This window comes from Chiloscyllium plagiosum, unplaced genomic scaffold (genome assembly GCF_037043375.1).
Source record: "Chiloscyllium plagiosum isolate Xiang-an unplaced genomic scaffold, Cpla_swu_hap1 HiC_scaffold_19, whole genome shotgun sequence".
Lineage (NCBI taxonomy): Eukaryota > Metazoa > Chordata > Chondrichthyes > Orectolobiformes > Hemiscylliidae > Chiloscyllium > Chiloscyllium plagiosum.
The window spans coordinates 74,091,895-74,348,933 of record NW_028270157.1 but is presented as its reverse complement, the minus strand read 5'-3'; the positions used below and the strand labels follow the sequence as shown (position 1 = coordinate 74,348,933).

Here is a 257,039-nt window from a genome sequence, read left to right as displayed (position 1 = left end):
AAGGGCGCGAAGAGGAGCAGGAGGAGGAGGAGGAGGAAGGGAGTGAAGAGGAGGAGGAGGAGGAGGGGAAGGGAGCGAAGAGGAGGAGAAGAGGAAGGCACGAAGAGGAGGAGGAGGAGGAGGACGAAAGGCGCGAAGAGGAGGAGGAGGACGAAAGGCGCGAAGAGGAGGAGGAGGAAGAAAGGCGCGAAGAGGAGGAGGAAGAGGAAGGGCGCGAAGAGGAGGAGGAAGGGAGTGAAGAGGAGGAGGAGGCAGGGAGTGAAGAGGAGGAAGAGGCAGGGAGTGAAGAGGAGGAGGAGGAGGAAGGGAGCGAAGTGGAGGAGGAGGAGGAATGGCGCGAGGAGGAGGAAGGGTGCGAAGAGGAGGAGGAGGATGAGGAAGGGCGCGAAGAGGAGGAGGAGGAAGGGCGCGAAGAGGAGGAGGAGGAAGGGCGCGAAGAGGAGGAGGAGGAAGGGCGCGAAGAGGAGGAGGAAGGGCGCGAAGAGGAGGAGGAGGAGGAGGAGGAAAGGCGCGAAGAGGAGGAAAGGCGCGAAGAGGAGGAGGAAGAGGAAGGGCGCGAAGAGGAGGAGAAGGAGGAAGGGAGCGAAGAGGAGGAGGAGGAGGAGGAAAGGCGTGAAGAGGAGGAGGAGGAGGAGAGGAGGAGGAGGAGGAAAGGCGCGAAGAGGAGGAGGAAGAGGAAGGGCGCGAAGAGGAGGAGGAAGGGAGCGAAGAGGAGGAGGAGGAAGGGGGCGAAGAGGAGGAGGAGGAGGAAGGGAGCGAAGAGGAGGAGGAGGAAGGGCGCGAAGAGGAGGAGGAGGAGGATGGGCGCGAAGAGGAGGAGGAGGAGTAAGGGAGCGAAGAGGAGGAGGAGGAGTAAGGGAGCGAAGAGGAGGAGGAGGAGTAAGGGAGCGAAGAGGAGGAGGAGGAGGAAGGGAGTGAAGAGGAGGAGGAGGAGGAGGAAGGGAGTGAAGAGGAGGAGGAGGAGGAGGAAGGGAGTGAAGAGGAGGAGGAGGAGGAGGAGGAAGGGAGTGAAGAGGAGGAGGAGGATGGGAAGGGAGCGAAGAGGAGGAGGAGGATGGGAAGGGAGCAAAGAGGAGGAGGAGGATGGGAAGGGAGCAAAGAGGAGGAGGAAGAGGAGGAGGAAAGGCGCGAAGAGGAGGAGGAAGGGCGCGAAGAGGAGGAGAAGGAGGAAGCGAGCGAAGAGGAGGAGGAGGAGGAGGAGGGGAGGAGGAAGAGGAAGGGCGCGAAGAGGAGGAGGAGGAGGAAGGGAGCGAAGAGGAGGAGGAGGAAGGGAGCGAAGAGGAGGAGGAGGAAGGGAGCGAAGAGGAGGAGGAGGAAGGGGGCGAAGAGGAGGAGGAGGAAGGGGGCGAAGAGGAGAAGGAGGAGGAGGATGGGCGCGAAGAGGAGGAGGAGGAGGGGAAGGGAGCGAAGAGGAGAAGGAGTAAGGGAGCGAAGAGGAGGACGAGGAGGAAGGGCGCGAAGAGGAGGAGGAGGAAGGGCGCGAAGAGGAGGAGGAGGAGTAAGGGCGCGAAGAGGAGGAGGAGGAGGAGGATGGGCGCGAGGAGGAGGAGGAGGGGAAGGGAAGCGAAGAGGAGGAGGAGGAAGAGGAGGAGGAGGAGGAGGAGGAAGAGGAGGAAGAGGAGGAGGAAGAGGAGGAATAGGAGGAGGAGGAGGAGGAAGAGGAGGAAGAGGAGGAGGAAGAGGAGGAGGAAGAGGAAGAGGAGGAGGAAGAGGAGGAGGAAGGGCACGAGGAGGCGGAGGAGGAGGATGGGCGTGAAGAGGAGGAGGAGGAAGGGCACGAGGATGAGGAGGAGGAAGGGCGCGAAGAGGAGGAGGAGGAGGGGAAGGGCGCGAAGAGGAGGAGGAGGAGGGAAGGGAGCGAAGAGGAGGAGGAGGAGGAAGGGCACGAAGAGGAGGAGGAGGAGGATGGGCGCGAGGAGGAGGAAGAAAGACGCGAAGAGGAGAGGAGGAGGAGGAAGGGCGCGAAGAGGCGGAGGACGAAGGGAGCGAAGAGGAGGAGGAGGAGAAAGGGAGGGAAGAGGAGGAGGAGGAGGAGGAAGGGAGTGAAGAGGAGGAGGAGGCAGGGAGTGAAGAGGAGGAAGAGGCAGGGAGTGAAGAGGAGGAGGAGGAGGAGGGAGCGAAGTGGAGGAGGAGGAAGGGTGTGAAGTGGAGGAGAAGGAAGGGAGTGAAGAGGAGGAGGAGGAGGAAGGGAGTGAAGAGGAGGAGGAGGAGGAAGGGAGTGAAGTGGAGGAGGAGGAAGGGAGCGAAGTGGAGGAGGAGGAGGAATGGCGCGAGGAGGAGGAAGGGCGCGAAGAGGAGGAGGAGGAGGAGGAAGGGCGCGAAGAGAGAGGAGGAGGATGAGGAAGGGCGCGAAGAGGAGGAGGAGAAAGGGCGCAAAGAGGAGGAGGAGGAAGGGCGCGAAGAGGAGGAGGAGGAGGAAGGGCGCGAAGAGGAGGAGGAGGAGGAGGAAGGGCGCGAAGAGGAGGAGGAGGAGGAGGAGGAGGAGGAGGAAGGGCGCGAAGAGGAGGAGGAGGAGGAGGAAGGGCGCGAAGAGGAGGAGGAGGAGGAGGAAGGGCGCGAAGAGGAGGAGGAGGAGGAGGAAGGCGCGAAGAGGAGGAGGAGGAGGAGGAAGGCGCGAAGAGGAGGAGGAGGAGGAGGAAGGCGCGAAGAGGAGGAGGAGGAGGAAGGGCGCGAAGAGGAGGAGGAGGAGGAAGGGCGCGAAGAGGAGGAGGAGGAGGAAGAGCGCGAAGAGGCGGAGGAGGAGGAAGGGCGCGAAGACGAGGAGGAGGAGGAAGGGCACGAAGAGGAGGAGGAAGAGGAGGAAGGGCGCGAAGAGGAGGAGGAGGAGGAGGAAGGGCGCGAAGAGGAGCAGGAGGAGGAGGAAGGGAGCGAAGAGGAGCAGGAGGAGGAGGAGGAGGAAGGGAGTGAAGAGGAGGAGGAGGAGGAGGGGGAAGGGAGCGAAGAGGAGGAGGAAGAGGAAGGGCACGAAGAGGAGGAGGAGGAGGAGGAAAGGCGCGAAGAGGAGGAGGAAGAGGAAGGGAGCGAAGAGGAGGAGGAGGAGGAGGACGAAAGGCGCGAAGAGGAGGAGGAGGAAGAAAGGCGCGAAGAGGAGGAGGAAGAGGAAGGGCGCGAAGAGGAGGAGGAAGGGAGTGAAGAGGAGGAGGAGGCAGGGAGTGAAGAGGAGGAAGAGGCAGGGAGTGAAGAGGAGGGAGGAGGAGGAAGGGAGCGAAGTGGAGGAGGAGGAGGAATGGCGCGAGGAGGAGGAAGGGTGCGAAGAGGAGGAGGAGGATGAGGAAGGGCGCGAAGAGGAGGAGGAAGGGCGCGAAGAGGAGGAGGAGGAGGAAGGGCGCGAAGAGGAGGAGGAGGAGGAAGGGCGCGAAGAGGAGGAGGAGGAGGAAGGGCGCGAAGAGGAGGAGGAGGAGGAAGGGCGCGAAGAGGAGGAGGAGGAGGAGGAGGAAGGGCGCGAAGAGGAGGAGGAGGAGGAAGGGCGCGAAGAGGAGGAGGAGGAGGAGGAGGAAGGGCGCGAAGAGGAGGAGGAGGAGGAGGAGGAAGGGCGCGAAGAGGAGGAGGAGGAGGAGGAGGAGGAAGGGCGCGAAGAGGAGGAGGAGGAAGAGGAGGAGGAAGGGCGCGAAGAGGAGGAGGAGGAGGAGTAAGGCGCGAGGAGGAGGAGGAAGGGCGCGAAGAGGAGGAGGAGGAGGAAGGGCGCGAAGAGGCGGAGGAGGAGGGAGGGCTCGAAGAGGAGGAGGAGGAGGAAGGGCGCGAAGAGGAGGAGGAGGAGGAAGGGCACGAAGAGGAGGAGGAGGAGGAGGAGGAAGGGCGCGAAGAGGAGGAGGAGGAGGAGGAGGAGGAAGGGCGCGAAGAGGAGGAGGAGGAGGAGGAGGAGGAGGAGGAGGACGAGGAGGAGGACGGGCGCGAAGAGGAGCAGGAGGAGGAGGAAGGGCGCGAAGAGGAGCAGGTGGAGGAGGAAGGGCGTGAAGAGGAGCAGGAGGAGGAGGAGGAGGAAGGGAGCGAAGAGGAGGAGGAGGAGGAGGAAGGGCGCGAAGAGGAGGAGGAGGAGGAGGAGGAAGGGCGCGAAGAAGAGGAGGAGGAGGAGGAAGGGCGCGAAGAAGAGGAGGAGGAGGAGGAAGGCGCGAAGAGGAGGAGGAGGAGGAAGGGCGCGAAGAGGAGGAGGAGGAAGAGGAAGGGCACGAAGAGGCGGAGGAGGAGGAAGGGCGCGAAGAGGAGGAGGAGGAGGAAGGGCGCGAAGAGGAGGAGGAGGAGGAAGGGCACGAAGAGGAGGAGGAGGAGGAGGAGGAAAGGCGCGAAGAAGAGGAGGAAGAGGAGGAGGAGGAGGAGGAAGAGGAGGAGGAAGGGCACGAGGAGGCGGAGGAGGAGGATGGGCGTGAAGAGGAGGAGGAGTAGGATGGGCACGAAGAGGAGGAGGAGGAGGGGAAGGGAGCGAAGAGGAGGAGGAGGAGGATGGGCGCGAAGAGGAGGAGGAGGAGGGGAAGGGAGCGAAGAGGAGGAGGAGGAGGAAGGGCACGAAGAGGAGGAGGAGGAGGATGGGCGCGAGGAGGAGGAGGAAGAAAGACGCGAAGAGGAGGAGGAGGAGGAAGGGCGCGAAGAGGCGGAGGACGAAGGGAGCGAAGAGGAGGAGGAGGAGAAAGGGAGGGAAGAGGAGGAGGAGGAGGAGGAAGGGAGTGAAGAGGAGGAGGAGGCAGGGAGTGAAGAGGAGGAAGAGGCAGGGAGCGAAGAGGAGGAGGAGGAGGAAGGGAGCGAAGTGGAGGAGGAGGAAGGGTGTGAAGTGGAGGAGAAGGAAGGGAGCGAAGTGGAGGAGAAGGAAGGGAGCGAAGTGGAGGAGGAGGAGGAATGGCGCGAGGAGGAGGAAGGGTGCGAAGAGGAGGAGGAGGAGGATGAGGAAGGGCGCGAAGAGGAGGAGGAGGAAGGGTGCGAAGAGGAGGAGGAGGAAGGGCGCGAAGAGGAGGAGGAAGGGCGCGAAGAGGAGGAGGAGGAGGAAGGGCGCGAAGAGGAGGAGGAGGAGGAAGGGCGCGAAGAGGAGGAGGAGGAGGAAGGGCGCGAAGAGGAGGAGGAGGAGGAGGAGGAAGGGCGCAAAGAGGAGGAGGAGGAGGAGGAGGAAGGGCGCGAAGAGGAGGAGGAGGAGGAGGAGGAGGAAGGGCGCGAAGAGGAGGAGGAGGAAGAGGAGGAGGAAGGGCGCGAAGAGGAGGAGGAGGAGGAAGGGCGCGAAGAGGAGGAGGAGGAGGAAGGGCGCGAAGAGGCGGAGGAGGAGGGAGGGCTCGAAGAGGAGGAGGAGGAGGAAGGGCGCGAAGAGGAGGAGGAGGAGGAAGGGCACGAAGAGGAGGAGGAGGAGGAGGAGGAAGGGCGCGAAGAGGAGGAGGAGGAGGAGGAGGAGGAAGGGCGCGAAGAGGAGGAGGAGGAGGAGGAGGAGGAGGAGGAGGAGGAGGAGGAGGAGGAGGAGGACGAGGAGGAGGACGGGCGCGAAGAGGAGCAGGAGGAGGAGGAAGGGCGCGAAGAGGAGCAGGTGGAGGAGGAAGGGCGTGAAGAGGAGCAGGAGGAGGAGGAGGAGGAAGGGAGCGAAGAGGAGGAGGAGGAGGAGGAAGGGCGCGAAGAGGAGGAGGAGGAGGAGGAGGAAGGGCGCGAAGAAGAGGAGGAGGAGGAGGAAGGGCGCGAAGAAGAGGAGGAGGAGGAGGAAGGCGCGAAGAGGAGGAGGAGGAGGAAGGGCGCGAAGAGGAGGAGGAGGAAGAGGAAGGGCACGAAGAGGCGGAGGAGGAGGAAGGGCGCGAAGAGGAGGAGGAGGAGGAAGGGCGCGAAGAGGAGGAGGAGGAGGAAGGGCACGAAGAGGAGGAGGAGGAGGAGGAGGAAAGGCGCGAAGAAGAGGAGGAAGAGGAGGAGGAGGAGGAGGAAGAGGAGGAGGAAGGGCACGAGGAGGCGGAGGAGGAGGATGGGCGTGAAGAGGAGGAGGAGTAGGATGGGCACGAAGAGGAGGAGGAGGAGGGGAAGGGAGCGAAGAGGAGGAGGAGGAGGATGGGCGCGAAGAGGAGGAGGAGGAGGGGAAGGGAGCGAAGAGGAGGAGGAGGAGGAAGGGCACGAAGAGGAGGAGGAGGAGGATGGGCGCGAGGAGGAGGAGGAAGAAAGACGCGAAGAGGAGGAGGAGGAGGAAGGGCGCGAAGAGGCGGAGGACGAAGGGAGCGAAGAGGAGGAGGAGGAGAAAGGGAGGGAAGAGGAGGAGGAGGAGGAGGAAGGGAGTGAAGAGGAGGAGGAGGCAGGGAGTGAAGAGGAGGAAGAGGCAGGGAGCGAAGAGGAGGAGGAGGAGGAAGGGAGCGAAGTGGAGGAGGAGGAAGGGTGTGAAGTGGAGGAGAAGGAAGGGAGCGAAGTGGAGGAGAAGGAAGGGAGCGAAGTGGAGGAGGAGGAGGAATGGCGCGAGGAGGAGGAAGGGTGCGAAGAGGAGGAGGAGGAGGATGAGGAAGGGCGCGAAGAGGAGGAGGAGGAAGGGTGCGAAGAGGAGGAGGAGGAAGGGCGCGAAGAGGAGGAGGAAGGGCGCGAAGAGGAGGAGGAGGAGGAAGGGCGCGAAGAGGAGGAGGAGGAGGAAGGGCGCGAAGAGGAGGAGGAGGAGGAAGGGCGCGAAGAGGAGGAGGAGGAGGAGGAGGAAGGGCGCAAAGAGGAGGAGGAGGAGGAGGAGGAGGAGGAAGGGCGCGAAGAGGAGGAGGAGGAGGAGGAGGAGGAAGGGCGCGAAGAGGAGGAGGAGGAGGAGGAGGAGGAAGGGCGCGAAGAGGAGGAGGAGGAGGAGGAGGAGGAAGGGCGCGAAGAGGAGGAGGAAGAGGAGGAGGAAGGGCGCGAAGAGGAGGAGGAGGAGGAGGAGGAGGAGGAAGGGCGCGAAGAGGAGGAGGAGGAGGAAAGGCGCGAAGAGGAGGAGGAAGAGGAAGGGCGCGAAGAGGAGGAGGAAGGGAGCGAAGAGGAGGAGGAGGAAGGGGGCGAAGAGGAGGAGGAGGAGGAAGGGAGCGAAGAGGAGGAGGAGGAAGGGCGCGAAGAGGAGAAGGAGGAGGAGGAAGGGCGCGAAGAGGAGAAGGAGGAGGAGGATGGGCGCGAAGAGGAGAAGGAGGAGGAGGATGGGCGCGAAGAGGAGGAGGAGGAGTAAGGGAGCGAAGAGGAGGAGGAGGAAGGGAGCGAAGAGGAGGAGGAGGAAGGGAGCGAAGAGGAGGAGGAGGAAGGGCGCGAAGAGGAGAAGGAGGAGGAGGATGGGCGCGAAGAGGAGGAGGAGGAGGAGGAGTAAGGGAGCCAAGAGGAGGAGGAGTAAGGGAGTGAAGAGGAGGAGGAGGAGGAAGGGAGTGAAGAGGAGGAGGAGGAGGAAGGGAGCGAAGAGGAGGAGGAGGAAGGGCGCGAAGAGGAGAAGGAGGAGGAGGATGGGCGCGAAGAGGAGGAGGAGGAGGAGGAGTAAGGGAGCGAAGAGGAGGAGGAGGAGTAAGAGAGTGAAGAGGAGGAGGAGGAGGAGGAAGGGAGTGAACAGGAGGAGGAGGAGGAAGGGAGTGAAGAGGAGGAGGAGGAAGGGAGTGAAGAGGAGGAGGAGGAGGAGGAAGGGAGTGAAGAGGAGGAGGAGCATGGGAAGGGAGCAAAGAGGAGGAGGAGGATGGGAAGGGAGCAAAGAGGAGGAGGAGGATGGGAAGGGAGCAAAGAGGAGGAGGAGGAAGAGGAAGGGCACGAAGAGGAGGAGGAGGCGTAAGGGAGTGAAGAGGAGGAGGAGGAAGGGCGCGAAGGGGAGGAGGAAGGGTGCGAAGGGGAGGAGGAGGAGGAGGATGATGGGCGCGAGGAGGAGGAGGAGGGGAAGGGAGCGAAGAGGAAGAGGAGGAGGAGGAAGAGGAGGAAGAGGAGGAAGAGGAGGAGGAGGAGGAGGAGGAAGAGGAGGAAGAGGAGGAGGAAGAGGAGGAGGAAGGGCACGAGGAGGCGGAGGAGGAGGATGGGCGTGAAGAGGAGGAGGAGGAGGATGGGCACGAAGAGGAGGAGGAGGAGGGGAAGGGAGCGAAGAGGAGGAGGAGGAGGATGGGCGCGAAGAGGAGGAGGAGGAGGGGAAGGGAGCGAAGAGGAGGAGGAGGAGGAAGGGCACGAAGAGGAGGAGGAGGAGGATGGGCGCGAGGAGGAGGAGGAAGAAAGACGCGAAGAGGAGGAGGAGGAGGAAGGGCGCGAAGAGGCGGAGGACGAAGGGAGCGAAGAGGAGGAGGAGGAGAAAGGGAGGGAAGAGGAGGAGGAGGAGGAGGAGGAAGGGAGTGAAGAGGAGGAGGAGGCAGGGAGTGAAGAGGAGGAAGAGGCAGGGAGCGAAGAGGAGGAGGAGGAGGAAGGGAGCGAAGTGGAGGAGGAGGAAGGGAGCGAAGTGGAGGAGAAGGAAGGGAGCGAAGTGGAGGAGGAGGAGGAAGGGAGTGAAGTGGAGGAGGAGGAGGAATGGCGCGAGGAGGAGGAAGGGTGCGAAGAGGAGGAGGAGGATGAGGAAGGGCGCGAAGAGGAGGATGAGGAAGGGCGCGAAGAGGAGGAGGAGGAAGGGCGCGAAGAGGAGGAGGAGGAAGGGCGCGAAGAGGAGGAGGAAGGGCGCGAAGAGGAGGAGGAGGAGGAAGGGCGCGAAGAGGAGGAGGAGGAGGAAGGGCGCGAAGAGGAGGAGGAGGAGGAGGAGGAAGGGCGCGAAGAGGAGGAGGAGGAGGAAGGGCGCGAAGAGGAGGAGGAGGAGGAGGAGGAGGAAGGGCGCGAAGAGGAGGAGGAGGAGGAGGAGGAAGGGCGCGAAGAGGAGGAGGAGGAGGAGGAGGAGGAGGAGGAAGGGCGCGAAGAGGAGGAGGAAGAGGAGGAGGAAGGGCGCGAAGAGGAGGAGGAGGAGGAGTAAGGCGCGAGGAGGAGGAGGAAGGGCGCGAAGAGGAGGAGGAGGAGGAAGGGCGCGAAGAGGCGGAGGAGGAGGAAGGGCTCGAAGAGGAGGAGGAGGAGGAAGGGCGCGAAGAGGAGGAGGAGGAGGAAGGGCACGAAGAGGAGGAGGAGGAGGAGGAGGAAGGGCGCGAAGAGGAGGAGGAGGAGGAGGAGGAGGAAGGGCGCGAAGAGGAGGAGGAGGAGGAGGAGGAGGAGGAGGAAGGGCGCGAAGAGGAGGAGGAGGAGGAGGAGGAGGAGGAGGAGGAAGGCGCGAAGAGGAGCAGGAGGAGGAGGAAGGGCGTGAAGAGGAGCAGGAGGAGGAAGGGCGCGAAGAGGAGGAGGAGGAGGAAGGGCGCGAAGAGGCGGAGGAGGAGGAAGGGCGCGAAGAGGCGGAGGAGGAGGAAGGGCGCGAAGAGGAGGAGGAGGAGGAAGGGCGCGAAGAGGAGGAGGAGGAGGAAGGGCACGAAGAGGAGGAGGAGGAGGAGGAAGGGCGCGAAGAGGAGGAGGAAGAGGAAGGGAGCGAAGAGGAGGAGGAGGAGGAGGAGGAAAGGTGCGAAGAGGAGGAGGAGGAGGAAAGGCGCGAAGAGGAGGAGGAAGAGGAAGGGCGCGAAGAGGAGGAGGAAGGGCGCGAAGAGGAGGAGGAAGGGAGCGAAGAGGAGGAGGAGGAAGGGGGCGAAGAGGAGGAGGAGGAGGAAGGGAGCGAAGAGGAGGAGGAGGAAGGGCGCGAAGAGGAGAAGGAGGAGGAGGAAGGGCGCGAAGAGGAGAAGGAGGAGGAGGATGGGCGCGAAGAGGAGGAGGAGGAGTAAGGGAGCGAAAGGAGGAGGAGGAAGGGAGCGAAGAGGAGGAGGAGGAAGGGAGCGAAGAGGAGGAGGAGGAAGGGCGCGAAGAGGAGAAGGAGGAGGAGGATGGGCGCGAAGAGGAGGAGGAGGAGGAGGAGTAAGGGAGTGAAGAGGAGGAGGAGTAAGGGAGTGAAGAGGAGGAGGAGGAGGAAGGGAGTGAAGAGGAGGAGGAGGAGGAAGGGAGCGAAGAGGAGGAGGAGGAGGAGGATGGGCGCGAAGAGGAGGAGGAGGAGGAGTAAGGGAGCGAAGAGGAGGAGGAGGAGTAAGAGAGTGAAGAGGAGGAGGAGGAGGAGGAGAAAGGGAGTGAAGAGGAGGAGGAGGAGGAGGAAGGGAGTGAAGAGGAGGAGGAGGAGGAGGAAGGGAGTGAAGAGGAGGAGGAGGATGGGAAGGGAGCAAAGAGGAGGAGGAGGATGGGAAGGGAGCAAAGAGGAGGAGGAGGATGGGAAGGGAGCAAAGAGGAGGAGGAGGATGGGAAGGGAGCAAAGAGGAGGAGGAGGAAGAGGAAGGGCACGAAGAGGAGGAGGAGGCGTAAGGGAGTGAAGAGGAGGAGGAGGAAGGGCGCGAAGAGGAGGAGGAAGGGTGCGAAGGGGAGGAGGAGGAGGAGGATGGGCGCGAGGAGGAGGAGGAGGAGGATGGGCGCGAGGAGGAGGAGGAGGGGAATGGAGCGAAGAGGAAGAGGAGGAGGAGGAAGAGGAGGAAGAGGAGGAGGAGGAGGAGGAGGAGGAGGAGGAAGAGGAGGAAGAGGAGGAGGAAGGGCACGAGGAGGCGGAGGAGGAGGATGGGCGTGAAGAGGAGGAGGAGGAGGATGGGCACGAAGAGGAGGAGGAGGAGGGGAAGGAAGCGAAGAGGAGGAGGAGGAAGATGGGCGCGAAGAGGAGGAGGAGGAGGGGAAGGGAGCAAAGAGGAGGAGGAGGAGGAAGGGCACGAAGAGGAGGAGGAGGAGGATGGGCGCGAGGAGGAGGAGGAAGAAAGACGCGAAGAGGAGGAGGAGGAGGAAGGGCGCGAAGAGGCGGAGGACGAAGGGAGCGAAGAGGAGGAGGAGGAGAAAGGGAGGGAAGAGGAGGAGGAGGAGGAGGAAGGGAGTGAAGAGGAGGAGGAGGCAGGGAGTGAAGAGGAGGAAGAGGCAGGGAGCGAAGAGGAGGAGGAGGAGGAAGGGAGCGAAGTGGAGGAGGAGGAAGGGTGTGAAGTGGAGGAGAAGGAAGGGAGCGAAGTGGAGGAGGAGGAGGAAGGGAGTGAAGTGGAGGAGGAGGAAGGGAGCGAAGTGGAGGAGGAGGAGGAAGGGCGCGAAGAGGAGGAGGAAGGGCGCGAAGAGGAGGAGGAGGATGAGGAAGGGCGCGAAGAGGAGGAGGATGAGGAAGGGCGCGAAGAGGAGGAGGAGGAGGAGGAAGGGCGCGAAGAGGAGGAGGAGGAGGAGGAGGAGGAAGGGCGCGAAGAGGAGGAGGAGGAGGAGGAGGAAGGGCGCGAAGAGGAGGAGGAGGAAGGGCGCGAAGAGGAGGAGGAGGAAGGGCGCGAAGAGGAGGAGGAGGAGGAGGAGGAAGGGCGCGAAGAGGAGGAGGAGGAGGAGGAGGAGGAAGGGCGCGAAGAGGAGGAGGAGGAGGAGGAGGAGGAGGAAGGGCGCGAAGAGGAGGAGGAGGAGGAGCGCGAAGAGGAGGAGGAGGAGCGCGAAGAGGAGGAGGAGGAGGAGGAGGAGGAGGAAGGGCGCGAAGAGGAGGAGGAGGAGGAGGAAGGGAGTGAAGAGGAGGAGGAGGAGGAGGAAGGGCGCGAAGAGGAGGAGGAGGAGGAGGAGGAGGGGCGCGAAGAAGAGGAGGAGGAGGAGGAAGGCGCGAAGAGGAGGAGGAGGAGGAGGAAGGCGCGAAGAGGAGGAGGAGGAGGAAGGGCGCGAAGAGGAGGAGGAGGAGGAAGGGCGCGAAGAGGCGGAGGAGGAGGAGGAAGGGCGCGAAGAGGCGGAGGAGGAGGAGGAAGGGCGCGAAGAGGAGGAGGAGGAGGAAGGGCGCGAAGAGGAGGAGGAGGAGGAAGGGCGCGAAGAGGAGGAGGAGGAGGAGGAGGAAGGGCGCGAAGAGGAGGAGGAGGAAGGGCGCGAAGAGGAGGAGGAGGAGGAGGAGGAAGGGCGCGAAGAGGAGCAGGAGGAGGAGGAAGGGCGCGAAGAGGAGCAGGAGGAGGAGGAGGAGGAGGAAGGGAGTGAAGAGGAGGAGGAGGAGGAGGAGGAAGGGAGTGAAAAGTATGAGGAGGAGGGGAAGGGAGCGACGAGGAGGAGGAGGAAGAGGAAGGGCACGAAGAGGAGGAGGAGGAGGAGGAGGAGGAGGAAAGGCACGAAGAGGAGGAGGAGGAAGAGGAAGGGCGCGAAGAGGAGGAGAAGGAGGAAGGGAGCGAAGAGGAGGAGAAGGAGGAAGGGAGCGAAGAGGAGGAGGAGGAGGAGGAAAGGCGCGAAGAGGAGGAGGAAGAGGAAGGGCGAGAAGAGGAGGAGGAAGGGCGCGAAGAGGAGGAGGAAGGGAGCGAAGAGGAGGAGGAGGAAGGGGGCGAAGAGGAGGAGGAGGAGGAAGGGAGCGAAGAGGAGAAGGAGGAGGAGGATGGGTGCGAAGAGGAGGAGGAGGAGGATGGGCGCGAAGAGGAGGAGGAGGAGGAGGAGTAAAGGGAGTGAAGAGGAGGAGGAGGAGGAAGGGAGTGAAGAGGAGGAGGAGGATGGGAAGGGAGCAAAGAGAAGGAGGAGGAAGAGGAAGGGCACGAAGAGGAGGAGGAAGAGGAGGAGGAAAGGCGCGAAGAGGAGGAGGAAGAGGAAGGGCGCGAAGAGGAGGAGGAGAAGGAGGAAGCGAGCGAAGAGGAGGAGGAGGAGGAGGAGGAGGAAAGGCGCGAAGAGGAGGAGGAAGAGGAAGGAGGGTGCGAAGAGGAGGAGGAAGAGGAAGGGTGCGAAGAGGAGGAGGAGGAGGAGGAGCGAGAGAAGGAGGAGGAAGGGCGCGAAGAGGAGGAGGAGGAGGAGGAGGAGGAGGAAGGGCGCGAAGAGGAGGAGGAGGAGGAGGAGGAGGAGGAAGGGCGCGAAGAGGAGGAGGAGGAGGAGGAGGAGAGGGAAGGGCGCGAAGAGGAGGAGGAGGAGGAGGAAGGGCGCGAGGAGGAGGAGGAGGAGGAGGATGAAGGGCGCGAAGAGGAGGAGGAGGAGGATGAAGGGCGCGAAGAGGAGGAGGAGGAGGAGGAAGGGCGCGAAGAGGAGGAGGAGGAGGAGGAGGAAGGGCGCGAAGAGGAGGAGGAGGAGGAGGAGGAAGGGGCGAAGAGGAGGAGGAAGGGCGCAAAGAGGAGGAGGAGGAGGAGGAAGGGCGCGAAGAGGAGCAGGAGGAGGAAGGGCGCGAAGAGGAGGAGGAGGAGGAAGGGCGCGAAGAGGAGGAGGAGGAGGAAGGGCACGAAGAGGAGAGGAGGAGGAGGAGGAAGGGCGCGAAGAGGAGGAGGAGGAGGAGGAGGAAGGAAGGCGCGAGAGGAGCAGGAGGAGGAGGAAGGGCGCGAGGAGGAGGAAGGGCGCGAGAGGAGGAGGAGGAGGAGGAAGGGCGCGAAGAGGAGCAGGAGGAGGAGAAGAGGAGGAGGAGGAGGAGGAGGAAGGGAGTGAAGAGGAGGAGGAGGAAGGGAGTGAAGAGGAGGAGGAGGAAGGGAGTGAAGAGTATGAGGAGGAGGGGAAGGGAGCGAAGAGGAGGAGGAGGAAGAGGAAGGGCACGAAGAGGAGGAGGAGGAGGAGGAGGAAAGGCACGAAGAGGAGGAGGAGGAAGAGGAAGGGCGCGAAGAGGAGGAGAAGGAGGAAGGGAGCGAAGAGGAGGAGAAGGAGGAAGGGAGCGAAGAGGAGGAGGAGGAGGAGGAAAGGCGCGAAGAGGAGCAGGAGGAGGAAAGGCGCGAAGAGGAGCAGGAGGAGGAAAGGCGCGAAGAGGAGGAGGAAGAGGAAGGGCGCGAAGAGGAGGAGGAAGGGAGCGAAGAGGAGGAGGAAGGGAGCGAAGAGGAGGAGGAGGAAGGGGGCGAAGAGGAGGAGGAGGAGGAGGAGGAGGAAGGGAGCGAAGAGGAGAAGGAGGAGGGAGGATGGGCGCGAAGAGGAGGAGGAGGAGGATGGGCGCGAAGAGGAGGAGGAGGAGGATGGGCGCGAAGAGGAGGAGGAGGAGGAGTAAGGGAGTGAAGAGGAGGAGGAGGAGGAGGAGGAAGGGAGTGAAGAGGAGGAGGAGGAGGAAGGGAGTGAAGAGGAGGAGGAGGAGGAAGGGAGTGAAGAGGAGGAGGAGGATGGGAAGGGAGCAAAGAGAAGGAGGAGGAAGAGGAAGGGCACGAAGAGGAGGAGGAAGAGGAGGAGGAAATGCGCGAAGAGGAGGAGGAGGAGGGGAAGGGAGCGAAGAGGAGGAGGAGTAAGGGAGCGAAGAGGAGGACGAGGAGGAAGGGCGCGAAGAGGAGGAGGAGGAAGGGCGCGGAGAGGAGGAGGAGGAGTAAGGGAGCGAAGAGGAGGAGGAGGAGGAAGGGAGCGAGGAGGATGAGCGCGAAGAGGAGGAGGAGGAGGAGGAAGGGAGCGAAGTGGAGGAGGAGGAAGGGAGTGAAGGGGAGGAGGAGGAAGGGTGCGAAGTGGAGGAGGAGGAGGAAGGGAGTGAAGCGGAGGAGGAGGAGGAGGAAGGGAGCGAAGAGGAGGAGGAGGAGGAGGAGGAAGGGAGCGAGGAGGAGGAGGAGGAAGGGAGCGAAGAGGAGGAGGAGGAGGAGGAGGAAGGGAGCGAAGAGGAGGAGGAGGAGGAGGAGGAAGGGAGCGAAGAGGAGGAGGAGGAGGAGGAAGGGAGCGAAGAGGAGGAGGAGGAGGAGGAAGGGAGCGAAGAGGAGGAGGAAGGGAGCGAAGAGGAGGAGGAGGAGGAGGAGGAAGGGAGCGAAGAGGAGGAGGAGGAAGGGCATGAAGAGGAGGAGGAAGGGAGCGAAGAGGTGGAGGAGGAAGGGCATGAAGAGGAGGAGGAGGAGGAGGAAGGGAGCGAAGTGGAGGAGGAGGAGGAAGGGAGTGAAGGGGAGGAGGAGGAAGGGAGTGAAGTGGAGGAGGAGGATTGGAGTGAAGAGGAGGAGGAGGAGGAAGGGAGCGAAGTGGAGGAGGAGGAGGAAGGGAGCGAAGTGGAGGAGGAGGAGGAAGGGAGCGAAGTGGAGGAGGAGGAGGAAGGGAGCGAAGTGGAGGAGGAGGAGGAAGGGAGCGAAGTGGAGGAGGAGGAAGGGACTGAAGAGGAGGAGGAGGAAGGGAGTGAAGAGGAGGAGGGGGAAGGGAACGAAGTGGAGGAGGAGGAAGGGCGTGAAGTGGAGGAGGAGGAGGAAGGGAGTGAAGGGGAGGAGGAGGAGGAAGGGAGTGAAGAGGAGGAGGAGGAGGAAGGGAGCGAAGTGGAGGAGGAGGAGGAAGGGAGCGAAGTGGAGGAGGAGGAAGGGAGTGAAGGGGAGGAGGAGGAAGGGAGCGAAGTGGAGGAGGAGGAAGGGAGTGAAGGGGAGGAGGAGGAGGAAGGGCACGAAGAGGAGGAGGAGGAAGAGGAGGGGGAGGAGGAGGAGGAGGAGGAGGATGGGCGCGAGGAGGAGGAGGAAGAAAGACGCGAAGTGGAGGAGGAGGAGGAGCGCAAAGAGGCGGAGGACGAAGGGAGCGAAGAGGAGGAGGAGGAGAAAGGGAGGGAAAAGGAGGAGGAGGAGGAAGGGAGTGAAGAGGAGGAGGAGGCAGGGAGTGAAGAGGAGGAAGAGGCAGGGAGTGAAGAGGAGGAGGAGGAAGGGAGCGAAGTGGAGGAGGAGGAAGGGTGTGAAGTGGAGGAGGAGGAGGAAGGGAGTGAAATGGAGGAGGAGGAAGGGAGTGAAGTGGAGGAGGAGGAGGAAGGGAGTGAAGTGGAGGAGGAGGAAGGGAGCGAAGAGGAGGAGGAGAAGGAAGGGAGCGAAGAGGAGGAGGAGGAGGAGGAAGGGAGCGAAGTGGAGGAGGAGAAGGAAGAGAGCGAAGTGGAGGAGGAGGAGGAAGGGAGCGAAGCGGAGGAGGAGGAAGGGAGCGAAGAGGAGGAGGAAGGGAGCGAAGTGGAGGAGGAGGAGGAAGGGAGCAAAGTGGAGGAGGAGGAAGGGTGTGAAGTGGAGGAGGAGGAGGAAGGGAGCGAAGAGGAGGAGGAGGAGAAAGGGAGCAAAGTGGAGGAGGAGGAAGGGAGCGAAGAGGAGGAGGAGGAGGAAGGGAGTGAAGCGAGGAGGAGGAAGGGAGTGAAGAGGAGGAGGAGGAGGAAGGGAGCGAAGCGGAGGAGGAGGAAGGGAGTGAAGAGGAGGAGGAGGAGGAAGGGAGTGAAGCGAGGAGGAGGAAGGGAGTGTAGAGGAGGAGGAGGAGGAAGGGAGCGAAGCGGAGGAGGAGGAAGGGAGTGAAGAGGAGGAGGAGGAGGAAGGGAGTGAAGCGAGGAGGAGGAAGGGAGCGAAGTGGAGGAGGAGGAGGAAGGGAGCGAAGTGGAGGAGGAGGAGGAAGGGAGCGAAGCGGAGGAGGAAGAAGGGAGTGAAGAGGAGGAGGAGGAGGAAGGAAGCGAAGTGGAGGAGGAGGAGGAAGGGAGCGAAGCGGAGGAGGAGGAGGAAGGGAGCGAAGCGGAGGAGGAGGAGGAAGGGAGCGAAGCGGAGGAGGAGGAGGAAGGGAGCGAAGCGGAGGAGGAGGAGGAAGGGAGCGAAGCGGAGGAGGAAGAAGGGAGTGAAGAGGAAGCGGAGGAGGAAGGGAGTGAAGAGGAGGAGGAGGAGGAAGGGAGCGAAGCGAGGAGGAGGAAGGGAGCGAAGCGAGGAGGAGGAAGGGAGCGAAGTGGAGGAGGAGGAGGAAGGGAGCGAAGTGGAGGAGGAGGAGGAAGGGAGCGAAGTGGAGGAGGAGGAGGAAGGGAGCGAAGAGGAGGAGGAGGAAGGGAGTGAAGAGGAGGAGGAGGAAGGGAGCGAAGAGGAGGAGGAGGAAGGGAGCGAAGAGGAGGAGGAGGAAGGGAGCGAAGAGGAGGAGGAGGAAGGGAGCGAAGAGGAGGAGGAGGAGGAAGGGAGCGATGTGGAGGAGGAGGAGGAACGGAGCGAAGTGGAGGAGGAGGAGGAAGGGAGCGAAGTGGAGGAGGAGGAGGAAGGGAGCGAAGTGGAGGAGGAGGAGGAAGGGAGTGAAGGGGAGGAGGAGGAAGGGAGTGAAGTGGAGGAGGAGGAGGAAGGGAGTGAAGAGGAGGAGGAGGAGGAAGGGAGTGAAGAGGAGGAGGAGGAAGGGTGCGAAGTGGAGGAGGAGGAGGAAGGGAGTGAAGAGGAGGAGGAGGAGGAAGGGAGCGAAGTGGAGGAGGAGGAAGGGTGAGAAGTGGAGGAGGAGGAGGAAGGGAGCGAAGTGGAGGAGGAGGAGGAAGGGAGTGAAGGGGAGGAGGAGGAGGAAGGGAGTGAAGGGGAGGAGGAGGAAGGGAGTGAAGTGGAGGAGGAGGAGGAAGGGAGTGAAGAGGAGGAGGAGGAGGAAGGGAGTGAAGAGGAGGAGGAGGAAGGGTGCGAAGTGGAGGAGGAGGAGGAAGGGAGTGAAGAGGAGGAGGAGGAGGAAGGGAGCGAAGTGGAGGAGGAGGAAGGGTGAGAAGTGGAGGAGGAGGAGGAAGGGAGCGAAGTGGAGGAGGAGGAGGAAGGGAGTGAAGGGGAGGAGGAGGAAGGGTGCGAAGTGGAGGAGGAGGAGGAAGGGAGCGAAGTGGAGGAGGAGGAGGAAGGGAGCGAATTGGAGGAGGAGGAGGAAGGGAGCGAATTGGAGGAGGAGAAGGAAGAGAGCGAAGTGGAGGAGGAGGAGGAAGGGAGCGAAGAGGAGGAGGAGGAGGAAGGGTGTGAAGTGGAGGAGGAGGAAGGGAGTGAAGAGGAGGAGGAGGAGGAAGGGAGCGAAGTGGAGGAGAAGAAAGGGTGTGAAGTGGAGGAGGAGGAGGAAGGGAGCGAAGTGGAGGAGGAGGAGGAAGGGAGCTAAGTGGAGGAGGAGGAAGGGAGTGAAGAGGAGGAGGAGAAGGAAGAGAGCGAAGTGGAGGAGGAGGAAGGGAGTGAAGAGGAGGAGGAGAAGGAAGGGAGTGAAGTGGAGGAGGAGGAGGAAGGGAGTGAAGCGGAGGAGGAGGAAGGGAGTGAAGAGGAGGAGGAGGAGGAAGGGAGCGAAGTGGAGGAGGAGGAAAGGAGTGAAGAGGAGGAGGAGGAGGAAGGGAGTGAAGTGGAGGAGGAGGAGGAAGGGAGTGAAGCGGAGGAGGAGGAAGGGAGTGAAGAGGAGGAGGAGGAGGAAGGGAGCGAAGTGGAGGAGGAGGAAAGGAGTGAAGAGGAGGAGGAGGAGGAGGAGGAGGAAGGGAGTGAAGTGGAGGAGGAGGAGGAAGGGAGCGAAGCGGAGGAGGAGGAAGGGAGTGAAGAGGCGAAGGAGGAGGAAGGGTGTGAAGTGGAGGAGGAGGAAGGGAGTGAAGAGGAGGAGGAGGCAGGGAGTGAAGAGGAGGAGGAGGCAGGGAGTGAAGAGGAGGAGGAGGCAGGGTGTGAAGTGGAGGAGGAGGAGGAAGGGAGCGAAGAGGAGGAGGAGGAGGAGGAGGAGGAAGGGAGTGAAGCGAGGAGGAGGAAGGGAGTGAAGAGGAGGAGGAGGAGGAAGGGAGTGAAGTGGAGGAGGAGGAGGAAGGGAGTGAAGGCGAGGAGGAGGAAGGGTGCGAAGTGGAGGAGGAGAAGGAAGGGAGTGAAGAGGAGGAGGAGGAGGAAGGGAGCGAAGTGGAGGAGGAGGAGGAAGGGAGCGAAGTGGAGGAGGAGGAAGGGAGTGAAGTGGAGGAGGAGGAGCAAGGGAGCGAAGTGGAGGAGGAGGAAGGGAGTGAAGGGGAGGAGGAGGAAGGGTGCGAAGTGGAGGAGGAGGAGGAGGAAGGGAGTGAAGTGGAGGAGGAGGAGGAAGGGAGCGAAGCGGAGGAGGAGGAAGGGAGTGAAGAGGAGGAGGAGGAGGAGGAAGGGAGTGAAGCGAGGAGGAGGAGGAAGGGTGTGAAGTGGAGGAGGAGGAAGGGAGCTAAGTGGAGGAGGAGGAGGCAGGGAGTGAAGAGGAGGAGGAGGCAGGGAGTGAGGAGGAGGAGGAGGCAGGGAGTGAAGAGGAGGAGGAGGAGGAAGGGAGCGAAGTGGTGGAGAAGAAAGGGTGTGAAGTGGAGGAGGAGGAGGAAGGGAGTGAAGAGGAGGAGGAGGAAGGGAGTGAAGAGGAGGAGGAGGCAGGGAGTGAAGAGGAGGAGGAGGAAGGGAGCGAAGTGGAGGAGGAGGAGGAAGGGAGTGAAGAGGAGGAGGAGGAAGGGAGTGAAGAGGAGGAGGAGGAGGAGGAAGGGAGCGAAGTGGAGGAGGAGGAGGAAGGGAGCTAAGTGGAGGAGGGGAAAGGGATTGAAGAGGAGGAGGAGGAAGGGATTGAAGAGGAGGAGGAGGAAGGGATTCAAGAGGAGGAGGTGGAGGAAGGGAGCGTAGAGGAGGAGGAGGAAGGGAGCGAAGCGAGGAGGAGGAAGGGCGCAAAGAGGAGGAGGACGAGGAAGGGAGCGAAGATGAGGAGGAGGAGGAGGAAGGGAGCGAAGAGGAGGAGGAGGAGGAAGGGAGCGAGGAGCATGAGCGCGAAGAGGAGGAGGTGGAGGAAGGGAGCGAAGAGGAGGAGGAGGAAGGGAGTGAAGGGGAGGAGGAGGAAGGGTGCGAAGTGGAGGAGGAGGAGGAAGGGAGTGAAGCGGAGGAGGAGGAGGAGGAAGGGAGCGAAGAGGAGGAGGAGGAGGAGGAGGAAGGGAGCGAAGAGGAGGTGGAGGAGGAGGAAGGGAGCGAAGAGGAGGAGGAGGAGGAGGAGGAAGGGAGCGAAGAGGAGGAGGAGGAGGAGGAGGAGGAAGGGAGCGAAGAGGAGGAGGAGGAGGAGGAAGGGAGCGAGGAGGAGGAGGAAGGGAGCGAAGAGGAGGAGGAAGGGAGCGAAGAGGAGGAGGAGGAGGAGGAGGAGGAGGAGGAAGGGAGCGAAGAGGAGGAGGAGGAGGAAGGGAGCGAAGAGGAGGAGGAGGAGGAAGGGAGCGAAGAGGAGGAGGAGGAAGGGCATGAAGAGGAGGAGGAAGGGAGCGAAGAGGTGGAGGAGGAAGGGCATGAAGAGGAGGAGGAGGAGGAGGAAGGGAGCGAAGTGGAGGAGGAGGAGGAAGGGAGCGAAGTGGAGGAGGAGGAGGAAGGGAGTGAAGGGGAGGAGGAGGAAGGGAGTGAAGTGGAGGAGGAGGATTGGAGTGAAGAGGAGGAGGAGGAGGAAGGGAGCGAAGTGGAGGAGGAGGAGGAAGGTAGCGAAGTGGAGGAGGAGGAGGAAGGGAGCGAAGTGGAGGAGGAGGAGGAAGGGAGCGAAGTGGAGGAGGAGGTGGAAGGGAGCGAAGTGGAGGAGGAGGAAGGGACTGAAGAGGAGGAGGAGGAAGGGAGTGAGGAGGAGGAGGGGGAAGGGAACGAAGTGGAGGAGGAGGAAGGGCGTGAAGTGGAGGAGGAGGAGGAAGGGAGCGAAGTGGAGGAGGAGAAGGAAGGGAGTGAAGGGGAGGAGGAGGAGGAAGGGAGTGAAGGGGAGGAGGAGGAGGAAGGGAGTGAAGAGGAGGAGGAGGAGGAAGGGAGCGAAGTGGAGGAGGAGGAGGAAGGGAGCGAAGTGGAGGAGGAGGAGGAAGGGAGTGAAGAGGAGGAGGAGGAGGAAGGGAGTGAAGGGGAGGAGGAGGAGGAAGGGAGCGAAGTGGAGGAGGAGGAGGAAGGGAGCGAAGTGGAGGAGGAGGAGGAAGGGAGTGAAGAGGAGGAGGAGGAGGAAGGGAGTGAAGAGGAGGAGGAGGAGGAAGGGAGTGAAGGGGAGGAGGAGGAGGAAGGGAGCGAAGTGGAGGAGGAGGAGGAAGGGAGTGAAGGGGAGGAGGAGGAGGAAGGGAGTGAAGAGGAGGAGGAGGAGGAAGGGAGCGAAGTGGAGGAGGAGGAGGAAGGGAGCGAAGAGGAGGAGGAGGAGGAAGGGAGTGAAGAGGAGGAGGAGGAGGAAGGGAGTGAAGGGGAGGAGGAGGAAGGGAGCGAAGTGGAGGAGGAGGAAGGGTGCGAAGTGGAGGAGGAGGAGGAAGGGAGCGAAGTGGAGGAGGAGGAGGAAGGGAGCTAAGTGGAGGAGGGGAAAGGGATTGAAGAGGAGGAGGAGGAAGGGATTGAAGAGGAGGAGGAGGAAGGGATTGAAGAGGAGGAGGTGGAGGAAGGGAGCGTAGAGGAGGAGGAGGAAGGGAGCGAAGCGAGGAGGAGGAAGGGCGCAAAGAGGAGGAGGAGGAGGAAGGGAGCGAAGATGAGGAGGAGGAGGAGGAAGGGAGCGAAGAGGAGGAGGAGGAGGAAGGGAGCGAGGAGGATGAGCGCGAAGAGGAGGAGGAGGAGGAGGAGGAAGGGAGCGAAGTGGAGGAGGAGGAGGAAGGGAGCGAAGATGAGGAGGAGGAGGAAGGGAGCGAGGAGGATGAGCGCGAAGAGGAGGAGGAGGAGGAAGGGAGCGAAGATGAGGAGGAGGAGGAGGAAGGGAGCGAAGCGAGGAGGAGGAAGGGCGCAAAGAGGAGGAGGAGGAGGAAGGGAGCGAAGATGAGGAGGAGGAGGAGGAAGGGAGCGAAGAGGAGGAGGAGGAGGAAGGGAGCGAGGAGGATGAGCGCGAAGAGGAGGAGGAGGAGGAGGAGGAAGGGAGCGAAGTGGAGGAGGAGGAAGGGAGCGAAGTGGAGGAGGAGGAAGGGAGTGAAGGGGAGGAGGAGGAAGGGTGCGAAGTGGAGGAGGAGGAGGAAGGGAATGAAGTGGAGGAGGAGGAGGAAGGGAGCGAAGTGGAGGAGGAGGAGGAAGGGAGCGAAGTGGAGGAGGAGGAGGAAGGGAGCGAAGTGGAGGAGGAGGAGGAAGGGAGCGAAGAGGAGGAGGAGGAGGAAGGGAGCGAAGTGGAGGAGGAGGAGGAAGGGAGCAAAGAGGAGGAGGAGGAGGAAGGGAGCGAAGAGGAGGAGGAGGAAGGGCATGAAGAGGAGGAGGAAGGGAGCGAAGGAGGAGGAGGAGGAAGGGCATGAAGAGGAGGAGGAGGAGGAAGGGAGCGAAGTGGAGGAGGAGGAGGAGGGAGCGAAGTGGAGGAGGAGGAAGGGCATGAAGAGGAGGAGGAAGGGAGCGAAGGAGGAGGAGGAGGAAGGGCATGAAGAGGAGGAGGAGGAGGAAGGGAGCGAAGTGGAGGAGGAGGAGGAAGGGAGCGAAGTGGAGGAGGAGGAGGAAGGGAGCGAAGTGGAGGAGGAGTAAGGGAGCGAAGAGGAGGAGGAGGAGGAAGGGAGCAAAGTGGAGGAGGAGGAGGAAGGGAGCGAAGTGGAGGAGGAGGAGGAAGGGAGCGAAGTGGAGGAGGAGGAAGGGACTGAAGAGGAGGAGGAGGAAGGGAGTGAAGAGGAGGAGGGGGAAGGGAGCGAAGTGGAGGAGGAGGAAGGGCGTGAAGTGGAGGAGGAGGAGGAAGGGAGCGAAGTGGAGGAGGAGAAGGAAGGGAGTGAAGGGGAGGAGGAGGAAGGGTGCGAAGTGGAGGAGGAGGAGGAAGGGAGCGAAGTGGAGGAGGAGATGGAAGGGAGCGAAGTGGAGGAGGAGGTGGAAGGGAGCGAAGTGGAGGAGGAGGAAGGGAGTGAAGGGGAGGAGGAAGAAGGGTGCGAAGTGGAGGAGGAAGAAGGGTGCGAAGTGGAGGAGGAGGAGGAAGGGTGTGAAGTGGAGGAGGAGGAGGAAGGGAGCGAAGTGGAGGAGGAGGAGGAAGGGAGCGAAAAGGAGGAGGAGGAGGAAGGGAGCGAAGTGGAGGAGGAGGAGGAAGGGAGCGAAGAGGAGGAGGAGGAGGAAGGGAGCGAAGAGGAGGAGGAGGAAGGGCATGAAGAGGAGGAGGAAGGGAGCGAAGAGGAGGAGGAGGAAGGGCATGAAGAGGAGGAGGAGGAGGAAGGGAGCGAAGTGGAGGAGGAGGAGGAAGGGAGTGAAGGGGAGGAGGAGGAGGAAGGGAGTGAAGAGGAGGAGGAGGAGGAAGGGAGTGAAGAGGAGGAGGAGGAGGAAGGGAGCGAAGTGGAGGAGGAGGAGGAAGGGAGCGAAGTGGAGGAGGAGGAAGGGAGCGAAGGGGTGGAGGAGGAAAGGTGCGAAGTGGAGGAGGAGGAGGAAGGGAGCGAAGTGGAGGAGGAGGAGGAAGGGAGCGAAGTGGAGGAGGAGGAGGAAGGGTGTGAAGTGGAGGAGGAGGAAGGGAGTGAAGAGGAGGAGGAGGAGGAAGGAAGCGAAGAGGAGGAGGAGGAGGAAGGGAGCTAAGTGGAGGAGGAGGAAGGGAGTGAAGAGGAGGAGGAGGAAGGGAGCGAAGTGGAGGAGGAGGAAGGGTGTGAAGTGGAGGAGGAGGAGGCAGGGAGTGAAGAGGAGGAGGAGGAGGAAGGGAGCGAAGTGGAGGAGGAGGAGGAAGGGAGCGAAGAGGAGGAGGAGGAGGAAGGGAGTGAAGAGGAGGAGGAGGAAGGGAGTAAAGAGGAGGAGGAGGAAGGGAGTGAAGAGGAGGAGGAGGAGGAAGGGAGTGAAGAGGAGGAGGAGGAGGAAGTGAGCGAAGTGGAGGAGGAGGAGGAAGGGAGTGAAGAGGAGGAGGAGGAGGAAGGGAGTGAAGAGGAGGAGGAGGAAGGGAGTGAAGAGGAGGAGGAGGAGGAGGAAGGGAGCGAAGTGGAGGAGGAGGAGGAAGGGAGCTAAGTGGAGGAGGGGAAAGGGATTGAAGAGGAGGAGGAGGAAGGGATTGAAGAGGAGGAGGAAGAAGGGATTGAAGAGGAGGTGGTGGAGGAAGGGAGCGTAGAGGTGGAGGAGGAAGGGAGCGAAGATGAGGAGGAGGAGGAGGAAGGGAGCGAAGACGAGGAGGAGGAGGAAGGGAGCGAGGAGGATGAGCGCGAAGAGGAGGAGGAGGAGGAAGAGGGCGCAAAGAGGAGGAGGAGGAAGGGAGCGAAAAGGTGGAGGAGGAGGAAAGGAGCGAAGTGGAGGAGGAGGAGGAAGGGCGCGAAGTGGAGGAGGAGGAAGGGAGTGAAGCGGAGGAGGAGGAGGAAGGGAGCGAAGTGGAGGAGGAGGAAGGGAGTGAAGCGGAGGAGGAGGAGGAAGGGAGCGAAGTGGAGGAGGAGGAAGGGAGCGAAGAGGAGGAGGAGGAGGAAGGGAGCAAAGTGGAGGAGGAGGAGGAAGGGAGCGAAGTGGAGGAGGAGGAGGAAGGGAGCGAAGTGGAGGAGGAGGAGGAAGGGAGCGAAGTGGAGGAGGAGGAAGGGACTGAAGAGGAGGAGGAGGAAGGGAGTGAAGAGGAGGAGGGGGAAGGGAGCGAAGTGGAGGAGGAGGAAGGGCGTGAAGTGGAGGAGGAGGAGGAAGGGAGCGAAGTGGAGGAGGAGAAGGAAGGGAGTGAAGGGGAGGAGGAGGAAGGGTGCGAAGTGGAGGAGGAGGAGGAAGGGAGTGAAGTGGAGGAGGAGGAGGAAGGGAGTGAAGAGGAGGAGGAGGAGGAAGGGAGCGAAGTGGAGGAGGAGATGGAAGGGAGCGAAGTGGAGGAGGAGGAAGGGAGTGAAGGGCAGGAGGAAGAAGGGTGCGAAGTGGAGGAGGAAGAAGGGTGCGAAGTGGAGGAGGAGGAGGAAGGGTGTGAAGTGGAGGAGGAGGAGGAAGGGAGCGAAGTGGAGGAGGAGGAGGAAGGGAGCGAAGAGGAGGAGGAGGAGGAAGGGAGCGAAGTGGAGGAGGAGGAGGAAGGGAGCGAAGAGGAGGAGGAGGAGGAAGGGAGCGAAGAGGAGGAGGAGGAAGGGCATGAAGAGGAGGAGGAAGGGAGCGAAGAGGAGGAGGAGGAAGGGCATGAAGAGGAGGAGGAGGAGGAAGGGAGCGAAGTGGAGGAGGAGGAGGAAGGGAGTGAAGGGGAGGAGGAGGAGGAAGGGAGCGAAGAGGAGGAGGAGGAAGGGCATGAAGAGGAGGAGGAGGAGGAAGGGAGCGAAGTGGAGGAGGAGGAGGAAGGGTGTGAAGTGGAGGAGGAGGAAGGGAGTGAAGTGGAGGAGGAGGAAGGGAGTGAAGAGGAGGAGGAGGAGGAAGGGAGCGAAGTGGAGGAGGAGGAGGAAGGGAGCAAAGTGGAGGAGGAGGAGGAAGGGAGCGAAGTGGAGGAGGAGGAAGGGAGTGAAGAGGAGGAGGAGGAAGGGAGTGAAGAGGAGGAGGGGGAAGGGAGCGAAGTGGAGGAGGAGGAAGGGCGTGAAGTGGAGGAGGAGGAGGAAGGGAGCGAAGTGGAGGAGGAGAAGGAAGGGAGTGAAGGGGAGGAGGAGGAAGGGTGCGAAGTGGAGGAGGAGGAGGAAGGGAGTGAAGAGGAGGAGGAGGAGGAAGGGAGCGAAGTGGAGGAGGAGGAGGAAGGGAGCGAAGTGGAGGAGGAGGAAGGGAGCGAAGGGGTGGAGGAGGAAAGGTGCGAAGTGGAGGAGGAGGAGGAAGGGAGCGAAGTGGAGGAGGAGGAGGAAGGGAGCGAAGTGGAGGAGGAGGAGGAAGGGTGTGAAGTGGAGGAGGAGGAAGGGAGTGAAGAGGAGGAGGAGGAGGAAGGAAGCGAAGAGAGGAGGAGGAGGAAGGGAGCTAAGTGGAGGAGGAGGAAGGGAGTGAAGAGGAGGAGGAGGAAGGGAGCGAAGTGGAGGAGGAGGAAGGGTGTGAAGTGGAGGAGGAGGAGGCAGGGAGTGAAGAGGAGGAGGAGGAGGAAGGGAGCGAAGTGGAGGAGGAGGAGGAAGGGAGCGAAGAGGAGGAGGAGGAGGAAGGGAGTGAAGAGGAGGAGGAGGAAGGGAGTAAAGAGGAGGAGGAGGAAGGGAGTGAAGAGGAGGAGGAGGAGGAAGGGAGTGAAGAGGAGGAGGAGGAGGAAGTGAGCGAAGTGGAGGAGGAGGAGGAAGGGAGTGAAGAGGAGGAGGAGGAGGAAGGGAGTGAAGAGGAGGAGGAGGAAGGGAGTGAAGAGGAGGAGGAGGAGGAGGAAGGGAGCGAAGTGGAGGAGGAGGAGGAAGGGAGCTAAGTGGAGGAGGGGAAAGGGATTGAAGAGGAGGAGGAGGAAGGGATTGAAGAGGAGGAGGAAGAAGGGATTGAAGAGGAGGTGGTGGAGGAAGGGAGCGTAGAGGTGGAGGAGGAAGGGAGCGAAGATGAGGAGGAGGAGGAGGAAGGGAGCGAAGACGAGGAGGAGGAGGAAGGGAGCGAGGAGGATGAGCGCGAAGAGGAGGAGGAGGAGGAAGAGGGCGCAAAGAGGAGGAGGAGGAAGGGAGCGAAAAGGAGGAGGAGGAGGAAAGGAGCGAAGTGGAGGAGGAGGAGGAAGGGCGCGAAGTGGAGGAGGAGGAAGGGAGTGAAGCGGAGGAGGAGGAGGAAGGGAGCGAAGTGGAGGAGGAGGAAGGGAGCGAAGTGGAGGAGGAGGAAGGGAGCGAAGAGGAGGAGGAGGAGGAAGGGAGCAAAGTGGAGGAGGAGGAGGAAGGGAGCGAAGTGGAGGAGGAGGAGGAAGGGAGCGAAGTGGAGGAGGAGGAGGAAGGGAGCGAAGTGGAGGAGGAGGAAGGGACTGAAGAGGAGGAGGAGGAAGGGAGTGAAGAGGAGGAGGGGGAAGGGAGCGAAGTGGAGGAGGAGGAAGGGCGTGAAGTGGAGGAGGAGGAGGAAGGGAGCGAAGTGGAGGAGGAGAAGGAAGGGAGTGAAGGGGAGGAGGAGGAAGGGTGCGAAGTGGAGGAGGAGGAGGAAGGGAGTGAAGTGGAGGAGGAGGAGGAAGGGAGTGAAGAGGAGGAGGAGGAGGAGGAGGAAGGGAGCGAAGTGGAGGAGGAGATGGAAGGGAGCGAAGTGGAGGAGGAGGAAGGGAGTGAAGGGGAGGAGGAAGAAGGGTGCGAAGTGGAGGAGGAAGAAGGGTGCGAAGTGGAGGAGGAGGAAGAAGGGTGCGAAGTGGAGGAGGAGGAGGAAGGGTGTGAAGTGGAGGAGGAGGAGGAAGGGAGCGAAGTGGAGGAGGAGGAGGAAGGGAGCGAAGAGGAGGAGGAGGAGGAAGGGAGCGAAGTGGAGGAGGAGGAGGAAGGGAGCGAAGAGGAGGAGGAGGAGGAAGGGAGCGAAGAGGAGGAGGAGGAGGAAGGGAGCGAAGAGGAGGAGGAGGAAGGGCATGAAGAGGAGGAGGAAGGGAGCGAAGAGGAGGAGGAGGAAGGGCATGAAGAGGAGGAGGAGGAGGAAGGGAGCGAAGTGGAGGAGGAGGAGGAAGGGAGTGAAGGGGAGGAGGAGGAGGAAGGGAGCGAAGAGGAGGAGGAGGAAGGGCATGAAGAGGAGGAGGAGGAGGAAGGGAGCGAAGTGGAGGAGGAGGAGGAAGGGTGTGAAGTGGAGGAGGAGGAAGGGAGTGAAGAGGAGGAGGAGGAGGAAGGGAGCGAAGTGGAGGAGGAGGAGGAAGGGAGCAAAGTGGAGGAGGAGGAGGAAGGGAGCGAAGTGGAGGAGGAGGAAGGGACTGAAGAGGAGGAGGAGGAAGGGAGTGAAGAGGAGGAGGGGGAAGGGAGCGAAGTGGAGGAGGAGGAAGGGCGTGAAGTGGAGGAGGAGGAGGAAGGGAGCGAAGTGGAGGAGGAGAAGGAAGGGAGTGAAGGGGAGGAGGAGGAAGGGTGCGAAGTGGAGGAGGAGGAGGAAGGGAGTGAAGAGGAGGAGGAGGAGGAAGGGAGCGAAGTGGAGGAGGAGGAGGAAGGGAGCGAAGTGGAGGAGGAGGAAGGGAGCGAAGGGGTGGAGGAGGAAAGGTGCGAAGTGGAGGAGGAGGAGGAAGGGAGCGAAGTGGAGGAGGAGGAGGAAGGGAGCGAAGTGGAGGAGGAGGAGGAAGGGTGTGAAGTGGAGGAGGAGGAAGGGAGTGAAGAGGAGGAGGAGGAGGAAGGAAGCGAAGAGGAGGAGGAGGAGGAAGGGAGCTAAGTGGAGGAGGAGGAAGGGAGTGAAGAGGAGGAGGAGGAAGGGAGCGAAGTGGAGGAGGAGGAAGGGTGTGAAGTGGAGGAGGAGGAGGCAGGGAGTGAAGAGGAGGAGGAGGAGGAAGGGAGCGAAGTGGAGGAGGAGGAGGAAGGGAGCGAAGAGGAGGAGGAGGAGGAAGGGAGTGAAGAGGAGGAGGAGGAAGGGAGTAAAGAGGAGGAGGAGGAAGGGAGTGAAGAGGAGGAGGAGGAGGAAGGGAGTGAAGAGGAGGAGGAGGAGGAAGTGAGCGAAGTGGAGGAGGAGGAGGAAGGGAGTGAAGAGGAGGAGGAGGAGGAAGGGAGTGAAGAGGAGGAGGAGGAAGGGAGTGAAGAGGAGGAGGAGGAGGAGGAAGGGAGCGAAGTGGAGGAGGAGGAGGAAGGGAGCTAAGTGGAGGAGGGGAAAGGGATTGAAGAGGAGGAGGAGGAAGGGATTGAAGAGGAGGAGGAAGAAGGGATTGAAGAGGAGGTGGTGGAGGAAGGGAGCGTAGAGGTGGAGGAGGAAGGGAGCGAAGATGAGGAGGAGGAGGAGGAAGGGAGCGAAGACGAGGAGGAGGAGGAAGGGAGCGAGGAGGATGAGCGCGAAGAGGAGGAGGAGGAGGAAGAGGGCGCAAAGAGGAGGAGGAGGAAGGGAGCGAAAAGGAGGAGGAGGAGGAAAGGAGCGAAGTGGAGGAGGAGGAGGAAGGGCGCGAAGTGGAGGAGGAGGAAGGGAGTGAAGCGGAGGAGGAGGAGGAAGGGAGCGAAGAGGAGGAGGAGGAGGAGGAGGAGGAAGGGAGCGAAGAGGAGGAGGAGGAGGAAGGGAGCGAAGAGGAGGAGGAGGAGGAGGAAGGGAGCGAGGAGGAGGAGGAAGGGAGCGAAGAGGAGGAGGAGGAGGAGGAAGGGAGCGAAGAGGAGGAGGAGGAGGAAGGGAGCGAAGAGGAGGAGGAGGAGGAAGGGAGCGAAGAGGAGGAGGAGGAGGAAGGGAGCGAAGAGGAGGAGGAGGAGGAAGGGAGCGAAGAGGAGGAGGAGGAAGGGCATGAAGAGGAGGAGGAAGGGAGCGAAGAGGAGGAGGAGGAAGGGCATGAAGAGGAGGAGGAGGAGGAAGGGAGCGAAGTGGAGGAGGTGGAGGAAGGGAGTGAAGGGGAGGAGGAGGAAGGGTGTGAAGTGGAGGAGGAGGAAGGGAGTGAAGAGGAGGAGGAGGAGGAAGGGAGCGAAGTGGAGGAGGAGGAAGGGAGCGAAGTGGAGGAGGAGGAGGAAGGGAGCGAAGTGGAGGAGGAGGAAGGGACTGAAGAGGAGGAGGAGGAAGGGAGCGAAGAGGAGGAGGGGGAAGGGAGCGAAGTGGAGGAGGAGGAAGGGCGTGAAGTGGAGGAGGAGGAGGAAGGGAGTGAAGGGGAGGAGGAGGAAGGGTGCGAAGTGGAGGAGGAGGAGGAAGGGAGTGAAGAGAAGGAGGAGGAGGAAGGGAGCGAAGTGGAGGAGGAGGAGGAAGGGAGCGAAGTGGAGGAGGAGGAAGGGAGTGAAGGGGTGGAGGAGGAGGAAGGGTGTGAAGTGGAGGAGGAGGAAGGGAGTGAAGAGGAGGAGGAGGAGGAAGGGAGCGAAGTAGAGGAGGAGGAGGAAGGGAGCTAAGTGGAGGAGGAGGAAGGGAGTGAAGAGGAGGAGGAGGAGGAAGGGAGCGAAGTGGAGGAGGAGGAGGAAGGGAGTGAAGTGGAGGAGGAGGAGGCAGGGAGCGAAGAGGAGGAGGAGGAGGAGGAAGGGAGCGAAGTGGAGGAGGAGGAGGAAGGGAGCTAAGTGGAGGAGGGGAAAGGGATTGAAGAGGAGGAGGAGGAAGGGATTGAAGAGGAGGAGGAGGAAGGGATTGAAGAGGAGGAGGTGGAGGAAGGTAGCGTAGAGGAGGAGGAGGAAGGGAGCGAAGCGAGGAGGAGGAAGGGCGCAAAGAGGAGGAGGAGGAGGAAGGGAGCGAAGATGAGGAGGAGGAGGAGGAAGGGAGCGAAGAGGAGGAGGAGGAGGAGGAAGGGAGAGAGGAGGATGAGCGCGAAGAGGAGGAGGAGGAGGAAGAGGGCGCAAAGAGGAGGAGGAGGAAGGGAGCGAAAAGGAGGAGGAGGAGGAAAGGAGCGAAGTGGAGGAGGAGGAGGAAGGGAGCTAAGTGGAGGAGGAGGAAGGGAGTGAAGTGGAGGAGGAGGAAGGGAGCGAAGTGGAGGAGGAGGAAGGGTGTGAAGTGGAGGAGGAGGAGGCAGGGAGTGAAGAGGAGGAGGAGGAGGAGGAAGGGAGCGAAGTGGAGGAGGAGGAGGAAGGGAGCTAAGTGGAGGAGGGGAAAGGGATTGAAGAGGAGGAGGGGAAAGGGATTGAAGAGGAGGAGGAGGAAGGGATTGAAGAGGAGGAGGAGGAAGGGATTGAAGAGGAGGAGGTGGCGGAAGGTAGCGTAGAGGAGGAGGAGGAAGGGAGCGAAGCGAGGAGGAGGAAGGGCGCAAAGAGGAGGAGGAGGAGGAAGGGAGCGAAGATGAGGAGGAGGAGGAGGAAGGGAGCGAAGAGGAGGAGGAGGAGGAAGGGAGAGAGGAGGATGAGCGCGAAGAGGAGGAGGAGAAGGAAGAGGGCGCAAAGAGGAGGAGGAGGAAGGGAGCGAAGTGGAGGAGGAGGAGGAAGGGCGCGAAGTGGAGGAGGAGGAAGGGAGTGAAGCGGAGGAGGAGGAGGAAGGGAGCGAAGATGAGGAGGAGGAGGAGGAAGGGAGCGAGGAGGATGAGCGCGAAGAGGAGGAGGAGGAGGAAGAGGGCGCAAAGAGGAGGAGGAGGAAGGGAGCGAAAAGGAGGAGGAGGAGGAAAGGAGCGAAGTGGAGGAGGAGGAGGAAAGGAGCGAAGTGGAGGAGGAGGAGGAAAGGAGCGAAGTGGAGGAGGAGGAGGAAGGGCGCGAAGTGGAGGAGGAGGAAGGGAGTGAAGCGGAGGAGGAGGAGGAGGAAGGGAGCGAAGAGGAGGAGGAGGAGGAGGAAGGGAGCGAAGAGGAGGAGGAGGAGGAGGAGGAAGGGAGCGAAGAGGAGGAGGAGGAGGAAGGGAGCGAAGAGGAGGAGGAGGAGGAGGAAGGGAGCGAAGAGGAGGAGGAGGAAGGGAGCGAAGAGGAGGAGGAGGAGGAGGAAGGGAGCGAAGAGGAGGAGGAGGAGGAAGGGAGCGAAGAGGAGGAGGAGGAAGGGCATGAAGAGGAGGAGGAGGAGGAAGGGAGCGAAAAGGAGGAGGAGGGGGAAGGGAGTGAAGTGGAGGAGGAGGAGGAAGGGCGCGAAGTGGAGGAGGAGGAAGGGAGTGAAGCGGAGGAGGAGGAGGAGGAGGAGGAAGGGAGCGAAGAGGAGGAGGAGGAGGAGGAAGGGAGCGAAGAGGAGGAGGAGGAGGAGGAGGAAGAAGGGAGCGGAGAGGAGGAGGAGGAGGAGGAGGAAGGGAGCGAAGAGGAGGAGAAGGAGGAAGGGAGCGAAGAGGAGGAGGAGGAGGAGGAAGGGAGCGAGGAGGAGGAAGGGAGCGAAGAGGAGGAGGAGGAGGAGGAGGAAGGGAGCGAAGAGGAGGAGGAGGAGGAAGGGAGCGAAGAGGAGGAGGAGGAGGAGGAAGGGAGCGAAGAGGAGGAGGAGGAAGGGCATGAAGAGGAGGAGGAAGGGAGCGAAGTGGAGGAGGAGGGGGAAGGGAGTGAAGGGGAGGAGGAGGAACGGTGTGAAGTGGAGGAGGAGGAAGGGAGTGAAGTGGAGGAGGAGGAAGGGAGTGAAGAGGAGGAGGAGGAGGAAGGGAGCGAAGTGGAGGAGGAGGAGGAAGGGAGCGAAGTGGACGAGGAGGAGGAAGGGAGCGAAGTGGAGGAGGAGGAGGAAGGGAGCGAAGTGGAGGAGGAGGAGGAAGGGAGCGAAGTGGAGGAGGAGGAGGAAGGGAGCGAAGTGGAGGAGGAGGAAGGGACTGAAGAGGAGGAGGAGGAAGGGAGTGAAGGGGAGGAGGAGGAAGGGAGCGAAGTGGAGGAGGAGGAAGGGCGTGAAGTGGAGGAGGAGGAGGAAGGGAGCGAAGTGGAGGAGGAGGAGGAAGGGAGTGAAGGGGAGGAGGAGGAAGGGCATGAAGAGGAGGAGGAAGGGACTGAAGAGGAGGAGGAGGAAGGGAGTGAAGAGGAGGGGGGGAAGGGAGCGAAGTGGAGGAGGAGGAAGGGCGTGAAGTGGAGGAGGAGGAGGAAGGGAGCGAAGTGGAGGAGGAGGAAGGGCATGAAGAGGAGGAGGAGGAGGTTAGGGAGCGAAGTGGAGGAGGAGGAGGAAGGGAGCGAAGTGGTGGAGAAGAAAGGGTGTGAAGTGGAGGAGGAGGAGGAAGGGAGTGAAGAGGAGGAGGAGGAAGGGAGTAAAGAGGAGGAGGAGGAAGGGAGTAAAGAGGAGGAGGAGGAAGGGAGTGAAGAGGAGGAGGAGGAGGAAGGGAGTGAAGAGGAGGAGGAGGAGGAAGTGAGCGAAGTGGAGGAGGAGGAGGAAGGGAGTGAAGAGGAGGAGGAGGAGGAAGGGAGTGAAGAGGAGGAGGAGGAAGGGAGTGAAGAGGAGGAGGAGGAGGAGGAGGAAGGGAGCGAAGTGGTGGAGAAGAAAGGGTGTGAAGTGGAGGAGGAGGAGGAAGGGAGTGAAGAGGAGGAGGAGGAAGGGAGTAAAGAGGAGGAGGAGGAAGTGAGCGAAGTGGAGGAGGAGGAGGAAGGGAGTGAAGAGGAAGAGGAGGAAGGGAGTGAAGAGGAGGAGGAGGAAGGGTGCGAAGTGGAGGAGGAGGAGGAAGGGAGCTAAGTGGAGGAGGGGAAAGGGATTGAAGAGGAGGAGGAGGAAGGGATTGAAGAGGAGGAGGAGGAAGGGATTGAAGAGGAGGAGGTGGAGGAAGGGAGCGTAGAGGAGGAGGAGGAAGGGAGCGAAGCGAGGAGGAGGAAGGGCGCAAAGAGGAGGAGGAGGAGGAGGAAGGGAGCGAAGATGAGGAGGAGGAGGAGGAAGGGAGCGAAGAGGAGGAGGAGGAGGAAGGGAGCGAGGAGGATGAGCGCGAAGAGGAGGAGGAGGAGGAAGAGGGCGCAAAGAGGAGGAGGAGGAAGGGAGCGAAAAGGAGGAGGAGGAGGAAAGGAGCGAAGTGGAGGAGGAGGAGGAAGGGCGCGAAGTGGAGGAGGAGGAAGGGAGTGAAGCGGAGGAGGAGGAGGAGGAAGGGAGCGAAGAGGAGGAGGAGGAGGAGGAGGAGGAAGGGAGCGAAGAGGAGGAGGAGGAGGAAGGGAGCAAAGAGGAGGAGGAGGAGGAAGGGAGCGAGGAGGAGGAGGAAGGGAGCGAAGAGGAGGAGGAGGAGGAAGGGAGCGAAGAGGAGGAGGAGGAGGAAGGGATCGAAGAGGAGGAGGAGGAGGAGGAGGAAGGGAGCGAAGAGGAGGAGGAGGAGGAAGGGAGCGAAGAGGAGGAGGAGGAGGAAGGGAGCGAAGAGGAGGAGGAGGAGGAAGAGAGCGAAGAGGAGGAGGAGGAAGGGCATGAAGAGGAGGAGGAGGAGGAAGGGAGCGAAGTGGAGGAGGAGGAGGAAGGGAGTGAAGGGGAGGAGGAGGAAGGGAGTGAAGTGGAGGAGGAGGAAGGGAGTGAAGAGGAGGAGGAGGAGGAAGGGAGCGAAGTGGAGGAGGAGGAGGAAGGGAGCGAAGTGGAGGAGGAGGAAGGGAGTGAAGAGGAGGAGGAGGAAGGGAGTGAAGAGGAGGAGGAGGAAGGGAGTGAAGAGGAGGAGGAGGAAGGGAGTGAAGAGGAGGAGGGGGAAGGGAGCGAAGTGGAGGAGGAGGAAGGGCGTGAAGTGGAGGAGGAGGAGGAAGGGAGCGAAGTGGAGGAGGAGGAGGAAGGGAGCGAAGTGGAGGAGGAGGAGGAAGGGAGCGAAGTGGAGGAGGAGGAGGAAGGGAGCGAAGTGGAGGAGGAGGAGGAAGGGAGTGAAGGGGAGGAGGAGGAGGAGGAAGGGCATGAAGAGGAGGAGGAAGGGCATGAAGAGGAGGAGGAAGGGAGCGAAGAGGAGGAGGAGGAAGGGAGCGAAGTGGAGGAGGAGGAGGAAGGGAGCGAAGTGGAGGAGGAGGAGGAAGGGAGCGAAGTGGAGGAGGAGGAGGAAGGGAGTGAAGGGGAGGAGGAGGAAGGGTGTGAAGTGGAGGAGGAGGAAGGGAGTGAAGTGGAGGAGGAGGAAGGGAGTGAAGAGGAGGAGGAGGAGGAAGGGAGTGAAGTGGAGGAGGAGGAGGAAGGGAGCGAAGTGGAGGAGGAGGAAGGGACTGAAGAGGAGGAGGAGCAAGCGAGTGAAGAGGAGGAGGAGGAAGGGAGCGAAGTGGAGGAGTACAAGGAAGGGAGTGAAGGGGAGGAGGAGGAAGGGAGTGAAGTGGAGGAGGAGGAAGGGAGTGAAGAGGAGGAGGAGGAGGAAGGGAGCGAAGAGGAGGAGGAGGAGGAAGGGAGCGAAGTGGAGGAGGCAGAGGAAGGGAGCGAAGTGGAGGAGGAGGAGGAAGGGCGCGAAGAGGAGGAGGAGGAAGGGAGCAAAGAGGAGGAGGAGGAAGGGAGCAAAGAGGAGGAGGAGGAAGGGAGCAAAGAGGAGGAGGAGGAGGAGGAAGGGAGCAAGGAGGAGGAGGAAGGGAGCGAAGAGTAGGAGGAGGAGGAAGGGAGCGAAGAGGAGGAGGAGGAAGGGCATGAAGAGGAGGAAGAAGGGCGCAAAGACGAGGAGGAAGAGGAGGAGGAAGAGGAGGAGGAGGAGGAGGAGGAGGAAGGGCGCGAAGAGGAGGAGGAAGGGCGCGAAGAGGAGGAGGAAGGGCGCGAAGAGGAGAAGGAGGAGGAGGAAGGGCGCGAAGAGGAAGAGGAGGAGGAGGAAGAAGGGCGTGATGTGGAGGAGGAGGAAGGGCGTGAAGTGGAGGAGGAGGAAGGGCGTGAAGTGGAGGAGGAGGAAGGGCGTGAAGAGGAGGAGGAGGAAGGGAGTGAAGAGGAGGAGGAGGAAGTGTGTGAAGAGGAGGAGGAGGAGGAGGAAGGGAGCGAAGTGGAGGAGGAGGAGGAAGGGAGCGAAGTGGAGGAGGAGGAGGAAGGGAGCGAAGTGGAGGAGGAGGAGGAAGGGAGCGAAGTGGAGGAGGAGGAGGAAGGGAGCGAAGTGGAGGAGGAGGAGGAAGGGAGCGAAGTGGAGGAGGAGGAGGAAGGGAGCGAAGTGGAGGAGGAGGAAGGGACTGAAGAGGAGGAGGAGGAAGGGAGTGAAGAGGAGGAGGTGGAAGGGAGCGAAGTGGAGGAGGAGGAAGGGCGTGAAGTGGAGGAGGAGGAAGGGCGTGAAGTGGAGGAGGAGGAGGAAGGGAGCGAAGTGGAGGAGGAGAAGGAAGGGAGCGAAGTGGAGGAGGAGGAGGAAGGGAGCGAAGTGGAGGAGGACGAGGAAGGGAGCGAAGAGGAGGAGGAGGAGGAAGGGAGCGAAGTGGAGGAGGAGGAGGAAGGGAGCAAAGAGGAGGAGGAGGAAGGGCATGAAGAGGAGGAGGAAGGGAGCGAAGAGGAGGAGGAGGAAGGGCATGAAGAGGAGGAGGAGGAGGAAGGGAGCGAAGTGGAGGAGGAGGAGGAAGGGAGTGAAGGGGAGGAGGAGGAAGGGTGTGAAGTGGAGGAGGAGGAAGGGAGTGAAGTGGAGGAGGAGGAAGGGAGTGAAGAGGAGGAGGAAGAGGAAGGGAGCGAAGTGGAGGAGGAGGAGGAAGGGAGCGAAGTGGAGGAGGAGGAAGGGACTGAAGAGGAGGAGGAGGAGGAAGGGAGCGAAGTGGAGGAGGAGGAGGAAGGGAGCGAAGTGGAGGAGGAGGAGGAAGGGAGCAAAGTGGAAGAGGAGGAAGGGTGTGAAGTGGAGGAGGAGGAAGGGAGTGAAGAGGAGGAGGAGGAGGAAGGGAGCAAAGTGGAGGAGGAGGAAGGGTGTGAAGTGGAGGAGGAGGAGGAAGGGAGCGAAGAGGAGGAGGAGGAAGGGAGTGAAGCGAGGAGGAGGAAGGGAGTGAAGAGGAGGAGGAGGAGGAAGGGAGTGAAGTGGAGGAGGAGGAGGAGGAAGGGAGTGAAGGTGAGGAGGAGGAGGAGGAAGGGAGTGAAGGGGAGGAGGAGGAAGGGAGTGAAGGTGAGGAGGAGGAAGGGTGCGAAGTGGAGGAGGAGGAGGAAGGGAGTGAAGAGGAGGAGGAGGAGGAAGGGAGCGAAGTGGAGGAGGAGGAGGAAGGGAGCGAAGTGGAGGAGGAGGAGGAAGGGAGTGAAGAGGAGGAGGAGGAAGGGAGTGAAGAGGAGGAGGAGCAAGCGAGTGAAGAGGAGGAGGAGGAAGGGAGCGAAGTGGAGGAGTACAAGGAAGGGAGTGAAGGGGAGGAGGAGGAAGGGAGTGAAGTGGAGGAGGAGGAAGGGAGTGAAGAGGAGGAGGAGGAGGAAGGGAGCGAAGAGGAGGAGGAGGAGGAAGGGAGCGAAGTGGAGGAGGAGGAAGGGACTGAAGAGGAGGAGGAGCAAGCGAGTGAAGAGGAGGAGGAGGAAGGGAGCGAAGTGGAGGAGTACAAGGAAGGGAGTGAAGGGGAGGAGGAGGAAGGGAGTGAAGTGGAGGAGGAGGAAGGGAGTGAAGAGGAGGAGGAGGAGGAAGGGAGTGAAGAGGAGGAGGAGGAGGAAGGGAGCGAAGAGGAGGAGGAGGAGGAAGGGAGCGAAGTGGAGGAGGCAGAGGAAGGGAGCGAAGTGGAGGAGGAGGAGGAAGGGCGCGAGGAGGAGGAGGAAGGGCGCGAAGAGGAGGAGGAGGAAGGGAGCAAAGAGGAGGAGGAGGAAGGGAGCAAAGAGGAGGAGGAGGAAGGGAGCAAAGAGGAGGAGGAGGAAGGGAGCAAAGAGGAGGAGGAGGAAGGGAGCAAGGAGGAGGAGGAAGGGAGCGAAGAGTAGGAGGAGGAGGAAGGGAGCGAAGAGGAGGAGGAGGAAGGGCATGAAGAGGAGGAAGAAGGGTGCAAAGAAGAGGAGGAAGAGGAGGAGGAAGAGGAGGAGGAGGAGGAGGAGGAAGGGCGCGAAGAGGAGGAGGAAGGGCGCGAAGAGGAGGAGGAAGGGCGCGAAGAGGAGAAGGAGGAGGAGGAAGGGCGCGAAGAGGAAGAGGAGGAGGAGGAAGAAGGGCGTGATGTGGAGGAGGAGGAAGGGCGTGAAGTGGAGGAGGAGGAAGGGCGTGAAGTGGAGGAGGAGGAAGGGAGTGAAGAGGAGGAGGAGGAAGGGAGTGAAGAGGAGGAGGAGGAAGGGTGTGAAGAGGAGGAGGAGGAGGAGGAAGGGAGCGAAGTGGAGGAGGAGGAGGAAGGGAGCGAAGTGGAGGAGGAGGAGGAAGGGAGCGAAGTGGAGGAGGAGGAGGAAGGGAGCGAAGTGGAGGAGGAGGAGGAAGGGAGCGAAGTGGAGGAGGAGGAGGAAGGGAGCGAAGTGGAGGAGGAGGAGGAAGGGAGCGAAGTGGAGGAAGAGGAGGAAGGGAGCGAAGTGGAGGAAGAGGAGGAAGGGAGCGAAGTGGAGGAGGAGGAAGGGACTGAAGAGGAGGAGGAGGAAGGGAGTGAAGAGGAGGAGGTGGAAGGGAGCGAAGTGGAGGAGGAGGAAGGGCGTGAAGTGGAGGAGGAGGAAGGGCGTGAAGTGGAGGAGGAGGAGGAAGGGAGCGAAGTGGAGGAGGAGAAGGAAGGGAGTGAAGTGGAGGAGGAGAAGGAAGGGAGTGAAGTGGAGGAGGAGGAGGAAGGGAGCGAAGTGGAGGAGGACGAGGAAGGGAGCGAAGAGGAGGAGGAGGAGGAAGGGAGCGAAGTGGAGGAGGAGGAGGAAGGGAGCAAAGAGGAGGAGGAGGAAGGGCATGAAGAGGAGGAGGAAGGGAGCGAAGAGGAGGAGGAGGAAGGGCATGAAGAGGAGGAGGAGGAGGAAGGGAGCGAAGTGGAGGAGGAGGAGGAAGGGAGTGAAGGGGAGGAGGAGGAAGGGTGTGAAGTGGAGGAGGAGGAAGGGAGTGAAGTGGAGGAGGAGGAAGGGAGTGAAGAGGAGGAGGAAGAGGAAGGGAGCGAAGTGGAGGAGGAGGAGGAAGGGAGCGAAGTGGAGGAGGAGGAAGGGACTGAAGAGGAGGAGGAGGAGGAAGGGAGCGAAGTGGAGGAGGAGGAGGAAGGGAGCGAAGTGGAGGAGGAGGAGGAAGGGAGCAAAGTGGAAGAGGAGGAAGGGTGTGAAGTGGAGGAGGAGGAAGGGAGTGAAGTGGAGGAGGAGGAGGAAGGGAGCGAAATGGAGGAGGAGGAGGAAGGGAGCAAAGTGGAAGAGGAGGAAGGGAGCAAAGTGGAAGAGGAGGAAGGGTGTGAAGTGGAGGAGGAGGAAGGGAGTGAAGAGGAGGAGGAGGAGGAAGGGAGCAAAGTGGAGGAGGAGGAAGGGTGTGAAGTGGAGGAGGAGGAGGAAGGGAGCGAAGAGGAGGAGGAGGAAGGGAGTGAAGCGAGGAGGAGGAAGGGAGTGAAGAGGAGGAGGAGGAGGAAGGGAGTGAAGTGGAGGAGGAGGAGGAGGAAGGGAGTGAAGTGGAGGAGGAGGAGGAGGAAGGGAGTGAAGGGGAGGAGGAGGAAGGGAGTGAAGGTGAGGAGGAGGAAGGGTGCGAAGTGGAGGAGGAGGAGGAAGGGAGTGAAGAGGAGGAGGAGGAGGAAGGGAGCGAAGTGGAGGAGGAGGAAGGGAGCGAAGTGGAGGAGGAGGAGGAAGGGAGCGAAGTGGTGGAGAAGAAAGGGTGTGAAGTGGAGGAGGAGGAGGAAGGGAGTGAAGAGGAGGAGGAGGAAGGGTGTAAAGAGGAGGAGGAGGAAGGGAGTGAAGAGGAGGAGGAGGAAGGGAGTGAAGAGGAGGAGGAGGAGGAAGGGAGTGAAGAGGAGGAGGAGGAGGAAGTGAGCGAAGTGGAGGAGGAGGAGGAAGGGAGTGAAGAGGAGGAGGAGGAGGAAGGGAGTGAAGAGGAGGAGGAGGAAGGGAGTGAAGAGGAGGAGGAGGAGGAGGAGGAAGGGAGCGAAGTGGTGGAGAAGAAAGGGTGTGAAGTGGAGGAGGAGGAGGAAGGGAGTGAAGAGGAGGAGGAGGAAGGGAGTAAAGAGGAGGAGGAGGAAGTGAGCGAAGTGGAGGAGGAGGAGGAAGGGAGTGAAGAGGAAGAGGAGGAAGGGAGTGAAGAGGAGGAGGAGGAGGAGGAGGAAGGGAGCGAAGTGGTGGAGAAGAAAGGGTGTGAAGTGGAGGAGGAGGAGGAAGGGAGTGAAGAGGAGGAGGAGGAAGGGAGTAAAGAGGAGGAGGAGGAAGTGAGCGAAGTGGAGGAGGAGGAGGAAGGGAGTGAAGAGGAGGAGGAGGAAGGGAGTGAAGAGGAGGAGGAGGAAGGGTGCGAAGTGGAGGAGGAGGAGGAAGGGAGTGAAGAGGAGGAGGAGGAGGAAGGGAGCGAAGTGGAGGAGGAGGAGGAAGGGAGCGAAGTGGAGGAGGAGGAGGAAGGGAGCGAAGTGGAGGAGGAGGAAGGGAGCGAAGTGGAGGAGGAGGAGGAAGGGAGCGAAGTGGTGGAGAAGAAAGGGTGTGAAGTGGAGGAGGAGGAGGAAGGGAGTGAAGAGGAGGAGGAGGAGGAAGGGAGTGAAGAGGAGGAGGAGGAGGAAGGGAGTGAAGAGGAGGAGGAGGAGGAAGTGAGCGAAGTGGAGGAGGAGGAGGAAGGGAGTGAAGAGGAGGAGGAGGAGGAAGGGAGTGAAGAGGAGGAGGAGGAAGGGAGTGAAGAGGAGGAGGAGGAGGAGGAGGAGGAAGGGAGCGAAGTGGTGGAGAAGAAAGGGTGTGAAGTAGAGGAGGAGGAGGAAGGGAGTGAAGAGGAGGAGGAGGAAGGGAGTGAAGGGGAGGAGGAGGAAGGGAGTGAAGTGGAGGAGGAGGAAGGGAGTGAAGAGGAGGAGGAGGAGGAAGGGAGCGAAGTGGAGGAGTACAAGGAAGGGAGTGAAGGGGAGGAGGAGGAAGGGAGTGAAGTGGAGGAGGAGGAAGGGAGTGAAGAGGAGGAGGAGGAAGGGAGCGAAGTGGAGGAGGAAGAGGAAGGGAGCGAAGTGGAGGAGGAGGAGGAAGGGCGCGAAGAGGAGGAGGAGGAAGGGCGCGAAGAGGAGGAGGAGGAAGGGAGCAAAGAGGAGGAGGAGGAAGGGAGCAAAGAGGAGGAGGAGGAAGGGAGCAAAGAGGAGGAGGAGGAGGAAGGGAGCGAGGAGGAGGAGGAAGGGAGCAAAGAGGAGGAGGAGGAAGGGAGCAAAGAGGAGGAGGAGGAGGAGGAAGGGAGCGAGGAGGAGGAGGAAGGGAGCGAAGAGGAGGAGGAGGAGGAAGGGAGCGAAGAGGAGGAGGAGGAAGGGCATGAGGAGGAGGAAGGGCATGAAGAGGAGGAAGAAGGGCGCAAAGACGAGGAGGAAGAGGAGGAGGAAGGGCGCGAAGAGGAGGAGGAAGGGCGCGAAGAGGAGGAGGAAGGGCGCGAAGAGGAGGAGGAAGGGCGCGAAGAGGAGGAGGAAGGGCGCGAAGAGGAGAAGGAGGAGGAGGAAGGGCGCGAAGAGGAAGAGGAGGAGGAGGAAGAAGGGCGTGATGTGGAGGAGGAGGAAGGGCGTGAAGTGGAGGCGGAGGAAGGGCGTGAAGTGGAGGAGGAGGAAGGGAGTGAAGAGGAGGAGGAGGAAGGGTGTGAAGAGGAGGAGGAGGAGGAAGGGAGCGAAGTGGAGGAGGAGGAGGAAGGGAGCGAAGTGGAGGAGGAGGAGGAAGGGAGCGAAGTGGAGGAGGAGGAGGAAGGGAGCGAAGTGGAGGAGGAGGAGGAAGGGAGCGAAGAGGAGGAGGAGGAGGAAGGGAGTGAAGAGGAGGAGGAGGAGGAAGGGAGCAAAGAGGAGGAGGAGGAGGAAGGGAGCAAAGAGGAGGAGGAGGAGGAAGGGCATGAAGAGGAGGAGGAAGGAAGGGCATGAAGAGGAGGAGGAAGGGAGCGAAGAGGAGGAGGAGGAAGGGCATGAAGAGGAGGAGGAGGAGGAAGGGAGCGAAGTGGAGGAGGAGGAGGAAGGGAGTGAAGGGGACGAGGAGGAAGGGTGTGAAGTGGAGGAGGAGGAAGGGAGTGAAGTGGAGGAGGAGGAGCAAGGGAGCGAAGTGGAGGAGGAGGAGGAAGGGAGCGAAGTGGAGGAGGAGGAGGAAGGGAGCGAAGTGGAGGAGGAGGAGGAAGGGAGCGAAGAGGAGGAGGAGGAGGAAGGGAGCAAAGAGGAGGAGGAGGAGGAGGAAGGGCATGAAGAGGAGGAGGAAGGAAGGGCATGAAGAGGAGGAGGAAGGGAGCGAAGAGGAGGAGGAGGAAGGGCATGAAGAGGAGGAGGAGGAGGAAGGGAGCGAAGTGGAGGAGGAGGAGGAAGGGAGTGAAGGGGACGAGGAGGAAGGGTGTGAAGTGGAGGAGGAGGAAGGGTGTGAAGAGGAGGAGGAGGAGAAAGGGAGTGAAGTGGAGGAGGAGGAGGAAGGGAGCGAAGTGGAGGAGGAGGAGGAAGGGAGCGAAGTGGAGGAGGAGGAGGAAGGGCGCGAAGAGGAGGAGGAAGGGCGCGAAGAGGAGGAGGAAGGGCGCGAAGAGGAGAAGGAGGAGGATGAAGGGCGCGAAGAGGAAGAGGAGGAGGAGGAAGAAGGGCGTGATGTGGAGGAGGAGGAAGGGCGTGAAGTGGAGGAGGAGGAAGGGCGTGAAGTGGAGGAGGAGGAAGGGAGTGAAGAGGAGGAGGAGGAAGGGAGTGAAGAGGAGGAGGAGGAAGGGTGTGAAGAGGAGGAGGAGGAGGAAGGGAGCGAAGTGGAGGAGGAGGAGGAAGGGAGCGAAGTGGAGGAGGAGGAGGAAGGGAGCGAAGTGGAGGAGGAGGAGGAAGGGAGCGAAGTGGAGGAGGAGGAGGAAGGGAGCGAAGTGGAGGAGGAGGAGGAAGGGAGCGAAGTGGAGGAGGAGGAGGAAGGGAGCGAAGAGGAGGAGGAGGAGGAAGGGAGCAAAGAGGAGGAGGAGGAGGAAGGGCATGAAGAGGAGGAGGAAGGACGGGCATGAAGAGGAGGAGGAGGAGGAAGGGAGCGAAGTGGAGGAGGAGGAGGAAGGGAGTGAAGGGGACGAGGAGGAAGGGAGCGAAGTGGAGGAGGAGGAGGAAGGGAGCAAAGAGGAGGAGGAGGAAGGGAGCAAAGAGGAGGAGGAGGAAGGGAGCGAGGAGGAGGAGGAAGGGAGCAAAGAGGAGGAGGAGGAAGGGAGCAAAGAGGAGGAGGAGGAGGAGGAAGGGAGCGAGGAGGAGGAGGAAGGGAGCGAAGAGGAGGAGGAGGAGGAAGGGAGCGAAGAGGAGGAGGAGGAAGGGCATGAGGAGGAGGAAGGGCATGAAGAGGAGGAAGAAGGGCGCAAAGACGAGGAGGAAGAGGAGGAGGAAAGGCGCGAAGAGGAGGAGGAAGGGCGCGAAGAGGAGGAGGAAGGGCGCGAAGAGGAGGAGGAAGGGCGCGAAGAGGAGAAGGAGGAGGAGGAAGGGCGCGAAGAGGAAGAGGAGGAGGAGGAAGAAGGGCGTGATGTGGAGGAGGAGGAAGGGCGTGAAGTGGAGGCGGAGGAAGGGCGTGAAGTGGAGGAGGAGGAAGGGAGTGAAGAGGAGGAGGAGGAAGGGAGTGAAGAGGAGGAGGAGGAGGAAGGGAGTGAAGTGGAGGAGGAGGAGGAAGGGAGCGAAGTGGAGGAGGAGGAGGAAGGGAGCGAAGTGGAGGAGGAGGAGGAAGGGAGCGAAGTGGAGGAGGAGGAGGAAGGGAGCGAAGAGGAGGAGGAGGAGGAAGGGAGTGAAGAGGAGGAGGAGGAGGAAGGGAGCAAAGAGGAGGAGGAGGAGGAAGGGCATGAAGAGGAGGAGGAAGGAAGGGCATGAAGAGGAGGAGGAAGGGAGCGAAGAGGAGGAGGAGGAAGGGCATGAAGAGGAGGAGGAGGAGGAAGGGAGCGAAGTGGAGGAGGAGGAGGAAGGGAGCGAAGTGGAGGAGGAGGAGGAAGGGAGCGAAGTGGAGGAGGAGGAGGAAGGGAGCGAAGAGGAGGAGGAGGAGGAAGGGAGTGAAGAGGAGGAGGAGGAGGAAGGGAGCAAAGAGGAGGAGGAGGAGGAAGGGCATGAAGAGGAGGAGGAAGGAAGGGCATGAAGAGGAGGAGGAAGGGAGCGAAGTGGAGGAGGAGGAGGAAGGGAGTGAAGGGGACGAGGAGGAAGGGTGTGAAGTGGAGGAGGAGGAAGGGAGTGAAGTGGAGGAGGAGGAGCAAGGGAGCGAAGTGGAGGAGGAGGAGGAAGGGAGCGAAGTGGAGGAGGAGGAGGAAGGGAGCGAAGTGGAGGAGGAGGAGGAAGGGAGCGAAGAGGAGGAGGAGGAGGAAGGGAGCAAAGAGGAGGAGGAGGAGGAGGAAGGGCATGAAGAGGAGGAGGAAGGAAGGGCATGAAGAGGAGGAGGAAGGGAGCGAAGAGGAGGAGGAGGAAGGGCATGAAGAGGAGGAGGAGGAGGAAGGGAGCGAAGTGGAGGAGGAGGAGGAAGGGAGTGAAGGGGACGAGGAGGAAGGGTGTGAAGTGGAGGAGGAGGAAGGGTGTGAAGAGGAGGAGGAGGAGAAAGGGAGTGAAGTGGAGGAGGAGGAGGAAGGGAGCGAAGTGGAGGAGGAGGAGGAAGGGAGCGAAGTGGAGGAGGAGGAGGAAGGGCGCGAAGAGGAGGAGGAAGGGCGCGAAGAGGAGGAGGAAGGGCGCGAAGAGGAGAAGGAGGAGGATGAAGGGCGCGAAGAGGAGGAGGAGGAAGAAGGGCGTGATGTGGAGGAGGAGGAAGGGCGTGAAGTGGAGGAGGAGGAAGGGCGTGAAGTGGAGGAGGAGGAAGGGAGTGAAGAGGAGGAGGAGGAAGGGAGTGAAGAGGAGGAGGAGGAAGGGTGTGAAGAGGAGGAGGAGGAGGAAGGGAGTGAAGTGGAGGAGGAGGAGGAAGGGAGCGAAGTGGAGGAGGAGGAGGAAGGGAGCGAAGTGGAGGAGGAGGAGGAAGGGAGCGAAGTGGAGGAGGAGGAGGAAGGGAGCGAAGTGGAGGAGGAGGAGGAAGGGAGCGAAGTGGAGGAGGAGGAGGAAGGGAGCGAAGTGGAGGAGGAGGAGGAAGGGAGCGAAGAGGAGGAGGAGGAGGAAGGGAGCAAAGAGGAGGAGGAGGAGGAAGGGCATGAAGAGGAGGAGGAAGGACGGGCATGAAGAGGAGGAGGAGGAGGAAGGGAGCGAAGTGGAGGAGGAGGAGGAAGGGAGTGAAGGGGACGAGGAGGAAGGGTGTGAAGTGGAGGAGGAGGAAGGGAGTGAAGTGGAGGAGGAGGAAGGGAGCGAAGTGGAGGAGGAGGAGGAAGGGAGCGAAGTGGAGGAGGAGGAGGAAGGGAGCGAAGTGGAGGAAGAGGAGGAAGGGAGCGAAGTGGAAGAGGAGGAAGGGACTGAAGAGGAGGAGGAGGAAGGGAGTGAAGAGGAGGAGGGGGAAGGGAGCGAAGTGGAGGAGGAGGAAGGGCGTGAAGTGGAGGAGGAGGAAGGGCGTGAAGTGGAGGAGGAGGAGGAAGGGAGCGAAGTGGAGGAGGAGAAGGAAGGGAGTGAAGGGGAGGAGGAGGAAGGGTGCGAAGTGGAGGAGGAGGAGGAAGGGAGTGAAGAGGAGGAGGAGGAGGAAGGGAGCGAAGTGGAGGAGGAGGAGGAAGGGAGCGAAGTGGAGGAGGAGGAGGAAGGGAGTGAAGGGGAGGAGGAGGAAGGGTGCGAAGTGGAGGAGGAGGAGGAAGGGAGTGAAGTGGAGGAGGAGGAGGAAGGGAGCGAAGTGGAGGAGGAGGAGGAAGGAAGCGAAGAGGAGGAGGAGGAGGAAGGGAGCGAAGTGGAGGAGGAGGAGGAAGGGAGCGAAGAGGAGGAGGAGGAGGAAGGGAGCAAAGAGGAGGAGGAGGAAGGGCATGAAGAGGAGGAGGAAGGGAGCGAAGAGGAGGAGGAGGAAGGGCATGAAGAGGAGGAGGAGGAGGAAGGGAGCGAAGTGGAGGAGGAGGAGGAAGGGAGTGAAGGGGAGGAGGAGGAATGGTGTGAAGTGGAGGAGGAGGAAGGGAGTGAAGTGGAGGAGGAGGAAGGGAGTGAAGAGGAGGAGGAAGAGGAAGGGAGCGAAGTGGAGGAGGAGGAGGAAGGGAGCGAAGTGGAGGAGGAGGAAGGGACTGACGAGGAGGAGGAGGAGGAAGGGAGCGAAGTGGAGGAGGAGGAGGAAGGGAGCGAAGTGGAGAAGGAGGAGGAAGGGAGCAAAGTGGAGGAGGAGGAAGGGTGTGAAGTGGAGGAGGAGGAAGGGTGTGAAGTGGAGGAGGAGGAGGAAGGGAGCAAAGTGGAGGAGGAGGAAGGGTGTGAAGTGGAGGAGGAGGAGGAAGGGAGCGAAGAGGAGGAGGAGGAGGAAGGGAGTGAAGCGAGGAGGAGGAAGGGAGTGAAGAGGAGGAGGAGGAGGAAGGGAGTGAAGTGGAGGAGGAGGAGGAGGAAGGGAGTGAAGTGGAGGAGGAGGAGGAGGAAGGGAGTGAAGGGGAGGAGGAGGAAGGGAGTGAAGGTGAGGAGGAGGAAGGGTGCGAAGTGGAGGAGGAGGAGGAAGGGAGCGAAGAGGAGGAGGAGGAGGAAGGGAGTGAAGCGAGGAGGAGGAAGGGAGTGAAGAGGAGGAGGAGGAGGAAGGGAGTGAAGTGGAGGAGGAGGAGGAGGAAGGGAGTGAAGTGGAGGAGCAGGAGGAGGAAGGGAGTGAAGGGGAGGAGGAGGAAGGGAGTGAAGGTGAGGAGGAGGAAGGGTGCGAAGTGGAGGAGGAGGAGGAAGGGAGTGAAGAGGAGGAGGAGGAGGAAGGGAGCGAAGTGGAGGAGGAGGAGGAAGGGAGCGAAGTGGAGGAGGAGGAAGGGAGTGAAGGGGAGGAGGAGGAAGGGAGTAAAGTGGAGGAGGAGGAGGAAGGGAGTGAAGTGGAGGAGGAGGAGGAAGGGAGCGAAGCGGAGGAGGAGGAAGGGAGTGAAGAGGAGGAGGAGGAGGAGGAAGGGAGCGAAGTGGAGGAGGAGGAAGGGAGCGAAGTGGAGGAGGAGGAGGAAGGGAGCGAAGTGGAGGAGGAGGAGGAAGGGAGCGAAGTGGAGGAGGAGGAAGAAGGGTGTGAAGTGGAGGAGGAGGAAGGGAGTGAAGAGGAGGAGGAGGCAGGGAGTGAAGAGGAGGAGGAGGCAGGGAGTGAAGAGGAGGAGGAGGAGGAAGGGAGCGAAGTGGAGGAGAAGAAAGGGTGTGAAGTGGAGGAGGAGGAGGAAGTGAGTGAAGAGGAGGAGGAGGAGGAAGGGAGCGAAGTGGTGGAGAAGAAAGGGTGTGAAGTGGAGGAGGAAGAGGAAGGGAGTGAAGAGGAGGAGGAGGCAGGGAGTGAAGAGGAGGAGGAGCAGGAAGGGAGCGAAGTGGAGGAGGAGGAGGAAGGGAGTGAAGAGGAGGAGGAGGAAGGGAGTGAAGAGGAGGAGGAGGAAGGGAGTGAAGAGGAGGAGGAGGAGGAGGAAGGGAGCGAAGTGGAGGAGGAAGGGAGCTAAGTGGAGGAGGGGAAAGGGATTGAAGAGGAGGAGGAGGAAGGGAGCGTAGAGGAGGAGGAGGAAGGGCGCGAGGAGGATGAGCGCGAAGAGGAGGAGGAGCAGGAAGGGTGCAAAGAGGAGGAGGAGGAAGGGAGCGAAAAGGAGGAGGAGGAGGAAAGGAGCGAAGTGGAGGAGGAGGAGGAAGGGAGCGAAGCGGAGGAGGAAGGGAGTGAAGAGGAGGAGGCGTAAGGGAGCGAAGTGGAGGAGGAGGAAGGGAGTGAAGGGGAGGTGGAGGAAGGGTGTGAAGTGGAGGAGGAGGCAGGGAGTGAAGAGGAGGAGGCAGGGAGAGAAGAGGAGTAGGAGGCAGGAAGTGAAGAGGAGGAGGAGGCAGGAAGTGAAGAGGAGGAGGAGGCAGGAAGTGAAGAGGAGGAGGAGGAGGAAGGGAGCGAAGAGGAGGAGGAGGAGGAAGGGAGCGAAGTGGAGGAGGAGGAGGAAGGGAGCGAAGAGGAGGAGGAGGAGGAGGAGGAAGGGAGCGAAGAGGAGGAGGAGGAAGGGCATGAAGAGGAGGAGGAAGGGAGCGAAGAGGAGGAGGAGGAAGGGCATGAAGAGGAGGAGGAGGAGGAAGGGAGCGAAGTGGAGGAGGAGGAGGAAGGGAGCGAAGGGGAGGAGGAGGAGGAAGGGAGCGAAGTGGAGGAGGAGGAGGAAGGGAGCGAAGTGGAGAAGGAGGAGGAAGGGAGCGAAGTGGAGGAGGAGGAGGAAGGGAGCGAAGTGGAGGAGGAGGAGGAAGGGAGCGAGGAGGATGAGGAAGGGAGCGAGGACGAGGAGGAGGAAGGGAGCGAAGAGGAGGAGGAGGAAGGGAGCGAAGAGGAGGAGGAGGAAGGGAGCGAAGAGGAGGAGGGGGAGGAAGGGAGCGAAGAGGAGGAGGAGAAGGAAGGTAGCGAAGAGGAGGAGGAGGAGGAAGGGAGTGAAGAGGAGGAGGAGGAAGGGAGTGAAGAGGAGGAGGAGGAAGGGCGCGAAGAGGAGGAGGAGGAGGAGGAAAGGAGCGAAGAGGAGGAAGGGAGCGAAGAGGAGGAGGAGGAAGGGAGCGAAGTGGAGGATGAGGAGGAAGGGCTTGAAGGGGAGGAGGAGGAAGGGCTTGAAGGGGAGGAGGAGGAAGGGCGTGAAGTGGAGGAGGAGGGAGTGAAGAGGAGGAGGAGGAAGAAGGGAGCGAAGAGGAGGAGGAGGCAGGGAGCGAAGAGGAGAACGAGGCAGGGAGCGAAGAGGAGGACGAGGCAGGGAGCGAAGAGGAGGAGGAGGAAGGGAGCGAAGTGGAGGATGAGGAAGGGTGTGAAGTGGAGGAGGAGGAAGGGAGTGAAGTGGAGGAGGAGGAGGAAGGGAGCGAAGTGGAGGAGGAGGAGGAAGAGAGTGAAGAGGAGGAGGAGGAGGAAGGGAGCGAAGTGGAGGAGGAGGAGGAAGGGACCAAAGCGGAGGAGGAGGAGGAAGGGAGTGAAGGGGAGGAGGAGGAAGGGAGTGAAGAGGAGGAGGAGGAGGAAGGGAGCGAAGTGGAGGAGGAGGAGGAAGGGAGTGAAGGGGAGGAGGAGGAAGGGAGCGAAGTGGAGGAGTACAAGGAAGGGAGTGAAGGGGAGGAGGAGGCAGGGAGCGAAGTGGAGGTGGAGGAGGAAGGGACCAAAGCGGAGGAGGAGGAGGAAGGGAGTGAAGTGGAGGAGGAGGAAGGGAGTGAAGAGGAGGAGGAGGAGGAAGGGAGCGAAGTGGAGGAGGAGGAGGAAGGGAGCGAAGTGGAGGAGGAGGAGGAAGGGAGTGAAGGGGAGGAGGAGGAAGGGAGCGAAGTGGAGGAGTACAAGGAAGGGAGTGAAGGGGAGGAGGAGGCAGGGAGCGAAGTGGAGGAGGAGGAGGAAGGGAGCGAAGGGGAGGAGGAGGAGGAAGGGAGCGAAGTGGAGGCGGAGGAGGAAGGGACCGAAGCGGAGGAGGAGGAGGAAGGGAGTGAAGGGGAGGAGGAAGGGAGTGAAGGGGAGGAGGAGGAAGGGTGTGAAGTGGAGGAGGAGGCAGGGAGTGAAGAGGAGGCGGAGGAGGAAGGGAGCGAAGTGGAGGAGGAGGAGGAAGGGAGTGAAGGGGAGGAGGAGGAAGGGAGTAAAGAGGAGGTGGAGGAGGAAGGGCGCGAAGGGGAGGAGGAGGAGGAGGAAGGGCACGAAGGGGAGGAGGAGGAGGAGGAAGGGCACGAAGGGGAGGAGGAGGAGGAGGAAGGGCGCGAAGAGGAGGAGGAAGGGCGCGAAGAGGAGGAGGAAGGGCGCGAAGCGGAGGAGGAGGAAGTGAGCGAAGAGGAGGAGGAGGCGGAAGGGCGCGAAGTGGAGGAGCAGGAAGGGAGCGAAGAAAAGGAGGAGGCGGAAGGACGCGAAGAGGAGGAGCAGGAAGGGAGCGAAGAGGAGGAGGAGGCAGGGAGCGAAGAGGAGGAGGAGGAAGGGAGCGAAGAGGAGGAGGAGGAAGGTTGTGAAGTGGAGGAAGGGAGTGAAGAGGAGGAGGAGGAAGGGAGCGAAGTGGAGGAGGAGGAGGAAGGGAGTGAAGTGGAGGAGGAGGAGGAAGGGAGCGAAGAGGAGGAGGAGGAAGGGCATGAAGAGGAGGAGGAAGGGAGCGAAGAGGAGGAGGAGGAAGGGCATGAAGAGGAGGAGGAGGAGGAAGGGAGCGAAGTGGAGGAGGAGGAGGAAGGGAGCGAAGTGGAGGAGGAGGAAGGGAGCGAAGAGGAGGAGGAGGAGGAGGAAGGGAGCGAAGAGGAGGAGGAGGAAGGGCATGAAGAGGAGGAGGAAGGGAGCGAAGAGGAGGAGGAGGAAGGGCATGAAGAGGTGGAGGAGGAGGAAGGGAGCGAAGTGGAGGAGGAGGAGGAAGGGAGCGAAGGGGAGGAGGAGGAGGAAGGGAGCGAAGTGGAGGAGGAGGAGGAAGGGAGCGAAGTGGAGAAGGAGGAGGAAGGGAGCGAAGTGGAGGAGGAGGAGGAAGGGAGCGAAGTGGAGGAGGAGGAGGAAGGGAGCGAGGAGGAAGAGGAAGGGAGCGAAGAGGAGGAGGAGGAAGGGAGCGAAGAGGAGGAGGAGGAAGGGAGCGAAGAGGAGGAGGGGGAGGAAGGGAGCGAAGAGGAGGAGGAGGAGGAAGGTAGCGAAGAGGAGGAGGAGGAGGAAGGGAGTGAAGAGGAGGAGGAGGAGGAAGGGAGTGAAGAGGAGGAGGAGGAAGGGCGCGAAGAGGAGGAGGAGGAGGAGGAAAGGAGCGAAGAGGAGGAAGGGAGCGAAGAGGAGGAGGAGGAAGGGAGCGAAGTGGAGGATGAGGAGGAAGGGCTTGAAGGGAAGGAGGAGGAAGGGCGTGAAGTGGAGGAGGAGGGAGTGAAGAGGAGGAGGAGGAAGAAGGGAGCGAAGAGGAGGAGGAGGAAGAAGGGAGCGAAGAGGAGGAGGAGGCAGGGAGCGAAGAGGAGAACGAGGCAGGGAGCGAAGAGGAGGACGAGGCAGGGAGCGAAGAGGAGGAGGAGGAAGGGAGCGAAGTGGAGGATGAGGAAGGGTGTGAAGTGGAGGAGGAGGAAGGGAGTGAAGAGGAGGAGGAGGAGGAAGGGAGCGAAGTGGAGGAGGAGGAGGAAGAGAGTGAAGAGGAGGAGGAGGAGGAAGGGAGCGAAGTGGAGGAGGAGGAGGAAGGGACCAAAGCGGAGGAGGAGGAGGAAGGGAGTGAAGGGGAGGAGGAGGAAGGGAGCGAAGTGGAGGAGTACAAGGAAGGGAGTGAAGGGGAGGAGGAGGCAGGGAGTGAAGAGGAGGAGGAGGAGGAAGGGAGCGAAGTGGAGGAGGAGGAAGGTTGTGAAGTGGAGGAAGGGAGTGAAGAGGAGGAGGAGGAAGGGAGCGAAGTGGAGGAGGAGGAGGAAGGGAGTGAAGTGGAGGAGGAGGAGGAAGGGAGCGAAGCGGAGGAGGAGGAGGAAGGGAGCGAAGCGGAGGAGGAGGAGGAAGGGAGTGAAGTGGAGGAGGAGGAAGGGTGTGAATAGGAGGAAGGGAGTGAAGAGGAGGAGGAGGAGGAAGGGAGCGAAGTGGAGGAGGAGGAGGAAGGGAGTGAAGTGGAGGAGGAGGAGGAAGGGAGCGAAGCGGAGGAGGAGGAGGAAGGGAGCGAAGTGGAGGAGGAGGAGGAAGGGAGCGAAGTGGAGGAGGAGGAAGGGACCGAAGCGGAGGAGGAGGAAGAAGGGACCGAAGCGGAGGAGGAGGAAGGGAGTGAAGGGGAGGAGGAGGAAGGGTGTGAAGTGGAGGAGGAGGAAGGGAGTGAAGAGGAGGAGGAGGCAGGGAGTGAAGAGGAGGAGGAGGCAGGGAGTGAAGAGGAGGAGGAGGCAGGGAGCGAAGAGGAGGAGGAGGAGGAAGGGAGCAAAGTGGAGGATGAGGAAGGGAGTGAAGAGGAGGAGGAGGAGGAAGGGAGCAAAGTGGAGGAGGAGGAAGGGAGTGAAGGGGAGGAGGAGGAGGAAGGGAGTGAAGCGAGGAGGAGGAAGGGAGTGAAGAGGAGGAGGAGGAGGAAGGGAGTGAAGTGGAGGAGGAGGAGGAGGAAGGGAGTGAAGTGGAGGAGGAGGAGGAGGAAGGGAGTGAAGGTGAGGAGGAGGAAGGGTGCGAAGTGGAGGAGGAGGAGGAAGGGAGTGAAGCGAGGAGGAGGAAGGGAGTGAAGAGGAGGAGGAGGAGGAAGGGAGTGAAGCGGAGGAGGAGGAGGAGGAAGGGAGCGAAGTGGAGGAGGAGGAAGGGAGCGAAGTGGAGGAATACAAGGAAGGGAGTGAAGGGGAGGAGGAGGAAGGGAGTGAAGTGGAGGAGGAGGAAGGGAGTGAAGTGGAGGAGGAGGAAGGGAGTGAAGAGGAGGAGGAGGAAGGGAGCGAAGTGGAGGAGTACAAGGAAGGGAGTGAAGGGGAGGAGGAGGAAGGGAGTGAAGTGGAGGAGGAGGAAGGGAGTGAAGAGGAGGAGGAGGAAGGGAGCGAAGTGGAGGAGGAAGAGGAAGGGAGCGAAGTGGAGGAGGAGGAGGAAGGGCGCGAAGAGGAGGAGGAGGAAGGGAGCAAAGAGGAGGAGGAGGAAGGGAGCAAAGAGGAGGAGGAGGAAGGGAGCAAAGTGGAGGAGGAGGAAGGGAGCAAAGAGGAGGAGGAGGAAGGGAGCAAAGAGGAGGAGGAGGAGGAGGAGGAAGGGAGCGAGGAGGAGGAGGAAGGGAGCGAGGAGGAGGAGGAAGGGAGCGAAGTGGAGGAGGAGGAGGAAGGGAGCGAAGTGGAGGAGGAGGAGGAAGGGAGCGAAGTGGAGGAGGAGGAGGAAGGGTGTGAAGTGGAGGAGGAGGAAGGGAGTGAAGAGGAGGAGGAGGCAGGGAGTGAAGAGGAGGAGGAGGCAGGGAGTGAAGAGGAGGAGGAGGAGGAAGGGAGCGAAGTGGAGGAGAAGAAAGGGTGTGAAGTGGAGGAGGAGGAGGAAGTGAGTGAAGAGGAGGAGGAGGAGGAAGGGAGCGAAGTGGTGGAGAAGAAAGGGTGTGAAGTGGAGGAGGAAGAGGAAGGGAGTGAAGAGGAGGAGGAGGCAGGGAGTGAAGAGGAGGAGGAGCAGGAAGGGAGCGAAGTGGAGGAGGAGGAGGAAGGGAGTGAAGAGGAGGAGGAGGAAGGGAGTGAAGAGGAGGAGGAGGAGGAGGAAGGGAGCGAAGTGGAGGAGGAGGAGGAAGGGAGCTAAGTGGAGGAAGAGGAGGAAGGGAGCTAAGTGGAGGAGGGGAAAGGGATTGAAGAGGAGGAGGAGGAAGGGAGCGTAGAGGAGGAGGAGGAAGGGCGCGAAGAGGAGGAGGAGGAAGGGTGCGAAGATGAGGAGGAGGAGGAGGAACGGAGCGAAGAGGAGGAGGAGGAGGAGGAAGGGAGCGAGGAGGATGAGCGCGAAGAGGAGGAGGAGCAGGAAGGGTGCAAAGAGGAGGAGGAGGAAGGGAGCGAAAAGGAGGAGGAGGAGGAAAGGAGCGAAGTGGAGGAGGAGGAGGAAGGGAGCGAAGTGGTGGAGGAGGAAGGGAGTGAAGGGGAGGTGGAGGAAGGGTGTGAAGTGGAGGAGGAGGCAGGGAGTGAAGAGGAGGAGGCAGGGAGTGAAGAGGAGTAGGAGGCAGGAAGTGAAGAGGAGGAGGAGGCAGGAAGTGAAGAGGAGGAGGAGGAGGAAGGGAGCGAAGAGGAGGAGGAGGAGGAAGGGAGCGAAGTGGAGGAGGAGGAGGAAGGGAGCGAAGTGGAGGAGGAGGAGGAAGGGAGCGAAGTGGAGGAGGAGGAGGAAGGGAGCGAAGAGGAGGAGGAGGAGGAAGGGAGCGAAGAGGAGGAGGAGGAGGAAGGGAGCGAAGAGGAGGAGGAGGAAGGGCATGAAGAGGAGGAGGAAGGGAGCGAAGAGGAGGAGGAGGAAGAAGGGAGCGAAGAGGAGGAGGAGGAAGAAGGGAGCGAAGAGGAGGAGGAGGCAGGGAGCGAAGAGGAGAACGAGGCAGGGAGCGAAGAGGAGGACGAGGCAGGGAGCGAAGAGGAGGAGGAGGAAGGGAGCGAAGTGGAGGATGAGGAAGGGTGTGAAGTGGAGGAGGAGGAAGGGAGTGAAGAGGAGGAGGAGGAGGAAGGGAGCGAAGTGGAGGAGGAGGAGGAAGAGAGTGAAGAGGAGGAGGAGGAGGAAGAGAGTGAAGAGGAGGAGGAGGAGGAAGGGAGCGAAGTGGAGGAGGAGGAGGAAGGGACCAAAGCGGAGGAGGAGGAGGAAGGGAGTGAAGGGGAGGAGGAGGAAGGGTGTGAAGTGGAGGAGGAGGCAGGGAGTGAAGAGGAGGAGGAGGAGGAAGGGAGCAAAGTGGAGGAGGAGGAGGAAGGGAGCGAAGGGGAGGAGGAGGAGGAAGGGAGCGAAGTGGAGGAGGAGGAGGAAGGGACCGAAGCGGAGGAGGAAGGGAGTGAAGGGGAGGAGGAAGGGAGTGAAGGGGAGGAGGAGGAAGGGTGTGAAGTGGAGGAGGAGGCAGGGAGTGAAGAGGAGGCGGAGGAGGAAGGGAGCGAAGTGGAGGAGGAGGAGGAAGGGAGCGAAGTGGAGGAGGAGGAGGAAGGGAGTGAAGGGGAGGAGGAGGAAGGGAGTAAAGAGGAGGTGGAGGAGGAAGGGCGCGAAGGGGAGGAGGAGGAGGAGGAGGAGGAAGGGCACGAAGGGGAGGAGGAGGAGGAGGAAGGGCACGAAGGGGAGGAGGAGGAGGAGGAAGGGCGCGAAGCGGAGGAGGAGGAAGTGAGCGAAGAGGAGGAGGAGGCAGGGAGCGAAGAGGAGGAGGATGAAGGGAGCGAAGAGGAGGAGGAGGAAGGTTGTGAAGTGGAGGAAGGGAGTGAAGAGGAGGAGGAGGAAGGGAGCGAAGTGGAGGAGGAGGAGGAAGGGAGCGAAGCGGAGGAGGAGGAGGAAGGGAGCGAAGCGGAGGAGGAGGAGGAAGGGAGTGAAGTGGAGGAGGAGGAGGAGGAAGGGAGTGGAAGTGGAGGAGGAGGAGGAGGAAGGGAGTGAAGGGGAGGAGGAGGAGGAGGAAGGGAGTGAAGGGGAGGAGGAGGAAGGGAGTGAAGGTGAGGAGGAGGAAGGGTGCGAAGTGGAGGAGGAGGAGGAAGGGAGTGAAGCGAGGAGGAGGAAGGGAGTGAAGAGGAGGAGGAGGAGGAAGGGAGTGAAGTGGAGGAGGAGGAAGGGAGTGAAGGTGAGGAGGAGGAAGGGTGCGAAGTGGAGGAGGAGGAGGAAGGAGTGAAGCGAGGAGGAGGAAGGGAGTGAAGAGGAGGAGGAGGAGGAAGGGAGTGAAGTGGAGGAGGAGGAGGAGGAAGGGAGTGAAGGGGAGGAGGAGGAGGAGGAAGGGAGTGAAGGGGAGGAGGAGGAAGGGAGTGAAGGTGAGGAGGAGGAAGAGTGCGAAGTGGAGGAGGAGGAAGGGCGTGAAGTGGAGGAGGAGGAGGAAGGGAGCGAAGTGGAGGAGGAGGAGGAAGGGAGCGAAGTGGAGGAGGAGAAGGAAGGGAGTGAAGTGGAGGAGGAGGAGGAAGGGAGCGAAGTGGAGGAGGAGGAAGGGAGTGAAGAGGAGGAGGAGGAGGAAGGGAGTGAAGGGGAGGAGGAGGAGGAGGAAGGGAGTGAAGGGGAGGAGGAGGAGGAGGAAGGGAGTGAAGTGGAGGAGGAGGAGGAGGAAGGGAGTGAAGGGGAGGAGGAGGAAGGGAGTGAAGGTGAGGAGGAGGAAGAGTGCGAAGTGGAGGAGGAGGAGGAAGGGAGTGAAGAGGAGGAGGAGGAGGAAGGGAGCGAAGTGGAGGAGGAGGAAGGGAGCGAAGTGGAGGAGTACAAGGAAGGGAGTGAAGGGGAGGAGGAGGGAAGGGAGTGAAGAGGAGGAGGAGGAAGGGAGCGAAGTGGAGGAGTACAAGGAAGGGAGTGAAGGGGAGGAGGAGGAAGGGAGTGAAGTGGAGGAGGAGGAAGGGAGTGAAGAGGAGGAGGAGGAAGGGAGCGAAGAGGAGGAGGAGGAAGGGAGCGAAGTGGAGGAGGAAGAGGAAGGGAGCGAAGTGGTGGAGGAGGAGGAAGGGCGCGAAGAGGAGGAGGAGGAAGGGAGCAAAGAGGAGGAGGAGGAAGGGAGCAAAGAGGAGGAGGAGGAAGGGAGCAAGAGGAGGAGGAGGAAGGGAGCAAAGAGGAGGAGGAGGAAGGGAGCAAGAGGAGGAGGAGGAGGAGGAAGGGAGCGAGGAGGAGGAGGAAGGGAGCGAGGAGGAGGAGGAAGGGAGCGAAGAGGAGGAGGAGGAGGAAGGGAGCGAAGAGGAGGAGGAGGAAGGGCATGAAGAGGAGGAAGAAGGGCGCAAAGACGAGGAGGAAGAGGAGGAGGAAGAGGAGGAGGAGGAGGAGGAGGAAAGGGCGCGAAGAGGAGGAGGAAGGGCGCGAAGAGGAGAAGGAGGAGGAGGAAGGGCGCGAAGAGGAAGAGGAGGAGGAGGAAGAAGGGCGTGATGTGGAGGAGGAGGAAGGGCGTGAAGTGGAGGAGGAGGAAGGGCGTTGAAGTGGAGGAGGAGGAAGGGAGTGAAGAGGAGGAGGAGGAAGGGAGTGAAGAGGAGGAGGAGGAAGGGTGTGAAGAGGAGGAGGAGGAGGAAGGGAGTGAAGTGGAGGAGGAGGAGGAAGGGAGCGAAGTGGAGGAGGAGGAGGAAGGGAGCGAAGTGGAGGAGGAGGAGGAAGGGAGCGAAGTGGAGGAGGAGGAGGAAGGGAGCGAAGAGGAGGAGGAGGAGGAAGGGAGCAAAGAGGAGGAGGAGGAGGAAGGGCATGAAGAGGAGGAGGAAGGAAGGCATGAGAGAGGAGGAGGAAGGGGAGCGAAGAGGAGGAGGAGGAAGGGCATGAAGAGGAGGAGGAGGAGGAAGGGAGCGAAGTGGAGGAGGAGGAGGAAGGGAGCGAAGAGGAGGAGGAGGAGGAAGGGAGCGAAGAGGAGGAGGAGGAGGAAGGGAGCAAGAGAGGAGGAGGAGGAAGGGCATGAAGAGGAGGAGGAAGGGAGCGAAGAGGAGGAGGAAGGGCATGAAGAGGAGGAGGAGGAGGAAGGGAGCGAAGTGGAGGAGGAGGAGGAAGGGAGTGAAGGGGAGGAGGAGGAAGGGTGTGAAGTGGAGGAGGAGGAAGGGAGTGAAGTGGAGGAGGAGGAAGGGAGTGAAGAGGAGGAGGAGGAAGGGAGTGAAGAGGAGGAGGAGGAAGGGAGTGAAGAGGAGGAGGAAGAGGAAGGGAGCGAAGTGGAGGAGGAGGAGGAAGGGAGCGAAGTGGAGGAGGAGGAAGGGAGCGAAGCGGAGGAGGAGGAAGGGAGTGAAGAGGAGGAGGAAGAGGAGGAAGGGAGCGAAGTGGAGGAGGAGGAAGGGAGCGAAGTGGAGGAGGAGGAGGAAGGGAGCGAAGTGGAGGAGGAGGAGGAAGGGAGCGAAGTGGAGGAGGAGGAGGAAGGGTGTGAAGTGGAGGAGGAGGAAGGGAGTGAAGAGGAGGAGGAGGCAGGGAGTGAAGAGGAGGAGGCAGGGAGTGAAGAGGAGGAGGAGGAGGAAGGGAGCGAAGTGGAGGAGAAGAAAGGGTGTGAAGTGGAGGAGGAGGAGGAAGGGAGTGAAGAGGAGGAGGAGGAGGAAGGGAGCGAAGTGGTGGAGAAGAAAGGGTGTGAAGTGGAGGAGGAAGAGGAAGGGAGTGAAGAGGAGGAGGAGGCAGGGAGTGAAGAGGAGGAGGAGCAGGAAGGGAGCGAAGTGGAGGAGGAGGAGGAAGGGAGTGAAGAGGAGGAGGAGGAGGAGGAAGGGAGCGAAGTGGAGGAGGAGGAGGAAGGGAGCTAAGTGGAGGAGGGGAAAGGGATTGAAGAGGAGGAGGAGGAAGGGAGCGTAGAGGAGGAGGAGGAAGGGAGCGTAGAGGAGGAGGAGGAAGGGCGCGAAGAGGAGGAGGAGGAAGGGTGCGAAGATGAGGAGGAGGAGGAGGAACGGAGCGAAGAGGAGGAGGAGGAGGAGGAAGGGAGCGAGGAGGATGAGCGCGAAGAGGAGGAGGAGCAGGAAGGGTGCAAAGAGGAGGAGGAGGAAGGGAGCGAAAAGGAGGAGGAGGAGGAAAGGAGCGAAGTGGAGGAGGAGGAGGAAGGGAGCGAAGCGGAGGAGGAAGGGAGTGAAGAGGAGGAGGAGTAAGGGAGCGAAGTGGAGGAGGAGGAAGGGAGTGAAGGGGAGGTGGAGAAAGGGTGTGAAGTGGAGGAGGAGGCAGGGAGTGAAGAGGAGGAGGCAGGGAGTGAAGAGGAGTAGGAGGCAGGAAGTGAAGAGGAGGAGGAGGCAGGAAGTGAAGAGGAGGAGGAGGAGGAAGGGAGCGAAGAGGAGGAGGAGGAGGAAGGGAGCGAAGTGGAGGAGGAGGAGGAAGGGAGCGAAGAGGAGGAGGAGGAGGAAGGGAGCGAAGAGGAGGAGGAGGAAGGGCATGAAGAGGAGGAGGAAGGGAGCGAAGAGGAGGAGGAGGAAGGGCATGAAGAGGAGGAGGAGGAGGAAGGGAGCGAAGTGGAGGAGGAGGAGGAAGGGAGCGAAGGGGAGGAGGAGGAGGAAGGGAGCGAAGTGGAGGAGGAGGAGGAAGGGAGCGAAGTGGAGAAGGAGGAGGAAGGGAGCGAAGTGGAGGAGGAGGAGGAAGGGAGCGAAGTGGAGGAGGAGGAGGAAGGGAGCGAGGAGGATGAGGAAGGGAGCGAGGAGGAGGAGGAGGAAGGGAGCGAAGAGGAGGAGGAGGAAGGGAGCGAAGAGGAGGAGGAGGAGGAAGGGAGCGAAGAGGAGGAGGAGGAGGAAGGGAGCGAAGAGGAGGAGGAGGAGGAAGGGAGTGAAGAGGAGGAGGAGGAAGGGCGCGAAGAGGAGGAGGAGGAGGAGGAAAGGAGCGAAGAGGAGGAAGGGAGCAAAGAGGAGGAGGAGGAAGGGAGCGAAGTTTAGGATGAGGAGGAAGGGCTTGAAGGGGAGGAGGAGGAAGGGCGTGAAGTGGAGGAGGAGGGAGTGAAGAGGAGGAGGAGGAAGAAGGGAGCGAAGAGGAGGAGGAGGAAGAAGGGAGCGAAGAGGAGGAGGAGGCAGGGAGCGAAGAGGAGAACGAGGCAGGGAGCGAAGAGGAGGACGAGGCAGGGAGCGAAGAGGAGGAGGAGGAAGGGAGCGAAGTGGAGGATGAGGAAGGGTGTGAAGTGGAGGAGGAGGAAGGGAGTGAAGTGGAGGAGGAGGAGGAAGGGAGCGAAGTGGAGGAGGAGGAGGAAGAGAGTGAAGAGGAGGAGGAGGAGGAAGGGAGCGAAGTGGAGGAGGAGGAGGAAGGGACCAAAGCGGAGGAGGAGGAGGAAGGGAGTGAAGGGGAGGAGGAGGAAGGGTGTGAAGTGGAGGAGGAGGCAGGGAGTGAAGAGGAGGAGGAGGAGGAAGGGAGCGAAGTGGAGGAGGAGGAGGAAGGGAGCGAAGGGGAGGAGGAGGAGGAAGGGAGCGAAGTGGAGGAGGAGGAGGAAGGGACCGAAGCGGAGGAGGAGGAGGAAGGGAGTGAAGGGGAGGAGGAAGGGAGTGAAGGGGAGGAGGAGGAAGGGTGTGAAGTGGAGGAGGAGGCAGGGAGTGAAGAGGAGGCGGAGGAGGAAGGGAGCGAAGTGGAGGAGGAGGAGGAAGGGAGTGAAGGGGAGGAGGAGGAAGGGAGTAAAGAGGAGGTGGAGGAGGAAGGGCGCGAAGGGGAGGAGGAGGAGGAGGAAGGGCACGAAGGGGAGGAGGAGGAGGAGGAAGGGCGCGAAGAGGAGGAGGAGGAGGAGGAAGGGCGCGAAGAGGAGGAGGAAGGGCGCGAAGCGGAGGAGGAGGAAGTGAGCGAAGAGGAGGAGGAGGCGGAAGGGCGCGAAGTGGAGGAACAGGAAGGGAGCGAAGAGGAGGAGGAGGCAGGGAGCGAAGAGGAGGAGGAGGAAGGGAGCGAAGAGGAGGAGGAGGAAGGTTGTGAAGTGGAGGAAGGGAGTGAAGAGGAGGAGGAGGAAGGGAGCGAAGTGGAGGAGGAGGAGGAAGGGAGTGAAGTGGAGGAGGAGGAGTAAGGGAGCGAAGCGGAGGAGGAGGAGGAAGGGAGCGAAGCGGAGGAGGAGGAGGAAGGGAGTGAAGTGGAGGAGGAGGAAGGGTGTGAAGTGGAGGAAGGGAGTGAAGAGGAGGAGGAGGAGGAAGGGAGCGAAGTGGAGGAGGAGGAGGAAGGGAGTGAAGTGGAGGAGGAGGAGGAAGGGAGCGAAGCGGAGGAGGAGGAGGAAGGGAGCGAAGTGGAGGAGGAGGAGGAAGGGAGTGAAGTGGAGGAGGAGGAGGAAGGGAGCGAAGCGGAGGAGGAGGAGGAAGGGAGCGAAGCGGAGGAGGAGGAGGAAGGGAGCGAAGTGGAGGAGGAGGAGGAAGGGAGCGAAGTGGAGGAGGAGGAGGAAGGGACCGAAGCGGAGGAGGAGGAAGAAGGGACCGAAGCGGAGGAGGAGGAAGGGTGTGAAGTGGAGGAGGAGGAAGGGAGTGAAGAGGAGGAGGAGGCAGGGAGTGAAGAGGAGGAGGAGGCAGGGAGTGAAGAGGAGGAGGAGGAGGAAGGGAGCGAAGAGGAGGAGGAGGAGGATGGGAGCGAAGTGGAGGAGGAGGAGGAATGGAGCGAAGAGGAGGAGGAAGAAGGAAGTGAAGAGGAGGAGGAGGAAGGGAGTGAAGAGGAGGAGGAGGAAGGGAGTGAAGCGGAGGAGGAGGAAGGGAGCGAAGAGGAGGAGGAAGGGAGCGAAGTGGAGGAGGAGTAAGGGAGCGAAGAGGAGGAGGAGTAAGGGAGCGAAGAGGAGGAGGAGGAAGGGCGCGATGAGGAGGAGGAGGAAGGGCGCGATGAGGAGGAGGAGGAAGGGAGCGAAGAGGAGGAGGAAGGGAGCGAAGTGGAGGAGGAGTAAGGGAGCAAAGAGGAGGAGGAGGAAGGGCGCGATGAGGAGGAGGAGGAAGGGCGCGATGAGGAGGAGGAGGAAGGGCGCGATGAGGAGGTGGATGAAGGGCGCAAAGGGGAGGAGGAGGAGGAGGAGGAGGAAGGGCACGAAGCGGAGGAGGAGGAAGGGAGTGAAGAGGAGGAGGAGGAGGAGGAAGGGAGCGAAGTGGAGGAGGAGGAGGAGGAGGAGGAGGAAGGGAGCGAAGTGGAGGAGGAGGAGGAAGGGTGTGAAGGGGAGGAGGAGGAAGGGTGTGAAGTGGAGGAGGAGGATTGGAGTGAAGAGGAGGAGGAGGCAGGGAGTGAAGAGGAGGAGGAGGCAGGGAGTGAAGAGGAGGAGGAGGCAGGGAGTGAAGAGGAGGAGGAGGAGGAAGGGAGCGAAGTGGAGGAGGAGGAAGGGTGTGAAGAGGAGGAGGAGGAAGGGAGCGAAGTGGAGGAGGAGGAGGAAGGGAGCGAAGTGGAGGAGGAGGAAGGGCGCAAAGAGGAGGAGGAGGAAGGGCGCAAAGAGAAGGAGGAGGAAGGGCGCAAAGAGGAGGAGGAGGAAGGGCGCGAAGAGGAGGAGGAGGAAGGGAGTGAAGAGGAGGAGGAGGAAGGGTGTGAAGAGGAGGAGGAGGAGGAAGGGAGTGAAGAGGAGGAGGAGGAAGGGAGTGAAGAGGAGGAGGAGGAGGAAGGGAGCGAAAAGGAGGAGGAGGAGGAAGGGAGCGAAGTGGAGGAGGAGGAGGAGGAAGGGAGCGAAGAGGAGGAGGAGTAAGGGAGCGAAGAGGAGGAGGAGGAAGGGGGCGATGAGGAGGAGGACGAGGAAGGGCGCGAAGAGGATGAGGAGGAAGGGCGCGAAGAGGAGGAGGTGGAGGAGGAGGAGGAGGAAGGGCGCGAAGAGGAGGAGGAGGAGGAGGAGGAGGAAGGGCACGAAGCAGAGGAGGAGGAAGGGAGTGAAGAGGAGGAGGAGGAAGGGAGCGAAGTGGAGGAGGAGGAGGAAGGGCGTGAAGAGGAGGAAGAGGAGGAAGGGCACGAAGGGGAGGAGGAAGAAGGGCGCGAAGAGGAGGAGGAAGAAGGGCGCGAAGAGGAGGAGGAGGAAGGGCGCGAAGAGGAGGAGGAGGTGGAAGGGCGCGAAGAGGAGGAGGAGGAAGGGCACGAAGAGGAGGAGGAGGAAGGGCGCGAAGAGGAGGAGGAGGAGGAAGGGCGCGAAGAGGAGGAGGAGGAGGAAGGGCGCGAAGAGGAGGAGGAGGAGGAAGGGCGCGAAGAGGAGGACGAGGAAGGGCGCGAAGAGGATGAGGAGGAAGGGCGCGAAGAGGAGGAGGAGGAGGAGGAAGGGCGCGAAGAGGAGGAGGAGGAAGGGCGCGAAGAGGAGGAGGAGGAGGAGGAGGAGGAAGGGCACGAAGCGGAGGAGGAGGAAGGGAGTGAAGAGGAGGAGGAGGAGGAGGAGGAAGGGAGCGAAGTGGAGGATGAGGAGGAAGGGAGTGAAGGGGAGGCGGAGGAAGGGTGTGAAGTGGAGGAGGAGGATTGGAGTGAAGAGGAGGAGGAGGCAGGGAGTGAAGAGGAGGAGGAGGCAGGGAGTGAAGAGGAGGAGGAGGAGGAAGGGAGCAAAGTGGAGTAGGAGGAAGGGAGCGAAGTGGAGGAGGAGGAGGAAGGGAGCGAAGTGGAGGAGGAGGAGGAAGGGAGCGAAGTGGAGGAGGAGGAGGAAGGGCGCAAAGAGGAGGAGGAGGAAGGGCGCAAAGAGAAGGAGGAAGAAGGGCGCAAAGAGAAGGAGGAGGAAGGGCGCAAAGAGGAGGAGGAGGAAGGGCGCAAAGAGGAGGAGGAGGAAGGGCGCGAAGAGGAGGAGGAGGAAGGAAGCGAAGAGGAGGAGGAAGAAGGAAGTGAAGAGGAGGAGGAGGAAGGGAGTGAAGAGGAGGAAGGGAGTGAAGAGAAGGAGGAGGAAGGGAGTGAAGCGGAGGAGGAAGGGAGCGAAGAGGAGGAGGAGGAGGAAGGGAGCGAAGTGGAGGAGGAGGAGGAAGGGAGCGAAGAGGAGGAGGAGTAAGGGAGCGAAGAGGAGGAGGAGGAAGGGGGCGATGAGGAGGAGGAGGAAGGGAGTGAAGACGAGGAGGAGGAAGGGCGCAAAGAGGAGTAGGAGGAAGGGCGCAAAGAGGAGGAGGAGGAAGGGCGCAAAGTGGAGGAGGAGGAAGGGCGCAAAGTGGAGGAGGAGGAAGGGCGCAAAGAGGAGGAGGAGGAAGGGCGCAAAGAGGAGGAGGAGGAAGGGCATGAAGAGGAGGAGGACGAGGAGGAGGAGGAAGGGCACGAAGCGGAGGAGGAGGAAGGGAGTGAAGAGGAGGAGGAGGAGGAAGGGAGCGAAGTGGAGGAGGAGGAGGAAGGGAGTGAAGGGGAGGAGGAGGAAGGGTGTGAAGTGGAGGAGGAGGATTGGAGTGAAGAGGAGGAGGAGGCAGGGAGTGAAGAGGAGGAGGAGGCAGGGAGTGAAGAGGAGGAGGGGGAGGAAGGGAGCGAAGTGGAGGAGGAGGAAGGGTGTGAAGAGGAGGAGGAGGAGGAAGGGTGTGAAGAGGAGGAGGAGGAGGAAAGGAGCGAAGCGGAGGAGGAGGAAGGGCGCAAAGAGGAGGAGGAGGAAGGGCGCAAAAAGAAGGAGGAGGAAGGGCGCAAAGAGAAGGAGGAGGAAGGGCGCGAAGAGGAGGAGGAGGAAGGGCGCGAAGAGGAGGAGGAGGAAGGAAGCGAAGAGGAGGAGGAAGAAGGAAGTGAAGAGGAGGAGGAGGAAGGGAGTGAAGAGGAGGAGGAAGGGAGCGAAGAGGAGGAGGAGGAGGAAGGGATCGAAGTGGAGGAGGAGGAGGAAAGGAGCGAAGAGGAGGAGGAGTAAGGGAGCGAAGAGGAGGAGGAGGAAGGGGGCGATGAGGAGGAGGAGGAGGAAAGGAGTGAAGACGAGGAGGAGGAAGGGCGCAAAGAGGAGTAGGAGGAAGAGCGCAAAGAGGAGTAGGAGGAAGGGCGCAAAAAGGAGGAGGAGGAAGGGCGCAAAGTGGAGGAGGAGGAAGGGCGCAAAGAGGAGGAGGAGGAAGGGGGCGATGAGGAGGAGGAGGAAGGGAGTGAAGACGAGGAGGAGGAAGGGCGCAAAGAGGAGTAGGAGGAAGGGCGCAAAGAGGAGGAGGAGGAAGGGCGCAAAGTGGAGGAGGAGGAAGGGCGCAAAGTGGAGGAGGAGGAAGGGCGCAAAGAGGAGGAGGAGGAAGGGCGCAAAGAGGAGGAGGAGGAAGGGCATGAAGAGGAGGAAGGGAGTGAAGAGGAGGTGGAGGAGGAAGGGCGTGAAGAGGAGGAGGAGGAGGAAAGGAGTGAAGAGGAGGAGGAGGAGGAGGAAGGGCATGAAGAGGAGGAGGAGGAGGAGGAAGGGCGTGAAGAGGAGGTGGAGGAGGAAGGGCGTGAAGAGGAGGTGGAGGAGGAAGGGCGTGAAGAGGAGGTGGAGGAGGAAGGGCGTGAAGAGGAGGAAGGGCACGAAGGGTAGGAGGAGGAGGAAGGGAGCAAAGACGAGGAAGAAGGGAGCGAAGAGGAGGAGGAGGAAGGGCACGAAGGGGAGGAGGAAGAAGGGCGCGAAGAGGAGGAGGAGGAAGGGCGCGAAGAGGAGGAGGAGGAAGGGCGCGAAGAGGAGGCGGAGGAAGGGCACGAAGAGGAGGAGGATGAGGAAGGGCGCGAAGAGGAGGAGGAGGAGGAGGAGGAAGGGCACGAAGCGGAGGAGGAGGAAGGGAGTGAAGAGGAGGAGGAGGAGGAGGAGGAAGGGAGCGAAGTGGAGGAGGAGGAGGAGGAGGAGGAGGAAGGGAGCGAAGTGGAGGAGGAGGAGGAAGGGTGTGAAGGGGAGGAGGAGGAAGGGTGTGAAGTGGAGGAGGAGGATTGGAGTGAAGAGGAGGAGGAGGCAGGGAGTGAAGAGGAGGAGGAGGCAGGGAGTGAAGAGGAGGAGGAGGCAGGGAGTGAAGAGGAGGAGGAGGAGGAAGGGAGCGAAGTGGAGGAGGAGGAAGGGTGTGAAGAGGAGGAGGAGGAAGGGAGCGAAGTGGAGGAGGAGGAGGAAGGGAGCGAAGTGGAGGAGGAGGAAGGGCGCAAAGAGGAGGAGGAGGAAGGGCGCAAAGAGAAGGAGGAGGAAGGGCGCAAAGAGGAGGAGGAGGAAGGGCGCGAAGAGGAGGAGGAGGAAGGGAGTGAAGAGGAGGAGGAGGAAGGGAGTGAAGAGGAGGAGGAGGAAGGGAGTGAAGCGGAGGAGGAAGGGAGCGAAAAGGAGGAGGAGGAGGAAGGGAGCGAAGTGGAGGAGGAGGAGGAGGAAGGGAGCGAAGAGGAGGAGGAGTAAGGGAGCGAAGAGGAGGAGGAGGAAGGGGGCGATGAGGAGGAGGACGAGGAAGGGCGCGAAGAGGATGAGGAGGAAGGGCGCGAAGAGGAGGAGGTGGAGGAGGAGGAGGAGGAAGGGCGCGAAGAGGAGGAGGAGGAGGAGGAGGAGGAAGGGCACGAAGCAGAGGAGGAGGAAGGGAGTGAAGAGGAGGAGGAGGAAGGGAGCGAAGTGGAGGAGGAGGAGGAAGGGCGTGAAGAGGAGGAAGAGGAGGAAGGGCACGAAGGGGAGGAGGAAGAAGGGCGCGAAGAGGAGGAGGAGGAAGGGCGCGAAGAGGAGGAGGAGGTGGAAGGGCGCGAAGAGGAGGAGGAGGAAGGGCACGAAGAGGAGGAGGAGGAAGGGCGCGAAGAGGAGGAGGAGGAGGAAGGGCGCGAAGAGGAGGCGGAGGAAGGGCACGAGGAGGAGGACGAGGAAGGGCGCGAAGAGGATGAGGAGGAAGGGCGCGAAGAGGAGGAGGAGGAGGAGGAAGGGCGCGAAGAGGAGGAGGAGGAAGGGCGCGAAGAGGAGGAGGAGGAGGAGGAGGAGGAAGGGCACGAAGCGGAGGAGGAGGAAGGGAGTGAAGAGGAGGAGGAGGAGGAGGAGGAAGGGAGCGAAGTGGAGGATGAGGAGGAAGGGAGTGAAGGGGAGGCGGAGGAAGGGTGTGAAGTGGAGGAGGAGGATTGGAGTGAAGAGGAGGAGGAGGCAGGGAGTGAAGAGGAGGAGGAGGCAGGGAGTGAAGAGGAGGAGGAGGAGGAAGGGAGCAAAGTGGAGTAGGAGGAAGGGAGCGAAGTGGAGGAGGAGGAGGAAGGGAGCGAAGTGGAGGAGGAGGAGGAAGGGAGCGAAGTGGAGGAGGAGGAGGAAGGGCGCAAAGAGGAGGAGGAGGAAGGGCGCAAAGAGGAGGAGGAGGAAGGGCGCAAAGAGAAGGAGGAGGAAGGGCGCAAAGAGGAGGAGGAGGAAGGGCGCAAAGAGGAGGAGGAGGAAGGGCGCGAAGAGGAGGAGGAGGAAGGAAGCGAAGAGGAGGAGGAAGAAGGAAGTGAAGAGGAGGAGGAGGAAGGGAGTGAAGAGGAGGAAGGGAGTGAAGAGAAGGAGGAGGAAGGGAGTGAAGCGGAGGAGGAAGGGAGCGAAGAGGAGGAGGAGGAGGAAGGGAGCGAAGTGGAGGAGGAGGAGGAAGGGAGCGAAGAGGAGGAGGAGTAAGGGAGCGAAGAGGAGGAGGAGGAAGGGGGCGATGAGGAGGAGGAGGAAGGGAGTGAAGACGAGGAGGAGGAAGGGCGCAAAGAGGAGTAGGAGGAAGGGCGCAAAGAGGAGGAGGAGGAAGGGCGCAAAGTGGAGGAGGAGGAAGGGCGCAAAGTGGAGGAGGAGGAAGGGCGCAAAGTGGAGGAGGAGGAAGGGCGCAAAGAGGAGGAGGAGGAAGGGCATGAAGAGGAGGAGGACGAGGAGGAGGAGGAAGGGCACGAAGCGGAGGAGGAGGAAGGGAGTGAAGAGGAGGAGGAGGAGGAAGGGAGCGAAGTGGAGGAGGAGGAGGAAGGGAGTGAAGGGGAGGAGGAGGAAGGGTGTGAAGTGGAGGAGGAGGATTGGAGTGAAGAGGAGGAGGAGGCAGGGAGTGAAGAGGAGGAGGAGGCAGGGAGTGAAGAGGAGGAGGAGGCAGGGAGTGAAGAGGAGGAGGGGGAGGAAGGGAGCGAAGTGGAGGAGGAGGAAGGGTGTGAAGAGGAGGAGGAGGAGGAAGGGTGTGAAGAGGAGGAGGAGGAGGAAAGGAGCGAAGCGGAGGAGGAGGAAGGGCGCAAAAAGAAGGAGGAGGAAGGGCGCAAAGAGAAGGAGGAGGAAGGGCGCGAAGAGGAGGAGGAGGAAGGGCGCGAAGAGGAGGAGGAGGAAGGAAGCGAAGAGGAGGAGGAAGAAGGAAGTGAAGAGGAGGAGGAGGAAGGGAGTGAAGAGGAGGAGGAAGGGAGCGAAGAGGAGGAGGAGGAGGAAGGGATCGAAGTGGAGGAGGAGGAGGAAAGGAGCGAAGAGGAGGAGGAGTAAGGGAGCGAAGAGGAGGAGGAGGAAGGGGGCGATGAGGAGGAGGAGGAGGAAAGGAGTGAAGACGAGGAGGAGGAAGGGCGCAAAGAGGAGTAGGAGGAAGAGCGCAAAGAGGAGTAGGAGGAAGGGCGCAAAAAGGAGGAGGAGGAAGGGCGCAAAGTGGAGGAGGAGGAAGGGCGCAAAGAGGAGGAGGAGGAAGGGGGCGATGAGGAGGAGGAGGAAGGGAGTGAAGACGAGGAGGAGGAAGGGCGCAAAGAGGAGTAGGAGGAAGGGCGCAAAGAGGAGGAGGAGGAAGGGCGCAAAGTGGAGGAGGAGGAAGGGCGCAAAGTGGAGGAGGAGGAAGGGCGCAAAGAGGAGGAGGAGGAAGGGCGCAAAGAGGAGGAGGAGGAAGGGCATGAAGAGGAGGAAGGGAGTGAAGAGGAGGTGGAGGAGGAAGGGCGTGAAGAGGAGGAGGAGGAGGAAAGGAGTGAAGAGGAGGAGGAGGAGGAGGAAGGGCATGAAGAGGAGGAGGAGGAGGAGGAAGGGCGTGAAGAGGAGGTGGAGGAGGAAGGGCGTGAAGAGGAGGTGGAGGAGGAAGGGCGTGAAGAGGAGGTGGAGGAGGAAGGGCGTGAAGAGGAGGAAGGGCACGAAGGGTAGGAGGAGGAGGAAGGGAGCAAAGACGAGGAAGAAGGGAGCGAAGAGGAGGAGGAGGAAGGGCACGAAGGGGAGGAGGAAGAAGGGCGCGAAGAGGAGGAGGAGGAAGGGCGCGAAGAGGAGGAGGAGGAAGGGCGCGAAGAGGAGGCGGAGGAAGGGCACGAAGAGGAGGAGGATGAGGAAGGGCGCGAAGAGGAGGAGGAGGAGGAGGAGGAAGGGCGCGAAGAGGAGGAGGAGGAGGAGGAGGAGGAAGGGCACGAAGCGGAGGAGGAGGAAGGGAGTGAAGAGGAGGAGGAGGAGGAGGAAGGGAGCGAAGTGGAGGAGGAGGAGGAAGGGTGTGAAGTGGAGGAGGAGGCAGGGAGTGAAGAGGAGGAGGAGGAGGAAGGGAGCAAAGTGGAGGAGGAGGAGGAAGGGATCGAAGCGGAGGAGGAGGAAGGGCGCAAAGAGGAGGAGGAGGAAGGGCGCAAAGAGAAGGAGGAGGAAGGGCGCAAAGAGGAGGAGGAAGGGCGCAAAGAGGAGGAGGAGGAAGGGCGCGAAGAGGAGGAGGAGGAAGGAAGCGAAGAGGAGGAGGAAGAAGGAAGTGAAGAGGAGGAGGAAGGGAGTGAAGAGGAGGAGGAGGAAGGGAGTGAAGCGGAGGAGGAAGGGAGCGAAGAGGAGGAGGAGGAGGAAGGGAGCGAAGTGGAGGAGGAGGAGGAGGAAGGGAGCGAAGAGGAGGAGGAGTAAGGGAGCGAAGAGGAGGAGGAGGAAGGGGGCGATGAGGAGGAGGAGGAAGGGAGTGAAGACAAGGAGGAGGAAGGGCGCAAAGAGGAGTAGGAGGAAGGGCACAAAGAGGAGGAGGAGGAAGGGCGCAAAGTGGAGGAGGAGGAAGGGCGCAAAGAGGAGGAGGAGGAAGGGCGCAAAGAGGAGGAGGAGGAAGGGCGCAAAGAGGAGGAGGAGGAAGGGCGCAAAGAGGAGGAGGAGGAAGGGCGCGAAGAGGAGGAGGAAGGGCGCGAAGAGGAGGAGGAAGGAAGCGAAGAGGAGGAGGAAGAAGGAAGCGAAGAGGAGGAGGAAGAAGGGAGTGAAGAGGAGGAGGAGGAAGGGAGTGAAGAGGAGGAGGAGGAAGGGCATGAAGAGGAGGAGGAGGAGGAAAGGAGTGAAGAGGAGGAGGAGGAGGAGGAAGGGCATGAAGAGGAGGAGGAGGAGGAAGGGAGTGAAGAGGAGGAGGAGGAGGAGGAAGGGCATGAAGAGGAGGAGGAGGAGGTAGGGAGTGAAGAGGTGGAGGAGGAAGGGCGTGAAGAGGAGGTGGAGGAGGAAAGGAGTGAAGAGGAGGAGGAGGAGGAAGGGCATGAAGAGGAGGAGGAGGAGGAAGGGAGTGAAGAGGAGGTGGAGGAGGAAGGGCGTGAGGAGGAGCTGGAGGAGGAGGAAGGGCGTGAAGAGGAGGTGGAGGAGGAAAGGAGTGAAGAGGAGGAGGAGGAGGAAGGGCATGAAGAGGAGGAGGAGGAGGAAGGGCGTGAAGAGGAGGTGGAGGAGGAAGGGCGTGAAGAGGAGGTGGAGGAGGAAAGGAGTGAAGAGGAGGAGGAGGAGGAAGGGCATGAAGAGGAGGAGGAGGAGGAAGGGCGTGAAGAGGAGGTGGAGGAGGAAGGGCGTGAAGAGGAGGAAGAGGAGGAAGGGCACGAAGGGTAGGAGGAGGAGGAAGGGAGCAAAGACGAGGAGGAAGGGAGCGAAGAGGAGGCGGAGGAAGGGCACCAAGGGGAGGAGGAAGAAGGGCGCGAAGAGGAGGAGGAGGAAGGGCGCGAAGAGGAGGAGGAGGTGGAAGGGCGCGAAGAGGAGGAGGAGGAAGGGCGCGAAGAGGAGGAGGAGGAAGGGCGCGAAGAGGAGGAGGAGGAGGAGGAAGGGCGCGAAGAGGAGGCGGAGGAAGGGCACGAAGAGGAGGAGGACGAGGAAGGGCGCGAAGAGGATGAGGAGGAAGGGCGTGAAGAGGAGGAGGAGGAGGAGGAGGAAGGGCGCGAAGGAGGAGGAGGAGGAAGGGAGCGAAGAGGAGGAGGAGGAGGAAGGGCGCGAAGAGGAGGAGGAGGAAGGGAGCGAAGAGGAGGAGGAGGAAGGGAGCGAAGAGGAGGAGGAGGAAGGGCGCGAAGAGGAGGAGGAGGAAGGGCGCGAAGAGGAGGAGGAGGAGGAAGGACCCGAAGAGGAGGAGGAGGAGGAGGAAGGGAGCGAAGAGGAGGAGGAGGAGGAAGGGCGCGAAGAGGATGAGGAGGAGGAAGGGTGCGAAGAGGATGAGGAGGTGGAAGGGCGCGAAGAGGAGGAGGAGGAGGAAGGGCGTGAAGTGGAGGAGGAGGATTGGAGTGAAGAGGAGGAGGAGGCAGGGAGTGAAGAGGAGGAGGAGGCAGGGAGTGAAGAGGAGGAGGAGGCAGGGAGTGAAGAGGAGGAGGAGGAGGAAGGGAGCGAAGTGGAGGAGGAGGAAGGGTGTGAAGAGGAGGAGGAGGAAGGGAGCGAAGTGGAGGAGGAGGAGGAAGGGAGCGAAGTGGAGGAGGAGGAAGGGCGCAAAGAGGAGGAGGAGGAAGGGCGCAAAGAGAAGGAGGAGGAAGGGCGCAAAGAGGAGGAGGAGGAAGGGCGCGAAGAGGAGGAGGAGGAAGGGAGTGAAGAGGAGGAGGAGGAAGGGAGTGAAGAGGAGGAGGAGGAAGGGAGTGAAGCGGAGGAGGAAGGGAGCGAAAAGGAGGAGGAGGAGGAAGGGAGCGAAGTGGAGGAGGAGGAGGAGGAAGGGAGCGAAGAGGAGGAGGAGTAAGGGAGCGAAGAGGAGGAGGAGGAAGGGGGCGATGAGGAGGAGGACGAGGAAGGGCGCGAAGAGGATGAGGAGGAAGGGCGCGAAGAGGAGGAGGTGGAGGAGGAGGAGGAGGAAGGGCGCGAAGAGGAGGAGGAGGAGGAGGAGGAGGAAGGGCACGAAGCAGAGGAGGAGGAAGGGAGTGAAGAGGAGGAGGAGGAAGGGAGCGAAGTGGAGGAGGAGGAGGAAGGGCGTGAAGAGGAGGAAGAGGAGGAAGGGCACGAAGGGGAGGAGGAAGAAGGGCGCGAAGAGGAGGAGGAGGAAGGGCGCGAAGAGGAGGAGGAGGTGGAAGGGCGCGAAGAGGAGGAGGAGGAAGGGCACGAAGAGGAGGAGGAGGAAGGGCGCGAAGAGGAGGAGGAGGAGGAAGGGCGCGAAGAGGAGGCGGAGGAAGGGCACGAGGAGGAGGACGAGGAAGGGCGCGAAGAGGATGAGGAGGAAGGGCGCGAAGAGGAGGAGGAGGAGGAGGAAGGGCGCGAAGAGGAGGAGGAGGAAGGGCGCGAAGAGGAGGAGGAGGAGGAGGAGGAAGGGCACGAAGCGGAGGAGGAGGAAGGGAGTGAAGAGGAGGAGGAGGAGGAGGAGGAAGGGAGCGAAGTGGAGGATGAGGAGGAAGGGAGTGAAGGGGAGGCGGAGGAAGGGTGTGAAGTGGAGGAGGAGGATTGGAGTGAAGAGGAGGAGGAGGCAGGGAGTGAAGAGGAGGAGGAGGAGGAAGGGAGCAAAGTGGAGTAGGAGGAAGGGAGCGAAGTGGAGGAGGAGGAGGAAGGGAGCGAAGTGGAGGAGGAGGAGGAAGGGAGCGAAGTGGAGGAGGAGGAGGAAGGGCGCAAAGAGGAGGAGGAGGAAGGGCGCAAAGAGGAGGAGGAGGAAGGGCGCAAAGAGAAGGAGGAGGAAGGGCGCAAAGAGAAGGAGGAGGAAGGGCGCAAAGAGGAGGAGGAGGAAGGGCGCAAAGAGGAGGAGGAGGAAGGGCGCGAAGAGGAGGAGGAGGAAGGAAGCGAAGAGGAGGAGGAAGAAGGAAGTGAAGAGGAGGAGGAGGAAGGGAGTGAAGAGGAGGAAGGGAGTGAAGAGAAGGAGGAGGAAGGGAGTGAAGCGGAGGAGGAAGGGAGCGAAGAGGAGGAGGAGGAGGAAGGGAGCGAAGTGGAGGAGGAGGAGGAAGGGAGCGAAGAGGAGGAGGAGTAAGGGAGCGAAGAGGAGGAGGAGGAAGGGGGCGATGAGGAGGAGGAGGAAGGGAGTGAAGACGAGGAGGAGGAAGGGCGCAAAGAGGAGTAGGAGGAAGGGCGCAAAGAGGAGGAGGAGGAAGGGCGCAAAGTGGAGGAGGAGGAAGGGCGCAAAGTGGAGGAGGAGGAAGGGCGCAAAGAGGAGGAGGAGGAAGGGCGCAAAGAGGAGGAGGAGGAAGGGCATGAAGAGGAGGAGGACGAGGAGGAGGAGGAAGGGCACGAAGCGGAGGAGGAGGAAGGGAGTGAAGAGGAGGAGGAGGAGGAAGGGAGCGAAGTGGAGGAGGAGGAGGAAGGGAGTGAAGGGGAGGAGGAGGAAGGGTGTGAAGTGGAGGAGGAGGATTGGAGTGAAGAGGAGGAGGAGGCAGGGAGTGAAGAGGAGGAGGAGGCAGGGAGTGAAGAGGAGGAGGGGGAGGAAGGGAGCGAAGTGGAGGAGGAGGAAGGGTGTGAAGAGGAGGAGGAGGAGGAAGGGTGTGAAGAGGAGGAGGAGGAGGAAAGGAGCGAAGCGGAGGAGGAGGAAGGGCGCAAAGAGGAGGAGGAGGAAGGGCGCAAAAAGAAGGAGGAGGAAGGGCGCAAAGAGAAGGAGGAGGAAGGGCGCGAAGAGGAGGAGGAGGAAGGGCGCGAAGAGGAGGAGGAGGAAGGAAGCGAAGAGGAGGAGGAAGAAGGAAGTGAAGAGGAGGAGGAGGAAGGGAGTGAAGAGGAGGAGGAAGGGAGCGAAGAGGAGGAGGAGGAGGAAGGGATCGAAGTGGAGGAGGAGGAAGGGGGCGATGAGGAGGAGGAGGAGGAAAGGAGTGAAGACGAGGAGGAGGAAGGGCGCAAAGAGGAGTAGGAGGAAGAGCGCAAAGAGGAGTAGGAGGAAGGGCGCAAAAAGGAGGAGGAGGAAGGGCGCAAAGTGGAGGAGGAGGAAGGGCGCAAAGAGGAGGAGGAGGAAGGGGGCGATGAGGAGGAGGAGGAAGGGAGTGAAGACGAGGAGGAGGAAGGGCGCAAAGAGGAGTAGGAGGAAGGGCGCAAAGAGGAGGAGGAGGAAGGGCGCAAAGTGGAGGAGGAGGAAGGGCGCAAAGTGGAGGAGGAGGAAGGGCGCAAAGAGGAGGAGGAGGAAGGGCGCAAAGAGGAGGAGGAGGAAGGGCATGAAGAGGAGGAAGGGAGTGAAGAGGAGGTGGAGGAGGAAGGGCGTGAAGAGGAGGAGGAGGAGGAAAGGAGTGAAGAGGAGGAGGAGGAGGAGGAAGGGCATGAAGAGGAGGAGGAGGAGGAGGAAGGGTGTGAAGAGGAGGTGGAGGAGGAAGGGCGTGAAGAGGAGGTGGAGGAGGAAGGGCGTGAAGAGGAGGTGGAGGAGGAAGGGCGTGAAGAGGAGGAAGGGCACGAAGGGTAGGAGGAGGAGGAAGGGAGCAAAGACGAGGAAGAAGGGAGCGAAGAGGAGGAGGAGGAAGGGCACGAAGGGGAGGAGGAAGAAGGGCGCGAAGAGGAGGAGGAGGAAGGGCGCGAAGAGGAGGAGGAGGAAGGGCGCGAAGAGGAGGCGGAGGAAGGGCACGAAGAGGAGGAGGATGAGGAAGGGCGCGAAGAGGAGGAGGAGGAGGAAGGGCGCGAAGAGGAGGAGGAGGAGGAGGAGGAGGAAGGGCACGAAGCGGAGGAGGAGGAAGGGAGTGAAGAGGAGGAGGAGGAGGAGGAAGGGAGCGAAGTGGAGGAGGAGGAGGAAGGGTGTGAAGTGGAGGAGGAGGCAGGGAGTGAAGAGGAGGAGGAGGAGGAAGGGAGCAAAGTGGAGGAGGAGGAGGAAGGGATCGAAGCGGAGGAGGAGGAAGGGCGCAAAGAGGAGGAGGAGGAAGGGCGCAAAGAGAAGGAGGAGGAAGGGCGCAAAGAGGAGGAGGAAGGGCGCAAAGAGGAGGAGGAGGAAGGGCGCGAAGAGGAGGAGGAGGAAGGAAGCGAAGAGGAGGAGGAAGAAGGAAGTGAAGAGGAGGAGGAAGGGAGTGAAGAGGAGGAGGAGGAAGGGAGTGAAGCGGAGGAGGAAGGGAGCGAAGAGGAGGAGGAGGAGGAAGGGAGCGAAGTGGAGGAGGAGGAGGAGGAAGGGAGCGAAGAGGAGGAGGAGTAAGGGAGCGAAGAGGAGGAGGAGGAAGGGGGCGATGAGGAGGAGGAGGAAGGGAGTGAAGACAAGGAGGAGGAAGGGCGCAAAGAGGAGTAGGAGGAAGGGCACAAAGAGGAGGAGGAGGAAGGGCGCAAAGTGGAGGAGGAGGAAGGGCGCAAAGAGGAGGAGGAGGAAGGGCGCAAAGAGGAGGAGGAGGAAGGGCGCAAAGAGGAGGAGGAGGAAGGGCGCAAAGAGGAGGAGGAGGAAGGGCGCGAAGAGGAGGAGGAAGGGCGCGAAGAGGAGGAGGAAGGAAGCGAAGAGGAGGAGGAAGAAGGAAGCGAAGAGGAGGAGGAAGAAGGGAGTGAAGAGGAGGAGGAGGAAGGGAGTGAAGAGGAGGAGGAGGAAGGGCATGAAGAGGAGGAGGAGGAGGAAAGGAGTGAAGAGGAGGAGGAGGAGGAGGAAGGGCATGAAGAGGAGGAGGAGGAGGAAGGGAGTGAAGAGGAGGAGGAGGAGGAGGAAGGGCATGAAGAGGAGGAGGAGGAGGTAGGGAGTGAAGAGGTGGAGGAGGAAGGGCGTGAAGAGGAGGTGGAGGAGGAAAGGAGTGAAGAGGAGGAGGAGGAGGAAGGGCATGAAGAGGAGGAGGAGGAGGAAGGGAGTGAAGAGGAGGTGGAGGAGGAAGGGCGTGAGGAGGAGCTGGAGGAGGAGGAAGGGCGTGAAGAGGAGGTGGAGGAGGAAAGGAGTGAAGAGGAGGAGGAGGAGGAAGGGCATGAAGAGGAGGAGGAGGAGGAAGGGCGTGAAGAGGAGGTGGAGGAGGAAGGGCGTGAAGAGGAGGTGGAGGAGGAAAGGAGTGAAGAGGAGGAGGAGGAGGAAGGGCATGAAGAGGAGGAGGAGGAGGAAGGGCGTGAAGAGGAGGTGGAGGAGGAAGGGCGTGAAGAGGAGGAAGAGGAGGAAGGGCACGAAGGGTAGGAGGAGGAGGAAGGGAGCAAAGACGAGGAGGAAGGGAGCGAAGAGGAGGCGGAGGAAGGGCACCAAGGGGAGGAGGAAGAAGGGCGCGAAGAGGAGGAGGAGGAAGGGCGCGAAGAGGAGGAGGAGGTGGAAGGGCGCGAAGAGGAGGAGGAGGAAGGGCGCGAAGAGGAGGAGGAGGAAGGGCGCGAAGAGGAGGAGGAGGAGGAGGAAGGGCGCGAAGAGGAGGCGGAGGAAGGGCACGAAGAGGAGGAGGACGAGGAAGGGCGCGAAGAGGATGAGGAGGAAGGGCGTGAAGAGGAGGAGGAGGAGGAGGAGGAGGAAGGGCGCGAAGGAGGAGGAGGAGGAAGGGAGCGAAGAGGAGGAGGAGGAGGAAGGGCGCGAAGAGGAGGAGGAGGAAGGGAGCGAAGAGGAGGAGGAGGAAGGGAGCGAAGAGGAGGAGGAGGAAGGGCGCGAAGAGGAGGAGGAGGAAGGGCGCGAAGAGGAGGAGGAGGAGGAAGGACCCGAAGAGGAGGAGGAGGAGGAGGAAGGGAGCGAAGAGGAGGAGGAGGAGGAAGGGCGCGAAGAGGATGAGGAGGAGGAAGGGTGCGAAGAGGATGAGGAGGTGGAAGGGCGCGAAGAGGAGGAGGAGGAGGAAGGGCGTGAAGAGGAGGAGGAGGAGGAAGGGTGCGAAGAGGATGAGGAGGTGGAAGGGCGCGAAGAGGAGGAGGAGGTGGAAGGGCACGAAGAGGAGGAGGAGGAAGGGAGCGAAGAGGAGGAGGATGAGGAAGGGAGCGAAGTGGAGGATGAGGAGGAAGGGCGTGAAGTGGAGGAGGAGGAAGGGCGTGAAGTGGAGGGGGTGGAAGGGAGCGAAGAGGAGGTGGTGGAAGGGCGCGAAGAGGAGGAGGAGGAAGGGAGCGAAGAGGAGGAGGAGGAGGAAGGGAGCGAAGAGGAGGAGGAGGAAGGGCGCGAAGAGGAGGAGGAGGAGGAGGAAGGGCGCGAAGAGGAGGAGGAGGAGGAAGGGCGCGAAGAGGAGGAGGAGGAGGAAGGGAGCGAAGAGGAGGAGGAGGAGGAAGGGCGCGAAGAGGATGAGGAGGAGGAAGGGTGCGAAGAGGATGAGGAGGTGGAAGGGCGCGAAGAGGAGGAGGAGGAGGAAGGGCGCGAAGAGGATGAGGAGGAAGGGAGCGAAGAGGAGGATGAGGAGGAAGGGAGCGAAGTGGAGGATGAGGAGGAAGGGCTTGAAGTGGAGGAGGAGGAAGGGCGTGAAGTGGAGGGGGTGGAAGGGAGCGAAGAGGAGGAGGAGGAGGAAGGGAGCAAAGTGGAGGATGAGGGGGAAGGGCGTGAAGTGGATGAGGAGGAGGAAGGGCGTGAAGTGGAGGAGGAGGAACGGAGCGAAGTGGAGGAGGAGGAAGGGAGCGAAGAGGAGGAGGAGGAGGAAGGGAGCGAAGTGGAGGAGGAGGAAGGGTGTGAAGTGGAGGCAGAGGAAGGGAGTGAAGAGGAGGAGGAGGAGGAAGGGAGGGATGTGGAGGAGGAGGAAGGGAGTGAAGTGGAGGAGGAGGAAGGGAGGGATGTGGAGGAGGAGGAAGGGTGCGAAGTGGAGGAGGAGGAAGGGAGCGAAGAGGAGGAGGAGGAGAAAGGGTGTGAAGTGGAGGAGGAGGAAGGGAGCGAAGAGGAGGAGGAGGAAGGGAGCGAAGAGGAGGAGGAGGAAGGGAGCGAAGACGAGGAGGAGGAGGAAGGGCGTGAAGAGTAGGAGGAGGAAGGGAGCGAAGGAGGAGGAGGAGGAGGTAGGGCGCAAAGAGGAGGAGGAGGAGGAAGGGAGCGAAGTGGAGGAGGAGGAGGAAGGCGCGACGAGGAGGAGGAGGAATGGCGCGAAGAGGAGGAGGAGAAAGGGAGCGAAGAGGAGGAGGAGGAGGAGGAAGGGTGCGAAGAGGAGGAGGAGGAAGGGCGCGAAGAGGAGGAGGAGGAAGGGTGCGAAGTGGAGGAGGAGGAAGCGCACGAAGAGGAGGAGGAGGAAGGGAGCGAAGAGTAGGAGGAGGAGGAAGGGCGCGAAGAGGAGGAGGAGGAAGGGAGCGAAGCGGAGGAGGAAGGGCGCGAAGCGGAGGAGGAGGAAGGGAGTGAAGAGGAGGAGGAGGAGGAAGGGAGCGAAGAGGAGGAGGAGGAGGAGGAAGGGCGCGAAGAGGAGGAGGAGGAGGAGGAAGGGAGCGAAGAGGAGGAGGAGGAAGGGCGCGAAGAGGAGGAGGAGGAGGAAGGACGCGAAGAGGAGGAGGAGGAAGGGAGCGAAGAGGAGGAGGAGGAAGGGAGCAAAGAGGAGGAGGCGGAAGGGAGCCAAGAGGAGGAGGAGGAGGAAGGGCACGAAGAGGAGGAGGAGGAAGGGAGCGAAGAGGAGGAGGAGGAAGAGCGCGAAGAGGAGGAGGAGGAGGAGGAAGGGAGCGAAGAGGAGGAGGAGGAGGAAGGGCGCGAAGAGGAGAAGGAGGAGGAAGGGCGCGAAGAGGAGGAGGAGGAAGGGAGCGAAGAGGAGGAGGAGGAGGAAGGGAGTGAAGAGAAGGAGGAGGAAGGGAGCGAAGAGGTGGAGGAGGAGGAAGGGTGCGAAGTGGAGGAGGAGAAAGGGAACGAAATGGAGGAGGAGGGAGTGAAGAGGGGGAGGAGGAGGAGGAAGGTAGCGAAGAGGAGGAGGAGGTTGGGCGCGAAGTGGAGGAGGAGGACGAAGGGCGCAAAGTGGAGGAGGAGGAAGGGCGCGAAGAGGACGAGGAGGAAGGGAGCGAAGAGGAGGAGGAAGTAGGGCGCGAAGAGGAGGTAGGGCGCGAAGAGGAGGAAGGGTGCGAAGTGGAGGAGGAAGAAGGGCGCGAAGAGGAGGAGGAGGTAGGGCGCGAAGAGGAGGAAGAGGAGGAGGAAGGGAGCGAAGTGGAGGAGGAGGAAGGGCGCGAAGTGGAGGAGGAGGGAGGAGGAGGAAGGAGGCGAAGTGGAGGAGGAGGAAGGGAGCGAAGAGGAAAAGGAGGAAGGGCACGAAGTGGAGGACGAGGAAGGGCGCGAAGTGGAGGACGAGGAAGGGCGCGAAGAGGAGGAGGAGGAAGGGCGCGAAGAGGAGGAGGAGGAAGGGCGCGAAGAGGAGGAGGAGGAAGGGCGCGAAGAGGAGGAGGAGGAAGGGCGCGAAGAGGAGGAAGGGAGCGAAGAGGAGGAGGAGGAAGGGAACGACGAGGAGGAGGACGAAGGGAGCGATGAGGAGGAGGAGGAAGGGAGCGAGGAGGAGGAGGAGGAAGGGTGTGAAGAAGAAAAAGAATGATAGTTAAGTAGATGAAGAGCTGTATGATAACATACCAGGGAGCAGGAAATACTGATAATGGGGACCATGCGTCGATGAAAATGGGTTGACTGGCTGAAAGCAGCCTGTGTCAGGGCAGGGCTGGCATGTGGAGTAGGCAAAAGACTATGGAACAATGGTTCAGGTCCTGAGATTATTGAAATTAATATTGATTCCTGAAGGCTGCAGCATCTCCAAGCAGAAATGAGATGCAATTTTAGCTTGCACTGAGACTTACTGGAGCAAAGCAGCAGGCCTGAGGCAGAAATGTGGGTGAGGGAATATAGTGAAGGGTTGAAATGGCCAGCATCAGGATGCTTGGGGTCAATTTTGCAGAACATAGGCGTTTTGGCACCAGCAATGTCGAAAGGCCCACATTGTGAGCAGCAAATATAGTAGACTCTGTTGACTGAAGTGCAGATAACTCTCAGCTTCACCTGGAAGGTGTATTTGGAGCCTTATACAGTGAGGAAAATGGTGGTAACCTGGTAAGTGTTGCACAATCTGATTACATAGGAATGTGCCATGAGGTGAAGGGATGTGTTTGGAGTAGAGGAGAAATGGAGCAGGATCTCCTGGAAGGTGAACAGTCCTTACAAAATGTTGACAAGGGAGAGGAAAGGCATATTTCTGTGGAGGTGGCATCCCACTGAATGTGATGAAAATAGTGACTTATGATCGTTTGAATGTGGGAAGTGAGGACAGTAGACCCTATTGGTGTTATGGGAATGAAGTGAAAGGGCAAGGGCTGAAGTGTGGCATATAGATCAGACCAATTTAGGGCCCTGTCAGCTAAGGTGGACATTTCTGAAGTCCCTCTGTGGGAGATGGCATCATCTGAACTGATGCAGTTCGGATGGCGAAACTGGGAGAACAGAAAAGACTGTTTACAGAAAATAGAGGGAAAGAATATAGTTAAGATAACGGTGGGAGTTGGTGGGTTTGTAATGGATATTGGTGACCAGCCTGTTCCCAGAAATAGGAACAGATTTGTCGAGAAAGGGATGGAAGGAGTGAGAGATGGACAAGGTGAAGAGGAGGAGGGACATTGGAAGCAACATTCATAATTTCTTCCATTTTCCAAATGAGAAAAGTAGCACCAATGATGTCATATATAGATTAGATTCCCTATAGTATGGAAACAGGTCCTTCAGCCCAACAGGTCCACACTGACCTTCCGAAGAGTAACCCACCCAGACCCATTCCCCTATCCTATATTTACACCTAACACTAAGGACAATTTAACCTGCACATCTTTGGATTGTGGGAGGAAACCGGAGCAGCCGAAGGAAACCCAAGACGACATAGGGAGAATCTGTAAACTCCATACAGATAATCGCCCGAGGCAGGATTCAAACCTGGGTACCTGGTGCTGTGAGACAGCAGTGCTAACCACTGAGTGACCCTGCCACCTGGGATGTACCAGAGAAAAAGTTGTGGAGAGGCACTTGAATAAGATCAAAACAAGGAATGTTCCATGTACCTCACAAACAAACAGAGGTTCAACTTATTCATGAGGGATTGTTTCCGAGGGGATGCTTGACACACGTCAAAAAATGGACAAACAGGATATTAGGAAAAAGTGAGGACTGCAGATGCTGGAGACCAGAGTTGAAAAATGTGGTGCTGGAAAAACACAGCAGGCCAGGCAGCATCCGAGGAGCAGGAGAATCGATGTTTTGGGAAAACAAGATATTAGCAAAGTTAAACAAAATAAAGTACAAAGTACTAAAACAATTATAATACTTCCAATACTATATAGGTAACATCTACTGTGGTTGAGTATAGGACTCAAGGTGAATAAAAGAGTTTGCATTCATGTCTTGATTATCATTTGTATTTCATCTTCGAGTAGTAATAAGATCTTAAGTTCAAAGTCTGTGAGAAGATTTGTAGCTCGGGTGCTCTTTGTTGTGGTTCTGTTCGCCGAGCTGGGAATTTGTGTTGCCGACGTTTTGTCCCCTGTCTAGGTGACATCCTCGGTGCTTGGGAGCCCCCTGTGAAGCGCTTCTGTGATCTTTCCTCCGGCATTTGTAGTGGTTTGTATCTGCCGCTTCCGGTTGTCAAGTCCTAAACTATGAAAGCACACACAAAACACACCCAACACACAAAAGAAGTTGCATCAAGACACTGTTCAAAAGGGCCACAACACACTGCAGTACACCAGAACTGCAAAAAGAGGAAGAACACCTATACAATGTATTCGCCAAAAACGGATACCCCCGCAATTTCATCAACAGATGCCTAAGGGAAAGACAACAGAACGAGGACATACCACAACCAAAAGGACTAGCCGCACTACCATACATCAGGAGCATCTCGGAACTGACAGCCAGACTACTGCGACCACTAGGACTCATAACAGCACACAAACCAACAGCCACTCTCAGACAACAACTCACCAGAACGAAGGACCCGATACCCAGCATGAGCAAAACCAATGTAGTGTACAAAATCCCATGCAAGGACTATACAAAACACTATATAAGGACAAACAGGAAGACAGCTAACGATCCGTATCCATGAACACCAACTAGCCACGAAACGACACGACCAGCTATCCTTAGTAGCCACACACGCAGATGAGAAGCAACATGAATTCGACTGGGACAACAGTACTATTATAGGACAAGCCAAACAGAACAGCCAGGGAATTCCTAGTGGCAAATCACTCATCCACAGATTCAATCAATAAGCACATCGACCTGGACCCAATATACTGACCACTGCAGCGGACAGCTGGAACTGACAACCGGAAGCGGCAGATACAAACCACTACAAATGCCGGAGGAAAGATCACAGAAGCGCTTCACAGGAGGCTCCCAAGCACCGAGGATGTCACCTAGAGAGAGGACAAAACGTCTGCAACACAAATTCCCAGCTCGGCGAACAGAACCACAATAAGATCTTAAGTACTAGTGAGAGAAAGACAATCACAAATAACTCAATATCTATGTGGTCATTTAAAAAGGGAAACTCATCTTCAAGGCAGCCCCCAGTCCCTGAACGCTCTCTGTATTACATTGACGCCAGTAGGCTGTGGCTAACTGAAAACATGGAAACTAACTCGCAGATTACAGTAACTCTGAAAACCTTGCGTCGAGCGTGATGGCCAGTAGACAAAAGACCTAGAACGGAGCGGTACGACCAGCAGACTGGAAAGCCGGTGTGGAGCGCAATAGGCAAGCACACTGACTTATAAATGTGGATCAGTAACTGTAAAGAACTAGGGTCGATTTATACGCGAGATATATGGAAAATACAAAGTGATTTGGCCAAAGTAAGGGTCAACCCATACATGAGTATATACAGTATATGAATACAGCACAGCAAAGATAGAAATTTGTTCAAGTTTTTGTTGGTAGAAATTGAAACTCTGCACCACTACATCCTCTTACATTTGAGTAAACAGTGTTTCTTCTATTTGTGCACATTTGATAAAACTACATTACCAGTTAAGAGTATTTACAAAGTCCTCCAAGCAGGTTGTTACACTTTAATTCTCAACTAAGACAAAGTGAGGCATATATCACAAAGTCATGCAAATAAAAATGTGAATACTTCTGGATCAGGTTTATTTTGTTCACGTTTCCTTCTTATGTATGATCCTGCAAGCCCATGAGGTTACCATGAAGCTATTGAGAGCATCTGCAGCATACCTAACCATGAAACCTTATAGTTTGCCCAGATCTTGTGCACAAACAAAAAATGCAAAAACAGTCCACTAGATGGTAATCGATATCACAGAAGTAAGATGTTAGACAACATTGAACCTTCTACCAAAGGCACTAAATTGAGGTGTTGTATCAAACAACTGTTCCATCTTAGATTAGCAAAGCTAACAAAGATCTTGCCCATGAATCTATGGTTGAATTGGGTCCTAAAATGGCCAGCACATGGTAGAACCACAAAACATTACATACAACTCATGTCACAATAGTGTGACAAGAGTTTAAAAGGCAGCACATTTGCTCATCCTGAGGACATGTTCCATTATTGTGACAGAAGAGGTGACAGCTACTATTAAAGGGGTGCCCAGGCCACAATATATTTAAATAATCAAGCTGAGACAGTACAGTAACTCTGGCCCTGTCATCCACAATATGCTGTTCTTGAAGTGAAATTTTAAAAATGAGACTATAACAGAAATGGCTTTCATATAAAAAGTAGTTAGCCAGACAATAGAGAGGTACGTAACTGGAGGGAATGCAGCAAAATATTGGAATCATTTGGTTAGTGAAATTTTCACATATTTACACAGATTGAATTGGAAGCACAGTATTGCAATGCCCTGCATCTTGCTAATGAGGCAATGTCAATCAGTCAGCCAAAGTGTAGCTTCAGTCTTAACGGTTTTCCATTCATGCTTTTTGGGCTAGTAGAGTTGTCAGCTTAACCCTCCCATCCATGGATGCTGTAAGGCATGTCCCACAATCCATTGCAGTGCACCAATCGACAGTGACCACTGGTGCTCGATGACCTCCAAGTGACAGGCAAGGCTCCAAAATTTGCTCTGAATTTGTCAGCTAGAAGACAAAACGCATACTGCAGTCAACAGAACAACTGAATCTAGAGTCTTGTTTATTCCTGTATCAACTTTTGCCTATCCCCATGAAGTGTTAGCCCCAGTACAGATTAACCAAAACAACAGGAATTTGTTTCTGCAAGCATATGTTGAAAGAAAATAGGATTTTCATCTCAAAAATTTAGCAAAAGATAGAATCTCACATACAAAAATCACATATAGTATTCATTTACAAATGGCCAAATCTAAAAGATCACTTGAAAACATAACCACACCGTTAGGACAGGACATAGAAATAGGAAAGGCCAAAGGAAAAAAAATCTGAAACATTTTTTCTTTTTTTATTTACAAAGGAATCATGTATTTGTAAATCTTTATCAAATGCGATGAGGCTATTTCAAATATGCCATTTTCCCTTCGTTTACCTTCTATAACAATCAAGTATGTACACCAATGCATTACTATCAAATTACCAAAGTGAACTCAGCATTACTGCAATCAGTGCAGCTAGAGACTGAAGGTGAAGCTTCATAAAAATCATATTTTATTTCAGCACCATTTTCTCAAGGGTAATTAAGGTTGGGCAAGAAAATCTGGTCTTGTCAGTAATGTCCATGTCCCATGAATAAATATGTGAAAACTTTTGAAAATTAACAACTCTGGAAAAACCAGAACAGCAATAAAGTAGCAGAGGAATATTTTGTATATTAAAGTATTATAGATCAAGAAAATAGGACATAATAAACATGAAAAAAATTCAGTACTCTGCAAATCATGTTATTTAACATACTCAGGTAGGATTCAGCTAAACTCTTAATTTTCCATGGTAACAGAAGACTCAGTTAAGCCCTATTCCCCCTTAATTCCACATACCTATTAAAACCAGTTTCTTTCTCTCGGCCACACACATACCCACCTTTTCAACCCATTTCTGCAACATCCACTCACTTATACTGTTCATCTGTACTCATCCTCGCATTGACTCGCTCATGCCTCCCCTTCCACTCAGCTACTTCTAACTCACCCATTCCTCCTCTCCGCACTTCCCACCATCTGGATTTGTCCAATGTGCCCAAATATGGAGATGTTGGAGTAGAAAAGTAGCAAGAATTATGAAAAATGTGAAATGGTTTATACGAATAGAAAGAGGAGGAATAGACTATTGAGTCTGCTCTGCCATTCATTGATTATGGCTGATCATCCAACTCAGTAGCCTGTTCCCGCTTTCTCCCCATACAGCAAAACCTAACTCATTCTTGAAATCATACAATGGTCTGGCATTCAGTAGTAATGAATTCCACAGGCTCACCACACTCTGGGTGAAGAATCAGGAATATCATTTCTGCATCTAACCTGTCTCGACCAGTTAGAATCGATAGATCACCCTGGCGTCACAAGGGAATTAGTGAAAAAGTGAATTATAAATTAGACTTAAACCTTTCAAGTTTGTAAAACATTGACTGATGAAAGAGAAGTAACTATCAGGAACCAAATACCAAGATAAATGTAAAGGTATTCAAACCCTTGTAATCCAGACTTGCCTTTTTCAAAAGGTCTGTTAGCTACAGATCAATTACATCAATTAGCAAAAGCTAGGCACATTATTACTGCTGCATGTAACTACACTTGCCAAATATTTTTGGATGTGATAGAAATTGATGAATGGCTGAAATGGCTTACTCCTGGGCTTATTTGTACTGTGGACAGTCAATGAGACAAACTGCTTAGTGAATCTCATACAGGGGTTCTGTGTTATACATCATCACGATATATATAGTTTTGTACTCCTATTGCTGGCTTTTTGAGGAAACAAATGTAAATACCCCATTCTCAGGTTGTTGTGCCATGCACAGTATGGCCATGGACACAACACTATCACCATTTGCGGTGTGGGCACAGTGTCACAGAACATAGAACATTACAGCACAGTACAGGCCCATCGGCTCCCGATGTTCCACCATCCTGTTGAACCAATCTGAAGCCCATCTATCCTACACTATTCCATTTTCATCCATATGTTAATCCAATGACCATTTAAATGCACTTAAACTTGGCGAGTCTACTACAGTTGCAGGCAGTGCATTTCACGTCCCTACTACTCTGAGTAAAGAAACTACCTCTGATATCTATCACCCCTCAATTTAAAGCTGTGTCCCCTCATGCTGGCCATCACTATCCGAGGAAAAAGGCTCTCACTGTCCACCCTATCTAACCCTCTGATTATCATATATGTCTCAATTAAGTCAATGGAATCAATTTAGGTAAAGGGGCAGGACAGAGAGATCTGGGTGTTCTTGTACACCAGTCAATGAAGGTAAGCATGCAGGTACAGCAGATAGTGAAGAAGGCTAATAGCATGCTGGCCTTCATAACAAGAGGGATTGAGTATATAAGCAAAGAGGTGCTTCTGCAGCTGTACAGGGCCCTGGTGAGACCGCACCTGGAGTACTGTGTGCAGTTCTGGTCTCCAAATTTGAGGAAAGACATTCTGGCTATTGAGGGAGTGCAGCGTAGGTTCACGAGGTCAATTCCTGGAATAGCGGGATTACCTTACACTGAAAGACTGAAGCGACTGGGCTTGTATACCCTTGAGTTTCGAAGATTGAGAGGGGATCTGATTGTGACATATAAGATTATGAAAGGATTGGACACTCTGGCAGCAGGAAACATGTTTCCACTGATGGGTGAGTGCCAAACCAGAGGACACAGCTTAAAAATAAGGGATAGACCATTTAGGACAGAGATGAGGAGAAACTTCTTCACCCAGAGAGTGGTGGCTGTGTGGAATGCTCTGCGCCAGAGGGCAGTGGAGGCCCAGTCTCTGGATTCATTTAAGAAAGAGTTGGATAGAGCTCTCAAAGATAGTGGAATCAAGGGTTATGGAGATAAGGCAGGAAGAGGATACCGATTAGGAATGATCAGCCATGATCATATTGAATGGCAGTGCAGGCTCGAATGGCTGAATGGCCTACTCCTGCACCTATTGTCTATTGTCTAAGTCACCTCTCAACTTTCTGCTCTCTAATGAAAACAGCCTCAAGTCCCTCAGCCTTTCCTCATAAGACTCTCCCTCCATACCAGGCAACATCCTAGTAAATTTCCTCTGAACCGTTTCCAAGGGTTCCACATCCTTCCGATAATGCAGTGACCAGAACTGTACGCAATACTCCAAGTGCGGCCGCACCAGAGTTTTGTATAGCTGCAACATGACCTTGTGGCTCCGAAACTCAACCTCTCTACCAATAAAAACTAACACACCGTATGCCTTCTGAACAATCCTATCAACTTGGTTGGCAACTTTCAAGGAACTACGTTCATGGACACCAAGATCTCTTTGCTCATCTACACTATCAGGAATCTCACTAATAGCACGGTACTCTTACCGACTACATACTGACACAGTATGTAGGCAGGCCAACAAGGGGCGGTGCAATATTGGATTTGGAACTGGAGAATGAACCTGGCCAGATTTGGAGGTAGGGGATCACTTTGGCAATAGTAACCATAACTCGGTTATGTTTACAATAGCAATGGGCAGGGAAAGGTATATACTGCAGGGAAAGCAATTATGATGCGATTAGGCAAGATTTAGGATGCATAGGATGGGGAAGGAAACTGCAGGGGATGGACACAATTGAAATGTGGAGCTTATTCAAGGAACAGCTACTACGGGTCCTTGATAAGTATATACCAATCAGGCAGGGAGGTAGTTGTCGAGAGAGGGAGCCATGGTTTACTAAAGAAGTTGAAGCTCTAGGAAGAGGAAGGCTTATGTGAGGATGAGGCGTGAAGGCTCAGTTAGGGGTCTTCAGAGCTATAAGTTAGCCAGAAAAGATCGAAAGAGAGGGCTAAGAAGAGCCAGGAGGGGATATGAGAAGTTGGCAGATAGGATCAAGGACAACCTTAAGACTTTCTATAGGTACATCAGGAATAAAAGAATGACTAGAGTAAGATTAGGGCTGATCAAAGATAGTAGTGAAAAGTTGTGTGGGGAAGCTGAGGACATAGGGAAAGCACTTAAATGGATACTTTTCATCAGCATTCACATTGTAAAAGGGCAGTGTTACTGAGAATATGGAGATACAGACTATAAGATTAGATGGGATTGAGGTTGACAAAGAGGAGGTTTTAGCAATTTTGGAAGATCTGAAGAGATAAGACTCCGGGACCAGATGGGATTTATCCTCGGATTCTCTGGGAAGCTAGGGAGGAGATTGCAGAGTCTTTGGCTTTGATCTTTATGATTAGATTACATTACAGTGTGGAAACAGGCTCTTCAGCCCAACAAGTCCACACTGACCCGCTGAAGCACAACCCACCCATACCCCTATATTTACCCCTTACCTAACACTACGGGCAATCTAGCATGGCCAATTCACCTAACCTGCACACCTTTACTGTGGGAGGAAACTGGAGCACCTGGAGGAAACCCACACAGACACGGGGAGAATGTGCAAACTCCACACAGACAGTTGCCTGAGGCAGGAATTGAACCCGGGACTCTGGCGCTGTGAGGCAGCAATGCTAACCACTAACCAATTTATGTCATCATTGTCGACAGGAATAATGCCAGAAGACTGGAGGATCGCAAACGTTGTTTGTTTAAGAAGAGTCGGGACAAGCCTGGTAATTATAGGCCAGTGAACCTTACTTCGGTTGTGGGTAAGATGTTGGCAAAGGTTGTAAGAGATAGGATTTATAATCATCTGGAAAGATATAATTTGATTGGGGAATAGTTAACACTTCTGTAAAGGGGAGGTCATGCCTCACTAACCTTATTGAGTTCTTTGAGAAGGTGACCAAACAGGTGAATGAAGGTAAGGCGGTTGAAGGAAGGCATTTGATAAGGTTCCCCATGCACAAAATAAGGAGTTTCGGGATTGAAGGTGATTTAACATTTGGATCAGAAATTGGCTAGATGAAAGAAGACAGAGGGTGGTGGTTGATGGGAAATATTCATCCTGGAGCTCAATTGCCAGTGGTGTGCCACAAGGATCCAATTTGGGGCCACTGCTGTTTGTCAGTTTTATAAATGATCTGGAATCTGATGTAGAAAATTTGCGGATCACACTAGGGTAGGCAGAGTCATGGATCACACTAAAGGATGTTGTGGGTTAGAGAGAGGCATAGATAAAATGGAGAGCTGGGTTGAGAAGTGGCAAATGGAGTTTAATACGAAAAAATGTGAGGTCATTCACTTCAGAAGTAGTAACAGGAATGCAGAGTACTGGGCTAACAGTAAAATTCTTGGCAGTGTAGATGAACAGAGATCTCGGTGTCCAGGTGCATAAATCCCTGAAAGTTGCCACCCAGGAGTTGTTAAGAAGGCATATGGTGGGTTGGCATTTATTAATAGAGTGATTGAGTTTCGGAGCCATGAGGTCATGCTTCAGCTGTACAAGACACTGGTAAGACCGTATCTGGAGTATTGCAAAGCAATTCTGGTCACCGCATTATAGGCAGAATGTGGAAGCTTTGCAAAGGGTTCAGAGGAGATTTACTAGAATGTTGCCTGGTATGGAAGGAAGGTCTCACGAGGAAAGGCTGAGGGAACCGAGAATAAGGAGAGAAGAAGATTGAGAGGTGACTTAATTGAGACGTATAAGATAATCAGAGGGTTAGATAGGGTGGGCAGGGAGAGCCTTTTTCCTCAGATAAAGGCAGCTAACACGAGGGGACATAGCTTTAAATTGAGGGGTGATAGACTGAGGACAGATATTAGTAGTAGTTTCTTTACTCAGAGAGTAGTAGGGAGGTGGAACGGCCTGTCTGTAACTTGCCGACGTGAAGGGCAATTAAAGGGACATTGGACATACATATGGATAATGCAACAGTATAGGTTAGATGGGCATCAGATTAATTTTGCAGGTTGGTGCAACATTAAGGGCCGAAAGGCCTGTACTTTATTCCTATTAGTCCTTCCAAAGTGAATTACATCACACTTTTCTGCATTAAACTCCATTTGCCACTTCTCAACCCAGCTCTGCAGCTTATCTATGTTCCTCTGTAACCTGCAACATCCTTCAGCACTATCCACAACTCCACCGACCTTAGTGTCATCTACAAATTTACTAATATATCCTTCTATGCCCTCATCTCGGTCATTTATAAAAATTACAAACAGCAGTGGCCCCAAAACAGATCCTTGAGGTTCACCGCTAGTAACTGAACTCCAGGTTGAAAATTTCCCACCAATCACCAGCTTCTATCTTCTTTCAGCTAGATAATTTCTGATCCAAACTGCTAAACCACCTACCCTGGGGAACCTTTTCAAATGCCTTACAGAAATCCATATACACCACATCAACCACTTTACTTTCATCCACCTATTTGGTCACCATCTCAAAGAACTTAAGGTTTGTGAGACACGACCCTTCACAAAACCGTGTTGACTGGCCCTAATCAACTTATTCCTCTCCAGATGATTATAAATCCTATCTGTTATAACCCTTTCCAACACTTTACCCACAACCAAAGTAAGGCTCATAGGTCTATAATTTCCAGGGTTGTCTCTACTCCCCTTCTTGAACAAGGGGACAACATTTGCTCTGTTCCTGTCTTCTGGCAATATTCCTGTAGGGAATGACGACATAAAGATCAAAACCAAAGGCTCGGCAATCTCCTCCTGGCTTCCCAGAGAATCCTGGGATAAATCCCATCTGGCCCAGGGGACTTACCTATTTTCCACCCTCCAGAATTGCTAACACCTCCTCCTTGTGAACCTCAATACTGCCTAGTCTAGTAGCCTGTATCTCAGAATTCTCCTCAACCACATTGTCTTTTCCCAGTGTGAATACGGAGGAAAAATATTCATTTAGCACGTCCACATCTCCTCAGACTCCATGCACAACTTCCCATTACTATGCTTGATTGGCCCTAATCTTACTCTTGTCATTCTTTTATTCCCGGTATTTCTTTTGAAAACCTTAAGGTTTTCTTTGATCCTTTCTGCCAATAACTTCTCATGTCCTCTCCTGAATCTTCTTAGCTCTCTCTTTAGGTCTTTTCTGGCTAACTTATAACTCTCAAGTGCCCTAACTGAGCCTTCACATCCCATCGTAACATAAGCTTTCTTCTTGACAAGAGATTCAACTTCTTTAGTAAACCATGGCTCCCTCGCTTGACAACATCCTCCTGGCCTGACCGGTACACACTTATCAAGGACACGCAGTAGCTGCTCATTTAAGAGGCTCCACATTTCAATTGTGCCCATTCCGTGCAGTTTCCTTCCCCATCCTGTGCATCCTAAATCTTGCCAAATTGTATCATAATTGCCTTTCCCCCAGTAATAACTCTTTCCCTGTGTTAAATACCTATCCTTTTCCATTGTTAAAGTAAACATGACCGAATTGTGGTCACTATCACCAAAGTGCTCACCTACCTCCAAATCTAACACCCGGCCAGGTTCATTACCCAGTACCAAATCCAATACAGCTTTGCCCCTTTGTTGGCTTGTCTACATACTATGCCAGGAAACCATCCTGCACACATTGGTCAAAACCTGACCCATCTAACATACTTGAACTTTAGTATTTCCAATCAATATTTGGAAAGTTAAAGACCCCATAACAAGTACTCTGTTACTGTTACTCATGACTACCCTGCTACTATCAGTGGACACCACCACTCTGTAACCATATGCCATGTGGCACACAATATGATGGTCATGTGCAGTGCCGCATAGTTGATTTGGCTGATCACATGGTCACCAATATGTTGCATAGCACTGTGCACTTGCACGCCATCACACTGTCACCATATGCCATGTGGCAGAGAGTCATGATGCAGTTCTAAATCCAAAGAATGTAAGACCGTAGGACATAGGAGTGGAAGGAAGGCCATTTGGCTCATCGAGTCTACTCCGCCATTTAATCATGGCTGATGGGCATTTCAACTCCACTTACCTGCACTCTCCAGGTAGCCCTTAATTCCTTGCAAGATCAAGAATTTATCAATCTCCGCCTTGAAAACATTTAATGTTCTAGCCTCCACTGCGCTCCTTGGCAATGAATTCCACAGGCCCACCACTCTCTGGCTGAAGAACTGTCCTCATTTCCGTTCTAAATTGATCCCCTCTAATTGTGAGGCTGTGCCCATGAGTCCCAGTCTCCCCTCCTCAAGGAGAATACTTCCCAGCGCTTACTTTTTCTATCCATCTTATAAGTTTCTATTAGATCTCCTCATAACCACCAAAATCTAATGAATACAATCCCAGGATCCTCAGCCTACCGTAACAGGGATCATCATTGTGAATCTCTGCTGGACACGCATCGTTCCGGAGGTCTGAGGCCCAAAATTGGACACAGTATTCTAAAGGGGCCTAACTAGAGCTTTTTAAAATCTCAGAAGCATATCACTGCTTATATATTCCAACATTCTTGACAGAAATTACAACAAAACATTTGCTTTCTTAATCTCAGACTCAATCTGCAATTTAACCTTTAGAGAATCCTGGACTAGCATTCCCAGATCCCTTTGTACTTTGGTTTTATGAATTTTCTCATAGTCCATGCCTGTATTCTTTTTCCCAAAGTATAAGATCTCGCATTTGTTGATTTAATCAGCCATTTCTTGGACCATTCTCCTAAACCGTCTAAATCTTTCTGCAGCCTTCTCACCACCTCAGTACTACCTGCCTATCTGCCTAATTTTGTATCCTTGCCGAACTTTGCCAGAATGCCTCCAGGCCCTTCATCCAGCTCACGGGGCGGCATGGTGGCTCAGTGGTTAGCGCTGCTTGCCTCACAGCACCAGGGTCCCAGGTTCGATTCCAGCCTCGGGTGACTGTCTGTGTGGAGTTTGCACATTCTCCCTGTGTCTGTGTGGTTTCCCCTGGGTGCTCCAGTTTCCTCCCACAGTCCAAAGATGTGCAGGTTAGGTGGATTGGCCATGCTAAATTGCCCATAGTGTTCAGTGCATTAGTCAGAGGGAAATGGGTCTGGGTGGGTTACTCTTCGGAGGGTCAGTGTGAACTTGTTGGGCCGAAGGGCCTGTTTCCACACTGTAGGGAATCTAATCTAATCGCATTAAGTGAACAGCTGTGGCCCCAACACTAAACCCTACGGGACACTACTTGTCACTGGCTGCCATTCCGAAAAAGAACTTTTTATCCCAACTCTCTGCCTTCTGTCAGACAGCCATTCCATATCAGTAGCTCACCTCGAACACCATGAGCCCTCACTTTACTCAGCAGCCTCCTGTGGGGCACCTTATCAGAAGCCTTTTGGAAGTCTAGATAGATAACATCCACTGGGTTTCCCTGGTCTAACCTACTTGTTACCTCTTCAAAGAATTCGAACAAGTTTGTCAGGCATGAACTCCCCTTACTAAATCCATGCTGACTTTTTCTAATCCGATCCTGCACTTCCAAGAATTTAGAAATCTCATCCTTAACGATGGATTCAAGAATTTTACCAACAACCGAGGTTTGGCTAATCTGCCTATAATTTTCCATCTTTTTTCTTGATCCTTTCTTGAACAAGGGGGTTACAACAGTGATTTTCCAATCATCTGGGACTTTCCCTAACTCCAGTGACTTTTCAAAGATCACAACCAATGCCTCCGCTATTTCCTCAGCCACCTCCCTCAGAACTCTAGGATGTAGCCCATTGGGGCTAGGAGATCTATCAATTTTTAGACCTTTTAGCTTTTCTATAGCACTTCCTCTTTTGTAATGGCTGTCATACTCAATTCTCCCCCTGACTTTCCTTAATTGTTGGGATGTTACTCATGTCTTCCACTGTGAAGACTGATGCAAAGTACTTATTAAGTTCTTCAGCTATTTCCTGATCTCCCATCACTAGGCTTCCAGCAGCAATTTGGAATGCCCCACTGTCTATGTTTGCCTCTTGTTTGTTTCTTCTGTATTGAAAGAAACTTTTACTATCATCTCTAACATTACTGGCTAGCCTATCTTCATATTTGATCCTCTCCTTCCTTATTTCTCCCTTTGTCATCCTCTGTTTGTTTTTGTAGCCTTCCCAATCTTCTGATTTCCCAGTGCTCTTGGCTACTTTATAGGCTCTGTCTTTTTCTTTGATACATCTCCAAACTTACTTTGTCAGCCATGGCTGTCTAATCCTCCCCCCGGATAATCTTTCTTTTCTTTGGGATGAACCTCTGTACTGTATCCTCAACTACACCCAGAAACTCCTGCCATTGTTGCTCTATTGTCTTCCCCGCTAGGCTCTGCTTCAGGTCAATTTTTGTCAGTTCCTCTCTCATGCCCCCGTAATTACCTTTATTTAACTGTAACACCATTACATCCAATTTTGCCTTCTCTCTTTCAAACTGCAGACTGAACTCTACCACATTATGATTGCTGCCTCCTAAGTGCTCCCTTACTTCAAGATCTTTTATAATGTGGTATTTTAAAACACATTAGATGGTGGAACCTGCAAATGAGCTGTACATACGTGAGGTGTGTTCTGGGGCAAGGAACAGCCTGATTAAGCAATAAATTTTACTCCCCAATGAAATATTTATACATGTATTACAGCATGCGCAAACTTTAACCTAATGGCACCCAAGAATCTTATAATTTTAGAGCATGTGTATAAAATAATGCTTTCACTGCTCTTTGCTGAGCATTTACTACCTGTTCACCTGCTCTCTACATCCATAGTTTCAGGTGGTGCATTGTATCCACTTGGGCTTAACATGTTCATTTGCTGTCATCCTTTCCCTTCCATACCCTGACCAAACCTGCTCCACTGCTCAATCATGGGAATGGCATCGCCATAATCTATCTACACAGTCCAATTGGTCAGAATTCAATTCCATCTTTGAGGTAGTATAACTCAGCCCAGTAAGAGTTACAGCAACTGCATCATACAATTGGAGTAGAGAAATATGAGTAAGTCACTCAGCCCCTTGAGCCTGTTCTCTATTCAATTAGATGAGAATTAAGATATAAATCAGCTCTGATAGATCAGTCATGCTCAATTTGCCATTGTTTCCTAGTTCATAATGTCCTCACCTGACAAATATGCACCAATATGAATTGCACATCTCTGAAATAACGGTCAGCGTGCAGTGTCATTGGAGGAAACGAGTGAGCTCTTGTTCTGGGTTCTCCAGCAGAGAAAATAATTCCTAATCAACTTATTTTGTCTTTCTAAATACCCAGACCACCCCAACTGAAGGGAAAGTACTTTGCAAAATCTGTCCTCATAATGTAAGCTTTTTAGCCCTGGTATTATTGCACTGAATCGGTGCTGCACCAAGACCAATACATCCTTCCTGATATGTCGCACCCAGAACTGCATACAGTATTCCAGGTAGACTTTATTCAGCATTCTGTATGGTTCACTGAACAAGAGTAATTTCACCACAAGAGTGAATCATAATACTAAGGTAATTGTAAAGTAACATCGAGATTAGATGCCACTGATGGCAGGACATGAATTCTAGGGTTGCAGTTAGGATCAGTGCTTATGGTATGGGAGGGCAAAGAAACATACAACCAGAAATCCAAGTCCTGATAGTTACATTATTACTTTTGTTGAAAGCACACATTTTAATTGAGGCAACAATGCTCAGCTATAATGTTTCATATTGGGCAGTCTGTCATGTGCACTGTTATTTGTAAACCTGAACAAATGGCTACTGGATGAAGTAGTAAGGAAGTCATATCACAGTATCAACTGATTCTTCAGAAGAATCTGAAAGTAAACTAAATTTCCATTACATATACAGATGTTTGAGCCTTACCTTGTGAATAATTCCACCGGAGGAGGAACAAGTGAGTACATAGTGCCCTTCTGAATCAAATGCAAATAGTCTTCCACGGGGCACCTGAACTTGCTTGTACCCACTGTACCCAGACAGGACAAACGGGCCGATAGCATCTGACTGCATCTCGCATTCAGAAACCTTGACTCCGCTCTTATGGATGTTCCATTGAATAAACTGGATCAATAAGAGAATCAAAAATGAAAGGCCAAACTCATCAGATTAATTAAAACTTATATATCTCTTAATTGGATACACAAACCAACTTGCTGCAACAAACTTTAAACTTAATCAATGAAACAATCCTCCAAATGTTCAAGCACACCCACTCACCAACAGACACAAGAGTCAAAGATGTCAAGCACAAAATAGACCCTTTGGTCCAAATTGTCCATGCTGACCAGCTATCCTAGATAAATCTAGTCCCATCTGCCAGCATTTGGCCCCTATCCCTCGAAACCCTTCATATTCATGTTGTAGTTGCACCATTCGTAACCACTTCCTTTGGCAACTCATTCCACACACACACCACCCTCTGCGTGAAAACATTGACCCTTCAGTCCCTTTTAAATCTTTCCCCTCTCACCTTAAACCTATGTGCTCTAGGTTTGGTCTCTCCCACTCCAGAGAAGACTACCTTGTCTATTTACCCTACCCATGCCCCTCATGATTTTATAAACCTCTATAAGGTCACCCCTCAGCATCCGACACTCCAGAGAAAATAGCCCCAGCCTATTCAGCCTCTCCCTATAAGTGAAACCCTCCAACCCTGGTAACATCCTTGGACATCTTTTCTGAACCCTTTCAAGCTTCACAACACTTTTTGTATATCAGAGAGACCAGAACTGCACAGTATTCCAAAAATGGCCTAGCCAATATCCTAACCAAGTGGCCACAACATGACCTCCCAACTCCTATACTCAATGCACTGACCAATAAAGACAAGCATACCAAGTGCCTTCTTCACTGTCCTATCTACCTGCAACTCTACTTTCAAGGAACTATGACCTACATTCCAAGGTCTCGCTGTTCAACAACACTTACCAGGAGCCTACATTCCAAGTCCTGCCCTGACTTGGCACCTCATCTACCACAGACTCTCAACCATATCCTTCCAAATAAGTCTAACTGGAAGCTTCTTGCATGCACCCCACTGTGAAAAACTGAATGTGGAGAGTATTTCTGATTAAACGGAAGGTAAGACTCTGGAGGAAGCAGGATTATCCTACAGTGAAGTACAGGTAGAGTTCCAAGTGTTACCGCCCCTCTGACTGAATTGTTCACTCACACCATTCAAGTTCCCTGTCTGATAGCTATGCAATTACCTTTCCATCTTCACCGATGCTGTAAACTGAGTTTTCATCATAGCTGAATTCAACTGAATAAACTTCCCCAGAATGTGCATTCCAGCTTATGGCGCAGTCATACCGCTGCATGTCTGAAACACATTAAATAAAGCACACTGATTCGGCAGACCTTCAGAATGGAAGGAATGAAGGAAGACAGCGAGAAGTTAGTCTCTGGTTTTTGAGAATGGAGAGTTAGTGGTTGGGTGACTCATTACAAATCTTTCTCAAAAGATTGCTTTAATTAGAAAGACACGCAACACTGGGATTGACAGGTGTACAAACCAGAAGAAAGTGAGCATTGCAGATGCTGGAGATCAGAGTCAAGAGATGTGGCGCTGGAAAAGCACAGCAGGTCAGGCAGCATACGAGGAGCAGGAAAATAGACGTTTCGGGCAAAGGCACTTTATCAGGAATGTTTGGGGGGGGGGAGGAAAGGGGTGAGAGATAAATGGGGGGAGTGGAGCAGCTGGCAAGGTGATAGGTAGATGCAGGTGGGGGGTGACAGTGATAGGTTGGAGGGGAGGGTGGAGTGAATAAGTGGGAAGGAAGATGGACACGTGGCACTGCCCTCTTGAACTGTGCTAAGTTGGAGGGTTGGGTCTGGGCATGAGTTGGGGGGAGAGGAGATTTAGGAAACTAGTAAAGTTGATGTTGATGCCGTGTGGTTGAAGGGTCCCAAGGCAGAAGATGAGGCATTCTTCCTCCAGTCGTTAGGTGGCTTGGATTTGGTAGAGGAGGCAGCCTAGGACTTGCATGTCCTTGATGGAGTGGGAGGGAGAGTTGAAGTGGTTGGCCACGGTGGTGGGGTTGTTTGGTGCGTGTGTCCCAGGCTTGTTCCCTGAAACTTTCCATGAGTTGGCGCCCTGTCTCCCTGAGACCACAGAGAGCAAAGGACACAGTAGATGAGGTGTTTGGACGTGCGAGAAATTCTCTGCCAGATGTGAAAAAATCCTTTGGGCCTTGGTGGGGTGGGAGTGTGGGCACAGGTTTCACATCTCTTGCAGTGACAAGGTGCCAGGAGTGGAGGAATGGGTTGGTGAAGGGCATGGACCTAACAAGGGAGTCATGAAGGGAATGGTTTCTGCAGAACGCAGATAGAGCTGGGGAGGGAAGCAGATCTCTGGTGGTGAGGTCTGATTGGAGGTGACGGAAATGGTGGTGGATAATGCGTTGTATCTGAGATTAGTGGGTTGGAAGGTGAGGACTTGGTTGGGGGAGTGGGGGAGGTGTTCTAGCATTGTTGTGTATTGCAGTCCTTGAAATAGGATGCCATCTGGGATGTCCTGGAGGGGAATTGCTCCACCTGAGAGCAGATATGCCAGAAGCTATTTTAAGAAAACGCCAAACCACTCAAACTCACATCATTTCCACCCCATTGGCCAATCGAGTCACAGTGTTGGAATTGTACCTACCTCCACCATCTCCACTAGCAGCTCATTCTAAGGTTGAGTGCTTTTGTGAGGAAGAGCCACACCAAATTCTGCAGTAGTATTTTCTAATCAACCTGCTCAGGGATGTTATTATACACCCCTGCGACAGGTGGTACTTGAATGTGATCCTCCTGGCTCAGAGATGGACACTATCAGCTCACCATGAGAACCCCATAATTCTCCTGAGTGCTAAATTCACCAACTACAGTCAGCTGAAATGTTCCAGCCAGTCTCACTGCTTTGGATTATGTAATAGCTTAAAGAGGACGACAGGTTTAATGCAGAGAAGCACTATGAAGTGGCCCTTTCTGGAGGGTGGCTAGGTAGCTATTCAGCAAGGTACAATGGCCAACACTTGTCTGAATAAATGGACACCAGCAGGAGGTTACACTCCCTTCAATGTTAAGTTCAGTTCAAGCAGGCCTGTATATTAAAACTTAAGGCAACCTTTTGACTACTAATACAAAGAAAGGTTTATCTTACCAAAGAGTCGGATGATGCCATCAGCAGCTCCAGTCACCAGCAGATTTCCATTATGGTTGAAAGCTGTACAGTTAATGGCAATGGGCTCAGGGTCCAGACAGAACTGATGCTACAGAAAAACAAGTCAGCTCACTGGAAACTTTAAGTACTCAGCAGCAATAAACCACAAACACTGCAATTTCCACCCACTTCAGTTTGCAATCAACAGCAAGCACGCTTTGCCTCCCCAGCACAGAATCTCAGAACTACTATGCACATACTGAAGCCATTCAGCAAATTTTCTCCCCACCAACAATGAATGAGAAAATCACATAGTGCCACTCTGCTGCATGAATATTGCTATTCAAAAAGAAACATTCAATTCCCTTTTGAAAGCCTCTATTGAATTTGCCGAGTCCACATTCTCAGGAGCACATTCCAGACCTTAAGCACTTATTGCACAAAACAGATTTTCTCAGACTATGTTTGCTTCTTTTGCTTATTTTGAATCTGAACTCAATCACTCTCAATCCTTTCACAAGTGGGAACAGTTTCTTCAAATCCACTCTGTCCATAATCACCATTTAGAATGTCTCCATCAGATTCCTTGTCCTCTCAGCTTTCTTTTCTCAAGGAGAATTGCCCCAACTTTTCTAATCTGCCTACGTCACTGAAAATCCCCATCTCTGGAATCATTCTCCTAAATCTTTATTGCATTTTCTGCAAAACCCTAACATTCTACTTGAAGAGCATGCATAGAAACAGATGCATTCTTTCAGCTGAGGCCAAACTATTGGCTCATGCAAGCCCATCATAACCTCTTGCTCTTCTTTTCTTAGCCCTTATTAATAACACTTTGATACAGTATGCACTGTCAACTACTATTTCAATTGGCCCTGCTACCTTCAATGACTTATGCATCAGCACATCAAAGACCCCTTGCTCCCACACCGCACCACCACTGTACCCCAACCCAGAGTTGTATACTTCACTTTATTTCTTCTCTCCACATTCTTTTGACCGTGATTGAACACTTAACATTTCTTTTCCTCCCCAATGAATTTCATTGTCACCTCTCCAACAATTTCATCAACATGCCTATGTACTTGTGGACACTAACTATCTACATTTGCCATACATTTGCTCTCTCTGTCAGGATGTACAGAATGTCTCACTCTGTCAGGATGTACAGATTCTCTCGCCCTCTCTCTCTGCCAGGATATACAGATCTCTCTCTCTCTCTCTCTCTCTCTCTCTCTCACTGTCAGGATATACAGATCCCTCTCTCCCTCACACTGTCAGGATATACAGATTCCACTCTCTCTCACTGTCAGTAAACTCTCTCCCTCTCTCACACACAGACTCAGGATATAGAGATCTGTCTCTCTCACACACAGTCAGGATATGGAGATCTGTCTCTCACTGTCAGGATATACAGATTCTCTCTCTCTGTCAGGATACATAGATATCTCTCTCTCTCTCTCTGTCAGGATGTACAGATTCTCTCTCTCTGTCAGGATATACAGATTCTCTCTCTCTCTGTCAGGATATATAGATATATCTCTCTCTCTCTCTGTCAGGATATACAGATTCTCTCCCTCTCTGTCAGGATATACAGATCTCTCTCTCTGTCAGGATATACAGATTCTCTCTCTCTGTCAGGATACATAGATATCTCTCTCTCTCTCTCTGTCAGGATGTACAGATTCTCTCTCTCTGTCAGGATATATAGATATATCTCTCTCTCTCTCTGTCAGGATATACAGATTCTCTCCCTCTCTGTCAGGATATACAGATCTCTCTCTCTGTCAGGATATACAGATTCTCTCTCTCTGTCAGGATACATAGATATCTCTCTCTCTCTCTCTGTCAGGATGTACAGATTCTCTCTCTCTGTCAGGATATACAGATTCTCTCTCTCTCTGTCAGGATATATAGATATATCTCTCTCTCTCTCTGTCAGGATATACAGATTCTCTCCCTCTCTGTCAGGATATACAGATCTCTCTCTCTGTCAGGATATACAGATTCTCTCTCTCTCTGTCAGGATATATAGATATATCTCTCTCTCTCTCTGTCAGGATATACAGATTCTCTCCCTCTCTGTCAGGATATACAGATTCTCTCTCTCTGTGTCAGGATGTACAGATTTTCTCTCTCTCTCTCTCTGTCAGGATATACAGACCTCTCTCCCACACACTGCCAGGATATACAGATCTCTCTCGCACACAAACTGTCAGGATATGCAGATGTGTCTCTCTCTCACTGTCAAGATATAATCTCGCTCTCTCTCTCACTGTCAGGATATAAGATCTCGCTCTCTCACTCTCTGTCAGGATATGCAGATTTTCTCTCTCTCTCTCTCACTCACACACACACAGAGACAGGGTATACAGATCTTTCTCTATCACACTGTCAGAATATACAGATCACTCCCTCTCTGTCAGGATATACAGATCTCTCTCACACACAATGCCAGGATATACAGATCTCCCTCACACACTGTCAGGATATAAGATCTCCATCTCACACTGTCAGGATATACAGATCTCGCTCTCTCACTCTCTCTGTCAGGATATGCAGATTCTCTCTCTCTCTCTCTCACACACACACGCACAGAGTCAGAATATACAGATCTTTCTCTCTCTCACTGTCAGAATATACAGATCTCCCTCTCTCTCGCTCTCACCCATTGTCAGGACATACAGGTCTCTTTCTCTCACAGTGTCAGGATATGCAGATCGCTTTCTCTCTCTCTCTCTCTCACTGTCAGAATATACAGATCTCTCTCTCTCTGTCAGGATATACCGATCTCTCTCTTTCTCTCTCTCTCTGTCAGGATATACAGATCTTTCTCTCTCTCACTGTCAGGATATACACATCTCTCTCTCTCTCACTATAGGACATACAGATCTCTTGCTCTCTCTCACCGTTAGGACATACAGATCTCTCTCACTCACTGTCAGGATATGCAGATCTGTCTCTCTCACCATCAGGATATACAGATCTCTCTCTCTCTCTCACCCTGTCAGGACATACAGATTGCTCTCTTACTCTGTCAGGATATACCGATCTCTCTCTCACTCTCACTGCCAGGATATGCAGATCTGTCTGTCTCTCACTGTCAGAATATGCAGGTCTGTCTCTCTCTCACTATCAGGATATACAGATTCTCTCTCGCGCGCTCTCTCTGTGGGATATGCAGATTATCTCTCTCTCTCAGTCAGGACATACCAATCTTTCTCTCTCACACTGTCAGAATATACAGATCTCCCTCTCTCTCCCTCTCACCCATTGTCAGGACATACAGGTCTCTTTCTCTCACAGTGTCAGTATATGCAGATCTCTTTCTCTCTCTCACTGTCAGAATATACAGATCTCTCTCTCTCACAGTCAGGATATACCGATCTCTCTCTCACTGTCGGAATATGCAGATCTGTCTCTCTCTCACTGTCAGGATATACACATCTCTCTCTCTCACTGTAGGACATACAGATCTCTCTCTCACTGTCAGGATATACCAATCTCTCTCTCTCTCTCTCTCTCACTGTAAGGATATGCAGATCTGTCTCTCTCTCACTGTCAGGACGTACAGATTCTCTCTGTAAGGATATACAGATTCTCTCTCTCTCTCTGTCAGGATATACAGATTCTCTCTGTAAGGATATACAGATTCTCTCTCTCTCTGTCAGGATATACAGATTCTCTCTTGCTCTCTCTCTGTCTGGATATGCAGATCTGTCTCTCTCTCACACTGTCAGGATATACACATCTCTCTCTCTCTCTCTCACTGTAGGATATACAGATCTCTCTCTCTCACTGTCAGGATATACAGATCACTCTCTCTTGGTCAGGACATACAGATCTCTCTCTCATTCACTGTCAGGATATGCAGATCTGTCTCTCTCTCACTGTCAGGATATATAGATCTCTCTCTCTCTTTCTGTCAGGATATACCGACCTCTCTCTCTCTCACTGTCAGGATATGCAGATCTGTCTCTCTCTCTCTCTCTGTCAGGATATACAGATTCTCTCTCTCTCACTGTCAGGATATACAGATCACTCTCTCTTGGTCAGGACATACAGATCTCTCTCTCATTCACTGTCAGGATATGCAGATCTGTCTCTCTCTCACTGTCAGGATATATAGATCTCTCTCTCTCTTTCTGTCAGGATATACCGACCTCTCTCTCTCACTGTCAGGATATGCAGATCTGTCTCTCTCTCTCTCTCTCTCTCTCTCTCTCTGTCAGGATATACAGATTCTCTCTCTCTCACAGTCAGGATATACAGATCTCTCTCACTATCAGATATACAGATTCCCTTCTCTCTCACTGTCAGGATATCAAGATCTCCATCTCTCTCTCACACACCGTAAGGATATACAGATCTCTCTCCCTCTGTCAGGTTATTCAGACCTCTCTCTATCTGTCAGGATAAACAGATTCTCTCTCTCTCCCTCTCTGTCAGGATGTACACATTCTCTCCCTGTCGGGTTATACAGATTTTCTCTCTCTCTCTCTGTGTCAGGATAAACAGATTCTCTCTCTCTCTCTCTCTGTCAGGATATTCAGATTCTCTCTCGCACTATCCGGATATACATATCTCTCTCTCTCACACTATCAGGATATACTGATCTCACTCTCTCTCACATTCTCTGGATATGCAGATCTCTCTCTCTCGCTCTCTCAGGATACACAGATTTTTCTCTTTTTCTCACACACACATTGTCTGGATATACAAATCTCTCTCCTCCTCTCTCAGACTGCCAGGATATGCAGATCTGTCTCTCTCTCTCTCACTGTCAGGATATGCAGGTCTGTCTCTCTCTCTCACTGTCAGGATATACAGATTCTCTCTTGCTCTCTCTCTGTCGGGATAGGCAGATCTGTCTCGCTCTCACTGTCAGGATATACACATCTCTCTCTCTCACACTGACAGGATATACCGATCTCTCTCTCTCTCACTCTCAGGATATTCAGATCTGTCTCTCTCTCTCTCTGCCAGGATATACAGATTCTCTCTCTCTGTCAGGATATACAGATTCTCGCTCTCTCTCTGTCTGCATATACAGATCTCTCTCTCTCACTGTCAGGATATACAGATTCTATCTCTCTCGGTCAGGATATACAGTTTCCCTTTCTCTGTCAGGATATACAGATCTCTCTCACTGTCAGGATATATAGATTGCTCTCTCTCACACTGTCAGGATGTAAGATCTTTATCTCACACTGTCAGGATATATAGATCTCCCTCTCTCCCACACTGTCAGTATATACAGATTTCTCTCTCACACACAGTCAGGTTATGGAGATCTGTCTTCCTCTCACACAGTCAGGATATACAGACCTCCCTCCCTCCCTCCCTCCCTCTCTGTCACGATATACAGATCTCGCTCGCTCTCTGTCAGGATATACAAATTCTCTCTCTCTCACACACACAGAGTCTGGATATACAGATCTTTCTCTCTCACACTGTACGAATATACAGATCTCCCTCTCTCTCTCTCCCTCATACCCACTGTCAGGATATACAGACCTCTCTCTCTCACTGTCAGGATATACAGATCTCTCTCTCCCACACGATCAGGATATACAGATCTCTCTCTCTCTCTCCCAGTGTCAGGATATGCAGATCTCTCTCTCTCTCTCACTGTCAGGATATACGGATTCTCTCTCTCTCTGTCAGAATGTACAGATCTCTCTCACACACACACTGCCAGGATATACAGATCTCTCTCACTATCAGGATATACAGATCGCTCTCTCTCACACACAGTCAGGATATATAGATCTCTCACACACAGTCAGGATATGGAGATCTGTCTTTCTCTCACACAGTCAGGATATACAGATTTCTCTCTCTCTCACACACACACACACTCTCACAGAGTCAGAATATACAGATCTCCCTCTCGCTCTCACCCATTGTCAGGATATACAGACCTCTCTCTCTCAGGGTCAGGATATGCAGATCTCTCTCGCTCTCACTGTCAGGCTATACAGATCTCTCTCTCTTTAAATATCAGGATATACAGATTCTCTCTCTCCCACATGATTAGGATATACAGATCTCTCTCTCTCTCTCACACACACACACACACACATACACACACACACACACACACACACACACAGAGTGTCAGGATATACAGATTTTTGTCTTTCTCTCACTCACATGGTCAGGATATACAGATCTCTCTCACACACACTGTAAAGATATGAAGATCTCTCTCTCTCTATCACTCTCACTGTCAGGATATACACATCTCTCTCTCTCACTGTCAGGATATACAGATCTCTCGCTCTCTCACACTGTCAGGATATACAGATCTCTCTCTCTCCCAATGTCAGGATATACAGATCTCTCTCTCTCCCAATGTCAGGATATGCAGATTTCTCTCTCTCACACACTGTCATGATATACAGATCGCGCGCTCACTCTCTCACATGGTCAGGATATGCAGATCTCTCTCTCTCTCACACACACTGTCCGGATATACAGATCTCTCCATCTCTCTCACACTGTCAGGACATACAGATCTCTCACTCTCACAATGTCAGGATATAAGATTTCTCTCTCTCACAATGTCAGGATATAAGATCTCTCTCTCTCTCGCTCTCTCTTACAATCAGGATATACAGATTCCTCTCTCTCTCACTGTCAGGATATCAAGATCTTTCCCCCCTCTCTCTCTCTTTCTCTCCCTGTCAGGTTATACAGATTCTCTCTCTCACAATGTCAGGATATGAGACCTCTCTCTCTCTCACTGTCAGGATATACAGATCTCTCTCTCTCTCTCACATTGCCAGGATATACAGATCTCTCTCTCTCAATATCAGGATATAAGATCTCTCTCTCTGTCAATATATGCAGATCTCTCTCTCTCACAATCAGGATATAAAGATTCCTCTCTCTCTCTCTCACTGTCAGGATATCCAGATCTCCCTCTCTCTCACACACACAGTAAGGATATACAGATCTCTCTCTCTCTGTCAGGATGCACACATTTTCTTCCTGTCAGGTTATACAGATTCTCTCTCTCTCTCTGTCGGGATATACAGACTCTCTCCCTCTCTGTCAGGACATACAGATTCTCTCTCTCTCTGTCAGGATATACAGATTCTCGCCCTCTCTTTCTGTCAGGATATACAGATTTTTCTCTTTCTCTCACACACATTGTCAGGATATGCAGATCTCTCACTGTCAGGATATACATATCTCTCTCACTCTCACACTGTCAGGATATACAGATCTCTCTCTCTCTCTCACTGTCAGGACATATAGATCTCTGACTCTCTCACACTGTCAGGATATGCAGATCTCTCTCTCTCTCTCACTGTCATGATATACAGATGTCTCTCTCTCTCACACAATGTCAGGATATAAGATCTCTCTCTCTTTCTGTCAGTGTGTACGGATCATTCTCTCTCTCGCTCACTCTCTCACACTGTCAGGATATGCAGATCTCTCTCACACACACACTGTGATGATATACAGATATCTCTCTCTCTCTCTCTATCAATCTCACTGTCAGGATATACAGATCTCTGTCTCTCTCTCACTGTCAGAATATAAGATTGCTCTCTCTCTCACAATGTCAGGATATAAGACCTCTCTCTCTCTCACACTGTCAGGATATACAGATCTCTCTCTCTTGCTCACTCTCTGTCTCTGTCAGGATATACAGATCTCTCTTGCTGTCACACTATCCAGATATACATATATATCTCTCTTCTACGTCTCCAGATATACGTCTCTCTCTCTGTCAGGGTATACAGATCTCTCTCTCGTTCTCACACACTGTCAGGAGATACAGGTCGGTCACTCTCTCTCTCACAATCAGGATATACAGATTCCTCTCTCTCTCACTGTCAGGATATCCACATCTCCCTCTCTCGCTTTCTCTCTCACACACACAGTAAGGATACACAGATCTCTCTCTCTCTCTGTCATGATATACAGATCTCTCTCTCTCTCTCACACGATCAGGATATACAGATTCCTCTCTCTCTCTCACTGTCAGGATATCCAGATCTCCCCCTCTCTCTTGCTCACACACACAGTAAGGATATACAGATCTCTCTCTCTCTTTCTGTCAGGATATACAAATCTCTCTCTCTCTCTCTGTCAGGATGTACACATTCTCTCCCTGGTCAGGTTACACAGATTCTCTCTCTCGCTGTCAGGTTATACAGATTTTCTCTCTCTCTCTCACACTGTAATGATATGCAGATCTCTCCCTCTCTCTCTGTCAGGATATACAGACCTCTCTCTCGCTCACTCTCTAACACTGTCAGGATATGCAGATCTCTCTCTCACTGTCAGGATATACAGATCTTTCTCTCTCTCTCTCTCACACTGTCAGGATATACAGATCTCTCTCTCGATCTCTCTGTCAGGATATACAGATCTCTCTCTCGCTCACCCTCTCACACTGTCAGGATATGCAGATCTCTCTCTCACTCACATTGTCAGGACATACAGATTCTGTCTCTCTCACACTGTCAAGATATGCAGATCTCTCTCACTCGCACTGTCAGGATATGCAGATCTCTCTCTCCCTCTCACAATGTCAGGATATACAGATCTCTCTCTCTCTCTCTTTCGGTCAGGATATACAGATCTCTCTCTCTCGGTCAGGATATACAGATTTTTCTCTTTCTCTCACACACACATTGTCAGGATATACAGATCTCCCTCCTTCTCACACTGTCAGGATATGCAGATCTCTCTCACACACATTGTGATGATGTGCAGATCTCTTTCTCCCTCTCTCACTGTCAGGATATACAGATCTCTCTTTCTCTCTCCCTGTCAGGTTATACAGATTCTCTCTCTCTCAGTGAGAGAGATAGATCTGTATATCCTGAGAGAGATATACAGATATCTCTCTCTCTCACACACTACTCAGATACACATATCTCTCTCTCTCTCTCTCCTACATTATCCGATGTACGTATCTCTCTCTCTCACACTATCCGGTTATACATATTTCTCTCTTTCTCACATTGTCAGGATATACAGATCTCTCTCTCACTATCAGGATATACTGATTCCACTCTCTCTCACTGTCAGGATACCAAATCTCCCTCTCTCTCTCACACACACAAAGTAAGGATATACAGATCTCTCTTCCTGTCAGGTTATACAGATTCTCTCTCTCTCTCTGTCAGGATAAACAGATTCTCTCTCACATTATCCGGATATGCATATCTCTCTCTCACTGTCAGGATATACAGATTTTTCTCTTTTTCTCACACACTCATTGTCTGGATATACAGATCTCTCTCATTCACACAGTCAGGATATACATCTCTCTCTCTCTCACACACAATGTCAAGATATGAAACCTCTCTCTCTCACTGTCAGGATATACAGATATCTCTCATGACAGAGAGATACAGATACACAGATCTGTATCTCTCTGTCAGGATATACAAATCTCTCCCTCTCTCTCACACTGTCAGGATATGCAGATTTCTCTCTCTCTCACACTGTCCGGATATACAGATCTCTCTCTCTCACTGCCATGATATACAGATCGCGTGCTCACTCTCACACACTGCCCGGATATACAGATCTCTCCATCTCTCTCACTGTCAGGTCATACAGATCTCTCTCTCTCACAATGTCAGGAGATAAGATTCCTCTCTCCCTCACAATGTTAGGATATAAGATCTCTCTCTTACGATCAGGATATACAGATTCCTCTCTCTCTCCCTGTCAGGTTATACAGATTCTCTCCCTCTCTTTCTGTCAGGATATACAGATCTCTCTCTCTCTGTCAGGATATACAGACTTTTCTCTCTCACACACATTGTCAGGATATACAGATCTCTCTCTATCTATCTATCTCTCTCTTACTCTCTCACTCACTCACTGTAAGGATATGCAGATCTCTCTCTCTCTCACACTGTCAGGACATACAGATCTCTCTCACTCACATTATCAGGATATACAGATCTCTCTCTCACTGTCAGGACATACAGATCTCTGTCACTCACACTGTCAGGATATACAGATCTCTCTCACTCACATTGTCAGGATATACAGATCTCTCTCTCACACACACACACAATGTCAGGATATAAGATCTCTCTCTCATTCTGTCAAGATATACAGATCTCTCTCTCTCTCAGGATATATAGATTTTTCTCTTTCTCTCTCACACACATTGTCAGGATATACAGATCTCTCACTCTCACACTGTCAGGATATGCAGATCTCTCTCACGCTGTGATTATATGCAGATCTCTCTCTCAGGATATACATATCTCTCTCTCTCACACACACACTGTCAGGATATACAGATTTCTCTCTTGCTCACTCTCTCACACTGTCAGGATATGCAGATCTCTCTCTCTCACACACACTGTCAGGGTATGCAGATCTCTCTCACTCTATCAGGATATACACATCTCTCTCCCTCTCACACTGTCAGGATATACAGATTTTTCTCTTTCTCTCACACACACATTGTCAGAATATACAGATCGCTCTCCCTCCCAATGTCAGGATATACATATCTCCCTCTCTCACACTGTCAGGACATACAGATCTCTCTCTCGCTCACTCTCTCACACTGTCAGGATATGCAGATCTCTCTCACACACACTGTGATGATATGCAGATCTCTCTCTCTCTCTCTCTCACTGTCAGGATATACAGATCTCTCTCTCTCTCTCACACACACAATGTCAGGATATAAGATCTCTCTCTCTTTCTGTCAGGATATACAGATCTCTTGCTCTCTTTCTGTCAAAATATACAGATCTCTCTCTCTCTCACAGGATATACAGATTTTTCTCTTTCTCTCACACACAGATTGTCAGGACATACAGTTCTCTCACTCTCACACTGTCAGGATATGCAGATCTCTCTCACACGCTGTGATGATATGCAGATAGAACATAGAACATAGAACAATACAGCACAGAACAGGCCCTTCGGCCCACGATGTTGTGCCGAACATTTGTCCTAGCTTAAGCACCCATCCATGTACCTATCCAATTGCCGCTTAAAGGTCACCAAAGATTCTGACTCTACCACTCCCACAGGCAGCGCATTCCATGCCCCCACCACTCTCTGGGTAAAGAATCTACCCCTGACATCCCCCTATACCTTCCACCCTTCACCTTAAATTTATGTCCTCTTGTAACACTCTGTTGTACCCGGGGAAAAAGTTTCTGTCTGTCTACTCTATCTATTCCTCTGATCATGTTATAAACCTCTATCAAGTCACCCCTCATCCTTCGCCGTTCCAACGAGAAAAGGCCTAGCACTCTCAAACTATCCTCGTACGACCTATTCTCCATTCCAGGCAACATCCTGGTAAATCTTCTCTGCACCCTCTCCAAAGCTTCCACATCTTTCCTAAAGTGAGGTGACCAGAACTGCACATAGTACTCCAAATGTGGCCTAACCAAAGTCCTGTACAGCTGCAACATCACTTCACGACTCTTGAATTCAATCCCTCTGCTAATGAACGCTAATACACCATAGGCCTTCTTACAAGCTCTATCCACCTGAGTGGCAACTTTCAAAGACCTATGAACATAGACCCCAAGATCCCTCTGCTCCTCCACCTCACTAAGAACCCTACCGTTAACCCTGTATTCCGCATTCTTATTTGTCTTTCCAAAATGGACAACTTCACACTTGGTAGTGTTGAACTCCATCTGCCACTCCTCAGCCCAGCTCTGCATCATATCCAAGTCCCTTTGCAGCCGACAACAGCCTCCTCACTATCCACAACTCCACCAATCTTCGTATCATCTGCAAATTTACTGACCCACCCTTCGACTCCCTCTTCTAAGTCATTAATAAAAATTACGAACAGCAGAGGACCCAGAACTGATCCCTGCGGAACTCCACTTGTAACTGGGCTCCAGGCTGAATATTTACCATCTACCACCACTCTCTGACTTCAACCGGTTAGCCAGTTTTCTATCCAATTGGCCAAATTTCCCTCTATCCCATGCCTCCTGACTTTCCGCATAAGCCTACCATGGGGAACCTTATCAAATGCCTTACTAAAATCCATGTATACTACATCCACTGCTCTACCCTCATCCACATGCTTGGTCACCTCCTCAAAGAATTCAATCAGACTTGTAAGGCAAGACCTACCCTTCACAAATCCGTGCTGGCTGTCCCTAATCAAGCAGTGCCTTTCCAGATACTCATAAATCCTATCCCTCAGTACCCTTTCCATTACTTTACCTACCACCGAAGTAAGACTAACTGGCCTGTAATTCCCGGGGTTATCCCTATTCCCTTTTTTGAACAGGGGCACAACATTCGCCACTCTCCAGTCCCCTGGTACCACCCCCGTTGACAGTGAAGATGAAAAGATCATTGCCAACGGTACTGCAATTTCCTCTCTTGCTTCCCACTTAATCCTAGGATATATCCCATCAGGCCCGGGGGACTTGTCTATCCTCAAGTTGTTCAAAATATCCAACACATCTTCCTTCCTAACAAGTATCTCCTCTAGCTTACCAGTCCGTTTCACACTCTCCTCTTCAACAATACGGTCCCCCTCGTTCGTAAATACTGAAGAAAAGTACTCATTCAAGACTTCTCCTATCTCTTCCGACTCAATACACAGTCTCCCATTACTGTCCTTGATCGGACCTACCCTCGTTCTCGTCATTCTCATGTTTCTCACATATGCATAAAATGCCTTTGGGTTATCCTTGATTCTATCCGCCAAAGATTTTTCATGCCCTCTCTTAGCTCTCCTAATCCCTTTCTTCAGGTCCCTTCTGGCTATCCTGTATCCCTCCACTGCTCTGTCTGAACCCTCAACCTTATGTAAGCCTCCTTCTTCTTCTTTACAAGACATTCAACCTCCCTCGTCAACTAAGGTTCCCTCACACGACCATTTCTTTCCTGCCTGACAGGTACATACATATCAAGGACACGTCGTATCTGTTCCTTGAAAAAGTTCCACATTTCCATGACATCCTTCCCTGACAGCCTATGCTCCCAACTTATGCTCCTCAGATCCTGTCTTACAGCATCGTAATTACCTTTCCCCCAATTGTAAAACCTACCCTGTTGCACGCACCTATCTTTCTCCATAACCAAGGTGAAAGTCACAGAATTGTGGTCACCATCACCAAAATGTTCACCCACTAACAAGCCCATCACTTGTCCCCGGTTCATTACCGAGTACCAAATCCAATATGGCCTCCCCTCTGGTCGGACAATCTACATACTGTGTTAGAAAAGCTTCCTGGACACACTGCACAAACACCTCCCCACCCAATCTACTTGATCTAAAGAGCTTCCAATCAATATTTGGGAAGCTGAAATCGCCCATGACTACTACACTGTGGCTTCTGCACCTTTCCAAAATCTGTTTCCCAATCTGTTTCTCCACATCTCTGCTGCAATTGGGGGGCCTATAGCAAACACCCAACAAGGTGACTGCTCCTTTCCTATTTCTGACTTCAGCCCATACTACCTCCAAAGGCAGATCCCCCTCGAACTGCCTTTCTGCAGCCGTTATACCATTTCTAATTAGCAATGCCACCCCCCTCCTTTTTTACCACCCTCCCTAATCTTACTGAAACAGCTGTAACCAGGAACCTCCAACAACCATTCCTGTCCCTCTTCTATCCACATTTCCGTGATGGCCACAACATCGTAGTCCCAGGTACCTATCCACGCCTTAAGTTCACCCACCTTATTTCTGATACTCCTTGCGTTGAAGTATACACACTTGAACCCATCTCTGTGTCCGCAAGTATTCCCTGTCAGTGCTACCTTCTTCACAGCCTCCCCACACACTTGGACATCCTGACAAACAGCTAGCCTACTTGCTGGACTACAAGTCCGGATCCCATCCCCCTGCCAAATTAGTTTAAACCCCCCCGAAGATAGCTAGCAAACCTACCCCCCAGGATATTGGTGCCCTTCTGGTTCAGGTGCAACCCATCCTGCTTGTACAGGTCCCACCTTCCCCAGAATGCAGTCCAATTGTCCAAATACCTGAAGCCCTCCCTCCTACACCATCCTTGCAGCCACGTGTTCAACTGCACTCTCTCCCTATTCCTTGCCTCACTGTCACGTGGCACCGGCAACAACCCAGAGATGACGACTCTGTCTGTCCTAGCTTTTAGCTTCCAGCCTAACTCCCTGAGCTCTTGAATGACCTCCCCACCCCTCTTCCTACCTATGTCGTTGGTGCCAACGTGCACCACGACTTCTGGCTGCACACTCTCCCCCTTAAGGATTCTGAAGACACGGTCCGAGACGTCTCGGACCCTGGCACCCGGAGGCAACAAACCATCCGAGAGTCTCGCCCATGCCCACAGAATCGCCTGTCCGTCCCTCTAACTAGAGAGTCTCCTATAACTAGCGCTCTCCTCCTCTCCCCCTTTCCCTTCTGAGTCTCAGAGCCAGACCTCACGCCACAGACCCGGTCACTGCAGCTTACCCCTGCTAGGCTGTCCCCCCCACCAGTATCCAAAGCGGTATACTTATTGTTTAGGGGAATGACTACAGGGGATCCCTGCACTGCCTGCTTCCTCCTCTTCCCACCTCTAACTGTTACCCAGCTACCTCGGTTCTCCGGCGTAACTATGTCCCTGTAGCTTCTATCTATCACCTTCTCAGCCTTTCGAATAATCCTCAGTTCATCCAACTCCAGTTCCAGTTCCCTAACTCGTTCTGTGAGGAGCAGGATCTGACTGCATTTCCTGCAGATGAAGTCGGCAGGAGTATCGGTGGTCACCCCTACCTCAAACATCCTGCAGGAGGAACATTCCACTGCCTGCGCTGCCATTACTCTACACTTCGTCTCTCTCTCTCTCTCAGGATATACATATCTCTCTCTCTCACACACACACACACACAGTCAGGATATACAGATTTCGCTCTTGCTCACTCTCTCACACTGTCAGGGTATGCAGATCTCTCTCTCTCTCACACTATCAGGATATACAGATCTCTCTCCCTCTCACACTGTCAGGATATACATATCTCCCTCTCTCACACTGTCAGGACATACAGATCTCTCTCTTGCTCACTCTCTCACACTGTCAGGATATGCAGATCTCTCTCACACACATTGTGATGATATGCAGATCTCTCTCTCTCACTGTCAGGATATACAGACGTCTTTCGCTCACAATGTCAGGATATAAGATCTCTTTCTCTCTCTGTCAGGATATACAGATTAGATTAGATTAGATTAGATTACTTACAGTGTGGAAACAGGCCCTTCGGCCCAACAAGTCCACACTGACCCACCGATGCGCAACCCACCCAGATCCATTCCCCTACATTTATCCCTTCACCTAACACTACGGGCAATTTAGCATGGCCAATTCACCTAACCTGCACATTTTTGGACTGTGGGAGGAAAACGATCTCTCTCTCTCTTTCACATTGGCGGGATATACAGATCTCTCTCTCTCTCTCACCGTCAGGATATACAAATCTCTCTCTCTCTCACTATCAGGATATACAGATTCCCTTCTCTCTCACTGTCAGGATATCAAGATCTCCATCTCTCTCTCACACACCGTAAGGATATACAGATCTCTCTCCCTCTGTCAGGTTATTCACACCTCTCTCTCTCTGTCAGGATAAACAGATTCTCGCTCTCTCTCTCTCTCCCTCTTTTGTCAGGAAGTACAGATTCTCTTTCTCTCTCTCACAATGTCAGGATATAAGATCTCTCTCTCTCACAATGTCAGGATATAAGATCTCTCTCTCTCACTGTCAGGATATGCAGATCTCTCTCTCTCACACTGTCAGGATATACAGATCTCCCTCTATTTGTCAGGATACACAGATCTGTATCTGTCTGTCCAGATATACAGATCGCTCCATCTCTCTCACACTGTCAGGACATACAGATCTCTCTCTCTCAAATATAGGATATAAAATTTCTCTCTCTCACAATGTCAGGATATACAGATCTCTCTTTCTTTCGCTCTCTTACGATCAGGATATACAGATTCCCCTCTCTCTCACTGACAGGATACCCAGATCTCCCTCTCTCTCTCTTTCTCTCCCTGTCAGGTTATACAGATTCGGTCCCTCTCTTTCTGTCAGGATATACAGACTTTTCTCTCTCACACACACTGTCAGGATATCCAGATCTCTCTTCCTCTCATACTGTCAGGATATGCAGATCTCTCTCACACACACTGAGATGATATGCAGATCTCACTCTCTCTCTCTCTCACTGTCAAGATATACATATCTCTCTCTCTCTCTCTCACACTGTCAGGATATACAGACCTCTCTCGCTCGCTCACTCTCTCACACTGTCAGGATATGCAGATCTCTCTCTCACTCACACTGTCAGGACATACAGATCTCTGTCTCTCTCTCACTGTCAGGATATACAGATCTCTTTCTCTCTCACACTGTCAGGACATACAGATCGTGCTCTCTCACACACGGTCAGGATATACTGATCTCTTTCTCACACACGGTCAGGATATACTGATCTCTCTCTCACACGGTCAGGATATACTGATCTCTCTCTCACAAGGTCAGGATATACAGATCTCTCACTCACACTATCAGGACATACAGATCTTACTCTCGCTCACTCTCTCACACTGTAAGGATATGCAGATCTCTCTCTCACACTGTCAGGACATACAGATCTCTCTCACTCTCACTATCAGGATATACAGATTTTTCTCTTTCTCTCACACACACATTGTCAGGATATAAGATCTCTCTCTCTTTCTGTCAGGATATACAGATCTCTCTCTCTCTCTCTCTCTGGATATACAGATTTTTCTCTTTCTCTCTCACACACATTGTCAGGATATACAGTTAGAACATAGAGCATAGAAGAATACAGCGCAGTACAGGCCCTTCCGACCTCGATGTTGCGCTGATCCAAGCCCACCTAACCTACACTAGCCCACTATCCTCCATATGCCTATTCAATGCCAGTTTAAATGCCCATAATGAGGGAGAGTCCACCACTGCTACTGGCAGGGCATTCCATGAACTCACGACTCGCTGAGTAAAGAACCTACCCCTAACATCTGTCCTATACCTACCCCCCCTTAATTTAAAGCTATGCCCCTTGTAATAGCTGACCCCATACGTGGAAAAAGATTCTCACTGTCGACCCTATCTAAACCCCTAATCATCTTGTACACCTCTATCAAGTCACCCCTAAACCTTCTTTTCTCCAATGAAAACAACCCCAAGTGCCTCAGCCTTTCCTCATACGATCTTTCTACCATACCAGGCAACATCCTGGTAAACCTCCTCTGCACCCGTTCCAGTGCCTCCATATCCTTCCTATAGTATGGCGACCAAAACTGCACACAATACTCCAGATGCGGCCGCACCAGAGTCTTATACAACTGCAACATGACCTCAGCACTCCGGAACTCAATTCCTCTACCAATAAAAGCCAGTACGCCATATGCTTCTTCACCGAAGTGAGTTCTCTCTCACTCTCACACTGTCAGGATATAAGATCTCTCTCACACACACTGTGATGATATGCAGATCTCTCTCTCTCAGGATATACAGATCTCTCTCTCGTTCACTCTCTCACACTGTCAGGATATGCAGATCTCTCTCTCTCTCTCACTGTCAGGATACACACATCTCTCTCACTCTCACAGTGTCAGGATATAAGATCTCTCTCTGTCTCACAATGTCAAGATAGAAGATCTCTCTCTTATTCTGTCAGGATATACAGATCTCTCTCTCTCGGTCAGGATATACACAGATCTCTCTCTCTCTCTCTCTCTCACTCTCTCACACTGTCAGGACATACAGATCTCTGTCTCTCTCACACTGTCAGGACATACAGATCTCTGTCTCTCTCACACTGTCAAGACATACAGATCGCTCTCTCTCACACACGGTCAGGATACACTGATCTCTCTCTCACACACGGTCAAGATATACTGATCTCTCTCTCACACTATCAGGATATACAGATCTCTCTCACTCACACTATCAGGACATACAGATCTCACTCTTGCTCACTCTCTCACACTGTAAGGATATGCAGATCTCTCTCTCTCACACTGTCAGGACATACAGATCTCTCTCACTCTCACTATCAGGATATACAGATTTTTCTCTTTCTCTCGCACACACATTGTCAGGATATAAGATCTCTCTCTCTCTTTCTGTCAGGATATACAGATCTCTCTCTCAGGATATACAGATTTTTCTCTTTCTCTCACACACACATTGTCAGGATATACAGTTCTCTCTCACTCTCACACTGTCAGGATATGCAGATCTCTCTCACACACACTGATGATATGCAGATCTCTCTCTCAGGATATACATATCTCTCGCTCTCACACACACGCACTGTCAGGATATACAGATCTCTCTCTCGTTCACTCTCTCATACTGTCAGGATATGCAAATCTCTCTCTGTCTCACAATGTCAAGATATAAGATCTCTCTCTTTTTCTGTCAGGATATACAGATCTCTCTCTCGCTCAATCTCTCACACTGTCAGGATATGCAGATCTCTCTCACACACACTGTGATGATATGCAGATCTCTCTCTCTCACTGTCAGGATATGTTGATGTCTCTCTCTCACTGTCATGGTATACAGATCTCCCTCGCTCACAATGTCAGGATATACAAATCTCTCTCTCTTTCACACTGGCAGGATATACAGATTCCTCTCTCTCTGTCAGGATATACAGATCTCTCTCCCTCTGTCAGGTTATTCAGACCGCTCTCTGTGTCAGGACAAACAGATTCTCTCTCTCGCTCCCTCTTTTGTCAGGATGTACAGATTCTCTCTCTCTCTTTGTCAGGATATACAGATTCTCTCGCGCACTATCCAGATATACATATCTCTCTCTCTCACACTATCAGGATACACAGATCTCACTCTCTCTCACATTCACCGGATATGCAAACCTCTCTCTCACACTGTCAGGATATAAAATCTCTCTCTCTCACAATGTCAAGATATGAGACCTCTCCCTCACAAAGTCTGGATATACAGATCTCTCTTTCTTTGTCAGGATACACAGATCTGTATCTCTGTCAAGATATACAGATCTCTCCCTCTCTCTCACATTGTCAGGACATACAGATGTCTCTCTCTCACAATGTCAGGATATAAGATTTCTCTCTCTCTCTCTCTCTCAGGATATCAAGATCTCTGTCTCTCTCATACACAGAGTCAGGATATACAGATCTCTCTCTCTTCAGGATATACAGATTTTTCTCTCTCTCTCACACACACTGTGATGATATGCAGATCTCTCTCTCTCTATCAGTCTCACTGTCAGGATATACAGATCTCTCTCTCTCACACTGTCAGGATATGCAGATCCCTCTCTCCCACATTGTCAGGACATACAGATCTCTCTCTCTCTCACACACACACACACACACACACACACACACACACACACACACACACACACACACACAGTCAGGATATGCAGATCTCCCTCTCTCTCACACACACAGTAAGGATATACAGATCTCTCCCTCTCTCTCAATGTGTCAGGATATGAGATCTCTCTCTCTCACAATGTCAGGATATGAAATCTCTCTCTCTCCCCCACTATCTGGATATATATATCTCTCTCCCTCTCTCACAATATCCTGATATACATAACTCTCTCTCTCACACTGTCAGGATACACAGATCCCTCTCTCTCTCGGACACTGACAGGATGTGCAGATCTCTCTCTGTCAGGATATACAGATTCTCTCTCTCTCTCCGTCAGGTCATATCGATTCTCTCTCTCTCTCTGTCAGGATATACAGATCTCTCTCTCTCTCACAATGTCAGGATATCAGATCTCTCTCTCGCACAATGTCAGTATGTAAGATTTCTCTCTCTCACAATGTCAGGATATACAGATCCCTCTTTCTCTCACACTGTCAGGATACACAGATCTCCCTCTCTCACACAGTCAGGATATAAGATCTCTCTATCTCACACTGTCAGGATATACAGAATTACACACACATATATACACATACACACACACACACACAGATATACAGACTTCTCCATCTCTCTCACTGTCAGGATATACAGATCTCTCTCTCTCACACAGTCAGGACATACAGATCTCTCTCTCTCACACTGTCAGGATATACAGATCTCTCTCTCTCACACACTGTCCAGACATACAGATCTCTCTCTCAGGATATACAGATCGCGCGCTCACTCTCTCACACGGTCAGGATATACAGATCTCCCTCTATTTGTCAGGATACACAGATCTGTATCTCTCTGTCCAGATATACAGATCTCTCCCTCTCTCTTACACTGTCAAGACATATAGATCTCTCTCTCTCTCTCACAATGTCAGGATATAAGATTTCTCTCTCTCACAATGTCAGGATATAATATCTCTCTCTCTTTCTCTTTCACATGATCAGGATATACAGATTCCTCTCTCTCTCTCTGTCTCTGTCAGGATATCCAGATCTCCCTCTCTCTCTCTCACACAGTAAGGATATACAGATCTCTTATGCCCGAAACGTCGATTCTCCTGCTCTTTGGATGCTGCCTGCCCTGCTGCATTTTTCCAGCAAGACATTTTTCAGCTCTCTCTCTCTCTATCACGATACACAGATCTCTCCCTCTCTCTCAATGTGTATCACCCTCTCTCACAATAACCGGATATACATACCTCTCTCTCTCTCACTATCAGGATATGTAGATCTCACTCTCTCTCACACTGTTAAGATACAGATCCCTCTCTCTCTCTGACACTGCCAGGATATGCAGATCTCTCTCTCTCTGTCAGGATATACAGATTCTCTCTCTCTTTCTGTCAGGATAGACAGATCTCTCTCTCACAATATCAGGATATACAGATCTCTCTCTCTCACTGTCAGGATATACAGATCTCTCTGTCTCTATCTGTGAGGATATGCAGATCTCTCTATGTCAGGATATACTGTCATGATACTCTCACTGCCATGATATACAGATCGCGTACGCACTCTCTCACACGGTCAGGATATGCAGATCTCTCTCTCTCTCTCTCTCATACTGTCAGGATATGCAGATCTCTCTCTCTCTCATACTGTCAGGATATACAGATCTTTATCTCTCTGTCCGGATATACAGATCTCTCCATCTCTCTCACTGTCAGGACATACAGATCTCGTTCTCTCTGTCAGGATATACAGGTCTCTCTCTCTCTGTCAGGATATACAGGTCTCTCTCTCTCTCTGGAGAAAGTGAGGGCTGCAGATGCTGAAGATCCTGAAGAAAGGCTTATGCCCGAAACGTCGATTCTCCTGTTCCTTGAATGCCGCCTGACTTGCTGCGCTTTTCCAGCAACACATTTTCAGCTCTCTCTCTCTCTGTCAGGATATACAGATTCTCAATGTCAGGATATACAGATTCTCTCGCTCTCTCTCTTTGTCTGGATATGTAGATTCTCTCCCATTCCTGTCAGGATGTACAGATTGATCTCTCACACTGTCAGGATATACAGATCTCTTTCTTTATTCCTTTTTATTCCTGATGAAGGGCTTTTGCCCAAAACGTCGATTTCGCTGCTCGTTGGATGCTGCCTGAACTGTTATGCTCTTCCAGCACGACTGATCCAGATCTGTCTCTCTGTCAGGACAGACAGATCGCGCTCTCTGTCAGGATAGACAGATCGCGCTCTCTATCAGGATAGACAGATCGCGCTCTCTATCAGGAAAAACAGATCGCTCTCCCTGTCAGGATATACAGATCGCTCTCCCTGTCAGGATATACAGATCGCTCTCCCTGTGTCAGGTTATTCAGATCTCTCTCTCTCTCTCCCTGTCAGGTTACACAGATTCTCTCTCTCTCAGTGAGAGAGATAGATCTGTATATCCTGAGAGAGATATACAGATATTTCTCTCTCTCTCACACTACTCAGATACACATATCTCTCTCTCTCTCTCCTACATTATCCGGATGTACGTATCTCTCTCTCTCACACTATCCGGTTATACATATTTCTCTCTTTCTCACACTGTCAGGATATACAGATCTCTCTCTCACTGTCAGGATATACAGATCTCTCTCTCACTGTCAGGATATACAGATCTCTCTCTCACTATCAGGATATACTGATTCCACTCTCTCTCACTGTCAGGATATCCAAATCTCCCTCTCTCTCTCTCACACACACACAGTAAGGATATACAGCTCCCTCTCCCTGTCAGGTTATACAGATTCTCTCTCTCTCACAATGTCAAGATATGAAACCTCTCTCTCTCTCACTGTCAGGATATACAGATATCTCACGTCAGGATACACAGATCTGTATCTCTCTGTCAGGATATACAAATCTCTCCCTCTCTCTCACACTGTCAGGATATGCAGATTTCTCTCTAACACACACTGTCCGGATATACAGATCTCTCTCTCTCACTGCCATGATATACAGATCGCGGATATATCAGGAGAGAGAGAGAGAATCTGTATATCCTGACAGAGAGAATCTGTATATCCTGACAGAGAGAATCTGTATATCCTAACAGAGAGAATCTGTATATCCTGACAGAGAGAATCTGTGTATCCTGACAGAGAGAATCTATATATCCTGACAGAGAGAGAGAGAGAGGGATCTGTATATCCTGACAGAGAGAGAGAGAGAGAGAGACAGAGATCCATATATCCTGACAGAGAGAGAGGGGGATCTGTATATCCTGACAGAGAGAGAGAGAGGGGGATCTGTATATCCTGACAGAGAGAGCGAGAGAGAGAGATCTGTATGTCCTGACAGTGTGAGAGAGAGAGAGAGAGAGAGATCTGCTTATCCTTACAGTGTGAGAGAGAGAGAGAGAGAGAGAGCTGTGTGTCCTGACAGTGTGAGCGAGAGAGAGATCTGCATATCCTGACACGGTCAGGATATGCAGATCTCTCTCTCTCTCACACTGTCCGGATAGACAGATCTATCCATTTCTCTCACACTGTCAGGACATACAGGTCTCTCTCTCTCACAATGTCAGGATATAAGATCTCTCTCTTTCTCTCTTAAGATCAGGATATACAGATTCCTCTCTCTCACTATCAGGATATCCAGTTTCCCTCTCTCTCTCTCCCTGTCAGGTTATACAGATTCTCTCCCTCTCTTTCTGTCAGGATATACAGATCTCTCTCTCTCTGTCAGGATATACAGACTTTTCACTCTCACACACATTGTCAGGATATACAGATCTCTCTCCCTCTCACACTGTCAGGATATGCAGATCTCTCTCTCGCTCACACTGTCAGGATATGCAGATCTCTCTCTTGCTCACACTGTCAGGACATACAGCTCTCTCTCTCTCTCTCTCTCTCACACACTGTAAGGATAAGCAGATCTCTCTCTCTCTCTCTCTCACACTGTCAGGACATACAGATCTCTCTCTGTCAGGATATACAGATCCCCCTCTCTCTCTCCCTGTCAGGTTATACAGATTCTCTCCCTCTCTTTCTGTCAGGATATACAGATCTCTCTCTCTCTGTCAGGATATACAGACTTTTCACTCTCACACACATTGTCAGGATATACAGATCTCTCTCCCTCTCACACTGTCAGGATATGCAGATCTCTCTCTCGCTCACACTGTCAGGATATGCAGATCTCTCTCTCGCTCACACTGTCAGGATATACAGCTCTCTCTCTCTCTCACACTGTAAGGATAAGCAGATCTCTCTCTCTCTCTCTCACACTGTCAGGACATACAGATCTCTCTCTCTCTCTCTCTCTGTCAGGATATACAGATCCCCCTCTCTCTCTGTCAGGATATATAGATCTCTGTCTCTCTCTCTCTCTCTGTCAGGATATACAGATCCCTCTCTCTCTCTCTGTCAGGATATATAGATTCTCTCTGTCAGGATATACAGATTCTCTCTGTCAGGATATACAGATTCTCTCTGTCAGGATATACAGATTCTCTCTCTCTCTCAAGATATACAGATTCTCTCCCACTCCTTCTGTCAGGATATACAGATTGATCCCGTTCTCTGACAGGATATACAGATCTCTCTCTCTCTCTCGCTCTCTGACCGGATATACAGATCTCTCTCGCTGTCAGGATATACAAATCTCTCTCGCTGTCAGGATATACAAATCTCTCTCTCTCTGTCAGGATATTCAGATCACCCTCTCTCTCACACAGTCAGGATATACAGAATCTCTCTCTCTCTGTCAGGATACACAGATCTCTCTCTCTCTGTCAGAATATACAGATCTCTGTCAGGATACACAGATCTCTCTCTCTCTGTCAGGATATACAGATCTCTCTCTCACTGTCAGGATATATAGATTCTCACTATCAGGATACACAGATTCTCTCTGTCAGGATATACAGATCTCTCTCTCTCGGTCAGGACATACACTTCCCTCTTTCTCGGTCAGGACATACACGTCTCTCTCTCTCTGTCAGGACATACACGTCTCTCTCTCTCTGTCAGGACATACACGTCTCTCTCTCTCTGTCAGGACATACACGTCTCTCTCTCTCTGTCAGGACATACACGTCTCTCTCTCTCTGTCAGGACATACACGTCTCTCTCTCTCTCTCTCTCTCTGTCAGGACATACACGTCTCTCTCTCTCTCTCTCTGTCAGGACATACACGTCTCTCTCTCTCTCTCTCTGTCAGGACATACACGTCTCTCTCTCTCTCTCTGTCAAGACATACAGGTCTCTCTCTTTGTCAAGACATACAGGTCTCTCTCTCTGTCAAGACATACAGGTCTCTCTCTCTGTCAAGACATACAGGTCTCTCTCTCTGTCAAGACATACAGATCTCTCTCTCTGTCAAGACATACAGGTCTCTCTCTCTGTCAAGACATACAGGTCTCTCTCTCTGTCAAGACATACAGGTCTCTCTCTCTGTCAAGACATACAGGTCTCTCTCTCTGTCAAGACATACACGTCTCTCTCTCTGTCAAGACATACACGTCTCTCTCTCTGTCAAGACATACACGTCTCTCTCTCTGTCAAGACATACACGTCTCTCTCTCTGTCAAGACATACACGTCTCTCTCTCTGTCAAGACATACACGTCTCTCTCTCTGTCAAGACATACACGTCTCTCTCTCTGTCAAGACATACACGTCTCTCTCTCTGTCAAGACATACACGTCTCTCTCTCTGTCAAGACATACACGTCTCTCTCTCTGTCAAGACATACACGTCTCTCTCTCTGTCAAGACATACACGTCTCTCTCTCTGTCAAGACATACAGGTCTCTCTCTCTGTCAAGACATACACGTCTCTCTCTCTGTCAAGACATACACGTCTCTCTCTCTGTCAAGACATACACGTCTCTCTCTCTGTCAAGACATACACGTCTCTCTCTCTGTCAAGACATACACGTCTCTCTCTCTGTCAAGACATACACGTCTCTCTCTCTGTCAAGACATACACGTCTCTCTCTCTGTCAAGACATACACGTCTCTCTCTCTGTCAAGACATACACGTCTCTCTCTCTGTCAAGACATACACGTCTCTCTCTCTGTCAAGACATACACGTCTCGCTCTGTCAGGACATACACGTCTCGCTCTGTCAGGACATACACGTCTCGCTCTGTCAAGACATACACGTCTCGCTCTGTCAGGACATACACGTCTCGCTCTGTCAGGACTTACACGTCTCGCTCTGTCAGGACATACACGTCTCGCTCTGTCAGGACATATACGTCTCGCTCTGTCAGGACATACACGTCTCGCTCTGTCAGGACATACACGTCTCGCTCTGTCAGGACATACACGTCTCGCTCTGTCAGGACATACACGTCTCGCTCTGTCAGGACATACACGTCTCGCTCTGTCAGGACATACACGTCTCGCTCTGTCAGGACATACACGTCTCTCTCTCTGTCAGGACATACACGTCTCGCTCTGTCAGGACATACACGTCTCGCTCTGTCAGGACATACACGTCTCGCTCTATCAGGACATACACGTCTCGCTCTGTCAGGATATACACGTCTCGCTCTGTCAGGACATACATATCTCTCACTCTGTCAGGACATACAGATTCTCTCTTTCTCTCTCTCTCAGGATATACAAATTCTCTCTCTCTCTCTCAGGATATACATATTCTCTCTCTCTCTCTCTCTCTGTCAGGATTTACAGATTCTCTCCCACTCCTTCAGTCAGGATATACAGATTGATCTCTCTCTCTAGGTCAGGATATACAGATCACTCTCGCTGCCAGGATATACAAATATCTCTCGCTGTCAGGATATACAAATCTCTGTCTCTCTGTCAGGATATTCAGATCTCCCTCTCTCTCACACAGTCAGGATATACAGATCTCTCTCTCCCTCTCTGTCAGGATATACAGATCTCTCGCTCTTTCTCTCTCTGTCAGGATATGCAGATCTCTGTCTCTCTCTCTGTCAGGATATACAGATCTCTCTCTCTTTCTCTCTCTGTCAGGATATACAGATCTCGCTCTCCCTCTCTGTCAGGATATACAGATCTCTCTCTCTTTCTCTCTCTGTCAGGATATGCAGATCTCTGTCTCTCTCTCTCTCAGGATATACAGATTCTCTCCCACTCCTTCTGTCAGGATATACAGATTGATCTCGCTCTCTGACAGGATATACAGATCTCTCTCTCTCTCTCTTACAGGATATACTGATCTCTCTCTTTCCCTCTGTCAGGATATACAGATCTCTGTCTCTCTCTCTCTCACACTGTCAGGATATACAAATCTCTCTCTCTGTCAGGATACACAGATCTCTCTCTCTAGGTCAGGATATACAGATCCCCCTCTCCCTGTCAGAATATACAGATCTCTGTCAGGATACACAGATCTCCCTCTCTCTGTCAGGATATACAGATCTCTCTTTCTCTGTCAGGATATACAGATCTCTCTCTCTCTCTCTCTCTCTCAGGACACACAGATATATCTCTCTCTGTCAGGATAGATAGATCTCTCTCTCTGTCAGGATATACAGATCTCTCTTGCTGTCAGGATATACAGATCTCTCTTGCTGTCAGGATATACAAATCTCTCTTGCTGTCAGGATATACAAATCTCTCTCGCTGTCAGGATATACAAATCTCTCTCGCTGTCAGGATATTCAGATCTCCCTCTCTCTCTGTCAGGATATGCAGATCCCTCTCTCTCTCTGGCAGGATACACAGATTCTCTCTCTGTCAGGATATACACATTCTCTCCCTCTCTTTCTGACAGGACATACAGATCTCTCGCTCTCTCTGTCAGGACATATACGTCTCGCTCTCTCTGTCAGGACATATACGTCTCTCTCTCTCTGTCAGGACATATACGTCTCTCTCTCTCTGTCAGGACATACACGTCTCTCTCTGTCTGGACATACACGTCTCTCTCTGTCTGGACATACACGTCTCTCTCTGTCTGGACATACACGTCTCTCTCTGTCTGGACATACACGTCTCTCTCTGTCTGGACATACACGTCTCTCTCTGTCTGGACATACACGTCTCTCTCTGTCTGGACATACACGTCTCTCTCTGTCTGGACATACACGTCTCTCTCTGTCTGGACATACACGTCTCTCTCTGTCTGGACATACACGTCTCTCTCTGTCTGGACATACACGTCTCTCTCTGTCTGGACATACACGTCTCTCTCTGTCTGGACATACACGTCTCTCTCTGTCTGGACATACACGTCTCTCTCTGTCTGGACATACACGTCTCTCTCTGTCTGGACATACACGTCTCTCTCTGTCTGGACATACACGTCTCTCTCTGTCTGGACATACACGTCTCTCTCTGTCTGGACATACACGTCTCTCTCTGTCTGGACATACACGTCTCTCTCTGTCTGGACATACACGTCTCTCTCTGTCTGGACATACACGTCTCTCTCTGTCTGGACATACACGTCTCTCTCTGTCTGGACATACACGTCTCTCTCTGTCTGGACATACACGTCTCTCTCTGTCTGGACATACACGTCTCTCTCTGTCTGGACATACACGTCTCTCTCTGTCTGGACATACACGTCTCTCTCTGTCTGGACATACACGTCTCTCTCTGTCTGGACATACACGTCTCTCTCTGTCTGGACATACACGTCTCTCTCTGTCTGGACATACACGTCTCTCTCTGTCTGGACATACACGTCTCTCTCTGTCTGGACATACACGTCTCTCTCTGTCTGGACATACACGTCTCTCTCTGTCTGGACATACACGTCTCTCTCTGTCTGGACATACACGTCTCTCTCTGTCTGGACATACACGTCTCTCTCTGTCTGGACATACACGTCTCTCTCTGTCTGGACATACACGTCTCTCTCTGTCTGGACATACACGTCTCTCTCTGTCTGGACATACACGTCTCTCTCTGTCTGGACATACACGTCTCTCTCTGTCTGGACATACACGTCTCTCTCTGTCTGGACATACACGTCTCTCTCTGTCTGGACATACACGTCTCTCTCTGTCTGGACATACACGTCTCTCTCTGTCTGGACATACACGTCTCTCTCTGTCTGGACATACACGTCTCTCTCTCTCTCTCTCTGTCTGTCTGGACATACAAGTCTCTCTCTTTCTATCTGGACATACACGTCTCTCTCTCTCTCTCTCTCTCTCTCTCTCTCTCTGTCAGGACATACACGTCTCTCTCTCTGTCAGGACATGGACGTCTCTCTCTCTCTGTCAGGACATGGACGTCTCTCTCTCTCTGTCAGGACATGGACGTCTCACTCTCTCTGTCAGGACATGGACGTCTCACTCTCTCTGTCAGGACATACGCGTCTCTCTCTCTCTGTCAGGACATACGCGTCTCTCTCTCTGTCAGGACATACGCGTCTCTCTCTGTCAGGACATACGCGTCTCTCTCTGTCAGGACATACGCGTCTCTCTCTCAGAGGATATACAGATCTCTCTCGCTGTCAGGATATACAGATCTCTCTCTCTTTCTCTCTCTGTCAGGATATGCAGATCTCTGTCTCTCTCTGTCAGGATATACAGATTCTCACTGACAGGATATACAGATTCTCTCTTTCTCTCTCTCTCAGGATATACAGATTCTCACTGACAGGATATACAGATTCTCTCTCTCTCTCAGGATATACATATTCTCTCTCTCTCTCTCTCTCTCTCTCTCTCTCTGTCAGGATTTACAGATTCTCTCCCACTCCTTCAGTCAGGATATACAGATTGATCTCTCTCTCTCTCTAGGTCAGGATATACAGATCTCTCTCGCTGCCAGGAGAAACAAATATTTCTCGCTGTCAGGATATACAAATCTCTGTCTCTCTGTCAGGATATTCAGATCTCCCTCTCTCTCACACAGTCAGGATATACAGATCTCTCTCTCCCTCTCTGTCAGGATATACAGATCTCTCTCTCGCTTTCTCTCTCTGTCAGGATATGCAGATCTCTGTCTCTCTCTGTCAGGATATACAGATTCTCTCTGTCAGGATATACAGATTCTCTCTGTCAGGATATACAGATTCTCTCTCTCTCAGGATATACAGATTCTCTCCCACTCCTTCTGTCAGGATATCCAGATTGATCTCGCTCTCTGACAGAATATACAGATCTCTCTCTCTCTCTCTCTTACAGGATATACAGATCTCTCTCTTTCTCTCTGTCAGGATCTACAGATCTCTGTCTGTCTCTCTCTCTCTCTCTCACTGTCAGGATATACAAATCTCTCTCTCTCTCTGTCAGGATATACAGATCTCTCTCTCTCTAGGTCAGAATATACAGATCTCTGTCAGGATATACAGATCTCTCTCTCTCTAGGTCAGAATATACAGATCTCTGTCAGGATATACAGATCTCTCTCTCTCTAGGTCAGGATATACAGATCTCTCTTTCTCTGTCAGGATATACAGATCTCTCTCTCTCTCTCTCTGTCAGGATATATAGATCTCTCTCTCTGTCAGGATATACAGATCTCTCTCTCTGTCAGGATATACAGATCTCTCTCTCTGTCAGGATATACAGATCTCTCTCTCTGTCAGGATATACAGATCTCTCTCTCTGTCAGGATATACAGATCTCTCTCGCTGTCAGGATATACAAATCTCTCTCGCTGTCAGGATATACAAATCTCTCTCGCTGTCAGGATATTCAGATCTCTCTCGCTGTCAGGATATTCAGATCTCTCTCTCTGTCTGTCAGGATATACAGATCTCTCTCTCTGTCAGGATACACAGATTCTCTCTGTCAGGATACACAGATTCTCTCCCTCTCTCTCTGTCAGGGTATACAAATCTCTCTCGCTGTCAGAATATTCAGATCTCTCTCTGTCTGTCAGGAGATACAGATCTCTCTCTCTCTCTCTGTCAGGATACACAGATTCTCTCTCTCTGTGTCAGGATATACAGATCTCTCTCTCTGTCAGGACATACACGTCTCTCTCTCTCAGGACATACACGTCTCTCTCTCTCTCAGGACATACACGTCTCTCTCTCTCTCAGGACATACACATCTCTCTCTCTGTCAGGACATACACGTCTCTCTCTCTGTCAGGACATACACGTCTCTCTCTCTCTGTCAGGACATACACGTCTCTCTCTCTGTCAGGACATACACGTCTCTCTCTCTGTCAGGACATACACGTCTCTCTCTCTGTCAGGACATACACGTCTCTCTCTCTGTCAGGACATACACGTCTCTCTCTCTGTCAGGACATACACGTCTCTCTCTCTGTCAGGACATACACGTCTCTCTCTCTGTCAGGACATACACGTCTCTCTCTCTGTCAGGACATACACGTCTCTCTCTCTGTCAGGACATACACGTCTCTCTCTCTGTCAGGACATACACGTCTCTCTCTCTGTCAGGACATACACGTCTCTCTCTCTGTCAGGACATACACGTCTCTCTCTCTGTCAGGACATACACGTCTCTCTCTCTGTCAGGACATACACGTCTCTCTCTCTGTCAGGACATACACGTCTCTCTCTCTGTCAGGACATACACGTCTCTCTCTCTGTCAGGACATACACATCTCTCTCTCTCTGTCAGGACATACACGTCTCTCTCTCTCTGTCAGGACATACACGTCTCTCTCTCTCTGTCAGGACATACACGTCTCTCTCTCTCTGTCAGGACATACACGCCTCTCTCTGTCAGGACATACACGCCTCTCTCTGTCAGGACATACACGCCTCTCTCTGTCAGGACATACACGCCTCTCTCTGTCAGGACATACACGTCTCTCTCTGTCAGGACATACACATCTCTCTCTGTCAGGACATACACGCCTCTCTCTGTCAGGACATACACGCCTCTCTCTGTCAGGACATACACGTCTCTCTCTGTCAGGACATACACGCCTCTCTCTGTCAGGACATACACGCCTCTCTCTGTCAGGACATACACGCCTCTCTCTGTCAGGACATACACGTCTCTCTCTGTCAGGACATACACGTCTCTCTCTGTCAGGACATAGACGTCTCTCTCTGTCAGGACATAGATGTCTCTCTCTGTCAGGACATACACGTCTCTCTCTGTCAGGACATACACGTCTCTCTCTGTCAGGACATACACGTCTCTCTCTGTCAGGACATACACGTCTCTCTCTGTCAGGATATACAGATTCTCACTGACAGGATATACAGATTCTCTCTTTCTCTGTCTCTCAGGATATACAGATTGATCTCTCTCTCTGTCAGGACATACAGATCTCTCTCTCGGTCAAGATATACAGATCTCTCTCTCTCTCTCACACACCATCAGGGCATACAGATCGCTCTCTCTCTCACAATGTCAGGATATAAGATCTCTCTCTCTCTGTCAGGATATACAGATCCCTCTCTCGCTCTCTGTCAGGATATACAGATCCCTCTCTCACTCTCTGTCAGGATATGCAGATCCCTCTCTCGCTCTCTGTCAGGATATACAGGTCTCTCTCTCGCTCTCTGTCAGGATATACAGGTCTCTCTCTCTCTGTCCGGATATCCAGATCTCTCTCTCTCTCACTGTCAGGTTATCCAGGTATATCTCTCTCTCTGTCAGGATATACAGATCTTTCTCTCTCTAGGTCAGGATATACAGATTGATCTCGCTCTCTGACAGGATATACAGATCTCTCTCTGTCAGGATATACAAATCTCTCTCTCTCTGTCAGGATATACAAATCTCACTCGCTGTCAGGATATACAGATCTCTCTCGCTGTCAGGATATACAGATCTCTCTCGCTGCCAGGATACACAAATCTCTCTCTCTCTGTCAGGATATTCAGATCTCCCTCTCTCTCACATAGTCAGGATATACAGATCTCTCCCTCCCTCTCTGTCAGGATATACAGATCTCTCTCTCTCTATCAGGATATACAGATCCCTGTCAGGATATACAGATTCTCTCTCTCTCTCTCAGGATATACAGATTCTCTCCCACTCCTTCTGTCAGGATATACAGATTGATCTCGCTCTCTGACAGGATATACAGATCTCTCTCTCTCTCTCTCACTGTCAGCATATACAGATCTCTCTCTCTCTCTCAGGACATACACGTCTCTCTCTCTCTCAGGACATACACGTCTCTCTCTCTCTGTCAGGACATACACGTCTCTCTCTCTCTGTCAGGACATACAGGTCTCTCTCTCTGTCAGGACATACAGGTCTCTCTCTCTGTCAGGACATACAGGTCTCTCTCTCTGTCAGGACATACAGGTCTCTCTCTCTGTCAGGACATACAGGTCTCTCTCTCTGTCAGGACATACAGGTCTCTCTCTCTGTCAGGACATACAGGTCTCTCTCTCTGTCAGGACATACAGGTCTCTCTCTCTGTCAAGACATACAGGTCTCTCTCTCTGTCAAGACATACAGGTCTCTCTCTCTGTCAAGACATACAGGTCTCTCTCTGTCAGGACATACACGTCTCGCTCTGTCAGGACATACACGTCTCGCTCTGTCAGGACATACACGTCTCGCTCTGTCAGGACATACACGTCTCACTCTGTCAGGACATACACGTCTCTCTCTCTGTCAGGACATACACGTCTCGCTCTGTCAGGACATACACGTCTCGCTCTGTCAGGACATACACGTCTCGCTCTGTCAGGACATACATATCTCTCACTCTGTCAGGACATACATATCTCTCACTCTGTCAGGACATACAGATTCTCTCTTTCTCTCTCTCTCAGGATATACAAATTCTCTCTCTCTCTCTCAGGATATACATATTCTCTCTCTCTCTCTCTCTCTCTCTCTCTCTCTCTCTGTCAGGATTTACAGATTCTCTCCCACTCCTTCAGTCAGGATATACAGATTGATCTCTCTCTCTAGGTCAGGATATACAGATCTCTCTCGCTGCCAGGATATACAAATATCTCTCGCTGTCAGGATATACAAATCTCTGTCTCTCTGTCAGGATATTCAGATCTCCCTCTCTCTCACACAGTCAGGATATACAGATCTCTCTCTCCCTCTCTGTCAGGATATACAGATCTCTCTCTCTTTCTCTCTCTGTCAGGATATGCAGATCTCTGTCTCTCTCTCTGTCAGGATATACAGATCTCTCTCTCTTTCTCTCTCTGTCAGGATATACAGATCTCGCTCTCCCTCTCTGTCAGGATATACAGATCTCTCTCTCTTTCTCTCTCTGTCAGGATATACAGATCTCGCTCTCCCTCTCTGTCAGGATATACAGATCTCTCTCTCTTTCTCTCTCTGTCAGGATATGCAGATCTCTGTCTCTCTTTCTCTCTCTGTCAGGATATACAGATTCTCTCCCACTCTTTCTGTCAGGATATACAGATTGATCTCGCTCTCTGACAGGATATACAGATCTCTCTCTCTCTCTCTTACAGGATATACTGATCTCTCTCTTTCCCTCTGTCAGGATATACAGATCTCTGTCTCTCTCTCTCACACTGTCAGGATCTACAAATCTCTCTCTCTAGATCAGGATATACAGATCCCCCTCTCTCTGTCAGGATATACAGATCCCCCTCTCTCTGTCAGGATACACAGATCTCTCTTTCTCTGTCAGGATACACAGATCTCTCTTTCTCTGTCAGGATATACAGATCTCTCTCGCTGTCAGGATATACAAATATCTCTCGCTGTCAGGATATACAAATCTCTCTCGCTGTCAGGATATACAAATCTCTCTCGCTGTCAGGATATACAAATCTCTCTCGCTGTCAGGATATACAAATCTCTCTCGCTGTCAGGATATACAAATCTCTCTCGCTGTCAGGATATACAAATCTCTCTCGCTGTCAGGATATACAAATCTCTCTCGCTGTCAGGATATACAAATCTCTCTCGCTGTCAGGATATACAAATCTCTCGCTGTCAGGATATACAAATCTCTCTCGCTGTCAGGATATACAAATCTCTCTCGCTGTCAGGATATACAAATCTCTCTCGCTGTCAGGATATACAAATCTCTCTCGCTGTCAGGATATACAAATCTCTCTCGCTGTCAGGATATACAAATCTCTCTCGCTGTCAGGATATACAAATCTCTCTCGCTGTCAGGATATACAAATCTCTCTCGCTGTCAGGATATACAAATCTCTCTCGCTGTCAGGATATACAAATCTCTCTCGCTGTCAGGATATACAAATCTCTCGCTGTCAGGATATACAAATCTCTCTCGCTGTCAGGATATACAAATCTCTCTCGCTGTCAGGATATACAAATCTCTCTCGCTGTCAGGATATACAAATCTCTCTCGCTGTCAGGATATACAAATCTCTCTCGCTGTCAGGATATACAAATCTCCCTCTCTCTCACACAGTCAGAATATACAGATTCTCTCTCTCTCTGTCAGGATATACAGATCTCTCTCTCTTTCTCTGTCAGGACATATACGTCTCTCTCTCTCTGTCAGGACATATACGTCTCTCTCTCTCTGTCAGGACATATACGTGTCTCTCTCTCTGTCAGGACATACACGTCTCTCTCTCTCTGTCAGGACATACACGTCTCTCTCTCTCTGTCTGGACATACACGTCTCTCTCTCTGTCAGGACATACACGTCTCTCTCTCTGTCAGGACATACACGTCTCTCTCTGTCAGGACATACACGTCTCTCTCTCTCTCTGTCGGTCTGGACATACACATCTCTCTCTTTCTATCTGGACATACACGTCTCTCTCTCTCTGTCAGGACATACACGTCTCTCTCTCTCTGTCTGGACATACACGTCTCTCTCTCTGTCAGGACATACACGTCTCTCTCTGTCAGGACATACACGTCTCTCTCTCTCTCTCTCTGTCGGTCTGGACATACACATCTCTCTCTTTCTATCTGGACATACACGTCTCTCTCTCTCTATCTGGACATACACGTCTCTCTCTCTCTCTCTCTCTGTCAGGACATGGACGTCTCTCTCTCTGTCAGGACATACACGTCTCTCTCTCTCTCTCTGTCAGGACGTGGACGTCTCTCTCTCTCTCAGGACATACACGTCTCTCTCTCTGTCAGGACATACACGTCTCTCTCTGTCAGGACATACACGTCTCTCTCTCTGTCAGGACATACACGTCTCTCTCTCTGTCAGGACATACACGTCTCTCTCTCTGTCAGGACATACACGTCTCTCTCTCTCTGTCAGGACATACACGTCTCCCTCTGTCAGGACATACACGTCTCTCTCTGTCAGGACATACACGTCTCTCTCTGTCAGGACATACACGTCTCTCTCTGTCAGGACATACACGCCTCTCTCTGTCAGGACATACACGCCTCTCTCTGTCAGGACATACACGCCTCTCTCTGTCAGGACATACACGCCTCTCTCTGTCAGGACATACACGCCTCTCTCTGTCAGGACATACACGCCTCTCTCTGTCAGGACATACACGCCTCTCTCTGTCAGGACATACACGTCTCTCTCTGTCAGGACATACACGTCTCTCTCTGTCAGGACATACACGTCTCTCTCTGTCAGGACATACACGCCTCTCTCTGTCAGGACATACACGTCTCTCTCTGTCAGGACATACACGTCTCTCTCTGTCAGGACATACACGTCTCTCTCTGTCAGGACATAGACGTCTCTCTCTGTCAGGACATACACGTCTCTCTCTGTCAGGACATACACGTCTCTCTCTGTCAGGACATACACGTCTCTCTCTGTCAGGACATACACGTCTCTCTCTGTCAGGACATACACGTCTCTCTCTGTCAGGACATACACGTCTCTCTCTGTCAGGACATACACGTCTCTCTCTGTCAGGATATACAGATTCTCACTGACAGGATATACAGATTCTCTCTTTCTCTGTCTCTCAGGATATACAGATTGATCTCTCTCTCTGTCAGGACATACAGATCTCTCTCTCGGTCAAGATATACAGATCTCTCTCTCTCTCACACACCATCAGGGCATACAGATCGCTCTCTCTCACACAATGTCAGGATATAAGATCTCTCTCTCTCTGTCAGGATATACAGATCCCTCTCTCGCTCTCTGTCAGGATATACAGGTCTCTCTCTCTCTGTCCGGATATCCAGATCTCTCTCTCTCTCACTGTCAGGTTATCCAGGTATATCTCTCTCTCTGTCAGGATATACAGATCTTTCTCTCTCTAGGTCAGGATATACAGATTGATCTCGCTCTCTGACAGGATATACAGATCTCTCTCTGTCAGGATATACAAATCTCTCTCTCTCTGTCAGGATATACAAATCTCACTCGCTGTCAGGATATACAGATCTCTCTCGCTGTCAGGATATACAGATCTCTCTAGCTGCCAGGATATACAAATATCTCTCGCTGTCAGGATACACAAATCTCTCTCTCTCTGTCAGGATATTCAGATCTCCCTCTCTCTCACATAGTCAGGATATACAGATCTCTCCCTCCCTCTCTGTCAGGATATACAGATCTCTCTCTCTCTATCAGGATATACAGATCCCTGTCAGGATATACAGATTCTCTCTCTCTCTCTCAGGATATACAGATTCTCTCCCACTCCTTCTGTCAGGATATACAGATTGATCTCGCTCTCTGACAGGATATACAGATCTCTCTCTCTCTCTCTCACTGTCAGCATATACAGATCTTTCTCTCCCTCTCTTTCTGTCAGGATATACAGATCTCTCTCTCTCTCTCTCTCTCAGGACATACACGTCTCTCTCTCTCTCAGGACATACACGTCTCTCTCTCTCTGTCAGGACATACACGTCTCTCTCTCTCTGTCAGGACATACAGGTCTCTCTCTCTGTCAGGACATACAGGTCTCTCTCTCTGTCAGGACATACAGGTCTCTCTCTCTGTCAGGACATACAGGTCTCTCTCTCTGTCAGGACATACAGGTCTCTCTCTCTGTCAGGACATACAGGTCTCTCTCTCTGTCAGGACATACAGGTCTCTCTCTCTGTCAAGACATACAGGTCTCTCTCTCTGTCAAGACATACAGGTCTCTCTCTCTGTCAAGACATACAGGTCTCTCTCTGTCAGGACATACAGGTCTCGCTCTGTCAGGACATACACGTCTCGCTCTGTCAGGACATACACGTCTCGCTCTGTCAGGACATACACGTCTCGCTCTGTCAGGACATACACGTCTCTCTCTCTGTCAGGACATACACGTCTCGCTCTGTCAGGACATACACGTCTCGCTCTGTCAGGACATACACGTCTCGCTCTGTCAGGACATACACGTCTCGCTCTGTCAGGACATACACGTCTCGCTCTGTCAGGACATACATATCTCTCACTCTGTCAGGACATACATATCTCTCACTCTGTCAGGACATACAGATTCTCTCTTTCTCTCTCTCTCAGGATATACAAATTCTCTCTCTCTCTCTCAGGATATACATATTCTCTCTCTCTCTCTCTCTCTCTCTCTCTGTCAGGATTTACAGATTCTCTCCCACTCCTTCAGTCAGGATATACAGATTGATCTCTCTCTCTAGGTCAGGATATACAGATCTCTCTCGCTGCCAGGATATACAAATATCTCTCGCTGTCAGGATATACAAATCTCTGTCTCTCTGTCAGGATATTCAGATCTCCCTCTCTCTCACACAGTCAGGATATACAGATCTCTCTCTCCCTCTCTGTCAGGATATACAGATCTCTCTCTCTTTCTCTCTCTGTCAGGATATGCAGATCTCTGTCTCTCTCTCTGTCAGGATATACAGATCTCTCTCTCTTTCTCTCTCTGTCAGGATATACAGATCTCGCTCTCCCTCTCTGTCAGGATATACAGATCTCTCTCTCTTTCTCTCTCTGTCAGGATATACAGATCTCGCTCTCCCTCTCTGTCAGGATATACAGATCTCTCTCTCTTTCTCTCTCTGTCAGGATATACAGATCTCGCTCTCCCTCTCTGTCAGGATATACAGATCTCTCTCTCTTTCTCTCTCTGTCAGGATATGCAGATCTCTGTCTCTCTTTCTCTCTCTGTCAGGATATACAGATTCTCTCCCACTCTTTCTGTCAGGATATACAGATTGATCTCGCTCTCTGACAGGATATACAGATCTCTCTCTCTCTCTCTCTTACAGGATATACTGATCTCTCTCTTTCCCTCTGTCAGGATATACAGATCTCTGTCTCTCTCTCTCACACTGTCAGGATCTACAAATCTCTCTCTCTAGATCAGGATATACAGATCCCCCTCTCTCTGTCAGGATATACAGATCCCCCTCTCTCTGTCAGGATACACAGATCTCTCTTTCTCTGTCAGGATATACAGATCTCTCTCGCTGTCAGGATATACAAATATCTCTCGCTGTCAGGATATACAAATCTCTCTCGCTGTCAGGATATACAAATCTCTCTCGCTGTCAGGATATACAAATCTCTCTCGCTGTCAGGATATACAAATCTCTCTCGCTGTCAGGATATACAAATCTCTCTCGCTGTCAGGATATACAAATCTCTCTCGCTGTCAGGATATACAGATTCTCTCTCTCTCTCTCAGGATATACAGATTCTCTCCCACTCCTTCTGTCAGGATATACAGATTGATCTCGCTCTCTGACAGGATATACAGATCTCTCTCTCTCTCTCTCACTGTCAGCATATACAGATCTTTCTCTCCCTCTCTTTCTGTCAGGATATACAGATCTCTCTCTCTCTCTCTCTCTCAGGACATACACGTCTCTCTCTCTCTCAGGACATACACGTCTCTCTCTCTCTGTCAGGACATACACGTCTCTCTCTCTCTGTCAGGACATACAGGTCTCTCTCTCTGTCAGGACATACAGGTCTCTCTCTCTGTCAGGACATACAGGTCTCTCTCTCTGTCAGGACATACAGGTCTCTCTCTCTGTCAGGACATACAGGTCTCTCTCTCTGTCAGGACATACAGGTCTCTCTCTCTGTCAGGACATACAGGTCTCTCTCTCTGTCAAGACATACAGGTCTCTCTCTCTGTCAAGACATACAGGTCTCTCTCTCTGTCAAGACATACAGGTCTCTCTCTCTGTCAAGACATACAGGTCTCTCTCTGTCAGGACATACAGGTCTCGCTCTGTCAGGACATACACGTCTCGCTCTGTCAGGACATACACGTCTCGCTCTGTCAGGACATACACGTCTCGCTCTGTCAGGACATACACGTCTCTCTCTCTGTCAGGACATACACGTCTCGCTCTGTCAGGACATACACGTCTCGCTCTGTCAGGACATACACGTCTCGCTCTGTCAGGACATACACGTCTCGCTCTGTCAGGACATACACGTCTCGCTCTGTCAGGACATACATATCTCTCACTCTGTCAGGACATACATATCTCTCACTCTGTCAGGACATACAGATTCTCTCTTTCTCTCTCTCTCAGGATATACAAATTCTCTCTCTCTCTCTCAGGATATACATATTCTCTCTCTCTCTCTCTCTCTCTCTCTCTCTCTCTCTGTCAGGATTTACAGATTCTCTCCCACTCCTTCAGTCAGGATATACAGATTGATCTCTCTCTCTAGGTCAGGATATACAGATCTCTCTCGCTGCCAGGATATACAAATATCTCTCGCTGTCAGGATATACAAATCTCTGTCTCTCTGTCAGGATATTCAGATCTCCCTCTCTCTCACACAGTCAGGATATACAGATCTCTCTCTCCCTCTCTGTCAGGATATACAGATCTCTCTCTCTTTCTCTCTCTGTCAGGATATGCAGATCTCTGTCTCTCTCTCTGTCAGGATATACAGATCTCTCTCTCTTTCTCTCTCTGTCAGGATATACAGATCTCGCTCTCCCTCTCTGTCAGGATATACAGATCTCTCTCTCTTTCTCTCTCTGTCAGGATATACAGATCTCGCTCTCCCTCTCTGTCAGGATATACAGATCTCTCTCTCTTTCTCTCTCTGTCAGGATATGCAGATCTCTGTCTCTCTTTCTCTCTCTGTCAGGATATACAGATTCTCTCCCACTCTTTCTGTCAGGATATACAGATTGATCTCGCTCTCTGACAGGATATACAGATCTCTCTCTCTCTCTCTTACAGGATATACTGATCTCTCTCTTTCCCTCTGTCAGGATATACAGATCTCTGTCTCTCTCTCTCACACTGTCAGGATCTACAAATCTCTCTCTCTAGATCAGGATATACAGATCCCCCTCTCTCTGTCAGGATATACAGATCCCCCTCTCTCTGTCAGGATACACAGATCTCTCTTTCTCTGTCAGGATACACAGATCTCTCTTTCTCTGTCAGGATATACAGATCTCTCTCGCTGTCAGGATATACAAATATCTCTCGCTGTCAGGATATACAAATCTCTCTCGCTGTCAGGATATACAAATCTCTCTCGCTGTCAGGATATACAAATCTCTCTCGCTGTCAGGATATACAAATCTCTCTCGCTGTCAGGATATACAAATCTCTCTCGCTGTCAGGATATACAAATCTCTCTCGCTGTCAGGATATACAAATCTCTCTCGCTGTCAGGATATACAAATCTCTCTCGCTGTCAGGATATACAAATCTCTCTCGCTGTCAGGATATACAAATCTCTCGCTGTCAGGATATACAAATCTCTCTCGCTGTCAGGATATACAAATCTCTCTCGCTGTCAGGATATACAAATCTCTCTCGCTGTCAGGATATACAAATCTCTCTCGCTGTCAGGATATACAAATCTCTCTCGCTGTCAGGATATACAAATCTCTCTCGCTGTCAGGATATACAAATCTCTCTCGCTGTCAGGATATACAAATCTCTCTCGCTGTCAGGATATACAAATCTCTCTCGCTGTCAGGATATACAAATCTCTCTCGCTGTCAGGATATACAAATCTCTCGCTGTCAGGATATACAAATCTCTCTCGCTGTCAGGATATACAAATCTCTCTCGCTGTCAGGATATACAAATCTCTCTCGCTGTCAGGATATACAAATCTCTCTCGCTGTCAGGATATACAAATCTCTCTCGCTGTCAGGATATACAAATCTCTCTCGCTGTCAGGATATACAAATCTCCCTCTCTCTCACACAGTCAGAATATACAGATTCTCTCTCTCTCTGTCAGGATATACAGATCTCTCTCTCTTTCTCTGTCAGGACATATACGTCTCTCTCTCTCTGTCAGGACATATACGTCTCTCTCTCTCTGTCAGGACATATACGTGTCTCTCTCTCTGTCAGGACATACACGTCTCTCTCTCTCTGTCAGGACATACACGTCTCTCTCTCTCTGTCTGGACATACACGTCTCTCTCTCTGTCAGGACATACACGTCTCTCTCTCTGTCAGGACATACACGTCTCTCTCTGTCAGGACATACACGTCTCTCTCTCTCTCTGTCGGTCTGGACATACACATCTCTCTCTTTCTATCTGGACATACACGTCTCTCTCTCTCTGTCAGGACATACACGTCTCTCTCTCTCTGTCTGGACATACACGTCTCTCTCTCTGTCAGGACATACACGTCTCTCTCTGTCAGGACATACACGTCTCTCTCTCTCTCTCTCTGTCGGTCTGGACATACACATCTCTCTCTTTCTATCTGGACATACACGTCTCTCTCTCTCTATCTGGACATACACGTCTCTCTCTCTCTCTCTCTCTGTCAGGACATGGACGTCTCTCTCTCTGTCAGGACATACACGTCTCTCTCTCTCTCTCTGTCAGGACGTGGACGTCTCTCTCTCTCTCAGGACATACACGTCTCTCTCTCTGTCAGGACATACACGTCTCTCTCTGTCAGGACATACACGTCTCTCTCTCTGTCAGGACATACACGTCTCTCTCTCTGTCAGGACATACACGTCTCTCTCTCTGTCAGGACATACACGTCTCTCTCTCTCTGTCAGGACATACACGTCTCCCTCTGTCAGGACATACACGTCTCTCTCTGTCAGGACATACACGTCTCTCTCTGTCAGGACATACACGTCTCTCTCTGTCAGGACATACACGCCTCTCTCTGTCAGGACATACACGCCTCTCTCTGTCAGGACATACACGCCTCTCTCTGTCAGGACATACACGCCTCTCTCTGTCAGGACATACACGCCTCTCTCTGTCAGGACATACACGCCTCTCTCTGTCAGGACATACACGTCTCTCTCTGTCAGGACATACACGTCTCTCTCTGTCAGGACATACACGTCTCTCTCTGTCAGGACATACACGCCTCTCTCTGTCAGGACATACACGTCTCTCTCTGTCAGGACATACACGTCTCTCTCTGTCAGGACATACACGTCTCTCTCTGTCAGGACATAGACGTCTCTCTCTGTCAGGACATACACGTCTCTCTCTGTCAGGACATACACGTCTCTCTCTGTCAGGACATACACGTCTCTCTCTGTCAGGACATACACGTCTCTCTCTGTCAGGACATACACGTCTCTCTCTGTCAGGACATACACGTCTCTCTCTGTCAGGATATACAGATTCTCACTGACAGGATATACAGATTCTCTCTTTCTCTGTCTCTCAGGATATACAGATTGATCTCTCTCTCTGTCAGGACATACAGATCTCTCTCTCGGTCAAGATATACAGATCTCTCTCTCTCTCACACACCATCAGGGCATACAGATCGCTCTCTCTCACACAATGTCAGGATATAAGATCTCTCTCTCTCTGTCAGGATATACAGATCCCTCTCTCGCTCTCTGTCAGGATATACAGGTCTCTCTCTCTCTGTCCGGATATCCAGATCTCTCTCTCTCTCACTGTCAGGTTATCCAGGTATATCTCTCTCTCTGTCAGGATATACAGATCTTTCTCTCTCTAGGTCAGGATATACAGATTGATCTCGCTCTCTGACAGGATATACAGATCTCTCTCTGTCAGGATATACAAATCTCTCTCTCTCTGTCAGGATATACAAATCTCACTCGCTGTCAGGATATACAGATCTCTCTCGCTGTCAGGATATACAGATCTCTCTAGCTGCCAGGATATACAAATATCTCTCGCTGTCAGGATACACAAATCTCTCTCTCTCTGTCAGGATATTCAGATCTCCCTCTCTCTCACATAGTCAGGATATACAGATCTCTCCCTCCCTCTCTGTCAGGATATACAGATCTCTCTCTCTCTATCAGGATATACAGATCCCTGTCAGGATATACAGATTCTCTCTCTCTCTCTCAGGATATACAGATTCTCTCCCACTCCTTCTGTCAGGATATACAGATTGATCTCGCTCTCTGACAGGATATACAGATCTCTCTCTCTCTCTCTCACTGTCAGCATATACAGATCTTTCTCTCCCTCTCTTTCTGTCAGGATATACAGATCTCTCTCTCTCTCTCTCTCTCAGGACATACACGTCTCTCTCTCTCTCAGGACATACACGTCTCTCTCTCTCTGTCAGGACATACACGTCTCTCTCTCTCTGTCAGGACATACAGGTCTCTCTCTCTGTCAGGACATACAGGTCTCTCTCTCTGTCAGGACATACAGGTCTCTCTCTCTGTCAGGACATACAGGTCTCTCTCTCTGTCAGGACATACAGGTCTCTCTCTCTGTCAGGACATACAGGTCTCTCTCTCTGTCAGGACATACAGGTCTCTCTCTCTGTCAAGACATACAGGTCTCTCTCTCTGTCAAGACATACAGGTCTCTCTCTCTGTCAAGACATACAGGTCTCTCTCTGTCAGGACATACAGGTCTCGCTCTGTCAGGACATACACGTCTCGCTCTGTCAGGACATACACGTCTCGCTCTGTCAGGACATACACGTCTCGCTCTGTCAGGACATACACGTCTCTCTCTCTGTCAGGACATACACGTCTCGCTCTGTCAGGACATACACGTCTCGCTCTGTCAGGACATACACGTCTCGCTCTGTCAGGACATACACGTCTCGCTCTGTCAGGACATACACGTCTCGCTCTGTCAGGACATACATATCTCTCACTCTGTCAGGACATACATATCTCTCACTCTGTCAGGACATACAGATTCTCTCTTTCTCTCTCTCTCAGGATATACAAATTCTCTCTCTCTCTCTCAGGATATACATATTCTCTCTCTCTCTCTCTCTCTCTCTCTCTGTCAGGATTTACAGATTCTCTCCCACTCCTTCAGTCAGGATATACAGATTGATCTCTCTCTCTAGGTCAGGATATACAGATCTCTCTCGCTGCCAGGATATACAAATATCTCTCGCTGTCAGGATATACAAATCTCTGTCTCTCTGTCAGGATATTCAGATCTCCCTCTCTCTCACACAGTCAGGATATACAGATCTCTCTCTCCCTCTCTGTCAGGATATACAGATCTCTCTCTCTTTCTCTCTCTGTCAGGATATGCAGATCTCTGTCTCTCTCTCTGTCAGGATATACAGATCTCTCTCTCTTTCTCTCTCTGTCAGGATATACAGATCTCGCTCTCCCTCTCTGTCAGGATATACAGATCTCTCTCTCTTTCTCTCTCTGTCAGGATATACAGATCTCGCTCTCCCTCTCTGTCAGGATATACAGATCTCTCTCTCTTTCTCTCTCTGTCAGGATATACAGATCTCGCTCTCCCTCTCTGTCAGGATATACAGATCTCTCTCTCTTTCTCTCTCTGTCAGGATATGCAGATCTCTGTCTCTCTTTCTCTCTCTGTCAGGATATACAGATTCTCTCCCACTCTTTCTGTCAGGATATACAGATTGATCTCGCTCTCTGACAGGATATACAGATCTCTCTCTCTCTCTCTCTTACAGGATATACTGATCTCTCTCTTTCCCTCTGTCAGGATATACAGATCTCTGTCTCTCTCTCTCACACTGTCAGGATCTACAAATCTCTCTCTCTAGATCAGGATATACAGATCCCCCTCTCTCTGTCAGGATATACAGATCCCCCTCTCTCTGTCAGGATACACAGATCTCTCTTTCTCTGTCAGGATATACAGATCTCTCTCGCTGTCAGGATATACAAATATCTCTCGCTGTCAGGATATACAAATCTCTCTCGCTGTCAGGATATACAAATCTCTCTCGCTGTCAGGATATACAAATCTCTCTCGCTGTCAGGATATACAAATCTCTCTCGCTGTCAGGATATACAAATCTCTCTCGCTGTCAGGATATACAAATCTCTCTCGCTGTCAGGATATACAAATCTCTCTCGCTGTCAGGATATACAAATCTCCCTCTCTCTCACACAGTCAGAATATACAGATTCTCTCTCTCTCTGTCAGGATATACAGATCTCTCTCTCTCTCTCTGTCAGGATATACAGATCTCTCTCTCTTTCTCTGTCAGGACATATACGTCTCTCTCTCTCTGTCAGGACATATACGTCTCTCTCTCTCTGTCAGGACATATACGTGTCTCTCTCTCTGTCAGGACATACACGTCTCTCTCTCTCTGTCAGGACATACACGTCTCTCTCTCTCTGTCTGGACATACACGTCTCTCTCTCTGTCAGGACATACACGTCTCTCTCTCTGTCAGGACATACACGTCTCTCTCTGTCAGGACATACACGTCTCTCTCTGTCAGGACATACACGTCTCTCTCTCTCTCTCTCTGTCGGTCTGGACATACACATCTCTCTCTTTCTATCTGGACATACACGTCTCTCTCTCTCTATCTGGACATACACGTCTCTCTCTCTCTCTCTCTCTGTCAGGACATGGACGTCTCTCTCTCTCTGTCAGGACGTGGACGTCTCTCTCTCTGTCAGGACATACACGTCTCTCTCTCTCTCTCTGTCAGGACGTGGACGTCTCTCTCTCTCTCAGGACATACACGTCTCTCTCTCTGTCAGGACATACACGTCTCTCTCTGTCAGGACATACACGTCTCCTCTCTCTCTATCTGGACATACACGTCTCTCTCTCTCTCTCTGTCAGGACGTGGACGTCTCTCTCAGGACATACACGTCTCTCTCTCTGTCAGGACATACACGTCTCTCTCTGTCAGGACATACACGTCTCTCTCTCTCTCTATCTGGACATACACGTCTCTCTCTCTCTCTCTGTCAGGACGTGGACGTCTCTCTCTCTCTCAGGACATACACGTCTCTCTCTCTCTGTCAGGACATACACGTCTCTCTCTGTCAGGACATACACGTCTCTCTCTGTCAGGACATACACGTCTCTCTCTGTCAGGACATACACGTCTCTCTCTGTCAGGACATACACGTCTCTCTCTCTCTGTCAGGACATACACGTCTCTCTCTCTCTGTCAGGACATGGACGTCTCTCTCTCTCTGTCAGGACATGGACGTCTCTCTCTCTCTCTCTGTCAGGACATGGACGTCTCTCTCTCTGTCAGGACATGGACGTCTCTCTCTCTCTGTCAGGACATACACGTCTCTCTCTGTCAGGACATACACGTCTCTCTCTGTCAGGACATACACGTCTCTCTCTGTCAGGACATACACGTCTCTCTCTGTCAGGACATACACGTCTCTCTCTCTCTCTCTCTTTCTATCTGGACATACACGTCTCTCTCTTTCTATCTGGACATACACGTCTCTCTCTCTGTCAGGACATGGACGTCTCTCTCTCTCTGTCAGGACATGGACGTCTCTCTCTCTCTGTCAGGACATGGACGTCTCACTCTCTCTGTCAGGACATACGCGTCTCTCTCTCTGTCAGGACATGGACGTCTCTCTCTCTCTGTCAGGACATGGACGTCTCTCTCTCTCTGTCAGGACATGGACGTCTCTCTCTCTCTGTCAGGACATGGACGTCTCTCTCTCTCTGTCAGGACATGGACGTCTCTCTCTCTGTCAGGACATACACGTCTCTCTCTGTCAGGACATACACGTCTCTCTCTGTCAGGACATACACGTCTCTCTCTGTCAGGATATACAGATCTCTCTCTCAGAGGATATACAGATCTCTCTCGCTGTCAGGATATACAGATCTCTCTCTCTTTCTCTCTCTGTCAGGATATGCAGATCTCTGTCTCTCTCTGTCAGGATATACAGATTCTCACTGACAGGATATACAGATTCTCTCTCTCTCTCTCTCTCAGGATATACATATTCTCTCTCTCTCTCTGTCAGGATTTACAGATTCTCTCCCACTCCTTCAGTCAGGATATACAGATTGATCTCTCTCTCTCTCTAGGTCAGGATATACAGATCTCTCTCGTTGCCAGGATATACAAATATCTCTCGCTGTCAGGATATACAAATCTCTGTCTCTCTGTCAGGGTATTCAGATCTCCCTCTCTCTCACACAGTCAGGATATACAGATCTCTCTCTCCCTCTCTGTCAGGATATACAGATCTCTCTCTCTCTTTCTCTCTCTGTCAGGATATGCAGATTCTCTCCCACTCCTTCTGTCAGGATATACAGATTGATCTCGCTCTCTGACAGGATATACAGATCTCTCTCTCTCTCTCTTACAGGATATACAGATCTCTCTCTTTCTCTCTGTCAGGATATACAGATCTCTGTCTGTCTCTCTCACTGTCAGGATATACAAATCTCTCTCTCTCTCTGTCAGGATACACAGATCTCTGTCAGGATATACATAGAACATAGAACATAGAACAATACAGCACAGAACAGGCCCTTCGGCCCACGATGTTGTGCCGAACTTCTAACCTAGATTAAGTACCCATCCATGTACCTATCCAAATGCCGCTTAAAGGTCGCCAATGATTCCGACTCCACCACTCCCACGGGCAGCGCATTCCATGCCCCCACCACTCTCTGGGTAAAGAACCCACCCCTGACATCTCCCCTATACCTTCCACCCTTCACCTTAAATTTATGTCCCCTTGTAACACTCTGTTGTACCTGGGGAAAAAGTTTCTGACTGTCTCTCTCTAGGTCAGGATATACAGATCTCTCTTTCTCTGTCAGGATATACAGATCTCTCTCTCTCTCTGTCAGGATACACAGACATCTCTCTCTCTCTGTCAGGATATATAGATCTCTCTCTCTGTCAGGATATACAGATCTCTCTCTCTGTCAGGATATACAGATCTCTCTCGCTGTCAGGATATACAGATCTCTCTCGCTGTCAGGATATACAAATCTCTCTCGCTGTCAGGATATTCAGATCTCTCTCTCTGTCTGTCAGGATATACTGATCTCTCTCTCTCTCTGTCAGGATACACAGATTCTCTCTGCCAGGATACACAGATTCTCTCTCTGTCAGGATATACACATTCTCTCCCTCTCTCTCTGTCAGGATATACAAATCTCTCTCTCTGTCTGTCAGGATATACAGATCTCTCTCTCTGTCTGTCAGGATATACAGATCTCTCTCTCTCTCTGTCAGGACATACAGGTCTCTCTCTCTCTGTCAGGACATACACGTCTCTCTCTCTCTGTCAGGACATACACGTCTCTCTCTCTCTGTCAGGACATACACGTCTCTCTCTCTCTGTCAGGACATACACGTCTCTCTCTCTCTGTCAGGACATACACGTCTCTCTCTCTGTCAGGACATACACGTCTCTCTCTCTGTCAGGACATACACGTCTCTCTCTCTGTCAGGACATACACGTCTCTCTCTCTGTCAGGACATACACGTCTCTCTCTCTGTCAGGACATACACGTCTCTCTCTCTCTCAGGACATACACGTCTCTCTCTCTCTCAGGACATACACGTCTCTCTCTCTCTCAGGACATACACGTCTCTCTCTCTCTCAGGACATACACGTCTCTCTCTCTCTCAGGACATACACGTCTCTCTCTCTCTCAGGACATACACGTCTCTCTCTCTCTCAGGACATACACGTCTCTCTCTCTCTCAGGACATACACGTCTCTCTCTCTCTCAGGACATACACGTCTCTCTCTCTCTCAGGACATACACGTCTCTCTCTCTCTCAGGACATACACGTCTCTCTCTCTCTCAGGACATACACGTCTCTCTCTCTCTCAGGACATACACGTCTCTCTCTCTCTCAGGACATACACGTCTCTCTCTCTCTCAGGACATACACGTCTCTCTCTCTCTCAGGACATACACGTCTCTCTCTCTCTCAGGACATACACGTCTCTCTCTCTCTCAGGACATACACGTCTCTCTCTCTCTCAGGACATACACGTCTCTCTCTCTCTCAGGACATACACGTCTCTCTCTCTCTCAGGACATACACGTCTCTCTCTCTCTCAGGACATACACGTCTCTCTCTCTCTCAGGACATACACGTCTCTCTCTCTCTCAGGACATACACGTCTCTCTCTCTCTCAGGACATACACGTCTCTCTCTCTCTCAGGACATACACGTCTCTCTCTCTCTCAGGACATACACGTCTCTCTCTCTCTCAGGACATACACGTCTCTCTCTCTCTCAGGACATACACGTCTCTCTCTCTCTCAGGACATACACGTCTCTCTCTCTCTCAGGACATACACGTCTCTCTCTCTCTCAGGACATACACGTCTCTCTCTCTCTCAGGACATACACGTCTCTCTCTCTGTCAGGACATACACGTCTCTCTCTCTGTCAGGACATACACGTCTCTCTCTCTGTCAGGACATACACGTCTCTCTCTCTGTCAGGACATACACGTCTCTCTCTCTGTCAGGACATACACGTCTCTCTCTCTGTCAGGACATACACGTCTCTCTCACTGTCAGGACATACACGTCTCTCTCTCTGTCAGGACATACAGGTCTCTCTCTCTGTCAGGACATACAGGTCTCTCTCTATCAGGACATACACGTCTCTCTCTATCAGGACATACACGTCTCTCTCTGTCAGGACATACACGTCTCTCTCTGTCAGGACATACACGTCTCTCTCTGTCAGGACATACACGTCTCTCTGTCAGGACATACACGTCTCTCTCTCTGTCAGGACATACACGTCTCTCTCTCTGTCAGGACATACACGTCTCTCTCTGTCAGGACATACACGTCTCTCTCTGTCAGGATATACAGATTCTCACTGACAGGATATACAAATTCTCTCTTTCTCTGTCTCTCAGGATATACAGATTGATCTCTCTCTCTGTCAGGACATACATGTCTCTCTCTGTCAGGATATACAGATTCTCACTGACAGGATATACAAATTCTCTCTTTCTCTGTCTCTCAGGATATACAGATTGATCTCTCTCTCTGTCAGGACATACAGATCTCTCCCTCGGTCAAGATATATAGATCTCTCTCTCTCTCTCACACACTATCAGGGCATACAGATCGCTCTCTCTCTCACAATGTCAGGATATAAGATCTCTCTCTCTCTCTCTCTGTCAGGATATACAGATCCCTCTCTCGCTCTCTGTCAGGATATACAGATCCCTCTCTCGCTCTCTGTCAGGATATACAGATCCCTCTCTCGCTCTCTGTCAGGATATACAGATCTCTCTCTCTCTGTCCGGATATACAGATCTCTCTCTCTCTCTCTCTCTCTCTCTGTCAGGTTATCCAGGTATATATCTCTCTCTGTCAGGATATACAGATCTTTCTCTCTCTAGGTCAGGATATACAGATTGATCTCGCTCTCTGACAGGATATACAATCTCTCTCTGTCAGGATATACAAATCTCTCTCTCTGTCAGGATATACAGATCTCTCTCGCTGTCAGGATATACAGATCTCTCTCGCTGTCAGGATATACAGATCTCTCTCGCTGTCAGGATATACAGATCTCTCTCGCTGTCAGGATATACAGATCTCTCTCGCTGTCAGGATATACAGATCTCTCTCGCTGTCAGGATATACAGATCTCTCTCGCTGCCAGGATATACAAATATCTCTCGCTGCCAGGATATACAAATATCTCTCGCTGCCAGGATATACAAATATCTCTCGCTGTCAGGATATACAAATCTCTCTCTCCCTCTCTGTCAGGATATACAAATCTCTCTCTCCCTCTCTGTCAGGATATACAGATCTCTCTCTCTCTCTCAGGATATACAGATTCTCTCTCTCTCTCTCAGGATATACAGATTCTCTCCCACTCCTTCTGTCAGGATATACAGATTGATCTCGCTCTCTGACAGGATATACAGATCTCTCTCTCTCTCTCTCACTGTCAGCATATACAGATCTTTCTCTCCCTCTCATTCTGTCAGGATATACAGATCTCTCTCTCTCTGCCAGGACATACAGGTCTCTCTCTCTCTCAGGACATACACGTCTCTCTCTCTGTCAGGACATACACGTCTCTCTCTCTCTGTCAGGACATACACGTCTCTCTCTCTCTGTCAGGACATACACGTCTCTCTCTCTGTCAGGACATACACGTCTCTCTCTGTCAGGACATACAGGTCTCTCTCTCTCTCAGGACATACACGTCTCTCTCTCTCTCAGGACATACACGTCTCTCTCTCTCTCAGGACATACACGTCTCTCTCTCTGTCAGGACATACACGTCTCTCTCTCTGTCAGGACATACACGTCTCTCTCTCTGTCAGGACATACACGTCTCTCTCTCTGTCAGGACATACACGTCTCTCTCTCTGTCAGGACATACACGTCTCTCTCTCTGTCAGGACATACACGTCTCTCTCTCTGTCAGGACATACACGTCTCTCTCTCTGTCAGGACATACACGTCTCTCTCTCTGTCAGGACATACACGTCTCTCTCTCTGTCAGGACATACACGTCTCTCTCTCTGTCAGGACATACACGTCTCTCTCTCTGTCAGGACATACACGTCTCTCTCTCTGTCAGGACATACACGTCTCTCTCTCTGTCAGGACATACACGTCTCTCTCTCTGTCAGGACATACACGTCTCTCTCTCTGTCAGGACATACACGTCTCTCTCTCTGTCAGGACATACACGTCTCTCTCTCGGTCAGGACATACACGTCTCTCTCTCTGTCAGGACATACACGTCTCTCTCTCTGTCAGGACATACACGTCTCTCTCTCTGTCAGGACATACACGTCTCTCTCTCTGTCAGGACATACACGTCTCTCTCTCTCTCTGTCAGGATATACATATTCTCTCACTCTGTCAGGATATACACGTCTCTCTCTCTCTGTCAGGACATACACGTCTCTGTCGGGACATACATATCTCACTCTGTCAGGACATACAGATCTCTCTCTCTCTCTGTCAAGATATACAGATCTCTGTCTCTCTCTCTCTGTCAGGATATACAGATTCTCTCTGTCAGGATATACAGATTCGCTCTCTCTCTCAGGATATACAGATTCTCTCCCACTCCTTCTGTCAGGATATACAGATTGATCTCGCTCTCTGACAGGATATACAGATCTCTGTCTCTCTCTCTCTCTTACAGGATATACAGATCTCTCTCTTTCTCTCTCTCTCGTTCTGTCAGGATATACAGATCTCTCTCTCTCCCTTACTGTCAGGATATACAGATCTGTCTCTCTCTCACAATGTCAGGATATAAGATCTCTCACTCTCACAATATCAGGATATAAGATCTTTCCCTTTCTCACACTGCCAGGATATACAGATGTCTCTCTCTCTCTCACTGTCAGGATATACAGATCTCTGTTGCTCTCACTCTCTCACACCGTCAGGATATGCAGATCTCTCTCTCTCTCACAATGTCAGGACATAAGATCTCTCTCTCTCTCTCTCTCTCTGTCAGGATATACAGATCTCTCTCTCTCTCACAATGTCAGGATATAAGATCTCTCACTCTCTCACTGTCAGGATATACAAATGTCTCTCCCAGTCAGGATATTAAGATCTCTCTCTCTCTCTAGGTCCGGATATACAGATCTCCCTCTCTCTGTCAGGATATACAGATCTCTCTTTCTCTGTCAGGATATACAGATCTCTGTCTCTCTCTCTCTGTCAGGATATACAGATTCTCTCTGTCAGGATATACAGATTCGCTCTCTCTCTCAGGATATACAGATTCTCTCCCACTCCTTCTGTCAGGATATACAGATTGATCTCGCTCTCTGACAGGATATACAGATCTCTGTCTCTCTCTCTCTCTTACAGGATATACAGATCTCTCTCTTTCTCTCTCTCTCGTTCTGTCAGGATATACAGATCTCTCTCTCTCCCTTACTGTCAGGATATACAGATCTGTCTCTCTCTCACAATGTCAGGATATAAGATCTCTCACTCTCACAATATCAGGATATAAGATCTTTCCCTTTCTCACACTGCCAGGATATACAGATGTCTCTCTCTCTCTCACTGTCAGGATATACAGATCTCTGTTGCTCTCACTCTCTCACACCGTCAGGATATGCAGATCTCTCTCTCTCTCACAATGTCAGGACATAAGATCTCTCTCTCTCTCTCTCTCTCTGTCAGGATATACAGATCTCTCTCTCTCTCACAATGTCAGGATATAAGATCTCTCACTCTCTCACTGTCAGGATATACAAATGTCTCTCCCAGTCAGGATATTAAGATCTCTCTCTCTCTCTAGGTCCGGATATACAGATCTCCCTCTCTCTGTCAGGATATACAGATCTCTCTTTCTCTGTCAGGATATACAGATCTCTCTCTCTCTCTCTCGCTGTCAGGATATACAAATCTCTCTCGCTGTCAGGATATTCAAATCTCCCTCTCTCTCACACAGTCAGAATATACAGATTCTCTCTCTCTCTGTCATGATATACAGATCTCTCTCTCTGTCAGGATATACAGAACCCTGTCAGGATATACAGATCTCTCTCTCTCTCTCTATCAGGATATGCAGATCCTTCTCTCTGTCTGTCAGGATATACAGATCTCTGTCTTTCTCTCTCTCACTGTCAGGATATACAGATCTCTCTCTCTCTGTCAGGATACACAGATTCTCTCTCTGTCAGGATATACAGATCTCTCTCTCTCTCTCTCTCTCTGTCAGGACATACAGGTCTCTCTCTCTCTCTCTGTCAGGACATACACGTCTCTCTCTCTCTCTGTCAGGACATACACGTCTCTCTCTCTCTCTGTCAGGACATACACGTCTCTCTCTCTCTCTGTCAGGACATACACGTCTCTCTCTCTCTCTGTCAGGACATACACGTCTCTCTCTCTCTCTGTCAGGACATACACGTCTCTCTCTCTCTCTCTCTCTGTCAGGACATACACGTCTCTCTCTCTCTCTCTCTGTCAGGACATACACGTCTCTCTCTCTCTCTCTCTCTGTCAGGACATACACGTCTCTCTCTCTCTCTCTCTCTGTCAGGACATACACGTCTCTCTCTCTCTCTCTGTCAGGACATACACGTCTCTCTCTCTCTCTCTCTGTCAGGACATACACGTCTCTCTCTCTCTCTCTGTCAGGACATACACGTCTCTCTCTCTCTGGCAGGACATACACCTCTCTCTCTCTCTGGCAGGACATACACGTTTCTCTCTCTCTGGCAGGACATACACGTCTCTCTCTCTCTGTCAGGACATACACGTCTCTCTCTCTCTGTCAGGACATACACGTCTCTCTCTCTCTGTCAGGACATACACGTCTCTCTCTCTCTGTCAGGACATACACATCTCTCTCTCTCTGGACGTACACGTCTCTCTCTCTCTCTCTGGACATACACGTCTCTCTCTCTCTCTCTGGACATACACGTCTCTCTCTCTCTCTCTGTCAGGACATACACGTCTCTCTCACTCTGTCAGGACATACAGATCTCTCTCTCTGTCAGGATATACAGATTCTCACTGACAGGATATACAGATTCTCTCTTTCTCTCTCTCAGGATATACAAATTCTCTCTCTCTCAGGATATACATATTCTTTCTCTCTCTGTCAGGATATACAGATTCTCTCCCACTCCTTCTCTCAGGATATACAGATTGATCTCTCTCTCTGTCAGGATATACAGATTGACCTCTCTCTGTCAGGATATACAGATCTCTCTCTCAGTCAAGATATACAGATCTCTCTCTCGGTCAAGATATACAGATCTCTCTCTCTCTCACACACACACACTATCAGGACATACAGATCGCTCTCTCTCTCACAATGTCAGGATATAAGATCACTCTCTCACTCTCTGTCAGGATATACAGATCCCTCTCTCGCTCTCTGTCAGGATATACAGATCCCTCTCTCGCTCTCTGTCAGGATATACAGATCCCTCTCTCGCTCTCTGTCAGGATATACAGATCCCTCTCTCGCTCTCTGTCAGGATATACAGGTCTGTCTCTCTCAGTCAGGATATACAGATCTCTCTCTCTCTGTCAGGATATACAGATCTCTCTCTCGCTCTCTGTCAGGATATACAGGTCTCTCTCTCTCGGTCAGGATATACAGATTCTCCCTCTCTCTCTCACTGTCAGGTTATCCAGATATATCTCTCTCTCTGTCAGGATATACAGATCTCTCTCTCTCGGTCAGGATATACAGATTGATCTCACTCTCTGACAGGATATACAGATCTCTCTCTCTCTGTCAGAATATATAGATCTCTCTCTCTGTCAGGATATACAGATCTCTCTCTCTCTCTCTGTCAGGATATACAAATCTCTCTCTCTCTGTCAGGATATACAAATCTCTCTGGCTGTCAGGATATACAGATCTCTCTGGCTGTCAGGATATACAGATCTCTCTGGCTGCCAGGATATACAGATCTCTCTCGCTGTCAGGATATACAAATCTCTCTCTCTCTGTCAGGATATTCAGATCTCCCTCTCTCTCACATAGTCAGGATATACAGATCTCTCCCTCCCTCCCTGTCAGGATATACAGATCTCTCTCTCTTTATCAGGATATACAGATCCCTGTCAGGATATACAGATCTCTCTCTCTTTCTCTCTCTGTCAGGATATACAGATCTCTCTCTCTCTCTATCAGGATATACAGATCCCTGTCAGGATATACAGATCTCTCTCTCTTTCTCTCTCTGTCAGGATATGCAGATCTCTGTCTCTCTCTCTCTCTGTCAGGATATACAGATTCTCTCTGTCAGGATATACAGATTCTCTCTGTCAGGATATACAGATTCTCTCTGTCTCTCAGGATATACAGATTCTCTCCCACTCCTTCTGTCAGGATATACAGATTGATCTCGCTCTCTGACAGGATATACAGATCTCTGTCTCTCTCTGCCAGGAATACAGGTCTCTCTCTCTCTCTCTGTCAGGACATACACGTCTCTCTCTCTCTCTGTCAGGACATACACGTCTCTCTCTCTCTCTGTCAGGACATACACGTCTCTCTCTCTCTCTGTCAGGACATACACGTCTCTCTCTCTCTCTGTCAGGACATACACGTCTCTCTCTCTCTCTGTCAGGACATACACGTCTCTCTCTCTCTCTGTCAGGACATACACGTCTCTCTCTCTCTCTGTCAGGACATACACGTCTCTGTCGGGACATACATATCTCTCACTCTGTCAGGACATACAGATCTCTCACTCTCTCTCTCTGTCAGAATATACAGATCTCTCTCTCTCTCTGTCAGGATATGCAGATCCCTCTCTCTGTCTGTCAGGATATACAGATCTCTGTCTCTCTCTCTCTCTCACTGTCAGGATACACAGATTCTCTCTGTCAGGATACACAGATTCTCTCTGTCAGGATACACAGATTCTCTCTCTGTCAGGATATACACATTCTCTCCCTCTCTCTCTCTGTCAGGACATACAGGTCTCTCTCTCTCTGTCAGGACATACACGTCTCTCTCTCTCTCTGTCAGGACATACACGTCTCTCTCTCTGTCTGTCAGGACATACACGTCTCTCTCTCTGTCTGTCTGTCTGTCAGGACATACACGTCTCTCTCTCTGTCTGTCTGTCAGGACATACACGTCTCTCTCTCTCTTTCAGGACATGCACGTCTCTCTCTCTCTCTGTCAGGACATGCACGTCTCTCTCTCTCTGTCAGGACATGCACGTCTCTCTCTCTGTCAGGACATACACGTCTATCTCTGTCAGGACATACACGTCTCTCTCTGTCTGTCAGGACATACACGTCTCTCTCTCTCTGTCAGGATATACAGATTCTCACTGACAGGATATACAGATTCTCTCTTTCTCTCTCTCTGTCAGGATATACAGATTCTCACTGACAGGATATACAAATTCTCTCTCTCTCTCTCAGGATATACATATTCTCTCTCTCTCTCTCTCTGTCAGGATTTACAGATTCTCTCTCTCTCTCAGGATATACATATTCTTTCTCTCTCTGTCAGGATATACAGATTCTCTCCCACTCCCTCTGTCAGGATATACAGATTCTCTCCCAATCCTTCTGTCAGGATATACAGATTCTCTCCCACTCCTTCTGTCAGGATATACAGATTCTCTCTCTCTCGGTCAAGATATACAGATCTCTCTCTCTCGGTCAAGATATACAGATCTCTCTCTCGGTCAAGATATACAGATCTCTCTCTCGGTCAAGATATACAGATCGATCTCTCTCGGTCAAGATATACAGATCGATCTCTCTCGGTCAAGATATACAGATCGATCTCTCTCGGTCAAGATATACAGATCGATCTCTCTCGGTCAAGATATACAGATCGATCTCTCTCGGTCAAGATATACAGATCGATCTCTCTCGGTCAAGATATACAGATCTCTCTCTCTCGGTCAAGATATACAGATCTCTCTCTCTCGGTCAAGATATACAGATCTCTCTCTCTCGGTCAAGATATACAGATCGATATCTCTCGGTCAAGATATACAGATCTCTCTCTCTCGGTCAAGATATACAGATCGATATCTCTCGGTCAAGATATACAGATCTCTCTCTCTCGGTCAAGATATACAGATCTCTCTCTCTCGGTCAAGATATACAGATCTCTCTCTCTCGGTCAAGATATACAGATCGATCTCTCTCGGTCAAGATATACAGATCGATCTCTCTCGGTCAAGATATACAGATCGATCTCTCTCGGTCAAGATATACAGATCGATCTCTCTCGGTCAAGATATACAGATCGATCTCTCTCGGTCAAGATATACAGATCGATCTCTCTCGGTCAAGATATACAGATCGATCTCTCTCGGTCAAGATATACAGATCTCTCTCTCTCGGTCAAGATATACAGATCGATATCTCTCGGTCAAGATATACAGATCTCTCTCTCTCGGTCAAGATATACAGATCGATCTCTCTCGGTCAAGATATACAGATCTCTCTCTCTCGGTCAAGATATACAGATCGATCTCTCTCGGTCAAGATATACAGATCTCTCTCTCTCGGTCAAGATATACAGATCGATATCTCTCGGTCAAGATATACAGATCTCTCTCTCTCTCTTACACACACACAGTCAGCATATACAGATCTCTCTGTCTCTCACATTGTCATAAAGCATAGAACAATACAGAGCAGAACAGGCTCTTCGGCCATCGATGTTGTGCCAACCTGTGAACTCATCTAAGCACATCACCCAACACTATCCCATCATCATCTATACACTTATCCAAGGCCTGTTTAAATCTCCCTAATGTGGCTGAGTTAACTACATTGGCAGGCAGGGCATTCCACACCCTTACCACTCTCTGCATAAAGAACCTGACTCTAACGTCTGTCTCAAGTCTATCAGCCCTCAATTTGCAGCAATGCCCCCTCATACAAGCAGATGTCTTCATTCTGGGAAAAAGACTCTCACAGGCTACCCTATCTAATCCTCTCATCATCTTGTATGCCTCTATCAAATCCCTTCTTAACCTTCTTCTCTTCAATGAGAACAGATCCAAGTCAGTCAGCCTTTCCTCATAAGACCTTCGCTCTAGACCAGGCAACATCCTGGTAAATTTCCTCTGCACCTTTTCCAATGCTTCCACATCCTTCCTGTAAGGGGTGACCAGAACTGTACACAATATTCCAAGTGTGGCCACAGTAGCAGCATGATATCATGGCTCCGGAACTTAATCCCTCTACCAATGAAACCTAACACACTGTATGCTTTCTTAACAGCACTATCCACCTGGGTGGCAACTTTCAGGGATCTATGTACATGGACTCCAAGATCCCTCTGCACATCCACACTACCAAGAATCTTTTCATTGACCCAGTACTCTGCCTTCCTGTTATTCTTCCCAAAGTGAATCACCTCACATTTAGTTGCATTGAGCTCCATTTGCCACCTCTCAGCCCAATTCTGCAGTTTATCCAAGTTCCCCTGCAACATTCTTGCACACTGTCCACTAGTCCACCGACTTTAGTGTCATTGGCAAGCTTACTAACCCATCTATGCCTGCGTCTAAGTCATTCATAAAAATGACAAACAGCAGTGGTCCCAAAACAGATCCTTGTGGCACACCATTAGTAACTGGACTCCAGGCTGAATATTTTCCATTAACCATCACTCTGCCTTCTTACAGAAAGCCAGTTCCTCATCCAAACTATTTAATCACCCTCAATCCCATGCCTCTACATTTTCTCCAACAGCCTACCAACCATATGGAACCTTATCAAAGGTTTTACTGAAGTTCCATGTATACCACGTCAACTGCCCTACCCTCATCCATATGCATGATCACCTTCTCAAAAAACTCAATGAGGTTTGAGAGATATGACCTGCCCTTAACAAAACCATGTTGACTATCTGCAATCAAATTGTGCTTGCTAGATGATTATAAATCTTATCTCTTATAATCCTTGCCAAAACTTTTCCTACAACAGATGTAAGGCTCACTTGTCTATAATTACCTAGGTCATCTCTACTGCCCTTCTTGAACAAGGGCACAACATTTTCAATCCTCCAGTGCTCTGGTACTAAACCTGTAGACAATGACGACTCAAAGATCAAGGCCAAAGGTTCCAACAGCTCCTCCCCTGCATCCCAGAGAATCTTCGGATAAATCCCATTCAGACCCAGAGGACTTGTCTACTTTCACTCCTCGAGTTGATAACACCTCTTCCTTACTAATCTCAATCCTTTCTAGTCTAATATTAGATTAGATTAGATTACTTACAGATTAGATTAGATTAGATTACTTACAGTGTGGACACAGGCCCTTCGGCCCAACAAGTCCACACCGCCCCGCCGAAGCACAACCCACCCATACCCCCACATTTACCCCTTACCTAACACTACGGGCAATTTAGCATGGCCAATTCACCTGATCTGCACATCTTTGGACTGTGGGAGGAAACCGGAGCACCCGGAGGAAACCCACGCAGACACGGGGAGAACGTGCAAACTCCACACAGTCAGTCGCCTGAGGCGGGAATTGAACCTGGGTCTCTGGCGCTGTGAGGCAGCAGTGCTAACCACTGTGCCACCGTGCCGCCCACATGTGCCACCATGCCGCCTACACATCTCGTATCTCGTTCTCTCCTCTATAATATTCTCCTTTTCCTGAGTGAAAACAGATGAGAAATGTTCATTTAGCACCTCCACAGAGTCCACACACAATTTTGCTTCTGTCTTTTACTGGCCCTATTCCTACCCTAATAATCCTTTTATTCCTCACATACCTATAGAAAGCTTTAGGGTTCTCCTTTATTCTACCTGCTAAAGACTGCTCGTGTCCTCTCCTTGCTCTTCTTAACTCTCTCTTTAAATCCTTCCTAGTTAATCTGTAACTCTCCATCGCCTCATCTGAACCACTTCGTCTCAACGTCACATGAACATCCTTCTGCTTAACAAGAGATGTAATTTCTTTAGTAAACCACGGTTCCCTTACCTTATCACTTCCTCCCTGCCTGACAGGGACATACCTATCAAAGTCACGCAATATCTGTTCCTTAAACCAGCTCCACATTTCGACTGTCCTCATCCCCTGCATTTTGCTACCCCATTCTATGCATCCTAAGTCTCGCCTAATCGCATTATTATTGCCATCCCCCCAACTATAAATCTTGCCCTGTGGCATGTGCCTATCCCTTTCCATCACTAAACTAAACGTAACCGAATTATGGTCACTCTGGCTGAGGTGCTCACCTACCACTAAATCAAACACCTGGCCTGGTTCATTACCAAGCACTAGATCCAGTGTGGCCACTTTCTCTCATATGCTGTCATGACGTGTAGTTCTCTCTCTCACTCTCACACACATGCTATCAGGATATACAGATGTTTCACTCTCTCACACATGCTGTGACGATATACAGGTCTCACTCTCACATTCACACGCTATCAGGATATATAGATCTCCCTCTCCCTCCCTCTCTCACACACACTATTAGGAGACATGATCTTCCTCAGACACAGAGAGTCACGATATTCAGAATTCTCTCTCTCACACACATGCTGAGAGGATATACGGTTCGCTCTGTCTCACTCTCTCTGTCATACACACACAGAGTCAGGAAATACACGTCTCTCTCACTCACTCACACACTTCAGGTTATACAGATCACTTTCTCTCATATGCTGTCAGAGTGTACAGATGCTTCCCTCTCACACGCATGGGATCAAGATATATAGATCTCTCTCTCTCACACACATACAAAGTCTGTCAGGATATATAGACCTCTTGCACGTACTGTCAGCTTATACAAGTCTCTTGCGCTTTCTCTGTCTCTCTCACTCACACACACACACTCTATCAGAATATACAGATGTCAGACTCTCATATGCATTCAGAGTTTACAGATTTCTCTCTCTCACACACACACATACACAATCTCTCTCACATACATGTCAGGATATATAATCTCTCTCACACATGTGCTGTCAGAATGTACACGTATCTCTCACTCACACATGCTGTCATAACATACAGATCTCTCTCTCTCATGCTGTCAGGATATCCAGATCTCTCTCTCTCTTTCTCTTTCACACACACACACTTTCAGGATATATAGATCTCTCTCTCGCACACACACGCTGTCAGGACATATAGATCTAGCTCTCTCTCTCTCTCTCTCACACACACATATGCTGTGTCAGCATATATAGATCTTTCTTTCTCTCACACACACAGGCTGTCAGGATACAGAGATCTCTATCTCTTTCACACACACACACACACACACACACACACACACACACACACACCCCCAGGATATACAGATCGCTCTCGCGCACACACAGGCTGTCAGGAGATACAGATCTTCCTTTTTCATTCATATACGTTATCAAGATTTTCAAATGTCTCTCTCTCTCTCTGTCTTACATGCACGCTGTCAGGACAAACAGATCTGTCTCCCTTTCTCTCACACGCTGCCAGGATATAGAGATCTCCCTCACAAATACGCTGCTGGGATACACAGACCACTCTCACCCTCACACGCTGTCAGGATACACAAATCACTCTCCCTCACATGCTGTCAGGATACACAGATCACTCTCCCTCAAATGCTGTCAGGATACACAGATCACTCTCTCTCACACACACTGTCAGGATACACAGATCAGTCTGCCTCACAAACACGTTGTCAGGATACACAGGTCACTCTCTCTTGCACACGTTGTCACAACATGCAGATCTCTCTCACTCGCTGTCAGATTAGATTAGATTCCCTACAGTGGAAACAGGCCCTTCGGCTCAACAATTTCATACTGAACCGCCAAAGAGTAGCCCACCCAGATCCGTTCCCCTACCCCATATTTACGCCTGACTAATGCACCTAGAACGATGGGCAATTTAGCATGGCCAATTCACCTGACTTGCACATCTTTTGGATTCTGGGAGGAAACTGGAGCACCCGGAGGAAACCCACGCAGACACTGGGAGAATGTGCAAACTCCACACAGACAGTCACCCAAGGTGGGAATCAAACCTGGGTCCCTGGCGCTGTGAGGCAGCAATGCTAACCATTGAGCCACTGTGCCATCCTGTCAGGATACATCAATCTCTCTTTCTCACATGCTGTCAGGATAAACAGGTCTCTCTCTTTCTCTCTCTCTCTCACACACACACACACAGCACAGAATTGCGATGTATTAATCTCTCTTACTATCAAATATTTATGTATATCCATGAGGATATATATTGATCAGAATTTACCTTTACATGTCTGTAAATACTTCAGGCCAGCAGCATAACCCAGCCCATCACCATTTCTCCAAAGTGGGCAGTGCCTGGTACTTTACCTGCTGCTTCATTGTTTTGGTGTCCCATAAGAGGAGATCACCTGGAACCAGGTTAGCTCCCTTATCTCCTGTTTCAACCACTGTCCCCAATTTGGTGCTCGGAGCAGCTGAGGAGGAAACAAATGATGCACCACTCGGACTACAAGATAGAGACAAGATTCTGTTGGATACAAAGAAAGGCAGCAAGTTAAGAAATATCCCAGAGAATCCTGACCCAAACATACAACTTAAGAAACAATGTATCCTTTACGGATAGTATTCACTTTTCCTTTTCTACATTCTTTGCTGGGATGTGGTCAGATCAGCATTTGTTGCATTTCAACTGAATGACTTGCTAAGCCATCTTAAGGAGCAGTTAAGAATCAACTATATTTCTGTGGATCTGGAATTACACAAGGCAAACCAGCTTTACTTCCCTGAAGGACATTAGTGAACCAGACCAATTTTTATAATCAATCATGGTTGTTGTCATTACTAAACTTAGTTTTTAATTTCAGATTTATTGTGGGATTTCAAATTTATCAACTAGAATTTTAGCCTATATTCCCAAAAGCATTAACTCAGGACGCTGGCTTACTCAGCCAGCGCCATTAGCAATAATGATACATCGGGAAATCTTTCCGATTACTTCAAATCTCTGCCCCTCGCCACTGACTTCTCTGATAAGGGAAATAGACCGTTCCCATCAATCTGATCGCAGCCCCTTACAACTTTCAACTTTTCAAACAAATTTCCCATTAGCCAGTCCTACCTCAAGACAAATAATGGCAGCTCATCCAATCTTTTCTATTATTTACACGTTTCCAGTCCTGGCAACATCCTTGTAAATGTCCTCATTCCTGTAGTTACATCCTTTTTGTAACGATGTGACCAGATTGCACAGATATTCAAGTTGTGGCCTAATGAATTATTCAGTCCCAGCTCTTATATTCAGTTCCATGGCTACTAAAGGAGCCCTTCTGCCACTTTAATCATCATATTGACCTATTCTGCTACCTCCAGGGTATCTGTTGACATTCACTGCAAAGTCCTCACTTCCACTGCACACTCTCAGTATCCTCCAATTTAAAATGCATTCCCTTGCATCACCTCATGTTTCTCGAGGCGAAATTCAGTTCTTTCAGTTTTCTGCGTACCTGACCAGTTCACTAAAATAGCTTTTCGCAATCTACACCAATCCGCCTTACTATCAACCATCTTGCCCATTTTTGTGTCATAAGCAAACTCTTTGATGACGTGCCTTACATTTGCACCAAAATTATTGAGATAGAACACAAAAACAAGGACCAGGTTCTGAGCCCTGTGGAAGTCCAATGTAAACAGCCTTTCAGTCAGAAAAATACCCATCATCCATTGTTCCTTATTTCCTGCCACTGAGCCAATATTGTATCCAGCTTGTCACGTAGACTCAAAATATTAGCTTGCTGTCTCTCCATGGATGCTGTCTAACCCGAAGATCTCCAGCATTCTGCAGTAATATGGTCCAACATTGTATCCAGCCTACTGCATCCCACTGGATCCCATGGATACATTTTAAAAACAGTCTGCCACGTGGAACTTTGATGAAACTTTACGAAGATACATATAGACATCATCAATTTTCTACTATTTCATCAAAAAAAATTCAATCAAATTAGTCAGACAACTTTATCCCATAACAAATCTATACTGGACCTCCTTAATCCGTGTATTTAAAACTGACAGTTATTCTGTTTCACGGAATTGGCACCAATAATTTGTCCATTGCTGAGGTTAGACTGATTGCCTGCCAATGAATAATTTTGTTTAGCCCTCGAGCCCTCTTTGAACAAAGGTACATTAACAGTCCTCAACTCCATTGACGTTGTACCTGTATCAGCAACAACTGGAAAATGATGGCCAGACATTCCACTACTTCCTCCCTTGCTTCTTTTAATAGTCTGGAGTACATTTCACCAAGCGAGGTGATTTATCTATTTTCAAGGTTGCTAAATACACTAATACTTCCTCTCTACATTTATTGCATCCTTAACTACAATATCCATATCATCCTCTCTTCTGTGAAGAGGAATGCAAATTATTTATGAAGGAGCATACCCACATCATCTGGCTCTAAATAAGTGACTTGTTTTTGGTCTTTAATGGGCCCCACTCATTTCTTAGTTATTCTCTTACTCTGAACATCTTTGTGTTATCTTTGCTTTTACTTGCCAATGTTCTTCCATGCCTTTTTTAAAAATTTCCCTTTTCGATTTCACCCCTGCAGTTTCTATACTCCTTTCAGTTTTCTCAATCATTAGCTTGCCTCTTTTGCCTAATTTAACTTTCATTCTCCTTCACACTCAGAATACTAGATTTGACCTTTCTACCTTTTCTCTTCATGTTAACTCCAAATTTTTTGATTCTCCCTTCAAGTGCTTCCCATTGCTCTGACACAGACTTAGCTTCCACTAGCATTTTTACTAAATCACTCATCAACTTAATTAATTGGCTTTGCCTTAATTTTGAACTTTTACTGGTTTAATCTGTGCGCTTTGCTATGATTATAATTATTTCAGTAAGGCGTTTGATAAAGTTTCCCATGGTAGGCTACTGCACAAAATACAGAGGCATGAAATTGAGGGTGATTTAGTGGTTTGGATCAGAAGTTGGCGAGCTGAAAGAAGACAATGGTGGTTGATGGGAAATGTTCATCCAAGAGTTCATTTACTAGTAGCGTACAGCTAAGGATCCGTTTTGGGGCCACTGCTGTTTGTCATTTTTATAAGTGATCTAGATAAGGGTGTAGAAGGATGCATTACTAAATTTGTGGATGACACTAAGGTCGGTGGAGTTGTGGATAGTGCTAAAGGATGTTGCAGGTTACAGAGGGACATAGATAAGCTGCAGAGCTGAACTGAGGGGTGTTGGAAGGAGCAATGGGAATAAATAGTACAGGGTTAATGGCAAAATTCTTGGCAGTGTGGGTGAGCAGAGAGATCTCGGTGTACATAGATCCCTGAAAGTTGCCACCCAGGTTGATAGTCGAGAGTGTAGTGCTGGAAAAGTATAGCAGATCAGGCAGCATCCGAGGAACAGGAAAATTGACGTTTCAGGCATAAGCCCTTCATCAGGATCCTGCTGTGCTTTTCCAACACTACACGCTCGACTTTGATCTCCAGCATCTACAGTCCTCACTTTCACCCAGATTTTTAAGACGACGCATGATGTGTTAGTTTTTATTGGTAGAGGGATTGAGTTTCGGAGCCATGAGGTCACGCTGCAGCTGTACAAAACTCTGGTGTGGCTGCACTTGGAATACTGCATACAGTTCTGGTCACTGCATTATAGGAAGGATGTGGAAGCTCTGGAAAGGGTTCAGAGGAGGTTTGCTAGGATGTTGTCTGGGATGAAGGGAAGGTCTTTGAGGAAAGGCTGAGGGAACTGAGGCTGTTTTCATTACAGAGGTGACTTAATTGAGACATACAAGATGATCAGAGGATTAGATAGGGTGGACAGTGAGAGCCTTTTTCCTCAGATGGTGATAGCTAGCATAAGAGGACATAGATTTAAATTGAGGGGTAATAGATATAGGACAGATGTCAGAGGTAGTTTCTTTACTCAGAGTAGTAGGGGCGTGGAATGCAATGCCTGCAACAGTAGTAGACTTGCCAAGCTTAAGGGCATTTAAATGGTCATTGGATAAAAATATGGATGAAAATGGAATAGAGTTGGTTTTACAGGTTGGCGCAACATCGAGGGCCGAAGGGCCTGTACTGCACTGTAATGTTGTTCTATGTTAAAAATAACTGAATTACAATCACTGCAACCTATTTTTTTTAAGAAAGAAAGAGGCCACTTGGCCCATTCTGTCCACAGTGACCCTCCAAAGGGCATCCAGATCCTCCCACCTCCCCACACCCCCACACCCTATCCCTGCAACCTTGCATTTCCTATGGTCAATCCACCTAACCTACACATGTTTGGACTGTAGGAGGAAACCAATGCAGACATAGGGAGAATGTGCAAATTCCACATAGACAGTTGCCCAAGGGTGAAATCAAACCCAGTTACCTGGTGCTGTAAGACAGCAGCGCTAATTACTGAGCCACCATGCTTCCCCAAAAGCTGTGCCATGTTCTTCACCTTCATTTTCTAAAATGAAGCTCAGAGCTCTGCCTTCTCTTGTTGGTCTTGCTACATTTTGGCCAAAAAGATTGTCCTAAATGTACCTTGAGAAATCTTCTCCCTCAATTCCTTTCACACTAGAACAACCATTAAAATCCACTCTTTTTTTTTGTATCTCAGAGACTTACCTACATGTTTGCTTGAAAGTAATGTGATATAATATCACAAACAATTTGAGGGCAAGAAACTTGGATGCAAAGTTCATGTTATAAATAAAGGAAATGAAGATACAATTGGCTAAAAATGAATTGAGAAAGAACAGTAAAAGATAAAACAGTTGACAAGCAGATAAACATTTTAGGGAATATTTCATAATTATCAATAAAACAATTAATTGAGAAAAATACTAAGGGGGTGAATTGTCAGGGCTGAATAAACCAGGGAGAAAAGATAGAAATGAAAATAGAGAAAGAAAAAATGTCGTGAAGGTGACATGTAGGCCAGAAGATTTGAGATAATTGAAAAAACATGCAAAAAAAAATGACTAAAAAATAACAGGAAAAAATAAATTGTGAGCAGCAGACAGCAAGAGCTTCCACAGTGTGCAGAGAAGAGAGTAGCTGAAGTTTGCCAAGTAGCTGAAGAGGACAAGAATGCAAAATTAATAATAGGAAATATGGATGTAGGTTTGCTCGCTGAGCTGGAAGGTTCATGTTCAGACATTTCGTCACTATACTAGGTAACATCTTCACTGAGCCTCTGGATGAAGCATGGCTGATGATTCCTACTTTCTATTTATATATTTGGGTTGGTGATGTCATTTCCTGTTTTGTTTTCTCTCAGGGGGTAGTAAATCAGGTCCAAGTCAATACGTTTGTTGATAGAGTTCTGGTTGGAATGCCATGCTTCTAGGAATTCTCGTGCGTGTCTCTGTTTGATTTGTCCAAGGATGAATGTGTTGTCCCAGCCGAAGTGGTGTCCTTCTTTATCTGTATGTAAGGATATTAGTGAGAAAGGGTTTCTGCGGCTAGTTGATGTTCATGTATCCTGGTGGCTAACTTTCTGCCCGTTTGTCCAATATAGTGTTTGTTTCAGTCCTTGAACAGTATTTTGTAAATGACATTGGTTTTGCTCGTTGTCTGTATAGGGTATTTCAAGTTCATTAGCTGCTGTTTTAGTATGTTGGTGAGTTTGTGGGCTACCATGATGCCAAGGGGTCTGAGTAGTCTGGCAGTCATTTCTGAGATGTCTTTGATGTAGGGGAGAGTGGCTAGGGTTTCTGGACGCGTTTTGTCTACTTGATTGGGTTTGTTGCTGAGAAATCTGCGGACTGTGTTCATTGTGTACCCGTTCTTTTTGAATACACCGTATAGGTCATTTTCAAATCAAGCATACTAAAACAGCAGTTAATGAACTTGAAAAACCCGATACAGACAACAGGCAAAACTAATGTCATTTACAAAATACCATGCAAGGACTGAAACAAACACTATATTGGACAAACGGGCAGAAAATTAGTCACCAGGATACATCAACATCAACTAGCCACAAAAGGACATTACCCTCTCTCACTAATATCTTTACATACAGATAAGGAAGGACACCACTTCGACTGGGACAACACACCCAACCTCTGACAAGCCAAACAGAGATATTGGGACCAGGTCCGGGATTGGTGGAGCCAGTACAAGTCGGATGGGTTCGTAGAATCATAGAATCCCTACAGTGTGGAAATAGGCTCTTCAGCCCAACAAGTCAACACTGACCCTCTGAACCACTGACCCACCCAGACCCACTGCCTTACCATATTACTCAACATTCACCCCCTAACCTACACATCCCTGACCATGTTGGGCAATTCAGAATGACTAATTCACCTAACCTGCACATCTTTGGAGTGGGAGGAAACTGGAGCACCGAGAGGTGACCCATCCAGACGTAGGGAGAATGTGCAAACTCCACAGACAGTCGGAATCAAACCCGGGTCCCTAGCGCTGTGCGATAGCAGTGCTAATAACTAGCCACCATGCTGCCAGGTTGCACCAGGGCAGAAAATTAAGTGCAATTAGGGAAGTTTTAAAATAAAAATAGCACGGGAATTGGGTCCTATATAAAGTGACACAAGAGGGAAACAAGTCAAGCAAGGCCTCAGGCCAAAGTAATCTAAAGGGATGGAAGAATTGGCCTCAATATGCAGAGCACTCACAATAAAGTAGATCAATTAGTTGCACAAAGAAAGATAAAATGCTGGGATAAAGTTGGGATTACAAAATGTGGCGGCAGGTGGCCAAGGGTATTCAGTTTTTAAGAATGACAGACTAAAAGGAAAAGGAGGAGATGGCATTGTTGGCAAAAAAAGGAAAAAAGCATTTTTGGGAGGAAGTATACAAGCTCCGGTGAAGTTGAATTTACACCATGAATTTAGACCATGAGAACCTTTTTCCACGTATGGAGTCAGCTATTACGAGGGGGCATAGCTTTAAATGAAGGAGTGGTAGGTACAGGACAGATGTTAGGGGTAGATTCTTTACTCAGCGAGTCGAGAGTTTATGGAATGCCCTGCCAGTAGCAGTGGTGGACTCTCCCTCTTTATGGGCATTTAAACGGGCATTGGATAGGCATATGGAGGATAGTGGGCTCGTGTAGGTTAGGTGGGTTTGTACTGCGCTGTATTTTTCTATATTCTATGTTCTATGGATTGAGCTTAGAAACACCAAGTAGTAGAAAATTGTAGTGGTAATGTGGCAAGCAGGAAATTAGAGATTGAAGCAATAAAGTTACAGCTATAATCTTGCGTGACTTGAATCTGCATTTGAATTGGGCAAACCAAATCAGGAATAATAGAGTCATAGAGATGTACAACATGGAAACAGACTATTCAGTTCAACCCGTCCATGCCGACCAGATATCCCGACCCAATCTAGTCCTATCTGCCAACACCCAACCCATACCCCTCCAAACCTTTCCTATTCATATACCCATCCAAATGTCTCTTAAATGTTGCAACTATACCAGCCTCCACCACTTCCTCTGGCAGATCATTCCATACACGCATCACCCTCTGTGTGAAAAAGTTGCCCTGTAGGTCTCTTTTATATCTTTCCCCTTTCATCCTAAACCTTCCCGCCTCAGGCGACTGACTGTGTGGAGTTTGCACATTCTCCCCGTGTCTGCGTGGGTTTCCTCCGTGTGGTCCGGTTTCCTCCCACAATCCAAAAATGTGCAGGTTAGGTGAATTGGCCACGCTAAATTGCCCGTAGTGTTAGGTGAAGGGATAAATGTAGGAGAATGGGTCTGGGTTGGTTACGCTTCGGCGGGTCGGTGTGGACTTGTTGGGCCGAAGGGCCTGTTTCCACACTGTAAGTAATCTAATCTATGCCCTCTAGTTCTGGACTCCCCGACCCCAGGGAAAGACTTTGCCTATTTATCCTATCCATGGCCCTCATAATTTTGTAAACCTCTATAAGGTCACCCCTCAGCCTCCGATGCTCCAGGGAAAACAGCCCCAGCCTGTTCAGCTGCTCCCTATAGCTCAAATCCTCCAACCCTGGAAACATCCTTGTAAATCTTTTCTGAACCCTTTCAAGTTTCACAACATCTTTCCAATAGGAAGGAGACCAGAATTGCACACAATATTCCAACAGTGGCCTAACCAATGTCCTGTACAGCCACAACATGACCTCCCAACTCCTGTACTCAATGCTCTGACCAATAAAGGAAAGCATACCAAACATCTTCTTCACTATCCTATCTACCTGCGACTCCACTTTCAAGGAGCTATGAACCTGCACTCCAAGGTCTCTTGTTCAGCAACACTCACTAGGACCTTATCATTAAGTGTATAAGTCCTGCTAAGATTTGCTTTCCCAAAATGCAGCACCTCTCATTTATCTGAATTAAACTCCATGTGCCACTTCTCAGCCCATTGGCCCATCTGGTCAAGATCCTGTTGTAATATGAGGTAACCATCTTCGCTGTCCACTATATCTCCACTTTTGGTGTCATCTGCAAACTTACTAACTATACCTCTTATGCTCGCATCCAAATCATTTATGTAAATGACAAAAAGTAGAGGGCCCAGCACCGATTCCACTGGTCACAGGCCTCCAGTCTGAAAAACAACCCTCCACCACCGCCCTCTGTCTTCTACCTTTGTGCCAGTTCTGTATCCAAATGGCTAGTTCTCCCTGTATTCCATGAGATCTAACCTTGCTAATCAGTCTCCCATGGGGAGCCTTGTCGAATGCCTTACTGAAGTCCATATAGATTATATCTACCGCTCTGCCCTCATCAATCCTTTTTGTTACTTCCTCAAAAAACCCAATCAAGTTTGTGAGACATGATTTCCCACGCACAAAGCCATGTTGACCATGCCTAATCAGTCCTTGCCTTTCCAAATACATGTACACCCTGTCCCTCAGTATTCCCTTCAACAACTTGCTCACCACCGAAGTCAGGCTCATTGGTCTATAGTTCCCTGGCTTGTCCTTACCACCCTTCTTAAACAGTGGCACCACATTAGCCAACCTCCAGTCTTCCAGCACCTCACCTGTGACTATCGATGACACAAATATCTCAGCAAGAGGCCCAGCAATCACTTCTCTAGCTTCCCACAGAGCTCTAGGGTACATCTGATCAGGTCCTGGGGATTTATCCACCTTTACCCGTTTCAAGACATCAAGCACTTCCTCCTCTGTTATTTGGACATTTTGCAAGATGTCACCATCTATTTCCCTACAGTCTATATCTTCCATGTCCTTTTCCACAGTAAATACTGATGCAAAATACTCATTTAGTATCTCCCCCATTTTCTGCGGCTCCACACAAAGGCTGCCTTGCTGATCTTTGAGGGCCCCTAATCTCTCCCTAGTTACCCTTTTTTTTAGATTAGATTACTTACAGCATGGAAACAGGCCCTTCGGCCCAACCAGTCCACACCGACCCGCCGAAGCGCACCCACCCAAACCCCTACATTTACCCCTTCACCTAACACTATGGGCAATTTAGCATGGCCAATTCACTTGACCTGCACATCTTTGGACTGTGGGAGGAAACTGGACCATCCAGAGGAAACCCACGCAGACATGGGGAGAATGTGCAAACTCCACACAGGCAGTCGCCTGAGGCGGGAATTGAACCCGGGTCTCTGGCGCTGTGAGGCAGCAGTGCTAATCACTGAGCCACCTTTCCCTTAATATATTTGTAAAAACCCTTTGGATTCTCCTTAGTTCTATTTGCTAAAGCTATCTCATGTCCCCTTTTTGCCCTCCTGATTTCACTCTTAAGTATACTCCTACTTCCCTTATTCTCTTTTAAGGATTCACTCGATCGATCCTGTCTATACTTGACATATGCTTCCTTCTTTTTCTTAACCAAACCCTCAATTTCTTTAGTCATCCAGCATTCCCTATACCTACCAGCCTTTCCTTTCATCCTGACAGGAATATCCTTTCACCCTGACAGGAATATACTGTCTCTGGATTCTCGTTACCTCATTTCTGAAGGCTTCCCATTTTCCAGCCGTCCCTTTACCTGCGAACATCTGCCCCCAATCAGCTTTCAAAATAAGCTTTCTAATACATCAAAATTGGCCTTTCTCCAATTTAGAACTTCAACTTTTAGATCTGGTCTGTCCTTTTTCATCATTATTTTAAATCTAATAGAATTATGGTCATTGGCCCCAAAGTGCTCCCCCACTGACACCTCAGTCATTTGCCCTGCCTTATTTCCCAAGAGTAGGTCAAGTTTTGCACCTTCTCTAGTAGGTATATCCACATACTGAATCAGAAAATTGTCTTGTATACACTTAACAAATTCCTTTCCATCTAAACCCTTAACACTATGGCAGTCCCAGTCGATGTTTGGAAAGTTAAAATCCCCTACCATAACCACCCTATTATTCTTACAGATAGCTGAGATCTCCTTACAAGTTTGTTTCTCAATTTCCCTCTGACTATTAGGGAGTCTATAATACAATCCCAGATAGGTTATCAACCCTTTCTTATTTCTCAGTTCCACCCAAATAATTTCCCTGGATGTATTTCCAGGAATATCCTCCCTCAGCACAGCTGTAATGCTATCTCTTATCAAAAATGCCACTCCCCCTCCTCTCCTGCCTCCCCTTCTATCCTTCCTGTAGCATTTGTATCCTGTAACATTAAGCTGCCAGTCCTGCCCATCTCTGAGCCATGTTTCTGTAATTGCTATGATATCCCAGTCCCATGTTCCTAACCATGCCCTGGGTTCATCTGCCTTCCCTGTTGGGCCCCTTGCATTGAAATAAATGCAGTTTAATTTATTAGTCCTACCTTGTCCCTGCCTGCTATGACTGTTTGACTCGCTTCTGTTCTTAACTGTAGCAGTCTCAGATTGATCTCTTTCCTCACTATCTCCCTGGGCCCCACACCCCCCCCCCCCCCCCCCCCACCTTACTAGTTTAAATCCTCCTGAGCAGCTTGAGCAAATCTCCCTGCCAGTATATTAGTCCCCTTCCAATTTAGGTGCAATCCGTCCTTCTTGTACAGATCACTTCTACCCCAAAAAAGATTCCAATTATCCAAAAATGTGAATCCTTCTCCCATACACCAGCTCCTCAGCCATGCATTCATCTGCTCTATCCTCCTATTCCTGCCCTCACTAGCTCGTAGCACTGGGAGTAATCCAGATATTACTACTCTCGAGGACCTCCTTTTTAAATTCCTGCCTAACTCTCTGTAATCTCCCTTCAGAATCTCAACCTTTTCTCTTCCAATGTCATTGGTTCCTATGTGGACAATGACCTCCTGCTGGCCCCTCTCCCCAGTGAGAACATTCTGTACCCTCTCGGAGACATCCTTGATCCTGGCATCAGGGAAGCAACACACCATTCTGATTTTTCACTGCTGGCCACAGAAACGTCTGTCTGTACCTCAGACTAGAGAATCCACGGACACAATTGATCACAATTAGGGCGGCACGGTGGCTCAGTGGTTAGCACTGCTGCTTCACAGCACCAGGGTCCCGGGTTCAATTCCAGCCTTGGGCAACTGTCTGTGTGGAGTTTGCACATTCTCCTCGTGTCTGCATGGGTTTCCTCCGGGTGCTCCGGTTTTCTCCCACAGTCCAAAGATGTGCAGGTCAGGTGAATAGGCCATGCTAAACTGCCCATAGATTAGATGCGTTAGTTAGAGGGAAATGGGTCTGGGTGAGCTACTCTTCAGAGGGTTACTCTTCAGAGGGTCAGTGTGGACTTGTTGGGCACTGTCCGAATCTAATCTATTCATATAATCTCTTGGAACCCGATGCACCCCTTGTTGCATTATAGCCAATCTCAATACCCTGGAGGAAGAATTCCTGGAGTGTCTTTGGGATGGTTTCTGCATCAACACATTGTTTTTCTCTCGTTGGTTTTTCAATCTTCCACTGCATATTGTGTAATGACAAAGTAATAATTGGCAATCTAGCTGTGCTGGGGATAGAATGATCATAACATAATAGAAGTCACTAAGATGGAGAGTGACATGGTTGATTCGGAGACTAGGGTCCTGAATCTAAATAAATGAATCTATGACAGTATGAGGCATGAGCTGGCTATGATATATAGTGAATGTTACTTCAAGGGATGTGGGTTCCCAGACAATGACAAACTTTTGAATATATAGAGGAACTGCAACAGTTGTTCAGTCCTGACTGACACTAAATTAAAACAGGAAAGATGACAACTACTAAACAAAATCAGGGATAGCATTAGATTTATGGAAGATGGCATTCAAATTGGCCAGAGAAGCACCAAACCTGAGGACTGGGAGTAGCTTAGATTTCAACAAAGGAGCACAAAGGGATTGATTAAGAGTTAAAAATCAGAATATAAGAGTAATCTTTCAGGGAACATACAAACTGATTTTAAAAGCTTCTATAGGTATGTGAAAGACAAAGATTAGAGAAGACAAATGTAGGTCTCTTAAATCAGAAATGGGTGAAGTTATGATGGGTGAAACCAAAATACACATTTTTTTTCTGTCTTAACAAAGGAGGACACATTGTCCAAAAAAGCTGGGGAACACATGATCTGGGGGAAGAGAGGGGAACGGAAGGAAATCAGTACTAGTCGGGAAATGGTGTTGGGAAAATTGATCTGATTAAAAGCCTATAAATCCCCAGCAGGGCCTGATAATCTGCATCCCAAAGTAGTTAAGAAAATGTTTCTCGAAAAAGTGGATGCTGTGATGGGTGTCAACCTACAGAAAAGATATGGAGGCTTTGGAGAGACTGCAAAAGTGGTTTACCAGGATACTGCCTGGACTGGAGTGAACCAGGTATAAGGAGATATTGGACAAATGTGGATTGGCTTTGCACAAGCATCAGAGACGGAGGGTGAGCAATAGAAGTATGTAAACTTTTGAGACACATAGTGTGGATAGTTGGAGTCTTTTACTAGGCATCACTGGTTTAGGGTATTGGAGGATTTAGAAAAGAGAAACCATACTTGATAAATCTCATGGAGGTTTTTGAGGATGTAACTAGCAGAGTTAATAAGAAAGAGCCAGCTGATATGGTTTACGTGTATTTTCAGAAGGCGAAAGGTCCTGAATTAGAGATTAGCATGCAAAATTAATGCAATCACATGCATGGGATTGTGGTCAGCTAGCTTAATATCTGCTGAGAAAATATTACAGCCCATTATAAAAGGTGCAAATAACAGAACATTTGGAAAACATAATACGATTAAGCTAGGTCAGCATGGCTTCATGAAGGGGATAGCATACCGAACAAAGAATGACAAAGAATGGATTTTCAGAAATCGCTTAATACAAGTACCATACATCAGGCTACTTAATAAGTTAAGTTGGAAGCAGTATTTAGCACAGATAGAGAATAGGGCTAACTAATAGAAGACAGAGTTAGAATAGAGATATTTTCAGGATGACAAATTGTAACTAGTTAGACAAGAGGGGTCAGTGCTAGGGCCACAATTATTTACACTGTATATTAATGACTCATATGAAGAAAGTAAACATTAAGTCTATGAAGCATACAGACAGGTTAAATGAGTGGGCAAAAACTTGGCAGATGGAATATAATACAGAGGCATGTGAGTTTATGCATTATAGAGTGAAGAATAGGGGAGCTGAATATTATTTAAAATGAGAAAGACTACAGAACAGAGGAGTTTGGGAGTACTCATCCATGAATCACAAAAAGCCAGCATCTAAGTTCAGCAGGCAACAGGAAAGGCAAACGGAACAGTGGCATTTATTTCAAAGGGAATTCAGTATAAAATTAGAGAGGTTTTGCTAAAATTATACCAGAGACCAGTCAGACCTCAGCTAAATAATGTGACCAGTTTGGATGTCTTATCAAAGGAAATATGTATTGGCACTGGAACAATACAGTTTTACAAGGCTGATACCAGGTGTAGAGGGATTGTCTCATGAGACAGATCAAGTAAAATGGCCCTGCACTCAATGTAACCTGACTAAGCATAAAAAATTCTTAAGGGATTCGACAGGGTAGATTTGGAAAGGTTATGTAACCTTGTGGGAGAATCTAGGACAAGAGGGCATAATCCCAGAAGAAGGGCTGTACATTTAAGATAACAAAACAGAAATTCTTCTCTTGAATTCGTGACTGCAGAGAGTTGTTGAGACTAGGTTATTAAGTATATTCAAAGCTGGAAGAGACCAGTAAGGGAATCACGAGAATGGAAAAAGGCAGGAAAGGGACCTGAGAATTGAGACCAGTCATGATCTCATTGAATGGCGGAACAGACTTGATGGATCAAATGGCCTAGTTCTGCTCCTGTGTTTTATGGTTTGCAGGCAGGAAACAAAGTGCTTTTTCCCTCCCCAACTGGCAGGCAGTGACTAGTTGGGTAACACAGAAATCAATGGTTGGATCTCAGCTACTCATATTATATATTAATGATTCAGATGACACAAAGCTGGGTGGAAGGGCGAAACAAAAAGACGAGGCAAAGATGCTTCAGTAAAATTTAGACAAGTTGACCGAGTGCACAAATGTACGGCAGGTCAAGCATAATGTGGATAAATGAGAGATTATCCAGTTTGGTAGCAAAAACAGGAGGCAGAATATCTGATACACAATAAATTGGGAAAGGGGAGCTGCAAAGAGACATTGGTATCCTTGTACAACAATGGCTAAAAGTAAACACACAGGTGGTGAAGGCAGCAAGTGGTATGTTGGCCTTCATACATTTCGTTATATAGAGTTTTAGATGCAGAAAGTTAACTGAGTTTCAACATTTCATCAAACATATTTTAAAAAGTAACTCCGCCCATCACCAATACTCAGTAGTGCGTATTATCTACAATATCCACTGCAGAAAGTCACCTAATATCCTTAGATAAAACTTCAATACCGATGACCACTTCCATCTAGAAGAACAAGATGCCAGGGAAAAATCACAGCCTGCAAGTTCCCCTCGAAGTCACACACCATCCTGACTGGGAAATATATTGCTATTCATTCACTGTCACTGGGTAAACATTCTGGAATTCCCTCCTTAACATGTGCATTGACAGCACATGAGCTGCAATGGTTCAAAAGGAAGTTCACTACCACCTACACAAGGGCAATGAGACACAGCCACAAATGTCACTGTACAAGAAGTGAAACTCGCATATTTTCTTATTGCTAGGACACCCTTATACATTAATCCAGTACTCACCTAGGGTAAGATTCATCAACTGTCAACTCATACAGACTCTTCTTAGCTTCAGTATCATAAAGTCGAACTGTTCCAACTCCACTGCCAAGCAATAACTGCAGAAGAAATACATATCTGAAAAAGCTGCTGTATTATAACATGCAGTTTCAATATTTAATACCCTAAGAAAGGCCTAGTTAGTCTTTTATAGCATACATATTGTTAACTGGGATGTTCAAAATTGGCAAATTGCAGAAATCATTCTTGAAAATTGATGAAAATCCAATAAATAGAAATGGAGTGCGACTTTCAATTACTATTGCCTATTCAGTAACTGTTCATACTAAAAATGGGTCTAAAACACAGATACAATATTCACACCAAGCATGCAGGAAACCATGGCAGCGTGGGGGTTTCTTCTCTTCAGCCTTGACATACAATTGATGCAAAATATATTTGAACATTTTAGTTACCAAGTATCATTTATCAAACATTGTAAGGAAGGAATTAAACTTAATTCTAGAAGTACGCTGAATCAGAGGAACTCCTGATGTTCTCAATGTGTGATTCCTGAATGTATGGCTGTCAATGGTGGACAAATCTTGGGGCTTTTTCGAGGACACACATATTAGAAAAACAGAGATCGCAGGGGGCCAAGATAAAGAGCATTCTAAGGTTAAGAAGATTGTGACAAAGTCAGAAAGAAATTTAAATACAAGGATGGGAATTTTAAAATTTGAGAATCCCAGAAATGGGAGTCAATGGAGGTTAGCAAACGCAAGGGTGAAAAGGACTTGGCAGATGTTAGAATATGACTATCAGAGTTAGGTGTTGGTTCAAGCTTTCAACCTTATCCAGGAAGAAGAATGAGTGGCTGGTTGGGAAAATATTAACACAAGACATAGGAGCATAAATTAGACCATTCAGCCCAAAGAGTCTACTCTACCATTCAATCATGGCTGATAGGTTTCCTGCTTTCTCCATGTAACCCTCAATCCCCTTGAGAATCAAGAACCTACCTATCTCAGCCTTAAATACACTCAATGACCTGGCCTCCACAGAGTTCTGTGGCAGTGAATTCCATAGATTAGAACATAGAACATAGAACATAGAACATTACAGCGCAGTACAGGCCCTTGGGCCCTCGATGTTGCGCCGATCCAAGCCCACCTAAACTACACTAACCCACTATCCTCCATATACCTATCCAATGCCCTCTTAAATGCCCATAAAGAGGGAGAGTCCACCACTGTTACTGGCAGGGCATTCCATGAACTAACGACTCGCTGAGTGAAGAACCTACCCCTAACATCAGTCCTATATCTACCCCCCCTTAATTTAAAGCTATGCCCCCTTGTAATACCCGACTCAATACGCGGGAAAAGGTTCATACTGTCGACCCTATCTAACCCCCTAATCATCTTGTACACCTCAATCAAGTCACCCCTAAACCTTCTTTTCTCTAGTGAAAACAGCCCCAAGTGCCTCAGTCTTTCCTCATACGATTTTCCTTCCATACCAGGCAACATCCTGGTAAACCTCCTCTGCACCCGTTCCAATGCCTCCACATCCTTCCTATAGTATGGCGACCAAAACTGCACACAATATTCCAGATGCGGCCGTACCAGAGTCTTATACAACTGCATCATGACCTCAGGACTCCGGAACTCAATTCCTCTACCAATAAAAGCCAGTACACCATATGCCTTCCTCACCGCACTATTTACCTGGGTGGCAACTTTCAGAGATCTATGTACATGGACACCAAGATCCCTCTGCTCATCCACACTACCAAGTATCCGACCATTAGCCCAGTACCCCATCTTTTTGTTATTCTTCCCAAAGTGAATCACCTCGCACTTAGCTACATTGAATTCCATCTGCCACCTTTCTGCCCAGCTCTGCAGCTTCTCTATATCCTGCTGTAACCTGCTACATCCTTCCTCACTGTCAACAACTCCTCCGACTTTCGTATCATCCGCAAACTTGCTCACCCAACCTTCTAACCCCTCTTCCAGGTCATTTATAAAAATGACAAACAGCAATGGTCCCAAAACAGATCCTTGCGGAACACCGCTAGTGACGGCACTCCATGAAGAAACTTTGCCATCAACTACTACCCTCTGTCTTCTTCCATCCAGCCAATTCCTAATCCAAACCTCCAACTCACCCTCAATGCCATATCTCCGTATTTTCTGCAGTAGCCTACCATGGGGAACCTTATCAAACGCCTTACTAAAATCCATATATACCACATCTACCGCTTTCCCCTCATCAACCTCCTTCGTCACCTTTTCAAAGAATTCAATAAGGTTTGTGAGGCACGACTTGCCCTTCACAAAACCATGCTGACTATCCTTGATCACATTATTCCTATCTAGATGTGCATAAATCCTATCCCTTACAATTCTCTCTAAGACTTTGCCCACAACAGAAGTGAGACTCACCGGCCTATAGTTACTAGGGCTATCCCTACTCCCCTTTTTGAACAAGGGAACCACATTTGCTATCCTCCAGTCTTCTGGGACTACTCCTGTAGACAAAGAGGACATAAAAATCAAGGCCAATGGCTCTGCAATCTCCTCCCTTGCTTCCCAGAGAATCCTAGGATAAATGCCATCAGGCCCAGGGGACTTATCTATTTTCACCTTTTCCAGGATTTCCAACACCTTTTCTCTACATACCTCAAAGCCATCCATTCTACTTATTTGTGCCTCAGTATTCTCATCGACAACAATGCCCTGTTCCTGAGTGAATACTGAAGAAAAGTATTCATTCAGTGTCTCCCCAATCTCTTCCGCCTCCACACGCAACTTCCCCCTACTATCCTTGACTGGACCTATTCCTACCCTAGTCATTCTTTTATTCCTAACATACCTATAGAAAGCCTTAGGGTTTTCCCTAATCCTATCTACTAAGGACCTTTCATGTCCCCTCCTTGCTGCTTTTAGCTCCCTCTTCAGGTCCTTCCTGGCTACCCTATAACACTCAATCGCCCCAATTGAACCTTCACGTCTCATCTTGAGATAGGCCGCCCTCTTCCATTTAACAAGGGATTCCAATTCCTTATTAAACCACGGCTCCCTCGCACGACCCTTTCCTTCCTGCCTGACACGTACATAATTATCAAGGACACTCAATAGTTGCCCCTTGAACAAGTTCCACATATCATTTACACTCTTGCCTTGGAGTCTACTTTTCCAAGCCACACATCCTAAGTCATGCCTCACCGCATCATAATTTCCCTTACCCCAGCTATAATTCTTGCCCTGTAGTACACACTTATCCCTCTCCATCACGAGTGTAAAAATCACCGAATTATGGTCACTATCCCCAAAGTGCTCACCTACCTCTAATTCTAACACCTGGCCTGGTTCGTTACCCAGAACCAAATCCAGTATGGCCTCACCTCTTGTTGGCCTGTCTACATATTGTGTCAGGAAACTCTCCTGCACACATTGAACAAACACTGACCCATCTAACGAACTTGAGCTATAGCTTTCCCAATCAATATCAGGAAAGTTAAAGTCCCCCATAACAACCACCCTATTACTGTCACTCATCTCCTGAATCACCTTCCCAATCCTTTCTTCAATGATTCTAGGACTATTAGGAGGCCTGTAAAAGACTCCTAACAGGGTGATCTCACCTTTCCTATTCCTAACCTCAGCCCAAACTACCTCAGATGGCAAGTCCTCATCCATCGTCCTTTCCACCGCTGTAATACTATCTTTGACAAGCAATGCCACACCTCCCCCTCTTTTACCCCCACCTCTGACCCTACTAAAACATTTAAATCCCGGAACCTGCAACAGCCAATCCTGTCCCTGTTCTAGCCATGTCTCCGTAATAGCCACAACATCGAAGTCCCAGGTACCAACCAACGCTGCAAGTTCACCTACCTTATTTCGTATACTTCTTGCATTGAAGTATACACACTTCAAGCCACTTCCCTGTTTACAGGCACCCTCCTTGGAAATTGATGCCATGTTCCTCACCTCCCTACACTCCAGGCCCTGCACCCTGAAGCTACAATCTGGGTTCCCATGCCCCTGCCGAGTTAGTTTAAACCCCCCCCAAGAGCACTAGCAAACCTCCCCCCAAGGATACTGGTTCCCCTCAGGTTCAGGTGTAGACCATCCTGTTTATAGAGGTCCCACCGTCCCCAGAAAGAACCTCAGTTATCCAAAAACTGGAACCCCTCCCTCCTACACCATCCCTGAAGCCACGCATTTAATTGTTCTCTCTCCCTATTCCTCGAATCTCTATCACGTGGCACGGGTAACAAACCAGAGACAACAACTCTGTTTGTTCTAACTCCAAGCTTCCAACCTAGCTCCCTGAAAGCCTGTCTAACATCCTCAGCACTCCTCCTACCTATGTCGTTGGTGCCAATGTGGACCACGACTTCGGGTTGCTCCCCCTCCCCCTCCAGGACCCGGAAAACACGATCAGAGACATCACGTACCCTTGCACCTGGGAGGCAACATACCAAACGTGAGTCTCTCTCGTTCCCACAAAACCGCCTATCTGTGCCCCGAACTATCGAGTCCCCAGTGACTATTGCTCTGCTCTTCTTCACCCTTCCCTTCTGAGTAACGGGGACAGGCTCCGTGCCAGAGACCTGAGCCCCGTTACTTACCCCTGGTAAGTCATCCCCCCCACAAGTATCCAAAACGGTATACTTGTTCTTGAGGGGAATGGCCGCAGGAGGTCCCTGCACTGGCTGCTTCCTCCCAGTCCCCCTCACTGTAACCCATCTATCTGCCATCTTTGGAGTTACTACTTCCCTATAACTCTGATCTATGACCCCCTCTGCCTCCCGAATGATCCGAAGTTCATCCAACTCCAGCTCCAGTTCCCTAACACGGTCTTGGAGGAGCTGGAGATGGGTGCACTTCCTGCAAGTGTAATCGGCAGGGACGTCGATGGCATCCCTCACCTCATACATGTTGCAGGAGGAACATTGCACTGCCTTCACTGCCATCCCTCTAAAGCTAACTGTTTAAACAAAAACTGTGTCTAAATAATACAAGCAAAATTCAGCACTTACCTGCTTGCCACAACAGATGTTATTATTAGGTTAGAGGAGGAGGGCAGGTGGGAGGCACTACCCGTGTAGTGCCTCGGGTTCCTCTCCTTCACGCTTTTAAAGGGGGAAAAAACTAACCCAGCTAAGCTTACACTAACTGCTTCCGGGTCTCGGCTGCCCCTCTGCTTGCCGTCACTTCCTCTGCTGCTCCCGCTCTTTCTGTGAAGGAGAGAGAAAACAAAACACCGATGCCAGAGATTCACCATTCTCTGGCTGAAGAAGTTTCTCCTTATCTCCATTCTAAAAAGCTCTGTTAGTCTAAGGCTGTGCCCTCGGGTCCTAGTCTCTCTGAACAATGGAAACTTCTACTCCGTCCAGGTCATTCAGTATTCTGAGAGTTTCAATTAGATCCCCCCTCATCCTAAACTCTATTGAGTACCCACAGTCCTCAAACGCTAAGCTTTTCATTCTTGGGACCATTCTCGTGAACCTCTTCTGAACACGTCCCAGGGACATCTTTCCTGAGATATTGCGCACAATACTCCAAATGTGGTCTGACCGAGCTTTATAGAGCCTCAGAAGATCATCCCTGCTTTTATATTCAAGTCCTCTCAAAATAAATGCCATCATTGCATTTGCCTTCCTAACTACTGACTCAACCTGCAAGTTTACCTTGCAAGAACCCTGGATTAGAACTCCCAAGTCTCTTTACACATGAAATTTCTGATTTTTCTCCCTATTTAGAAAATAATCCATGCCTCTATTCTTCCTATCAACATGCATGACCTCTAACTTTCCCACGTTGTACTCCATCCGCCACTTGTTTGTCCACTCTCCTAGGAGAAAGTGAGGACTGCAGATGCTGGAGATCAGAGCAGAAAAATGTGTTGCTGGAAAAGCGCAGCAGGTCAGGCAGCATCCAAGGAGCAGGAGAATCGACGTTTTGGGCATAAGCCCTTCCTCAGGAATCTCACTCCCCTAACCTGTCCAAATCCTTCTGCAGCCATCCCGCCTTCTCAATGCTACTCGTCCCTCTATATATAGATTTGTATCATTTGCAAACTGAGCCAGAAGGTCCTCAGTTCCTTCATCTGGATGGCTAATGTATAAAGTGTAAAGTTATGATCCCAACACTGAGCCTTGCGGAACACCGCTTGTCACCAGCTGCCATCCCGAGAAAGACCCTTTTATCCCCACTCCCTGCTTTCTGCCAGACAGCAATGCTTCTATCCACACTAGCATCTTGCCTCTAACACCACAGGCACTTATTTTACTCTGTAGCCTTGTCAAAGGCCGTCTTGCAGTCCAACCATGGTCCAACCTGCAGATTATTCTAGCAAATTTGTCAGGCATGACCTCCCCTTGTTGAAACCATACTGACTTTGCCATTTTTTACCATGTACTTCCAAGTACTCAGAAATCTCATCCTTCAAAGTGGATTCCCGGATCTAACCCATGACCGAGGTTTGGCTAATTGGTCTGTAATTTCAATCTTTTGCCCTACTCCCTTTTTAAACAAGTGTATCACGTTAGTGGACCGTCCCTGACTCTAGTGATTCCTGAAAGTTCACCACTAACCTCCACTGTCTCCCTTAGAACTCTGGGGTGTAGTCCATCTGGTCCAGGTGATTTATTACCTTTAGGCTATTCAGATTTTCTAGCACCTTCACCTTGGTGATGGCCACCATATTCAGCTCCATCCCCTCACTCTCAAACTTTTGGGAAATTACTCATGTCTTCCACCATGAAGATTGACATGAATCAATTACTCAGCTCCTCAACCATTTCCTTGTTCCCCACTACTATTTCTCCAGTGTCATTTTCCAGCAGCCCAATGTCCACTTTTGCCTGTCCTTTGCCCTTCATATATCTCAAGAAACTCTTATTGTCTTGCTTTATATTACTGGCTCGCTTACTCTCACTTAATCTTTTCCATCCTTATTTCTTTCTTTGTTACCCTCTGTTGGTCTTTATAAGCTTCCTAGTTCACTGCTTTCCCATTGCCCTTTGCCACATTACGTGCTTTCTCTTTTGCCTGTATGCAATCCCTGACCTCCCTCGTCAGGCATGCTTCTTTTTCCATGGGATGAATCTCTGTTGTGTCTCCTGAATTACTCCCAGAAACTCCTTCCATTGCTGTTCAACTGTTTTTCCTGCTCGGCTACTCTTTCAGTCAATTCTCACCAGCTCTTCCCTCATACCTTTAGTTGCCTTTATTCAGCTGTAATACAGTTAGCTCTGTCTCCATCCTCTCCCTCTCAAATTGCAGAGTAAATTCAATCATATTAAGATCACTGCCTCCTAAGAGTTCCTTCATCTTAAGCTCCCTTACCATGTCTGCCTCATTGCACAACATTGTCTCCTTGTAGGCTCCGCTACAGGCTGCTCAAAAAACCATCTTTTTGACATTCCACAAATTCCTTTACTTACAATTCACTGCCAATCTAATTTTCCCAGACTGTCTGCATATTGAAATAATCAATTGAACTTTGCCTTTCCTACACATCTTTTCTATCTCCTGGCATGTCTTGTGCCCCAGTTCCTGATTACTGTTTGGTGGCCTGTACAACTCCAACTATGGTTTTTTTCACCTTTGCGGTTCCACAACTCTATCCACACAGATTCTACACCATTTGACCCTACTTCATTTCTTACTATTGATTTAATTTCATTTCTTGTTAATAAGGCAACCCTACTCCACTGCCCACCAGCCTATCTTTTCAAAACGATATATATCCTTGAATATTCAGCTCCGCATCCTGATTGCCCTGCAGCCACATCCCCGTGATGCCTATGACGGGGTCAATGTCTGGAGGTGACAAAGGTATTTTGCAGTGTAGAGCCAGATGCAGGGCTGGAAACATGAGATATTATGGAGGCAGAAATAGTTGATCTCTGGACACAAAAATATATAGTTTGTAAGCTCAGCAGAAAAGGTGCTGACATTAAGAGCAGTCAGAGTCACAGAGTTCCACGAAACAGAAAACGGCCCTTTGATCCATCAAGTGAGTGCCAGAGGAAGTGGTGGAGGCTGGTACAATTGCAACATTTAAGAGGCATTTGGATGGGTATATGAATAGGAAGGGATATGGGCTGGGTGCTGGCAGGTGGGACTAGATTGGGTTGGGATATCTGGTCGGCATGGATGGGTTGGACTGAAGGGTCTGTTTCCATGCTGTACATCTCTGCGACTGTAAGTCTGCGCTGGTCAAAAGCAACCACCTAATTATTGTAATTCCAAGGCCCATAGCTTTGTATGCCTGAGCACTGCAAGTACATATCCAAATACTTGAAGTTATGAGAGTTCATTCCTCTCAAAGGCAAAGCATTCCAGATTCTCACCATCCTCTGAATGAAAAAGATTTACCTCACATCTCTTCTAAATCTTCTGTCCCTTATCTTAAATCTATACTCCATGGTTATTGATCCCTCCAAGTGGAAATTTTTCTTCCTGTCTACCTTATCTCTGCCCCTCAATTTTTTACATCTCAATCCTGTCCCTCCTCAGTCTTCTCTAAGGAAAACAACCCCAGTCTGTCCAATTTCTCTTCATAAATATCTCCAACCCAGATAACATCCTGATAAATCTCTGCACCCTCTCCAGTCCTGTTACAATCTTGCTAATAATGTAGATTTCAGAACACCACACAGTCTTTAGCTGGGAAGATATCATTTGCAGGCTATAATGGAAAAAATCTTCTGACCCTTGTAGAAAGCTGACAACCAAACTATATTGTGCTCTCTACAAGTAACCAATATTTTGTCCATCAAAACACTGAGTCAAAAAAATTACATCAATATTCCTCAGAAGACTTTTTAAGACATTAGAAGGAAACTGAAATATCCACCACTTCTGAACTGTTGTATAGCTAATAAACTAACCGACAAGGAATTCTCCGGACACTAAAAATTAAACCATGAAGTTCTGAGATCATTACAAAAAACAACTAGTTTATGAGTCTTCTTACGGAAAAGAAGTCTGCCATCCTTACCAAGTCAACATTACAAAGCCAGAAAAGAAGTTCCAAGTAAGCATCAAAATACAAGGGCAAGTAAAGAAGTTCAATGAAGGAAAGGTACACAAAGCGATGGAATAGGTCCACCCTTGCAACTTAGTGTAGTAACCAGTATAATGTAGCACTTTAAAGTACAGCGATGGTGATAAACACATTGCAGATAGTGCAATAACCAGTACACAGCAGGACTGTACAGGAATAATGAGAAACACACTAATGTTAGTGCAGCATCCAGTACATGGCAGCACCGTATCAAGTCCACTCAATACTCTGCCACTGCACTACAGCCCTAAGAGGTAATTGGCAGTTTGGTTTCTCGAAACAGTACACCCCTTGATATCATTGCATTGGTATGTCATCCTGCTGCTCCTCTTTGTCACTCTTGGCATCAATCCACCCTGTAGCCCACACTCCATTATTAACAGATCATCCTATTACATTTGAGTGAACAGTTGGAAAGAAGCAGTAGCTGAGAGAAATAGCCAAATTGTGTTGATTGTTCCTCACCAATCTGTCTGGTTTGGTAGCCCATTCCAAGGAAAGCAGCTGTGATTTTGACATTATGGTGGCCTTAGTCTGCATTGTGGGGTTAAATGTCCACACTTTAACCACTCCATCAATATCCAGACTTGCAACTCTCCTGCCAGAGCAATCCACCCTAAATCAATCACAAAAGAAACACATTCAAAACGGTGCATATCCTCAGAGAACACAATTAAACTAATCTCACTTTAACTGCATGATTAATCTCAACTCCAAGAACACTGCATAATTTCATTAAATAGAGCTAGCTTTGAAGAAACACCACCTGTACCTCTCACCCTACAATTTGAAGCCAAATATTGAAGTGCAAGATGGCTTAATTAAAGTAGGAGAAAGTGAGGACTGCAAATGCTGGAGACCAGAGCTGAAAATGTGTTGCTGGAAAAGCGCAGCAGGTCAGGCAGCATCCAAGGAGCAGGAGAATCAATGTTTCGGGCATAAGCCCTTCTTCAGGAATGAGGAAAGTGTGTCCAGCAGGCTAAGATAAAAGGTAGGGAGGAGGGACTTGGGGGAGGGGCGTTGGAATTGCGATAGGTGGAAGGAGGTCAAGGTGAGGGTGATAGGCCGGAGTGGGGTGGGGGTGGAGAGGTCAGGAAGAAGATTGCAGGTTAGGAAGGTGGTGCTGAGTTCGAGGGATTTGACTGAGACAAGGTGGGGGGAGGGGAAATGAGGAAACTGGAGAAATCTGAGTTCATCCCTTGTGGTTGGAGGGTTCCTAGGCGGAAGATGAGGCGCTCTTCCTCCATTGCATCCGTCGTGTTGCTATGGAGGAAGAGCGCCTCATCTTCCGCCTAGGAACCCTCCAACCACAAGGGATGAACTCAGATTTCTCCAGTTTTCTCATTTCCTCTCTCCCCACCTTGTCTTAGTCAAATCCCTCGAACTCAGCACCGCCTTCCTAACCTGCAATCTTCTTCCTGACCTCTCCACCCCCACCCCACTCCGGCCTATCACCCTCACCTTGACCTCCTTCCACCTATCACATTTCCAACGCCCCTCCCCCAAGTCCCTCCTCCCTACCTTTTATCTTAGCCTGCTGGACACACTTTCCTCATTCCTGAAGAAGGGCTTATGCCCGAAACGTCGATTCTCCTGTTCCTTGGATGCTGCCTCACCTGCTGCGCTTTTCCAGCAACACATTTTCGGCTTAATTAAAACACCCAAGAGGAATGCAACTTGGTTTACCTATCCTTCTATTCAATCTCAGGTCGTGGAATAGTCATCTATTAATCTATGATCTATTAGCTTCCCTCGGAATAAAGTCACAGCTCCACCACCACAGGACTTTGGGTGGCATGGTGGCTCAGTGGTTAGCACTGCTGCCTCATAGCACCAGGGACCCGGGTTCGAATCCAGCCTCGGACAACTGTCTGTGTGGAGTTTGCACTTTCTCCCTGCGTCTGCATGGGTTTCCTCTGGGTGCTTCAGTTGCCTCCCACAATCCAAAGGTGAATTGACCATACTAAGTTGTCCATAGAGTTCAGTGATGTGTAGGTTAGGTGCAATAGTCATAATTGGATAATAGGATAGGGGAATGGGTCTGGGTGTGTTACTCTTTGGGGGGGTTGGTATGGACTCGTTGGGCCGAAGGACCTGTTTCCACTCTGTAAGGACTTTATGTAGGGATTCTATGGACTATTACACACTATTCAATCATGTTAGCATGACAGGTTCCTATATAGAAATTATGTGGAGAGAACAGTCGACTCTCAGTTGTGTGTGAATTTATGAAGCCCATACACAATAAACACCTCCGAAAAGAATTCAACAGTTATAATTTTGTTATTACTGACAAATTGAGTGCTTATGTAAAACATTACTTTAAGGGAGAATTTCAGAAAGCTGACAAGCTATAAAATGCATGTGATACACGGACACAACTGTAACACCACTCACCCACAATACATGATGGAGGAGTGATGTTCTGCATATTCTTCCTGACTCAGCACTATGAAAGGCTGCTCAGTCTTGCGCTCCAGGCTACACTTGCTCAGTTTTGTTGGAGAGTCAAGTTGATCCACAGCCATTTCAGGGCTGCTGGGAATATCCATCTCAGTGCAGCCAGGCTCAGTGCTTTTCTCCATACCCTGGATGCAATTAGATATCAATGAAGTTTGCACTCATTAACATTGGGATAAATAAAATAACTTCTTAGACACTCAGATACTAATGTGACCTTTTTCCCTTTATAGTACAGAGAGTCAGAACTCACCAGAGGATCCCAAGTCCCATTTATAATGAGGCATTCCCAACTCCTGAGGTTTGATAAGTCACATTAATTAGCTTCAATGCATACAGTAAATTTCAGTCATGACTGCCTCTAACACTATCCAAGCCAATAGCACTGAGCAGGATCAGGCTTGGCTGTAAGGCTGTGATGAATAGCACTTTCTGAAGTTAGTCCACTTGTGAAGAATGATCAGAGAATTACGTCAAGCAAGCTGAACTTAACAGCCACTGATAGTGCATGAATTATGTGAAATTTCCCCAAATCCTTGGATTCTGGAGAAGTAACAGAGGATTGGAAAACTGCTAACGTGACATACCTATTCAAAAATGGAGGGAGGCAGAAAGTGTTAGAAAAAAAATTGGAATCAATCATTAAGGAAGTAATAGCAGAACATTTTGAAAATCATAATCTAATCAAGCAGAGTCAGCATGATCATTAAAGGGAGATGTGATGATGCTGCTCCTTTAACAAGCTTCTTTTGCACTTGGCTTTTTTTCCCCAAAGGGGTCATAAAGGTAGAGGTTCCAATATGTCTGGAAATACCTATTTGAAAAAGCTTTTAAGTTTTTTTTAAAAAACACTTGTAAATTGAAAGGGGAGTGGCCAGTTCTTCCAGTCTGGTTTGCTTGCAGCTGCTGGTCAAGTTTTAGCTGGGAACTCAAAGAACCAGTTCCATGCTGATCCTTGCTCTCCTTGTGATTCCTCTCCTGCAAGAACCTGTTTTTGAATTTACCTGTTAGCCAAGGTGTGTTTATGGGATGTTGCAAGTGATTTGGAATAGTATCATTAAACTGCGATAGAGTCGATTGGCTTTTCGGGTAAAATATGTTATTCTACATTCTGTTCACGTGTAAATAAGTTCTGTTTTGTTTAAAACTGAGTGGTTGGGCCAGTTGCATTACTCCTGGAATATCCACTTTACATCTACTTAAAACAACTAGAAAGTTAGGGTCTGAGCTGCCTTCTTGACATGTGTTGAGGGGGTCTGGCCTGGTCCATAATTTTGAATCATGCTTGTTATTTATTAAGTGCTCGTTGAGGAAATTTCAAGGAGAGTGGATAGAGTAGCATCAGTCGATGTGTTGTATTTGAAAATCTAGAAGGCATTTGGCAAGGTTCCTCACAATAGTTTTTTGGCATAAGATAACAGTCCATGGTGTTGGAGGTAGTATATGGATAGAGATCTGACTTAAAGGCAGGAAACTATGAATAGAGATAAGGGTCTTTTTTTCAGGTTGGCAACCTGTGATCAATGGGATTTGATAGGGATCACTGCTGTGTCCACAATTGTTTACAATATACCTTCACGACTTGGAGGAAGGAAGCACATGTATTGCAGCCACATTTGCATATGACAAAAATAGGTGGAAAGGTAAGTCCCGAGAGGGAAGCAAAGAACTTGCAGAGAAGTACTAATAGATTAAGTAAGTGAGCAAAGTGTTAGCAAATGGAGTAACTTTTCATTTTGGAAGGGAGAAGAGAACAGAGTATTATTTAATTGGCGAAAAACTGCAGAAAGCTGCAAAATAAAGGGACTTGTGCACAGTTGTGCATGAAACAGAAAATGTTAGAACATAATCGAAAGGCAAACGAATGTTGGCCCTTATTTCAATAAGCTTGGAGTGTCAGCTAAGTGGGTAAGTCTTGCTGCAACTGTACAAGGTGCTGGTGCTGGATCTTAGAGGGGTGAGAGGATAATTCTCCTCAGGGGCGACTCTCGGACCAAGGATTGTAGCCAGAGAAATAAAGGGTGCCATTTTAAGAAGATGAGGAGGATTTTCTTCTTTCAGAAGTTTGAGTGTCTTTGGAGCTCCTTGCTATAGACAGCTGAATTGGCAGACTCCTTGTTTATATTCAAGGCTGACATAGATAAATTCACAATCAATGATTAAAGGGAAAGGACTGGAAAGTGGACATGCCATGATCCCATTGCATGGTGCAAATTAAAACAGTAGAAACCTTCCAGAATTGTGTTAATGACTTGCCGGGATAGTGGGATGATAAGCAGTTGTGTGGAGAGCTAGAAACCACAGAGACAGTTAAGTGGCATCATCTCTTCGTGTTGTGGCTAATTCGGAATTCAGCCTGGAGGTAGCATGCTGACTGCAATGCAGTACACCTTACTGATCCTACAGCAGCATGCAAAATTTCTTCAAAACAGTCCAGCATGAACTATTTTGACTGAAGATAACCTGCTGGAAGTTACATTCAATTCTCCTGATTAGATGAATATGTCCTTTACCTGTGTAGTGTGTTTGGATAAGAGCTCCTTTCGCTCTTTTTCATGGTTTAGCACCTTCCTCTGTCGCTGCTGCACCAAGTTTGGGTCTTTCTCATGATCCTGTACCTTCCTCTGTCGCTGCGGAAGTGTGATGTCAGTAGCCACGTTCACCAGTACCTTTCCCTCTTTGGGGGCCAAAGTCTCTCTATTCTTGGTGGTCTGAACAATAGTAACAACAAACAAAGCAACTTCCTGAAGCAGGTTCAAGATTGGATTGTAGAACATTGAACAGCAAATGGGGTTGGCACAAACTGTCAATACCTGATTATTGGCACCATCTCTCTTTCCAGATAACACAGGACTCTGACATGACTGCGAAGGCCCTGGGTACACCTGGCCTTTTCCTGAAGGTTTCTTGCTTTGTGGGAGCAACAATGACAGAAACGAGCCAGCTTTACTCTGAGATGACATCACTGACGAGGTCCTCTGACTGGACATCAATTCTCTGCAAATAAACAGCAAAGTTAGTCCAAGCTTAAAAGCACAACTTCATTGTGACTGACTCCATGTACGACACAGGCCAAGAACTTGACTCATGACCAGGCTGCAAAGCGAAACCAAAAATGCATCAGTGCAAATAATTGAAAGATTACAGAGCAAGACTGGTTTAAAATTCCAACAACACAAGGTGATTTCATACTAAAGATGCAAGAGAATAAAAAGTGCAATCTAAAGATAAAGAAGCTGAGCTGAGCCCAGGTTCAATTTGCAACCTGGCCGACGTTATCGGATATCAGTATAACAGTAAATGCCTGTGCTCCTGTGGTTGGGTGGGGCAAATCCTGTCAGAGTTCGAGGGACCCACTGTCAGAACCTGGAAGCCACATGTGTGGATGAAGAATGAGGATGTGAGAAAACTGAATTTTTCACGTGATTGTCATTCCACATAAAAAGTAGATTGACCCACACATAAAATGAAGAAACATGTCCAAGGGACTGGACAACAGCAATATGTCAAAACCTTCAAACAGAAAGAAAATTTCATACAGTTCTGGTCACCACAATATCAGAAGGAAATGGATGCTTTGGGCATGGTACAGAAAGGTTTTACGAGGATGGTGTCTTGCATGGTGGAGTTTAGCTAAAAAGAAAAGTTGTATAAGCTGAGTTTGTTTTCGGTGAAACACAGGAGGCTGAGAGATGACCTGAAAGAAGTTTATAAAATTATGAATGGTATGGACAGAGTGAAAAGTACGGATGTGTTTTCCCGGGTGGAAGGATCAATTACTAGGGTGCTGGAGGTTGGAGGTGCTGGAGAGGGTTTGAGTTTGAGAGAGATGTGCAAGGGTGATGAGTGCCTATAACGTTCTGCCAGAAGTGGTGGTGGAATCAGACACAATAGCAGCATTTAAGAAGCACCTGGATGAATACATGAAGAGAAAGGGAACATGCTTTTGTATGAAAGGGCAAAATGTTTTGACGATTGTTCAGAGGAACGAAGGGCCTGTCCCTGTGCTGCACTGTTCTAAAATTACTTTTAAAAAAAATTTAAATAATTTGGATAATGTACATCTAGATATTTTCTACTCAACTTGTTTAGAAATGCTGTGACACACCTCTGGAGCGGGTGGAACTGTAACCCAGGCCTCCTGAATCAGAGCAGCAAAATTACCGCTGTACCATAACAGCCCCTTTCCCAACAGCACTATAATACCTGGCTGATGCATAAAGTGGACTGAGAAATGCCCCATTCTATGTCCCTACTGCAAAAATCACAATGTATGGTCCTCAGATAAGAGACATATCAGATATTAAACTGATAAGAACAGAAACTGTTACTACACTCAGTTCCAGCTTGCAAACAGAGTCCATTTTCAAGTCACTTGTAGACAGATTGGAACACAACACAGGACATCACAAAATAGCTGTTTGTAAATACAGAAAATGTTTATACATTGGTTCTGTAAAATTACACCCCTATATGGATTGCTTTTGTCAGTATGAGTGCTCATATATTGGAACCACCCTGTATATTAACAACTGTCATCACGTGAAGTGTGACAATGGATGCAATGTACTTTGTGCATTAATGGATTACACAGGACTCAATGTTTCCAAGAATATTTTACAATGCAGTCAAAGGAATGACAAATGATGGGTGGGGCAGGTTTGGACATGTGGAGGGAAGTGTGCATTGCCCCAGATTCAATAATGTGGAACGATGCTTTGGATTGTTCTATGATTAAAAGCTTATCGAGACAAACCTCAGTATTGATCTTTAGTGACGGTACTCACAGTTCTGAATCCCCCAGTCGGTCCATGTTCTGAATGTAAGGAGGCAATTTGTGGTGAATCATCTCCTCTTCTTTCCTCAGTCTTGGCTCGGCTTGTGCAGCAAACAACTGACGACAAGAAAACTTAGGAAATAAAAACAGCACATACTTTACAGTAAAACTGATAACTATTAAGTTTCCAATGTCCCTTGAAAAACATAAGTGCCCTGGAGACAAGCACAAAGAATAAGCACCCTGACAAACAATTGCACGGATTCTCCAGCCTCCAATAAAAACTGGTAGAACACTAAGGTGAAAAAAGTCACCATTCACGAGACTGTTTGCTGGTATGCCTCACAGTGAAAGCACATTGCCGAGAACTGGAAACAACAGCAACTGTCAGATTGCCCAAAGTTTCTATCAGGTTGGGAGTAAAAGATAACTTGATCTTTGAATTTCCATCCCGGTGCCAGATTCATTCAACCTGAGGCTCATCAGCCCAAAATAAAGGCTTTCCACCTTCTCTTTCACCTGTCTTTACCTAACCTGAGAAGGGCTTATGCCCGAAACGTCGATTCTCCTGTTCCCTGATGCTGCCTGACCTGCTGCGCTTTTCCAGCAACACATTTTCAGCTCTAACCTGAGTCTCACCGACACTCAGGAACTCAAAAACCTCTCAGAAGCTCAATAAAACAACGTAATACCTTCTGCCTTAAGACTTCATTTTCTTCCTGTAGTTGGTAGCATCTCTGGACCTCTGCATCAAAGTTCAGCAACATAGGAACAGGTGATACAAGTTAAGAAAAAAAATGCTTAGTCAATTTGCATCTTAGAGCCATGTTTAAAAGTTTTGGCAGAGATTCTAAGTTCTCCCTCTGGGAAAATCCTGCACACCTTTAAAGAATCACCTCAGTCTGCTGCCAGTCTTGTGTCAAGGATTCATTTTTAAAGTAATATTATCGAATACAACGAGTTCACAGCTTCAAACCATGGTCAGACCTAATAATAAAAAAGAAAATATTGGAGTAACTCAACAGGTATGGCAGCAGTGGAGAGGGAAACAAAGTTAATATCGTTATGAAGGTGTCGGTGTGTAATGTACCTTTAAGAGAGAGAGGGAGCTAGCAAGGACTGACTGAAAGCACAGATTGTGCTGAACAAGATAAAAATGCAACAGTTGGTTGAAACAAATAGCTGGAGTTGCATTGCCATGGAACAAAAACAAATTCAAATTCAGCCAATCAGTTTAAGTTATGGCCCAAATACCACAATCCAATTGAATTTGAATTTTACTGTTTGGGATGGCATCAAACCAATGAAATGATCCGATGCTTTGGGTTACAAAACGGGACATTTTGAACAATCAGGGGAGAACTGCAAAGAGCTCCCACAAGTACAGAGTGCTAGCTGAATAGCTCTCTGAAAAGGTACCTGTCCATAAGAAAAGTTGTACAGAAGACTGAAGAAATGACGACCCAAGAAAATATAGAGGAAATTCTACAGAGGAAAATCTACGAAGGAGAATCAACAAAGCTGACTGGTTTTGAAATGTGATTAATTTTTTGTAAATCTTAATCAGGGTGTTTTTTTTTAAAAATCGGACCAGAGAAAGGTGTTGTGAATAACTTGTTTTAATGTTCTCTGTTGGTCTTAAAGAATAAAATTGTTAACTTTTACTTTAAACAGTGACATCTGGGATAGTTCTTTGTCTCTAAAAATTTAACAGATTACGGCGTGAGGTGAGCTTGTGTGTGGGGTTTAAATTAGCACTGTGTCGTGACAACTTGGGAGCTCTCGTCCATGATGTGTACAGGTTTAGACAGCTTTGAATAGATTTGGGGTATGAGAAAAGCCCAGTAGATTTAAACACTTGCTGGTTAGTGCCCTAGATCTTTAAATAAAATGTAGGTGAGACAATGTGTTTAATTTCAGTTACTTGTGGTTGGTTAAATGAAAACTGAGAGAAATGGCTCTTAAAATTGCTAACAAGGGTCTGGGAGTTGAAGATGATACCCAAATGTGCCAAGAACATTTAAAAAAAGAAAAGACTTAGAATTAGCAAAGAGGTTAGAATTGGGTTTAACCAAGGACAAAAGTAAAGCTGAAATTGTTAGGGCATTGCTCAAACACAGATGTGTCTGAGAAACAGACAAGTGCAATAGCGTTAGAAAAACTTGAATTACAATAGAGGAAAATGGAGTCAGAAGATAAACAAATTGAGAGGAGGATAGAGAGATAGAAGGTTAAAGCATGAAGAAACCAGGCAGCATGATGGTTAACACTGTTGCCTCATAGTGCCAGGGAGCGGGATTTCATTCCAGCCCCAGCTGATTGTCTGGGTGGAATTTGCATGTTCTCCCCATCTGACAGTTTCCTCCGGGTGCTCCAGTTTCCACCCATAGTCCAAAGCTCTGCAGGTTAGGTGGATTGGCCATGCTAAATTGTCCATAGTGTCTTGGGATGTGCAGGCCAAATGGGTTAGCGACTGGAAATGCAGGGTTACAGGGATAAGGTAAGGGTCTTGGTGCGATGCTCTTCAGAGGGTTGGTGTAGACTCGATGGGCCAAATGGCCTTCTTCCCCCACCGTAGAGATTCAATGATAAACCAGGAGCCGCACTAGCATAGTGAAGTTAGTTGTCTATTTAAAATAAAAGCTGCAACTTTGCCCTAGAGGTCTACTGCACAGTAAAAGGCACCTCTGTCCATCAAGGCTGTGCTTGTCAAATACAATCAGCCGAACTATTCTCATTGTATTTCCCACTAGGTCCATAGCCTTCCATGCCTTAGCATCACAAATGCACATCTAATTATTTAAATATTGAGGGTTTCCAAGTCTACCAGCTTCACAGACAGCAAGTTGCAGATTGCCACCACCTTCTGAGTGAGAGGTCTTTTTCTCATACCCCCTCCAAACCTCCTGCTCGTGCCCCTCTATCAATGGGTCCCTGGTAATTCAGCCTGCCACCAAAGGAAAACATTCCTTCCTTTGATATGCGCTACTTATTTTGTACATCTCAATCATGTACCCCCCACCCCACCCGCAATCTCCTCTGCTCCAAGGACAACAACCCCAGTCTTCACAACTAAAACTCTCCTGCCGAGGCAACATCCAAGTAAGTCTCTTTTACACCCTCTCCAGTACAATCACATCCCTTCTCACTGGATTCCAGAACTTCACACAATACTACAGCCTATGGCCTAACCAACCTTTTATACAGTTGCATCATAACTTCTCTGCTCTTATGCCTCAAACTCAGATACCCCCCACATCGTCTTAACCACTTTACCTATCTCTCCTGTCACTTAAATGGACAGATGGACATGAAAACCATGGTTATGCTGATCCTCTGTTTCCCAGCACTCTATCATTCTTCATGTATTCTCTTGTCTTGTTTGTCCGACAAAAGTGTGCATCACCTCACACTGATTCAGATTGAATTCCATTTGTCACCAATCAGCCTGGATATATTCTCCTGCAGTCGAGGCACCCTTCTCACTATTTACTACCCCACTAATTATCACATTATCCACAATCTCACTGATCAACCCTCTAAACCATTTATATATATATACACCACAAACAGCAAGAACCCCAACACTGATTCCAGTGGACCACCACTGGACACAGATTCCCAGTCTCAGGAGTGGAAGTAAGGCCATTTGGCCCATCAAGTCTACTCCACCATTCAATCATGGCTGATGGGCATTTCAGCACCACTCTCCCCGTATCCCTTAATTCCTCGTGAGATTAAAAATTTATCCATTTCTGCCTTGAAGACATTTAACATCCTGGCCTTCACTGTGCTCCATGGCAGTGAATTCCACAGGTCCACCAGTCTCTGGCTGAAGAAATGTCTCCTCATTTCTGTTTTAAATTGACCTCCTCTAATTCTAAGGCTGTACCCATGAGTCCTGGTATCCCCGCCTGACGGAAACAATTTCCCAGCGTCCACCCTTTCTAAGCCATGCATTATCTTTTACGTTTCTACTAGATCTCCCCTCAAAGTTCTGAACTCTAACGAATACAATCCCAGGATCCCCAGGAGTTCATCGTATTTTAGGCCTATCATTCCAGGGATCATTCGTGTGAATCTTTGCTGGACACGCTCCAGTCCCAGTATGTCCTTCCTAAGGTGTGGGGCACAAAACTGGACACAGTATTCTAAATGGGGCCTAACCAGAGTTTTATAAAGTCCCAGCAGCACATCACTGCTTTTACATTCCAACCTCCTTGAAATAAATGACAACATTACATTTGCTTTCTTAATCACGGACTCAACCTGCAAATCAACCTTGAGAGAATCCTGTACTAGCACTCCCAGATCCCTTTGTACTTTGGCTTTATGAATTTTCTCACCGTTTATAAAATAGTCCATGCCTGTGTTCTTTTTTCCCCCAAAGTGCAAGACCTCGCATTTGCTCACATTGACTTTCATCAGCCATTTCCTGGACCATTCTCCCAAACTGTCTAAATCTTTCTGTGGCCTCCCCAGCTCCTCAGAACTACCTACCTGTCCACCTAACTTCATATCATCAGCAAACTTCACCAGAATGCCCCCAATCCCTTCATCCAGATCATTAATATATAAAGTGAACAGCTGCGGCCCCAACACTGAACCCTGCGGGACACCACTTGTCACCAACTGCCATTCTGAAAAAGAACCTCTTATCCCAACTCTCTGCCTTCTGTCAGACAGCCAATCCTCAATCCATGCCAGTAGCTCACCTCAAACACCATGAGCCCTCACTTTACTCAGCAGCCTCCCTTGACGCACGTTATCAAAGGCCTTTTGGAAGTCTAGGTAGATAACATCCACTGGGTTTCCCTGGTCTATCCTACTTGTTACATTTTCAAAGAATTCTAACAGGTTTGTCAGGCATGACCTCCCCTTACTAAATCCATGCTGACTTGTTCTAATTCGTCCCTGCACTTCCAAGAATTTAGAAATCTCATCCTTAACAATGGATTCTACAATTTCACCTATAACCGAGGTTAGGCTAATCAGCATATAATTTTCCATCTTTTGTTCCTGCCACTCAGCTAATCTGGATCTAATCAGCCAAATTTCCTTGGATCCCATGGGCTCTTATCTTTATTAACAGTCTCACATAAACTTATCAAAAGCCTTTCTAAAGCCCAAGTAAACCACATTGAATGCAGTGCACTCATCTACACACTATCTTCAAAATATTCAAATCAAATTGGTCAGACTTGACAACAAAACCATGCCAATTGTTCTTGATTAATCCCTGCCACTCCAAGTAGAGATTAATTCTGCCCCTCCGAATTACTTTCACTGGTTTCCCAATCAGTGAAGTTTGTGTGACTGACCTGGATTGATTAATCCCTTGCTCCCTTTTGGAATAATGGTACCACATTGGCTGCGTTCCAGTTCTCTGGCACATCCCTTGTGACCAAATAAGAACTGAAAATTGCCAGCACCCCTATTTCTTTTTTTGACCCACTCAACAGCCATGGGATACATTTAAGCATCACACAGCTCTTCTCTCTGATTTCTATACCCACATCATGCCCGATCAGGGATAGCATAGGGAATTTGTGTGTGGAGTCTGACGATGTAGGTGAAACCCTAAATGAGTTTTTTGCTTCTGTCTTTATGAAAGAAACAAACTTTGTAGTGAATGAAACCTTTGAAGAGCAGGTGTGCATGCTGAAATGGATAGAGATAGAGGAAGCTGATATGCTGAAAAGTTTGTCAAATGTTAAGATTGACAAGTCGCCAGGCCTGGACCAGATTTGTCCTCGGCTGCTTTGGGAAACGAGAAATGCAACTGCTTCGCCACTTGCGAAGATCTTTTCATCCTCGCTCTCCACTGGAGTCGTACCTGAGGACTGGAGAGAGGCAAATGTAATTCCTCTCTTCAAGAAAGGAAATAGGGAAATCCCCGTCAATTACAGACCAGTCAGTCTCACGTCTGTCGTCTGCAAGGTGTTGGAAAGGATTCTGAGGGATAGGATTTATGACCATCTGGAAGAGCATGGTTTGATTAAATGCAGTCAACATGGCTTTGTGAGGGGCAGGTCATGCCTCACAAACCTTATCGAGTTCTTTGAGGATGTGACTAGAAAAGTTGATGAGGGTCGAGCTGTGGATGTGGTGTATATGGACTTCAGCAAGATATTTGATAAGGTTCCCCATGGTAGGCTCATTCAGAAGGTCAGGAGGAATGGGATTCAGGGGAACATAGCTGTCTGGATACAGAATTGGCTGGCCAACAGAAGACAGCGAGTGGTAGTAGAAGGAAAATATTCTGCCTGGAAGTCTGTGGTGAGTGGGTTCTGTCCTTGGGCCTCTATTGTTTGTAATTTTTATTAATGACTTGGATGAGGGGATTGAAGGATGGGTCAGCAAGTTTGCAGATGACACAAAGGTTGGAGGTGTCGTTGACAGTATAGAGGGCTGTTGTAGGCTGCAGCAGGACATTGACAGAATGCAGAGATGGGCCGTGAGGTGGCAGATGGAGTTCAAGTTGGATAAATGTGAGGTGATGCATTTTGGAAGGTCGAATTTGAAAGGCGAGTACAGGATTAAGGATAGGATTCTTGGCAGTGTGGAGGAACAGAGGGATCTTGGGGTGCAGGTACATAGATCCCTTAAAATGGCCACCCAAGTGGACAGGGTTGTTAAGAAAGCATATGGTGTTTTGGCTTTCATTAACAGGGGGATTTAGTTTAAGAGTCGTGAAATCTTGTTGCAGCTCTATAAAGCTTTGGTTAGACCACACTTGGAATATTGTGTCCAGTTCTGGTCGCCCTATTATAACAAAGATGTGGATGCTTTGGAGCGGGTTCAGAGGCGGTTTACCAGGATGCTGCCTGGACTGGAGGGCTTATCTTATAAGGAGAGGTTGACTGAGCTCGGACTTTTTTCATTGGAGAAAAGGAGGAGAAGAGGGGACCTAATTGAGGTATACAAGGTAATGAGAGGCATAGATAGAGTCGATAGCCAGAGACTATTTCTCAGGGCAGAAATGACTAACACGAGGGGTCATAGCTTTAAGCTGGTTGGAGGAAAGTATAGAGGGGATGTCAGAGGCGGATTCTTTACACAGAGAGTTGTGAGAGCATGGAATGTGTTGCCAGTAGCAGTTGTGGAGGCAGGGTCATTGGGGGCATTTAAGAGACTCCTCGACATACATATGGTCACAGATATTTGAGGGTGCATACATGAGGATCAGTGGTCGGCGCAACATCGTGGGCTGAAGGGCCTGTTCTGTGCTGTGCTGTGCTGTACTGTTCTATGTTCTATCTCTCAGAGCAGTGAACATCAACACAATTCCAGGAAAGGAGAATTAACTACTACTATGCAAGCAGTTGGTGAGGCACCTATGACAGTATCAAGAAATCCATGGGCTCTGTCTTGACCAAATTTACTTTTTGACACGCACTGTGGTGTGTTCAACCAGCCTCTGCTCATATAATTTGCTTATTTAAATTCGAGATGTCAGAGTACACCTTAGACATTGTGGACTGTAAAGGACAAAGTGAGATCTGTAGATGCTGGAGATCAGAGTTTAGAATGTGGTGCTGGAAAAGCACAGGAGGTCAGGTTGAAGTGCTTATGCCTGAAACATCAATTCTCCTGCTCCTTGGATGCTGCCTGACCTGCTGTGTTTTCCAGTACCATTCTCTTGTTTCTGGATTGTAAATTTGTTTGACGTGATCGTGGGTATGTACATTACAACAAACTACCGGAATGACAACTAGAAGCAGCAGCAATAGAACAAAATAAATTTCACAAGGCATTTTATTGTTTATTAAAAACTGAAAGGAATGTTGCAGTTCTATTCTTAGTTAGTTGGGATCTCAAACTTTGTTTACTTTAAAATAAAAATTACTGGTCCCTAATCAGATCATAACTCAAAATTGGTGGCTTTCTCCAGGGTCATAAATACAAAATTAACTCTCCATTGGCATTGCCTTGCATTGATCAGGTCTGTAGCAGCAATATTGACTTCACTCCAAACTGAACTTATAACCCGGCATCCTTCAAATCATCCAAGATTACCCAATTTCCTTCATGAGCCTAAGACAAAATAAGGAGCTCACCAAGCAACAAGTTTTAACCTACAATGCAGCTTGGTGTGCCAATGTTACAAATGCATCCTGGCTAACATATCAGGATTTATGCTGACCAAAGGATCACATCTCCAGGTCCTAGAAACCTGGACCAAGACTATGTAAGGAAATAAAGGTTAGTGCTGATTTAGACTAAGGCCTGCTGAAAAGTGCATGTTAACTACTGACTCAATCTAATAGAGCAGCCATAATGTGGAGGTGCCAGTGTTGGACTGGGGTGTACAAAGTTAAAAATCACAACACCAGGTTATAGTCCAACAGGTTTATTTGGAAGCACTAGTTTTCGGAGCGCTGCACAACCACCTGATGAAGTAGCAGCATTCTGAAAGCAAGTGCTTCCAAATAAACCAGTTGGACTATAATCTGGTGTTATGAGATTTTTAACTTAATACAACTGTGATAGCCATATCCTGGTGATTTTGTTAGCCAGTACTCTGTTGAAGATACTTCTGCCCATGAGTCAGAAGATTGGAAGTCCAGATCTTACTTCAAGATTTGAGCACAAAAACCTTGCCTTACAATCTAGCTCAATACTGAATACCGTCACTTTTAGAATGGGGTTAAATGGAGACCCCTCTGATCCCTCATGTGCATGCTAAAGATAGTATGGTATTATTTCAAAGAGGATTACAGGAGTTATCCTGAATCGACTGCCCTATATTTAGCCCATAGCATCCCAAAAATCAAATTACCTACTCTTTTAATGTTATTTGTAGGAGCTTGCTGTGAAGACTGTGCTTCAAAAATAATTTATTGGCTGTCCCATTGAGGTCATGAAAAGCACTATTTAAAGGCAAGTCTTTTTAAAAAGATGTTCTCCATCCAGGTTCACATTTGAGAATTACCCACTAAACAAAGAAACAGAACAGCTTATAGATCGAGAATCACAAACCAGTTGGAGACAACATCAACAGATGAGGAAAGGATCCTCAGGTCCAGTCAACTCATCTCTCACAACTGCGATGCCCAGTGTATCATACCATATACATTCTCCTCACATAACCATCACCATTTGAAATGGTGTCAGACCTTTGGGGGTCAAGAGATAAGTTATATGCTACCATTAGTGAGGTGTTCATGTACTGACAGTATATAGGTGGCCAGTCCAGCTAAATCTCTGACTAATAGCAACCTCCAGGATGTTGATTGTGAGGGATTCACCAATGATAATGCCAAACATTGAATGAAAGTAATTAGGCTCACTTATGATGTGGTTCAAACATCATTTATGTGTATAAATTTACCACCTATCAACCTAACACTGAACACTTGTTGTGAGTATGCTCATTCTGTTTAATTATAAGGAATTAAAATGAGCGTTTTTTTTTAAATCATTCATGGGATGATGACGTTGCTGGCTCAGCCAGCATTTAGTGTCCCTCCCTAATTGTCCAGAGGGCAGTTAAGAGTGAACCACATTGCTGTGGGTCTGCCGTCAAATATAGGCAGTTTCCTTCATTTTCAACAATCGACAATTGATTCATAGTCTTTGTTAGACTCTTAATTCCAGATTTCTGCTGGATTCAAATTCCACCATCTGCTGTAGCAGATCTCAGAATGTGAGGGTGCCTAAATGGTCAGATCTGAGGGGCAGGGGAATTTCAGGACACTGTAGGTCAGGAGGATCTTACAGAAACAGATTTAAAACTCGTTATCATACATATTTAAGCACAAAGGTGCAGTCAAAAATTTTTAATGTCACCACATTTTAGGTGCAAATACCTAGATACAAAAACTTAAGGTAGAAAGAAATAAGGAACAAAGTTAATAATAGTTCAGTCCTTCTTAGTATTAAGTCAAAAACTGAAGAAATAAAGCTAAGATTTCTTGCAGTCTTTGTATTAATAATGCATGTCAAAATGTTTCACCTAGGCATACTACACTGAGGCATTTCACCAGTGATATCCTCAGATAATTGGCTACCAACAATCACAACCATCTTCCTTTGTCCTAGCTACATTAGCCAGTGGAGAGTTTCTCCAATTCGCATTCACATACTCAATTGTTTTGCGAATCCACTATGACCCTATTTGCAATAGGTATCCCTTCACAACATTGTTCATCAACCTTTAAAAAGCTATGCACCTAATCACCAAGTTCTACTACTTTCTACATTCACTTCAATGTTTTTTTTGCTGAAGAGTAGGCGTATGTGAATATATAAAAGTACTCAACAGTCATCCAGCCACATGCATAATACTACACTTTTCTTAGCTGATGATCATTTGCCAGTGGAGAAGCACTATATGAGAGAAAAAAATGATATGGATTAAGTTAAAAAAATGACAAAGCAATGCAATATATCTGACAGTAAGGGGAGATTTTTCACAAGTCACAAAGGATTGAGACTTGGAAAAGACGAGTCCAAGATTGACAACAAGTACAAAGGTGCAGCTGTGAAAGACCTTCAGCTTTGATCTATTGTGCAGTCTCTCCTGTTTGGCTGACAAGTAGGAGAAGTCAGAACACAAATGCAGACAATGGATTCACAACACAATGCAAAAAAGGATATGCATACACTGGAACAGCACACTTAGAAAGTTGTGCAGCGAGACCAGGAAAGTTTCTGCCCATTGCTTGGAGAAGTACGTGGCGAACACTAGGTTCTGATCCGGATTCGGAACAAAAGGAAGAACAAACCATTCTTTCCATTCTGGCTGGCTCTGTAATTCCAGGGCCTGTTTCTGGAAGAACTCCTGGGTTTTATCAATCCTATTAGACTGCAACAAAAAGCAAAAGGGAGACATTGCATTCTTTTATTCCTTCTTTCCTTTTGCAAGCCCTGCTCTCAAAGTGGAAATGCTTTTTTTTTTAATACTAATTTGAATAATATCCACCAAACCCTCATTTCTGAAAATAGAGAAGAAAAACGACAGGTTACCTACCAGGAAGATTCTCAGTTGTGCTAAACTAAATAATCCTAACCAGGAAGATTCTCAGATTTATGCTAAATTAACTAATCCTGACCAGGACAGAATTGGAAGCCTCTGGACTCATGAGACAACATGTCGAAAAGCATTTCTGATCACAATCAGGTAAGTGAGATTTACTGATTGGATGGGGCCGTGGGACCAATTTTACAAAAATCAGGAAGCAATGACATTTGCCATAGCACTTTCATGATGGAATAATAAATCAGTATTCATTGATCAGCATCACAGAATCTCACTGGTTCTGGCAGAGTAGTTTAGAAAGCATCAGACATCCTATGAAAGAGAGGCAGCAGATGGGCCTTAGTTAATGTCTGTGCCAGCTGAAATGAAACAAAACTCTTATCCTGCAGACTTCTCCTTGAGCAATGTTGCTAATTATCTATGCAGATAAAGCTGCAGAAAGAACCTCACTGGTTTTCACTTATCAGTGATGGGAATTGGCAGATCAGGATTTGACTGAGTAAACCTCTCTTTACATTGTTGCAGTGAACACACAGGGTAGGCACAAAATGGAGTTTAATAAATTTTAAAACACTCTCTACTTTTTTTAAACTGAAAGCAAGGCCTCCTCTAACTGTCTTCTCAAACACACCAAGAGCAGATACTGCATAAGATTAGAATCAGAGCAAAGTGCCCTCTATGCCATCTCCAAACACTCCAGGTACAGATAGGGCATGGGCAAATTACCTGGATGGTATGGATCAGATAGTAACGGTACAAGCTGGTTTTCAGCTTGTTAACTGTGTGTCGATATGCATCCTCCAGTCTGCTGAACAGGCGACGATCCAGGTAGCCCCAGTATTCACGCAGTCCACTGAGGTCATAACCTTGAACCAAATGCTGCAGTTGTTCTACAATTTTATCAACCTAAAAAAAAAAGATTATTCAACTAATTTCATTGCAAAGCCAGCTTTTTAATGCACAATGATTTATGCAAGGGTGAGAGTTTTCTTTTATTAACTACAATCTCCAAATAAAGCAATATCAATAGTTCCTATGGTTGACATCGGTCAGAGAGTTCACATGACCACTTCACACCAGCTGTAACTCAGTGAACAGTACTCTTGCCTCTAACTCAGGTTGGGGTTCAAGCCCCACTCCTCAGCCACGAGGACATAATCCAGGCTGACAGTCCAGTAAAGCATTGAAACACTTGTAGCAGATCCATCCTCTAGAATGATTACACCTAGGCACCATTAAACGAGTACAGGAGATCTGCCTGTATTCACATATCCATCATCAAAAACAGGTTGCCACATTGCTTGTTTGGATAGGACCTTCCTGTGCACAAATGAGCTGCTGTACAATAATGACTACAATTCAAAATTACTCAAAATGGTTGCGAAGCACTTAGTGATTCACAAGGGAACTTGGTGACGAGAGGAAGAAAGTGCTTTGCTCTTTTTCAGCCTCCAGTAATTATTTTACTTTGATACTGATTAAGCAGCTGATTAGTAGGTAACTAGTAGTTTGTTTTCATTATTCTCAGCTAAATGAAATATATTTCTTACAGTATGTGGGAAATCATGGATGCATTGTATGCCCTAGATGAACACATCTGCAGGAAATCTTCCCAACTGCACAAGCTTGTTCTCTGGATCTGGAGCATCAGCTGGAATTGTTGTTTTCCGTCTATAAGTGATAGTACTATAAATATAGTCAAGTGGAGGCGACAGCTGTGTGGTATTATCACCAGACTATTAATCCAGTCACCCAGATAATATTCTATGGACCCGGATTCTAATCCCGCCATGACAGATGATAGAATTTCAATTCAAGTAAAAATCTGGAATAAGCAATAATGATGACCCCATTGCTAATTGTTGGAAAAATCCAACTGGTTCACTAATGCCCTTTATGGAAGGAAACTTATCTGGTCTGGCCTACCTGCAACTCCAGACCGACAGCAATGTGGTGGACTCTTGAACTAATATTTAAAACTGCAATAAATGCTGACTTAGCCAATGACACCCTCATCCCATGAACGAATAAAAAAAAGAATTGCATGTTTAAGGTGGTCATACTGCAGGTTTAGTGCATACAGGCAGAAAGAGAATGAGACAGGCAGGCTGTTCAGGGTATCCTCTGTATCAATAACATAGGTAGGCAAACGGATGCGATCATAAAAACAGCTTTTAGGGAGTTAGGAAGGAAATTAAAAACGAGGGCATCAATTTGGGGCCTAAACAAGCTACCTGAGTTCCATCTCAACTGACAAATATCGTTCCAGGGAAAATTATTTGTGCTAGGGAACTAGATCTTTCCCAAGATGGTGCCGGAGTGTGGCAGCTCGTTGGCAGTTGTCTACAGCAGTCTTATTCTTATATATCTTATAAACATCCTGCTCTTTTAAAACTCAATTCTAAATCTGTCAAAATTACTAACAATGTTCTTTTAAATACACTGCCAAAGGATCCTCTGATCAATAAGTCCCAATTACTGATGGTGAAACTTCTCAACCCGAGGCTTGACCAGCGTGGGAATATAGACCTGACCTGACATAGAGGAAGTCTGACCAGATTGACCACAAGACTCCGTGGAACACTCAAGGCTGGTGCCCAGGACCCCATCACGAACGCCCTCTTACCTTTCTGGTTCTGGAACTGCAAGCCCAGAGGTCTTCCAACCTCTCACAGGTCCGATCTCATGGAAACCCAGAACCAAGGCCTGACCCCATAATGACCCAACATTGAGGCTACCTGTCCAGATTGGCCACAAGGCTTCCTGAAATACTCAAGGCTGTGACAAGTGCTGAGGACACCATCAGACTACCTGGAGCAGATTTCCCTCAAAGATGCCAGTGATGGACCAGTCTGACCACAAGATTCCCCAGAGTGTTTCAAGGTCGTGACTAATGTCCAGAACCCTATCGGGTGCTCCCATTCATACTCGGAGCAGCTGATTTCACTCATTGACATTTGGGATCAATGAGATCCAGCCATCTTACCCAAGAAAGATGGGAAATGTGTTGGGACTTAAAGTGAGACAAACTCTGAGGTTTCAAACTCCCCTTCCCAGCATACACCTGGCAAACGTTCAAGCCATAGAAAACAAGATAGATGACTTAAAGCTCGACTCACTTTACAAGGAGAATTGAGGGGCTGCTGTGTGGTCTGTTTCAGAGAGACAAAGCTCACCCCCTGCTACACCTGACTGTGCCTTACAATTTGACAGCTTCTCAATTCACTGAATGGACTGCTTGGTGTCCTTCTGCAAGGCAAGCGGCATTTGGGTCTGTCTCCTAATCAACACCTCCTGGTGCTCAGAAGTGGTGACTTTGGCAAATTATCACCCTCTGGACCCAGAACAACTAACAATGAAAAATCCATCCATACGACCTGTCATGTAAGTTCACCTCTGCTATCCTCACAGCAGTCTGTGTTTCACCCCATTATACAACACGATAGCCAGTGTTGAAACAGAATAGCTCAAAGCCTTGTTTATCATAGCTGGTGACTTCAACCAAGCCAAAATACAACCCAGATGTCTCCTGTTCCATCAGAGGTCCAAGCATCCTTAACCATTACTACACAACCAAAGATGCCTACCCATCCATTCCCCGTCTCCATCCTGAGTATCAGACGACAATGCTCCTCTGCTGGACTTACAAGCAGAAACTAAAACATGAGGACCCAGTACAGAAAGTGCAGTGTTGCTCTTAGGAAACAGAAGGCCTTTCATGGGACTGGTCCATAATAAAGAGCTCAACAGCCAACCTAAACAAATGTGTCACTACTCTTACAGACTTCATCAGTGTGTAGATGACTGTGTGCCAATGAACTTAATCCAAATGCTCCCCAACCGAAAACCATGGATGAACCTGGAGATCCACTCTCCATTGAATTCCAGTCTGAGACATTCAATTTGGATGACCTTGATCAAGTCAGGAAATCCAGATACGACCTTCTCAAGGCCATCAGAGATGCCAAGAGGTGAAACCAAATTAAGTTTGAGACCCAGACTAACTACATGGACATATTGTAGTTTGAGACAAAACTTACATGACATAACGGAAAATTGAACTGTCTCACAGGCAATAATACATCCCTACTCTATCCTCTCAGTGCATTCTACGCTCACTTGGAACAGAAGGACAGTGAAACAAAGTCACCTGCCCTAACAGCCTCAAACACACTTGTACCCTTGGTCACTGCCACAGGCATTAGATCGGTCTTAAGGGTGAGTGCATGGAAAACAACTGGTCTGGTTAGAGACCCCAGTCATGCACTCAAATCCTGTATGGACCAGCTGATGGCAATATTCGCAGACATTTGGGTGGCACAATGGCACAGTGGTTAGCACTGCCCCCTTACAGCGCCAGAGACCCGGGTTCAATTCTCGACTGAGGCGACTCTCTGTGTGGAGTTTGCACATTCTGCCCGTGTCTGCGTGGGTTTCCTCCGGATGCTCCGGTTTCCTCCCACAGTCCAAAAATGTGCACGTTAGGTGAATTGGCCATGCTAAATTGCTCGTAGTGTTAGGTAAAGGAGTACGGGTCTGGGTGGTATACGCTTCGGCGGGTCGGTGTGGACTTGTTGGGCCGAAGGGCCTGTAGGGGCGGCACGGTGGCACAGTGGTTAGCACTGCTGCCTCACAGCACCAGAGACCCAGGTTCAATTCCCGACTCAGGCGACTGACTGTGTGGAGTTTGCACATTCTCCCAGTCTCTGCGTGGGTTTCCTCCGGGTGCTCCGGTTTCCTCCCACAGTCCAAAGATGTGCAGGTCAGGTGAATTGGCCATGCTAAATTGCCCGTAGTGTTAGGTTAAAGGGGTAAATGTAGGGGTATGGGTGGGTTGCGCTTCAGCGGGTCAGTGTGGACTTGTTGGGCCGAAGGGCCTGTTTCCACACTGTAAGTAATCTAATCTAATCTAATCTAATCTAAACATCTTTAATGTCTCCTTACTGTTACCTGTTTCAAAAAGACCACCATTAACAGAGTACCAAAGAGAATTCATGCAAAGTGACTCATTACTGCCTGGTGGCTCTGACATCTACACTTATGAAGTGCTTTAAGAGGTTGGTCATGGTTCACAATTCCAACCTCCCAGATTGCCATGATCTCTTGCAATTCACCTTGCAAAAGGACCATGAGTGATGGCACCACCTTAGTCCTACACTCATCCCTGGAATGTCTGGACAACAAGGATACCTAAGTCAGACTTCTACTTATTAACTGCAGCACTATCTTTAACACAATAATTGCAAACATCTTTGATATCTAGGTCTCTGCTCCCCAATAACTAGATTTTCAACTCCCTGTCAACGGACTGCAGTCAGGAAGGATATGCAATAACACTTCATCCATGATAATCCTCAACACTGCAAAGCTGAGTAATCAGCCCCTACTATACTCCTTATACACATGTCCTTGTGGCCAAATTCCACATCAACTCCATTTACAAATTTTCTGATTCCACCACCTTTGTAGAATGGAGCTCAAACAACAATGAGATGGAATACAGGTAGGAGATACAGGGCTTAATGGCATGGTGTAAAGACATCAATCTCTCAATCAACATGAGCAAAACAAAGGAGATAGTCACTGCCGTCAGTAAGCTGACTGGAGGGCATGCCACTGTCTTCATCAATGGTGCTGAGGAGGCAATGCTTCAGACTGTTAAGTTCCTGGGAGAGATGAACACTAACAAACTGCCCTGATCCATCCACATTGACACTACAGTCAAGGAAGCATAACACCACCTCTACATTCTCAGGAGGTTAAGGAATGCAGCACATCCATAAAGATTCTTATCAAGTTTTGCAGATACATCACAGAAAACGTTCTATCTGGACACATCACAGTATGGCAACTGCTCTTTCCAAAAGCAAGAAATTACAGAGGCTGAACACAGAGGCAAACTAGCCTCCCATCCATTGACTGTGTCTATAATTCCTGCTACAAAGAAAAGCAACCAACATAATCAAAAGACTTCTCCCACCCTGATTATACCCTCTTTCACCATCTTTCGTTGGTCAAAAGATATAGAAGTTTGATTTGAGAAAAAAGTTTCTTCTCTGTTATTCTTAGACTTCTGAATGGACCTCTTAAATGTAGCTATATAGAACAAAGAACATTACAGTGCAGTACAGGTCCTTCGGCTCTCAATGTTGAGCCACCTGTGAAATTAATCTGATGCCCATCTAACCTACACCATTCCATTATTATCCTTATGTATGTCCAATGACCATTTAATTGCCCATTGCAGGTAGGCCGTTCCACGCCCCTCCTACTCGGAGTAAAGAAACGACCCATGATATGTGTTCTAAAATTATCACCCCTTAATTTAAAGCCACGTCCCCTAGTATTAGCCTTCACCATCTGAGGAAAAAGGCTCTCACTGTCCACCCTATCTAACGCTCTGATTATCTTATTCTTCTCAATTAAGTCACCTTTCAACCTTCTCCTCTCTAATAAAAACAGCCTCAGTTCCCTCAGCCTTTCCTCATAAGACCTTTCTTCCATACCAGGTAAGATTCTAGTAAATCTCCCCTGAACCCTTTCCAAACCTTCTGCACATCCTCCCTATAATGCAGTGACCAGAACTGCACGCAATATTCCAGAAGCGGCCTTACCAGTGTCTTGTACAGCTGAAGCATGACCTCGTGGCTCCAAAACTCAATCCCCTACCAATAAATGCCAACACACCACATGCCTTCTTAACAACCCTACCAACCTGGGTGGCAACTTTCAGGGATTCATGCACCTGGACATTTCTCTGTTCATCTACACTGCCAAGAATTTTACAATTAGCCCAGTACTCTGCATTCTGTGACTTCTTGCTAAGTGAACTACCTGACACGTGTTCGCATTAAACTCCATTTCCCACTTCTCAGCTCAGCTCTGCATTTTATCTATGTCCCTCTGTAATTTCCACAACTCCACCTACCTTAGTGTCATCTGCAAATTTACTAAACTAGCCTTCTACGCCCACCTCCAGATCATTTATAAACATGACAGACATCAGTGGCCTCAAAACAGATCCTTGCAGTACACTAGTAACTGAACTCCATGATAAACATTTCCCATCAACCACCACTCTCTGCCTTCTTTCAGCTGGCCAACTTCTGATCCAAACCATTAAATCACCTCAATCCCAAAACTCTGTATTTTGTGCCTTCTCTATGTGCCTCCAACAGCTGCAACAGTATCTCCACTGTTCTGCTATCTTGACGGACAGTAAAATCTACTTGTAAAACATGCAATACAGCACTTTTCACTATAACTCGGTACATGTGACAGCAATAAATCAAACCAAATTGAAGGAATTAGCTTGATTTTGCTGGGAGCCAGGAATCTGAAGGGTAGCACAAAATGAAATGAAGTGAAGTGAAGTGGGTAACAGGAAGTATAAAAATGGCACAAAGTCCAAGTAGACTGAATCCAGTATAGGGCAGGTCCCAGGACTCTTCATTTGTTCGATGAGTTGCCTAATTCTAGATTTCCACACAGGGGAAACGTCCTCTCAGTATCAACTTCATTTGAGACTCCATTAGAATCAGAGATGCTTCAAAGATATCTTTCGTTCCCACAAGCCCAATCTGACCATGTTTTTCTCATGTGCCCCAGGGATCAGCCCAGCTCATTGCTCCTTGAATTCTGTTTTTATTGTAGTCCCATTTCAAGATTTGGACAATACCGTGACCCCACTAAGAACTATCGGAGTGATGGTGATGGAAGGAGGGCATGGAGAAGACAGTGGCACAGAGGGAGTAAACAACTTTGAAAGCCCTGGCCTACGTAATCTTCACATGACTGCCTTAAATGCAAAGATTTACATTTAAGTAAGGACAGCAAAACTATGCACAGACTTGTGATGTACCCACTAATAATGTGGACAATTCTGAAATGCCTAAACTCGCATATCTCATAATTAAATCCACTAGAAAATTTTAATCTGACCAAGGCTTTGAATCTTCGAAGACAGTCAAATCTGCCTTTATTCTAAGGTTTATGACTAGATCAGTGCCATCAACACCAAGCTCAGCACAGTTCTTGGTCAACTCACTCGAAAACCCTTATCCTTGTCTGTCTTGATCTCGATGTCAAATGTTTTGAGTGTATTGGTGAATTCTCTGTAGAGCAAATATTCACGAACAAGTTCATCCATTCGTTCAACTGCTGATGCCATTATTCAGCAGACTGATCTAAACAACAACAGAATGAGGAGGTGTTATATTCTCACCATATAACAGAAAGGATGTCTTTGACTAAGGGTCTCACTCTCGTTCTCTGCCCAGGTTTAGTTTGCAGTCTTTCTATCTGACGGACAGATGTCCCTCCACAGCTCGATACCGACCACATCACTCAAAGACCACAAAACAAACCCTACGCATCACCCAGACCCCTTCACGAGGTCCCTTATTCATTCACACTCGCACACTGCAATCGGGCTTTCCTTTGCCCTCCCTCACTGTGACCGGGCTGAGCTTCTCTCAATCACTCTCTCTCTCTCTGTGACAGGGCTGAGTTTCTCTCAATCTCTCTCTCTCTCTGCGACCGGGCTGAGCTTCTCTCAATCTCTCTCACTCTGTGACCGGGCTGAGTTTCTCTCAATCACTCTCTCTCTCTCTGTGACAGGGCTGAGTTTCTCTCAATCTCTCTCTCTCGCTGTGACAGGGCTGAGCTTCTCTCAATCTCTCTCTCTCTCTGTGACCGGGCCGAATTTCTCTCAATCTCTCTCTCTGTGACCGGGCTGAGTTTCTCTCAATCACTCTCTCTCTCTCTCTCTCTCTGTGACCGGGCTGAGCTTCTCTCAATCTCTCTCTCTCTGTGACCGGGCTGAGTTTCTCTCAATCTCTCTCTCTCTCTCTCTCTCTCTCTCTCTCTCTGTGACAGGGCTGAGGTTCTCTCAATCTCTCTCTCTCTGTGACCAGGCCGAATTTCTCTCAATCTCTCTCTCTGTGACCGGGCTGAGCTTCTCTCAATCTCTCTCTGTGACCAGGCTGAGCTTCTCTCAATCTCTCTCTCTCTCTGTGACCAGGCTGAGCTTCTCTCAATCTCTCTCTCTCTGTGACCGGGCTGAGCTTCTCTCAATCTCTCTCACTCTCTCTGAGACCGGGCTGAGCTACTCTAAATCTCCTTCTTTCTGTGACCGGGCTGAGCTTCTCACAATCTCTCTCTCTCTCTCTGTGACCGGGCTGAGCTTCTCTCAATCTCTCTCTCTCTCTGCGACCGGGCTGAGCTTCTCTCAATCTCTCTCTGTGACCCGGCTGAGCTTCTCTCAATCTCTCTCTCTCTCTGTGACCGGGCTGAACTTCTCTCAATCTCTCTCTCTCTGTGACCGGGCTGAGCTTCTCTCAATCTCTCTCTGTGACCGGGCTGAGCTTCTCTCAATCTCTTTCTCTCTGTGAACGGGCTGAGCTTCTCTCAATCTCTCTCTCTCTGTGAACGGGCTGAGCTTCTCTCAATCTCTCTCTCTCTCTGTGACCGGGCTGAGCTTCTCTCAATCTCTCTCTGTGACCGGGCTGAGCTTCTCTCAATCTCTCTCTCTGTGACCGGGCTGAGCTTCTCTCAATCTCTCTCTCTCTGTGACCGGGCTGAGCTTCTCTCAATCTCTTTCTCTCTGTGACCGGGCTGAGCTTCTCTCAATCTCTTTCTCTCTGTGACCGGGCTGAGCTTCTCTCAACCTCTCTCTCTCTCTGTGACCGGGCTGAGCTTCTCTCAATCTCTTTCTCTCTGTGAACGGGCTGAGCTTCTCTCAATCTCTCTCTCTCTGTGACCGGGCTGAGCTTCTCTCAATCTCTCTCTGTGACCGGGCTGAGCTTCTCTCAATCTCTTTCTCTCTGTGAACGGGCTGAGCTTCTCTCAATCTCTCTCTCTCTGTGACCGGGCTGAGCTTCTCTCAATCTCTCTCTGTGACCGGGCTGAGCTTCTCTCATTCTCTCTCTCTCTGTGACCGGGCTGAGCTTCTCTCAATCTCTCTCTGTGACCCGGCTGAGCTTCTCTCAATCTCTCTTTCTCTCTGTGACCGGGCTGAGCTTCTCTCAATCTCTCTCTCTGTGACCGGGCTGAGTTTCTCTCAATCTCTCTTTCTCTCTGTGACCGGGCTGAGCTTCTCTCAATCTCTCTTTCTCTCTGTGACCGGGCTGAGCTTCTCTCAATCTCTCTCTCTGTGACCGGGCTGAGTTTCTCTCAATCTCTCTCTGTGACCGGGCTGAGCTTCTCTCAATCTCTCTCTCTGTGACCGGGCTGAGCTTCTCTCAATCTCTCTTTCTCTCTGTGACCGGGCTGAGCTTCTCTCAATCTCTCTCTCTGTGACCGGGCTGAGCTTCTCTCAATCTCTCTCTCTCTGTGACCAGGCTGAGCTTCTCTCAATCTCTCTTTCTCTCTGTGACCGGGCTGAGCTTCTCTCAATCTCTCTCTCTGCGACAAGGCTGAGCTTCTCTCAATCTCTCTCTCTCTGTGACCAGGCTGAGCTTCTCTCAATCTCTCTCTCTCTGCGACCGGGCTGAGCCTCTCTCAATCTCTCTCTCTCTCTCTGTACTCGGGTTTAGTTCTCTCTCTCTCTCTCTCTCTCTGTACTCGGGTTTAGTTCTCTCTCTCTCTCTCTCTCTCTGTACTCGGGTTTAGTTCTCTCTCTCTCTCTCTCTCTCTCTCTCTGTACTCGGGTTTAGTTCTCTCTCTCTCTCTCTCTCTGCACTCGGGTTTAGTTCTCTCTCTCTCTCTCTCTCTGCGACCGGGCTGAGCTTCTCTCAATCTCTCTCTCTCTCTCTGTGACCGGGCTGAGCTTCTCTCAATCTCTCTCTCTCTGTGACCGGGCTGAGCTTCTCTCAATCTCTCTCTCTCTCTGTGACCGGGCTGAGCTTCTCTCAATCTCTCTCACTCTGTGACCGGGCTGAGCTTCTCTCAATCTCTCTCTCTGCGACAAGGCTGAGCTTCTCTCAATCTCTCTCTCTCTGTGACCGGGCTGAGCTTCTCTCAATCTCTCTCTCTCTGTGACCGGGCTGAGCTTCTCTCAATCTCCCTCTCTCTCTCTGTACTCGGGTTTAGTTCTCCCTCTCTCTCTCTCTCTCTCTCTCTCTCTGTACTCGGGTTTAGTTCTCTCTCTCTCTCTCTCTCTGTACTCGGGTTTAGTTCTCTCTCTCTCTCTCTCTGTACTCGGGTTTAGTTCTCTCTCTCTCTCTCTCTGTGACCAGGCTGAGCTTCTCTCAATCTCTCTCTCTCTCTCTGTGACCGGGCTGAGCTTCTCTCAATCTCTCTCTCTGTGACCGGGCTGAGCTTCTCTCAATCTCTCTCTCTCTCTGTGACCGGGCTGAGCTTCTCTCAATCTCTCTCTCTGTGACCGGGCTGAGCTTCTCTCAATCTCTCTCTCTCTCTGACCGGGCTGAGTTTCTCTCAATCTCTCTCTCTCTCTGCGACCGGGCTGAGCTTCTCTCAATCTCTCTCACTCTGTGACCGGGCTGAGTTTCTCTCAATCTCTCTCTCTCGCTGTGACAGGGCTGAGCTTCTCTCAATCTCTCTCTCTCTCTGTGACCGGGCCGAATTTCTCTCAATCTCTCTCTCTGTGACCGGGCTGAGTTTCTCTCAATCTCTCTCTCTCTCTCTCTCTCTGTGACCGGGCTGAGCTTCTCTCAATCTCTCTCTCTCTGTGACCGGGCTGAATTTCTCTCAATCTCTCTCTCTCTCTCTGTGACAGGGCTGAGGTTCTCTCAATCTCTCTCTCTCTGTGACCGGGCCGAATTTCTCTCAATCTCTCTCTCTGTGACCGGGCTGAGCTTCTCTCAATCTCTCTCTGTGACCGGGCTGAGCTTCTCTCAATCTCTCTCTGTGACCGGGCTGAGCTTCTCTCAATCTCTCTCTCTCTCTGTGACCGGGCTGAGCTACTCTCAATCTCTCTCTCTGTGACCGGGCTGAGCTTCTCTCAATCTCTCTCTCTCTCTGTGACTGGGCTGAGCTTCTCTCAATCTCTCTCTCTGTGACCGGGCTGAGCTTCTCTCAATCTCCATCTCTGCGACCGGGCTGAGCTTCTCTCAATCTCTCTCAGTCTGTGACCGGGCTGAGTTTCTCTCAATCACTCTCTCTCTCTCTGTGACAGGGCTGAGTTTCTCTCAATCTCTCTCTCTCTCTGTGACCGGGCTGAGCTTCTCTCAATCTCCTTCTTTCTGTGACTGGGCTGAGCTTCTCACAATCTCTCTCTCTGCGACCGGGCTGAGCTTCTCTCCCTGTCTTTGTACTCGGGTTCTCTCTCTCTCTGTACTCGGGTTTAGTTCTCTCTCTCTCTCTGTACTCGGGTTTAGTTCTCTCTCTCTCTCTGTACTCGGGTTTAGTTCTCTCTCTCTCTCTCTCTGTACTCGGGTTTAGTTCTCTCTCTCTCTCTCTGTACTCGGGTTTAGTTCTCTCTCTCTCTCTGTACTCGGGTTTAGTTCTCTCTCTCTCTCTCTACTCGGGTTTAGTTCTCTCTCTCTCTCTCTCTCTGTACTCGGGTTTAGTTCTCTCTCTCTCTCTGTACTCGGGTTTAGTTCTCTCTCTCTCTCTGTACTCGGGTTTAGTTCTCTCTCTCTCTCTCTCTGTACTCGGGTTTAGTTCTCTCTCTCTCTCTCTCTGTACTCGGGTTTAGTTCTCTCTCTCTCTCTGCACTCGGGTTTAGTTCTCTCTCTCTCTGTACTCGTGTTTAGTTCTCTCTCTCTCTCTGCACTCGGGTTTAGTTCTCTCTCTCTCGCTGCACTCGTGTTTAGTTCTCTCTCTCTCTCTCTGTACTCGGGTTTAGTTCTCTCTCTCTCTCTGTACTCGGGTTTCGTTCTCTCTCTCTCTCTGTGTATTCGGGTTTAGTTCACTCTCTCTGTACTCGGGTTTAGTTCTCTCTCTCTCTCTCTCTCTCTCCGTACTCGGGTTTAGTTCTCTCTCCCTCTGTACTCGGGTTTCGTTCTCACTCTCTCTCTCTGTGTATTCGGGTTTAGTTCTCTCTCTCTCTCTCTCTCTGTACTCGGGTTTAGTTCTCTCTCTCTCTCTGTACTCGGGTTTAGTTCTCTCTCTCTCTGTACTCGGGTTTAGTTCTCTCTCTCTCATGTACTCGGGTTTAGTTCTCTCTCTCTCTCTCTCTCTCTCTCTCTCTCTCTCTCTCGCTCTGTACTCGGGTTTAGTTCTCTCTCTGTCTGTACCCGGGTTTAGTTCTCTCTCTCTCTGTACTCGGGTTTTGTTCTCACTCTCTCTCTCTGTACTCGGGTTTAGTTCTCTCTCTCTGCACTCGGGTTTAGTTCTCTCTCTCTCTCTCTCTCTCTCTCTCTCTGAACTCGGGTTTAGTTCTCTCTCTCTCTCTCTCTCTGAACTCGGGTTTAGTTCACTCTCTTTCTCTCTGCACTCGGGTTTAGTTATCTCTCTCTCTCTCTGTACTCGGGTTTAGTTATCTCTCTCTCTCTCTCTGTCTGAACTCGGGTTTAGTTCTCTCGCTCTCTCTCTCTCTCTCTCTCTGAACTCGGGTTTAGTTCACTCTCTTTCTCTCTGCACTCGGGTTAAGTTATCTCTCTCTCTCTCTGTACTCGGGTATAGTTCTCTCTCTCTCTCTCTGTACTCGGGTTTAGTTCTCTCTCTCTCTCTGTACTCGGGTTTAGTTCTCTCTCTCTCTCTCTCTCTGTACTCGGGTTTAGTTCTCTCTCTCTGAACCCGGGTGTCGTTCTCTCTCTCTCTCTCTCTCTGTACCCGGGTTTAGTTCTCTCTCTCTCTGTACTCGGGTTTAGTTCTCTCTCTCTCTCTCTCTCTCTCTCTCTCTCTGTACCCGGGTTTAGTTCTCTCTCTCTCTCTCTCTCTCTCTCTCTCTCTCTCTTTACCCGGGTTTAGTTCTCTCTCTCTCTCTCTGTACTCTGGTTTAGTTCTCTCTCTCTCTCTCTGTACTCGGGTTTAGTTCTCTCTCTCTCTCTCTCTCTCTCTGTACTTGGGTTTAGTTCTCTCCCTCTCTCTGTACTCGCGTTTAGTTCTCTCTCTCTCTGTACTCGGGTTTAGTTCTCTCTCTCTCTCTGTACTCGGGTTTAGTTCTCTCTCTCTCTGTACTCGGGTTTAGTTCTCTCTCCCTCTCTGTACTCGGGTTTAGTTCTCTCTCTCTCTCTCTGTACTCGGGTTTAGTTCTCTCTCTCTCTCTCTCTCTGTACCCGGGTTTAGTTCTCTCTCTCTCTCTCTCTGTCTGTACCCGGGTTTAGTTCTCTCTCTCTCTGTACTCGGGTTTAGTTCTCTCTCTCTCTCTCTCTGTACTCGGGTTTAGTTCTCTCTCTCTCTGTACCCGGGTTTACTTCTCTCTCTCTCTAACCGGGTTTAGTTCTCTCTCTCTCTGTACCCGGGTTTAGTTCTCTCTCTCTCTCAATCTCTTTACCGGGGTTTAGTTCTCTCTCTCTCTTTACCCGGGTTTAGTTCTCTCTCTCTCTCTCTGTACTCGGGTTTAGTTCTCTCTCTCTCTGTACTCGGGTTTAGTTCTCTCTCTCTCTCTGTACCCGGGTTTAGTACTCTCTCTCTCTCTGTACCCGGGTTTAGTTCTCTCTCTCTCTGTACTCGGGTTTAGTTCTCTCTCTCTGTACCCGGGTTTAGTTCTCTCTCTCTCTCTCTCTGTACTCGGGTTTAGTTCTCTCTCTCTCTGTACCCGGGTTTAGTTCTCTCTCTCTCTCTGTACTCGGGTTTAGTTCTCTCTCTCTCTCTCTCTCTCTCTGTACTCGGGTTTAGTTCTCTCTCTCTCTGTACTCGGATTTAGTTCTCTCTCACTCTCTCTGTACTCTGGTTTAGTTCTCTCTCTCTCTCTGTACCCGGGTTTCGTTCTCTCTCTCTCTCTCTCTCTCTCTCTCTGTACTCGGGTTAGTTCTCTCTCTCTCTCTCTCTGTACCCGGGTTTAGTTCTCTCTCTCTCTCTCTTTACCCGGGTTTAGTTCTCTCTCTCTCTCTCTCTGTACTTGGGTTTAGTTCTCTCTCTCTCTCTGTACTTGGGTTTAGTTCTCTCTCTGTACTCGGGTTTAGTTCTCTCTCTCTCTCTCTCTCTGTACTCGGGTTTAGTTCTCTCTCTCTCTCTCTCTGTACTCGGGTTTAGTTCTCTCTCTCTCTCTCTCTCTGTACTCGGGTTTAGTTCTCTCTCTCTCTCTGTACTCGGGTTTAGTTCTCTCTCTCTCTCTCTCTCTCTGTACTCGGGTTTAGTTCTCTCTCTCTCTCTGTACTCGGGTTTAGTTCTCTCTCTCTCTCTGTAATCGGGTTTAGTTCTATCTCTCTCTGTACTCGGGTTTAGTTCTCTCTCTCTCTCTCTCTCTGTACTCGGGTTTAGTTCTCTCTCTCTCTGTACTCGGGTTTAGTTCTCTCTCTCTCTCTGTACTCGGGTTTAGTTCTCTCTCTCTCTCTGTACTCGGGTTTAGTTCTCTCTCTCTCTCTGTACTCGGGTTTAGTTCTCTCTCTCTCTCTCTCTCTCTCTCTGTACTCGGGTTTAGTTCTCTCTCTCTCTGTACTCGGGTTTAGTTCTCTCTCTCTCTCTGTACTCGGGTTTAGTTCTCTCTCTCTCTCTCTCTCTCTCTCTGTACTCGGGTTTAGTTCTCTCTCTCTCTGTACTCGGGTTTAGTTCTCTCTCTCTCTCTCTCTATACTCGGGTTTAGTTCTCTCTCTCTCTCTGCACTCGGGTTTAGTTCTCTCTCTCTCTGTACTCGTGTTTAGTTCTCTCTCTCTCTCTGCACTCGGGTTTAGTTCTCTCTCTCTCTCGCTGCACTCGTGTTTAGTTCTCTCTCTCTCTCTCTCTCTCTCTGTACTCGGGTTTAGTTCTCTCTCTCTCACTCTCACTCTCTTTACTCGGGTTTAGTTCTCTCTCTCTCTCTGTACTCGGGTTTCGTTCTCTCTCTCTCTCTGTGTATTCGGGTTTAGTTCACTCTCTCTGTACTCGGGTTTAGTTCTCTCTCTCTCTCTCTCTCTCTCTGTACTCGGGTTTAGTTCTCTCTCCCTCTGTACTCGGGTTTCGTTCTCACTCTCTCTCTCTGTGTATTCGGGTTTAGTTCTCTCTCTCTCTCTGTACTCGGTTTAGTTCTCTCTCTCTCTCTGTACTCTGGTTTAGTTCTCTCTCTCTCATGTACTCGGGTTTAGTTCTCTCTCTCTCTCGCTCTGTACTCGGGTTTAGTTCTCTCTCTGTCTGTACCCGGGTTTAGTTCTCTCTCTCTCTGTACTCGGGTTTTGTTCTCACTCTCTCTCTCTGTACTCGGGTTTAGTTCTCTCTCTCTGCACTCGGGTTTAGTTCTCTCTCTCTCTCTCTCTCTGAACTCGGGTTTAGTTCTCTCTCTCTCTCTCTCTCTCTCTCTCTGAACTCGGGTTTAGTTCACTCTCTTTCTCTCTGCACTCGGGTTTAGTTATCTCTCTCTCTCTCTGTACTCGGGTTTAGTTATCTCTCTCTCTCTCTCTGTCTGAACTCGGGTTTAGTTCTCTCGCTCTCTCTCTCTCTCTCTCTCTGAACTCGGGTTTAGTTCACTCTCTTTCTCTCTGCACTCGGGTTAAGTTATCTCTCTCTCTCTCTGTACTCGGGTTTAGTTCTCTCTCTCTCTCTCTGTACTCGGGTTTAGTTCTCTCTCTCTCTCTGTACTCGGGTTTAGTTCTCTCTCTCTCTCTCTCTCTGTACTCGGGTTTAGTTCTCTCTCTCTGAACCCGGGTGTCGTTCTCTCTCTCTCTCTCTCTCTGTACCCGGGTTTAGTTCTCTCTCTCTCTGTACTCGGGTTTAGTTCTCTCTCTCTCTCTCTCTCTCTCTCTCTCTCTCTCTCTCTCTCTGTGCCCGGGTTTAGTTCTCTCTCTCTCTCTCTCTCTCTCTCTCTCTCTCTTTACCCGGGTTTAGTTCTCTCTCTCTCTCTCTGTACTCTGGTTTAGTTCTCTCTCTCTCTCTCTGTACTCGGGTTTAGTTCTCTCTCTCTCTCTCTCTCTGTACTTGGGTTTAGTTCTCTCCCTCTCTCTGTACTCGCGTTTAGTTCTCTCTCTCTCTCTCTCTGTACTCGGGTTTAGTTCTCTCTCTCTCTCTGTACTCGGGTTTAGTTCTCTCTCTCTCTATGGACTCGGGTTTAGTTCTCTCTCTCTCTCTGAACCCGGGTTTAGTTCTCTCTCTCTGTACACGGGTTTAGTTCTCTCTCTCTCTCTGTACTCGGGTTTAGTTCTCTCTCTCTCTCTCTCTCTGTACCCGGGTTTAGTTCTCTCTCTCTGTACTCGGGTTTAGTTCTCTCTCCCTCTCTGTACTCGGGTTTAGTTCTCTCTCTCTCTCTCTCTGTACTCGGGTTTAGTTCTCTCTCTCTCTCTCTCTGTACTCGGGTTTAGTTCTCTCTCTCTCTCTCTCTCTGTACCCGGGTTTAGTTCTCTCTCTCTCTCTCTCTGTACCCGGGTTTAGTTCTCTCTCTCTCTCTCTCTGTACTCGGGTTTAGTTCTCTCTCTCTCTGTACCCGGGTTTACTTCTCTCTCTCTCTAACCGGGTTTAGTTCTCTCTCTCTCTCTGTACCCGGGTTTAGTTCTCTCTCTCTCTCAATCTCTTTACCGGGGTTTAGTTCTCTCTCTCTCTTTACCCGGGTTTAGTTCTCTCTCTCTCTCTCTCTCTCTCTGTACTCGGGTTTAGTTCTCTCTCTCTCTGTACTCGGGTTTAGTTCTCTCTCTCTCTCTGTACCCGGGTTTAGTACTCTCTCTCTCTCTGTACCCGGGTTTAGTTCTCTCTCTCTCTGTACTCGGGTTTAGTTCTCTCTCTCTGTACCCGGGTTTAGTTCTCTCTCTCTCTCTCTCTGTACTCGGGTTTAGTTCTCTCTCTCTCTTTACCCGGGTTTAGTTCTCTCTCTCTCTCTGTACTCGGGTTTAGTTCTCTCTCTCTCTCTCTCTCTGTACTCGGGTTTAGTTCTCTCTCTCTCTGTACTCGGATTTAGTTCTCTCTCACTCTCTCTGTACTCTGGTTTAGTTCTCTCTCTCTCTCTGTACCCGGGTTTCGTTCTCTCTCTCTCTCTCTCTCTCTCTGTACTCGGGTTAGTTCTCTCTCTCTCTGTACCCGGGTTTAGTTCTCTCTCTCTCTCTCTTTACCCGGGTTTAGTTCTCTCTCTCTCTCTCTGTACTCGGGTTTAGTTCTCTCTCTCTCTCTCTCTGTACTTGGGTTTAGTTCTCTCTCTCTCTCTGTACTTGGGTTTAGTTCTCTCTCTGTACTCGGGTTTAGTTCTCTCTCTCTCTCTCTCTCTCTGTACTCGGGTTTAGTTCTCTCTCTCTCTCTGTAGCCGGGTTTAGTTCTCTCTCTCTCTGTACTCGGGTTTAGTTCTCTCTCTCTCTCTGCACTCGGGTTTAGTTCTCTCTCTCTCTCTGCACTCGGGTTTAGTTCTCTCTCTCTCTCTCTCTCTCTCTGTACTCGGGTTTAGTTCTCTCTCTCTCTCTGTACTCGGGTTTAGTTCTCTCTCTCTCTCTGTACCCGGGTTTATTTCTCTCTCTCTCTGTACTCGGGTTTAGTTCTCTCTCTCTCTGTACCCGGGTTTAGTTCTCTCTCTCTCTGTACTCGGGTTTAGTTCTCTCTCTCTGTACCCGGGTTTAGTTCTCTCTCTCTCTGTACCCGGGTTTAGTTCTCTCTCTCTCTCTCTCTCTCTGTACCCGGGTTTAGTTCTCTCTCTCTCTCTGTACTCGGGTTTAGTTCTCTCTCTCTCGCTCTCTCTGTACTCGGATTTAGTTCTCTCTCACTCTCTCTGTACTCGGGTTTAGTTCTCTCTCTCTCTCTCTGTACCCGGGTTTCGTTCTCTCTCTCTCTCTGTACTCGGGTTAGTTCTCTCTCTCTCTCTCTGTACTCGGGTTTAGTTCTCTCTCTCTCTCTCTCTCTCTCTCTGTACTCGGGTTTAGTTCTCTCTCTCTCTCTGTAGCCGGGTTTAGTTCTCTCTCTCTCTGTACCCGGGTTTAGTTCTCTCTCTCTCTCTCTGTACTCGGGTTTAGTTCTCTCTCTCTGTACCCGGGTTTAGTTCTCTCTCTCTCTGTACCCGGGTTTAGTTCTCTCTCTCTCTGTACTCGGGTTTAGTTCTCTCTCTCTCTGTACCCGGGTTTAGTTCTCTCTCTCTCCCTGTACTCGGGTTTAGTTCTCTCTCTCTCTCTCTCTCTGTACTCGGATTTAGTTCTCTCTCACTCTCTCTGTACTCGGGTTTAGTTCTCTCTCTCTCTCTCTCTCTCTGTACTCGGGTTAGTTCTCTCTCTCTCTCTCTGCACCCGGGTTTAGTTCTCTCTCTCTCTCTCTTTACCCGGGTTTAGTTCTCTCTCTCTCCCTGTACTCGGGTTTAGTTCTCTCTCTCTCCCTGTATTTGGGTTTAGTTCTCTCTCTCTCTCTGTACTTGGGTTTAGTTCTCTCTCTGTACTCGGGTTTAGTTCTCTCTCTCTCTCTCTCTCTCTCTGTACTCGGGTTTAGTTCTCTCTCTCTCTCTGTAGCCGGGTTTAGTTCTCACTCTCTCTGTACTCGGGTTTAGTTCTCTCTCTCTCTCTGCACTCAGGTTTAGTTCTCTCTCTCTCTCTGTACTCGGGTTTAGTTCTCTCTCTCTCTCTGTACTCGGGTTTAGTTCTCTCTCTCTCTCTCTGTACTCGGGTTTAGTTCTCTCTCTCTCTCTCTCTCTCTCTCTCTCTCTCTGTACTCGGGTTTAGTTCTCTCTCTCTCTCTCTCTCTCAATCTGTACTTGGGTTTAGTTCTCTCTCTCTCTGTACCCGGGTTTAGTTCTCTCTCTCTCTGTACCCGGGTTTAGTTCTCTCTCTCTCAGTACCCGGGTTTCGTTCTCTCTCAGTACCCGGGTTTAGTTCTCTCTCTCTCTCAGTACCCGGGTTTAGTTCTCTCTCTCTCTCAGTACCCGGGTTTAGTTCTCTCTCTCTCTCTCTCTTTACCCGGGTTTAGTTCTCTGTCTCTCTCTCTCTCTCTGTACCCAGGTTTAGTTCTCTCTCTCTCTCTCTCTCTCTCCCTGTACTCGGGTTGAGTTCTCTCTCTCTCTCTCTCTGTACTCGGGTTTCGTTCTCTCTCTCTCTCTCTGGACTCGGGTTTAGTTCTCTCTCTCTGTACCCGGGTTTAGTTCTCTCTCTCTCTGTACTCGGGTTTAGTTCTCTCTCTCTCTCTCTCTGTACTCGGGTTTAGTTCTCTCTCTCTCTGTACCCGGGTTTACTTCTCTCTCTCTCTAACCGGGTTTAGTTCTCTCTCTCTCTCTGTACCCGGGTTTAGTTCTCTCTCTCTCTCAATCTCTTTACCGGGGTTTAGTTCTCTCTCTCTCTTTACCCGGGTTTAGTTCTCTCTCTCTCTCTCTCTCTCTCTGTACTCGGGTTTAGTTCTCTCTCTCTCTGTACTCGGGTTTAGTTCTCTCTCTCTCTCTGTACCCGGGTTTAGTACTCTCTCTCTCTCTGTACCCGGGTTTAGTTCTCTCTCTCTCTGTACTCTGGTTTAGTTCTCTCTCTCTGTACCCGGGTTTAGTTCTCTCTCTCTCTCTCTCTGTACTCGGGTTTAGTTCTCTCTCTCTCTGTACCCGGGTTTAGTTCTCTCTCTCTCTCTCTGTACTCGGGTTTAGTTCTCTCTCTCTCTCTCTCTCTGTACTCGGGTTTAGTTCTCTCTCTCTCTGTACTCGGATTTAGTTCTCTCTCACTCTCTCTGTACTCTGGTTTAGTTCTCTCTCTCTCTCTGTACCCGGGTTTCGTTCTCTCTCTCTCTCTCTCTCTGTACTCGGGTTAGTTCTCTCTCTCTCTCTCTCTGTACCCGGGTTTAGTTCTCTCTCTCTCTATCTTTACCCGGGTTTAGTTCTCTCTCTCTCTCTGTACTTGGGTTTAGTTCTCTCTCTCTCTCTGTACTTGGGTTTAGTTCTCTCTCTGTACTCGGGTTTAGTTCTCTCTCTCTCTCTCTCTCTCTGTACTCGGGTTTAGTTCTCTCTCTCTCTCTGTAGCCGGGTTTAGTTCTCTCTCTCTCTCTCTCTCTCTCTCTCTCTCTGTACTCGGGTTTAGTTCTCTCTCTCTCTCTCTCTCTCAATCTGTACTTGGGTTTAGTTCTCTCTCTCTCTGTACCCGGGTTTAGTTCTCTCTCTCTCTGTACCCGGGTTTAGTTCTCTCTCTCTCAGTACCCGGGTTTCGTTCTCTCTCAGTACCCGGGTTTAGTTCTCTCTCTCTCTCAGTACCCGGGTTTAGTTCTCTCTCTCTCTCAGTACCCGGGTTTAGTTCTCTCTCTCTCTCAGTACCCGGGTTTAGTTCTCTCTCTCTCTCTCTCTGTACTCGGGTTTAGTTCTCTCTCTCTCTCTGTAGCCGGGTTTAGTTCTCTCTCTCTCTGTACTCGGGTTTAGTTCTCTCTCTCTCTCTGCACTCGGGTTTAGTTCTCTCTCTCTCTCTGCACTCGGGTTTAGTTCTCTCTCTCTCTCTCTCTGTACTCGGGTTTAGTTCTCTCTCTCTCTCTCTCTGTACTCGGGTTTAGTTCTCTCTCTCTCTCTCTCTCTCTGTACTCGGGTTTAGTTCTCTCTCTCTCTCTGTACCCGGGTTTATTTCTCTCTCTCTCTGTACTCGGGTTTAGTTCTCTCTCTCTCTGTACCCGGGTTTAGTTCTCTCTCTCTCTCTCCGTACTCGGGTTTAGTTCTCTCTCTCTGTACCCGGGTTTAGTTCTCTCTCTCTCTGTACCCGGGTTTAGTTCTCTCTCTCTCTCTCTCTGTACCCGGGTTTAGTTCTCTCTCTCTCTCTGTACTCGGGTTTAGTTCTCTCTCGCTCTCTCTCTCTCTGTAGTCGGATTTAGTTCTCTCTCACTCTCTCTGTACTCGGGTTTAGTTCTCTCTCTCTCTCTCTGTACCCGGGTTTCGTTCTCTCTCTCTCTCTGTACTCGGGTTAGTTCTCTCTCTCTCTCTCTGTACTCGGGTTTAGTTCTCTCTCTCTCTCTCTCTCTCTCTGTACTCGGGTTTAGTTCTCTCTCTCTCTCTGTAGCCGGGTTTAGTTCTCTCTCTCTCTGTACCCGGGTTTAGTTCTCTCTCTCTCTCTGTACTCGGGTTTAGTTCTCTCTCTCTGTACCCGGGTTTAGTTCTCTCTCTCTCTCCCTGTACTCGGGTTTAGTTCTCTCTCTCTCTCTCTCTCTCTGTACTCGGATTTAGTTCTCTCTCACTCTCTCTGTACTCGGGTTTAGTTCTCTCTCTCTCTCTCTCTCTCTCTGTACTCGGGTTAGTTCTCTCTCTCTCTCTCTCTGTACCCGGGTTTAGTTCTCTCTCTCTCTCTCTTTACCCGGGTTTAGTTCTCTCTCTCTCCCTGTACTCGGGTTTAGTTCTCTCTCTCTCTCTCTCTGTATTTGGGTTTAGTTCTCTCTCTCTCTCTGTACTTGGGTTTAGTTCTCTCTCTGTACTCGGGTTTAGTTCTCTCTCTGTACTCGGGTTTAGTTCTCTCTCTCTCTCTCTCTCTCTGTACTCGGGTTTAGTTCTCTCTCTCTCTCTGTAGCCGGGTTTAGTTCTCACTCTCTCTGTACTCGGGTTTAGTTCTCTCTCTCTCTCTGCACTCGGGTTTAGTTCTCTCTCTCTCTCTCTGTACTCGGGTTTAGTTCTCTCTCTCTCTCTCTCTCTCTCTGTACTCGGGTTTAGTTCTCTCTCTCTCTCTCTGTACTCGGGTTTAGTTCTCTCTCTCTCTCTCTCTCTCTCTCTCTGTACTCGGGTTTAGTTCTCTCTCTCTCTCTCTCTCTCAATCTGTACTCGGGTTTAGTTCTCTCTCTCTCTGTACCCGGGTTTAGTTCTCTCTCTCTCTGTACCCGGGTTTAGTTCTCTCTCTCTCAGTACCCGGGTTTCGTTCTCTCTCAGTACCCGGGTTTAGTTCTCTCTCTCTCTCAGTACCCGGGTTTAGTTCTCTCTCTCTCTCTCTCTCTCTCTCTCTTTACCCGGGTTTAGTTCTCTGTCTCTCACTCTCTCTCTCTGTACCCAGGTTTAGTTCTCTCTCTCTCTCTCTCTCTCTCTCCCCCTGTACTCGGGTTGAGTTCTCTCTCTCTCTCTCTCTGTACTCGGGTTTCGTTCTCTCTCTCTCTCTCTGGACTCGGGTTTCGTTCTCTCTCTCTCTCTCTGTACTCGGGTTTAGTTCTCTCTCTCTGCACCCGGGTTTAGTTCTCTCTCTCACTCTCTGTACTCGGGTTTAGTTCTCTCTCTCTCTGTACTCGGGTTTAGTTCTCTCACTCTCTCTGTACCCGGGTTTAGTTCTCTCTCTCTCTCTGTACTCAGGTTTAGTTTTCTCTCTCTCTCTCTCTGTACCCGGGTTTAGTTCTCTCTCTCTCTCTCTGTACCCGGGTTTAGTTCTCTCTCTCTGTGTACTCGGGTTTAGTTCTCTCTCTCTGTACCCGGGTTTAGTTCTCTCTCTCTGTACCCGGGTTTAGTTCTCTCTCTCTGTACCCGGGTTTAGTTCTCTCTCTCTCTCTCTCTGTACTCAGGTTTAGTTCTCTCTCTCTCTGTACTCGGGTTTAGTTCTCTCTCTCTCTCTCTCTGTACTCGGGTTTAGTTCTCTCTCTCTCTCTCTCTCTCTGTACTCGGGTTTAGTTCTCTCTCTCTCTGTACTCGGGTTTAGTTCTCTCTCTCTCTGTACTCGGGTTTAGTTCTCTCTCTCTCTCTGTACTCGGGTTTAGTTCTCTCTCTCTCTCTGTACTCGGGTTTAGTTCTCTCTCTCTCTCTCTCTCTGTACTCGGGTTTAGTTCTCTCTCTCTCTCTCTCTGTACTCGGGTTTAGTTCTCTCTCTCTCTCTCTGCACTCGGGTTTAGTTCTCTCTCTCTCTGTACTCGTGTTTAGTTCTCTCTCTCTCTCTGCACTCGGGTTTAGTTCTCTCTCTCTCGCTGCACTCGTGTTTAGTTCTCTCTCTCTCTCTCTCTCTGGACTCGGGTTTAGTGCTCTCTCTCTCACTCTCTCTCTCTTTACTCGGGTTTAGTTCTCTCTCTCTCTCTGTACTCGGGTTTCGTTCTCTCTCTCTCTCTCTGTGTATTCGGGTTTAGTTCTCTCTCTCTCTGTACTCGGGTTTAGTTCTCTCTCTCTCTCTCTGTACTCGGGTTTAGTTCTCTCTCCCTCTGTACTCGGGTTTCGTTCTCACTCTCTCTCTCTCTCTGTGTATTCGGGTTTAGTTCTCTCTCTCTCTCTCTGTACTCGGGTTTAGTTCTCTCTCTCTCTCTCTCTCTCTCTCTCTCTCTCTCTCTCTGTACTCGGGTTTAGTTCTCTCTCTCTCTGTACTCGGGTTTAGTTCTCTCTCTCTCATGTACTCGGGTTTAGTTCTCTCTCTCTCTCTCTCTCTCTCTCTCGCTCTGTACTCGGGTTTAGTTCTCTCTCTGTCTGTACCCGGGTTTAGTTCTCTCTCTCTCTGTACTCGGGTTTTGTTCTCACTCTCTCTCTCTGTACTCGGGTTTAGTTCTCTCTCTCTGCACTCGGGTTTAGTTCTCTCTCTCTCTCTCTCTCTCTCTCTGAACTCGGGTTTAGTTCTCTCTCTCTCTCTCTCTCTCTCTGAACTCGGGTTTAGTTCACTCTCTTTCTCTCTGCACTCGGGTTTAGTTATCTCTCTCTCTCTGTACTCGGGTTTAGTTATCTCTCTCTCTCTCTCTCTGAACTCGGGTTTAGTTCTCTCGCTCTCTCTCTCTCTCTCTCTGAACTCGGGTTTAGTTCACTCTCTTTCTCTCTGCACTCGGGTTAAGTTATCTCTCTCTCTCTCTGTACTCGGGTTTAGTTCTCTCTCTCTCTCTCTGTACTCGGGTTTAGTTCTCTCTCTCTCTCTCTCTGTACTCGGGTTTAGTTCTCTCTCTCTCTCTCTCTGTACTCGGGTTTAGTTCTCTCTCTCTGTACCCGGGTGTCGTTCTCTCTCTCTCTCTCTCTCTCTCTGTACCCGGGTTTAGTTCTCTCTCTCTCTCTCTGTACTCTGGTTTAGTTCTCTCTCTCTCTCTCTGTACTCGGGTTTAGTTCTCTCTCTCTCTCTCTCTCTGTACTTGGGTTTAGTTCTCTCCCTCTCTCTGTACTCGGGTTTAGTTCTCTCTCTCTCTCTCTCTGTACTCGGGTTTAGTTCTCTCTCTCTCTCTGTACTCGGGTTTAGTTCTCTCTCTCTCTATGGACTCGGGTTTAGTTCTCTCTCTCTCTCTGAACCCGGGTTTAGTTCTCTCTCTCTGTACACGGGTTTAGTTCTCTCTCTCTCTCTGTACTCGGGTTTAGTTCTCTCTCTCTCTCTCTCTCTCTGTACCCGGGTTTAGTTCTCTCTCTCTGTACCCGGGTTTAGTTCTCTCTCTCTCTGTACTCGGGTTTAGTTCTCTCTCTCTCTCTCTGTACTCGGGTTTAGTTCTCTCTCTCTCTCTCTCTGTACTCGGGTTTAGTTCTCTCTCTCTCTCTCTGCACTCGGGTTTAGTTCTCTCTCTCTCTGTACTCGTGTTTAGTTCTCTCTCTCTCTCTGCACTCGGGTTTAGTTCTCTCTCTCTCGCTGCACTCGTGTTTAGTTCTCTCTCTCTCTCTCTCTGTACTCGGGTTTAGTGCTCTCTCTCTCACTCTCTCTCTCTTTACTCGGGTTTAGTTCTCTCTCTCTCTCTGTACTCGGGTTTCGTTCTCTCTCTCTCTCTGTGTATTCGGGTTTAGTTCTCTCTCTCTCTGTACTCGGGTTTAGTTCTCTCTCTCTCTCTCTCTCTGTACTCGGGTTTAGTTCTCTCTCCCTCTGTACTCGGGTTTCGTTCTCACTCTCTCTCTCTCTGTGTATTCGGGTTTAGTTCTCTCTCTCTCGCTCTGTACTCGGGTTTAGTTCTCTCTCTCTCTCTCTCTGTACTCGGGTTTAGTTCTCTCTCTCTGTACTCGGGTTTAGTTCTCTCTCTCTCTCTCTCTCTCTACTCGGGTTTACTTCTCTCTCTCTCTCTGTACTCGGGTTTCGTTCTCTGTCTCTCTCTGTGTATTCGGGTTTAGTTCTCTCTCTCTCTGTACTCGGGTTTAGTTCTCTCTCTCTCTCTCTCTCTGTACTCGGGTTTAGTTCTCTCTCCCTCTGTACTCGGGTTTCGTTCTCACTCTCTCTCTCTCTGTGTATTCGGGTTTAGTTCTCTCTCTCTCTCTCTCTGTACTCGGGTTTAGTTCTCTCTCTCTCTGTACTCGGGTTTAGTTCTCTCTCTCTCTCTGTACTCGGGTTTAGTTCTCTCTCTCTCTCTCTCTCTACTCGGGTTTACTTCTCTCTCTCTCTCTGTACTCGGGTTTAGTTCTCTCTCTCTCTCTCTCTCTGTACTCGGGTTTAGTTCTCTCTCTCTCTCTCTCTGTACTCGGGTTTAGTTCTCTCTCTCTCTCTCTGCACTCGGGTTTAGTTCTCTCTCTCTCGCTGCACTCGTGTTTAGTTCTCTCTCTCTCTCTCTCTGTACTCGGGTTTAGTGCTCTCTCTCTCACTCTCTCTCTCTTTACTCGGGTTTAGTTCTCTCTCTCTCTCTCTCTCTACTCGGGTTTACTTCTCTCTCTCTCTCTGTACTCGGGTTTAGTTCTCTCTCTCTCTCTCTCTGTACTCGGGTTTAGTTCTCTCTCTCTCTCTCTCTGTACTCGGGTTTAGTTCTCTCTCTCTCTCTACTCGGGTTTAGTTCTCTCTCTCTCTCTCTGCACTCGGGTTTAGTTCTCTCTCTCTCGCTGCACTCGTGTTTAGTTCTCTCTCTCTCTCTCTCTGTACTCGGGTTTAGTGCTCTCTCTCTCACTCTCTCTCTCTTTACTCGGGTTTAGTTCTCTCTCTCTCTCTGTACTCGGGTTTCGTTCTCTCTCTCTCTCTGTGTATTCGGGTTTAGTTCTCTCTCTCTCTGTACTCGGGTTTAGTTCTCTCTCTCTCTCTCTCTGTACTCGGGTTTAGTTCTCTCTCCCTCTGTACTCGGGTTTCGTTCTCACTCTCTCTCTCTCTGTGTATTCGGGTTTAGTTCTCTCTCTCTCTCTCTCTGTACTCGGGTTTAGTTCTCTCTCTCTCTCTGTACTCGGGTTTAGTTCTCTCTCTCTCATGTACTCGGGTTTAGTTCTCTCTCTCTCTCTCTCTCTCTCTCTCTCGCTCTGTACTCGGGTTTAGTTCTCTCTCTCTCTGTACTCGGGTTTTGTTCTCACTCTCTCTCTCTGTACTCGGGTTTAGTTCTCTCTCTCTGCACTCGGGTTTAGTTCTCTCTCTCTCTCTCTCTCTGTACTCGGGTTTAGTTCTCTCTCTCTCTCTCTGCACTCGGGTTTAGTTCTCTCTCTCTCGCTGCACTCGTGTTTAGTTCTCTCTCTCTCTCTCTCTGTACTCGGGTTTAGTGCTCTCTCTCTCACTCTCTCTCTCTTTACTCGGGTTTAGTTCTCTCTCTCTCTCTCTCTCTCTACTCGGGTTTACTTCTCTCTCTCTCTCTGTACTCGGGTTTAGTTCTCTCTCTCTCTCTCTCTGTACTCGGGTTTAGTTCTCTCTCTCTCTCTCTCTGTACTCGGGTTTAGTTCTCTCTCTCTCTCTCTCTGTACTCGGGTTTAGTTCTCTCTCTCTCTCTCTGCACTCGGGTTTAGTTCTCTCTCTCTCGCTGCACTCGTGTTTAGTTCTCTCTCTCTCTCTCTCTGTACTCGGGTTTAGTGCTCTCTCTCTCACTCTCTCTCTCTTTACTCGGGTTTAGTTCTCTCTCTCTCTCTGTACTCGGGTTTCGTTCTCTCTCTCTCTCTGTGTATTCGGGTTTAGTTCTCTCTCTCTCTGTACTCGGGTTTAGTTCTCTCTCTCTCTCTCTCTGTACTCGGGTTTAGTTCTCTCTCCCTCTGTACTCGGGTTTCGTTCTCACTCTCTCTCTCTCTGTGTATTCGGGTTTAGTTCTCTCTCTCTCTCTCTCTGTACTCGGGTTTAGTTCTCTCTCTCTCTCTGTACTCGGGTTTAGTTCTCTCTCTCTCATGTACTCGGGTTTAGTTCTCTCTCTCTCTCTCTCTCTCTCTCTCTCGCTCTGTACTCGGGTTTAGTTCTCTCTCTCTCTGTACTCGGGTTTTGTTCTCACTCTCTCTCTCTGTACTCGGGTTTAGTTCTCTCTCTCTGCACTCGGGTTTAGTTCTCTCTCTCTCTCTCTCTCTCTCTCTGAACTCGGGTTTAGTTCTCTCTCTCTCTCTCTCTCTCTCTGAACTCGGGTTTAGTTCACTCTCTTTCTCTCTGCACTCGGGTTTAGTTATCTCTCTCTCTCTCTGTACTCGGGTTTAGTTATCTCTCTCTCTCTCTCTCTCTGAACTCGGGTTTAGTTCTCTCGCTCTCTCTCTCTCTCTCTCTCTCTCTGAACTCGGGTATAGTTCACTCTCTTTCTCTCTGCACTCGGGTTAAGTTATCTCTCTCTCTCTCTCTGTACTCGGGTTTAGTTCTCTCTCTCTCTCTCTGTACTCGGGTTTAGTTCTCTCTCTCTCTCTCTGTACTCGGGTTTAGTTCTCTCTCTCTCTCTCTCTGTACTCGGGTTTAGTTCTCTCTCTCTGTACCCGGGTGTCGTTCTCTCTCTCTCTCTCTCTCTCTCTGTACCCGGGTTTAGTTCTCTCTCACTCTGTACTCGGGTTTAGTTCTCTCTCTCTCTCTCTCTCTCTCTGTACCCGGGTTTAGTTCTCTCTCTCTCTCTCTCTCTCTCTCTCTCTCTTTACCCGGGTTTAGTTCTCTCTCTCTCTCTCTGTACTCTGGTTTAGTTCTCTCTCTCTCTCTCTGTACTCGGGTTTAGTTCTCTCTCTCTCTCTCTCTCTCTCTGTACTTGGGTTTAGTTCTCTCCCTCTCTCTGTACTCGGGTTTAGTTCTCTCTCTCTCTCTCTGTACTCGGGTTTAGTTCTCTCTCTCTCTCTGTACTCGGGTTTAGTTCTCTCTCTCTCTATGGACTCGGGTTTAGTTCTCTCACTCTCTCTGAACCCGGGTTTAGTTCTCTCTCTCTGTACACGGGTTTAGTTCTCTCTCTCTCTGTACTCGGGTTTAGTTCTCTCTCTCTCTCTCTCTCTGTACCCGGGTTTAGTTCTCTCTCTCTGTACTCGGGTTTAGTTCTCTCTCCCTCTCTGTACTCGGGTTTAGTTCTCTCTCTCTCTCTGTACTCGGGTTTAGTTCTCTCTCTCTCTCTCTCTGTACCCGGGTTTAGTTCTCTCTCTCTCTGTACTCGGGTTTAGTTCTCTCTCTCTCTCTCTGTACTCGGGTTTAGTTCTCTCTCTCTCTGTACCCGGGTTTACTTCTCTCTCTCTCTAACCGGGTTTAGTTCTCTCTCTCTGTACCCGAGTTTAGTTCTCTCTCTCTCTCAATCTCTTTACCGGGGTTTAGTTCTCTCTCTCTCTTTACCCGGGTTTAGTTCTCTCTCTCTCTCTCTCTCTCTCTGTACTCGGGTTTAGTTCTCTCTCTCTCTGTACTCGGGTTTAGTTCTCTCTCTCTCTGTACCCGGGTTTAGTTCTCTCTCTCTCTGTACTCGGGTTTAGTTCTCTCTCTCTCTGTACTCGGGTTTAGTTCTCTCTCTCTGTACCCGGGTTTAGTTCTCTCTCTCTCTCTGTACTCTGGTTTAGTTCTCTCTCTCTGTACCCGTGTTTAGTTCTCTCTCTCTCTCTGTACTCGGGTTTAGTTCTCTCTCTCTCTCTGTACTCGGGTTTAGTTCTCTCTCTCTCTGTACTCGAATTTAGTTCTCTCTCACTCTCTCTGTACTCTGGTTTAGTTCTCTCTCTCTCTCTGTACCCGGGTTTCGTTCTCTCTCTCTCTCTCTCTCTCTCTCTCTCTGTACTCGGGTTAGTTCTCTCTCTCTCTCTCTCTGTACCCGGGTTTAGTTCTCTCTCTCTCTCTCTTTACCCGGGTTTAGTTCTCTCTCTCTCTGTACTCGGGTTTAGTTCTCTCTCTCTCTCTCTCTCTGTACTTGGGTTTAGTTCTCTCTCTCTCTCTGTACTTGGGTTTAGTTCTCTCTCTCTACTCGGGTTTAGTTCTCTCTCTCTCTCTCTCTCTCTGTACTCGGGTTTAGTTCTCTCACTCTCTCTGTAGCCGGGTTTAGTTCTCTCTCTCTCTGCACTCGGGTTTAGTTCTCTCTCTCTCTCTGCACTCGGGTTTAGTTCTCTCTCTCTCTCTCTCTGCACTCGGGTTTAGTTCTCTCTCTCTCTCTGTACTCGGGTTTAGTTCTCTCTCTCTCTCTCTCTGTACTCGGGTTTAGTTCTCTCTCTCTCTGTACTCGGGTTTAGTTCTCTCTCTCTCTGTACCCGGGTTTATTTCTCTCTCTCTCTCTGTACTCGGGTTTAGTTCTCTCTCTCTGTACCCGGGTTTAGTTCTCTCTCTCTCTGTACCCGGGTTTAGTTCTCTCTCTCTCTCTCTCTCTCTCTCTCTCTCTCTCTCTCTCTCTGTACCCGGGTTTAGTTCTCTCTCTCTCTGTACTCGGCTTTAGTTCTCTCTCTCTCTCTCTCTCTGTACTCGGATTTAGTTCTCTCTCACTCTCTCTGTACTCGGGTTTAGTTCTCTCTCTCTCTCTGTACCCGGGTTTCGTTCTCTCTCTCTCTCTCTCTCTCTCTCTGTACTCGGGTTAGTTCTCTCTCTCTCTCTCTGTACTCGGGTTTAGTTCTCTCTCTCTCTCTCTCTCTGTATTTGGGTTTAGTTCTCTCTCTCTCTCTGTACTTGGGTTTAGTTCTCTCTCTGTACTCGGGTTTAGTTCTCTCTCTCTCTCTCTCTCTCTGTACTCGGGTTTAGTTCTCTCTCTCTCTCTGTAGCCGGGTTTAGTTCTCTCTCTCTCTGTACCCGGGTTTAGTTCTCTCTCTCTCTGTACTCGGGTTTAGTTCTCTCTCTCTGTACCCGGGTTTAGTTCTCTCTCTCTCTCTCTGTACTCGGGTTTAGTTCTCTCTCTCTCTCTCTCTCTCTCTCTGTACTCGGGTTTAGTTCTCTCTCTCTCTCTCTCTGTACTCGGGTTTAGTTCTCTCTCTCTCTGTACCCGGGTTTAGTTCTCTCTCTCTCTGTACCCGGGTTTAGTTCTCTCTCTCTCAGTACCCGGGTTTCGTTCTCTCTCTCTCAGTACCCGGGTTTAGTTCTCTCTCTCTCAGTACCCGGGTTTCGTTCTCTCTCTCTCTCTCTCTCTCTCTCTCTCTCTCTCTCTCTGTACTCGGGTTTAGTTCTCTCTCTCTCTCTCTCTCTCTCTCTCTCTCTCTCTCTTTACCCGGGTTTAGTTCTCTCTCTCTCTCTCTCTCTCTCTCTGTCTCTTTACCCGGGTTTAGTTCTCTCTCTCTCTCTCTCTCTGTGTACTCGGGTTTCGTTCTCTCTCTCTCTCTCTGGACTCGGGTTTCGTTCTCTCTCTCTCTCTCTGGACTCGGGTTTCGTTCTCTCTCTCTCTCTCTGTACTCGGGTTTAGTTCTCTCTCTCTCTACCCGGGTTTAGTTCTCTCTCTCACTCTCTGTACTCGGGTTTAGTTCTCTCTCTCTCTGTACTCGGGTTTAGTTCTCTCTCTCTCTCTGTACCCGGGTTTAGTTCTCTCTCTCTCTCTGTACTCAGGTTTAGTTTTCTCTCTCTCTCTCTCTGTACTCGGGTTTAGTTCTCTCTCTCTCTCTGTACCCGGGTTTAGTTCTCTCTCTCTCTCTGTACCCGGGTTTAGTTCTCTCTCTCTCTCTCTGTACCCGGGTTTAGTTCTCTCTCTGTGTACTCGGGTTTAGTTCTCTCTCTCTGTACCCGGGTTTAGTTCTCTCTCTCTCTCTCTCTCTCTCTGCACTCGGGTTTAGTTCTCTCTCTCTCTCTGTCCTCGGGTTTCGTTCTCTCTCTCTGTCCTCGGGTTTCGTTCTCTCTCTCTGTCCTCGGGTTTCGTTCTCTCTCTCTCTCTCTCTGTACTCGGGTTTAGTTCTCTCTCTCTCTCTCTCTGTACTCGGGTTTAGTTCTCTCTCTCTCTCTCTCTCTCTGTACTCGGGTTTAGTTCTCTCTCTCTCTCTCTCTCTCTGTACTCGGGTTTAGATCTCTCTCTTTCTCGCTCTCTCTGTACTCGGGCTTAGATCTCTCTCTCTCTCTCTCTCTGTACTCGGGTTCAGTACTCTCTCTCTCTGTACTCGGATTTAGTTCTCTCTCTCTCTCTCTCTCTGTACTCGGGTTTAGTTCTCTCTCTCTCTCTCAGTACCCGGGTTTAGTTCTCTCTCTCTCTCTCTCTCTGTGTACTCGGGTTTAGTTCTCTCTCTCTCTCTCTGTACTCGGGTTTAGTTCTCTCTCTCTCTCTGTACTCGGGTTTAGTTCTCTCTCTCTCTCTCTCTCTGTACTCTGGTTTACTTCTCTCTCTCTCTCAGTACCCGGGTTCAGTTCTCTCTCTCTCTCTCTCTCTCTCTCTCTGTAGTCGGGTTTAGTTCTCTCTCTCTCTCAGTAGCCGGGTTTAGTTCCCTCTCTCTCTCTGTACTCGGGTTTAGTTCTCTCTCTCTCTGTCCTCGGGTTTAGTTCTCTCTCTCTCTCTCTCTCTCTGTACTCGGGTTTAGTTCTCTCTCTCTCTGTACTCTGGTTTAGTTCTCTCTCTCTCTGTACCCGTGTTTAGTTCTCTCTCTCTCTGTACCCGGGTTTAGTTCTCTCTCTCTCTCTGTCTCACTGTACTCGGGTTTAGTTCTCTCTCTCTCTCTCTCTCTCTGTACTCGGGTTTAGTTCTCTCTCTCTCATGTACTCGGGTTTAGTTCTCTCTCTCTCTCTCTCTCTCTCTCTCTCTCTCGCTCTGTACTCGGGTTTAGTTCTCTCTCTCTCTGTACTCGGGTTTTGTTCTCACTCTCTCTCTCTGTACTCGGGTTTAGTTCTCTCTCTCTGCACTCGGGTTTAGTTCTCTCTCTCTCTCTCTCTCTCTCTCTGAACTCGGGTTTAGTTCTCTCTCTCTCTCTCTCTCTCTCTGAACTCGGGTTTAGTTCACTCTCTTTCTCTCTGCACTCGGGTTTAGTTATCTCTCTCTCTCTCTGTACTCGGGTTTAGTTATCTCTCTCTCTCTCTCTCTCTGAACTCGGGTTTAGTTCTCTCGCTCTCTCTCTCTCTCTCTCTCTCTCTGAACTCGGGTATAGTTCACTCTCTTTCTCTCTGCACTCGGGTTAAGTTATCTCTCTCTCTCTCTCTGTACTCGGGTTTAGTTCTCTCTCTCTCTCTCTGTACTCGGGTTTAGTTCTCTCTCTCTCTCTCTGTACTCGGGTTTAGTTCTCTCTCTCTCTCTCTCTGTACTCGGGTTTAGTTCTCTCTCTCTGTACCCGGGTGTCGTTCTCTCTCTCTCTCTCTCTCTCTCTGTACCCGGGTTTAGTTCTCTCTCACTCTGTACTCGGGTTTAGTTCTCTCTCTCTCTCTCTCTCTCTCTGTACCCGGGTTTAGTTCTCTCTCTCTCTCTCTCTCTCTCTCTCTCTTTACCCGGGTTTAGTTCTCTCTCTCTCTCTCTGTACTCTGGTTTAGTTCTCTCTCTCTCTCTCTCTGTACTCGGGTTTAGTTCTCTCTCTCTCTCTCTCTCTCTGTACTTGGGTTTAGTTCTCTCCCTCTCTCTGTACTCGGGTTTAGTTCTCTCTCTCTCTCTCTGTACTCGGGTTTAGTTCTCTCTCTCTCTCTGTACTCGGGTTTAGTTCTCTCTCTCTCTATGGACTCGGGTTTAGTTCTCTCACTCTCTCTGAACCCGGGTTTAGTTCTCTCTCTCTGTACACGGGTTTAGTTCTCTCTCTCTCTGTACTCGGGTTTAGTTCTCTCTCTCTCTCTCTCTCTGTACCCGGGTTTAGTTCTCTCTCTCTGTACTCGGGTTTAGTTCTCTCTCCCTCTCTGTACTCGGGTTTAGTTCTCTCTCTCTCTCTGTACTCGGGTTTAGTTCTCTCTCTCTCTCTCTCTGTACCCGGGTTTAGTTCTCTCTCTCTCTGTACTCGGGTTTAGTTCTCTCTCTCTCTCTCTGTACTCGGGTTTAGTTCTCTCTCTCTCTGTACCCGGGTTTACTTCTCTCTCTCTCTAACCGGGTTTAGTTCTCTCTCTCTGTACCCGAGTTTAGTTCTCTCTCTCTCTCAATCTCTTTACCGGGGTTTAGTTCTCTCTCTCTCTTTACCCGGGTTTAGTTCTCTCTCTCTCTCTCTCTCTCTGTACTCGGGTTTAGTTCTCTCTCTCTCTGTACTCGGGTTTAGTTCTCTCTCTCTCTGTACCCGGGTTTAGTTCTCTCTCTCTCTGTACTCGGGTTTAGTTCTCTCTCTCTCTGTACTCGGGTTTAGTTCTCTCTCTCTGTACCCGGGTTTAGTTCTCTCTCTCTCTCTGTACTCTGGTTTAGTTCTCTCTCTCTGTACCCGTGTTTAGTTCTCTCTCTCTCTCTGTACTCGGGTTTAGTTCTCTCTCTCTCTCTGTACTCGGGTTTAGTTCTCTCTCTCTCTGTACTCGAATTTAGTTCTCTCTCACTCTCTCTGTACTCTGGTTTAGTTCTCTCTCTCTCTCTGTACCCGGGTTTCGTTCTCTCTCTCTCTCTCTCTCTCTCTCTGTACTCGGGTTAGTTCTCTCTCTCTCTCTCTCTGTACCCGGGTTTAGTTCTCTCTCTCTCTCTCTTTACCCGGGTTTAGTTCTCTCTCTCTCTGTACTCGGGTTTAGTTCTCTCTCTCTCTCTCTCTCTGTACTTGGGTTTAGTTCTCTCTCTCTCTCTGTACTTGGGTTTAGTTCTCTCTCTCTACTCGGGTTTAGTTCTCTCTCTCTCTCTCTCTCTCTGTACTCGGGTTTAGTTCTCTCACTCTCTCTGTAGCCGGGTTTAGTTCTCTCTCTCTCTGCACTCGGGTTTAGTTCTCTCTCTCTCTCTGCACTCGGGTTTAGTTCTCTCTCTCTCTCTCTCTGCACTCGGGTTTAGTTCTCTCTCTCTCTCTGTACTCGGGTTTAGTTCTCTCTCTCTCTCTCTCTGTACTCGGGTTTAGTTCTCTCTCTCTCTGTACTCGGGTTTAGTTCTCTCTCTCTCTGTACCCGGGTTTATTTCTCTCTCTCTCTCTGTACTCGGGTTTAGTTCTCTCTCTCTGTACCCGGGTTTAGTTCTCTCTCTCTCTGTACCCGGGTTTAGTTCTCTCTCTCTCTCTCTCTCTCTCTCTCTCTCTCTCTCTCTCTCTCTGTACCCGGGTTTAGTTCTCTCTCTCTCTGTACTCGGCTTTAGTTCTCTCTCTCTCTCTCTCTCTCTGTACTCGGATTTAGTTCTCTCTCACTCTCTCTGTACTCGGGTTTAGTTCTCTCTCTCTCTCTGTACCCGGGTTTCGTTCTCTCTCTCTCTCTCTCTCTCTCTCTGTACTCGGGTTAGTTCTCTCTCTCTCTCTCTGTACTCGGGTTTAGTTCTCTCTCTCTCTCTCTCTCTGTATTTGGGTTTAGTTCTCTCTCTCTCTCTGTACTTGGGTTTAGTTCTCTCTCTGTACTCGGGTTTAGTTCTCTCTCTCTCTCTCTCTCTCTCTCTGTACTCGGGTTTAGTTCTCTCTCTCTCTCTGTAGCCGGGTTTAGTTCTCTCTCTCTCTGTACCCGGGTTTAGTTCTCTCTCTCTCTGTACTCGGGTTTAGTTCTCTCTCTCTGTACCCGGGTTTAGTTCTCTCTCTCTCTCTCTGTACTCGGGTTTAGTTCTCTCTCTCTCTCTCTCTCTGTACTCGGGTTTAGTTCTCTCTCTCTCTCTCTCTGTACTCGGGTTTAGTTCTCTCTCTCTCTGTACCCGGGTTTAGTTCTCTCTCTCTCTGTACCCGGGTTTAGTTCTCTCTCTCTCAGTACCCGGGTTTCGTTCTCTCTCTCTCAGTACCCGGGTTTAGTTCTCTCTCTCTCAGTACCCGGGTTTAGTTCTCTCTCTCTCTCTCTCTCTCTCTCTCTCTGTACTCGGGTTTAGTTCTCTCTCTCTCTCTCTCTCTCTCTCTCTCTCTCTCTCTCTTTACCCGGGTTTAGTTCTCTCTCTCTCTCTCTCTCTCTCTCTGTCTCTTTACCCGGGTTTAGTTCTCTCTCTCTCTCTCTCTCTGTGTACTCGGGTTTCGTTCTCTCTCTCTCTCTCTGGACTCGGGTTTCGTTCTCTCTCTCTCTCTCTGGACTCGGGTTTCGTTCTCTCTCTCTCTCTCTGTACTCGGGTTTAGTTCTCTCTCTCTCTACCGGGGTTTAGTTCTCTCTCTCACTCTCTGTACTCGGGTTTAGTTCTCTCTCTCTCTGTACTCGGGTTTAGTTCTCTCTCTCTCTCTGTACCCGGGTTTAGTTCTCTCTCTCTCTCTGTACTCAGGTTTAGTTTTCTCTCTCTCTCTCTCTGTACTCGGGTTTAGTTCTCTCTCTCTCTCTGTACCCGGGTTTAGTTCTCTCTCTCTCTCTGTACCCGGGTTTAGTTCTCTCTCTCTCTCTCTGTACCCGGGTTTAGTTCTCTCTCTGTGTACTCGGGTTTAGTTCTCTCTCTCTGTACCCGGGTTTAGTTCTCTCTCTCTCTCTCTCTCTCTCTGCACTCGGGTTTAGTTCTCTCTCTCTCTCTGTCCTCGGGTTTCGTTCTCTCTCTCTGTCCTCGGGTTTCGTTCTCTCTCTCTGTCCTCGGGTTTCGTTCTCTCTCTCTCTCTCTCTGTACTCGGGTTTAGTTCTCTCTCTCTCTCTCTCTGTACTCGGGTTTAGTTCTCTCTCTCTCTCTCTCTCTCTCTGTACTCGGGTTTAGTTCTCTCTCTCTCTCTCTCTCTCTGTACTCGGGTTTAGATCTCTCTCTTTCTCGCTCTCTCTGTACTCGGGCTTAGATCTCTCTCTCTCTCTCTCTCTGTACTCGGGTTCAGTACTCTCTCTCTCTGTACTCGGATTTAGTTCTCTCTCTCTCTCTCTCTCTGTACTCGGGTTTAGTTCTCTCTCTCTCTCTCAGTACCCGGGTTTAGTTCTCTCTCTCTCTCTCTCTCTGTGTACTCGGGTTTAGTTCTCTCTCTCTCTCTCTGTACTCGGGTTTAGTTCTCTCTCTCTCTCTGTACTCGGGTTTAGTTCTCTCTCTCTCTCTCTCTCTGTACTCTGGTTTACTTCTCTCTCTCTCTCAGTACCCGGGTTCAGTTCTCTCTCTCTCTCTCTCTCTCTCTCTCTGTAGTCGGGTTTAGTTCTCTCTCTCTCTCAGTAGCCGGGTTTAGTTCCCTCTCTCTCTCTGTACTCGGGTTTAGTTCTCTCTCTCTCTGTCCTCGGGTTTAGTTCTCTCTCTCTCTCTCTCTCTCTGTACTCGGGTTTAGTTCTCTCTCTCTCTGTACTCTGGTTTAGTTCTCTCTCTCTCTGTACCCGTGTTTAGTTCTCTCTCTCTCTGTACCCGGGTTTAGTTCTCTCTCTCTCTCTGTCTCACTGTACTCGGGTTTAGTTCTCTCTCTCTCTCTCTCTCTCTGTACTCGGGTTTAGTTCTCTCTCTCTCTCTCTGTACTCGGGTTTAGTTCTCTCTCTCTCTCTCTCTGTACTCGGGTTTAGATCTCTCTCTTTCTCTCTCTCTCTGTACTCGGGTTTAGATCTCTCTCTCTCTCTGTACTCGGGTTTAGTACTCTCTCTCTCACTGTACTCGGATTTAGTTCTCTCTCTCTCTCTCAGTACCCGGGTTTAGTTCTCTCTCTCTCTCTCTCTCTCTCTCGCACTCTCTCTCTCTCTCTCTGTGTACTCGGGTTTAGTTCTCTCTCTCTCTCTGTACTCGGGTTTAGTCCTCTCGCTCTCTCAGTACTCGGGTTTAGTTCTCTCTCTCTCTCGCTCTCTCTCTCTGTGTACTCGGGTTTAGTTCTCTCTCTCTCTCTCTGTACTCGGGTTTAGTTCTCTCTCTCTCTCTGTACTCGGGTTTAGTTCTCTCTCTCTCTCTCTCTCTCTGTAGTCGGGTTTAGTTCTCTCTCTCTCTCAGTAGCCGGGTTTAGTTCCCTCTCTCTCTCTCTGTACTCGGGTTTAGTTCTCTCTCTCTCTGTCCTCGGGTTTAGTTCTCTCTCTCTCTCTCTCTATACTCGGGTTTAGTTCTCTCTCTCTCTGTACTCGGGTTTAGTTCTCTCTCTCCCTCTCTGTACTCGGGTTTAGTTCTCTCTCTCTCTGTACCCGGGTTTAGGTCTCTCTCTCTCTCTGTCTCACTGTACTCGGGTTTAGCGCTCTCTCTCTCTCTCTCTCTGTACTCGGGTTTAGTTCTCTCTCTCTCTGTACTCGGGTTTAGTTCTCTCTGTCTCTGTACTCGTTTTAGTTCTCTCTCTCTCTGTACCCGGGTTTAGTTCTCTCTCTCTCTGTACTCGGGTTTAGTTCTCTCTCTCTCTGTACCCGGGTTTAGTTCTCTCTCTCTCTGTACCCGGGTTTAGTTCTCCCTCTCTCTGTACTCGGGTTTAGTACTCTCTCTCTCTCTGTACTCGGGTTTAGTACTCTCTCTCTCTCTGTACTCGGATTTAGTTGTCTCTCTCTCTCTCTCTCTGTACTCGGGTTTAGTTCTCTCTCTCTCTCTCTCTCTGTACTCGGGTTTAGGTCTCTCTCTCTCTGTACTCGGGTTTAGTTCTCTCTCTCTCTCTCTCTCTCTGTCCTCGGGTTTAGTTCTCTCTCTCTGTACTCGGATTTAGTTCTCTCTCTCTCTTTCTCTGTACTCGGGTTTAGTTCTCTCTCTCTCTCTCTGTACTCGGGTTTAGTTCTCTCTCTCTCTCTCTCTCTGTACCCGGGTTTAGTTCTCTCTCTCTCTGTACTCGGGTTTAGTTCTCTCTCTCTCTCTGTACTCGGGTTTAGTTCTCTCTCTCTCTCTGTACTCGGGTTTAGTTCTCTCTCTCTCTCTCTCTCTCTCTGTACTCGGGTTTAATTCTCTCTCTCTCTCTCTCTCTCTCTCTGTACTCGGGTTTAGTTCTCTCTCTCTCTCTGTACTCGGGTTTAGTTCTCTCTCTCTCTCTCTGTACTCGGGTTTAGTTCTCTCTCTCTGTACTCGGGTTTAGTTCTCTCTCTCTCTCTGTACTCGGGTTTATTTCTCTCTCTCTCTCTCTCTCTCTGTCTCTCTGTACCCGGGTTTAGTTCTCTCTCTCTCTCTCTGTACTCAGGTTTAGTTCTCTCTCTCTCTGTACCCGGGTTTAGTTCTCTCTCTCTCTCTCTCTCTGTACTCGGGTTTAGTTCTCTCTCTCTCTCTCTCTCTCTCTCTCTGTACCCGGGTGTCGTTCTCTCTCTCTCTCTGTACTCGGGTTTAGTTCTCTCTCTCTGTACTCGGGTTTAGTTCTCTCTCTCTCTCTCTGTACTCGGGTTTAGTTCTCTCTCTCTCTCTCTACACCCGGGTTTAGTTCTCTCTCTCTGTACTCGGGTTTAGTTCTCTCTCTCTCTCTGTACTCGGGTTTAGTTCTCTCTCTCTCTCTGTACTCGGGTTTAGTTCTCTCTCTCTCTCTCTGTACCCGGGTTTAGTTCTCTCTCTCTGTACTCGGGTTTAGTTCTCTCTCTCTCTCTGTACTCGGGTTTAGTTCTCTCTCTCTCTCTCTGTACTCGGGTTTAGTTCTCTCTCTCTCTCTCTGTACTCGGGTTTAGTTCTCTCTCTCTCTCTGTACCCGGGTTTAGTTCTCTCTCTCTCTGTACCCGGGTTTAGTTCTCTCTCTCTCTGTACCCGGGTTTAGTTCTCGCTCTCTCTGTACCCAGGTTTAGTTCTCTCTCTCTCTCTGTACTCGGGTTTAGTTCTCTCTCTCTCTCTCTCTCTCTCTCTCTGTACTCGGGTTTAGTTCTCTCTCTCTCTGTACTCTGATTTAGTTCTCTCTCACTCTCTCTGTACTCGGGTTTAGTTCTCTCTCTCTCCCTGTACTTGGGTTTAGTTCTCTCTCTGTACTCGGGTTTAGTTCTCTCTCTCTCTCTGTACTCGGGTTTAGTTCTCTCTCTCTCTCTGTAGCCGGGTTTAGTTCTCTCTCTCTCTGTACTCGGGTTTAGTTCTCTCTCTCTCGCTCTCTGTACCCGGGTTTAGTTCTCTCTCTCTCTGTACTCGGGTTTAGTTCTCTCTCTCTCTCTGCACTCGGGTTTAGTTCTCTCTCTCTCTGCACTCGGGTTTATTTCTCTCTCTCTCTCTCTCTGTACTCGGGTTTAGTTCTCTCTCTCTCTCTCTCTCTCTGTACACGGGTTTAGTTCTATCTCCCTCTCTCCCTGTACTCGGGTTTAGTTCTCTCTCTCTCTCTCTCTCTGTACTCAGGTTTAGTTCTCTCTCTCTCTGTACCCGGGTTTAGTTCTCTCTCTCTCTGTACTCGGGTTTAGTTCTCTCTCTCTCTGTACCCGGGTTTAGTTCTCTCTCTCTCTCTGTACTCGGGTTTAGTTCTCTCTCTCTCTCTCTCTCTGTACTCGGGTTTAGTTCTCTCTCTCTCTGTACTCGGATTTAGTTCTCTCTCACTCTCTCTGTACTCGGGTTTAGTTCTCTCTCTCTCTGTACCCGGGTTTCGTTCTCTCTCTCTCTCTCTGTACTCGGGTTTAGTTCTCTCTCTCTCTCTCTCTGTACTCGGGTTTAGTTCTCTCTCTCTGTACTCGGGTTTAGTTCTCTCTCTCTCTCTCTCTCTGTACTCGGGTTTAGTTCTCTCTCTCTCTCTCTGTACTCGGGTTTAGTTCTCTCTCTCTCTCTCTCTCTCTCTCTCTGTACTCGGGTTTAATTCTCTCTCTCTCTCTCTCTGTACTCGGGTTTAGTTCTCTCTCTCTCTCTGTACTCGGGTTTAGTTCTCTCTCTCTCTCTCTCTGTACTCGGGTTTAGGTCTCTCTCTCTCTCTGTACTCGGGTTTAGTTCTCTCTCTCTCTCTCTCTCTCTCTGTCCTCGGGTTTAGTTCTCTCTCTCTGTACTCGGATTTAGTTCTCTCTCTCTCTTTCTCTGTACTCGGGTTTAGTTCTCTCTCTCTCTCTCTGTACTCGGGTTTAGTTCTCTCTCTCTCTCTCTCTCTCTGTACCCGGGTTTAGTTCTCTCTCTCTCTGTACTCGGGTTTAGTTCTCTCTCTCTCTCTGTACTCGGGTTTAGTTCTCTCTCTCTCTCTGTACTCGGGTTTAGTTCTCTCTCTCTCTCTCTCTGTACTCGGGTTTAATTCTCTCTCTCTCTCTCTCTCTCTCTGTACTCGGGTTTAGTTCTCTCTCTCTCTCTCTCTGTACTCGGGTTTAGTTCTCTCTCTCTGTACTCGGGTTTAGTTCTCTCTCTCTCTCTGTACTCGGGTTTAGTTCTCTCTCTCTCTCTCTGTAGCCGGGTTTTGTTCTCTCTCTCTGTACCCGGGTTTAGTTCTCTCTCTGTACCCGGGTTTAGTTCTCTCTCTCTCTCTGTACTCGGGTTTAGTTCTCTCTCTCTCTCTGTACTCGGGTTTATTTCTCTCTCTCTCTCTGTACTCGGGTTTATTTCTCTCTCTCTCTCTCTCTCTCTCTCTCTCTCTCTCTCTGTCTCTCTGTACCCGGGTTTAGTTCTCTCTCTCTCTTTACACGGGTTTAGTTCTCTCTCTCTCTGTACCCGGGTTTAGTTCTCTCTCTCTCTCCCTGTACTCGGGTTTAGTTCTCTATCTCTCTCTCTGTACTCAGGTTTAGTTCTCTCTCTCTCTGTACCCGGGTTTAGTTCTCTCTCTCTCTCTCTCTCTGTACTCGGGTTTAGTTCTCTCTCTCTCTCTCTCTCTCTCTCTCTCTCTCTCGGTACCCGGGTGTCGTTCTCTCTCTCTCTCTGTACTCGGGTTTAGTTCTCTCTCTCTGTACTCGGGTTTAGTTCTCTCTCTCTCTCTCTGTACTCGGGGTTAGTTCTCTCTCTCTCTCTCTCTCTACACCCGGGTTTAGTTCTCTCTCTCTGTACTCGGGTTTAGTTCTCTCTCTCTCTCTGTACTCGGGTTTATTTCTCTCTCTCTCTCTCTCTCTCTCTCTCTCTCTCTCTCTCTCTCTCTCTCTGTCTCTCTGTACCCGGGTTTAGTTCTCTCTCTCTCTTTACACGGGTTTAGTTCTCTCTCTCTCTGTACCCGGGTTTAGTTCTCTCTCTCTCTCCCTGTACTCGGGTTTAGTTCTCTATCTCTCTCTCTGTACTCAGGTTTAGTTCTCTCTCTCTCTGTACCCGGGTTTAGTTCTCTCTCTCTCTCTCTCTCTGTACTCGGGTTTAGTTCTCTCTCTCTCTCTCTCTCTCTCTCTCTCTCTCTCGGTACCCGGGTGTCGTTCTCTCTCTCTCTCTGTACTCGGGTTTAGTTCTCTCTCTCTGTACTCGGGTTTAGTTCTCTCTCTCTCTCTCTGTACTCGGGGTTAGTTCTCTCTCTCTCTCTCTCTCTACACCCGGGTTTAGTTCTCTCTCTCTGTACTCGGGTTTAGTTCTCTCTCTCTCTCTGTACTCGGGTTTAGTTCTCTCTCTCACGCTCTGTACTCGGGTTTAGTTCTCTCTCTCTCTCTCTGTACCCGGGTTTAGTTCTCTCTCTCTGTACTCGGGTTTAGTTCTCTCTCTCTCTCTGTACTCGGGTTTAGTTCTCTCTCTCTCTCTCTGTACTCGGGTTTCGTTCTCTCTCTCTCTCTCTCTGTACTCGGGTTTAGTTCTCTCTCTCTCTGTACCCGGGTTTAGTTCTCTCTCTCTCTGTACCCGGGTTTAGTTCTCTCTCTCTCTGTACCCGGGTTTAGTTCTCGCTCTCTCTGTACCCAGGTTTAGTTCTCTCTCTCTCTGTACCCGGGTTTCGTTCTCTCTCTTTCTCTCTCTTTACACGGGTTTAGTTCTCTCTCTCTCTCTCCCTGTACTCGGGTTTAGTTCTCTCTCTCTCTCTCTCTGTACTCAGGTTTAGTTCTCTCTCTCTCTGTACCCGGGTTTAGTTCTCTCTCTCTCTGTACCCGGGTTTAGTTCTCTCTCTCTCTCTGTACTCGGGTTTAGTTCTCTCTCTCTCTCTCTCTCTCTCTCTCTGTACTCGGGTTTAGTTCTCTCTCTCTCTGTACTCTGATTTAGTTCTCTCTCACTCTCTCTGTACTCGGGTTTAATTCTCTCTCTCTCTCTCTCTCTGTACCCGGGTTTCGTTCTCTCTCTCTCTCTCTGTACCCGGGTTTAGTTCTCTCTCTCTCTCTCTGTACTTGGGTTTAGTTCTCTCTCTCTCCCTGTACTTGGGTTTAGTTCTCTCTCTGTACTCGGGTTTAGTTCTCTCTCTCTCTCTGTAGCCGGGTTTAGTTCTCTCTCTCTCTCTACTCGGGTTTAGTTCTCTCTCTCTCGCTCTCTGTACCCGGGTTTAGTTCTCTCTCTCTCTGTACTCGGGTTTAGTTCTCTCTCTCTCTGCACTCGGGTTTAGTTCTCTCTCTCTCTGCACTCGGGTTTATTTCTCTCTCTCTCTCTCTCTGTACTCGGGTTTAGTTCTCTCTCTCTCTCTCTCTCTCTGTACACGGGTTTAGTTCTATCTCCCTCTCTCCCTGTACTCGGGTTTAGTTCTCTCTCTCTCTCTGTACTCAGGTTTAGTTCTCTCTCTCTCTGTACCCGGGTTTAGTTCTCGCTCTCTCTGTACTCGGGTTTAGTTCTCTCTCTCTCTGTACCCGGGTTTAGTTCTCTCTCTCTCTCTGTACTCGGGTTTAGTTCTCTCTCTCTCTCTCTCTCTGTACTCGGGTTTAGTTCTCTCTCTCTCTGTACTCGGATTTAGTTCTCTCTCACTCTCTCTGTACTCGGGTTTAGTTCTCTCTCTCTCTGTACCCGGGTTTCGTTCTCTCTCTCTCTCTCTGTACTCGGGTTTAGTTCTCTCTCTCTCTCCCTCTGTACTCGGGTTTAGTTCTCTCTCTCTCTCTCTGTACTCGGGTTTAGTTCTCTCTCTCTCTCTCTCTCTGTACCCGGGTTTAGTTCTCTCTCTCTCTCTCTGTACCCGGGTTTAGTTCTCTCTCTCTCTCTGTACCCGGGTTTAGTTCTCTCTCTCTCTCTGCACTCGGGCTTAGTTCTCTCTCTCTCTCTGTACTCGGGTTTAGTTCTCTCTCTCTCTCTCTCTGTACTCGGGTTTAGTTCTCTCTCTCTCTCTGTACTCGGGTTTAGTTCTCTCTCTCTCTCTCTCTCTCTCTCTCTCTGTACTCGGGTTTAATTCTCTCTCTCTCTCTCTCTGTACTCGGGTTTAGTTCTCTCTCTCTCTCTGTACTCGGGTTTAGTTCTCTCTCTCTCTCTCTCTCTGTACTCGGGTTTAGTTCTCTCTCTCTGTACTCGGGTTTAGTTCTCTCTCTCTCTCTCTGTACTCGGGTTTAGTTCTCTCTCTCTCTCTGTACTCGGGTTTAGTTCTCTCTCTCTCTCTGTCTGTACCCGGGTTTAGTTCTCTCTCTTTACACGGGTTTAGTTCTCTCTCTCTCTGTACCCGGGTTTAGTTCTCTCTCTCTCTCTGTAGCCGGGTTTTGTTCTCTCTCTCTGTACCCGGGTTTAGTTCTCTCTCTCTGTACCCGGGTTTAGTTCTCTCTCTCTCTCTGTACTCGGGTTTAGTTCTCTCTCTCTCTCTCTGTACTCGGGTTTATTTCTCTCTCTCTCTCTCTCTCTCTGTACTCGGGTTTAGTTCTCTCTCTCTCTCTCTCTGTACCCGGGTTCAGTTCTCTCTCTTTACACGGGTTTAGTTCTCTCTCTCTCTGTACCCGGGTTTAGTTCTCTCTCTCTCTCCCTGTACTCGGGTTTAGTTCTCTCTCTCTCTCTCTGTACTCAGGTTTAGTTCTCTCTCTCTCTGTACCCGGGTTTAGTTCTCTCTCTCTCTCTCTGTACTCGGGTTTAGTTCTCTCTCTCTCTCTCTCTCTCTCTCTCTCTCTGTACCCGGGTGTCGTTCTCTCTCTCTCTCTCTCTGTACCCGGGTTTTGTTCTCTCTCTCTCTGTACTCGGGTTTAGTTCTCTCTCTCTCTCTCTTTTTACCCGGGTGTCGTTCTCTCTCTCTCTCTGTACTTGGGTTTAGTTCTCTCCCTCTCTCTGTACTTGGGTTTAGTTCTCTCTCTCTCTCTCTCTCTGTACCCGGGTTTAGTTCTCTCTCTCTCTCTGTACTCGGGTTTAGTTCTCTCTCTCTCTCTGTACTCGGGTTTAGTTCTCTCTCTCTCTCTCTGTACTCGGGTGTAGTTCTCTCTCTCTCTCTGTACTCGGGTTTAGTTCTCCCTCTCTCTGTACCCGGGTTTAGTTCTCTCTCTCTGTACACGGGTATAGTTCTCTCTCTCTCTCTGTACTCGGGTTTAGTTCTCTCTCTCTCTCTCTGTACCCGGGTTTAGTTCTCTCTCTCTGTACTCGGGTTTAGTTCTCTCTCTCTCTCTGTACTCGGGTTTAGTTCTCTCTCTCTCTCTCTGTACTCGGGTTTAGTTCTCTCTCTCTCTCTCTCTCTCTGTACTCGGGTTTAGTTCTCTCTCTCTCTCTCTGTACCCGGGTTTAGTTCTCTCTCTGTACTCGGGTTTAGTTCTCTCTCTCTCTCTGTACTCGGGTTTAGTTCTCTCTCTCTCTCTGTACTCGGGTTTAGTTCTCTCTCTCTCTCTCTGTACTCGGGTTTAGTTCTCTCTCTCTCTGTACTCGGGTTTAGTTCTCTCTCTCTCTCTCTCTGTACTCGGGTTTAGTTCTCTCTCTCTCTGTACCCGGGTTTACTTCTCTCTCTCTCTGTACCCGGGTTTAGTTCTCTCTCTCTCTGTACCCGGGTTTAGTTCTCTCTCTCTCTGTACCCGGGTTTAGTTCTCTCTCTCTCTGTACCCGGGTTTCGTTCTCTCTCTCTCTTTACCCGGGTTTAGTTCTCTCTCTCTCTTTACCCGGGTTTAGTTCTCTCTCTCTCTCTTTCTCTCTCTTTACACGGGTTTAGTTCTCTCTCTCTCTCTCCCTGTACTCGGGTTTAGTTCTCTCTCTCTCTCTCTCTGTACCCGGGTTTAGTTCTCTCTCTCTCTCTGTACTCGGGTTTAGTTGTCTCTCTCTCTCTCTCTGTACCCGGGTTTAGTTCTCTCTCTCTCTCTGTACTCGGGTTTAGTTCTCTCTCTCTCTCTCTCTGTACTCGGGTTTAGTTCTCTCTCTCTCTCTCTGTACTCGGGTTTAGTTCTCTCTCTCTCTCTGTACTCGGGTTTAGTTGTCTCTCTCTCTCTGTACCCGGGTTTAGTTCTCTCTCTCTCTCTGTACTCGGGTTTAGTTCTCTCTCTCTCTCTCTCTCTCTCTGTACTCGGGTTTAGTTCTCTCTCTCTCTGTGTACTCGGGTTTAGTTCTCTCTCTCTCTCTCTCTGTACTTGGGTTTAGTTCTCTCTCTCTGTACTCGGGTTTAGTTCTCTCTCTCTCTCTCTCTGTACTCGGGTTTAGTTCTCTCTCTCTCTCTCTGTAGCCGGGTTTTGTTCTCTCTCTCTGTACCCGGGTTTAGTTCTCTCTCTCTGTACCCGGGTTTAGTTCTCTCTCTCTCTCTGTACTCGGGTTTAGTTCTCTCTCTCTCTCTGTACTCGGGTTTATTTCGCTCTCTCTCTCTCTCTGTACCCGGGTTTAGTTCTCTCTCTCTGTACTCGGGTTTAGTTCTCTCTCTCTCTCTGTACTCGGGTTTAGTTCTCTCTCTCTCTCTCTGTACTCGGGTTTAGTTCTCTCTCTCTCTCTCTGTACCCGGGTTTAGTTCTCTCTCTCTGTACTCGGGTTTAGTTCTCTCTCTCTCTCTGTACTCGGGTTTAGTTCTCTCTCTCTCTCTGTACTCGGGTTTAGTTCTCTCTCTCTCTCTCTGTACTCGGGTTTAGTTCTCTCTCTGTACTCGGGTTTAGTTCTCTCTCTCTCTGTACCCGGGTTTACTTCTCTCTCTCTCTGTACCCGGGTTTACTTCTCTCTCTCTCTGTACCCGGGTTTACTTCTCTCTCTCTCTGTACCCGGGTTTACTTCTCTCTCTCTCTGTACCCGGGTTTAGTTCTCTCTCTCTCTGTACCCGGGTTTAGTTCTCTCTCTCTCTGTACCCGGGTTTAGTTCTCTCTCTCTCTGTACCCGGGTTTAGTTCTCTCTCTCTCTGTACCCGGGTTTCGTTCTCTCTCTCTCTTTACCCGGGTTTAGTTCTCTCTCTCTCTTTACCCGGGTTTAGTTCTCTCTCTCTCTCTTTCTCTCTCTTTACACGGGTTTAGTTCTCTCTCTCTCTCTCCCTGTACTCGGGTTTAGTTCTCTCTCTCTCTCTCTCTCTGTACTCAGGTTTAGTTCTCTCTCTCTCTGTACCCGGGTTTAGTTCTCTCTCTCTCTGTACTCGGGTTTAGTTCTCTCTCTCTCTGTACCCGGGTTTAGTTCTCTCTCTCTCTCTGTACTCGGGTTTAGTTCTCTCTCTCTCTCTCTCTCTGTACTCGGGTTTAGTTCTCTCTCTCTCTGTACTCGGATTTAGTTCTCTCTCACTCTCTCTGTACTCGGGTTTAGTTCTCTCTCTCTCTCTCTCTCTGTACCCAGGTTTCGTTCTCTCTCTCTCTCTCTGTACTCGGGTTAGTTCTCTCTCTCTCTCTCTGTACCCGGGTTTAGTTCTCTCTCTCTCTCTCTGTACTTGGGTTTAGTTCTCTCTCTCTCTCTGTACTTGGGTTTAGTTCTCTCTCTGTACTCGGGTTTAGTTCTCTCTCTCTCTCTGTACTCGGGTTTAGTTCTCTCTCTCTCTCTGTAGCCGGGTTTAGTTCTCTCTCTCTCTGTACTCGGGTTTAGTTCTCTCTCTCTCGCTCTCTATACCCGGGTTTAGTTCTCTCTCTCTCTGTACTCGGGTTTAGTTCTCTCTCTCTCTGCACTCGGGTTTAGTTCTCTCTCTCTCTCTGCACTCGGGTTTATTTCTCTCTCTCTCTCTCTCTCTCTGTACTCGGGTTTAGTTCTCTCTCTCTCTCTCTCTCTCTCTCTGTACTCGGGTTTAGTTCTCTCTCTCTCTCTGTACCCGGGTTTAGTTCTCTCTCTCTCAGTACCCGGGTTTAGTCCTCTCTCTCTCAGTACCCGGGTTTAGTTCTCTCTCTCTTTCTCTGTACTCGGGTTTAGTTCTCTCTCTCTCTCTCTGTACTCGGGTTTAGTTCTCTCTCTCGCTCTCTGTACTCGGGTTTAGTTCTCTCTCTCTCTCTCTGTACTCGGGTTTAGTTCTCTCTCTCTCTCTCTCTGTACTCGGGTTTAATTCTCTCTCTCTCTCTCTCTCTCTCTCTCTCTCTGTACTCGGGTTTAGTTCTCTCTCTCTCTCTGTACTCGGGTTTAGTTCTCTCTCTCTCTCTCTCTGTACTCGGGTTTAGTTCTCTCTCTCTCTCTGTACTCGGGTTTAGTTCTCTCTCTCTCTCTGTACTCGGGTTTAGTTCTCTCTCTCTCTCTGTCTCTCTGTACCCGGGTTTAGTTCTCTCTCTCTCTTTACACGGGTTTAGTTCTCTCTCTCTCTGTACCCGGGTTTAGTTCTCTCTCTCTCTCCCTGTACTCGGGTTTAGTTCTCTCTCTCTCTCTCTGTACTCAGGTTTAGTTCTCTCTCTCTCTCTCTGTACTCGGGTTTAGTTCTCTCTCTCTCTCTCTGTACCCGGGTGTCGTTCTCTCTCTCTCTCTCTCTCTGTACCCGGGTTTTGTTCTCTCTCTCTCTGTACTCGGGTTTAGTTCTCTCTCTCTCTCTCTCTTTACCCGGGTTTAGTTCTCTCTCTCTCTCTGTACTCTGGTTTAGTTCTCTCTCTCTCTCTGTACTCGGGTTTAGTTCTCTCTCTCTCTCTGTACTTGGGTTTAGTTCTCTCTCTCTCTGTACTCGGGTTTAGTTCTCTCTCTCTCTCTCTCTGTACTCGGGTTTAGTTCTCTCTCTCTCTCTCTGTACTCGGGTGTAGTTCTCTCTCTCTCTCTGTACTCGGGTTTAGTTCTCTCTCTCTCTCTCTCTCTCTGTACCCGGGTTTAGTTCTCTCTCTCTGTACACGGGTTTAGTTCTCTCTCTCTCTCTGTACTCGGGTTTAGTTCTCTCTCTCTCTCTGTACTCGGGTTTAGTTCTCTCTCTCTCTCTCTCTGTACTCGGGTTTAGTTCTCTCTCTCTCTCTCTGTACCCGGGTTTACTTCTCTCTCTCTCTGTACCCGGGTTTAGTTCTCTCTCTCTCTGTACCCGGGTTTAGTTCTCTCTCTCTCTGTACCCGGGTTTAGTTCTCTCTCTCTCTGTACCCGGGTTTAGTTCTCTCTCTCTCTCTTTATCTCTCTTTACACGGGTTTAGTTCTCTCTCACTCTCTCCCTGTACTCGGGTTTAGTTCTCTCTCTCTCTCTCTCTGTACTCAGGTTTAGTTCTCTCTCTCTCTGTACCCGGGTTTAGTTCTCTCTCTCTCTGTACTCGGGTTTAGTTCTCTCTCTCTCTGTACCCGGGTTTAGTTCTCTCTCTCTCTCTGTACTCGGGTTTAGTTCTCTCTCTCTCTCTCTGTACTCGGGTTTAGTTCTCTCTCTCTCTGTACTCGGATTTAGTTCTCTCTCACTCACTCTGTACTCGGGTTTAGTTCTCTCTCTCTCTCTCTCTCTGTACCCGGGTTTCGTTCTCTCTCTCTCTCTCTCTCTCTGTACTCGGGTTAGTTCTCTCTCTCTCTCTCTCTCTGTACCCGGGTTTAGTTCTCTCTCTCTCTCTCTGTACTTGGGTTTAGTTCTCTCTCTCTCTTTGTACTTGGGTTTAGTTCTCTCTCTGTACTCGGGTTTAGTTCTCTCTCTCTCTCTGCACTCGGGTTTAGTTCTCTCTCTCTCTCTGTACTCGGGTTTAGTTCTCTCTCTCTCTCTCTCTGTACTCGGGTTTAGTTCTCTCTCTCTCTGTACTCGGGTTTAGTTCTCTCTCTCTCTGTACCCGGGTTTATTTCTCTCTCTCTCTCTGTACTCGGGTTTAGTTCTCTCTCTCTGTACCCGGGTTTAGTTCTCTCTCTCTCTGTACCCGGGTTTAGTTCTCTCTCTCTCTCTCTCTCTCTCTCTCTCTCTGTACCCGGGTTTAGTTCTCTCTCTCTCTCTGTACTCGGCTTTAGTTCTCTCTCTCTCTCTCTCTGTACTCGGATTTAGTTCTCTCTCACTCTCTCTGTACTCGGGTTTAGTTCTCTCTCTCTCTCTGTACCCGGGTTTCGTTCTCTCTCTCTCTCTCTCTCTCTCTGTACTCGGGTTAGTTCTCTCTCTCTCTCTCTCTCTCTGTACCCGGGTTTAGTTCTCTCTCTCTCTCTCTTTACCCGGGTTTAGTTTTCTCTCTCTCTCTCTGTACTCGGGTTTAGTTCTCTCTCTCTCTCTCTCTCTGTATTTGGGTTTAGTCCTCTCTCTCTCTCTGTACTTGGGTTTAGTTCTCTCTCTTTACTCGGGTTTAGTTCTCTCTCTCTCTCTCTCTCTCTCTCTCTCTCTGTACTCGGGTTTAGTTCTCTCTCTCTCTCTGTAGCCGGGTTTAGTTCTCTCTCTCTCTGTACCCGGGTTTAGTTCTCTCTCTCTCTGTACTCGGGTTTAGTTCTCTCTCTCTGTACCCGGGTTTAGTTCTCTCTCTCTCTGTACCCGGGTTTAGTTCTCTCTCTCTCTCTCTGTACTCGGGTTTAGTTCTCTCTCTCTCTCTCTCTCTCTCTCTGTACTCGGGTTTAGTTCTCTCTCTCTCTCTCTCTCTCTCTCTGTACTCGGGTTTAGTTCTCTCTCTCTCTGTACCCGGGTTTAGTTCTCTCTCTCTCTGTACCCGGGTTTAGTTCTCTCTCTCTCTGTACCCGGGTTTCGTTCTCTCTCTCTCAGTACCCGGGTTTAGTTCTCTCTCTCTCAGTACCCGGGTTTCGTTCTCTCTCTCTCTCTCTCTCTCTCTGTACTCGGGTTAGTTCTCTCTCTCTCTCTCTCTCTCTGTACCCGGGTTTAGTTCTCTCTCTCTCTCTCTTTACCCGGGTTTAGTTTTCTCTCTCTCTCTCTGTACTCGGGTTTAGTTCTCTCTCTCTCTCTCTCTCTGTATTTGGGTTTAGTCCTCTCTCTCTCTCTGTACTTGGGTTTAGTTCTCTCTCTTTACTCGGGTTTAGTTCTCTCTCTCTCTCTCTCTCTCTCTCTCTCTCTGTACTCGGGTTTAGTTCTCTCTCTCTCTCTGTAGCCGGGTTTAGTTCTCTCTCTCTCTGTACCCGGGTTTAGTTCTCTCTCTCTCTGTACTCGGGTTTAGTTCTCTCTCTCTGTACCCGGGTTTAGTTCTCTCTCTCTCTGTACCCGGGTTTAGTTCTCTCTCTCTCTCTCTGTACTCGGGTTTAGTTCTCTCTCTCTCTCTCTCTCTCTCTCTGTACTCGGGTTTAGTTCTCTCTCTCTCTCTCTCTCTCTCTCTGTACTCGGGTTTAGTTCTCTCTCTCTCTGTACCCGGGTTTAGTTCTCTCTCTCTCTGTACCCGGGTTTAGTTCTCTCTCTCTCTGTACCCGGGTTTCGTTCTCTCTCTCTCAGTACCCGGGTTTAGTTCTCTCTCTCTCAGTACCCGGGTTTAGTTCTCTCTCTCTCAGTACCCGGGTTTAGTTCTCTCTCTCTCTCTCTCTCTCTCTCTCTCTGTACTCGGGTTTAGTTCTCTCTCTCTCTCTCTCTCTCTCTCTCTCTTTACCCGGGTTTAGTTCTCTCTCTCTCTCTCTCTCTCTCTCTCTGTCTCTTTACCCGGGTTTAGTTCTCTCTCTCTCTCTCTCTCTCTCTGTGTACTCGGGTTTCGTTCTCTCTCTCTCTCTCTGGACTCGGGTTTCGTTCTCTCTCTCTCTCTCTGTACTCGGGTTTAGTTCTCTCTCTCTCTACCCGGGTTTAGTTCTCTCTCTCACTCTCTGTACTCGGGTTTAGTTCTCTCTCTCTCTGTACTCGGGTTTAGTTCTCTCTCTCTCTCTGTACCCGGGTTTAGTTCTATCTCTCTCTCTGTACTCAGGTTTAGTTCTCTCTCTCTCTCTGTACCCGGGTTTAGTTCTCTCTCTCTCTCTGTACCCGGGTTTAGTTCTCTCTCTCTCTCTCTGTACCCGGGTTTAGTTCTCTCTCTCTGTGTACTCGGGTTTAGTTCTCTCTCTCTGTACCCGGGTTTAGTTCTCTCTCTCTGTACCCGGGTTTAGTTCTCTCTCTCTCTCTCTCTCTCTCTCTGCACTCGGGTTTAGTTCTCTCTCTCTCTCTGTCCTCGGGTTTCGTTCTCTCTCTCTGTCCTCGGGTTTCGTTCTCTCTCTCTGTCCTCGGGTTTCGTTCTCTCTCTCTCTCTCTCTGTACTCGGGTTTAGTTCTCTCTCTCTCTCTCTCTCTCTCTCTGTACTCGGGTTTAGTTCTCTCTCTCTCTGTACTCGGGTTTAGATCTCTCTCTTTCTCGCTCTCTCTGTACTCGGGTTTAGATCTCTCTCTCTCTCTGTACTCGGGTTCAGTACTCTCTCTCTCTGTACTCGGATTTAGTTCTCTCTCTCTCTCTCTCTGTACTCGGGTTTAGTTCTCTCTCTCTCAGTACCCGGGTTTAGTTCTCTCTCTCTCTCTCTCTCTCTGTGTACTCGGGTTTAGTTCTCTCTCTCTCTCTCTGTACTCGGGTTTAGTTCTCTCTCTCTCTCTGTACTCGGGTTTAGTTCTCTCTCTCTCTCTCTCTCTGTACTCTGGTTTACTTCTCTCTCTCTCTCAGTACCCGGGTTCAGTTCTCTCTCTCTCTCTCTCTCTCTCTCTGTAGTCGGGTTTAGTTCTCTCTCTCTCTCAGTAGCCGGGTTTAGTTCCCTCTCTCTCTCTGTACTCGGGTTTAGTTCTCTCTCTCTCTGTCCTCGGGTTTAGTTCTCTCTCTCTCTCTCTCTCTGTACTCGGGTTTAGTTCTCTCTCTCTCTGTACTCTGGTTTAGTTCTCTCTCTCTCTGTACCCGTGTTTAGTTCTCTCTCTCTCTGTACCCGGGTTTAGTTCTCTCTCTCTCTGTCTCACTGTACTCGGGTTTAGTTCTCTCTCTCTCTCTCTCTCTCTGTACTCGGGTTTAGTTCTCTCTCTCTCTCTCTGTACTCGGGTTTAGTTCTCTCTCTCTCTCTCTCTCTGTACTCGGGTTTAGATCTCTCTCTTTCTCTCTCTCTCTGTACTCGGGTTTAGATCTCTCTCTCTCTCTGTACTCGGGTTTAGTACTCTCTCTCTCACTGTACTCGGATTTAGTTCTCTCTCGCTCTCTCTGTACTCGGGTTTAGTTCTCTCTCTCTCTCTCTCTCAGTACCCGGGTTTAGTTCTCTCTCTCTCTCTCTCTCTCTCGCACTCTCTCTCTCTCTCTGTGTACTCGGGTTTAGTTCTCTCTCTCTCTCTGTACTCGGGTTTAGTCCTCTCGCTCTCTCAGTACTCGGGTTTAGTTCTCTCTCTCTCTCGCTCTCTCTCTCTGTGTACTCGGGTTTAGTTCTCTCTCTCTCTCTCTGTACTCGGGTTTAGTTCTCTCTCTCTCTCTGTACTCGGGTTTAGTTCTCTCTCTCTCTCTCTCTCTCTCTTTGTGTACTCGGGTTTAGTTCTCTCTCTCTCTCTCTGTACTCTGGTTTAGTTCTCTCTCTCTCTCAGTACCCGGGTTTAGTTCTCTCTCTCTCTCTCTCTCTCTGTAGTCGGGTTTAGTTCTCTCTCTCTCTCAGTAGCCGGGTTTAGTTCCCTCTCTCTCTCTCTGTACTCGGGTTTAGTTCTCTCTCTCTCTGTCCTCGGGTTTAGTTCTCTCTCTCTCTCTCTCTCTATACTCGGGTTTAGTTCTCTCTCTCTCTGTACTCGGGTTTAGTTCTCTCTCTCCCTCTCTGTACTCGGGTTTAGTTCTCTCTCTCTCTGTACCCGGGTTTAGGTCTCTCTCTCTCTCTGTCTCACTGTACTCGGGTTTAGCGCTCTCTCTCTCTCTCTCTCTGTACTCGGGTTTAGTTCTCTCTCTCTCTGTACTCGGGTTTAGTTCTCTCTGTCTCTGTACTCGGGTTTAGTTCTCTCTGTCTCTGTACTCGTTTTAGTTCTCTCTCTCTCTGTACCCGGGTTTAGTTCTCTCTCTCTCTGTACTCGGGTTTAGTTCTCTCTCTCTCTGTACCCGGGTTTAGTTCTCTCTCTCTCTGTACCCGGGTTTAGTTCTCCCTCTCTCTGTACTCGGGTTTAGTACTCTCTCTCTCTCTGTACTCGGATTTAGTTGTCTCTCTCTCTCTCTCTCTGTACTCGGCTTTAGTTCTCTCTCTCTCTCTCTCTCTGTACTCGGATTTAGTTCTCTCTCACTCTCTCTGTACTCGGGTTTAGTTCTCTCTCTCTCTCTGTACCCGGGTTTCGTTCTCTCTCTCTCTCTCTCTCTCTCTGTACTCGGGTTAGTTCTCTCTCTCTCTCTCTCTCTCTGTACCCGGGTTTAGTTCTCTCTCTCTCTCTCTTTACCCGGGTTTAGTTTTCTCTCTCTCTCTCTGTACTCGGGTTTAGTTCTCTCTCTCTCTCTCTCTCTGTATTTGGGTTTAGTCCTCTCTCTCTCTCTGTACTTGGGTTTAGTTCTCTCTCTTTACTCGGGTTTAGTTCTCTCTCTCTCTCTCTCTCTCTCTCTCTCTCTGTACTCGGGTTTAGTTCTCTCTCTCTCTCTGTAGCCGGGTTTAGTTCTCTCTCTCTCTGTACCCGGGTTTAGTTCTCTCTCTCTCTGTACTCGGGTTTAGTTCTCTCTCTCTGTACCCGGGTTTAGTTCTCTCTCTCTCTGTACCCGGGTTTAGTTCTCTCTCTCTCTCTCTGTACTCGGGTTTAGTTCTCTCTCTCTCTCTCTCTCTCTCTCTGTACTCGGGTTTAGTTCTCTCTCTCTCTCTCTCTCTCTCTCTGTACTCGGGTTTAGTTCTCTCTCTCTCTGTACCCGGGTTTAGTTCTCTCTCTCTCTGTACCCGGGTTTAGTTCTCTCTCTCTCTGTACCCGGGTTTCGTTCTCTCTCTCTCAGTACCCGGGTTTAGTTCTCTCTCTCTCAGTACCCGGGTTTAGTTCTCTCTCTCTCTCTCTCTCTCTCTCTCTCTGTACTCGGGTTTAGTTCTCTCTCTCTCTCTCTCTCTCTCTCTCTCTTTACCCGGGTTTAGTTCTCTCTCTCTCTCTCTCTCTCTCTCTCTGTCTCTTTACCCGGGTTTAGTTCTCTCTCTCTCTCTCTCTCTCTCTGTGTACTCGGGTTTCGTTCTCTCTCTCTCTCTCTGGACTCGGGTTTCGTTCTCTCTCTCTCTCTCTGTACTCGGGTTTAGTTCTCTCTCTCTCTACCCGGGTTTAGTTCTCTCTCTCACTCTCTGTACTCGGGTTTAGTTCTCTCTCTCTCTGTACTCGGGTTTAGTTCTCTCTCTCTCTCTGTACCCGGGTTTAGTTCTATCTCTCTCTCTGTACTCAGGTTTAGTTTTCTCTCTCTCTCTCTCTGTACTCGGGTTTAGTTCTCTCTCTCTCTCTGTACCCGGGTTTAGTTCTCTCTCTCTCTCTGTACCCGGGTTTAGTTCTCTCTCTCTCTCTCTGTACCCGGGTTTAGTTCTCTCTCTCTGTGTACTCGGGTTTAGTTCTCTCTCTCTGTACCCGGGTTTAGTTCTCTCTCTCTGTACCCGGGTTTAGTTCTCTCTCTCTCTCTCTCTCTCTCTCTGCACTCGGGTTTAGTTCTCTCTCTCTCTCTGTCCTCGGGTTTCGTTCTCTCTCTCTGTCCTCGGGTTTCGTTCTCTCTCTCTGTCCTCGGGTTTCGTTCTCTCTCTCTCTCTCTCTGTACTCGGGTTTAGTTCTCTCTCTCTCTCTCTCTCTCTCTGTACTCGGGTTTAGTTCTCTCTCTCTCTGTACTCGGGTTTAGATCTCTCTCTTTCTCGCTCTCTCTGTACTCGGGTTTAGATCTCTCTCTCTCTCTGTACTCGGGTTCAGTACTCTCTCTCTCTGTACTCGGATTTAGTTCTCTCTCTCTCTCTCTCTGTACTCGGGTTTAGTTCTCTCTCTCTCAGTACCCGGGTTTAGTTCTCTCTCTCTCTCTCTCTCTCTGTGTACTCGGGTTTAGTTCTCTCTCTCTCTCTCTGTACTCGGGTTTAGTTCTCTCTCTCTCTCTGTACTCGGGTTTAGTTCTCTCTCTCTCTCTCTCTCTGTACTCTGGTTTACTTCTCTCTCTCTCTCAGTACCCGGGTTCAGTTCTCTCTCTCTCTCTCTCTCTCTCTCTGTAGTCGGGTTTAGTTCTCTCTCTCTCTCAGTAGCCGGGTTTAGTTCCCTCTCTCTCTCTGTACTCGGGTTTAGTTCTCTCTCTCTCTGTCCTCGGGTTTAGTTCTCTCTCTCTCTCTCTCTCTGTACTCGGGTTTAGTTCTCTCTCTCTCTGTACTCTGGTTTAGTTCTCTCTCTCTCTGTACCCGTGTTTAGTTCTCTCTCTCTCTGTACCCGGGTTTAGTTCTCTCTCTCTCTGTCTCACTGTACTCGGGTTTAGTTCTCTCTCTCTCTCTCTCTCTCTGTACTCGGGTTTAGTTCTCTCTCTCTCTCTCTGTACTCGGGTTTAGTTCTCTCTCTCTCTCTCTCTGTACTCGGGTTTAGATCTCTCTCTTTCTCTCTCTCTCTGTACTCGGGTTTAGATCTCTCTCTCTCTCTGTACTCGGGTTTAGTACTCTCT

At 50.1% G+C, this 257,039-nt stretch overlaps 1 protein-coding gene across 2 annotated transcripts; it reads right to left on the bottom strand.

The window, feature by feature from the left end:
- Positions 1-79,897: 79,897 nt before the first annotated feature.
- wdr91 (WD repeat domain 91) lies at positions 79,898-209,241 on the bottom strand. 2 transcript variants are annotated; one of them, XM_087997542.1, is made up of 15 exons: positions 209,082-209,241; positions 201,761-201,940; positions 200,654-200,860; positions 190,743-190,826; positions 190,061-190,182; positions 188,087-188,270; positions 187,787-187,984; positions 185,211-185,401; positions 183,279-183,429; positions 173,745-173,839; positions 158,993-159,152; positions 95,942-96,050; positions 94,005-94,117; positions 92,659-92,856; positions 79,898-80,947 (listed from the first exon to the last, which is right to left on the bottom strand). In XM_087997542.1, exons 1-15 carry the CDS (start codon positions 209,202-209,204, stop codon positions 80,783-80,785), a joined length of 2,280 nt encoding a protein of 759 aa, XP_087853668.1. In that variant the 5' UTR covers positions 209,205-209,241; the 3' UTR covers positions 79,898-80,782. The 2 variants fall into 2 exon arrangements, with proteins under 2 accessions (XP_087853668.1, XP_087853670.1); XM_087997544.1 differs by having other exon boundaries at positions 190,061-190,167; positions 209,082-209,240.
- Positions 209,242-257,039: the final 47,798 nt, after the last annotated feature.

Coding starts and splice junctions, on each gene's coding strand:
- wdr91 (XM_087997542.1), bottom strand. CDS start 209,204: ATGGCATCAGCAGTTGAACGAATGGATGAACTTGTTCGTGAATATTTG. Junction 92,857..94,004: donor GCATCGGTGAAGATGGAAAG/GTAATTGCATAG, acceptor TTATTGATCCAG/TTTATTCAATGGAACATCCA. Junction 80,948..92,658: donor CCGGTGGAATTATTCACAAG/GTAAGGCTCAAA, acceptor TTTGTCTTCTAG/CTGACAAATTCAGAGCAAAT.